Consider the following 225,992-nt stretch of genomic DNA (forward strand, 5'->3'; position numbering starts at 1 on the left):
CCCTACGTCCCCGCGCCTGCCAGCCAGGGCCCGACCCGGACCTGGATGGGCAGAAGGGCTGGGAGCTGCGGGGAGGGCAGACAGGCCACGCAGACCCACGAGCATCCCTGCTGCTCACAGCTAAGCACTGTGTCCCCTTCAGGCTGCAGCTCTGGGCTCCTGAGTGGGGAGCGTGTTCCCTGGTACCCCTGGCCGTGCCCCCTCGGACCCTGGTCCTCTCCCCCTCCCACCCTGCCGGGAGGCACTGCCTCTCCTCCCGGGGAAGCCAGGCCTTTGATCCACATGCACATCGGGGCTGTGCCAACCCGGCGGCCCAGCTAAGCCCCTAGCAGCATCCCTGCCTTGAGCTCCTTAGCAGCCAGTCTGCAGTGTCCTGCCTGTTAGCGGCTCATCAGCCCCCTCCGTGAAGCCCTGCCCACCCTGCGGAAGGGGATGTGAGGCGGGGACCCCCCTCCAGGAGGTGGGGCTTTGCCCCCACGTTCCAGCTCCAAGCACTCCGCCCCGTGGCTGCAGGGGCTGGAGCGCTGGGTGCATGCAGGCCGCAGCTGGGATTTCCTCACAGGGTGACAGTCACATCATCTCCCCGGGAGCTCGGGGCCGGCCGGGCACTCAGCTGCTGTGACCTGGCGCAGCTCCTTGGTACCCAGCAGAGCTGCTGGTCTCGGGCCCTGTGAGTAACAGAGCCGGGAAGGAACCGTCCCGTGTCACCGGGCGCAGGCCCCGCTCCCACCGGCCGCCCCAAGGGCTCTGTCCATGGAGGCAACTCCCTGTGGAAGGGCTCCACCCCATGCGGCTGGGCCTGGGAGCCATAGGGGAAGGGGAAGGGGAAGGGGAAGGGGAAGAAGCTGTCTGGGTCTCAGGCACCTTTATCCGGGCTCATGGTGCCCACGCCGGGAGCTGTGCTGCTCTAGCGACTTTCCCCACCTCTCCCTGTCCTCCCTGCCCAGCTGTGCGGGTCCCAGTGAAGCCAGCAGGAGGCACGGCTGGTAATGGGAGGTTTTATGGAAGGCCCTGGGTGGCAGAGGGTCTCTGTATTTACAGGAGCTGTCACGGAAAAGTGTCTAGTGCTGCCCGTCAGGGACGCCCCGTTCTCACGTGTTGTCCTGCGCTGGGACCTAGACCACGCAAGTACTTTATACTTTGGTGTGCTGCTGTGAATCTCCATTGCCTCTAATTTATGCAACTAAACGAACTGGCTGGCCCCCCTCAGCGGGGGGACGGTCAGTGCAGGGGCCGGGCACTGACATGCCCCCGGCTTCCCTGACGCCAAACAGCCCTTTGCCGGGCCGGCAGACACTGCAGAATATGAACCAAAAGGGGAGATGCGTAAAACGCCGCTTTAAACGTTTCCCATCACAAAGCACCACTGGCTCTCCAATGCAACAGCACCTCGACTGTGGTGGGGGGCTGGGAGACCCTGGAGCACTGTGGGGAGGGGGAACTGGCTGTGGGGGCTGGGGAGACCAGGGAGCGCTGCGGGGGGGGGGGCGGGAGCTGGCTGGGGGAGCTGGGGAGCGCTGCAGAGGGGGGGCTGGGGAGACCAGAGAGCGCTGCGGGGGGGGGGCTGGCTGTGGGGGCTGGGGAGACCAGGCAGCACTGCAGGGGGGGGGCTGGGGAGACCAGAGAGCGCTGCGGGGGGGGGAGCTGGCTGGGGGGAGCTGGGGAGCACTGCAGAGGGGGGGCTGGGTAGACCAGGCAGCACTGCAGGGGGGGGCTGGGGAGACCAGAGAGCGCTGCGGGGGGGGGGGGAGCTGGCTGGGGGGAGCTGGGGAGCGCTGCAGAGGGGGGGCTGGGGAGACCAGGCAGCACTGCAGGGGGGGCTGGCTGGGGAGACCAGGCAGCACTGCAGGGGGGGCTGGCTGGGGAGACCAGGGAGCGCTGCGGGGGGGGGGGGCGCTGAGGAGACCACTGTGCACTAGGCAGCGTGTTTAATTTATTGTGGGGCACGTTCACTTTTTAAAGCCTTTTGTAGCTCACTTTTTAATCCCGACTCACCTCCTCACTCCCGTGTCCCTTGTTACACGCTGGTTTTACTGTGATCAGCACTCGAAATGCTGCATTTATACCTTGCACTTTGGCGGCCCAGCCGAGCGCTGCGGCCCCGTTCCTCATTCGCCGTGTGTCTGAGCGAGGAGAGTGACTCTCCTCGGCGGGTATTAAACCTGTTCCGTCTCTTTTATTTTTTCAATGTGATCCATGTCAACGTGTTTTTATCATGAGATAAAGTCCCGAGATTCTAACAGGCTGGCGTGGGTCTGGTGGCTCCTTGGAAACCGGGCTGGGACAGGTGCTTGGGCAGTTGCTGCCCCGCCGTGTGTGCTGGGGAGCGGTCCCCCATGGCCAACTCCTGGCCGAACTCAGAGCCTCAGCCAGTTCTTTCTCCAGTGGGGCTGGTCAGCGCTGCAAACGCAGCCATGTGGCCGGCGAGTCTTTCAGGGATCGATCCGTGGCGGGCTGCGGGGCTGGGGCTGTTTGAAGCTTGTGGGAACAAGATGTTTGCTCCAGGAAACTCCATCATTGCAGAGAGCGCCCGGGTTCTCCTGCACTGGCCGCTCGGCTAGGGTGCAGCGCCCCGTGCCACACACACTGCCCCAGTCTTCAGCAGGCAGACTGGGCCGCATGCCGCCTGCGCCCCTGCCCAGGCTGGTGTCTCCGGACTGAGTTGTGTTATCGTCAGAGCTGAGAAGAAGCACTCTGGACCCAGGACCATTGACAGGAGTGAGGGCAGAGCACATGCCGTCCTGCCCGCTCCCCGGCAGGACCAGCAGCAGCCAGGCTGGGGTTCATGCTGCCTGGGGGCGCTGAGCTCTCCTGGCTCCAGGGGCTTCGAGACAAGGCCCTGCACCCCCCTTCCTGCGATGCACCAGGACTCGCAGCCAGCCAGTAAAGCAGAAGGTTTATTTAGACGACAGGAACACAGTCCAAGACAGGTCTTGCAGGTACAGACAACAGGACCCCCCCAGTTAGGTCCATCTTGGGGCCCCGGGGACACCACAGCCCCGTCTGGGCTCCCCTCCATTTCCCCAGCCAGCTCCAAATCTGCAACTCCCTCCAGCGTCTCACTCCGGCTCCTCCCCCAGACTTTGTCCATTTCTCTGCCTGCCCACTGCACCCTGATTCCCAGACACCCTTGGGACCTTTGATTTCCGCCCTGTCTCATTGCACCCCGGGGGTCGGGCCCCACCGGTGTAGAAGGCGGGCTTGCAGAACTGCCAGGCAGCTGGCACTCCACTGCCCATGACCCACTGTCGACACACACAGACCATGGGAAGTCCCAGCCCAAGGGGCTCCTGGTTGGCTCCCGCCCTATATAAACCCAAGGGGCCTTGCAGGCAGCATCCAGGCAGCAGCGTGGCTCTCCTGTAGCTGCCACTCATAGCCCTGCTCCTGAATGCCTGGCTTCGGCCTCCCCTCGGTTTGGACCTTGCCTCCTGACCCAGCCCCTGAAATCCGACTCGAACTCGGCTTCTTGATATTGACGCTGGCCGGGAACCTGCCTACAAAACTCCTCTGATCCCCCAGCCTCAGGTTTGTTCCTGCTCTGACCCTTGGTCCCAGCTGCCCCGTCAGGATCCTGACGCCTGCTTCCTCCGATCCGTCAGTGCTCACGCCATCCGCCCGCTGCAGGACGCAGACCAGCCCCTCGGCAGTGGGCAATGGAAGAGAGCCAGTATTTCCCAGAATCCTTCACTGCTCCCAGGGCCGGCTCCAGCATTTCTGCCGCCCCAAGCAAAAAAAAACAAAACCCTGCGATCAGCGGCGGCAGTTCAGCGGCAGGTCCTTCGCTCCTAAAGGGAGTGAGGGACCTGCCGCCCCCGAATTGCCGCAGGTGCCGCCCCTCTCCCTTGGCCGCCCCAAGCACTTGCTTGTTAAGCTGGTGCCTGGAGCCGGCCCTGACTGCTCCCCACATCCCTGCTCTCCTCCCTGGCCTTGCCCCTGCTGGGCTAAACACCACTGACCTCAGCGGGCCCCAAAAGCCCTGTCTAGGCGTGATTCTTATTACACGTATATTGCAGCAGCAGCTGGTGCCCTCGCTGAGCTCGGGGCCCCAGCGTTCTGGCTGCTACACAGACGTGGCGAGAGACGGAGCAGCTCCAGAGTACTACAAGCTAAACGCAGCTTCCACGTTCCCGCTTATGCTGACGGGTAGCGAGCACAGCGCCTGGCAGAGGAGCGACCGTGCCCCCCCAGCAGCGCCCTGGCGCAGCTCCTCTCTCCTGGTCCCAAGCCGCCTGTGGACACAGGAGGGAAGCCGCCTGCTCTGGAGAACCAGCCGCGTGGCTGGTTAGAACCAAGGCAGCGGCTGGTGGCTGGGCACATGGTGTTGGATCCGCTCGCTCTCCGCAGAAAAGCTCCGTTCCTTTGAGCTGAGCTGAGTTCTTCCCAGGAAACCTGAATTCGTCTCTGATGCTCCTGGCCCAGCTAAAGTAAATATTTGAGCCTGGGCCCTGTGCAGTGCAGCGCACTCCCTGCTCCCCTCCCGCAGCCTCGCCTGTCTCCTCCTTGGCGCTTGCATGCGTGATTTATCCCTAACACAGGTCTACGCGAGCTCCTGCCTCGACGCTCGTCTCTTGTAGACTTCAAATTCCAGCCCAGCGTCTCCTGCCGCACACGTTCCAGATCCCCACAGCCCGGCACCGCCTGCCCTGCCGGCCCAGCACCAGATAGTGCGAGGAAGCTGACACCCAGGGGTCGGGGCAAGCTAGACTGCTGGACACGAATGTGACCCCACTCCATGCCAGGCCTACGGGCACCAGGCCGAGCCAGTCCTGCTGGGATGTGTCACCGCTGACCTCCACCAGCAGGACCTTTCCCTAGTCTCGGCGTAAGTTGCCAGTTTGTTGTTTTTAGTCTGTCCCTGGGCCTCCGCTCCCTTTTCACACTATAACCCCCCCATGCCCGGGCTTGTTCCTCACCAAGTGCTTTCATAGCGCTGCTTCCCGAGAGGTGCCAGCCCGGGGCCCCTTGTGCTTCTGTGCTGGCACTTGGCAAATGCACTCAGTGGCAGCCCCTGCCCAACACAGCCTAGCCCCCTTCCCCAGTCCTCTTCCTCTGCCAAATTAAGTGTAAAAATGTAATAAGAAAAGCCAAAGAGGAGTTTGAAGAACGGCTAGCCAAAAACTCCAAAGGTAATAACAAAATGTTTTTTAAGTACTTCAGAAGCAGGAAGCCTGCTAAACAACCAGTGGGGCCCCTTGATGATCGAGATATAAAAGGAGCGCTTAAAGACGATAAAGTCATTGCGGAGAAACTAAATGGATTCTTTGCTTCAGTCTTCACGGCTGAGGATGTTAGGGAGATTCCCAAACCTGAGCCGGCTTTTGTAGGTGACAAATCTGAGGAACTGTCACAGATTGAAGTGTCACTAGAGGAGGTTTGGGAATTAATTGATAAACTTAACATTATCAAGTCACCGGGACCAGATGGCATTCACCCAAGAGTTCTGAAAGAACTCAAATGTGAAGTTGCGGAACTATTAACTAGGGTTTGTAAACCTGTCCTTTAAATCGGCTTCTGTACCCAATGACTGGAAGTTAGCTAATGTAACGCCAATATTTAAAAAGGGCTCTAGAGGTGATCCCGGCAATTACAGACCGGTAAGTCTAACAAACATGTGGACAAGGGGGATCCAGTGGACATAGTGTACTTAGATTTCCAGAAAGCCTTTGACAAGGTCCCTCACCAAAGGCTCTTATGTAAATTAAGCTGTCATGGGATAAAAGTGAAGGTCCTTTCATAGAATGAGAACTGGTTAAAAGACAGGGAACAAAGGGTAGGAATTAATGGTACATTCTCAGAATGGAGAGGGGTAACTAGTGGTGTTCCCCAAGGGTCAGTCCTAGGACCGATCCTATTCAACTTATTCATAAATGATCTGGAGAAAGGGGTAAACAGTGAGGTGGCAAAGTTTGCAGATGATACTAAACTGCTCAAGATAGTTAAGACCAAAGCAGACTGTGACGAACTTCAAAAAGATCTCACAAAACTAAGTGATTGGGCAACAAAATGACAAATGAAATTTAATGTGGATAAATGTAAGGTAATGCACATTGGAAAAAATAACCCCAACTAGACATACAATATGATGGGGGCTAATTTATCTATAACAAGTCAGGAAAAAGATCTTGGAGTTCTCTGAAGATGTCCACGCAGTGTGCATAGGCGGCCAAAAAAGCAAACAGGATGTTAGGAATCATTAAAAAGGGGATAGAGAATAAGACTGAGAATATATTATTGCCCTTATATAAATCGATGGTACGCCCTCATCTCTAATACTGCGTACAGATGTGGTCTCCTCATCTCAAAAAAGATATACTGGCATTAGAAAAGGTTCAGAAAAGGACAACTAAAATGATTAGGGGGCTGGAACGGGTCCTATATGAGGAGAGATTAAAGAGGCTAGGACTTTTCAGCTTGGAAAAGAGGAGACTAAGGGGGGATATGATAGAGGTCTATAAAATCATGAGTGGTGTGGAGAAAGTGAATAAGGAAAAGTTATTTACTTATTCACATAATACAACTAGGGGTCACCAAATGAAATTAATAGGCAGCAGGTTTAAAACAAATACAAGGAAGTTCTTCTTCACACAGCGCACAGTCAACTTGTGGAACTCCTTGCCTGAGGAGGTTGTGAAGGCTAGGACTATAACAGAGTTTAAAAGAGAACTGGATAAATTCATGGAGGTTAAGTCCATTAATGGCTATTAGCCAGGATGGGTAAGGAATGGTGTCCCTAGCCTCTGTCTGTCAGAGGGTGGAGATGGATGGCAGGAGAGAGATCACTTGATCATTACCTGTTAGGTTCACTCCCTCTGGGGCACCTGGCATTGGCCACTGTCGGTAGACAGGATACTGGGCTAGATGGACCTTTCGTCTGACCCGGTACGGCCTTTCTTATGTCATTATGTTCTTATGTACTCAAAAGCTGGACGTACTCATTTAGCAGACTTTAGCCCTCTTTAAAGCCCTGCCCCTCGCGCCTATTCATCATTCTAGCTGCCCGCCTCCGACTCCCCCTCGTATTTCCCAGCAGCTGCGTGGCACTGAGGAGCACAGAACCGAATGCTGGATCTGCATGGATTGGGGATCGGACACCCTCCGGATCTGGGTACAGAGTCTCTCTGCAGACAAAACTCTCACACACGTGGTCCTGTGTTCTTATGTATGACGATAGCACCTGGGGGCCCCAATCCGGCCCCCGCTGAGGGCTGTGCAAACAGACCCAGGCTGGTACCGTCACACGGATGACTACGAGGCACTTGCAAGCTGGGCTTGTGACAAGATGCAAACGGGAGGGTGGGAGGAGGATGCGGCAGCAATCAAATGAAGCCGTTATGGCTACTACGTGGCCGGCTCTGCTCCACCCCTGCCTGGTCGCGCGCAGACAGTTTGTACCCTGTACAGCCCCACTTCAGCGGTTTGGCTAAGGGCAGGTGTGACGAACTGGGCCTGTTCTTACTGTGGTCTGTGAATGCTGACAGGGGAGTGTGGCTAGGATAGTCTGCATTGGGGGATGGGAGTCTGCCCGAAGGAGAATACCTGAGCATGTAACATGAGAACCCAGGAAGGGGTTAGAGGCCAGGTGACACCTTGGCCCGGGAAACTGAACAAAGGCTGTGGGAGGGGTCGCTGAAGGGAGAGTGTTGGAAGCTGGCTGGTGAGATGGCTGGGAGGCAGACGGGGCTCTGACCTTCCAAGGGGGGCTGGGATGCCCTGGGACCCCAAGATGGACCTAACTGAGGGGGGTCCTGTTGTCTGTGCCTGCAAGACCTGTCTTGGACTGTATTCCTGTCATCCAAATAAACCTTCTGCTTTACTGGCTGGCTGAGAGTCATGGTGAATCGCAGGAAGCCGGGGGTGCAGGGCCCTGAGTTCCCCCACACTCCGTGACAGCAGGGTCTGGCGGAGGGCAATTGGGTGGCACCTGGGGTGGTCGGCTGCCACAGAGAGGTGAGCTGTCCCTGGAGTATTTGGCTGTCATGACACAGCCCCATGTCCTGAACGCAGGGTGCAGAGCTGGGCTCCCCCTGGGGACTTGACAAATGTAACTGAAAGAAGCAGCCGGCTACAAACTCGGCTCCTAAAACTAATCTCTGCCCCAGAACGACATTAGCCAGCGCTGCCGACTAGCCAAGGGAGCCTGGGGCCGTCCAGGGCAGCTGTGCTACCCAGCCCGGTCCCTGGGAGAATGACGCGCACTGGCTTAAACGTCTCAGCTCACTGCGGGGCCAGGCTGAGCGCATGGGCAGGGCCGAGAGGAAAGGAGCCGGCAGCCCGGGGGCCCCCGAAATCCGTGGCTTGGCTGGGAGGGAAGAGCCGGAATGTGCCGCAGTAGTCGGTTCCGGCGCGCGCCTGCAGAGTGTATTTGAAGAGGGCTCTGGAGTGCATCAGCCCTGCCATCTGGGGGGCTGTTCAGTCTCTCCCCTGGCCTCCGGTGACCCTGGGAAGGGCCTGTGCTCTGTGCGGTTTGATGGGAAACAGGCCCAGGCCGGAGGAAGTGTGCTGCATTCCCCAGGGGAGTCTCACAGGGAGAAACCTGAGCACCCAGCCCAGCCGTGCACAGCTCTGGGCAGCACTGCGCGGCTCACGCTACAGCATGCAGCTTCGCCATTGGCGCTTCCCACCCTCCACAAGCCATTGCTGGCTCGCCGTAGCCACACACAGGCTGCTCCCTGCACGGCACCGTGGCTTGAGTCAAGTGCAGACCCAGGACAGGGCGTGGGGGGCCGGCTGTAGCTTTCGCTGCCTGCTGTGAGCGGCAGAGATTCGCCCTAGCCACTGCTGCTCGGTGGGTCTTTCCTCCCTCGCCGATTGCCTCCCTGTGCGCCAGTGGGGCGAGCGGCCTGCGCCAGACTGGCTCTCTCCCTCCCCGCGGGGTCTGGGCAGTGCCGTGTCAGCCGGGGTTAAAGGACGCAGGCAATTTGCAAGCTGGGTGCAGCCCCCAACCAGCCCAGGAATGGCACCTGCAGCTCTCCCTGGCTCTCTAGAGACCTCTGTGCACGGTACCCCCATGCACACTGAGCGGGGTAGAGCCCTGGAGAGGTCCCTGACTCCCTGTAACACTGGCTGGGCAGCAGCAGCCACTACCTCCCATTGCAGGGCAGTGAACGGCGCTGGGGCTGGGGGGGATGGAGCAGTGGGGAAAGGTGCCCCAGGGCTGAAGAAGGGGGCCGTGGAGTCCAGGGGAGGAGGCAGAGCCCCTGGTGTCCCCCCCCCCCCCCCGCCTGAGTTTGCTTCACTTGCCCAGGCACCTGAGCCAGGGGCCGGCTCAGCCCCCAAGTGCCTCATCGGTACTGCCATGGTCGTGCCCGCAGGGCATCAGACCCGTCGACCACAATGGCCCCTTCTGGCCTTAAGGGCCCGGATCCAGCTCGCCCAGGGTGGGGCTGGCGACCCCCTGGGACGGGGCTGAGCACCCAGAGCAGGCGAAGCCACCAGTCCTTGCCCCCCCACCTCCACGGTGCTCCCAATAACGGTTCAATGGCACCACCCAGTGGCCAGCCGGGTTAGCCACAAGGACCCTGCGAGGGCTGGGGAGAGGTTTCCTGCCCTGCCTTTGGGGCCCCCCAGCTGGGGGATGGAATGGGGGCTCGTCACGTTACGTAGCCTCCATCACGGCCTCTGCCCAGGGCACGACGGGGCGTGAGGCCCAGGGTCCATCTCCTCCCTGGGGGCTGGGAAGGGGCAAAACGTCACATCCACGGGTGCTCACCAGCTTGTGGTTCTATCCCCTCATTTGGCCAGTGGCCTGTTTCCATCACACTCGCCCTCCCTGCGCTCACTTGCCACCGTGTGGGCTGTGCCACGGAGCCGCAGGATCTCTGCTACACCCCCTTGAGAACACCGTCCGTGTGCCAGACCCCCCATGGGCAGGCCACGCAGCCTCACCACCAGCACTGCTGCTCTGAGCCACATTTCACCCTCGACGCCAGGGATTAGAGACCGGAAAGGCCTCACCAGGTCTGGGGCAGCCCAGGTCTGGGCAGTGTTGTTCCCTACAACCTGCTTTCTGGGCATATTGCTGAGGGCTGCCTGGCCCCGTGTTCTGAGCCCCGGCTGATGCTTCGGGAACGATGAAATGATTGTTGGATAGATTCAGTAGCTCAGGGCCGCCTTTCTGGTGGGTCGCTGTGACCGGCTGTTGGGCAGGTAATGTCAGGTGGGTTGTGACCTCAGGGCTGCATGCAGGGGGTTTAACGTCTGAAGCCACTGTGGCTGAAAACAAGAGCGTGTGTGCGACTGTGACATATGGTGCTTCCCCTAATCCCCCAAGCCAATCGCCTGAGCCCTTTGGGACAGGGCGCTGGCCGGCCTCAGGGAGGGAGCGACGCCAGTGCTAGTTCCAGGCCGTGCTGCCTTTTGGAGCGGGGGTCTCGGAGCTGCCGTGACGCGACAGTGCAGCCTTTGTCTCAGCCTGGTTCTCCCAGGAGCGCAGCCCCTCCCTTGGGCTCAGGTTAGTATGAATGGAAGTGACTAGGGTTAGGGGCCATGGAGACAGGGTGAGGTTAGGGCTCCCTGGCTAAGAATAGGCTGGGATTTGTGGGCCCCCGTGGGTAGGGTTAGGTTGCAGTCACTGGAGCTCCCCGGGTTAGGGTTGGACCCATAGAGCTCCCGAGATTCAAGATAGGGTTGGGGCTAGTAGAGCTCCCCAGGCTCAGGTGAGCACTGGGGTCTGTCCCCAAGCTGGTGTTGGGCTCAGGTGAGCGCTGGGGTCTCTCTCCAGGTTAGGTGCCAGGCTCAGGTGAGCGCTGGGGTTTCTCCCCAGGCTGGTGCCAGGCTCAGGTGAGCGCTGGGGTCTGTCCCCAGGCTGGTGCCGGGCTCAGGTGAGCGCTGGGGTCTCTCCCCAGGCTGATGCCGGGCTCAGGTGAGCGCTGGGGTCTGTCCCCGGGCTGGTGTCAGGCTCAGGTGAGCGCTGGGGTCTCTCCCCAGGTTAGGTGCCAGGCTCAGGTGAGCGCTGGAGTCTCTCCCCGGGCTGGTGTCAGGCTCAGGTGAGCGCTGGGGTCTCTCCCCGGGCTGGTGTTGGGCTCAGGTGAGCGCTGGGGTCTCTCCCCGGGCTGGTGTCGGGCTCAGGTGAACGCTGGGGTCTCTCCCCAGGCTGGTGCCGGGCTCAGGTGAGCGCTGGGGTCTCTCCCCGGGCTGGTGCCAGGCTCAGGTGAGCGCTGGGGTCTCTCCCCAGGTTAGGTGCCAGGCTCAGGTGAGGCTTCCGGAGCTAAAGTTGGGGTTGAGGTTTGTAGAGCACCTGGGCCTGTGCTTAGGCTCGGGGCTGCTGAGACGCCCAGGCCTAGGGTGTGGGCTGAGTCTGGAAGGCTGCCAGGGCCAGGGCTGGGGTGGGTCCCATAGGGCTGCGCAGGCTCAGGACGGTGCTGTAGGACTCCACAAGCTGGGATTCGGGACATGGCCGGGGTAAGGATATGGGCCTGTCGGGCTCCCAGGCTAGCAGTAGGGTCATGCCCCATAGGACTCGCTGGGGTAGGGTTGAGATTGGGGCTGGTGACTCTGCTTGGGCAGGATTTAGGCTTGGGGCGCTGGGGCTCCCCAGGCTGGGGTTAGGGTTCATCCCTAGCAGTCACTGGGGTAATATGGATTGTGGCATCTTGGGCTTGCTGGGCTAGAATTTAATTTTGGGCTTCTAGGGCTTGGCAGCTGGGGTAGGGTTGCCAACTTTCTAGTCGCACAAAACCGAACACCCCTGCGCCGAGGCCCCGCCCCTTCTCCAAGGCCCCGTCCCCTGCTCGCTCCATTCCCCCATCCCTCCATCACTTGCTCTCCCCCACCCTCACTCACTTTCACCAGGCTGGGGCAGGGGATTGGGGTGTGGGAAGGGGGTGAGAGCTCCGGCTGGGGATGTGGGCTCTAGGGTGGATCCAGGGATAAGAGGTTTGTAGAACGGGAGAGGGCAACGGGCTGAGGCAGAGGGTTGGGGTGTGGGGAGAGGGGGTATGGGCTCTGGGCTGGGGGTGTGGGCTCTGGATGGGGCCAGAAATGAGGGGTTCAGGGTGCAGGAGAGGGCTCTGGGCTGGGGCAGGGGGTTGGGGAGCAGGGGGAGGGGGGGCTCCAGCTGGGGGTGTGGGCTCTGGGGTGGGGCTGGGGATGAAGGGTTTGGGGTGCAGGAAGGGGCTGGGGCAGGGGGTTTGGGTGTGTGGGGGGTGCAGGCTCCAGGAGAAAGTTTGGGTGTGGGAGGGGGCTCCGGGCTGGGGCAGGGAGCTGGGGTGCAGAAGGGGGTTTGGGGTGTGGGGTCCCAGCAGCGCTTACCACGGCTCCCGGGAAGCAGCCGCCAGGTCCCTGCAGCCCCTAGGCACATGGGCGGCCAGGGAGGCTCCACGTGCTGCCCTCATGCCTGCAGGCGCCACCCCCGCAGCTCCCATTGGTCACGATTCACGGCCAATGGGAGCGGCGGAGCCGGCCCTCCGGCGGGGGCAGCGCATGGAGCCTCCCTGGCTCCCATGCGCCTAGAGGCCACAGGGCCCTGGAGGCTGCTTCCCGGAAGCCACACGGAGCCAGGGCAGGCAGGGAGCCCCACTGCGCCGCCAACCAGACTTTGAACAGCCCGGTCGGCGGCGTCACCCAGCGCCACCAGGGTCCCTTTCCGACCGGGCGCTGCACTCGAAACCGGTCATTGGCATGGGGCGGCTCGTACCACCGACCCATGGGGGGTGACATGTTGGGGCGGGGGAGCGGGCTGGGGCGGCTCGTACCACCGACCCATGGGGGGTGACATGTTGGGGCAGGCAAGCGGGCTGGGGCGGCTCGTACCACCGACCCATGGGGGGTGACATGTTGGGGCGGGGGAACCGGCTGGGGCGGCTCGTACCACTGACCCATGGGGGGTGACATGTTGGGGCGGGGGAGCGGGCTGGGGCGGCTCGTACCACTGACCCATGGGGGGGTGACATGTTGGGGCGGGGGAGCGGGCTGGGGCGGCTCGTACCACCGACCCATGGGGGGGTGACATGTTGGGGCAGGGATGACATATTGTGACAGGGGAGCGGGCCCGGTGTGGCTCGTACCACCGTCCCATGGGGAGATGAAATGGGGAACGGGTTGGGGCGGCTCGTACTACCGACCCATGGGGAGATGACATGGGGAGCAGGCTGGGGTGGCTCGTACCACCGACCCATGGGGAGATGACATGGGGAACGGGTTGGGGCGGCTCGTACCACTGTCCCATCGGGGGATGACGTGTTGGGACAGGAGAGAGGGCCTTTGGTGGCTCGTACCACCATCCCAATGGGGGGATGACACGTTGGAACAGAGGGAATTGGCAGCTCATACCACTATCTCCTCTGGGGGCAGGTGGGAAATGTGACAGAGGAGGTGGCACATATGGTGGCTTGTACCACTATCCCTTCGGGGGATGAACCTGTTGTGATGGGGAGATGACGTGTGTGGGCTTGCTGTGGGCAGTCCTATTGTGACAGAGGACATGGTGTGATCCGGCTCATACCACTGCCCATTGTGCAGGATGGTGCCAGTCCTGACAGGTTTCAGAGTAGCAGCCGTGTTAGTCTGTATCCGCAAAAAGAAGAACAGGAGGACTTGTGGCACCTTAGAGACTAACAAATTTATTAGAGCCCACTATGCATCCGAAGAAGTGGGCTGTAGTCCACGAAAGCTTATGCTCTAATAAATTTGTTAGTCTCTAAGGTGCCACAAGTCCTCCTGTTCTTCTTTTAGTCCTGACAGGGGAGAGGATGAGAACCAGGTCATACCACTGTACCCTGTGGGGGTGCGATATAGCTTGATAGTGCTGGCTCGTACCACTGCCCCATGGTGTGGAGGGGTGGCACGTCATGTGCCAGTAACAGCCATTGCCTTGAGGGGGCTCTGCCATCCCTGAGGGACCAGGCCAGCTGGCCTCCCTAGGAGGCTCGAGGCTGTCACTCAAAAGCTCAGGAAAGCGTCGAATGGGGTGCACCTTTATGCTGTCAATCATTAGCGCGGGCCTATCATCGCGCAAGACTGGGTAGGAGCCCGCCTCCTCCGGAGCCCGAGGGCGAAGCTCGGAATGGGTCGTCTCCGGCTTCCTGACGTCACGTTCTCATCTGCATACCGGTCCCCGCCCCTTTGGAATGCTGGCGACGTCAGCCGGGCTCTGCAATTGCCGGGGCCGCGCGCGCTGCTGCTGCATTTGGTGCAAGAGAAGCCCGGGGAGCGCGATCTGGAGGTGAGCGCGCGCCCCCCCCCCCCCGCGGCTGGCCCTCCCCGGGCAGCCCCGCCCGGGCCCCGCGTGCAGGGCGATAACCTTCATTTGACACCGGGGGGATGCACCGGGCGGGGCTCCTGGCTGCACGGGAGGGGGGCTCGGCTCCTGCTGAAGGATGGATGGGGGGGGGCAGTGTGCTGGGGGGGCGCTCCTAGCATGGCAGAGCAATGGGGGGGGGTGCATGCACACAGACCTGGGGCGGGGGGTGCACAGGGTCAGCGTTCTGCATCCAGTTCCGTCTCTACCGGCCTGGGGGAGAGCAAACGAGCTTCCGCTCCCCCCCCTCCACCTACGCTGCGCGTCTGGCGGTGGGCTTGCGGGGAGCTGGGGTGCCCTGGGGTGCACGGGAGCTCCCGTGGCCTCCCACCTGGCGCTTGGATTGCGGGGGATGGGGCGTTTTCGGGCTTTGTATAAAGCATATTGAAGGGTCGTTTTTGGACCAGAGGCTGAATCCATTCCAGTGATTTGCCAAGCTCTGCAAATGTGATTTCTCAGCCGGCAATGTGGGGAAACATGGAGGTTGAGGGAACCGAATAGGGTCACTGAATATTTCTCTCTCTCGGCCCTAGGTGAGACATTTCTCTTGGTTGGTGCCAGGTCAGAAGATTTGGCTGGGCCTCAAAGAATAACATAGATGCGGTGTTTGCAAGCGGAGCCATTCTGTGCATGCCCCTTTTCTGCCAGTGTTGGGGGGGGGGGTGCTAACTGATGCCATCCAGAGAAAGCCTTTTAAATAAAATAACACTGAGCTGGTTAAGGATGTTTTAATATGAATGATTGATGGCCGGGCGGGGACTCTGAGGTCTGAATGCTACAGGCCACTGAATAGCTTCAATCCACCTGCATCCTCTCAACCCCTGAGTCTCTGGCAGTCATTTATTAACACATCCAACCAAGCATGCAACTTTGTTTGGTCCCCGCTGTACAATGCAACGGTGTATAAGGTTACTGCGTTGCTCTCGTTTTGATGGTGGTTTAACTAACTTCACGTGTGCCTAATGCTGCTTTTAAAATAGAGAGCAAAATGGATGTGGGGGCCTGAGTAACTGTTTGCCTTGGCATCTGTGCACTTAGTGACGTTTGCATGGTGAAGGCAAACCAGTGAACGAGGTGGTCTGCCTCCAATGATAGGTGTTTTGTGTTTCTTGGGTGATATTAAAGGATGAAGTTTCCAGAAGAAAACAGCTAGGGAGCTGGAGAAGAGCGCCCACTGCTAGGGCAGACGCTTCTGGTACAGAAATACCATGAACCCTTTTCAGCCCTGCTCTCTCTACAGAATAAAACTGATCTGTCCCAGTCCTGCTCTGCTCCCTCCCTCAGAAAAGCGCTAGCTGATGAAAGACACTCATTGCCCAGGTCCTAGGTACAGCCCAGCTCCATTGTTACCCTCTTCCTCACTACAGAAACGTGCCTTGCCTAGGTCAGTGTAATTCTCCAACTTTACCGACCCAAATCTGCCTCCACACCAAGCTTTGCTCATTAGCGCAGGGTTACTAGTGTCCGTCATTTGACACCATGACCCTGTGAGGTTACGGAGAATCTTGCCATAGAGGCATGAAAAATAGAGGGCTCCGTCTCACCTGCTGCTCCGCCAGGCCAGGGCAGCGTGTTCTGGGCTGCTCTGTCCAGAGGCATTACAGAAATGCAGACCACCTCCACGCCTGATCTGCACTGTCCCTTACAGTGGGGCTTGGTTCATGCGTGTCTCAGTTTGGGCCTTGGCAGGAGGGAGAGGCTTTTACTTGGGTGACAAACACTAAGTCGTGGGGCTAGTGGGGAATCGCCCTCCCTTTCTCTGGAGCGCTAGCTCATTGCTGGGATCTCCACGTGCCTGTCACGGGGGTGTGTCCCCCTCTGCATATTGTTTAATGCAGACGCTTGGAGATGGTAAACACTAAAGCTGCATGTAGGTATTAAGAGTCCTGTAATTAAAATGCATTGGAGGAGTTAGCTCACTAAGTGGCTGGCTTAATGTAGCAATAAAATGTTTCTCTAAATATGAACTTGGTCTTCAAGGGCCAAATGACTAATATTATGTCGAGACCCATTATTTGAGTTAAATTGCAAATTGTTAAAATGAGCTGGATTGCTGTCAGATTAGCCGTGTAAACAGGGTTTATTCATCCACGTGTTCAGAGGTTTTCTTCTGTTTGGCTTTAGAGAAATGGAGCAGGGCCGATTTCTCCGAGGCTGAAAATTCTCTCTTGATTTTCCCCCCAAACTCTGAATTGTGCAGCTTGTTAAGAAATGGCGTTCAGCTCGGCGCACCATTAAAGCTTCCTGACGGCATGTAATGATAGCTGCACTGTCCAGTGCGGCCGACTGTTCCCTATCTGAGGTGCCTTTGGACTTGGGACAACACTTGTAAAACAAAAACTCTCCTCCTCCTGGTTGTGTTTGTAAGTTCAGTTTGATAAAGGGAATCAGAAAGTGGCCATGTATTTCTGGGTGAATTTTGCACTCAAAACTGAAGTTGCCCAACCTTTTGCCTTGTGCATCGTACGTACAGTGCCTTGCGTACCCTCTCGCCTCGCGTACTCTGCCTGTCACCTTAGTGCTTGACTATTAAGTGATCAGAGACTAAAACAAAGGTACAACAATTTCTCAGGGAATGCGACTAGAGAATCCAAGCAGGAGTCAGCCCAGTAGTGAATATGACTGAGGTTATAAGGTCGCATTTCCTGATATTATTTCACAGAAAGGAAAAAAAATACTGTGTCTCTGGAGTCTCTGTTTCTCCATCGCAAAGGGTGACCATAAAACAGAGGAAGAGGCAGCTCGCCCAACTTGTTCATTTCCATTGACAGAAAAGGGAGAGAATCAGTAAACCCCTTTGCAAGCCACATCCCCCACACTTAAATCTTGGCGCTAAAAGCTCAAGTTACTGTGCGTCCTGGTACAACTCAGAGGAAGCCGAATCTAGTCTCTGCGCTTTATAAACAGGGCTAGGAAAACGTCACCAGAGATTTGAAACTATTAGCCAGAGGCCAGCCTGAAAATCTGAGAAGGTGGGCGGGCGTCTGCAGGGTATAAGGGCAACTCCCTAGTGTGAAGCAGTAGCCAACCCCCATTCCCTCCCTGGCTCTGGGATTCTTACCAATGGGCTGCCCTGGACCACGCTCAGCGCTCTTTCTCAGGGCTGGGTGATAGGGGTCTGGTAAATGGGAAGCTGCTGGAAGGGCGAAGGATTTGCCTGTCTGGAGAATCTCCTGCCTATTGCAAGGAGAGGGGGTTTGTGCTGCTGCGCTTCTTCCCACAGCCATCTTGGTTTGTGCCCTCCCTGCTGCAGACCACTGGAGCGCCCAACTTGAAATTGACGTGGTTCTTGAGTTTCCCTGAGGTGCTGAGACTAAATGCTTGAAACTGACCCACCCCGTCTTAATTTCATGCGGTTGCTGAAAAGAACTCTTCCCTGCAGCCGCAGAGGCACTGGAAAAGTCTGTCTGCAGATTGTCCTGCATCAGTTCGTACTCTGCTCCAAGTTGAAAAGTTTATGGTTTACCCTCCCACCCCCCCCCGAAAAAAAGCTACTAAGTGTTACAGAGGGGTCAAGGAGTGGTCCCTGGTGAACCGTCTGCGACATGTGGGGGTCTCCAATAAGCCTGTTGAGGCTTGCTGCAGGCTCTCCCTCTTAAGAAGCTCATAGCAGAGGGGAACAGCACCCTTCTAGGCCCTTCTGGCCTTGGAATCTACTGCAGGCATCTAGTGTCTCCCCCTGTTGAAAATGGGCCCCAGGACTTCCCCAAAATCATTCCCAGAGCAGGTCTTTTATCAAAACAGCCAATCTTGATCATCTGGCCTCTCCTCCCAGCCCTCCACGCATCTGCGACAGTACGAGGAGTAGGGGTCGTGTGTGTGCGTGTGTGCGTGCATGGGTGGGGAGCAGGGTGGGAGCTGTTCACCTCAGGAGAGTGATTACTCAGTGAAGGTAATTGTCTCCTGCTCTTGTCCTCCCACTGGGGCCTGGCGATGACATGTTTGAAGCTTTGCAGTGGTGACCCCCAGTTCTTAATGTCTGGATTTACAAATGGTGTCTCTGCTTCACTTCAGTATTGCAGGGCTGGTTCTCCTCTGTGTGGTGGTGGTTTGACATTTACATTGCAATAGTCCCTCACGGCCACAGCCAGGTTGGGCCCCGTTGTGGTAGGCGCTGTGCAAACGCACAGACCCTGGAGAGTCGAGTTCAGCTTTGCAGTCCGGCTCTGCAGGAAAGAGAGAGAGTGAGACCATGTCCGCACTGGGGGGGCGGCAGCCGTGTAGCGGATGCTTGGGGTCTCTCGCAGACCCGTTGTGCTGTGCAGTGCTTGTTGGGGCTGATGATCCATAACAGGGCCCCTGCTGAAAATGTTTAACAACTCTTCATGTTTGGTCACAACCAAGTCATCTCAGACCTGGGGTAGATCTCAGCTTGGAGAACCCGCTCCTCATGTTATAAAGTGGCACAATAATAGACATGACGAACTTCAGTGAATGCCTTTGTTTTTAGGGTGTCATAATTTGGGAGCTGAATGTCCAATTCAGGTAAACTGTGTGTTTGTGGGGGGGGGAGGGGGGGATTCTACCTTGACTCTAAACCTAACCCACTAATATTGGGGCTGGTATGACTTTAGAAAATGGGGTGTGTAGGGGGCACAGTTGGGTTTATAATGGAAAAGGTACAGAGAAAGGCAACAAAAATGATCAGAGGGATGGAACAGCTACCCTCTAAGGAGAGATTAAAAAGCCAGGGGCTTGTCAGTCTAGAAAAGAGACGACTAAGGTGGAATATGATAGAGGTCTGTAAAATCATGAATGGTGTGGAGCAGTGGCTCTCAACCTTTCGAGACTACTGTGCCCATTTCAGGAGTCTGATTTTTCTCGCGTACCCCCAAGTTTCACCACACTTAAACGACTTAAATCAGACCTCAAAATACAAAAGTGTCACAGCCACTAGTACTGAACAATGGCTGACTTTCTCATTTTTACCATGTAATTATAAAATAAATCAATGGGAATATAAATATTGTACTTACACGTCAGTGTGTAGTATATAGAGCAGTATAAACCAGTCATTGTCTGTATGAAATTTTAGTTTGTACTGACTTTGCTAGTGCTTTTTATGTTGCCTGTTGTAAAACTAGGCAAATATCTAGATGAGTAGATCGGTTCCTGGAGGATAGGTCCATCGATGGCTATTAGCCAAGGTGGTCAAGGACACAACCCATGCTGCAGGTGTCCCTAAACTTCTGACTGCCAGATGCTCGGACTGGGCAACAGGGGATGAATCACTCAAGGAATTGCCCTCTTCCACTCGTTCCCTCTGACCCGGCTTGCCCCAGCCACTGGGCTACATGGACCATTGGTCTGATCCAGTGTGGCCGTTCTTATGTTAAAACATCTGACTTTGTTTGCATGATTCGGCTGCTGCCAGCACCCAGGCTGGCAGGATGCACGTTAAACCCAGTAGTGGAGGCCTGGCTTTGCAGTGATTCAGGCAGAGTGCAGGAACATCACAGCTGCATGGATCAAAGGCCCGCACTGGCTGGTTGCCTCAAGAAGGAAATTGGAACCTTATCTATTCATGCAAGCTGTTCGCTTCAAGGGTTTCTCTAGAGTAAGCTTATATAATGGGAAAAACATCGTGGTGCACTTGGACTGTTACTTCACTGGGAGCATTAATTCCTGGGGGAAAGGGTTTGCCTCAGGACCTAGTAAATACAGACCTCCTGGATCTATTCTTGCATTCAAAGCTCTAGGGACCTCCCAGAGCAACAGTATTTGCTGGTGCTGTCTGCCCTGTTGCGTCCCTGCAGACCTGCCCTTGGTTCTCAGGAATTTTGCTCTGGATTGTCCAGGAGAAGCCCTGGGCTCTCTCGCCGTGCTCCATCAGCCATGTGCCTCTCCACATTCATGCAGCCTAGTGGGGAAGGCTCTAGACAGTTTTGAGATCTGGGCTTGGTTCCTTGCTGTGCCCCAGAGGTCCAGCGTCACTGGGGTGGGGCTGTCAAAGGCAGCTGAGAGAGTCCAGGCACCCAGTTCCCATTGAAAATCCAGGGGAGTTGGCCACTGATAATCCCACCCATAACCTCCCTGGGCTCCGTTACCAACCTGCAAAATGGGGATCGTATTCCCTTTCTCCCGCCCTGTGTCTGTCTTGTCTCTGTCGATCGAAAGCTCTCTTGGGCAGGGACTGTCTCTGTGCAGTGCTCTGAGCCCCGCTGGGCCTTTGTGCACCACTGGTCTAGGAATAGTGATGCTGGCATTAGACCAATGGTCCATCTAGCCCAATATCCCGTCTCTCACGGTGGCCAGTGTCAGGTGCTTCTGGCAGTTGGAGGTTGAGGGGTACCTGGAGCATGGAGTTGCATCCCGGACAGTCTTGGCTAACAGCCATTGATGGGCCTGTCCTCATGAACATATCTAACTCTCTGTGGAGCCCAGTTCTACTTTTGGCCTTCACAATGTCCCAGACCGTGACCGTGGGTTGTTCCAGGGCTTGAAGCAGTACTTCCGTTCGTTTGTTTTCAACATGTGACCCCCTAGCTTGTGTGTCATGTGAAAAGATAAATAATGCTTCCTTATTCACTTTCACTTTCTCCACACCAGTCATGTTTTCATGGCTTTGATCACATCCGCCCTTAGGCATCTCTTTTCCAAGCTGAACAGTTCCTTTCTTTGTAATCTCCCCTCACAGGGCAGCTGTTCCATACCCCTAGCCGTTTTTCTTGCCCTTCTCTGCACCTCTTCCCATTCTCATCTATTTTGTTGAGATGGGGTGAGCAGAACTGCACACACGATTCAAGGTGTGTGTGCGCCCTGGATTTATATAGTGGCCTTGTGATATTTTCTGGTTTATGATCTATCCCTTTCCTAATGGTTCCTAACATTCTGTTAACTTTCTTTTTTAGATTGAGTGGATGTTTTCAGAGAATTATCCACAATGACTCCAAGGTCTCTTTCTTGAGTGGTAACAGCTAATTTAGATCCCATCATTTCGTATGGATAGTTGGGATTATGTGCATGACTTTGCACTTAGACTGAGTCTCGAGGTGCCATTTTGTTGCCCAGCCACCCAGTTTTGGGAGATCCCTCTGTAACTCTTCACAGTCAGCTTTGGACTTAACTATCCTGAGTAATTTTATATCCTCTGCAAATTTTGCCACCTCACTGTTCGCTCCCTTTTCCAGATCATTTATGAATATGTTGAACGTTGTTGGTCTCCGTACAGACTCTTGGGGGGCCCTGCTATTGCAGGGGTATCGCACCATTTCCGTTAGCAGCCCCCAGGGGTCCTTGTTTTGATTGATGCACGTGCTGGGGTAGTTCACAGCTACGTTCGCAGTGGAGGAGTTTGCGGCAAAGACTGAGTTTGCTTCGTGCTGAAGCTGGGTGGATTCTCAGCCCAGGAGCCTGGGCTAGAGTTTGCCCTGGGTTAGCCCCTCCACACTGGGGAGGAAGCAGGATTTGTGGCACATGCTAAGCATGGTCTGGTGCCCTGCTGCAGTTCACTCTAGCAGCTGGGAAGGAAGGAGACAAAGGTTGTGATAGGCAGAAGAAGCGGAGGTGCTTGTGCAGACACTGCTGAGAGCAGCGTTCCAGGGAGGAACTTGCCACGCCCGTATGGCTTCCCCAGGCTGGTAGCCATAAGGCTCCTGCGAGCTGGGCTCCCGCTCCGTCTAGGACTCCGAGTGCAACTGCGGGTACTGCAGAGAGCCGTCCTGCCTGCGCCGTGAGCCGCGTGGGCTGTTCAGGGGCCTGTCTGGCAGACCTGCCATTTTCCCCATGGTCTCTTTCCTGCCCCACTGAACCCGGGGAGCAGAGTTGCCTCTTTCCACACACAGAGGCTGTGCATAGTGCCAAGGACCCGGAGTTCTCCACTCGCAGCTGCCGCTCGCTGTGTCTCCACCAGCTGTTCAGACCCTGAATATCCATCCCTTGCCAGCAACAGGCTTCAAAAACGTCGTCATGAGTCTGGATCCCTGGTGGCTCTGCGGGGCCCGGCACAGAATTGCTGCCACACCTGGACCGGACTGGCCCGCGTGCTGCCCATCCCCCCAGGGGCCCCGGCCGGAATGGGCCATGGTGCCCGAACTCCCCGGGGCTGGGGGGAGGGGAGCCTGCTCAGTGGATAATCAAAGGGCCCCAGTCTTCAGGACTGTCCCCACCCGGCACCTCTCATCAGCCCTGGCAGGGGGTGCAAGGATCGCTGGCAAGGGCAGCGGGAGCCTTTAGCCAAGTCAAAGGGGCGAGGGGGAAATGCAGTATTGTCTAGGCCCACCGTGCCAGCCCTTTGCAGACAAAGCGCAGGAAGGTCTGGGGAGAGCAGTGGCAGTGCCTGGGGGGCCAGAGGGGCTGAGCTCCGAGGGGGTCGGGAAGGAACTCTGCCTAGCTCGGCCAAGCAGCCGCAGCCTGTGGGGATTTGAGGGGGCGCTTTGCTGAGGGCAAGGCCCGGGGATGGAATGAAGATGGAGACACTCGAGGTGGGTAGCAGGATGGCGTTAGGCCGTGATGGGGCTCTCCAGGGCGGGATGGGGGGAGCTGAGCCTGGAGTCGTACAGCCTTGCCCTGGGGAGCGGGCCGTAGGATCAGCCTTGCGCTGGCTGGGGGATGGGTTGGGTGGAATAGGCCTCTTCCTCCTCATTGACTTCTGGGTGTAACGTACCCCGAGTATGTGCTGGGACAGAAAGGGAGCCCGGGCCTCTGGTCTGATGGGCCTCACGGCTTCCGGCTCGTGAACAGGGCAGGGAGATCCTGTGGAGTAGCTAGATCTGGGAGAGGCTGGAGCAGAGAGCCCAGATAGCTCGGGGCTGGCCTCCTCTGCCGGGCCCAACTTCCTGCATCGGCCCCATTGGTGGTTCCTGCATCAGCCCCATGTGCTGTGATTGCCCCCAGCTGCCAGTGGGGAAAGACGGGGCACGGCCCAGGCTCAGGCAGGGCTGGGGTCTCAGGGTTATCCTAAAACGGCGTGGCAGAGAGGAGCACGTTTAAAATCTGACCGAGCCGTTCTGGGTGTGCGTAGACCTGGATTCTGTTCCCAGCTCTCTGGTCGCTCCGCCCCCGCTGGGAAACCTTGTATCTTCCTTCCAGGGTGTTGGACGCTTCAGTGCTCCTTTGCGGATGACACCAGATATGACCCACAGGAAGAGCCCCCCATGAGCCTCCCCCCTCCCCGTTGCAGGGTGGGCATATCTGGGTGCCATTTCTGGTGGTTCACGCTGCCCGCCCGTGTTACTGCACCCAGAGGGTTGACGGGGTGTGATACTACGTGATGTGACCTCGCTCTGACCTCCCAGAAGCTGATGGTGGGGTCTCTGGGTCTGAGCGGGGAGCAGCCACCCTGGTGACTCCATGGGGCTGTGCATGCCTGAATCCCCCAGGGAGCACGTGCCCCACCAGCCCAGCTCTGCCTTATGCTTCCCTTTGCAGATGGCTTCCGCTACTGACTCCCGCTATGGCCAGAAGGAATCCTCGGATCAGAACTTCGACTACATGTTCAAGATCCTGATCATCGGGAACAGCAGCGTGGGGAAGACCTCGTTCCTGTTCCGGTACGCAGACGACTCCTTCACTCCCGCCTTCGTCAGCACCGTCGGCATCGACTTCAAAGTCAAAACCATCTACAGGAATGACAAGCGCATCAAGCTGCAGATCTGGGTAGGGGCCGTGGCCGCTGCACGCGCTGGCGGGTGGGGGATGCAGTGAGGGGGGCTCTGTGGGGCTCTACGTCACGCGTGGGGCAGCCATCCGGGTCAGGAGACGTGCACTGAAACCTCCCCGGCCCAGCCGGCCCCTCCAGGGCTGGGGTGTTAATCCAGAGTCCTGGCCAGGCCTCAGTCCGGGGAGTCACGTTCGGCCACCCTCGACTTCCCTGCAGCTTAGAGTGGCGCCCTGGCCGTGGCTGCTGCGTGGTGTGCCTGGCTCAGCGCGGCTGGCGTGTTCTCCCCAGGCCGTCGGTGGGCACTCCATGGGATGGTGCTTGCTGGGGGAGATGCTCACGGAATGATAACCTGCCCGGAGTGTTTTCCGAAGGGCAGACCTCACGTGGGTGACGCCGGTTCCGGTTTCTTTAACGCTCTTTCCCCCCAGGACACAGGTTGCTAATTAACCACTTCCAGTAAGCGTGAGCCTCCTGCATCTGCTGCCAGCCCGCTGCCCGTCCCACAGCCTCCTTGCCCATGGTGGCCTGGCAGAGGGGTCCCGGTGTGCTGTGTGCACCTGGGGACTGGGGTCCGCATGGGACGGCGGCAGCTGTGGCCTATTCTGCCTCCGAGAACATGAGCACCCCGCGCTCAGGGCTGTTCTAAAGCCAGCTCGACAGCATCGCCTCTCCGAGCTCCTCCACCGAGCCCCTGCAGAGCAGTCCCGGGCTGCCCCTTGCTCTGCACCCCAGGGCTGTCAGCTCCACCTTGATTCACTTTGCTGACACCCCCAACACACACACACACACACACACAGCCTCTGACGCGCTGGGCTCCTAACAGGGAAGACGCCATTAGCTCAAGACCTTGGCTCCAGGATGCTCAGAGGTGGCCTCGTGCTCCACGGGCGCCGTGTGCTGGCAGGCTCCCTGCCTCCCCGGGGAGGCCGGATACCAATTAGCACAGAGCTTAATCACGGAAGGGCCCGGAACAGTCTGAGCAGCAGAGCTGAAGGAGCAGCTGGAGTGACAGATTTCACTGCGCTGGCTTTGCCCTCGTTCCCGTGGGATGTAAAACGCTGCTGCGCGGCTCCGAGCTGCCTGCCGCAGCGGGGAAGGCTCTGGGTGCTGGAGCCAGAGCAGCGCGGAGCCTGGTGACTCTTGGGGGAGCGGGAAGGGGCCAGTTCCCAGCCCTGGGAGGGCAGAGTGGGGCTTAATTTTCAGGAGAGCCGAGTTCAGGGGGCTTTGCTGGGGCTGCGTTCAGCTCTCCTGGTAGCATTGCAGGCAGCAGAACGGTCCCTTGCTGGGAGGCAAAAAGTGCCAAAATGGGACCACTCGGATTCCTCCTGCCAGGGGTGGGGTTTGCCCCTGATGCCAGGAACCAGGGGGCCGAAGCCAGACTGTGAGGCGCTTCCCCACCTCTGCCTGCCTCTGTGGGGAGGTCTGGGGCAGGGCCCCCTCCGCACGGATCCCCAGGGTAGGGTCTGGCCTGTGGGGCGGGGGGTGTCTCAGCAATGGCTGGAGGCCTGGGATGGGGGGTGCAGTGACCTGTGGGGCCATGGAGGAGGGGTCTGCAGGCATCTCTCTGACGCTTGCTGGCCCCAGCCCTGCCCTCGGTGCAGCCGCATGCAGGGCTGTGAAGGGAGGGCCGCTGGGCCCACCAGCTCTGGCTGCGAGAGCCGCCCGTGGGAGGCAGCAAGCCACAGCCTGTCCCTGGAGCTGGGCGCGGACTGTGGGACCAGGGCTCCATTTGGCACAGGGACGGGTTGCCATGGCAAATCGCAGGCAGCTCCACGGCAGGCCTGGCTGAGCCTTCCAGCCGCCCTGGGAATCCCCAATGACAGGGAGTGATGCCCCCCCTTGCCCCCGCTCCTTGGCAGGGCTCCCTGGAGGCCCCGTCCCCCTCCCCACCCCCGTGGCACACGCAGGGTTGCTTGGCTGTGATCTCACTGCCGGGCTTGGGCCAAGGTGTGGGAGAGGCGCTCTGCCGTGTCCTGCACTCCCAGCCCAGGAGACGCTGTACGGGGCAGTGGGGCACAGGGCCGGGGCCTAGATCGTTCTGGGTGGAGGTCAGCAGCCCTGGGAGAAAGTTCCAGAGACTTGGCTAAACATTGGATTTTCCTTCTTTAAATCTCAGAGGCAGGGTCCGTCTCCGCCCGTCTCGCAGTGCTGGAGCTCCGGGGCAGCACGGGAGTTAGGGTGGGTTCCCACGTCCTCCCTGTCCTGAGCTCTGGCACCCCGGGCCGGGGCCTGCCTCTGGGCTCTCCCTGGATGTGGCCGTGCTTCGTGCTGTGTGTGTGGGGGGGGTGTCTCCAAGGGAGCCTTGAATTACTCAGGGCAGCTCCTGGCACTGCTGCTCCCAAGTGACCCTGCTCTGGTCTCCCCAGGACACCGCGGGCCAGGAGAGGTACCGGACCATCACCACCGCCTACTACCGGGGGGCCATGGGCTTCATCCTGATGTACGACATCACCAACGAGGAGTCCTTCAACGCCGTGCAGGACTGGTGAGCGGGCGGCTCTGAGGGCACCGGGAAGGGAAAGTGACGCTGAGCCTTGGCACTGCCGTGCCGGCGTCTCATTAGCAGAGCCGGGGGTGGGTGGGGGCGGGGGCGGGAGCCTCTCCATCGTGCTGGGGGAGCTGTGCAGAGCCAGCTTGTAACCACAGTCACTTTAGCCGTGCTGGGACCCGGCAGCCTGGCCACTCGGCAGGTGTCTGTCTGTGCTTCTGCCCAGCCCCAGGCCCGAACACGCCAGCTGGGACCCCTCCCCCATGCCGTGTCTCTGCATGCCCACGGCCTGTGGTACCACTGGGAGCGCTCCCTGCGCGTGGCAGCTCTGCGACAGCACCGACTCGCTCTGCTGCCAGCTGGGCACCAGGTGCCCTCTGGGGCCTGCTCTGCTCCTAAGGGGCTGCTGCCTTCTCAAAGCTTGCCAAGATGTTCGCCCACTTACAATCCTCCCCTGCCCTCTGCTAAGGTAACTCCCCACACACACACTGGGCACCTGCACCCCCTGCCTCCTCCTAGGGCTGCGGCTTGGACTCTGCACGGCTGCTGCTGGCCATCTCTCCGCTGCGGCCCCCCACCCCATTTGAAATGGGTGTTCCCACCCTGCGGGGTGGGTCCTGGAGCCGCCCAGAGACCGGGCAAGGTTTGCCGCCTGGAGCTTCTCCCTACCCTGTGCACTGTGATTCCTGGCCTCTGCCCAGGTGTGAGGGGACAGGGGCTGCGTGGCTCGGTGCTTTCGGGCCTGCAGCTGTAATGCAGTCCGCATGGCTCCCCCCGCCGGGCAGTCCCCTGGCCTTGAGTTCTGTGCTGTCAGCAGCCTGGCTAATAACCTGCCCGCGCTGCGGCTGTGCCTCAGCCAAACTCAGTGCAGCCCTTGCAGAAATTCTGGGCCAGGAGCCTCCTCCCCCAGCCCACGACAGCAAGACGAGCTCAGAGCCCCCAGGAACACGCCTGCAGCAGGCCGGGGGAGCGGCACTGAGCGGGTGCCAAGGTGCCCCAAGCAGCCCCTGACGGGCCGTAGTAGGGGCTGCAAGTGCGAGAGCTGGAATCTGGGCCGGAACGTGTCCCATTGGCACTGAGCCTGGCTGGCTGCTTGGGCCGCCCGCTCCCTCCCCAGTGCAAGAACGAAACAGCCCCCGAGTGTGTTCAGAGAGGGTCCAGTCAGTCTAGCGTGGCCTGGTTCCCGCTTCCCCGGGCTCTGCTTTCGGCCCTGGATCACTGGGAATCTCCCGGTAATTCACCCTAGTGCTCTGCCCACCCCCAGGCCTGCTGTGTAGCTGGAGAGTCCCACGTACGGGCACAGCTCCTGGCCTTTACCCGAGCCTGTGCTGGGCTGATCCCGCAAGCCCGTTCCGTGCTGGTGGCTGGCTGGCTCTGGCTGCTGGCGACAGGGTCCAGAGCTCTCCCCCAGGAGGCTGGTTCCTGGATGGGCAGCGACCGAAATCCTTTCCCACCCACTGGCACTTGGTGCCCAGGTGCAGCGAGCAGGTGGAGCGTTTTCAGCACACTCGCGAGCAGTCCCCCAGGCGTGCCCCTCGGGGCCGTCTCTGCAGAGAAGCCGAAGCCCTGGGCACGCGAGGGCCAGTTGCAGAGCGGTTTGGGAGGGGGGGGGGGGAGCATAGCTTGCCCTGCTGCTGTCTATTCTGTACGAGCCATGCTGTGCCCAGGCTGCCACCAGCACGGGAGTTGAGCTTTTCCATCTCTGCTGTCCCCATCCTCTGCTCCCGTTCTCTGGTGCACTGACCACCAATGCATCTCGCTCCTGGTTTCTACAGGAATTTTCTCTCTCTGCCCCGTATTAGCTACCTCTTCAGGTCTCTCCCTGCTTTCTTCACACTCTGTGGCTGCAGCTGGGGTGGGTCTCTGACATGCCCTCTGGCGGTCCGGCTTTGCTGGCTTGAGTTCAATGGGGTGAAGGCGAAACTTCTCTGCTAAGAGGCTGAGGGTTGAAGGCCTCTTGCCGCTGCCCAGAGAACCGGGCTCCAGTCTCTGGCTGGGATCTGGGATTCTGGGCCCAGAGTCTTTAAAGGTATTGATGTATTGCTGTGCTCAGCACTGCAGTGCCTAACTGATTTAGGAGCCTACATTGCATTAACTGTCAATGGGATTTTGGCTCCTAAGTGCCTGAATCACTTTTGAAAATGAGCGAAAGGTTCCTAAATCGTTGGGCATTGCAACACAGAGCACAGCACCACTTCAGTGCCTTTAACTACCTGGGCCTTCGTCTAGAACCAGCTGCCCACAGCCCTGCTGTCTGAATATTGTGGTAATTTGTTCCCCTGCTACGGCTTTAAGGTCAACCCAGATCAAGACCTATTCCTGGGATAACGCACAGGTGCTGCTGGTGGGTAACAAGTGCGACATGGAGGACGAGCGCGTCGTGGCGTCGGAGAGAGGGCGGCAGTTGGCAGAGCACCTGGGTAAGTGCTGGTTACTATGCACACAGCGCCAGGCTAGGTAACTGGCTGACCCGGCACGGTTCCGGCTGGCGATGCTCAAGCCCTTTCAGGACTCGGTCTTACGTGAGCAGCTGAGAGGGTTCCAGGAATTGCCGAGCTGTCGGGGCTTTGCGCTGCCTTGCACAAGAGCAATTCAGAAGCCAAGTCCTGGGCATGGGAAGGTTCTTTGGCCAGTTGAGCAGCAGCATCTGCTGCCCCAAAAGGCATCTGGACTGAGAGGGGGCAGTAACGGTGCAGAGAGGGGGCAGTAACGGTGCAGAGAGGGGGCAGTAACGGTGCAGAGAGGGGGCAGTAACGGTGCCCTGCAGGTCTGGGAAGCGTCTTTTAGGGGATTGACAGTGTGCGGAAGACGGGGGGTCCTGCACTTGTACAGCACGCACAGACCTGTAGTCCTGCGGGGGGTGCGTGTGTGTGTGCACGGTGCGGTTGTACGGCACATACAGACCTGTAACCCTGCGGGGGGTGCGTGTGTGTGTGCACGGTGCGGTTGTACGGCACATACAGACCTGTAACCCTGCGGGGGGTGCGTGTGTGTGTGCACGGTGCGGTTGTATGGCACGCACAGACCTGTAACCCTGCGAGAGGGTGTGGGTGTGTGCGCACGCACTGCGGTGTGGTTGTATGGCAGGCACAGGAGCTGTAACCCTGCGAGGGGATCTGTCTCTCTTTCCTGTCGAGTAATAGTGCACTTCCCATAACTCTGTCATTAAGTAGCAGCCTGGCTTGTCTTCTAACAAAACGGGAATTGCCCAGCCAGCACCAGTGTTTTCAATAACTGTTTCTATTATAATCTATTATTATAACAACCCTCTAAACCCTGCGTTTACTGCTGTGAAGTGGTTGGAAAACCAGTCGGCCTGGGTGGCTTTCCGAGCAGGTTAACCCCAGTTAGAACGTGGGGTGAGTTTTATGGATTTATAGCTAAACCCTTTTCCCTGCAAAGCGTCCCATTAAAATTTAACAGCCCAGAGGAGGAGCTGTAAAACCCTTTAAAAATTCAGACGCTTTCCATATTTATCGTGAGCATGACGAGAACTGGCTACAACCAGCAGGAGCCTGAGTGGCTGGGATCAGCTCCGCCCGTGGACTCTGTTGCCTGCCTGGAAGGGACTTGGGCAGCCAATGTTAAGTTTACAATAAGCAACTGGTATCCGTGTGCTGGTGTCTCGCCCCGGCCCCATCTTTACACGGTCAGTCAAGACCCAGCTGCTGATCAAAGAGGCTTGGGTATTTCCTGGGCTTTGTGAGGCGGGGGCCCTCGCACGTGGCTGTGCAGAAAACACTCCGCTCTAGGGATGCTGAGCTCTGCTCCTTGGGTCTCACCTGGCGGAATCCCGGCCCCGGATCTCAGCTCTTGCTGTCGGAGACGCTGAGCTTGTAAAGGTGCCTTCCCCTGGCTGGCCTAGCGTGACTCAGCAGCTCCCGCGATGGGGAGCAGCAGCCTGAGCGGAACATCCTGGGGCATGTAACAGAGCCGGGGTGACCTCACTGGCCAGAGCGATGGTGCCCAGCTGCTGACACTGCCTGCTGCTGAGGTTGCCTTGTTAGTTTCCACGTACGTTTGGGGCCATGTAAAAGTGATTACCCGGGATGGATTCATTTCGTTATCCCAGCTAAAAGTACTTCCCAGGGCTTAGGAATCGTTTGGTAACTTGCATTGCAGGGCCCCTGTTGGTGAGCAAAGGCCCTGCCTTGCCCGTCTCACGCTCTCCCATCTCCCTTTGGCCAGGTTTTGAGTTCTTCGAAGCCAGCGCAAAGGACAACATCAATGTCAAGCAGACGTTCGAACGGCTCGTCGACATTATCTGCGAGAAGATGTCTGAGTCCCTCGACACGGCGGACCCAGCAGTGACTGGCGTGAAACCAGGGCCGCAGCTGACTGATCAGCAAGCGCCCCCCCACCAGGACTGTGCCTGTTAGAGACTGCAGTACGGCCCCCTCTGCCCGCGTCGGCCACCTCACCCCTCCAAGTAACCACACCCACTTCAACGCCCCAGTCACTAGGTCTGGTGGGCTGGCCCATAGCGCTGAGTTGTCTGTCCGCTCTCACCTGGCAGGGTTTGAAAGGGCTCTGGCCACCCTCTCAGAGTCTGCAGGTTCTACGGGGCATCACCCCTCCCTTTCCACTCCCTCCAGTTTTCCAACCTGGGACCGTAGGAGAAACTTGTTTTGTTGTTTGCTTTTAACTAGTTCCTGATCGTGCCCCCTTATTTATATATAATTGTCGGTCGAGCTGGAAGTGGGGGGGTTAATTGCAGAATCCTGCATTAACCAGCTGACTCAGCTTGGCCAATGTGCTCATTAGCGTCCTTCCTGCCTAGGTGGATCCCTGCTGCTGGGTGGTGGGAGGAGCCCTGCTCAGGGGAGAGCAGCTTAAAGGACTAGAGTCCTCTTGGTGTAGCATCTCCTGATGCTCCTGAACAAACAGCCCTGCCCCGTGGAACCAGAGACCTGCTCCCTTAGCTGTAGTGCTACTGAAGGGGTGACGTGCTGGGGTTGCATCTCAGTCAGCCAGGGGCTGGGGGTGGATGTGGATTTTAACCTTGACAGTTCAATCACTTACTAAATGGTACGTCTAGATCCCAACGAGGCATTAGTGCAGGTGGTTTGTTCATCATCGAGATTTGTTCCAGCCCTGTCTTTACAACTCCCCTTAGCTTGTTCTCCTTGCTAGCACAGAGGCCTTGGCCGATCGCGCTGGCTGGCTGGAGAGCCGCTTGCCTTTCATTCCTCTGCTGCTCTGTTCTCCCCCACCAAGGATGGCTAGTTCCTCACTATTGTATAAATAGATGCTAATTTATGCTCCTGCTGTCTTCCTCCTTGTACATAAAAACAACCTTCCTGTAAATAGACGTAGCAAGTGACCATTGTGTGACATGCTGTGCTGTGGTTGTGCAGATGTATTTATTTTATCAGTGTGGTATTAACCTGCTTGTGAATATCACTTTTAAATCTATTATTTAAAAACACAGCTGAGTAAGGGCCAAGGCACTCCTGTACCAAACTAGCCCCAGCCGGTGGCGGCTGACCACTGGAAACCTCGTGCTAGAGGAAAAACTTTGATGGTTTGGCTCAAGCAAAGAAACAAGCCACCAACCTGCTGCCCAATTCCATGCCGGGGTGGGGTTGACACCCCCCTGCCCCAGGATGTTGCACTAGCAGCTGACGGGTGCGTGTTTGCTACAGGCCTCGTTGTTCCTTGTCTGTTACTATCGTAACGTGTTGTTGTGGAGACTGTGAAGCAGTAGCTAGAATTCTATCAATGCCCAAACCTGGTGCGTTGCTTCCCTCTATTTATTTTTCTTGGCGAACGCTCTTTATTTTACAGATACACACATCCAACCTCCTATTTTTGTGACATTTACTTATATGGAAAAAACTACGCTGTACTGTAAAAATGTCAAAAGTGTCAAAGTACAATTTCCGAACGATCACTGTATTTAAGAGCTGTTGTGAAGAAATAAATTAATGCTGATCACAAGTCGTTCCGGCTCCTTTTCGGCAGCCTCAGGGGATGAGTCCTCGAGCAGAGGGGCTCAAGCACTACCCCGCGGCACTAGTTCCCCTGTCCTGGAACCCCCTTGCTCTGCGAGGCCGAACAGGCTCGCACTCGCCAGGCTGTGGCTGGATCCAGGGTCCCTTCTCAAGCCTGAGGCATCTGTTTGCCTTGCTAAGGCTGAGCTTAGCTCACTGTTTGCAGCCTGACTGCAAGGAAGACCAAAGCTCTGGTTTCTTAATTAACATTCACCAACCCCGTAGCTCCAGTTCTAAGTGAGCAGCCCCCCCTCGAGGGTGAGCTTTAAATTCCCACGCTGGGGCGCAGTTACTGTTTCACAAGACAAGCTACATCATTAAGGTCTCATAATTTTTTTTTAAGTGACATTTTGGCACATCACCGTTTCTAGCAAAATACAGTTTTCAGACACAGTGAGAATGAATTAAGTTGGTTCCAAGTCATGGGATTATTTTAAGGATCTTGGCTCACTTGGTGGCAAACAGTAACATGGAGCACCTGCCCCGCTTCCCCAGAAGTCAGTGGAGGAATAAGAAACTCAGTCCTGTTACGCAGCCTGTTGACACATGATTCTTCATTTTAAAAAGTCATTGGGTTTGCGGCTAGCAAGTTAAATGCCAACTCAGAGAGAGAGACCCCCCCTCATGTTTCTCTTCCACACCCATCTGGATAGGTCAGCCACAGGACGACGGCAGTGATTTGTCTCCAGGAAGCATTTTGTTCACTTGATCAGGCTATTTTTTCTGGTCTGCATGGGAGCCAGCTCCCTCCCCCAGGAACGAATCTGGAATTTGCACTTGATTGGCATCTCACAGGAACAGATGGACACAGAGCAGCAGTCCTTGCAAACAGCTTGTCAGCCCCCAGTTTTCACCCCAGTGTGGTGATGCTGAATGCTGCTCTTCAGCTAAGCTTCGGCACCGAGCGGCTGCTTGTGCTACGGACGCAAGAGAAGAAACTGACTAAACCCTGATTCGTTAAAGGTTTCTTGGAGCAGCAAAGGCTCCGGTGCAAGGGGTTAGTGGCTGGGGCGCTTACAGCAGCCTGCAATGGCCTGTCTGGGTAATACTGACCCTGTGTTTGAGGTAGGCAAGGTATGTGTCCCAGCCCAAGGTCACCACATTCACATAAATCACCCGATACTTGGGAGGAAGGAACAGGAAGTTAATCATCTGAGCTGCTGGCCAGACGCACCAGTCTGCCTGGGAAAGAGAATCAAGTATTAAGAAAGGCGAGAAGGGAGGGGGCAGTAGCTATCAGGGATTCGGGGCAGCCTTACCTTGTAAAATTCCCAGAACTTCTCTCTGAGCTCCTCCCAGCTTTCCTCCAGCGTCTGCCCCTCCAGCGACCCCATCCCTGTACAAGGCACAATTGGCTGCAGGTGAGCGAGCGAGCGAGCCTGGCCTCCTGCTTTACTAGCAGGCCTTTGATCCTGCCCCCTCCAGTAATTCAGGGAGCCAGCAAGTGTGATCTTTAGTCTCAGCAGGCCAGGGACTTTGCTGGCTCAGGTGTTCCCAGCTATGTGGGGAGCTTAGTAAGGCAGGGAGAAAAGGCATTGGCTGTGCTTTCATTTAGCATGGCAGCCACTAACCTGTGCTCGCTGTGAGTTCTCTGTGTTTATCAGGACAGAACATGCCTCCCAAGGGCTCTGTTCTCCCTGTCATCTCCATGGGGCAGTACAACCCCGCCACGCCCCAGCTAAAGGGAAAACAGGAGCGCTAGCTCTCTGAGTCATTGCACGTGCAGCCGCTTAATGCACATGTTGGAACAGAGCCTGGGCACTGCACCCATGCCCTGGGGGAGGACACGAAACCTCCCACTGCCCAGCCAAGGCAGGGAAATAACCTCGGGTAAGGAGCAGGCCTGCCCTCCCACATCCAATCACAGGCCTGCTTGGTGCAGAAGGGTCTCAATGCTCCCTGACTGACGAGTGTTGGCATTGGCCACTGTCGGCAGACCGGACCCTGGGCTGGATGGACCTTTGGTCTGACCCCGTATGGCCGGTCTTATGTTCTTATGAGTGTTGGAGAGAGCACACCTTTGAACAGTCTATTAGTAACATTTACATGAGAAAGCAATATTAAACGTTTTACCCAGAAAATACCAGATTCCCAAGGCCGGAGATGCTACGATCTGGTCGATGAAGACTTTCTTCAGGACAATTTTAATTCCTTTTAATCCACTTGCAGGAAATGCTCTGTCTAACCAGAGATACCAGTAATGCATTAACGGGCCCATGCTGCAGCCAATAGCAAACATCCGAGCTGCAACAAAATGCCACCTTATTAATAAATGCAAAGGCCCAGCACAATGTCATCATGCATTATTGACACAGCTCTGTAAGCATATCTGTCCCTTTACAAAAGGCGCATGGGCCCTGCCTCAGACAAGGACACAGATACGTGCACAGGTGCGGAGACGATGGCAGATTTCAGTCTAGAATATTCTGAATATTTGACTCCCTGCAAAAATGGCCCTAAAAGCAGAATGGTTAAAACAGCAGCAATTCCCCAAGGGTTGGACATTGCTGGGAAGATGGTCCCCAGCAGATGGCAGACAGACACAGCTTCCACGGTTCACGCACAGAAGGATGGCTGACCGGGGAGAGCTGCGTATGATCCCCAGATGCTGCTATGCATCCGAAGAAGTGAGGTTTTTACTCACGAAAGCTTATGCCCAAATAAATCTGTTAGTCTTTAAGGTGCCACCAGACTCCTTGTTGTTTTTATGATCCCCAGATCTACCACTGACTTCTGAGCGACGCTGGGGAACCCACCTCATCCTCCCTGGGCCTCAGTGCCCATCTTCCTTTTCTGTCTGGTTGTGACCTCTTCAGAGCAGACGTTCTCGCTTGCTATGTGTATGCGGCTTTACCCAGCAGCGTGGAGCCTCTTCACTACCACAATACACATAATAAAGAACAGAGTCGACCCTACGTGCTGTTTCCAACCCCCTACGCCTACCCAACGCTGTTGGCAATACAGGCCAAACAGCAGAAATCACGGGCGGGGCAGAGCCAGGCATGAAGATGCCCCTCATTCCATTTAAACGGGTCAGAGGCAGCCAGTGGGTGGGTCCTTTTCGGAGGCAGGGGGAGACACTGGAGCTCTGTGAATGGGATGTGCCCACCCCTCCTGCATTACAACAGCTGGCTGTCAAACAAGCACACAGCGGACACACCTGTGCGGCCCAGCTCCCGCTTCCGCTCCGGGTCCTTCCTCATTTCCCATGTCTGCTGGAGGGTGTCGCCAGTCGCCAGGAGAGCCCCACAGCTCACAGTGTTTGTAACTAGAAGGAACCGGCCTCTGAAAAAAGGCTTCCAGTAGCCCGAGAAGCCAACAAATATCTGTCTGCCGCGGGCAAGCATCCTTTGCTCAACAACGAATCCACATCGGCCAGGTTGTTCATCCAAGCACCATCCCTGCCTGAGCCAAACAGAAACAACCCGTGCAGGCTGGGGGCACCACTGGCACTGCACCAAGCTGCTCCTGCTGCACTGAGCGCCGACCCGCTCAGCCCCAGCTGTGCTCCCCACACACCAGCCACTCCCTGCGCCAAGCTCCAGACATATCCCGGGGGGAGGGGGGGGCTTCCATGACTGGCCGGGCCCACAGCCCCACACCTAGCCCACAGCACCAGCCTGCAGGGCCACACACGCCCTAGGGAACCCCCCCTTCAGCCCGAGGTTTGCTTCTCCCCCTCCACGGGGAGGATGCTGCCGCCACAGCCCCATGGCTCCCTGCCCCCACGTGTCCCGAGCCCCTCCCCCCACAGCCCCATGGCCCCCCTCCCCCACGTGTCCCGAGCCCCTCCCCCCACAAGTGTCACGTGCCCCCCCACAGCCCCATACCCGCCCCACAGCGCGTCCCGTGCCCCTCCCCCCACAGCCCCATGGCTCCCTGCCCCCACGTGTCCCGAGCCCCTCCCCCCACAGCGCGTCCCGTGCCCCTCCCCCCACAAGTGTCACGTGCCCCCCCACAGCCCCATACCCCCCCCCCCCACAGCGCGTCCCGTGCCCCTCCCCCCCACAAGTGCCACCCAGTGTATGAAATGTCTCCAGCAACAACAGGTGCGAAGTGCAGCCTGGCCGGAGGGGGGGCGAGGGGGGTCGCGGGGCAAAGGGCCGCTCTGCGGGGCGGGGGGGGGGAGGGAGATGGAGGGGGGGTCGCGGGGCAAAGGGCCGCTGTGCGGGGCGGGGGGGGGGAGATGGAGGGGAGGTCTCGCGCAAAGCCCCGGGGCCGCAGCTGTCACCCGACCCAGCACAGCCGCGCGGCCCCACCCCGGCCTGACCTTTGCCCCCTGAGCCCGGATGGTCCCGGCTCCTGGGTCGGCTCCGTTCAGCCCCTCGCCGCTGCCCGGCCCCGGTGCTCCCCGCGCACTTCCGCCTCCGGACACATGAGTGGGAGCCGGCCGGCCCCGGTCTGAGTCACGTGACGGAAGTGCGCCTTCAGCTTCCGGGGAAATGGAGCCATGACAGCTACCGAGGCGGAAGTGCCCTGTGCAGGCGGCGGCCATGACAGCTACCGAGGCGGAAGTGCCCTGTGCAGGCGGCGGCCATGGTAGCTACTTGGGGAATTGTTCCTGGTGCGGGTGCCGCGTGCCTGCTCCCCCAACGGCTTCTCGCGCGGGCCGCCATTTCCCGTCTGTGTCACCCTCCGCCGGCCTCACCCCGCTCCCCGGCCCGTCCTGCTGGGCAGCGCCGAGCACGGGGACGAGAGCGGGCCGGGGTCAGGCTGGGCCTGGGGCACGGGCCGGGCGGTACAAGTGGGCTCTGTGCCCCCCCCCCCCCTCCGCCGCTGCCCAGCTTCAGGTCCCCTGCTCTGCCCCCTCCTCGCCTACCCCCCCACCGAAGGGCTGCGTTCAGACCGGGGTGCCCAGGGGCCCCCAGCACAGCGGGGCGCGGAGCCCGGGCAGCAGACGTTGAGGGTTCTGGTGCCCATGGCTCACGGCCCTGTCTGTGCAGCTGGTCGGGTGCAAACCAGGCCCCCTGCTCGGGAGCCGGCTTCGCCCTGCCCTGGGCGGGCACAGGGCATCACCGACAGGAGCCTGCGCTTCTTCCCATGCACACACACACACACACACACACCCCCCTCTGCCCCCGCAGCTCAGGGGGTGCTTTGGAGTCACCGAGACGGGTTCAGCTTTTCCTTCCAGGCTGTGCCATTTGGGTTCCCCTCTTGTAACCATTTCCTGGGTCGCCCGGTGCCTTCTCCTCTCAGACACCCCATAGTCTGTCCTCCCACCCCCTCTCGGGAGTCGCCCACGCCTCACTTCCCTTCCTATGGCCGTGGATGGGGAAGCAAGCAGCCCAAGGGGTACACTTGGATCCCCTTCATGAGGTGAAGGACATCCTCTCTCTCCTGGTGACCCTCCAAGGGGCTCCCACACTAAGCTGTGCAAGGGCCTAGGCCTGGTCAGCAGCTTAACCTCAGTTTGCAAGACCTTGTGAAAAGCCGGGTAGAAGGCCGTGGGCCCCTGCTTCCAGTCACCTGGGCTCAGCAGCTACCACATCAGGGGTTAGGCAAATGCAAAGCTACTGCCGTAAAACCACAGGGAACTCGTGACAGCACTTAAAGACACTGAGCATTTCCTGAGCTCAGTCCTGTGGTAGTTCCCCAAGGCTCAGCGAAGCATCTGGCCCCCAGAGCTGGGTCTCTGCCTCCCCTTGGTCCAGGCTTACTATACTACAGCACTGTTTGGCCATGCCACAGAGAAGAGCGTCTCCCCAGGGGGAGCTTCCAAGAGCCCCTCTTTAGCTAAAAGCTAATGCCCATCTTTGTGATAACCATGAGCAAGGTGTGTCCCCAGCCTGAGGGTGAAGTGAGAGCAGCTGCACAGGAGGGAAATCTTTTGTTACATTGCCCCTGTGTAGACATGGCACCAACGTCCCCCCCACCCGCCTTACCCATCACCCCTCCTCCCACCCCCCGCCCTGGGCTCAGGGCTAGACGCACGAGAGACCCAAAATGAGAGAGAACTAGGCCAGGAAGTTACTCAATAGATTCATTTGCAGGAAGGGCATTCCTATCCTGAGTCCCAAGAATCTGCATTTGTGACATCAGTACAATTAGAGCAATTAGAAGGGAATGTGCAGCAGGCTGGGGAGGGCAAGGCACTAGTCTGTTTGTGTGAAAGGCGGATGGGGCCTAGTGACACAGGCCCATTTCCTGGAGAGGCCAGTGGGCTGAAGCCATGGAGATGTCAGTGTTTGGGGGGCCGGTGGAGCTAGTTCACATAAGGCATCAGTATGGGCAAAGGGTCAGGAGTCAGTCACCAAATCAGCAAAGCAAATGTAGCGTGTCCCCCAAGATTTGCTGCGCTTAAGCTTTGTCCCCCGCTGGTCACAGCACCCTACAAGCTGCAGAGCATAAGGCAAGATCGGCAGCCAGTCATGCTGGTGCCCAAGGTTGGGGCAACGCAGGGCAGGTGTGGGGTCCCAGTCCTGATTTGGAATTTCTGCTGGTTGAGGTGCAGGTTCCATCCCAGGGCTGGGGCAGCTCCAGGGAGAGCGAGTGGAAATGTGCCCTCCCTTCTTTAATCTCTACCGAGATCTGGAGAGGCCAGAGGGAAGGGCTGAGTGGGTCATGGAGTTCCCTGATGTGGACAGTTGCTCCTGCGCTTCCAAGGCTGTGTATTCGACACACTTACACACTGGCCTAGATGTCTGGAAGCCCTTCCAGGCCCTGCTGCCAGGCTGCTCAGCCAGGCTGCCTGCTGGAGTCAGGGGGACCGGATGCCTCGCTCCAGCAGCAGCATGTGCTCTTTTAAGATTATCCAGCTCTCCCGCTGTTGCTGCTTCCTGCCCTCTGCAGGGCTTCTGCTGCTGCTCTCCCTGCTTACAAGGCTGGGCTCTCCCCAGCCCCGCTCCTGGTGCTGACACCCTGCGTGAAGAGATCCTTCGAATTCCCATGTCCAAATTCAAACCATCCTGTGCCTTTTCTCCCATCAACCCCCCCGCTCCCACCCTGAACTGCCCCCACCTGCAGCAGAGTTTACTGGGCATGAGCCCACAGCTGACATCATCATACCAGGCAAAAATAGATCCCCTGCTGCCTCTGGCTGTCTGGTCACCCCAACTGCAAGGCCAGGCGCTGGGGTGCAGGGAGCAGCCCTAGGCTGGGGGTTAATTCAGAGAGATTCGGTCTTCAGAAGCACTGGGACTCAGCCCCTCGTCTTTGCAGGCATCTGGCTTTTCACCCTGTAAAGACAGAGCTCGGTCAGGGACCCCCACGACATTCCAGACGCAGGGAGGGGCGTCGAGAGGAAACGGCTGCAGCGCCGAACCGCTGGAGCACTAACAGCCTCGGCTCCTGCCCCTGCCTTGCTCCCCTCACCTCCAGCCGTGGAGGCTCCCAGCAGCCCCTGGCCTGTAGCCCCAGTGGGCACCCAGCCAGGGAGGCAGGCAGGCCAACAGCTAGCCCAGCAGTTTCACCAGCAGAGGGGCGTCCCCGAATCTGGCTAGCGGGCAAGAGCTGGCTGAGGTGCTACTGCCGCTCGCTGCCCAGAGCCCAGGGAGCAGGGCGCTGTGACCAGCTGCATTACCAGGGTCCACTCACCGTGTACAGCTCACAAACCATCCTGAACAGAGCACTCTGGGCTCGCGCCTGGAGAGCGTCCGTGTGTTTCTGAGCAGGAGAGAGAGAGGACAAATCTGTGTCAGCGGCTGGACAAGCCCGTGCCCAGGCTCAGCCGCTGGCCGGAGAAAGCAGGCAGGGGCTCGGTAATTCCTCCAGGAGTCTCTGGCTAGGGCTGCTGCCTGGAACACAAGCGACAGCTCCGCTCCCGCCGCACAGGACGAGATGGAGTGAGATCGGATGGCGCTACGGGCTGCGTCAGTCGCTGCCTGCCTGGTGCCCTCAGCATTCACCTGGGGCCCTGTTTCTTTGAGCAGCTGCAGAATGGGTGTGTTTCTTGTCAGCACAAAACCAGGGCTTGTGTCTGAGCACAGCGCAGCCTCTTGGGGGCTCTGGCCCGGGTACAGAACATGCAGCCCGCCAGGGAAAGCCAGTGTGAAATCCCCTTGCCCATAGGGGACATTGGTCACACCTGGGCCAAGCGGGTACGACGGCAGCATCAGACTTGGCCCAGGTGGGGGTGATGGTTTGTGGTGCGAGGCAGGGCAGTGCCACACCTCAAGCAGGACAGGCTCAAGGGGACACAGCAGAACTGCCTGCAGGGAGCTCACACCGCACCTGGCTGGAGCCAGCCCCTCTGGTTCGATTTCATGAACAGATTCACCACAGAGCAAGTGGACATTTCCTGCCCCTTTGTCTTCACTGCAGGGGAACCAAGGGCACGAGGCTCATGCAGGAGGCAGCGGCAGGGCCTGGCTGCTAAGATAAAGCATTTCCTCAAAGACTCGGCCACAACTTTAACCTCAAAGTCATGTTCTGCGGGTGCTTCTCAGAGCAGTTTATTCCCTCCCAACTCCCACAATGCATTGCACTCAAGTCACCTACCCCAGCTAGATACCAGGTGCTTCTTAGCATGAACAGGCATGTGCTTTGGGATGCTGTACCACATGGCTCTGTGTGGGCCTGCAGGAGACTGGCCCTCTGGCTATGATCAGAGTTCTCAAGGGCAGTAGGCCTGGGTTTGGGAGCTGAAGGTCCTAGGTTCTAGCCCCTGCTTCCCATGTACGTCTATTATCTGCAGCACATGGACTCTGCACTGAACTTCTGGCTCTGGTTGCTGCCCCCTGATTCCTCGTGTGGAAATGCCCATGGGCCCCGCCAGCATTTCATCAGGAAGGCCACGAGGCACCATGTCTCCTACCCCATTGACGAGGATCCATGGCACGTAGTTATGGGGTGGGTTGAGGGCATCGGTCAGTTGAGCATTGTGATGCATCAGCTTGTTCCCCAGATCTCCTGTCACGCATGACTTGATCTCAGCCACCTGGACAGTTGGGGCATAGACCTGCAGGCACTGAGAGGGGAGGACGTGTCAGGACCAGTGCAGAGAGCTGGTTGCCCAATCCCCCACCGCACAGGAAGGCTGAGGCCAGGGGCTCTTATCTGTTCTGAACTCATTCACCCACAGTGCAGGCTGGAAGCAGAAGGAGCCCTGGGACTCAGCCAGTTCCAGGGGCGACCCCCCCCCCACTCCCCTGCATAATGCTAGAGTCTCCAGAACACGTCCCAGTTCACCTGCCACCTGGGCGCTGCGGGGTGAGGGCAGGTGCCGGTGGCAGCATAGCAGGGAAAGCGTCCTCATAGGCCACGTGGGATGGCTGAGGCATGGCTAGAAATGGACGTGGCCTTGTCACTAAGTTGCCAATGGCTACAGCCGCATGTCCCACCAGACACAGACTGGCAGGAAATGCCAGCCCTTCCAGGCGCTGGGTCAAGACACTTGATCGGACCTGGGCAGGGGAACAAGGGGCAAGTGGAAGGGGCGTTACTGTGGGGTGGGTGCAGAGACCAGCTGGCTGAAGAGGTTTCCCTCCCCCCCCCCCCCCCCAGGACTTGAACCCACGGAGTTTTATAGCTCTGGGCCCGCCCAGCGCTGCCAACGTACTGCTTCAAGATTCTCGACCACAGAGCCCGCCGATTCCATGCAGAAGATCACAGGGAAAGAGTGATCGAGGTCCTTCAGCTGGTACATCAGGCAGGTCTGGAAGAGCAGGGCAAGCCACAGTGTTAGTGCCCTGAGCCCAGCGGGAATGCACCCAGGAGCCCTGCCTGAGGAGCCCAGAGAGGCTGTGCCCCTGGGGTTCTCCAGCCAGCAGAGCCCAGCATGACCAGCTTCTCCTCCTACGACAAGGGGACTGGCTGCAGGGGGAGCCCCACACTTCACGGTCAACTGGGAAAGTCCTACAGAGTCCTTTCCCCAAGGCAGGACTAGGCTGAGAGGCCCATAATGGGGCAGGTGAGGGGCACCCCCCCCCCCAATCCGCTATCTGTGGAAGGCCCTAAGGAAGGTGCTGCTGCTCTCTGACGTTCACCCCGAGATGTCCTGGCTGACACGCACCCTCCCCATGGATCACGCCTGGGTGCCCGGCTCCCAATGCCAGCACAGCTGCCCGAGTGGTTCCTGGACTCTGCTCTACGGAGCAAGGGGCCTCCTTGCTCCTTCCCTTGGGCCAGGGAGGACGTGAAATTCAGCAGCTCGTGTCACATGGTGACTATGCTGAGGCCACACAGGGGACAGGGCCTATTTCCACCCCAGGCTAGTCCCGTAGCAGAGCCCAGGCAGATCTCACCGTGGGCCCCACCTCGGGGCCAGAGACGAGGGAGCCCTGCCCCCTTCCTCCCCCACCCCAAGCACAGCTGAGTCCAAGTTGTCCCTGGCTCAGTGACACGGGGGTGGGGTGTCCCATCACCTAACCAGGAGCCACTGTCTCCTTTCACCCCACTATCCTGCACATTCCACAGGCAGCATCCCCCCCTCCCCTATCCTAATGCTGCGCCTGGGACCAGCCCCACCTCGATCATGTTCCCCTTGCACTCCAGTTCACCATGCTGACATTCGAACTGCCACTTCCCGCTGACGTTCTTCTCCTGCAAGGGAAACTGAGTCAGAGCCTAAGAGAACACTACCCCTCCCCCCCCATACTCTTCCCCCTTGCCCCACAGCGTGTGCCCCACACACCCGGCCAGGATCAGGGCTGTGGGGGAGGGAAGACCAGCCTATGAGGACAGAAGAGTGCTGCAGTCCCTGCCCTTGGCTCAAACTGGGGTGCAGGTCCCTTTCCCACCCCCACCCCCCCACCCCCTGCAGCCAGAGGTGCTGGCGCTTACCTGGGCATTTCCATACGGCACCAGTGTGATGTCCATGATGTCACTGAGCATCACCCAGGTGGGGAAGAGCTGGGTGACCAGGAAGTTGCGGCAGGCCGGGCACAGGCTCTCGTAATACAAGCTCAGTGACACAGGGTTGGCTGCCTGGGGGTGGTGGTAGAATTTGGGGCATAGCTTCTCCACCTGCGGGCAGGGAAAGATACGGGGAGGGGGGATGAGCAGCAGGGTTGGGACAGACAGAACCAGGCCCAGCTGTGCCGCCTCAGGGCTGGCCCTGCCCCAAAGAGCAGCCCCCAGCTCTGGTTCCGGCTCTGTCACAGACAAACTCAACGTGCACAAGGGGGTCATGAGCCTCCTGGGGCACGCGGAGGATAACCCTGGCCCTGCTGGGAGGCCCCATAGTGCTGCAGCAGCTGCTGGGCTTAACCCGTGTATGGACCGGCCGGCGAGGGACCTGGGGACAAAGTACCTGCCCCAGAGGCGCTGGACGGACGGGACGGGGGGTGCCACCTGGAGTCACGTTACTGTTTAAATAGCAACCAAATGTTCTGGTGCCGACAGACACAGGGAGGGTCCCTGCCGCAGGACTTTGCTCTGCCTGGGCTCTGGCCTCCAGCCCAGCTTGTTTGTATTTGAGGGAACAGAGCAGGGAGACCTGCCAGCCTTCCCCAGGAGCCGGGCCAGAAGGGAAGTGAAACAGGACGCCGGGGCTTTCAGTGGGGCTTTCTGGGGAGCTGCAGCAGACCCTGACACACCAAGCAGCCACTGGGGCTTTCCAAGGGGATTTCCTCAATCCACTTGGTTCAAATGTGCAGCTCTGCTTAGCGAAGCGAATCCACACCCCACAGAGGGATTGGGGGGTGGGGGAGACATCCAGGTCCAGAGCACTCGAGGGCTCTTTTCCTTCTGGGTTCGGGAGCACATTCGGGGCCCTGGACTCTCTCCTGCTTCAATGTTCCATCAGGCCCAGTTCCAGCCTCTGTTCAATGGGCCGAATCCAACCCAGCAACTTGGGAGCAACACAAGTAGACAAGCCTGTGAGCAACACACGGCACAGCCTGGCTCCCGTTGCCAGGCCGGGCCTGCAGGGCTCACGGAGACAGACCCCGGGGCTCTGGCTCCCGTCGCCAGGCCGGGCCTGCGGGGCTCATGGGGACAGACCCCGGGGCTCTAGCTCCCGTCGCCAGGCTGGGCCTGCGGGGCTCACGGAGACAGACCCCGGGGCTCTAGCCCCCGTCGCCAGGCCGGGCCTGCGGGGCTCACGGGGACAGACCCCGGGGCTCTGGCCCCCGTCGCCAGGCCGGGCCTGCGGGGCTCATGGGGACAGACCCCGGGGCTCTAGCCCCCGTCGCCAGGCCGGGCCTGCGGGGCTCACGGGGACAGACCCCGGGGCTCTGGCTCCCGTCGCCAGGCCGGGCCTGCGGGGCTCACGGGGACAGACCCCGGGGCTCTGGCCCCTGTCGCCAGGCCGGGCCTGCGGGGTCCACGGGGACAGACCCCGGGGCTCTGGCTCCCGTCGCCAGGCCGGGCCTGCGGGGCTCACGGGGACAGACCCCGAAGCTCTAGCCCCCGTCGTCAGGCCGGGCCTGCGGGGCTCATGGGGACAGACCCCGGGGCTCTGGCTCCCGTCGCCAGGCCGGGCCTGCGGGGCTCAGGGACTGAAGCTGAGAGGTTGGAGTAGCGCTGGGTCTGGGCTGCCAGTTTCTCAGCCCTGCACCCTGAAGCCCACGCAGTGGCTGTGGTTGTGCAGCGTCAGGCCCCGCTCCCGCTCCGGAACGGGAGGCTATTAATGGCTGCTCAGAGAGGCAGAAAAAGCAGAAGTATCACCAATGCCCCCACACAGCTGGATGGGGTGAGGGCCGAGCAGGCGGGAGCCATGGCAAGGGTGTGGGGACAGCGGTCAGGAGCTGCGCTTCAGCAGCTCTCCCGTGGGGATGGCAGATGGACCAGCGCTCCCTCTTGAGCCAGGGACCAGGGCCAGGTCCCCCTGCCCAGCCACCTCACGCAGCCCTGCAGGCTCTGGGGGTCAGTGCTGGGCCCGCCCACGCCAGGGGGCCACGGGCAGCTCTCCAGGTGAGGCGCAGGGTCCGAGTACCCTGGAGCACCGAGCAGGGGCTACCCCCCTCCCCGAGGCTCCCGCCGGTGCTGAAGGCCTGGGCTCGGCTCTGGGGGTGACTAAGGAACGGGGAGGTGCAGGGAGTTAGCTGGAGCTAGGATCTCCCCCCTTTGAGAAGCAAGAAACACTGGTCAGCACCACGAAGAGCTCATGCCCCAGGCCCTGCCAGCAGGATGCCCCGTTAGGCCTGGGCCACCACCATGGGCAGCACTGGCATGGCTACCCCTGGAGCACAGGGTGAAATGTTCCCGCTGGGTAAAGAGCAGGAACTGGACACAGGCTGGGCACAGCAGCTGCTGGGTCCCATGTACAACCCATGTGTTCGGGGTGGGGGGTGCAGGACAGCGCGATCTGCATGGCGCCAAGAGGAGCGCTGCTCCCAGCGAGGCACAGGAGATGACAGTTAAGAGCTTGGATCCCGGCGCCTAGACGGGGGGTGATGGGCACATTCTAAGCCGGGCAGGCAGGAACTCAGGCTGGGGGGCAGGGGCTTGTCTCAGCCTTGTGCTTATTTTCCCTGCTTAGCCCCTATCCTGAAGCTCACGGGGCTGCTGCTGCAGGTTGCAGGGGGGGCTAGCCCCTGGAGGCAAACCTTTCTCCCTTCCCCACAGCACCCAGGTACCACCTCCTCTTACGGACACATCCACAGCACAGGAGCCCAGGGGCTTGGGGCAGGTTGGGTCCAGTTCTTCCCTGCTGAGCGGGTTGCAAGGCCCAGCCCCGGGGGGAAGGAATCAGCACTGGCTGCCCTTTTCCCAGCCTTGCCCCAGGGAAAGCGAGGGGACAAGGGATGGGAAGGGACTTGCCGTGTTGGCGTATCAGTGAGTACATGTACTGCCCCGATTCGCCGGGCTCGGAGCTGGTTTCTCTGAGGTCAGGGTCACTGAGGGGGAAGCTCGGCTCAGCCTTGCTGTGAAAGGACTGGGCAGGTTCTCCTCTTTCCCAAGAGCGGAGGAGGCAGCTGCTGCCAAACCCACAGGACAGAGCAGGGCGAGATGCCAGCACCGCAGCCCCCGCTTGGAGCTGCCCTGAGTCGTCCCCCTTACCTGGCAGGCCACGGCAATCTTCCAGGAGCTGCACAAGAGCCTGGGCGGGTAGTTACAGGCTGGCAGGGAGTCCCCACCGCTCGCAGCCCAGAGGGCCAGGGCAGCCAGCAGCCAGCAGCTCATGGTGCGATCAGCCTGGAGGGGAGCCAGAGTGAGCAGAGCTGGGGAAGGAGCTGGGACTTTCAAGGCTCTCTGGTCCCGCCCTCAGCTGCCTGCCTGCCCAACTCAGCCTGTTCTTCCTCCTCCAGCACCTGCCCCACCTTCCCGCTCAGCTCCTGCTGACACCCGGAACCACAACCCCAGCTGGGCACCGGAGAGGGGGACAGGGTCCAGGGGACAGAACGAGCCGTGCGCTGACCACCTCCTGCACCCACCTTTCGCTGTATGGGGGTAACGCCTCAAAACCCCGGGGAGGGGTCAGGGTGCTAGGTGCTGTACACCCCCCCAAAGGAGCGCTCAGTCTACGTGTAGGACGAGGGCGAGCGGGTGAGGCAGAAGTGGGATGGAGGTGAAGGCAGCAGGCTGGCAGGGCCCAGGAGGGCAGGACAGTGATGTGGTGGAGACCGACAGGGAGGGGCTCCCTCGGTCCCAGGGCAGCATTGCCTGGAGCTGCCTGGCCCCCATTATGCCTGTTGAAATTAGCAGCAGTCCCCCTGGAGCGCTCTGATTCATAGATTCTAGGAGTGGAAGGGACCTCGAGAGGTCATCGAGTCCAGTCCCCTGCCCGCATGGCAGGACCAAATACTGTCTAGACCATCCCTGATAGACATTTATCTAACCTACTCTTAAATATCTCTGGAGATGGAGATTCCACAACCTCCCTGGGCAATTTATTCCAGTGTTTAACCACCCTGACAGTTAGGAACTTGTTCCTAACGTCCAAATGTCCTGAGACCAGGAGGCTCCTGGGCTGGGCTGGGGCCTGCTCAATGGGGGATTTGTCTACACAGGCGGGTGCATCTACCTGTAACTCACCCCTGGGCAAACCCCATCCCTTTCGGCCTCCTCGGTGCTCCCAGAGCCAAGGCAGGTTCCCAGGGCCAAGGCAGCCTTGGAGGCAGAAGCAGAGAGCTGGTGCCCCCCCCCCCCCCAGCTCATGGAATCCGTGCCCCAGAGGCTCTCAGCCCCCCCATGCTGCATATTGGGGGCAGGCTGGCAGCAGAGGGGTCTGCACAGCCATAGGCTCGGCCCCCCAATTCCATTAGGAACGAGGGGCCTCGGGCATTACCTGGCAGAGGCAGTTTTGAACTGGTGAGAAGTCGAGCGGTTCAGGATGTTTCCGGGGCAGAACAGCTTGTGTTGGCACCCTGGCCGTAGGCTCCCTGTGCGACTTGTCCAGCCCCCAGGCAGGCAGCTGTTGCTGAGGGCAGAGTGGAAAGCGCCAGGCGAGCCTGGGTGCAGGTCTATGCTGCGGTGGACACGGACACGCCCTGTGGTACGGCCGGTTCCATAGATAAAATGCCACGAGTTACTGTCCCCAATGGTCATGGGGAGACTCTTCTACATGTGACCCTCACGCTGACCCAACAGCCCCCTGAACACTGCCCGAGGACACCAAGCCCCAGAAGTGCTGGCGCTTCCCATGGCACGTCACTGCGGCCAGCATTTTTCATGAGATTTGAGGAACTTCCCACTTCCCTTTTCCAGGGAAAACCCAACAGCTGGCCACTTCCTGCCCTGTCAGGAGGGTTGGATTGTCACAAGCTTGTCTCCCTGGGGGCCACATCTCCACCTGCTCACTAGGGAGAGCCTGGGGCCCCAGCAGCCCCCAGTTAGAGACCCAGGCCCTAATGTGCATGAGACTCAGTGACTTTCAGTGGGACTTGTGCTCCTGAATCCCTTGGGTGCTATGGGACATCCACCCCATCACAAGCTGGCTGGGCACAAGAGCTTTCCACTGCCACGGGGGCCTGGATCCACGTAACCCCATGCACTGCAGCCTCCTGTGGGCAGGCCTGGAGCTGCACGGCTGGACTCTGAGGGGAGGGTCTTTTCCCGGCAACTGACACCTTCTAAACAACTGGGCAGGCGTCTCCCTGCCAGAAGCACCTGGAGCCCTGCAGAGGCGGTGGGTGCTGCCCGCCAGAGAGCGAGTGGTGGGGAACTCCCACACTGGGCCAGTTTTACCTGCGGTTCTCTGCAGCACAGGTAACCAGAGCTCCCCAGGGGGATAATTTAACCCTCGCTCTGGGGAAAAGGCAGGAGTCACAGAAAAAACTCTTGAAATGACAAGAACGTTTAAAAAGAATTAACCCCCCCATCCAGCAGCTTCGTTCTTTCAGTTTATTTCTTCCTTTGTTTAAAGTACCGTACAAAAATGATCTGACAGTAACAAATCCTGGGCGTACGTTAGTAAACGTGCACAGAGAACGGCTTCTGCTAGCAGACAGAAGAAATGGCGATTAGAGTATTTATTATTGCATATCTCGTAAGAGCTAAAACCTCAGGAGTGCTCACTAGCCAAGTTCCTCTCGGACAGAGTGCAAATCCCGGCGCGTCAGCCAGCCCCCCTCTGCAGGCAGGGACCCGTGCAAGGAATTAGGCTCTGGTGTGCTCACAACCCAAACACGCTCTTTCCTCCAATGAAATTAGGCTGCAGGCTTAAAACAATCCGCCTCTTGACTAATGCAGCCCAGAGCTTCCCGCAGAACCAGCAGAATTTCAGCATCCTGCACAAAGCCCCATGGTCCTGGGGCCAAGGGGGTTCTAGACCAGGGCTTCCTTTGCTGTCCCTCCCACCCAGGCTGTGACTCTGGGAATTTGGCCTGTGTGCTCCTGCCCCCGAGCTCCCGAGTGCTGCACAAAATATAATGGATGGAGCCAGGAAGCAGCAGGAGTGGCTCAGCTCCCCCCCTCCCCTTGTGACACTGCCCGCTCCCCACGCCCAAATCTCCTCTGCCCTGATGCCAGGGGAAGATGTGCTCTTTCCTCCCCAACCAGTAACGCTGGCAGCGCAGTCACCAGGCCCATAGCAGAGGCCCAATGGATGGAGGAGTGGAGAAAAACAAGGGAACCAGCAAAGGGCCTGGCCAGGAACCCGGCACTTGGTCTCAAATCAAAGCCCCATTTCAAGGAGATATGGTCAATTTCTTCCACCCCCACATGGCAGCCAAGACCAAAGGGGAAGGCTGGCTGGGGGCTATTTCATGTTGGGCAGCCTGGAGAACTAGCCGACTCCCTGGCTTGCAGCTTGACATTTGACATTTGCCAGGTGGGACGAGGACACGCAGAAGATGGGCCTAGTAGCACAAGAGGTTCTGGTTCACACCTTGACCGACGTTGAAGGCAGAAGAGCACAACCAAGGGGGGTCCAAAAATAGTGTTCTCATGGATTAATCCAGACATAAACAGCAACAGCTAAAGCAAAGACCAAATCACAACCGGCTTATTCCAAAGGAGCCGCGTCATTAAAAAAAAAAGATTCAAGGGGCTTGTTCTTCCACCGGAAGAGGAGAAAAAGCCAAGTTTCTAAGAGCCAAGTCAGTCACCATCAGAGAAAGTAACCAGGGGAGGGAAGGGGTGGGGTGGGTGTTTCTCTTCATTGCATACTGGATTGGAGGAGAGCAGAGCCTTCCCTCTGCAACAGGTACAGGATGCAGCCACAGACCACGTTTCCATCCTCAGTAGTGTTCTAACAACTCAGAAAGGGCAGTGCTATCAGACGCACAGAAGTAAAGCCATGTGTAACCACCACTCAGAGCATTCACATGGAGCCATCTCAGCTCCCAGGGAGCAAAGGGGGATTTCAAATTCCCCTGAGGAGAAGCAGACTTGGGTCAGGCAGCGAGAGACCAGGCAAAGTGGGAAGAGGGCGAGACTCTCCCAAGGAGCTAGAATCGTCCATGCAGGGAGAGGCGGGTAAGCCCACCAGCGAGCAGAGGGGAGAGGTTTTCCGAATCTCAGCAGGATTCCAACACCCAACGCTGGTGGAGTTAACAAGGTGCTTCCAAACACGGGAGGAGACCTGCACAGCACGGCTGAGGAGCAAGGAGCCGGAACACAGCATCCCCAGCTGTGAAATGGATGTAGTGTATGTAACACCTGCCAGCCCGTGTGCCTCTACCCACAGCCCAGGTACTGCACCCTACCCCCAAAATCCCACCGTCTGGCAGCACAGGCTTCAGACAGGGCACAGACAGGCACTGAGCCAAGTCGCCACATTGCGGTGTGGGGAAGGCCGGGCACAAGCAGCAAGGAACTAAGTGGCTAAGTATTAATACTAATATGTACAATAGAGGGGTCAATTTTTATGGCTTCATTTCTCAAAGAGCAAGTCAGCTTTTGGGGGAGCAGGTAGGGTTGCCCAGCTCCTCAGGGGGTCTCGTGTGCTTTGCTGTCTCCTGGCGCAGGGACATGGACTCCAGCCAGCCAAACGCTGGGGGTGAACTTCCTGACCAACTGAGTCACCATCTCCCAGGCCTCTCCCGAGGGAGAAAACCTCCCTGCGCCTCCCACCTACTGACAGCTGCCACGTTGGGCTAAACTCACTGAAGCGACTGGCCACAAACTCACTGGCTCTGCCCTTCATTGCCCAAATCCAAACCTCAGCATCCCCGTGCCGGGGGGTGGGTGGGTGTCGAAGGAGCCTTAGCCTGAAGCTAACCCCCTCCTTGCCCCACACACACGGCTCACTTTGGCCAGCACGTGGCTGGGCCCAGCCGTGAGTCCACCGGCGCAGAGTCCAGGGTGCTCAGACAGCCAAGCTCCGCCTGGCGAGAAGATGCCAGCACTCGCTCACTGAGCCCCGAGTCCATTCCAGCCAGCGCAGGCACCAATGCCATAGAGCACGTGCACCCAGGTGAGAACAGAGAGCCATGCTCACACCGCCACACGTAGGGCCACGTCAGCTCCTGCAATTCCCAGCGCCACGAGCGCCCGAGGCTGCCGCACTTGGCTCCACCCACACTGGAGACAGCCCCAGTGTTTACCGAGAGAGGAAACCAGGCCAGAGCAGCAGGGCACGAACAGCAGAGCCGATGGTGCAGGCATGGGAAGGGCGGGGGGAGTCACGTGGTCGTGACAACGAAGAGCATCCAAGCCTGTGCCACGCCCCAGCGTCGCCCACACACGGTATGCACACCCCGCCCCAGCAGATCACACCCGTGCTCCCGACACTGTCAGCTGAGATCTCCCACCTGCTGCTACCGACACAGACCAAGCGTCCACCTCCAGCTGGGACGGAACATGGGGCCTTTGGGGATGGATCAAGGGGGCGAGTGGCACCTCCCCAGAGCTGGGCAGGCACAGTGCTGAGTGGAGAGAGCTGTGGGATCCTGAGCATCACACCTCCACCCCCCTGGCGCTGCCAGCCATGCTGGGTCAGAGGGGCAGGCGCTGCCAGGGGCTGGTGCCCACTGAGGCCCGACACGGAGGGAGAGGTACCACATCCCGCCCAGAAAGCTTCCCAAACCATTTTGCTCTGTCAAAGAGAACCCCCCCCATCTCACCCGGTAGGTAACACTGGCCCCCTCCCCTGCCCCACATGGTCAGACCCATGCCCTGCACTGCTGCCTGGCTCAGGCATCATCAGGAAACACACAGCAATTCTCCTGCTCCCTCGTACTAAAACAGACACGACTGGAAATACTACAGAAATCCCCAGCTCCTTCCCCAGGGCTCAGCTCTGTGCCGGCTCTGTACAGTACTCAGGAGTAGAAGTGCTTCAGAAACAGTTGGCTCCGCATACATCGTTCTACCTCACGCATATACATTGCTCCATGCCGAGGCCCCGGGGCTGGAGGGGCATGGCCTAGTCCCACCCTTCCCTTGCAGAGAGGGCCTCCGTCTGCATAGGGCTCGCAGCGTGTCTGACATTCCAGCCACCTCTGGCTTCCCGTTCTCCCTGGCCCAGGGATGCGCTCGGTCTGTCGCTGCCCGAGGGGTGCATGTCGTAACAAGGGTTCTGCATACGAACGGGCACTAGCAAGCAGCTGATTATAAAATAACCGTATTTACATGGCTACAGTGAGCTCTGACCAGTGACACGGAGGAGACTCCCCAGAAGCAATGGACAAGCACAGCTGTGCATCCCCCAGACGCAGCCCAGGGAAGCACTGGTACCAACACGGATTTCACAGCTTAGCTGGCACAACCAAGGCGAGGCAGGTGGGTGAGTAACGAACTAATCTAACGGAGCCTCCCCTGCAAGCCACACCCAGGGGTTACATGGAACATCTGGCATCTCTGCCAAGGAGCCAGCGTGCCGTGCCCTCGCCAACCCCTTCAATGATCAAGTTCCCCCTTTTCTTGCTCTCTCTCTGGGAGAGGCTGGCACCCCTCAGACCAAAGGCTGGCGTTCACTCCAGGATTACTGAAGGGAAGGGAAAGGAGAGAACGGTTTTAGCAACGACCACTTGTGGTTCAGGAGAGAGCGCTGCCCGCCCCTTCCCAGCAGGGCTGGTCCCACCGGAGCAGGGGTAGCACCTCAGTTATAACGTGAGACGTGGCCGCTGGGCTGGCGACCCCACGGCACACACAGGAACTAGGAACCGAGCTGTACAGAGACACACAGCGGGGGGAAGGGGAGCAAAAACACCCCCGGGGAACTGCGAAGGGAGAGATGAAGCCCCCCCATAGCAATTAGCCTGCGACTGGACTCCTCCTCGGAAAGGCTGAAGTCACAAACGGCTTTTACACCCCAAGCCGACGGCCCAGCATTGCCTCCCCATCGGCCAGCGTCCAGCTGGGTTTCTACTGCTGAGCGAGCGGGACACCAGGAACAGGTCACGACATCCCCCAGGCTCTGGGGGGCAGACAAGGGACAGAGCCAGAGCCTGGGGAGGAGGTGGCAGCAGCCCTTGTGCTCTGCGTCAGTGGCTCATCTGGCAGGTGGCTGGGAGAGGACCGGGTAAGCCAGCGTGACATTCAGGGAGTCGTTGTGCTGCACCAGGGACATGTGTTTGTAATGCAGAACCAGGTCCTTCAGGGATGCGTACAGGTTGTAGGGCTCGGCAAAGCCGTAACCGGTCACCGTCTTGTAGATCACACAGTGCTTGGTGTCGCCGTCCACCCTGCCGGGGAAGCAGAACCGCACAAGTCACTGGGGCTGCCACCAGGAGATGGGGACATGAGCCGCCAGGGACCCCTCCCGCAAGCCAGGCAAGACGAGAGCGGCCCCCACTTCCCACCTCGCAGGGGCAGCCCCCCCAACTCCCCCAGGACTGGGGCTGGCAGTGGGAGGGAGAACCGCGGTGGCCCTGCAAGAGGGGGAGGGAACTCACACCACAGAGCAGGCGTAGCAGCCCTTCTGACTGCTCTCGCGGATCAGGAACGTGCCGTCGCGCTTGCCACACAGCATCTCCTCCGCCTGCACACGGTTGATTTTCCCCACGTACCAGGTGCGCTCCTCATGGTGCGGCAGCTCCTCCTCGTCGTCCATCATGGAGTACTGGCTGCAAGGCAAGCCCGGGGCTGAGCAGACCCTTCCCCCACAGGGTGTGCGCCCGCTGCTGGGGGAAGCTAGGCCAGCTCCGCTCCCCCCCCCACTCTCACACACACAGCTACGTTGCTATGCAGGAGCCCCTAGCCTAGAGTGGTGCCTCGCCAGGACCTTCCCAAATACCCCTCTGGGCCTTTGAACCTTCCCCATGGCTCAGTCCCCAGCCCCCTGCTCCACAAGGCATCCGAGGCATGCAGGGGGCTCTCACGGTAACCTGAGGGAGGCTGACAGCCTCAGGGCCTGGTATCAGCTTTGAGCCTGCAGCCCTCAGCCCCTGCCACGGCGGCACCTTCAGTGCTGACACAAGCACCTGAAACATGGGCAGCTGCATCACGTCTTGATACCCAGTGAGAAGGAGCTCGACAGCCAGCCTGGGGCGAGCACAGGGCTGGGGACTGCGAGCTCCTGCTCCCAGCCGTTGTCTGGCTGCACGTCCCTGCCCCGCTCTGCTTCTCAGTTCCCCCTTCTGTAACACGGCGCCGGGGTGGCCGTGTGTGCAGGGCTCTGCACTGCAATAGCAGAGGGAGGCCTCGCGGGGGAAGCAATGCTCGGGCGACTCCACTCAAACCTAGGCCAGGCCGGAAGGACTCCGAGCAGCCTGCGGCGCTGGGACACTTACTCCTCGGTCTCGTTCTTGATGCCCAGCCATTCGTTGATTTTCTTCTGCCGGGCCCCTTTCTGCGTCAGCCACCTGGGGGAGGAAGACGAGAACTGAGCGATTTGCAGGGCTGGGAGAGGAGCAGCTTTTCATCCCGGCCTCCTTCACAAATTGATCCAGCAGGGGGCAGCATCCCCCACGGAATGAGCCAAGCAGGCAGGATCGGGGCCCAGGCCGGGGATGCTGCAGGGCCATGCCCCTTGAGCCACAGGGCGGGTGCACCGGGGCCACAGCCCCCAACACGGCTGGAGGCCCAGCCGGGAGCCAGCGAGCAGCAAGGACAGATCACGACTGGGGCTACGGAGGCGATGGCAGGGCCCAGGGGCTGCTTCTTCCGTCACTCCCAGGCCAGAGCCGGGAGCCGGGGCAGGGAGAAGGGGCCGGCAGCGGCACCTACACCAGGTACTGGTCCCGGAGCTTGCGCAGCTGCATGAGGTCCGGCTTGAGGCTGTTCATGCGCTTGTCGATCTCCCGGTTCTCCGAGGCCTGTTTCTTCAGGTCCTGCTCCAGCTTCATCTTGCTGTCGTGGATCTCAGTGACGCGCGACTTCAGCTTCTCGGAGTTCATCAGGATCCTGGGGGGGAGGGCACAGGAGTTACGGGCTGGGGAGGGGAACGTGGGCCCGATGCTGGAGCCAAAGGGGAAGGGCTGCCGGGCAGCTGGAGCCGGCTGGCCGAGGGGGGAAGGACTGGGGGCAGCTGCAGCATGGTAGGGCTGCTGGGTGACAGGAAAGTCACGCAAGCAGTTTGCCTTGCAAAGGCACTAGCCCTGCTCCGTTCAGGCCCCGCCCGACCCCGAGGCTGGGGCGGAGATTGCCCTGAGGCCTGTGCCCCTGGCAGCGCCAGGCTACGCCCTCACCGCTGCACCTCCTTCTCATTGCCCTCCCGCCGGAAGCGCTCGATGTACTCCTTGCTGCACCTCTCCTGCGTCTGGCACTGCTCCTCAAAGATCTTGATGGTTTCGTTGAAGGCCTCGATAGCCGTCCTTTTCATCTGCAGCTCCTGGGGAGAGCGGGCACACCGAGTGAGCCAAGGATCGGGGCCCAGCCCAGTCCCCTGCCTTCCCAGCAACACCCCAACCCCACTCCACCCCTGGGCTGTCCAGCAATGGTCTGATCCCCAGCCCTCCCAGCCTGAACCTTCCTCGGAGGTCCTACGGCCCCTCACTTTGCTGATTCCTCCCCCTTCACCAGCAAGTTGGGTATCTGCACCCCAGCGCGGCTCTCCCAGGGCTCTCCAGGGCCCATATCACCTACAGAGCAGGGCAAGCTGGCCAGAGCTCAGGCCACACTGGTAACGAGGAGCCGTGCAGGGTAACACCCCTGTGCTGGCTGGAGTGTTGGACAGAACGGCAGTGGAGGAGGGGACATGTGTGGCCCCGGGGTACCAGTGAGGGGGCGGGCGCGTGGCCCCGGGGTACCTGTGAGGTGCGCGTATACTCCTCGTACAGCAAGTCGTACTCCCGGCTCTTGTCCTGGTATTGCTGGTGATAGACCTTCAACTGCTCCCCCACAGCCTCCACGCTGTCCTCCTTCACCAGCTGGTCCTGCCACACAGAAGGCCCCAGGACGAGTCAGAGCTGGGCACTGCTGCACTCTTGCTGCAGGACATGGAGCAGGCCCACCAGGCCAGCGCTGCCCAGGAGTGAGAGGGCCATAGGTAGAGGGAAGGAGGTGGGGCAGGGCCAGGATCGGGGGAGCTCTCGGGGCACCAGGAATGATGAGACACCGCAGGGCAACGTGGGGCCCTGTGCCCGCCTGCGCCAAGCCCCGCCTCTTCTGTGGACAGGACAGAATTACCTTGCAGAGGGAGGCACCCAGAGGCCCCAATAGGCAGCCCCGGGGCATAGGGCCTGCCCACATATCCCTGCTTGCGCCCCTCAGCAGCCTGGCCCAGCCCCCTGCCCTACCTGTGACGTGGCCCCTGCTGACCGGCGTCCCACTATCCAGGCCATGCTCTTGCCCAGGGGATGGTTTGGGCAGCCCCAGCTCCTCCACCCTGGCCACAGCCCCTTGGACGTCAGCGTCAGGCTGGGGCCGAGCCCCCCGTGGCTCAGGGGATGCAGCTGGGCCGGGAGGAGCGCGTCCCAGGACGCCATGCAAATGTGGCTCCCCTTTCCCCTGGCTGGCTCCCTGGCCAAAGAGCGTCCTCTGGGCAGCCGGGCCTCTCACGCGCCAGGGAGGCAGGAGGATCCGCTGACAGCTCAGCCAGGGACCTGCAATCCAGCATTGGCCTGTTCCCGGGCCCTGGGCACGCCCCCTTGCCATAGGCATGGCTGGCCCCTGTGCTCACACGGATGGCGCTCAGCTTGGGGAACGGCCACGGGGTTCAGAACATCCCCCGGCCCAGCCTGACCTGCTGGTACTTGGAGATGGGGTAGAGCAGCTTGCTGTCCAGCTTGGCGTTGTACTGGGCCAGCGACTCATGCCGGTAATGGTTGATGAGCTCCACCACGGAGCCGAAGGTCAGGGGCTCCGAGAAGCCGTACTTCCCCTCCCGGTGGAAGATCTTGATCAGCTTGTTGTTGCCCCCTTTCCTGCAGAGCGGAAGTGGGGCAGGGAACGCACTCAGCGCCAGGCAGAGACCCCCTTGTGACACCCCCGGGGGCCATGGCAGGGCTCGGAGCACCCAGCACTAGCCTAGCCGATGGGCGTCCCCTCAGTCCGGCACCAGGGAGTGATGGAGGCTTTGCATGGGACAAGGACGAACCTCCGCCCCCCCCACATGCACACCCTGCATCATTCCCCCCCAGCCCCTCACAGACACCGGGGGAGCGGGCGAGCCTGTCTGGTCTGGAAGCTGGCAGGCTATCGGGGCTGCAGCCCTGCCTCCACGCTGGGACTCAGAGCACCACGAGCTTGGGGACACATGGGGCTCAGGGTCCTAGTCCTGGGGCAGTGAAGCACCAGACAGAGAGTGTACAGCGGGCAGAGCCTGGCCAGCCGCCCAGCTCTACCTAGGGGTACGGCTAGCGGCCCTGCTGCCCCAGCGCAGCCTCAGGGCGCACGTACCTCAGCGTGAGCGTGTACTCCCCCTGGATCTTACTGGAGGCGTCGCGGACCAGGAAGGTGCCGTCAGGCGTGTCGCGCAGCTTCTCGTTTACCTCCTCCCTGGGGATCGGACAGGGCACAAGTGGTCACAGCCGCCAGGGTACGACCCACAGAACCCACCTCGCCCATGGGGGGCTGGAGCGTAGGGATTAGTCAATCTCACCCTGCCCGACCCCAGCCCTGCCCCACACATCCCCAAACAGCTCTCCCCCCCCCCCCCCGCAGTTAGCAGCTCCCGGGGGTCTAACAGCTACCCAGGGGCGGTGGGGGGCGCTCTCGCTGGCCCGCTGCCCAGGGGAACGCGGTGTGAAGAGCCTGGTACCTGGAAATGTCGCCCCAGTACCACTCCGCCTCCTGCAGGGGCGCGCTGCTCCCATTGGCCAGGCTGGCTCCACCGGGCTTCGGCTTTGAGGGCTTCGGAGGCAGAGCTGCAAGAAAGCTGGGTGAGCACTGGGGCCCTGCTCCGGCCAGGATCTGCTCGCCACCAGCCCCAGAACCGCACCCCACGCCCTGCTTTCGGGCTGCCCTGGCACAGCTCCAAATGGGCGCCAAACCGCATTGGTGCTGGGCATGCCGAAGGTGCCACCTCGAGAGCCCCGAAGCGGCGTCCTCCAGCAGCACCCACTCCCGAATGCCCCCCCCAAGCGTCTCTCAGCGCGCCGGAGAGACCGTCTCTGCGCCCAGACCAACTCGGGCCAGTTCAGTGAGTCCCCGCGCGGTGCCCGTTCCGTGACGGGGCTGACGGGAACGAGCCAAACACACAGCCCTGGTGGGAGGCTGAACGGCCACCTCCTCCCTAAGCCACCCAGGAAGTGACCAGCAGCCTGGAAGGACCCCAGGGCATTGCAGCTTGTGGGGCTCAGTACCTGGTGGCACTTGTTCCGGCTCCGAGTCCTTCGCCTGCAGAAGCGTCTCCAGGAAGAGCCCTGAGAAATCGGGGCTCAGCTCTGCACTGCAGGGAGACAGGGACCAGAAATCAGCACCTGGGAGAGATGCCAACAGACCCGGGAAGGAGGCATGGCGGCAGGTGCTGGGCTGTAACCTGAGCCAGAGGGGGCGGGGGTTCATTGCCCCAGCCCCCCCCCCCACTGGCTCTGGGGTGCACTCTCAGATGAGCAGTGCAGCATGCTGCATTATCCAGACAGCCTGTAACCTCGGGGTGGAGAGGGGAGGGAACTTCATTCTACTGCTCCCAGCTCACCGAGCCTGGCCTACAGCTAGCAAAGTGCAAGCTCCTTGATAGACAGACGCAGGGTCTTCCCCACTTTCTAGTCCCATCTCTGCCCGCAGCCTGTGGCCCCAGCTCTCCACTCTGGGGGTGAACAGGAACCCAGCTGCGGGATGGAGTTGCCAGAGGCCATGGGGAGGTACCGGCTGTTACGGTTTGGGCTTTGCGCCCACTGCTCACAGCCCTGCTGGAGATGAGCTGCTGATAAGTCAGGGTCTCTTTACAGACCACCAGCGAGGGGCTGACCCCATTCGTCTACCCTTGATGCTGGTGCAGGAGGCAGCGCCGTCTGGGTGTGATGGGGTTAGGTCAGGGGTCACTGCCTGCAAAGCGTCACCATGCAGGGGGTCGAATACAGGGCCCTCAGCTGCACTCCGGGCTCCTGCACACCCCTAGCTCAGACACCCGGCCCGTGGCAGCTGGCAGGCCGGCTCCTGGGCAGAGCACCACCAGCCATGTCTTGCTCTCGCCCATCTGCCCACTGGTGAGACGCAAGCCCCCAGTCCACGTACCTGGTGCCAGGTAGCCGGAGCAGCAGAGGGCCGAAGATCTCGCCCAGGGCCCGAGGGTGGAGTCCGTTGCTCTCGGCCTGCTGGGACACCTTTTCCAGGTGGTGGAGCAGGAACTGCAAGGTGAGCAGGTTCTGGAGAGGGACCGCAGGAGACTCCAGCGCCAGCAGCAGCTGCTTCCTGCAGCTCTCTGGCTGCGGGATCTCTGGAGAGAAGCAAGACACACGCTGGAAGGGCAGGGGCCAGGCCTACCTCACGCTCCAGCACTGTAACCCACCTGCCTCTGGTGCACCGGGGTTAATGCCCTGGAGCCCATCAGTGCCCTCCCCCGCTTCCTGCCCGTTAGCTTCCCCTCCCCCCGCAGCCCAGCCCTTACCCTGCAGGATGCGCAGGATCTCGCCATGCGCCAACGCCGGGACCACGGGAGCAGGCAGGTCCTGCAGGAAGCCCCGCAGCGCCTCGCCCAGGGAATGCACGTCGAGCGGCTCCACGTCGCCCAGCACCCAATCTGCACAGAGCAAACAGACCCTCACAGCGGCAGCCCCCGGCGGCTCCCTGGCCAGCTCAGCTTTAGAGGATGTGCCCAGAGTTTCCCCAGCGCGGAACGTGGGGGCACGAGAGGCCCCAGAATCCACAGCAGCGGCTGCTGCTGGAGCACAACAAGGAGGTGGCATATGGGAGGGGTCTGTCTCAGGGCCTGGCGCAGGGCAGAGCTGCCAAGGACAGACACACTCTCCGCTTCCCATCCCCAGCGGCTCCCCGGCATCCAGGCCTCGCTCTGCGACACAGACGGCGGCGGCGCCGCCCCAGCCCGGACAAGAGCCCCGCAAATTCCACGCGGCCCAGTGCAACTCCACTGGCATGAGCACAAACGCTCGCTCCTCTACTCACTCCCAGCAGAGAGCCCCAGAGCCTGGCTTTGCTTGGCAGGGAGCGGGCGTCAGGCAGGCCAGAGACTCCCTGCTCCAGCTGGTTTAGGGCCTTTGCGTTTTTAGACCTCTACACAAGGAGGATCAGGCAGCCCTGGGGAAACACAGCAGCAGCAGCGACCCCCAGGAGGCTGCACCCCAGTCCGGGGGAGAGCAGGGAACCATCTCCCTGAACCTGGACCCCGAGGGCCCAGCCAAGAGGGCAGCCGGCACAGCGAGATCAGCTGCCATTGCAGCTGCATGTGCAGGAAGTGAGCAAACGGCGTCATGAGCCGGGAACCCGAGTGACACGGCTGAGCTGATCCCTGGGGCAGCCTGGAGCTGAGGAAGCAGCATTTAGCCCTTTGCCAGGGCAGCGTGGGAGCATGGCCATCAACACAGAGTTGGCTGGGGAGGGGACAGGGCCCACCATGCTCAGTGTGTAGCAGGAGAGCCAGGAGGAGCTGGCTTGCGACATCAGTTCCAGGCCCCGTGACCAATGAGCAGAACTCGTGTCCACGTTCCCTTGCACAAGGCTCCTCCTCCTCCTGCCAAGCTGCAGGAAAGTGCAACCGCCTTGAAAGCGACACTTGTGTGCAATTACACCAACACAGCAAGATGGGCCTGTCCTCTCCCATGCAGCCGGCTGCTGGGAGTTACAACTTGCTGAGGACAGAAGACAAGCTTGGCCTGGATTTCATTACTGCTGGCGCTGTCACATCCACTAATCTCATCCATCTGACCCAGCTCGCCTCCCCTCCGTACAGAACTGGTTCTTACCGGTCTTCAGTGCTTGTCTCAACTCCGAGCCAGACGTCCTGTATAACATCTCACTGTCTAAGCCTGTGGGAAGTGCAGGACGGTTTATGTTAGCTCTGTGAATAGAGGCAGCCACTTCAGCAGTGCTGATAATCTCTGAGCTGCAGCCACAGCAGTTATTAACCCAAAGCTAGCTCCATTCCCTGCCCACCAGCCACGTCCCAGCAGATCAGGGCTTCAGTCACGTCAGCTGCACCAGGGCTAACCAGCCTCCAATCGGGCTGTTTTAACAGACTCTAGAGACAGAGCGTTTGGGCCCTCACCTCGGGAAAACGGCAATCTGTTGGGTCCCTGACCACTAGGAAACCCAGCCTAAGTTCTGGCCTCCAAACTAGCCACACGCCAGCCCTGGACTAGTATAGGATTCCTGGGCCAGCGGTTGCCAAGTTGGGCCAAGGGTCAGTGCCTGGACATGCTGCGTATAGCTAGGCACATGGCCACAGTCCCATGGCGAGTTCACGCTGTGGTGGCACCAGCTGGGCTGCCAGGGCGCAGACCCGTCCTGGTAACGAGCCTGACAGGATGTCCGGCTCCCTGCCGCCTGCCGGGCGTTCCCAGCACAGCTTTCCAGCGGCTAAGCGGAGTCGCTGTGCCTGGAGGGAGCCTGGCAGAGAAGGGGTTAATAATGGATGCTGCCCATTTGCTCACACGGGGGCTCAGGACCCCAATCCCCTCCCCTCCCCCTCTCACCTTTCTTCTCAATGGCTTCCACCAGCCTGAGCAGAAGCGGGGGTGCGACTTTAGGGGGGGTGAACTGCTCCGCCAGGTCCGGGAGGAGCCAACCTGATGGAGAGAGCAGGGGAGAGGGAGCAGTTAGAGCCCACGTAGCACCCGACAGCCAGAGGCCTCCGCCGAGGCCGCAGGACTAATTCTGACTGCACGGCTTGCTTCTAACCCACGGCAGCGGCTTGGTGGGCCCGCAGCCAGTGGGGGGGCCGACCCGACGCTCCAGCACCCAGGGGCAGGTCGGCAGCTGGCTCCTTCAGCAGGGACTCCGCAAGCCAAGGTGCCGCAGGCCATCCAGTGCCCCGGAGAGAGGGAGCTTCTCATCCTGCCTGTCCAGGGCCTTGCACAACCAGGCCCTGATCCTGGCTGTCCTTGTGCTAGCAGCAAGCCAGGGGCCTAGGAGGTGCCCCGCTGGAGACCTGATGGAGGGCTGGGGGAAGGATGGCAGGGAGGGCCCCTGGGGGGGATTCGCACACTGCGGGGCTGGTGCTCAGGGGAGGGCTAAGTTACTTTCCACTCCGGGCAGGCTGACTGGGGCGGGGGGAGGAGAGAGGGGCCATGTGGAGCCAGAGCTGCTGGCCGAGGGCAATGCTACAATTCTTTTGCAAGCAGGGATAGAATTTCCTGAGGCTCAGGCGTTTAGGAAGCGGTGGCGCACCCCGCGACAGAACCGAACTGGGCACGACATTCAGAGGAACCAGACCCACCACGTCGCCCACTGAGCACAGCCCAGGCTGGGCCTGGGTCAGACCCCAGGTTTGTGTCTCTCCCGCTAGCCAGGGCTCACTGGTGGGAAGTTCTAAACTAGCAAACTTCTGCAATGGCAGGAGGGAGGGGGATGTTCCGGGGGAAGGATAAAACCCTCCCCATCTTCACTCCTTAGAGCCACGCGCCCCCGTCCCAGCCAAGGGGAGGAAAGACTCATGAATTCCTGCCAGACTGACCCGGCCAGGCACAGGAAGGGTTAATGCAGTATCCAAATCTTCCAGGCCCGGATCTAGGGCCTGGCCCTGGCTGCTAAGGGGGGCTTGGCGGAACTGGGGAGGGGGGAGGAGCTGGCTGCAGGGAGCCAGGCTTAATCCTCAGCTCCAGAGAGAATGCCATGTCAGCACATTCCTGCCCTTGATTGCTTGTTAAACATGGAAACTGGCCCTTTGCCTCCCCCAGGCAGCAGCGCCAGTGTCCCGTCCCGTAGGAGCTGCTACCCAGCACTCCCTGCAGAGACCCGGGCCCAGGTCCCCCCTCACCCTTCCCAGGGGCTGGAGGATCAGTCAGGGGACCCCCACCCCCCTGCCCTAACCGCAGATACCAACTGAGCACGAGACTGCTGCACGCACCAAGGCTTGAAATCTAACCAGGGTGAGCTAGTTCGTGCAGTTTTCTCCTCTGCTTTCTCTCGCTCTGCTCCAGCTCCAGGCTAGGGCTGCACTGCGGGGTTCCAAGACTGTCCCTAACCCTGCTTAGCGTCTGCATCGTAGCTCACAGGAGTCTGTGCTCGGCAGGCGGGCCAGGAACCCCTGCTCGAGTGCTGCACGCCAATCGCAAGGCCTGCTGGGTACGCAGAGGGGTCACACCAGGCCAACTTGCCAGGACCCAGAGAACTGATGTCTGGAACCCTCCTCTTCAGGGAGGAAGCAGGGCCCACAGATATTACAGGTCTCAGCGTGACATCCCCAAGCACGCTGGGCCCTGCAGCGTCTGCTGGACAGCCCGGCCACCTCAGAGACGCAAGCAGAAGGCTGCTGAATCGCAGGCCCCGCGGCTGCGTGGCACAGCCATCCCAGGGCCAAACAGCGAGTTATTGTAGCGATTCGTCCTTCACATGGGCAGGGCTCTGTGCTGGGAACAAGGCTGGTTACAGATGAAGAACACGGTCACTATTTGGGAGCAAGCCCATCACAGTCGCTGACTCAGAACCTGGGTGTGTCAGGATGCTGCCAGACCCGAACACGCTTCCACAGGCTCCCAGCTCGCCCAGACTACGTGGGCTAGTGCTTGGCTTCACCGTCTGTTACCGTTCCGAGCGCCGTGAAGAGCTCGCAGAGCTCCCTGGCTCCTCACTCCCGGGCCTGGGAAGCAACAGGGCTAGAAATGGGAGATTTAGACCCATGGGAAAGATGTAGGGCATTAAAGCACTGCCTGCCTTCCCTCAGTGCATCCACACACTGCTGGCACCAACCCAGCCTCGGCCCCCGGCCAGGGTCCCTGGCAGTCCCAGACAAGCTAGTGTGTTCTGTGCATGAATGCTAAGCCATGCCCATTAGTGTGCCGTCCAGACTGTAACCTGGGGCTGCTGCAGAGACGCTTCCAGGGCAAGGCCTCAGCTCCTCGCCTGTGAGATGCAGCCAGACCCAGCGACTCACCACACGTTCCCGGCTACAAGCTCTCATGCTCGGGGCTGCATTCACTGGAGCTAGGCAGGGTCACCGTGGGGCTCGTCTCTCTGGCCCTCCTGGGCACCACGGGCTCCCTGCATTCAGCTGAAGCAGTCACCAGGTAGGTCCAGAGCTGCAGCGTCACCCCGTGCCCAAGCTACACAAGGCTGCACACATTGGAGTCCCTCCAGGCTGTGGGTCCTGGCTGGCTGAGGACCTGCCTCCCGCAGCCATGAGCACTGCTGCAAGGGGGGGGCACTGCCACATACAGTCCCTAGCCAGAAACGTTCACACACGGCCTGCCAGGGCATAGCCACACCCGAGCCCGCTGAGCCCTGGCATTCACCTGGCACAGGGCAGCTGCCACTTGTTGCCCATTTCAGACGCTGAGCCCTCGCCCCAGACCAGGAATGGCTTGTGACCCTTCAGTTTTAGGGCCAGGAGGGGAGAGAGAGGGGTCGCCCCCGACCATGCCCACTGTGTGCCCAGGAAAGGGGTCAGCGCAGCTCTCCACTGCTCAGGACTGCATCTTGGCAGGGCTCTTTGTAAGGGGCTAGTTCAGTCCAGGAGGGCACCGTGGTCCTGCCAGCTGCCTATGGCTTCCTCATCCTCTTCCCTTGCTGGACCCCCACCTTCCCCTCCTCCTCCCTCTCTCTCCCCACACCACCTTCTTCCCCTCTTCCTCCCCCCACACCGCCTCCCTCCCCACACTGGACCCCCATCTTCCTTGTCTTCCTACCCCTACACCGCCTCCCCCCGCTGGACCCCCACCTTCCTCCTCCTCCTCCCCCCACACCACCTTCCCCTCCGCCTCCTCCCCCCCCGCTGGACCCCCACCTTCCTTGTCGTCCTCCTCCCCCCCCCACTGCCTTCCCCGTCCTCCTCTCCTGCCCCCCACCGCTGACTGCGCCTTCTCTGTTCTCCTCCGCCCCCGCCAGACCCCACCTCCCCCCCATGCCCCAAGCCAGTATTTTTTTTGACACACGAGAAAGGTTAAGATTTACACACAAACCACAGATTTGGGCTTTCCAGGCAGTTATTGGGTACTTGTATCACAGAACCATCTGGGACCCTGTTGTCCCTCGCCCTGGCCAACTTCTCCCCAGAGAGGCAGAGCGGGTCACAGGTGTTCAGGGCCCAGGACCCACCCGCCAGCGAGACACGCCTGGGGGAAAGCGCCCAGCCCTCACAGCTGCCCAGCATCCGATGCAGCACAGCACTTGCTGGAGGAGGGGCCCAGCACCAGACACACAAGCAAGTCGCTCTGATTTGAAGAAATGCTTTTTCAGACAATGACTGCTCTGGTCTTCCCCAGAGCCCGTCCTATGCGTCAGCAGGGCCGCCAGGCATGCAGCCGGGAGCAGTGCCCGGGGCATCCCCACAACAGCCACGGGAGGAGAGGTAGGCGGGACAGGCCATGAGGGGAAAGCCTGAATCTCTCACTCTGCCAGGGTACGAGCAAGAGAAACCCAACCGGACAGGAAGGCTCTTAGCCCAGAACAGAGATTCCTCCCGGCCTCCAAACCCAAAGCTAAGTGGAGAGAGAATCCCAGAATTGTAGCAATGTCAGGCTGGACAGGACCTGCACGGAGCCCAGAGACCTTCCCTGGTAGGTGTTTGTCCAGCCTGTTCTTAAACCTACAGTGAGGGGGGATTCCACAACCCCCCTGGGAACCTGGTCCGGAGCTGAGCTCCCTGGCAAAAGTTTTCTTAACATCTGACCTAAACCTCCCTGGCTGCAGATCAAACCCATTGCTTCTAGTCCTACCTCCAGTGGACAGGGAGAACAACTGATCCCCTCCCTGTTAGAGCACAGGGGGAAACTTACCAAGGCCCCCCAGATTTTCTATTCTCTACACTGGACATGCCTCAGGTTTTTACCCCTTCCTCATAGGTCAGGTTTCCTAAACCTTTTTTCATTTTCCTCCAGACTCTCTCCAATTTGTCCACATCTTTCCTAACGTGCGGTGCCCAGAACTGGACGCCGTGCTCAGCTGGGGGCTTGCCAGTGCCGAGCAGAGATGAACAGAAAAACATCCTTCCCTGCTCTTGGCTAGACACAGAGCAGCATGGTCAGGACATACAGCCCTGCATGCCAGGGCATGCGCAACGTACCCACGCCCCAAGCGTGCCCTCACAGTCCTAGCGTGCAGGCTCCTCTCACACAGACACAGCACTGCGCGGGGCACATGACATGCTGCCAAGGGGCTCCGGGGGCTGGCTGGCTGCACCGCACTTTGTGGCTGGGGCACTTTGTGGCTGACCAAGTTCAAACCCAGCTGAAAACCACGGTGGCCATGGTTCACGACTGGCTGGGCAGCGCACTCGGGACAGCCTGGCCAGAGAGGCTTTTTAGCACCTGCACAAACTTGAGCCAGGGTGCACATGACGGCTCCTGCGGCTGGCACGGGATGCAGGCACAGCAGCACTGGGATGGAGGGCGCTTCACCCGGATGGAAATCCATCCCAGGACTTGCATCTGACACAGCCCCCCTTGGATGCCTGCATCCCTCCGCCTTCTGGGATTAGAAGCCATGGGGTGAGGGAAAGGGCTCACAGGATGCCCCCCCAGCCTGTGCTGTGAGAGTGAAAACCCAGCTGAGCAACAGTGGCAGGCGGGGGCCCAGCCCGCACCTCCCCAGACCTGAATCTGCACTATCAACACCTCCCGCACAAGCGGATTAACCTTCAGCAGCCCTGGAAGGCACAGCCTCAGTTTGCTAAGCGGGGCGGGGAAGGGGGTTGAGCACATGAGGACCTACAGCTGGGATTGGAACCCAGGAGTCCTGACCCCCCTGCCTGCTGCTCTCAACCCCACTGGAGAGGAGGAGCCTTCACAGGCCAGGAGGAGGCAGAGAAGCTGTTACTTCCTTATAGCTTCACCTTAGTGAGACCCTGCAGTGCAGGGCAGGGCTTACCTTGCTCCAGCGCCTCCTGCATGCGGGAGGTGCTGGCCCCAGGAGTCGCTGGCAGGGGTCTCTGCACCCTGGGTCTGTGGGAAGGGAGGGAGATCTTCACGGGCCCGATGTACTCCACATAGGTGCCAGGGAAATCCCCTTTCTGCTTGGTGCGCTCATTGACGCCCGGGATCCACCCGATCTGGTTGGGCGTCTGCTCGTCTCCATCCTTGAAGCCCAGGGCCTGTAAGGCCCCTTTGCTCACCACCAGGATGTCCCCGGGGAGCAGGTCGATGTCCTCGTTGCGCTCTTTGCAGTACTGGTAGAGCGCACGGTACTGAAAGCCCTCGGTGCTGCCCATCTTCTCTGCTGCACAGGGTGGCTGAAGCCGGGCCAGCTGCTCGGGACGTCGGGCGCAGGCTCAGGCGCTGCTCTAGCCCTGCACCATTCTTTGTGCGTTTACCATCTTTGCACGAGCCAGGTCGAGCGAAGCCTGGTGAGGATGGCCCCGCACACGCTCAAGCTCCCGCACGCTGAAGTGCAGCCCCTTTTCCTTAACTTGAAGCCACGATTCAACCAAATTATGGAGCAGAGGGAGAATGCGACGAACATAATCCAGCACTCGTGACTGGGCATGCAGCAAAGAAAGGGGGCAGCTCAGGGCTCCGCAGTCCTAGGAGGGGGCAGGTGTCTCAGGGTCCGCGGGGCGAGGGGACGGTGCGTTTCCAGCAAAGCATGGTGTGTGCTGCCGCTTCTCTCTTCCCAGAGCCTGGAAAAGGGAAGAAAGAGGGTCTGTTACTTCATGGCCAAACGCCCAGTGCACGGCCCTTCCTGTCAAAACGCCAACATCCAAAGGGCTGTCTCCCACCATGCTAATCACTTCAGTAAAACAAACTCCACCCACTAGGCAATCAAGTCAGTCCCTTATTGACACCTGGATCCCAAGCACAGGAACATCAGAACATGGGACTGACTTGATCCATAAACTGCAAAAGCATGAGAGAAACCCCAGCTCACTGCAAGATCACCCTGCTGCCTGGGACTTACAACACCCAAGGTAACTGCAAGATAAAGAGATCACAGAGCCTTGTTTGCATGTCTGCCGTTTGCTCTCTTTGACAGCACTTTGCGGAAAGTAATTAATTGTTTTCCTGTTTGCAGGGTCTTGTACACAGCAACAGTTACAAACAGATAAAGGAGCCCTCCAAGCCACCCGGAGCAGAACCTGACACCAATTTCCTTTTTGTGTTAAACTGAATAAGTTTCACAAATGTCTGTTTTCCTGCGCGCTGAGAAATCTCTGGAGATCACCACCACGAAGGCCTGTGGCCTACACAGAAAAGTTCCATCGGCACAGCGACAGCAAACCTAACCCCCAGTGTAGCCAGGGCTGTGTCAACAGAAACATTCTTCCATCGACCACCTGGAGAGGTGGATCACCACCAATGATGCAAAAATCCCTTTCGTCACTGTCACGTCTCTACGCTAGGGTGCTACACCAGCCCAGCAGCAGGGCCCAGAGCGTAGACATGGCCGAAGTCTCTGCACCTGGAGTCTACAGGCTCATTGGATGCCTTGCAGCTGCCACACAGAAGAGGTTCAAAGATTAGGTTGAAGCAAAATCGCTTCTGCTGCTGGATGCCTAGTGCAGGCGAGTGCCTGCGACATGGTGCTGGGGGAGGGATTTTTCTTGGACAGAGGGAGGTGAGAGGGGGAGGGAGTTAGGAAGAAATGAATCGTTAACGCCCTCAACTCTACTCGAATTTTAGAGCCACCAGTTGCCTTTAAGTGATTCAAAAATACAAAGAGCAGGAGAACGTGGGGCCCTGCCTGACCCAGAAAGCAGCCAAAAGGAACAAACTTTTTAACAGCATTTTAATTTGGAGAGAAGGATGTCAATAATTGGAGTCCAATGAAACACTCTGGCATGCCCCCCCCCCCCATACAGCACTCTGAAGTGCCCAAGCTTCCCATTGGGCTCAGCTGAGCTCGGGGTAAGATGCAGCATTTCTGCACGGCACGCAGCTGAATCAAAAACTACAGTGGCACTAGGATGTCGGCAGCTACCGAGAGCAGATCAAACCGGAATTCCTCGAGTCTTCAACGTCTTTGGGAAGTCCGGATGCCATTCTTATTAGCTACTCAAGCTGCTTTTGAGAGGTCCATGCCAGAAGCCATCTGACAATAGCTTCATCTCCCTCTTGCAGCCGCCCCCAGGAGCAGGTCGGCTTATCTGCATGCACACAACCTGGGCAAAGAGGTAAAGTTACAGTGCTGTATAACTGGGGGGTGGGGGTGTTAGTATGGCCCCTCTATTGAGCTAAGTTAACAGGAAAGAGCAAACAGGAAAGCAACACGACAGATCTAGATAAGCAGCCCTCAGCACCCAACTGAAAGACAATGGGGAAGCCGTTAGCATCCAGGACCCTACCTCTGACAAGGCTGTTTTTGCCAAAGCAGGAAGCCTGGCGCACAGAAGAACCCTAAAGGGTTAAAAGCCCCTCTCAGGCAAGGAAGGGGGGCCTGCTTAGAGACAGGCAACAGCTCCATGTCCAGTCTGGTGGCTTCAAAATGCTCTGGTTCTAGCGAAGGACTGCTGTTCTTGGTCAGCATATGAACCACTGGCACTGCTCCTGGCGGGTCTCAGCCAGCGATCATGGGGGACTGCAGCCCAGGGCCCGGGGGAGCCTGGCAGAATCGTGGGATCCCACCACAAAGGGGGTGTGCTCCAGCTGGGAGGGGGCAGAGGAGCAGCTACCCAGTACGTGGGACAAGACATTTCCTGGCACAAGCTAAATGGAGCTAACCAGCTTCAAAGAGGGGGGGAGGGATAGCTCAGTGGTTTGAGCATTGGCCTGCTAAACCCAGGGTTGTGAGTTCAATCCTTGAGGGGGCCACTTGGGGATCTGGGGCAAAATCAGTACTTGGTCCTGCTAGTGAAGGCAGGGGGCTGGACTTGATGACCTTTCAAGGTCCCTTCCAGTTCTAGGAGATGGGATATCTCCATTAATTAATTAAAAGAGGCGTCCGTGGGTCCATGCTGGGGCTTGCACACATTAACTAAATTGGCTTTAAGCGATCGATAGTAAGGTGTTAGAACAAAGCCTCCAGGACCCACATGCTCTCAGGATGCAAAGGGGATGGAGAAGCAGCCTGGACCCAGCCACCTGCAGCCTGTTGGCATATGTCAGCTGCCAAGGTTTGCCCTGGATACCAGATATGCTGTGGCAGGGCTCATGGGCTGCAGCCAGCAGCGTCCACACAGCTGAAGGACATTTGGCCCTTTAATCACCATGCTCCACAAGGTAGCTTTGGCCCCCAGCTGCTGTCCTGGGGAAGGGCCTGGCACTCACATAGGGCTGGCACTCACATAGGGCTGCTGAGGTTTCTACCTTTTGAAGTAGCTAACCTGGAGAGGGAGGACTCCTATCAGGACCCATCCCTCCCTCCTGGTAGTGCAGGCTCCCTCCATTCCTAGGGCCGCCTTGAGCAGTGACAGGGCTCCCTGCCTCCCTGCCTCCCCACGGGACATGACTTGGCCCAGCTCCCATGCAGGACTCGGTGTCCATTCTAAACTTCCCATCGATTGTCATCACATTTGTGCCGCTGCAGTGCCCAGAGGGCACAGCCAGGTGAGGCCGCAGTGTGCCGGGCACTCAGCAAACACAGGGACAACAACTGCCCCACACAGCTCACACACCGCCCCGAACAGCACCTTCCCCTCAGCGGTGTTCACACGCTTCTGGTTTCTGTTCCCTTCGCTGTTGTTCTTAGTTAGCTCCTCCAGCCCCCAACCATCTGCACGGAGGCCAGTTCCTGCCAGATTTCACTGGCCCTCCGACCCTGGGTTCTGCCAAGTTCTCTTTGCAGACAGGAGACACGCAGAAGCTTGGAGGCCTGCCATGGAGGGTGTGCAGAATGGCTACGGTGCTGGCCCAGGACGTTCCGGGCAGGAACCATCTCTTATACATGCACCTCCACACCCCATTCTCCCTTCGCACAGCGCCCAGCACAACACAGCCCCGACGCTGCCTGAACCTCTGGGTGCTGCTGTACTACAGGCGCAGCGGAGACTGTGCGAGGTGCACTCGGATGGCACATGGACATCCCCGTCTCCATGGAGTCAGGCTGACAGCATTCGGAGCAGCACTTCTGAAGGTCACAGGAACTAGCCCGTTCTACAGCAAGCATCTGATTAGCCCCCAGCACCAACCCAGCTAGCAAAAGCCAGGGCTATTTTTAGGACTAAACAAATGCTGCTGAGATGGAGGCACTAGGAGGCTCCTTCCCATAATTAGAAATTCACAGATTTTTTTAAATTTGCCCTGCGAGGAAGCCATGTGTTTTTGCAGAGCTGCTACTGACCGAGAGAGATGGGTCTGTTTGGGGCTGGCCATTGCCCCCCAGCTGGGCCAGGTTAGTACAAAGGGACACGCAACGAAAGACATGGTAACATCAAAGGGTCTGTCAGTTATCAAGCTCCTGGTGAAAGCAGGAAACTCATTCTGGACCCACTAGAGTCCCGCTCAGGGTCAGGATTTCGATCCCAGGAGCTGGTCAGACTGATGGGCCCCAGTCCCACGTCCACCCCTTACCATTTCCCCTTCAGGGTTCTGTGCTCACTCACATGGGACTTGTCCAGACACCAGCTGCCTCCAGCTTCCCTGTCATAACTATAAAGGGAAGGGTAACAGCCCTCCTGTGTACAATACTATAAAATCCTCCTGGCCAGAGACACCAAAATCCTTTTACCTGTAAAGGGTTAAGAAGCTTAGGTAACCTGGCTGACACCTGACCCAAACGACCAACAAGGGGACAAGATACTTTCAAATCTTGGTGGGGGGAAGGCTTTTGTTTGTGCTCTTTGTTTTGGAGGTTGTTCGCTCTTGGGACTAAGAGGGACCAGACATCAATCCATACTCTCCAAATCTTTCTGAACAAGTCTCTCATATTTCAAATTTGTAAGTAACAGCCAAGCAAGGCGTGTTAGGTTTATCTTTGTTTTCTCCACTTGTAAATGTACCTTTTGCTAGAGGGTTTACCTCTGTTTGCTGTAACTTTGAACCTAAGGCTAGAGGGGGTTCCTCTGGACTCTTTGAATTTGATTACCCTGTAAAGTTATTTTCCATCCTGATTTTACAGAGATGATTTTTACCTTTCTTTCTTTAATTAAAAGCCTTCTTTTTAAGAACCTGATTGATTTTTCCTTGTTTTAAGATCCAAGGGGTTTTGGATCAGTGTTCACCAGGGAATTGGTGGAGGAGTCTCTCAAGGCTACCCAGGGAAGGGAGTTAGCACTTGGGAGTGGTGGCAGCAAAACCAGATCTAAGCTGGTAGAGAAGCTTAGAAGTTTTCATGCAGGTCCCCACATCTGTACCCTAAAGTTCAGAGTGGGGAAGGAACCTTGACATTCCCCAAGTCAATTCAGCCTCTGAGCCCAACAGGGTATCTCACTCACCATCCTGCAGCCGCAAGGGCACCCCGAGTATCTGGCATCACTGGGGCTGGGGGGTGTTTACAGACACCTTTTTCCAAGCACCACACCCCACTTTCCCTTTGCTCTCAAAAGCAGTGAACTCCACTCCAGCCCCAGAACGGCATCTGCCCTCTGCCCAAATCCAAGCGCTCTCCTGACACAGACGGGGCGGCTTTGGGAACCCCGGGAGAAAGAATTTCTCCATTACTCACACCCACAGGCTCCATGTCGGCACACGGACAAGACAGCTCTGTGTTACGTTCACCAGGACCCAGGAAATCTCAAACCCTGAACAACATTCCTCTGGACTCTGGTGCAAGCCGCACTGAGAGCTGCCGGTGCTTTTGTGCTAACCCCGAGGGAATGGGCTTGAAGCCTTGGAGCACCCCTCTGCACGTGTGTGGGTCACAGACGGGGACAGCTAGACAGAGGTTAAACAGCTTCCACAGGCCCAAGAACAAGACGCAGCAGAATCTCCACAGCACGAATCTCTTGCAGAACGTCACAGAACCTCTGTTCTCCCACGTGCATGATATTACCTGGAGCGCTCCACCGTCACGTGCCGGGGAGGGAGCTCCAGGAGCCATCCCGCAGTCTGGGCATGCAGCTCAGAGACCCCATTTCTACCTTCTCTATGGCCCTCCCCACTTTGCAGCGTCAGACCTGTGGGGGCCACCAGGTTATGAACCAGACAGGGACCTGACCCACAAGGAGACACGGTGGGTAGGAAACAGCAAGGTGACGGGCCACGAAAGAGACTGCAAACGAGGTGAGGGGGGAGAATGTCTGTAACCATGAGTTCACGTGTCTGGCAGCGATCTGCACCCTCCTCTTGCTAAGCAAAGGGAAGGCTCCTCTCAGCCAGGAGCTGGGTACTTGCAGGTTCTGTTAGACTCAAAACCTGAACCAGGCTGACAAACTGCTACCCTCCGCAGCGATAAGCCCCCCGCATCACACCACGTGCAGCTGTGGGGAGGAGACTGCCCCCGTCAAAGCCTCCAACTCTCCCCCACGTGGGAACCTGGGCGAATTCTTACGTAGCTGGTGCAGAGCCGAGGGTCCGGAACCCTCGAGTCCTCTCGTTCCCTCCCTTAATGTCTGGCCCCGAGGCCCTTTCCCAGTCTGCATGGCACAGTCCAGGATTTCACACCCCCAAAGCTCTGCCTTAGTCTGATGCCCCTCAAGGGGCCCATGATGTTCCATGCAAACCCCAGCCATGCCATCGCCCAGGGGCAGGTCCTAGAAGGAGACGGTTCTTCCCTAGCTGTTGAGTTCTGTGACTGCAGGCTCAAGGTTCACCAACAGCCAAAAGTCATGCAAAAGACACACTCTGCATCTATAGCTGGCCTCACCGGCCAGCAGCAACCACGTCTGTCCCAGGAACCCAAACGAGGTTTCCACCACAGCCCACATCCAGCCTCATCCTAAGAGCAGCTAGGCCGGGTTAATGCCAGAACGGCAAGTCCTTCCTCTGGGATGTCAGTTCCACCCAAGGGATGCTGCTGGCACCTCCCATTTCTCTCCCCACTGTGACCCCTCCCATGGCAACCTGGTAAACCCCCGAGACACGGAGCCATGGGGCGGCAACCACAGCCCCCCCAAGACATGGGGCTACAGGGCAATTCACCACACACCATTTCATTACAAAGGAGCGGTCCTTTTCCAAATGAGGGGGCCTTCCGATGGGGTGAGGCTGGCCCTCTAAGCCAATCAAACCACAGATTGTCACACTCTGGGTTTGCCCTCCTGGGTAGAATTCCCATCACTGGCTCCTTGGCATGGGCATAGTGGTAGGACAGCATGCCCCAGCAGCGGCTGGCTCTCCTAAGCCTCTAATGAGACCTCTCCTAAGGTCTCCTCAGCTCTGGCCTCACGGGCCACATGTTATACCCCACCTCTACGGGCATGTCCTGAGCGCAAAATGGTGGGGACGCCCTCACTGCCGTCAGCCTGGGCGCTGGTGGTGACGGAGCCACGCAGACTGGCCTTACTGCAAGGCTCCCCTGATTGTTTGGATCTGGGCTCCAAGTCCTGCCAGAGCTTTGGCTCCAAACCTGCAACCCGGGAGATGGTGCATGCAGGTGGTGTGGGAGGGGACAACCCACTGCATGGAGGCAGCACTTCCTTTGGGTGCCAGGTTAACACCCCGGCCGCCGGCACACCATGCAGCAGGCCATTTCCAGGACTGCATTTTAAGCACAAGAGGCCAGACCAGTGCAATAGCACAGCCGCTCTGTGACACACCAGTGTTTCCACCCTTGGCAGAAGGGGAAGAGCAGCTCCCCGGGGCAGGCAGAGGGAGAGCCCTTGTGAGTCCCCGGGGTGCAGGGTACGGAGCTGCACAGCAGCATTTCACTGGAAGATGCAGTGAACTTTTCCCTCCACCTCTCAAAGTGCCTGCAGTCCCTATTCCCCTCTGGCCAGGGGTGGCTCTCACACACACAGAGGAGTTAAACAGCACACAGAATATCTGCCTGCGGCTTGATTCAAGGCCTCTGCACAGCAAAGCCTGCAGTAATCCTGTAACTTTGGCTGCCCCTGTGAAACAGAGCGAATAGACTGCTTCCCCGCACAGGCACTGGGCCCACAGCCGCTTTGTGAAGTGAGCAGCAGGTCGTAATCTGCACGGACTGACCGTGAGCTCTGTGGGCAGGACCATCCCGTACTATGTGTCTGAACAGCACCTGGCCCAACGAGGCCCCTACAGTGCTACTGCAATACAAGTGCAACTTGAATACACCAGAGTGAAATCCTCCTCTGAGCCCCGCGAGGCGCTGGGAGGGTGGAAAGCCGCTGTCCCCACCTGACTCCCATTAGGGCAGCATCTGAGCACCTCACAATCTTCAAGGTATTTATCAGTGTCGTTATCCCCATTGCTCAGAGAGGCTTAGTCAAACAGGGCGTCTGGGGAAGAGCAGGAGCTGGAACCCCGGTCTCCCATGTCCTAGGGCATGAGCCCTAACCACGGCACCCTCCTTCCTCTCCGACTGAGCAGGCTACAGCATTCAAACAGTTACAAACTGCCCCACTTTGCAAGAAATCCAAAGCTAGAAAGAGTAGGATGGGACCTGCTTCACAGCGCTACTGAGAACTGCCAAAGCTCTGCCCGGTTTCGGATCCCAGAATCTGGATGCCAGAAGAACACGTTGAACGTGAGCAAGCCGCTGGTCTGGTGGAAGGGAAGGCAGATCTCAAACCACACTACTGCCGCCCAGGCAAGGGCACACAGAGTTCACGCTGTCCTGGCACGGCAGCCGCCGAGCGGAACTCGCAACAGAGCCCTCACTTCCAGAACTCAGTCCGCTCCAGCCAGGAAAAGATTACTTCATACTCCACAACATAAAGGAGGAGAGGATTAAATTCAGCTTTCTGCCCCTCGCCCCTCTGAACTCTGCCTGATAGGGTGGGGGACAGCCCAGGGACTCAGCAAAGCGGTGGCAAGTGCCCCAGCAACAGGGGTCTGAGCAGCGCCGTGCAGCCGCTGCATGCCGGGAAGGGCGCAAGCTGCCAAGGAATGTGCCAGTTTCTCCTCTGCCATGGAGGGCAAGTCCCAGCAGAGAACCCTGGAGCAGAATGGAGAACAGGCGCACTGGGGTTAGCGCCTCTCTTGCTAAGCACCTACCACATCTCCAGGAATCCCAGCACAAAGCTTTAGACGCAACAAAGCACCTTGCATTCTTGTGGCCTCTACGCTTGAGTCAGGAAACGACGGGATGGGGAAGGGATAAAGGTGCTCGTTTGGTTTTCGAAGGGGACCCAAGGAGGCAAACACCACCAGTGGTGCAAGGAGTCTCTCCGGACACAGGATCCCACGGCTCCATGAGGGTAAGGTGTGGGGGTGCCATTAACCAGATGGCTTACTCTGACATCTTCCCTTCAGCCTGGGTGTCTGCTCTTCCACAGTGGCGCTCTATCTAGGTGCCCCTCACACACACACACTCGGAGAGAGACCACGTTCTACACTGCCTCCCCTCCACAGAGCCTCCGACAATAATGCATTTGCTCAAATGCACAAGAGTAAAGCTCAACTGAATTCAGACATGGGCTAAAGCAACCCCCTTACCCGCCTGCTCTCTTGGCTCAGCCAACCCAGCCGTTTGTGCAGGTGGGGCCAGGTAAAACAAGCCTATATCTCCGGTGTCTGCGCCTGTCTTCTGCAGGGGAAACAGTTGTTTTATATCCCGCCACAAATCCAGGCAAGCAGCTTAACTGTGCGCGCAGCGGCAACCACAGATCAGGAAACCTTGGCGCCCAATGGAAAGCAAATGACAGAATTTGTGCTGGGGATGGGGTTTATGCGCCAAATCCCAAATAGATATATGGAGGGAACCAGCAGCTCCAACGCTTGGGAGCGAAGTGCCAGAGCAGGGCAGTCAGCCAAGGATAGGGGCCATGCACACACCTGTCCCAGGGGCACACCCTCAGCACGGAGGTGCTTTAATATTGTGTAAAGATAGTGATTGTTTTCTCTGGGGGATTTGGGGTTAGCTCAGCCCCCCCCAAAACCCATAGTCCCTAGAATCCCCCACTGACTTGGAGGTGGGAGCCCGTTCTGAACACATGCACTGTGTCTCCATCACCACCAGGCTTCTCCTGGGGAACACACGGCCAGCCGGGAACACATGAGTAGCCACTCCGTGCCCCAGCACAAGGGCCCCAAAGGTGAGGCCCTGCAAAAATTGCACAGTTTTGGGGTTCGTTTGTTTTTTTAATTCCTGGCAATGTCCTGGTCGAATATTTGCATTTCAAGAGACATGCATGGCCAGCGAGCCTCCACCGCACTGCTGTGTTTGTCCCATAGCAGGGAGGCTGACCTGGGCATCCCTGCTTCTGCTGGGGAGGCTAGTGGGGTGATCCCATCCTGGAGGCGGCAGGCCAGGAAAGGGGCCGAACTCGCTCCACACTGAGCTCCAGCCCAGACTGCCACTGCTGCTTCCTGTCCAGCCTGAGGGGTGGGGCTGACACCACAGTGATGAGGAGCCCGGCCACCACAGGCCGCAGCAGGCCAGGGGAGACACCACAGCAACTGAGACTAGGATCCTTTGCGTGGAGAGGGTCTATCACATCCTGCTACTCTGACCACCAGGCCAGGGTCTCCTCACACCCCAATCCCCTCACCTCCAAATTGGCCAGTCCCAAACCCCCAACAGCCGATGGAGCAACTCCACTTGATCATTACCTGTTCGGTTCACTCCCTCTGGGGCACCTGGCACTGGCCACTGTCGGCAGACAGGATACTGGGCTGGACGGACCTTTGGTCTAACCCAGTGTGGCCTTTCTTATGTCCTCCTGGCCATGGTACAGAGTATGGGCTCCCAGATCCAGGTACTAAAGCTCAACACCTGTCACTCCCCCTCTTCGCCAAGCCAGCCTACACACCCAAGTCAAGAGCAGGCAGGCAGTCTCCAGCTCCCCAGGGCCCAAACTCCCCACCCAAACCCCAAGCGGCGGGGTGGGGACTATAACAACACTAGATAAAACAAACACATTTGGATTTTTTTTTATTTAAATCAGTTTTTTATTTAAACGTTCTTTTTAAAAATAAATCTGTTTAATGTTAAATTTGAACCTATGAAGATGTACGTTAAGACCTAAACTTCCTGTAATCTCCTAAAACCTTTTAAACAAAAAACAATACTGCGTCAATGAGCCCTATCTCCAGCGCTAAGGAGTTAAAGGGTTGTGTGCTGCTGCTCTTTTAATTACAGAATTGCGGGAAAACATCTAGCTGTTCAGGTCAGCTGAAGCTAGGTATTGTAAATGTCACAATCAGAACTGGAAGGGACCTTGAGAGGTCATCTAGGCCAGTCCCCTGCACTCAAGGCAGGACTAAGTATTATCTAGACCATCCCTGACAGGTGTTTGTCCAACCTGCTCTTAAAAATCCCCAATGATGGAGATTCCACAACCTCCCTAGGCCATTTATTCCCATGCTTAACCACCCTGACCGTTAGGAAGTTTTTCCTAATGTCCAGCCTAAACTGCCCTTGCTGCAATTTAAGACCATTGCTTCTTGTCCTATCCTCAGAGGTTAAGAAAAACAATTTTTCTCCCTCCTCCTTGTAACAACTTTTTATGTGCTTGAAAACTGTTAATCATGTCCTCTCTCAGTCTTCTCTTCTCCAAACTAAACAAACCCAATTTTTTCAATCTTCCCTCACAGGTCATGTTTTCCAGACCTTTAATCATTTTTGTTGCTCTTCTCTGGGCTTTCTCCAATTTGTCCACATCCTTCCTAAAATGTGGCATCCAGAGCTGGACACAATACTCCAGTTGAGACCTAATCAGCGCTGAGTAGAGCGGAAGAATTACTTCTCGTATCTTGCTTACAATACTCCTGCTAATACATCCCAGAATGATGTTTGCTTTTTTTTGCAACAGTGTTACACCGTTGACTCATATTTAGCTTGTGATCCACTATGATCCCTAGATCGCTCTACCCCAGTACTCCTTCTTAGACAGTCATTTCCCATTTTGTATGTGCGCAACTGATTGTTCCTTCCTAAGTGGAGTACTTTGCATTTGTCCTTATTGAATTTCATCCTATTTACTTCAGATCATTTCTCCAGTTTGTCCAGATCATTTTGAATTTTAATCCTATCTTCCAAAGCACTTGCAACCCATCCCAGCTTGGTATCACCCACAAACTTTATAAGTGTACTTTCTATTCCATTATCTAAATCATTGATGAAAATATTGAACAGAACCGGACCCAGAACAATGTCACGTGCTGCAGTATGTATCTGTATTATTTTTGATCGCTACAATGGCATGAGAGCTGGTATTTACATCTTCCCTTTGGGAGCACTTCCAGTTTGTTGTGTGAAAAAGCTTTTGCACCTCAATTCCTTTGGGAGTCAGCTTAGCTAGCAAGTGCCCTGAGAGCATTGCCTTCAGCTGGACTAGTCCCTTCAAAGCTGGGAAACCAACTGGGAGCTGAAGCAGCAGGAGAGCTTGTTTCCCCCTTGATTCCAGTCGAGGACTGAAAACTAAGTGGGAGAGGAGCTCTATTCATTCTAAACATTTGACGGTCATGGGGCCACGTTTTCAAAGGTCTTTAGGCACCAAAATTCCACCAGGCACCCAAGCAGACTCACTCCCATCGCTCTCGGGACAGGGACCATCTTTTCGTTGTGTCTGTACAGCGCCTAGAACCAGAGCCCTGATGGGGGCCTCCAGGTGCTACTGCAACACAAACAATAACTGCCTTAACGACAACATGCCAAACAGCCCAGCGCTCCCTTCCCCACTACTGCACCGGGCGCTGGCTCAGTACTGACTCACAGACACCACTTCTGGGTTTCCCTAGGAGGTCTCCCATCCAAGTTCCACCCAGGCATAACCCTGCTTAGCTTGAGACTGGATGAGATCACAGCATGAGGGTGAGGTTCCAGGGAAGCCTCACTGGAAGAGCCCGTTTATAGGAGAGTTTGAGCAAGACGTGACATGACAGCAGACAAGGCAAGAACTCGCAGCGCAAGGGAGGGATTGACCTGAGTGGAAGTGAGAAGTGTTTACCTTGGGAGTATCTGCACAGTCAGGAGGAAGCTGGAATACTCTCAATTACTGGCTCTCACCACAGACAAGAAGTGGGAACTGAAAGGCAAACGTTGTTTGAGGCTCTCCAGTATCTTGGCAGGTGACAGTCATGACCCTCCCAGGCATGCTGGGGGCCTCCTTGGTCCCCCGTGACATGAAATACACCCAGGTCCAGGATTACTGGCTTTCACAGTGAGTTCGCCTTGCCAGGAACCACAAGCGCCTCTTCCTCTGGATGCCTTTGTTGTGTGTGGGCTGCAGTCCCGCCCCGCTGGCTGCTTTCAAATAATCTCTCACCGGAGACCATGAGTATCTTCGCTGCAAAAAGTGGTGTGTGCTTTGCTCAGGTTAAACTAGCAGTGAAGACCCAGCAATTCGGCTTTTAACTCAGATTAGCTGCTCGAATGAAAGCCTGTAGTGGAGCTGGGTCTGAACTCAAGCTACTAACCCAAGTTAGGAACACACCTTTCATTTGCAATGATGACATACTCATAGACCAAGTTTTCTGTACCTGGTTGCCTCCTCCTGCCAAGAACATGGACACAAAGGACCCCACCAGCGTCCTGTCCATGACCGTTACTCTGTGTGCATGCTAAGGGGAGGCTACTTTCTGCTTGACCTCTGCAGTGTTAATGAGTAAATGTTTGCTTTGTTACTGAAGCCGTGGATGTGAAGGGGTATCTGAAATGTTTGGAAGGGAATAAAAAACTAAGTGCCCCATGCTAGAACTGTCCCATTGCTCAGTTATCCCTTAATTTGGATCCCTGAGTAGCCAGAGTAAATCGCCCCCCTTTTAGAAGCATCTTCTTTGCATGTTTGGTTTCCTGGAAGACCTCATTTCAGAAGTAAAATGCTAACTGTATTTTGGACATGTCACTCGCCACTTACAATTCCAAAGCCAATAAGAAAATCTTTCAAAAGGTTTTAGCCACGCTTTCAGCCGAGGCATTTGCTGGGAATAATGTTATTTGTTCCCTGAAATATTTGGAATTATGCACAAGTTACGGAGTTGAGGGAGCTACAGTCTAAATCAGAGTTCATTTTTCCCTTCCCAGCTTATCTCCCATTACTCAAGTCACATCAGCTGCAGGCAGCAGCTCCAGATTCTCTCTCAGGAACTAAGGGAGCCTCCAATATGATAAATATTTTCCACTGGAAACATGCATCAATTCCTCAACTGAAGCACTGAGGCAGCCAGGTCCATTCTTCACTGGATTCCATTTGATTTGTGGCCTCTCTCCCAACCCAGAGTTTTTGGTCCAACAAGAGTTGGCTGAGGGAGGATGGATTTTTTTCCCATTCTAAGAGCAAAATTGATGAATGCTGTTCTGAGTTCAAAATAAGGGGTTTGGAGTAATTACCCTTAGAAGTGCCCAAGATGCAAGTATCTTAAGAAATGAGAGCTGGGGACACAGTAACGGCTACTTTGAGTTCCATAGCAGGATCTGAGAGCAAGTCCAACAGGTCAGAGTACAAATAGATAATCGCGGAAGAAACCAAACTATCACCTGACCTTTCCCACATCCTGGAGATATTAGTGACTGCAGCATGTGCTAACACACCACTTTACCCTCCCATGTTAAACTTAGCGGGAGGAAGGTGTCACAGAGTCCCCGGGAGATGCTCTGGAACTGCTCCCCACAAAGCCAGTCAGGACTTTGGGGAGCCTCCTCTCCCTTGGAACAGACTGTCTTCAGGGCAAGAAGTTCACACGGCTTACCCTTCCTGGGTCTCTCCTTGGAGCATTCAGCCTCTGCCTCTCCATGTGCTTCCCACAGCGAGTCTGCCCAGGCGGGGTCCTGGGGAAGCCAGAGGGTCCTGCACACACCCCCACTCCACTTTGCAGCCAGACATGACTCTTAGCCAGCCAGTAAAACAGAGGTTTATTAGATGACTGGAACACGGTCTAAAACAGAGCTTGTAGGTACAGAGAACCGGACCCCTCAGCCGGGTCCATTCTGGGGCCCAGCGAGGCAGACACCCACGTCTGCCCTCCCTTCCCGTCCCCAGCCAGCTCCAAACTGAAACCCCCTCCAGCCCCTCCTTTCTGGCCTTTGTCTCTTTCCCGGGCCAGGAGGTCACCTGATCTCTTTGTTCACCTTTAGCTATCCCCTTGCAGGGGGGAAGGACCCTGGCCATTTGTTGCTAGGAGACAAATTGTCAGCCATTTATGCACACTGGAGACTTAAGAAATGCATAGGGGAAACTGAGGCACGCACACAGTATTCAGAGAAAACATTAAGAACAGTCCCACTTCATCACAGGGGGGAAGAGCAGAAAAGAAATTATTTAGGCTGTATTTACTCAGCTGTCTTTGTTCTCTGCTCTTGCAGCAAGAATCACAGAGTGAAATCCCTGGTGTTTCTGAGAACTGCTCTAAAAATAAAAGAAATAATACTGTATATATTAATGGGGGAGCAGAGGAGGCTGCTATTCTATTCCTGTCACTAGAAAGGCTGTTTAGCATCCAAAGGAGACAGTGTCAGCATTAAAGGTAAGCAAGTAGGCATATCATTTCAGGGTACTCACACCTCCTCACTTTTGGGGAGCTCGTTTTGGGGCAGTGATTGAAGGGCCTCAGCTAGCCAAATCCCACGCATCTCCACAAGATTTTATTTCCCACCTCAGTGTCAAACATCAACATTGGGAGTCAGTGGACACAGAAGAAAGTTCCTCCCAAAGAGAATGAGAGCATCCCTGCAATCTGATAAATGAAACTGCAAAATATACTGTAAACAGGTCAGAATCACTGCAGGTCTGCCCCCGTCTTGGGACTTCAGAGTGTTACATGGGGAATACAACTGCTTGGGTTTTGAGTAAGAGAAATCGCTACATTTCTCATCCCTTTGGATCAGTCTTCCAGCTGCAACGAGTCTAAGACATGGTCATCAGTAGCCGTCCGTATCAAAGCATTAATTCCTTCCACCAACTTCCTGGGTTCAGCTTTCATTTTACAAAATCATTTCAAGTCAGTCCCAGTACTTCTGGGTAGCACACACAAAATGGCCCAGCTGCTAACACAAACAGATGGGGAGAGAGGCGCCCCTCTCCCAGCCCGGCCGTTATTCCCATTTTTAAAAAATGTTAAACTTTCCAAACAGACGTGACCGAGAAACCAAGCCAGGCAGTCATTAATACACAGAAGGCCAGGCTACAGCTGACAAGCCAAAGAAAGAGAGGCTTTCTGCCTGGAGACCCCCCAGAATGAGTGAATTCCTATCATCAGGCTCCAGGATTCTGCCATCTGCAAAGAGGATGCCCACAATCCCCATTTATGGGCGGCCTAACACAAAGGGTTAAAGCCAGCCTCTAAAATGGCATCGAAAATCAGAAAGAGCTGCAAGCATCAATCTCCATGTAGTCTGCATGGAGAGGCCATTTAGCTCAGCTAGGATCCCCCCACTAGGCCTCTACAGGCAAATGTCACTGCCCGCTCCACCAACTCTCTCTCTACAGCCACAATGGGCCATGCCAAGTCTCCACCACACTCATTTGCTTGTCTGTTGGATCCCCATAGTCTGTTTGATGCATTGGACGCTAAGCCCCAGCAGGGTTTCTCTCTTTTTAAATCTGCACAGAGCCCAGCCAGGGCCTTTGGCACCACTCACAACACCAACAAACACACACCTCTCCTGGGCAGCGCTCCAAGTTCACCTTACAGTCATTTCAAATCCACTCCATGCTAAGAGCCTGCCTGTCCCCAGCCAGAGCCTGGAACAAGCTTCAGAAACCCCCTCCACATACACTGCCTCTCAGGGCCAGGTTCCTGACGGCCAGGCTCAGCCAAGACACACTCCATGGTTTCTGAGGAAGTCAAAAGCCAGGCAGATGGAGTCAACATGAGTTTGGGGTTTTACATCCAAGATCCCCTTGTAACCACCCCCGTCTACCCTGCACCCACAGCCAACAGACAGCACCGGGGAAGGTCCTGCAGCCCCCTCCCCAGGCACACTGAGAATGGCCCCAGGAGGGGAGAGCATTATCACCCAGGACACTGGGGGCACTTGCACTCCTATGGGGTGGCTGCAACGCATTCAGCACCCCCGTGCATCGGGAGCTCAATGCAGACAGCAGTCCCTTTGTACCATCCTCCCCCTTCATCCACTCCACGAGATGGGCTGGCATAACGCATACACTCTCTCCCTGAAGTGTAGGGGTGCAACGCACCCAGCCGTACCCACCTCACCCTAGGGTGGGGGATACAATGGACACAGCCTCTCCCCCCACCGTCCCTCCCCGAGATGGGAGGTTGCAATGCACACAGCCTCCAGCTCACCTTTCCCCCACCTCCCTGGGGCTGGGGGGTACAGTGCACACAGCCTCCAGCTCACCTTTCCCCCACCTCCCTGGGGCTGGGGGGTACAGTGCACCCCCCCACACACACACACCCTGGCTCACTTCCCCAGGACGCAGGGTGGGGGGTACAGTGCACACAGCCCCCCCCCCCCACCTTAACCCACTACCCAGGGCGGGGGGGGGGATACAGTGCACACACACACACACACCCCAGCTCACTTCCCCAGGGCGGGGGGTACAGTGCACACAGCCCCCCCCCCCCCACCTTAACCCACTACCCAGGGCGGGGGGGGGGATACAGTGCACACCCACACCCCCCAGCTCACTTCCCCAGGGCGGGGGGTACCGTGCACCCCCCCAGTTCACCTCCCCCCGGCTAGGGCACGTGCCGCCTGCCCAGCCACGCTCCGACAGTCACACAAACCGGGCCGAGACCCACCTCTCCGCCGGCGCCAGCCCCATCCGCCCCGCCGCAGCCCCGCGTCCCTCCCGCCTCAGCCAGGCAGCAGCGAGCTCGGCGAGCTCGCCTGTCGCCCCTCGCCTCGCCCCGCCCCGCCCGGCGGAAACAGCCGAGGTGCAGCGGAACGACCCGAGGCCCCTCCCGAAAACCCACGAGCGAAGGCGGAGACACCCGAAGCAACCTGCGGGCCCTCGGCGGCTCCGGGGACACCCGAGCGCGGAGGCGATAACCCCGCCCCCTTCCCGGAGCCAACAGGGACTAACGGCGACTCCCGAGCAGGGACGGAAACACCCGAGTCCGCCCCCCTCAACCCGCCCTTACGTCACATCATTTTCTAACGATGTTTATTTTAGAGAAAGGGGAAGAATATTGTTGTTGCCCCCAAATTATTCCCGGGTGGGTCCGCCCCGCCCCCCCCCCCCCCCGCCGGGACAGGTCCCCCAGCAGCGCCCCCACCCAGGGCAACGAGTCCCTCAGCAGCGCCAAGAACAGCGCCCCCCCCGCCGGCCGCTCCCCTCAGAGGCCCCCCCTCAGTGACCCCCCCCGGCCACTCTCCTCAGTGACCCCCCCTCAGCCCCCCCGTCCACCCCCTCACTGACCCCCCGGGTGCTCCCCTCAGAACCCCCCCTGGCTCTCCTCAGTGACCGCCCGCCCCTCAGAGCCCCCCCGCCGGCCGCTCCCCTCAGTGACCCCCCAGGTGCTCCCCTCAGAGCCCCCCCCCCGGCTCTCCTCAGTGACCCCCGCCCCGCCCCTCAGAGCCCCCCCCTCCGGCCGCTCCCCTCAGTGACCCCCTCGCCCCCCCAGCCGCTCTCCTCAGTGACCCCCCCACCCCTCAGCACCCCCGTCCACCCCCCCTCACTGACCCCCCGGGTGCTCCCCTCAGAACCCCCCCCCCCGGCTCTCCTCAGTGACCGACCGTCCCTCAGAGCCCCCCCCGCCAGCCGCTCCCCTCAGTGACCCCCCCCGGCCACTCTCCTCAGTGACCCCCCAGGTGCTCCCCTCAGAGCCCCCCCCCGGCTCTCCTCAGTGACCGCCCGCCCCTCAGAGCCCCCGTCCACCCCCCTCACTGACCCCCCGGGTGCTCCCCTCTGAGCCCCCCCCCAATCCCCCCTCACTGACCGGCCACCCCGCCCCTCAGAGCTCCCCCCCGGCCGCTCCCCTCAGTGACCCCCCCGCCCCTCAGCCCCCCCTCCACTCCCCTCAGTGACCAGCCACCCCACCCCTCAGAGTCCCCCCTGCTCACTCCCCTCAGTGACCCCCCCCAGGTGCTCCCCTCAGAGCCCCCTCCTAGTGAAATAGTGTTTCCTAATATCCTCCCCCACTGCAACTTGAGACCATCGCTCCTTCTTCTGTCATCTGCTACCAGTGAGAACAGCCGAGCTCCTCTGGAACCCCCCTTCAGGTAGCTATCAAATCCCCCCTCATTCTTCTCTTCTGCAAACTAAACCCTCCCAGTCCCTCAGCCTCTCCTCGTAAATCATGTGCCCCAGCCCCCTAATCATTTTCGTTGTCCTTTACTGGACTCTTTCCAATTTGTCCTCACATCCCTTCTGTAGTGGGGGGACCAAAACTGGATGTAATACTCCAAATGTGACCTCACCTGTGCCGAATAGAGGGGAATAATCACTTCCCTTGATCTGCTGGCAATGCTCCTACTTATTCAGCCCAAAATGCCGTTAGCCTTCTTGGCAACAAGGGCACATTGCTGACTCATATCCAGCTTCTCGTCCACTATAACCCCTAAGTCCTCTTCGGCAGAACTGCTGCTTAGCCAGTCGGTCCCCAGTCTGTAGCGGTGTATGGGATTCTTCCTTCCTAAGTGCAGGACTCTCCACTTGTCCTTGTTGAACCTAATCAGATTCCTTTTAGCCCAATCCTCCAATTTGTCTAGGTTACTCTGGACCCTATCCCTACCCTCCAGTGTATCTACCTCTCCCCCCAGCTTAGTGTTATCTGCGAACTTGCTGAGGGTGCAATTAATCCCACCATCCAGATCATTAATAAAGACATTGAACAAAACCGGTCCCAGAACCGACCCCTGGGACACTCCGCTTGATACCGGCTGCCAACTAGACATTGAGCCGTTGATCACTACACATTGAGCCCAACAATCTAGCCAGCTTTCTATTCCCCTTATAGTCCATTGATCCAATCCATACTTCTTTAACTTGCTGGCAAGAATACTATGGGAGACTGTATAAAATGCTTTGCTAAAGTCAAGATATATCACATCCACTGCTTTCTCCATTTCCACAGAGCCAGTTATCTCATCATAGAAGGCAATCAGGTTGGTGAGGCATGACTTGCCCTTAGTGAATCCATGTTGACTGTTCCTGATCACCTTCCTCTCCTCCAAGTGCTTCAAAATAGATTCCTTGAGGACCTGCTCCATGATTTTACCAGGGACTGTAGTGAGGCTGACCGGTCTGTAGTTCCCCGGGTTCTCTTTCTTCCCTTTTTTAAAGATGGGCACTATATTTGCCTTTTTCCAATCGTCCGGGACCTCCCCCGATCATCACGAATTTTCAAAGATAATGGCCAATGGCTCTGCAGTCACATCAGCCAACTCCCTCAGCACCCTTGGATGCATTGCATGTCCAGTTTTTCTAAATAGTCCTTAACCTGTTCTTTTACCACTGAGGGCTGCTCACCTCCTCCCCATACTGTGTTGCCCAGTGCAGCAGTCTGGGAGCTGACCTTGTATGTGAAGACAGAGGCAAAAAAAAGCATTGAGTACTTCAGCTTTTTCCTTCCTGATTACATGCCTGCATACTCCAGCAATATTTTTATACTCCTCTCTAGTCATCTGTCCAAACTTCCACTTCTTGTAAGCTTCCTTTCTGAGTTTAAACTCACAGAAGATTTCACTGTTAAACCAAGCTGGTCGCCTGCCATATTTGCTGTTCTTTCTGCACATCGGGTTGGTTTGTTCCTGTGCCCTCAAAAGGCTTCTTTAAAATACAGCCAGATCTCCAGGACTCCTTTCCCCCCCATATTAGCCTCCCAGGGGATCCTGCCCATCAGTTCCCTAAGGGAGTCAAAGTCTGCTTTTCTGGAGTCCAGGGTCGATATTTTGCTAGTCTCCTTTCTTCCTTTTGTCAGGATCCTGAACTCAACCATCTCATGGTCACTGCTGCCTAGGTTGCCAATCACTTCTACTTCCCCTACCAATTCTTCTCTGTTTTTAAGCAGCAGGTCAAGAGGAGCAGGGCCCCTAGTTGGTTCCTCCAGCACTTGTACCAGGAAATTGTCCCCACCACTCTCCAAAAACTTCCTGGATTGTCTGTGCGTTGCTGTATTGCTCTCCCAGCAGTCCCCCATTAGAACAGGGCCTGTGATCTGGAAACTTCAGGTAGTTGTCCGAAGAAAGCCTTGTCTATCTCATCCTTCTGATCTGGTGGTCTATAGCACACCCCCACCACGACATCACCCTTGTTGCTCTCGCCTCTAACCTTAACCCAGGAGGGTTAACTTAACTAGGAGGCTGGAACAGCTCAGTGCATCGTGGGGGGCCTGGCTCCAGCCCCAAGCAAATCCCTTCACTGGTTTAAAAAAAAAATCACCAGCAATGGCAGCGCTGCACAGACATGCAGAACTAGACACATGCAAACTTCCCACACTACACTGGACCACTCACACTGCACTGGGGACTGGCTGAATACAGCTTTTACTGGCTTAACTTTGGGCCTCAGGCATGCTCTACCAGGCTCACCCAAACAAGTCACTTTAAAGGGCAGAGTTAAAGATCCTGTCTTCTTTCAGATCAGCAAACTAACAGGCAGAAAAAGCCTCCTCAGTATTCGCAGGTGGACAGAAGGCTCTTCCCTTTACCTGAATTCTTTGCATCGGTCTTCACGGCTGAGGATGTGAGGGAGATTCCCACACCTGAGCCATTCTTTTTAGGTGACAAATCTGATGAACTGTCCCAGATTGAGGTGTCATTAGAGGACATTTTGGAACAAATTGATAAATTAAACAGTAATAAGTCATCAGGGCCAAATGGTATTCACCCAAGAGTCCTGAAGAAACTCAAATGTGAAATTGCAGAACTACTAACTGCAGCCTGTAACCTATCATTTAAATCAGCTTCTGTACCAAATGACTGGAGGATAGCTAATGTGACACCAATTTTTTAAAAGGGCTCCAGAGGTGATCCCGTCAATTACAGGCTGGTAAGTCTGACTTCAGTACCGGGCAAACTGGTTGAAACTAGTAAAGAACAAAATTGTCAGACACATAGATGAACATAATTTGTTGGGGAAGAGTCAACATGTTTTTTGTAAAGGGAAATCATGCCTCACCATTCTACTAGAATTCTTCGAGGGAGTCAACAAGCATGTGGACAAAGGGGACCCAGTGGATATAGTGTACTTAGATTTTCAGAAAGCCTTTGACAAGGTCCCTCACCAAAGGCTCTTGAGCAAAGTAAGCTGTCATGGGATAAGAGGAAAAGTCCTCTCATGGATTGATAACTGTTTAAAAGATAGGAAACAAAGGGTAGGAATAAATGGTCAGTTTTCAGAATGGAGAGAGGTAAAAATAGTCGTGTCCCCCAGGAGTCTGTACTGGGATCAGGCCTATTCAACATATTCATAAATGATCTGGAAAAGGGGGTAAAACAGTGAGGTGGCAAAATTTGAAGATGATACAAAACTATTCAAGATAGTTATGTCCCAGGCAGACTGCAAAGATGTACAAAAGGATTTCTCAAAACTAGGTGACTGGGCAACAAAATGGCAGATGAAATTCAGTGTTGATAAATTCAAAGTAATGCACATTGGAAAACATAATCCCAAATATACATATAAAATGATGGGGGTCTAACTTAGCTGTTACCACTCAAGAAAGAGACCTTGGAGTCATTGTGGATAGTTCTCTGAAATCATCCTCTCAATGTGCAGCAGCAGTCAAAAAAGCGAAAAAATGTTGCGCATCATTAAGAAAGGGATAGATAAGAAGACAGAAAATATCATATTGCCTCTATATAAATCCATGTTATGCCCACATCTTGAATACTGCATGCAGATGTGGTCGCCCCATCTCAAAAAAGATATATTGGAATTGGAAAAGGTTCAGAAAAGGGCAACAAAAATTATTAGGCGTATGGAACGGCTTCCGTATGAGGAGAGATTAATAAGACTGGGACTTTTCAGCTTGGAAAAAAGACGACTAAGGGGAATATGATTGAGGTCTATAAAATCATGACTGGTGTGGAGAAAGTAAATAAGGAAGTGTTATTTACTCCTCATAATACAAGAACTAGGGGTCACCAAATGAAATGAATAGGCAGCAGGTTTAAAACAAATAAAAGGAAGTATTTCTTCACACAACGCAGTCAACCTGTGGAACTCCTTGCCAGAGGATGTTGTGAAGGCCAAGAATATAACAGGGTTCAAAAAAAGGTGGGAGGGATAGCTCAGTGGTTTGAGCATTGGCCTGCTAAACGCAGGGTTGTGAGTTCAATCCTTGAGGGGGCCACTTAGGGATTTGGGGCAAAATCAGTACTTGGTCCTGCTAGTGAAGGCAGGGGGCTGGACTCGATGACCTTTCAAGGTCCCTTCCAGTTCTAGGAGATGGGATATCTCTATTAATTAATTAAAAATTAATTAATTAACTAGATAAGTTCATGGAGGATAGCTCCATCAATTATAGCCAGTATGAGCAGGGATGGTGTCCCTAGCTTCTGTTTGCCAGAAGCTGGGAATGGGCGACAGGGGATGGATCACTTGATGATTCCCTGTTCTGTTCATTCCCTCTGGGGCACCTGGCACTGGCCACTGTCAGAGGACAGGATACTGGGCTAGATGGACCTTTGGTCTGACCCAGTGTGGCTGTTCTTACGTTCTTGTCATTTTTGCCCAGACACACTGGGGCTCTCATTAAGGCCTTGGCTACACTGGCGTACAGCGCTGCAACTTGCTCGCTCAGGGGTGTGAAAACGCCCCTTTCCCCCCCCCCCCCCCCCCCCCGAGCGCAGCGCTGTAAAGCGCCAGTGTAATCAGCGCCTGCAGCGCTGCACACTCGCTCGCAGCGCTGCACGCTATTCCCCTCGGAGAGGTGGAGGACTTGCAGCACTGTGAATCCCCAAGTGTAGCCAAGGCCTTAGTCTGGCCTCCTCCTGAATCTACTGAAGCTCAGCTCTGGCCTAATCTCAGGACTGATGCTTACGGCAGCAAGTCTTGCCATGCCCAGCCCAGCTCCCAGCCCAGAAAGCAGGGAGGAAAATAAAAAAAAGACGTGATTAGCTCCAAAAGGTTTAAGTAACATCTTTTCCCCGCAGAATGGAAGCTTCATGGTGGCAGTGGGAGCAGCCTGACTTTTATTCTTTTGCTGTTGTACTGAAATCCATGCCAATGTGAGACAGGCAGCTGGAAGCGTGATTTTGTGCCGACACATCGCAGCTGGTAGGTGTCAGACAGGTAATCGTGTACATATGGAAAAGGAAGATTTGCCTTTTCAGTCTTGCACATTTTTGCTAGCTGATGACTCTTGCAGGATGGGAAAGCAGAGCAGCTAGATTCAGCTAAAGCATAGTTTACATATTTTGTGAGAACAGGCCCAGTTCCATGTTTAAATGAGTGCTGAGGAGATGGTGCTCACCTGCCAGCAAAGCACACTGGATTTGGGAACTGGCTGACAAGGCTCACTGGAAATACATTTCAGAATGCAGAGAGGCAGAGTTTTATTTTTGTCCAGGATAAATACAAAATCCAATTTTCTGGCCCACGTTTAGTGAGCACTTTGTCATTTATGCAAGTTTCTGAGGATCCAGGGTGCTGCCAGAGTCAGTTTGTCCATCCTAAATTAATTTCAGATCAAAAAGTGACCCAGGCCTCCCACAGATGACAACCAGTCAAACAGAGTAAGCTGGGAAGACAATGGCGCAAATATCTGGAGTGGAATGAATAAAGAACAGGCTTTCTGATTTGTCCAGGTGGTCAGTGCTGACCCTGATGAGAGAAGCCAGAATGAAGTGGATAGAGGGCACATCCCCAAAGAGGTTTGAGGGGAAAGGGAGGAGAGGAAATGGGTAGGAGGCAGTAAGGGAAGGGCTTTTCCTTAGGTTTGGGGAAAAAGTGGTTGACAAGATCTCACACACCGAAGAAGGCTGGAGTAGCGCAGGTGCTCTGAGCAAGGCAGGAGAGGAGGGAAGTCACAGAACTGTGCAAGAGGAAGTGGAAGAGTGTGCCCAATTTTGAAAGAAATCAGAGAGTGGAGAAAGGGATTAAACTCTTCAGGTGGGGACCATCTTCCTGTTTGTGCAGCACCCTTGTGCCATGGTCCCTGAATGGGGCCTCTAGGCGCTACCACACTGCAAATAAATAAGGGAACATAGATGGAAGGGGAGGAGATGGGGAAAGAGAGGGCATGCAGTGCTTAATGAAGACCACATCAAGTGAGTCACCAAGATTGTTAGTCATTCCAGGCCATGATTGGGAGGCCTTATGCAGTTCAGCAAAGTAAAGGGAAAGACATCAAATCAGAGAGGTTGGAGGATGGGGTGGGGGATATGACAGCCACCCAAAGGAGTAGGAGAGAAGAGTAAGGCAGGTTGATTGGATTGTAGAAGATGCCATGGGAGAGTAGCTGGAAATGAAGGAGAAGCTTGACAGCAGTGCTGGTGAGGGGAGCAAAAAGAGTCTGCAGCCAGAGGCAGAGAACTGGCTTTCAGAAAGCGTGAGGAGACAAAGGAAGTGAGACGGAGGTCAATGGTACACAAGCTGGTGGGGGGCATGCCCCCCAGGGAGGCACAAGGGATTGGGGGCACAAAGAAACTAGAATCCCATGCATCCTACAGGACCCACTGCCATAATAGCGGGAGTGGGATAAAAAGAGTAGGTATTTGTGATGAAGTGGGACTGTTCTTAATGTTTTCTCTGAATACTGTGTGCGTGCCTCAGTTTCCCCTATGCATTTCTTAAGTCTCCAAGTGTGCATAAATGGCCGACACTCTGTATCCTGGCAACAAATGGCTGGGGCCCTTCTCCCCTGCAAGGGAATAGCTAAAGGTGAACAAAGATCAGGTGACCTCCTGGCCCGGGAAAGAGACAAAAGCCAGAAAGGAGGGGCTGGAGGGGTTTTCAGTTTGGAGCTGGCTGGGGACGGGAAGGGAGGGCAGACGTGGGTGTCTGCCTTGCTGGGCCCCAGAATGGACCCAGCTGAGGGGTCCCGTTCTCTGTACCTACACGCTCTGTTTTAGACCGTGTTCCTGTCATCTAATAAACCTGGTTTATTGGCTGGCTAAGAGTCACGTCTGACTGCGAAGTGGGGGTGCGTGCAGGACCCTCTGGCTTCCCCAGGACCCCGCCTGGGCGGACTCACTGTGAGAAGCGCACGGAGGAGTATATGCTGAATGCTCCAAGGTCAGACCCAGGAGGTGAAGCCGTGTGAGTTTCTTGCCCTGAAGACAGTCTGCTCCGAGGGAGAGACGGCTCCCCAAAGTCCCAACTGGCTTTGTGGGGAGCAGTTCCAGAGCATCGCCCGGGGACTCCGTGACAGTACTGCAGAGCGGGACAGGAGCAGGATAAAAAAAAAAAAAAAAAAAAGTCCTCCTGTACTGGAAACAATATGAATGCCCTAACAGCAGCCACTCTCCAGCCACCCAGCTCTGAAGGCAGCGCCGCCGCCAGCAGCAGCGCAGAAGTAAGGGATTACTTCTGATTAAAAGTGATGGGGGGGAGGGAGGGTGACCAATGGTAAAGGGAGCATGACTGGAAAAGTTTGTGCACCACTGATGTAGATCATGGGTTGCAGTGAGCTTGTTACAGGCAGAGCAAAGGAAGGGAAGGAGGTCATGAATGGGAAATATTTGCTGGTGCCAGGTACTATACTCTAGCTCCTTGGGCTGGTCACTCTTGTGCATCCTTTTACTTGAGCAGATCAGTTGTCAATACCACAGATGCAATCCTGGCCTTGAGCCTGCTGGCTGAGTTGACTGCATCAGGCTAGTGCTTCAGCTAATTTCAGGATTTTACTCTAGAATCTACTGGCTGAAGTTGGGATGTGAACTGCCATCCAACAAGATCTTCACACAAAGGAACAAACAGGCAGTGTAGTCACAGGCATGGAATTGCAAAATCTGGAAGGAATTGAAGCAGTTGTTACACTGCACGTCATTTACTTTGTGTTACACATCAGGAAGATTGGATAGTGAACATGCAGGAGCAATAAGAAATTTATTTCCAAAATGTTCTTTAAAAGCTTCAGTATCAGCTGTTCTGAACTAAGTAGTCCCCCCTTGAACAGAAGACTATGAACTTCAATTCCATCTCAAGGAACAATTTTATTACAACAGGAAACTTTTTCTGAATATATTCATACCAAGACCAGCGTTCAGTACAATACAGGAAGACAAGGTCCTGCTTACTTTTAAGACATTTTCCATAAAAATCCTTTGAATACAACTTCTGAAACGAGTTTTATTCTGACATAATAGTTCTTCAGCCACTGTCCTGTTTAGACCCTTTTACACCTGCTCAGGGTAAAGGAGATGTCCATTTTTAGTTTTTTTTTCAAAACAACAATGCTAACTTCCTGAGTGGTTAATAGAGAAGGCAGAGGAAGCAAGCAGAAAACCTATCCTAAATAAGAGAGATTAAAAAAAAAAGGAAACAACAACTGATTCTGCAGAAACAGGATTACAACAGAGAGTAATTGTTGGCAACGTCATTTCAGAAGCAAAAACACTTCATTCTGCATTGTCATCTAGCAAAGAACCATTTCGTTCACTAAACCCCAAGACCAGAAAGTGCTTCTGTGCCTCCACAGGCTGATGATGTGGAATTAATACATGCTCTTGGCCACCAACATTATTGTTTGCTTGTTTTCTGGGTAAACTACTACAAGGATTAACACAGGAGAAGCAGTCAATTTAAAACAGCCACACAAACGTAAAAAAACCAAATTCTGCTTAAATAAGCAATCAAAATAGAAAGCTAGCATCACCAGTTACTCTCAAGTCTGGGGTGGGAAAAGGAATCACTTTACGGTGGGATTGGTGCTACAAAATGGCATAGACATTAGCATTATACAAATAATAATAAAAAAATACCTTTCTGACAACTTTGCGCACATGGTTAGATATCATCGCAATACAAACTATACAGGGAGGGATATAAATAAGTGTTTTGACATAAAAGCCCAATACTTGCACTGTCAGTTTCTGCAAACACTGCAGTTAGAAAAAACACACATGCATTATCAAATGTAAACATTTACATCATATAAAACCTTAGAAATGCTGGAAAATGCCAGAGGGACTCTTCATACAAAATCCACCAGCACAAGAGGGAAAGGGAGTTCAGAAATTACAACTAAAGACAACTGAGACAACACCGAGTGTAGTTTATTACATTTTTAATAAAAATGTAGGGCTCTAATTAAATGCTCCGTTCACTCAGAAACCTCTGTGGAATGTCTGTATGTTCTGAAAGCACATCCTGGGGAAGGTTTTAGAAACTAACTGTAAGCAGAATACAGCAGAGAAACTACAAATCACTGAAAACAAACAAAAACTCTGTTAATATTTGCATGAAGATACTGAAACCTGGCCCAGGGAAGGAAGGAAACAGATGGATAAATTCCAGTTGTGCTTTTCCTAACCAACTCCCTCTCATGTGGAACATCTCAGAAAAGATGATCAAACTGATTAATTTATTTTGGCTCAGAGCTATTTAAATCTCTTGTTACAAGAAAAAAAAAGCATTAAACACAAACGAAAACCCTCTATACAATTATAAAAATCAATCTTGTCTAAAATAGGCGGTCTGAAAACAAGTCCTGTCCCCCCCCTCCCCATTCTAAAAAGTCACAAGTAATCAGTAACCCTTCAGCTAATTTTCATTTGGTTCAGACATACATGTCCCTGAATGAGCTTCGAGGTCTGACAGATCTATCAAACCCATAGCTTGCCTACTTATTATATCTTCATTGGCAATCCTATTGCTTACACAAAGCCTGAAAAAACGAAGACTTTCAGAGGATAGGACTAAGCAGTACAGTGCTGTAGTTCTCATGCACGAGATACCAGATGGGGTGATCATACAACTCTTACAAACCTCTACAACTATCTAGGTTTTGCCTACATGTCTAAAAGTATAAACTGACCATTGCATGGACATTTAAAAGTGTGTCCAAGCTCAAACAGTCTTTGGAAGTCAGACCACGAGAATTCTACTTTTTCTTTTCCTTTAAAAAGTTTAAAATTGGAAGTTAAAAAAGAATCAAATCTTGAGATGCTGTTAATGTGGCAGGAATGCACAAGTGACAGGGAAGCACCAGTGAGTCCTTGAAAGTTCACATAATCTGCCCAGATGTCATAAAAAGAAACCCCCCAGCACTACATGCAAAACCCCAGCTATTATTTTCTGTTTGAGGGTTGAGTTCCTGTTCTAGCCCCTGAACAAGGCTGACAACAGAAATAGCCACTGATACATTCTATTTGTGTTTTGTTTATTAAAGAATATACACTTTCCAAATGAGTTAGGAGAGCTTCAGTTGGAAAAGCTAGACTGGCAGGTGGTACTGCCCTGCCCTACTCCTGGGAGCTGTCATTGAGAGCACGGTTATATGGGAGAGAGGAAAAGGACATACCTGGGGTAGAGAACACGTTAAATAATTACATCAGCTTTGTTGGTGATGAGGTTTGAATGAGGGATTGGGGGGAGAGATGTTCAAGTGTTTTTTTTAAATGAAAAATGGACAAATCTGCAAGTTCCTCTGAAGAAATCTCTTAATGTTCCCTGGCTCTACTCACAGTAAAGAGCTTAAGAAGGTGTCTCTTGTCAAGTTAAATTCATAGTCTTTCTTGTTTCCCTTTAACATGGGCGCACAATATGAATGGGACCAGAAAAAAAAAAAAGAGCAGCTGGAAAACAGGAACAGTTAAACAAGGTTAGACATCTGGTGCCAAGAGGTAACCTGCACTTGGCTGCTTATTCAGCACGTCAAGCCAGAGGGCAGGGTTTGCAGGCTCACCCTTTACAACAGGGCCTTGAGCTGAATCATGACAGTCCTCACATGCTGCAGATTCAAGGAAAGGTAGAAAGCACCGAGGGACATTAGCCAGTCCAGACTTTCCTTGCCCATCATGTCTAGTCCTCTGATTTGGACTAGAAGGTGCATGAAGACAGGGAACACAGGACCTAACAATGCGACAAGAGGAGGATAGATATTGCTCATGGGCTAATCCCAGTTGTCAAACTGCTTCTTAGGTGTCATCTTCTGATTCCAACAGATAGAATCCTGGAGCGGCTTATAAACTAACACTAAGGCATATTCTAGCCCAATATATCAGGTCTCGCTCTCATGATTTAAAGGAGTCTAATCCCTTGGTGCATCCCCACTTGCCAGAAGCGCCTCAAGTGAAAATCCCTCAACTTCCTCAGCTGCTAAAGAGCAATTTGGATCAATCACCAAATGCCAGGAGATGCCCAAGCTCCATCTCTTGCAACTAAGAGTCACATGATTAAATCACTCCTGATGAGCCCAACCTGGTGACCCTCATTGCCATGAGGCAGACATGGTAAGATTCTCAGCAGAGTCTCTTGTTCTGTGGGGAGGAAACACAATTAGCACCTAGGAGGGAGCAGCTCACCTCACTCTGCAGAAACCCCTTTGGCTGAGCTAGCAGCCACTGGAAGGCTCTGAATATGTTACCACCCAAGCTTACTTAGCCAAGAAAGATAACCACAATGTGGAAAAAAACAGGCAACTTCTGTAGGTTACTAAAACATTCATTTTCTACCCCAAACACCATGGCTTACATGCAGCATCAATTAACATAGATGGGAACCGGCCACACACAGCAAGGGAGTTCTCATTCTCACATACAAAATCAATCTCATCTTGGCAAACGCACACAGAGGCCCGGAGCCGTGCTGCCCTTTATCAGTACCACTGTGTCCTAGAATTGGCCAAGTCAACATGTCAAAGAAGAAGAAGTGGAAGAGTAGCGGTTCAGCGCACACACTAAAGAGGAGCTGTTGTTTGAGATGTATATACGACATTCTGGGGGAGAAATGTTCAATGCCAGTGACAACACAAGGCCAGGATATGGAAACTGTTCAACAAGGTTTGTCTGGGATTTGTAATACTTGATTCATACATTCCTGGTGGGCATCAATCAGTCCCCTGCCCAGGAGCATCATAAAACACCAAAGCAAAAATTCTTCCCAAACAAACATATTGGGGAGAGGGAAATTTATGCCTAATTCTGAGACATCTGGCATTGGCAAGAGTAGGGTACTGGACTAGATGGACCATTGGTCTGTTCCAGAACAGGAATCCCATCATTATAAAGTTACTGCTTTTACCTTTAATGAAGACCAGCTCTTCTGGGAGGAAGAAGACACCTGTATGAAGATCAAAGCACCAAGACATACCCTGTTGTGCATATCCCTACCAAAAACGGTATTTTAAAGCTTGTCTCTTAACTGTTTTCTTTGTGCCTTGCCACCTGAAACTGACAATAACAAAAGGGGCAAAACTAGTGGTTCTTAGAAATGACAGAAAACATATAGTGCATTTCAGAGGTGGGATTATAAACACTTACAAAACAGCGGTAATGCTTCTCCTAGCACAGTCAGTTGAGATGCCCTCAGATGCCTCCTCTTAGCTTATAAAGGTAATAAATTAGTTATAAGGATTCATGTCTAGTCCTTTCTATTTACAACGGGGTCCTGCTGAGGAAATGCCATCACAACAGAGCAGCTTCCTTAGCTCTACAAAAATATTAACATCTTTCCAGTTAGTACAAAAACATTTTGTAAGTAAATTGGTCAAATTATTCCCCACCCCCTGCCAGGTCTGATGTTAAAAATGTTTCAGATGCATTTACTCTCACAAAATGCAGGTATGTAATTTGAAGAGCGCATCTCAGCAGCTGGATGGTATGTCAGTCTCCAACACAGGTGTGCTTTTTCTGGAAGCTGATCCCTTGTGGAGTTCATGCAGAGTTGAAGAAGCCCTGTCACTTTGTCACCTGTTCACCTTTAGCAGTTCCTTTTGCTTAACGTGTGGCTATTACTCATCCTTGACTTTTTTACGAGCTTGATCATGCATCTTTTGTTGATTTGCTCTGGGTGTCTCATGCTCCTGCATTCCTGAGCTCCCCCACAACTTCAGCGTTGGAGGTGCTTTGCTCAGCTGGGGTGAGCCCACCGTGTCCTTACCACAACATGTCCTATGCGGGGACCCAGACGCTGGTGAGGGCTCTTGTCCCGCACAGAGCTCTCTCTGCTCCCGGTTCTCTCTACACTGGGAGGAGACACTCTTGTATTCCACTGCTGTAGTTCCATCCACTTGTTCAGTATAGACCCTGGCCATCAACTGGATAGGGTAGGACCCTTGGCATTCCCACTCAGCTGTGTTAGTCTCCTGTTCATCACTCTCTGACCCTTGAACTGCTATCTGCGGCACCACAGTAGGCATCTGCTCTGGGTTTGGGGGCTCTGAAGAGCTACCAAATGCTGATCTTGGTCTGGTCTCCACCCAGGAAGCTGCATGAGGGGCAAGTCTCCATGGCGCACGCTCCTTGTCCGGCTTGGCCTCTACTTTCGTGCCATCCTCACTCACAGGCACCAGCTCTGGCTCATCAAAACTCACTTCTTGGACAGCTTCTTGCTTTTTAAAGGAGTCTCTGCGCTCCGACAGGTTCAGCCTCCTCATGACAACGACCTCCTGGTCACGGTCGTGCCTTTCCCCTGTCCAGTCTCTCATTCGGGGGGTCCCTGGGTAAGCCACAGCACACAGCTCTCCCGCCTGGACAGGAGTCTCCCGCTCCCCCAGAGCCTCCCCCATCCCATCTCCTGGAGGCATTTCCAGTGTGAGCTTCCGGCTGCTGATGGTTTTCTTTTCTGCTAGGTAGGTAGCAATTTTCTCAGCAGATTGGACTCGTTTTAGCAGAGGGGACCTGGGGCCTTCGGCACTCCTGGGCCGAGACACTTGCCTGACAATGGTGGGGGGAGATAGGGTCTTGCCCTGGAAGGAATGAACGTTTTTGGTGTAACTTGGTAGTGGCGATGGGGACCTCTGAGGAGAAGGCGGCTGTGGGACTGAGGAAGGAGTACATGCAAGGGGAGATGGGGGGATGCTGCTGGTGGACTTGCGGCGCCCCACCTTGTAACGCTGACCACTGAGCTTCGGCACTAGCCCATGAAGAGAGCTCGGTCTGATGTGTCCTGCAGGAGAGGTGGGGGTGCTAGAGGATGGGGAGGTGCTCTGTGGGGAGACAGAATCTGCCAGAGAGAGAGAGAAAGAGAGATCAGCTCACCCGAGATGAATACTATGCTCACATTCCCTACACATCACAGGCTTGGGCAAGGTCTGCATTTCCAGCATCAGCCTCACATACGGTGGGCCTGAATGAAATGTCCGCCAAATCAAGGCACTTCCTGAATGGTTTGGAACCTGGCTACCTTACTCTAAGGAGCACTGCAAGTTACAGGGGGATCCACGTGCATACGAACCCAGCTGCAACCACAGCTGACCTAGTGTTCCCTCTGGTCATTCTACCCTGTGCTTTATACACTGCATTTCTCCTTCCTTGCCCCTTACTGTGAATTTGCAGGGAAATGTTCATTTACTCTGGAAGATTATTCCCAAGAGCCACTATGATCCTCCAACATGTCAAAATACCTTTCGAAAGGCAAGTTAGCAGTTGGGGAAGACAAGCCCTTTGGCACAAAGCACTGTCACCATAAATGCATGAGTGATAGAGACACCCATCTGTACAAGTTAGCATATGTGTTCTGCTTTGGGGGAGCAGGCTCAGAGCGTCCACAAACCCCTGAGTGAACCCTGGAGACCCAGTCGCATTCCCAGCCTTGATCCTGTTGCAGGAACAGCCTGAGGGCACACGCTATACAGCCACATACACCACCCATTGAATGGACAGAGCACGGGGCAAGCCATCTCACAAGTAGCAGAAGCTATAGTTGGGTGCGTGATCAGAACTAACCCCTACCTAATGGGAGGTCTGGAGCAGGGCTGCGGCAAGGAGTTGTAGGTCCAGGTGACAGACTGTGTGTGGGAGATCCTGGAAGGCTCTCGCTTGATGACAGGGAGTGATGGAGGCCAGATGAGAAGCTCCGGCTGGTGTGCAGTACAGTCGTTTGCTTGGAGATCTTTTTGAAAAGGCACTTTCTCCTTTGAGAAGAAAAAAGCCCCAGGGGCAGGGTTTACATGGAAGGGCCCATTAGAAACAAACTTCACAAAACCTCTTTTTATTCCCCTTAGGCATTAAAAAACAAGATTTCTCCCAAGTCTGTCTTCTAGGGAGGTCTACAACTCCAGGCTGAGTTTTCAGCCAAAAACTCAACTCTTCAGGATTCTGCATGCTATGAACAATGGGGAAAGGAATTTACTGCATCACCATTTCAGACAAAAGATGCCTTATAAAAATATTCTTTAGCAAGATGCAAAGAGCCAGATCTGCCAACAAGCACATACAGGAACCTTACCATTAAAAGCTACCGCAGCCATTAACATCCAGGGCATTTTTAAAGTAAAAATCTCTATTCTTTGCCCTTGACATCCACAGCCTGTTTCACTGAGCCTTCGACCTCTGTTCCCCAGGGCATGCTATAATATAGCACTGCCAGGCACCATGGCCTCAAGAAGCTGAGTAAATTCCCACCCCTTCTGTTTGTGTGGAGCAAGGGGATGCTGGCCCAAGAGCAAATACAGAAGGCGCTGGTCTCTTTGGCTAACACTGAGAAGTATCATTCTCTCTGGTTGAGGCAGCATTTAGACTTTTCCTTCCCCATCTTAGGTGAATAAACTCACAGCTCCCCCAGATACTTCAGGGCTCGCGTGCCGGCTTCTCGTCAGAGCTACACAGAGATGCCTGATAACGGAAGTCATCCTGTTCCCAGACTATTTCTACTCACCGGTCCTGACTGTCCCTTTTCCTGCTTTTCTTACTCCTTCTGGCCATCCTGGTCTTGGAACTGTTTTTCCGAGCAGGACCGATTTTGATGGATGTGTTCTCGAGGGCGGTGGTTCGCAGCGCTACTTTGTTGCCACTCTGTGAAATGCACCAAGCGAGTTGTTGCGACGCACAAGACACGAGCATGTTTACAGCAGATTCTAAGGCCAGAGGGGCCCCAAAAGAATCATCTTGTCTGACCTCCCGCGGAATAAGTGACTCGGTCCACCAAGCCGACAGCAGGAGTCACTGTCAGAGTTGGGATCGGGACTCAGGTAGTCTTGGCTCCCTGTCCACTGCTCAGACTGCTAGACCACGCCTCGCTCCTGGCATAGGTTAGTGAGGAGGCTGAGCTTCCATTTCAGTGGTGCTCTCACACTGAAGTTTCAGTCTCCAGCACAGCCTATGGAATGCACCATTGCCCTGAGGGGCCCCCCGTAATTAACCATATTGAGGAAGGGTGTAAACCCCATTAAAAATCTCTCGTCCGTGGGCCATAGTACGTACATACACTTGTCTCACTGTTGCTGAGTCAAGGAGACAGGACTAGGGAGCGGACCCTCCCCGCCCCCAGGGCCCAGTCTGCAGAAACACAAAGGTCCCAACCAGCCCACGAGAATTGCCTTTTGAAGAGACAGACGTTTTGGGCAGCCAGCATCCACAAGGAGAGCTGCATTTCCGCCAGGCGGCCTCTAGGGCAAGGGGCTTCTCAAACTTCTCCACAGCGTTTCTAGAGAGCACTGCGTTGGATGTGCAGCTGTTCTGCAATACTCGATCAATACTGTATGCTGACCTGGTCACTGGGATATTACTGTGTACACATAGTGGTCTAGTTTAACAGGGGGCTGTAAGGAAAAAGAAGCAGGAAGAGAAACTGCCCCTCAGCCAACACTTGTGGGCTATTATGGGCCATTGGCTCTGAGGACTCAGGCTCAATATTCTGCTGAGCTTACAGGACTGGGTTTGTCCAGAAGGGTCTAAGCCCAAGAACACAGAAGAACAAAAGGACTACAGCAGTTTAAAAGGGACACGCTCTGAAGAGAAGGGAACCAGAGTTCAGACACCTGTTGGGTGTGTCTGAAGAAGTTAGTCCTGCCTACGGTACCGTTGGTGGTAAGCCACAGACATGCCTGGAGACTGTTTGTTGAATTAAAATCCTCTTTTCTGAAGAAGCTTTGTTCCTACTGTTAAAATAAGCAATAGGTTTAAGACGGCTGTTTGGTCACGGAACAGCTCTGGTCACACAACCCCGAAGGGAAGAACCTGGGTGTCTGAACTCTAATGGGTAAGCACGGTCCATACACAGGGTGCTCTAGCCCACGGCCAAGTCTAGGAGTGAGAGAACTGTGAAATTACACCCTGGGATAGGCAAAGTCGTGTGGCCTGACACCTGAGGGGAGCAGCAAGAGACCAGAGAGGGGCAGCTAGTCCTGCAGTCAAGACAGTCTTCCCACCCCTTTGCAATCATGCAGCCCCACCCACCCTCGCATTTGGGACCTCATAAAATCCTTAAGCCAATTCCAACCACTGCTTACATGGGAGACTACATTCGGCTGGATTTTCAGCTTCTTTTAATAGAATTTGCGGTGGGAAGCAAAGAGGAGCAAGCCAGGCCCCAGTGACCTGCCAGCTCTGTATATCCCATGTTTGAGAACTCTGCTCCAGGGGAGCAGACGCAGCATGCGAGTCTGTGGGCAAAGCCAAGCAACAACAGAGAGGGTGTTATCGCTGGACTCCTGCTGATTTGTGAATTCCCTCTCTCTCTTTCAGATAATTAAACTAAAAGTTTGCTGCTCCAAGTCTTGACCAGCAGCTCGCTCCCGGGGGCTCAGGAGGCATGTGCAGAGGTAGCAAAGTGTTAGAAGAAGCTGCACAAAGAGAGCAAAGCACCTGGTGCACGTTTACGTCCAGAGCAGGCTGCTTACCTTTAGCAGCAGCTCCACAACATCCATGTGAACTAACCCTAGCACAGACTCTCCATTCACGTGTGTGATGAGATCCCCAGCTCTCAGCCCAGCTTCCTGGGCAGGGCTCCCATCTTCCACGCTCTGGAATTGAAGAACCAGGAAACGTTACTTAGGCAGATCTTCAGGATTATTCACACAGTGTTTAAGCTTCATTGCCAGTCGGCACCACCTCCCTCTCCTCTTGAGAAAACATTAGTCCCTTTACACCACTGCTGCTCGGCATGCAGAGCACAGTGCTTTGTGCAGCACGACGCTGCTCCCTTCACGTGCAGAATTCCCAGCCAGTCACTTACCCACACCATGTGATGCACCGTGTACACGTCGCTGTCCCCCATATACACACGAATGGCGCGCAAGGTGAAGCCATATTTCTTTCCAGAGCTGTGGATGATGATGGGCGGACGCAGGCTGGTGATGCTGAGGGAGGACTCCCGGCTCGGGGACGAGTCCCGAGAAGATGGGTTGGAAGAGAGAGAGTGTGGGGAGATGGGGCTCATGAGGGCTCCACTGGTACAGTCATCTACAAACAACAGACAGTGTCCGTTTCACCTTGGATCCCCCGCGCCTGCCGGCACTCTGAGCAGCGGGGAGTCAGTCCTCTCACACCAAAGAGTAACAGGGCTGCCAAACTCTGCTGTTTTTAACAGGACTTGGCCTGGCAGATAACCATATGTAGAAACTTCTTTGCCCGAGTGAGGAGCACCTCAGTCCACCCCACAAAGGAGCCTAAAAATCTCACTCCCTTACCATTGTCTGCGCAGTTTGTCTCTCTTTGCTACTCTCTCAGCTTAGGCAGAGGGCAGATTTGCCAGCTTCCCTCTTGCCAAGAGCTGGTTCCACTTTGTGGCTCTTGTTCAGGGTTATCATTGCATGGGTCCCACTGCTGAGGGCACAGAGGAACCCAAGAGGGCATAACTGAGCAGGGACTGCCTGGGAGGCCTCCTAGGTAATGCTCAAGCTGGTGAAAGTGTAACAGACAATCAAAGCTACAAAGGGCCGCCATTTGGGGGCAGGGCAGCTGGAGCCAAAGCGCAGGAGTGCATGGTAGAGAGGTTCCAGACTGAAACATGCATTCGCTAATTACGCAGCTAACACTGCATCAGAGTCACTAGCTGCTTCCCACTGACCTGCGGTGATGATCAGGGACAGGGCTGAGACAGAGGCAGATTTAGGCACTCTGCTTCCTGAAGACACTCTCTGCTTCTCCAGAGTGTTCTTCGGACTCCCCAGCCTGCGGCCCAGCCCAGGCTCCAGGGCTCTGGGGGTGGAGTTCTTGGTGCCGGTGCTGTTGCTCCGCAGGCGGATGCGGTTCAGACTGACAATATCAGCTGGACAAATAGGGAGAAAGGGGCAACAATGCTACTGCAGTGCCATTCTGCTGCTGGCCGGCTGGGGATGATTCTGAATCATTCACTGGAACAGTATCATGTCTAAGGGCCACAGCCCTTCCTGTCACTTCCCCCTCCTCATAGGTAACCCGGAACTGGCAAGGTTTAGACTCTGCTGCTAAGCAAATGCCCAGCCAGGGCCATCTTGTCCCCAGGGGGTTATTCCCACACATGGCTGTCTCCCCAGAAGCCCATCCCCCATTTGGCTCCCTCTTCCATCAGTTGCTCCCTCCCTAGCCTGTCAGTGCCTATTCAAGGGTACATGTGGGGCACCCTCTGAGACCACACACGCTGCCACCCCGTCCCTCCCAAAAGGGATCAAGGAAAGACGAGCTAGCACACACAGGGGAAGCGATCACCGTCCCCTTGAGGCACGTGATGAGCCCCCTACCACCAAGTGCCGCAAGCTCGAACGCCCAGCCACTCTGCACGGTGCAGGCTGTTCTGAGCTTAAAACACCTACTCTGGAGGTCTCCAACTGTACCCGTCAAGACAGGCAGGGAAATGATGGGGGAGAGAGAAGAGCGTGCCGTGCCATGCCAACAGGGCATAAATACAGAGCATCTCTCCCCTGCACTGGAACCATGGGGAGTAATGGAGAACCCTGGAGCTAGGATTACCTGGAGGCTCTCCAGTGGCCTGGTCCTCTACCAGCCAACCCAGCGTAAATGTCCTGTACAATGTACACTGGCTCCTTCCCCAGCAGAAGGCCAGACACGACGCTGGGACCCAGACTTAGCGCAGAGCTTTGCCAAATGGCAAAGGTGACGCCTGCGGTGTCCTGAATACCCAGCTCCACCATCCACAATCCACGTACCTGATAACGCTGAGGACTTTGCTGCTCCTCCTGCCCCTGCTTCAGGGTCCCCCAGCACAAACATCGGCCTCTCAGCCTTTACAGAGCCTGGGCAGGGGCTCTCATCTTCGGAGGAGAAAGCAAACTTCGGCATAGTCTCCAGGCTGAAGGTGCTGGTGAGGGTGGCAGGGCTGCAGCTTCGCTCATGCCGGGAGGAGTAGGCCGTCGAGCCGCAGGACGTCCACGATCGGAGCCTGTTGATAGGGGAGAGATGGTCTGAGAGAGTAACCGAGGCTGGGGACACCCCCACTGACACAGCACCACCACCATACTATAGGGCACAGCCCCCTTGGGCCACTTCTCCGACTTCAGGGCTAACTCGATTGCTAGCAGCCAAGGTCCCTGCTCTGGGGACTTCACCATCTCATCGTGGTTCCAAATCAGTCTTCTAGGAGGACTCACCCACGGCTGGATCTCCTGCCGCCCCCTCAGCAAGGGGACTCCCCCACCCTCTGTCAGGCGACTGCTGGGAGCAAATCCCCGTATTTTACCTAGAGCAGAAGCAAAGCCCAGTACAAATGAGCGGCAGTGCCCAGGGCTGGCTGAGCTGCCAGGCCATAACAACAGTGTGAGAGTACACACCCCCCACTCACCCCTGCTGCCTTCGGGAGTCTGCTTTCCCCTATAGGCACAGGAGCCTCGTGCTCCATGGAGGGAGATCTGGACGGTCTGCACCAGTGGCGGTTCAGCCAGGTCTCTGCAGCATCGTCCCTCCCAGCTCACCTGGTCTCTGTGCCCGACAGCCGGCTCTTGTCTTCGTCTCCTGAGCTCCTGTCCCACCGCTCTGTCCTGTCCTCTTTCTCCTCGCTCTGACTGCGCTCGGAGGACGAGAAGCTCAAGTTGGAGTGAGCTGCTAGGTACTCAGAGCTGCTATAAACCTGTAGCAAAGAGGCCACCAGAAGGTAGAGTTCAGGCAGGAACCCACAGCACTTTACACCTTACGGTCCAGCCTCTGCCGGCATGGCTCCACCAAAGTCACTTGAATTACCGAAGCAGAGACTCTGACCACACGTCTACAGGAATCACCCACCCACCAATGAAATGCAGCCACCTCTGAGGTCAAACAGCTACCACATCTCACAGCAACTCCACAAAACAATTCAGGACAGAGTGAAGAATAATAAATCCAGGAGGATTCTAGGAAGCAACCAGCCAAATGGGACCTTGGTGAACACTCCAGGGTTAATTCTCCTACCCTGGGGCATGGTGCCATGGGATCCTTATCCCAGAAAAGTCAAGATCCAGACTTGAGCTCTTATGAAGGGCAGCACCTCTAGCAACACCTTCCTCCTTAGCACCAGGCTGGGGTGCTGGGTCAGTGCTCACTTGGAAGGAAGAGCTCCCCCCCCCCATGAATCACCAGCAGCCTTTCCCGGAGCATTCCCTGCAGAGCTTTCAATGGTGCTCCTGCAGCAGGTGAGCCGACTCCCTGGGCTTTCCCTTGCCCGAGAGCTCAGAAAGCCCCTCTCAGGTCACTAGTAAAACCTGTGCTCTGGCAGAGAGTGACAGCTGGGGACTTTGGCCCCATGGGAAGGGGAAGGTCTCTCTAAACTCCCAAGCCCACTTGGTTCCACAAGGGGCATTTCCAGTACCTTGCTGAAGCGGTGAGAGCACGATGAGAACTGGCCGATTTCCACAGATGATTCCTCATCGTTAGTTTCCTCATCCTCAGAACCCAAATGACGGTACCTTTCAGAGCGAGCTGAAAGCAAGAAGTGATAATGCAGCCGGGACTAGTCCTCCCATGAAGGTGGGTCACTCCTCCAGGGAGCTACAAACCCAGTAACTTGGCCACACTCACTGTGTACATAAAATAATAACATCTCCCCTGCTCTCTGCCAGAGCCCCTCACTGCAGAAATAAAGGCTGACACAGGGATACCATCACTGTCACGTGGGAACTGCTGGCAAATGGCACAGGGGTAGACCTCTTGCTTACAGTACCAGAGGGCCGAGGTTTAAATCCCAGGGAAGCCCTGGCACAGAAGTGAAAGTTATTTTCTTTTGCTGATGCTAGGAAGTTTTGGAACGGATCTTAAAGCTCATGCTTCAGGGCTTATGCCAGTCTCTAGATAACAGGGATTAGGTTTCTTGCAGCTTCCTGTGAAGTGTCTGGTTCTGACCACTGTCAGACAAAATCCTGGACTAGATGGACTATGGGTCTGATATGGTCCAGCAAGTCCCATGTTCCTCAGCGTGTGAACAGACCATACTTTAAACACACCGAATTTCTAAGTAATTAGGTCACCTGTGTCACTGGCTTGCAGGAGTGGGGGAATTAACCATGCATTTTACAACCCCCAAAGTGACCCCCAGGGAGCCTCAGGTTACCGTGCACTCGGCCTTGCACTCATTTAACTCCAGCTTTAACCCCGATGCACCATTTTTTTTGTCAGCTACACGGGTGCACGAGAAAGCAATGCCTTCTGGCATGCAGGGCAGAGCAGCAGGAGCTTTCTTCTCCATACACATCGCTGAGGGCTGGGGTTTCCCAGCAGGGATGCACAGATGTTTCTTTTCCACTTCCCAAGGCAGCTGAGGGGAGCAAAGCAAGGTTCAGCCAGAAAGTCCCTCTACTGCTTGTTAGGAACCATCACCCTGGTGCCTGTTTTTAGTCTTATCTGGAGCACCAGTGTCTGTGTGCAAAATCCCACAAGTGAACCCTTCTGGCGACAGCCCTCTGCACTCAGCCTAATCTGCCAGTCCCTCCCGCTGTGCCTGGCAAGTAGCGCGTCAAGGAGGTTGTGAGCCAGGGGCATCATCAGCAAAGGGCTTATACGAGCAAACCGAAGGAGCTGGTGCACTTCAGTGCCTGAGACATGACCAGGAGAATTTCACTCCATGCAGCAGTGACTTTATCATTCGTTTCTACAGCAAAGTCACTATCAGAAATTTGCCCATAGCTTCCTGGAGAGGGTTTCTTTGTTTTGGATAATTCTACCTAGACTCACTGCTGGGACAATGGAGTCAAAAGAGGAGAAGCAAGAATTGGCCTTACTGTCAAAGTAACTGGTATCATCCTCAGCCTCCAGCTGGGGAATGAATTCAGCCTTCTGCCGCAGCAGCCCATTCCAGTCCAGGTTGTGGAAGAAGGAATGATGCTTCACCTCATGGGCGCCACCTGGTGTCCAGCACAGAATCATGTAGGTTAGAGCAGGCCTGACTTCGGGTCCCAGAGCTGTCCCCACAGCCCAGGAGGCTCTCACTTTGGAAACAAGTTTATTTGTATCTGACCCCCAGGAGAGATGGCTTGGATAGAATGGAACCAGCCTGGATTTAGGTTCCCAAAGCCAATCCCAACCAACAAGGTTCACGAGACCAAAGTCTGACCTTGGTCTCCCCAGCACATCTCTAACAACAGGACAGACTCTGCTCTCGGTTACACCAACAAAGAGAAATCCAGAGTAGTTCCTTGACATTTACAGAGTTATGTGGCAGGAACAGAGACAGGATCTGGCCTGCTGTCAAAATTATTGTTGGAGCTTTCTCATTAGCAAGGCAGAGAACAATGAGCAATGGCTAGCGCAGGAAGAGACAGCAGGACACTAAGGCCGGAAATCGCAGTGGCACAGAACTGTAGCTATGCCCGGGGCTGTATACACCAACAGAGGGGTAGCAACTGTGCGAAGCCTGCAAATGCAGGAAGGTGAAGGTGAAATGAAAGGCAAACAAAAAACTAGATGGGAACCAGAGAGAGAAGCGAGGCTCTTCAGGATAGACACACTAACATTTCAACACCTGCCGGAGCCAGGAGCACAAGCCATGGGTTATTAAGCACTGCTGTAGGTTTCCAACTGCAGGTGGCCACAGGACATCAGGAGCATGCTTTAATCCCATCAAGTACCTATCCACATCGGGTGCCAACATGCAGTCAGCACCGCCCAGATTCTCCAGGGAAGCAGACATCTGGAGAGGAGGGGAATGTTTCTACCCCAACGGCAGAATACGGTTTGTAGAAAAGAGATGCTCAAGGCTGAGATGGGCAGTACCGCATGAGAGAGCAAAGCCCATGAGCTAGTGGCTAAAGAAGAGCTCTTATAAACATGCTGGGGATACTTCTAATTGCCTAAGGAAGCCATCTCAAAGGTGAGACACATCAACTGAACAGCCAGGAGATCTCACCAGTGACCATGGCCTGTGCTGCCTGGTGGATGTAAGCTGTAAAAGTAGGGTACAGTAAGCGCATACCGGTGCCTAATCGTTCCAGCGGGCAATGCCTCAGCAACCTCGTGATCAAATCCTGAGCATCAGCAGGAAGAGCTTCATCGCCTTCAGGCCACATAATTTCATCTGAAACAAAACGGAAAATCATGAGGTGACCCCTTCCCTTGACAGCAAAAGGCCATTTGCATCAGAACAGCCAGGGCAGAAAGCGGATCATAGACACACCAACTGGAGACTTGTAACTGACCACCCCACAGATGACTTGCACTACCTCCTGGGGCCCCCCATAGCTAGTGGTCTGGGACTCCATGCAACGGGCACCCCAAGGCTGGCTGGGATAGGAGGGGGCAGGAAGCTGTAGATTCATGGCCTGTTTTTCTCACAATGAGCACCTCAGCCCTCTTGCCCTTATGGCTGTAGGGAGCATCCCACTTGGGTCGGAGTTCGCAGCGAGTTGAAGGAAGGTCATTATGACTTGGAACCTTAAGGCAAAGTACCTTTGCTAGGGAAAAAGCAACAGAGGGTCCTGTGGCACCTTTGAGACTAACGGAAGTATTGGGAGTATTATGCTCCAATACTTCTGTTAGTCTCAAAGGTGCCACAGGACCCTCTGTTGCTTTTTACAGATTCAGACTAACACGGCTACCCCTCGGATACTTTGCTAGGGAAGTTATTTTTGCACAAGAAAAATGCCAGAATAACTGCAAAGTATGTGCTAGTCACCTAACTCTGGGAAAGCTAAGACTCCCATGTTCACACTCAGTGACTTTAAAGCTACATCACAGCCATCTCTCTGATTCATTAATCATATGGCGAGGGTGCTGCAAGACCTGGGTGACGCCCAACAACCTAATCCGAAGAGTTATTGTTAAAAGAAAAATTAAGCAGCAATCAAAAGAGAAAAGTGAAATGGCAGCTGTACAAGGACAGCACTGCAAGCCACGCTTCCCCCAAAGCCTGGGAAGGAAGCGAAACCCAACCATCTACACTATGAGAACACTCATGTCTAAATCAGATGATGAAACATCCCTGTGGCCCAACCCTCATTCCAGAGCACACCATGCTAAGGAACAGCATTCTAGTGCAGGCAACAATTAGGCTGTACATTCTCCTAAGCCAGCTTCCAAAACATCCCTACTTTCTTCATCCTGTTCTGGGTAGGGAATACATTGTCCTTCCTCCATCGCCTGGAGTCAAAAGGAGGCAGGAGTAAAAAGGAATTTGGTTCATTTAGAGGATCCCAACCTCCTTGGGGCCACTGAATCAGTTCAAAAGACGACGTGCCTGGCCCAGCAAGCCAGCTGCACACTCTAACCTGCCACAAAGCCAGGGCTGCGCCAACGTCCAGTCATAATCATGAGAGAAGCCCAGGAACCCCTGCAGGCAAATGTTCATTGGTAAGCATTTGCAAAGCCCTTTGAGGACCTTGGATGGAAGAGGCTACAGAAGGGCAAAAATCTCATCTTGTTAACATGCAGATGAGCTGTGCTCTGGGGCCTATAACAGGAAGAGGTGCCTGCATGGTTCAGAGTCTCAGTGTCCCGGAAGCACTAACCCGAATACCCAAACGCCCCATAACTGGTGCTGACATAACGCAAGACAAAGAAGGGCTAGGAACACTCAGACCGAGAAAGCTCCCGGAACGAAGACGAGAGGATGGCTCAGGGTATTGACCATTGCTAGAGACCTACCGCTGATCACCTGCCCAAAGAGCTCTTCTGGGGTGTCTCCGAAGAAGGGGACGCAGCCCACGAGGAACTCATACAGGATGATGCCCATGGCCCACCAGTCGACAGGCTTCCCGTAGCCTTGTATTAAGATCACCTCTGGCGCAATGTATTCGGGAGTGCCGCACACCTGCATTCAAAGAGGTGTTGGTAATACTGGAACATGTGCTCTCCATAGCAGCCCAGGTACTGCTGCAGCGTGCCCAGAACTATGCTGTTTCCGAGATGGGGAGATATGGATACGGCATTGCCACCCTCCCCCGGGGACCAAGAGAGATTGTTTGAACCAATGGCCCCACCCACTACAGCGTGGAATCTGAGCCTACCGAGATCCTGGACATACCTGCTTGTCCATGAACTCTCGAGTGTCCTTCTCAATGTGTCCTTCATACAAGTTCGTGGTCATGTTCATCAGCCCAATCTTTGACAGGCCGAAGTCTGTTAGTTTGATGTGACCCATCGAAGTGATTAACAAACTGCAGGAGAGAAGATGCATGTGTAATCTCACTGGCTCGCTCCCTAGCAGAGCCTGGTATGAAGCAGAGAGCAGAGGCAGGGCCCCACTCCAAGAATTACATTGAAAAGGCTGGCTGCTTTCTGCTCATGACTTGGGATCACTCAGTCAGAAGCAGCTCCCATCACTCTCAGTGGGGAAAGGGGACACAAAGGAAACCCACCCGCCCACTTCCCCACTTTAGAATCTGACAACCTCTTGCCCATGCTCCTCCAACCCTGAGCCCCCTTCCTGTCCTTACTTGTCAGGCTTCAGGTCCCTGTGCACAATCCCGTAGTTGTGAAGATATTCCAGAGCGAGAACAGTCTCTGCAAAGTACATCCGGGCCATGTCGACTGGCAGAGGACCCATGTTCTTCAGTAACGTGGCACAGTCCCCTCCTACAGAAACATACAAACCCTCCATGAGCCACAGGCAACTGTGCAGCGTGCAGGACTGGGCTCAGGGCATCCTCAAGGATTTCAAGTAGCTTCTTCTTAACAGGAACGTAGGACTCCCTACATCAAATCAGATCCTGAGCTGTCAAGTCCTGGATACTGCCTCCGAGTGGCCGCAACCCAATGCTAGAAAGAGGAAAAGTATCCCTGGCCAATTGCATATGGCAGAAAAGCCTTTCTTTCTGAACCTGCGTGGCCACCCATCTGCCAGCCCCTGCTGCTCTGCTTCAGGCAGCACTCAGCTCTCCAGTTGTTGGGATGTTGCATTCGTACAAGCGGAGAACAGCAGGTCTAAGATTGAGACACATCAGAGGCCACTCCAGCAAGGAGGGTCTGCTGCAGCTCAAAGACATTGGTTACCTGGCGAATGCATGTTTGTTATGTGTTTGGATGCAGATGGACAGGAGAGGCTGGCAGAGGGAACACACCAGAGACATTAAATCACCATTCACAGAACTGCTTCAGAAAGAAGAACAGATTAACGCAGGGGAGTATTTTTAATTTACTGTATTCCAAAACAATGCCAGTGGCTAACACCACTTCGCCCTGCGCGCACGCACGCACATGATGTTTTACCAAGAGGGAAACGGAGGCAGAGAGAGGGTAACACGAGGGAGCACCTGTCTCCAAGTCGTGTGCACAGACCAAGCTTCTCTCTCAACGGGCAGCAGATGGTTTTGCAGTCTCTGCTCTGCGAAGGAAGGAGGACCCTCCATTCCTGCAGGAACAGGACAGGCACGGGGAGCAGAGGGCAACGTGACGTGTGCTCACACAGGACATCGCAGAGACATTCAGTACCGAGGGGCCTGGTGGCCATGAGGGCTAAAAGCATTCTCAGGCAGCAGCCCTCACTTTGGGGATCTTTGTTTTCCTACCCTAGGACAGCAGGTTAAGGGTTTTTTAAAAAAAAAATCCACTCTAACAACCGCAGTGTAAAGCCCCCATTCGGCCCTTGGGTGACCAGCTTGGCTCTCACCTTCCACGTATTCCATCACCATGCACAGGTGCCTTTTGGTTTCAAAGGAGCAAAACATGCTGACCACAAAGGGGTTCTCGGCAAAGGTGAGAATGTCCCTCTCCACAAACACCTGCTGGATCTGGTTCCGCAGAATGAGGTTTTGCTTGTTAATTTTCTTTATAGCAAAACGCTGCCTGGTCTCTCTGTGCCTCACCAGATACACGGCCCTAGGAGGGGAGAAAGCGATGATAGCGCCCTCCACGCTGCAGGCACTGCAGGGGTCACTACTGAGTGCACGGGGCTCCCGCAGCTGCTGTCAAGTGTATCGACCAGAACAGCTGGACTTGTTGCTTCAAAACACTTGTAAAGCATCGAGAAACCTGCATCTCCCACCACCCGGAGCAGTTCCAGTGAGAGCGAGCAGGCGCTCAGGACTCTGGCATGGGGTTTCGGGAGGTTAGCCGCTAACCTGCCAAGCACTGCTCCCCCCACATGCAAAGGGTGATATTTGACAAGTAGGTCAATTACAACGGGCATTTGCAAGCACGCTGCCAGCCGCATCCTCTTACTGAACACTGGCCTTATTTACAACCCCAGCAGCAAGGCAGGCGCCATTGTCAAACGTGGCAAGCTGCTCCTCGCCAGAAGGATTTATGTGCAGTAGCTGTAATGACACACTCAATGGAGTCGCGTTAAAGTGCCAAGACCGACACAGTAAGCAAGATACCTGGCCTGCTCTGTCCCTCTCTGCACTCACCAGCATTGTGCCTTCTTTCCAGAGGAGCTGGTCTTGCCCAGGCCAGGCCCAACGCTAAGGTGATTAGTTCACACTTAGATCGTTTGCAAAAAGAAGCCAACGGGTGGATTGCTCAGCGCAGCCCCAAGCCGGTAAGCTCCGGAGCGCCCTGCACTGAAGCAGAGGCTCTCTCTCCAACTTACCCATAGGCCCCATTGCTGATCAACTTGATGGTCTCAAAGTCACTCTCACAGGGTTTCCTCCGAGAAGCGGCAGCTGAGGCCCGGCTCTGCGTGAGACACACACAAAGGGGTGTTTGATCTTTCTGCACATCCCGGCACGGTGACTGTAAATCAGCGTATGCTTCCCCTCCACAATTCGCTAGCCCTGGGAAACGCTCCTGCCCACCCTTCCCTCCCCCTATGGTGCCCATCACACAAAGGGACGCTTTCGCTAGTCCGACCAGTACAAGCAAACCTAGACCTACACTCAAAGCAGGCTGCTAGTGCTCAGCGTCCTTAGAAGCCACCACATCAGAAATCAACTGCACTTGGCAAACACTGAACTGTCAAGGCAAAACTGCCTCAAGCACATGCCTGTTCCCCGTGTCCAGGTGCCAACAGGAGCATCCATGTACAGGAATAGGGGTGTCCATAAGACACGTACCTTCAAAAATTCACACAGTTTCAGCAACTCTCTATGGATGGACAATTCCATCTCCAGGCTCCCTGGGAATGCAGACAGCCTCCCTGGCATTGCCTTATACGGGTTGCCAAGAGTTAATTTGCTCAGTGTCAGAGAAGCTGGTTGGGAAATGCAAACACTAACTCAGGCTGGATGGCCTTACCTCCTGGGAGTCGTCATTCTCTGGGGTCCGGGTGTTCCCACTGTCAAAATGATCCAGATGAACCATTTCTGCAGAAAAACGGAAAGAGCCAGCTGTCAGGAATTCAACCGACCACACAGACACGCTGCTGCTGCTCCGGAGGGAGGAGGAACTGAAACCATCTATCCTGGATTGAGGGAACTCCACTGAGATTTGCACACTGCTCCCTTCTGGAGAAGCTTTTTGTTAGAAAATTGACCACCTTTTCCAGACATAGGTTTGACCCTGCTGCCGCAGCTAGTATCGGGCTAGCAGAAGGTGACATCTACACACGAGATGCCTCGCACAAGTTCACTGAGCAACCTGCACTGGGTGCCAACTTCACCAAAAGCCGCCGCGATGCTTTTCCTGGCCTACTCCCACTGCATTGTCTGGGTTTGCTACACACACAACCCCTCTGCAGCCAATATTCTGACTGCAGATGTAATGGGCTGCTATATACGTGGGATCGGCAAACTGGTCTGGATAAAGAAGAACACATACAAAACTTTGCCCACATCGAGCCTCTGCCATCCTCAAGTGCTTGACTAACTTCTGGTCTCTCCCGCATCCCTCTGCAAGTCCAAGCTCAGTTCCTCCTAGGGCTGGGAGCACCAAAACACCACAAGGAAGCTTGGCAGGCAGCGGGCAGCCTGACTCACAGATATCTGTCAGAATGGAAGCTTTGGGCTCTTTGAGGCCTTTACCACTAACAAAAACTAATGCCCAGAGTAGAAAGTGTCACCATCCATACCCCACTCTGTGTTCAGATGTTTCTGCAGATGCCCATTAACAACTCTGTAGGCCCAACCTTTTTGATGTCTGCCCGCCTGGAGCCCCATTCATGCAGGGAAATTCAGGGTCCTGGCATCAAGGGGTTAAACATTTATATAATTCTAACTACTCTGCACAGTCCTTTCTGCGTTCCCCCACAGGCCTTGGCTTCCCATGGATTAAGTGTTCTTGAAAGTAATCTACTGTATTTAATATGGAGCGAGCGATAATGAAGGAGAATTTGGTTCTGGCATGGAGAGACTTGGATACAGGCCTGGAATGCACATCCCACTCCACTGCCATAGTCCAAGCATGGGTGGGTTTGGAAGCTGATGCACTTTTATCCCTGCACAGACTGCTTCAGCCCTGTGCGCGAATCCCTGGACAAGCCATCTGAACCCTCGCTACCACAGCATCGAGAGAGGTACCTTTCCAACAGCAACGACTTCAAGGCTAATTCCAATCAGAATCAGCCAGAACTTGCTGAAGAAAGAGTTACCCGTTGGTCTGGGAGATCTCCTGATTGGCCTCATAAGCATCTATTCCAATGCAATGTGATGCTATCGGAACCTTAACACTTGGGCAGGTCACATCGCAGCCTGCATTCTGCATGAACCCAGATTTGGGGATGCAATGTTTATACACTTACCACAGAGCAAGATCCAGTGGGGAGAAAGCACAAATCCCATCCTGCAGCAGTCACCTGCACTGCGGGCCTGGGAGGGGGCTACTGCCTTATGCACACGTTAGGAAACATCTACACTGTCACTTCACCAGAGTTGAGGGGAAAGGGCAGCCCAGAGGATACACCAACAGCTACCTAGACCCGCCCTGCTGGCTGCATAGCGATTGCTGACAGTCGTGCCACATCTGCTTTGGTTTCGTTTCATAGTGCGGGTCCATCTCTGTCATTCTGCCCAGCAGCGAGGTGTACTGGAGCGACAAGCTCTCGGTCTGTCCATGGAGCACTTTCGGCACAGGCAGTGGCAGCACAAACGTCTCCACACCATGCTGCCACGCCACCACCCCGCTTTGCCTTAGAGGTACCACCCTCAGAAGAGCCTGTTCAGTCCTTCTTTTGGCTGAGAATGTCAGCAAGCTGCCATTAGTGTTAACTGCAGCGGTGACTTTTGGGATTTGGGCAGCTCCTAGCCTGGGAGTAGCAGAGACCTTCCAACACATGCTAGCTCTAACTGGCAACAGCCATGTGCGAGAAGCTCCCTCTCCTGTTCCTGATCCCCTGGTCACTCAGCCAGACACAGTCCAAGAGCTGTAAAACATCCCTACCCTCCAGAGGGTCCTTGGCAAGCCCCAGCTGGCTGATGATGTACCGCGGGATATCAGTTTTTATTCCTTGGCCTACTTTAGCATGTCCTTCCGCAGCTTCCAGAAGATGATAGAATTCCTCAGGATCAAACTCCTAGCCAAAGGAGAAAAATTGCAGTCAAGAAATGAGTTCTGCCTTTGTGTCCCTAAATAAAAGCACCTCCACCACCACACAGGCTGCTTCCCCAGCAGAAAGCCAGACACGACTCTGTGTCCCAGGCACCAGAGTACGCAGGGGGGAGGGTTAGCTCAGTGGTTTGAGCATTGGCCTGCTAAACCCAGGGTTGTGAGTTCAATCCTGGAAGGGGCCATTTTAGGGATCTGGGGCAAAAATTGGGGATTGGTCCTGCTTTGAGCAGGGGGTTGGACTAGATGACCTATGGAGGTCCCTTCCAACCCTGATATACTATGATATTCTTAAATGGAATTAGAGTCACTATCGTAGATTGCAATGATAGGGTTCCCTTTAGCTCTGGAGTTACGGGATGCTACCTGGGCATCAGACCTCTGCAGGAAAACCACAGCTCCCCTGATCTTGGGTTTGTGTCTGCGTTTCCAGTGTAATCCCTGGCTGAAAAATCCAGCCATGTGCCCATGGCCCAGAATTCAGGGGGCAAGCTGGCTGTATGCCTGAGCTGGCATGCCTATGTTCCTTCCGGCTGTAAACGATTCTCAGACTAGCCCTACTGAGAGAGATTTGGAAATATGCCACCGATAACTTTAGGTTTTCAAGGTGGATTAATAACCAAAGGAGAATGTGTGTTGGAGGTTAAGTGTAACGGATAAATGGTAAAGATGGACAAGAAAAGAAAAACAGATTAGACATTCCCACCTCACAAGGAAACCCAGCACCGTCCTGTACTGTAATCTTCATGGATCTAAAGATCTGAATGTCTTCATCGTCTCTCTCTGACCCCTGACCAAGTTCCCTAAGGGTGAGTCTGAAGCCCAGTGGTCGGGTTAGCGAGTACAGGCAAGCTTGTGTTAGGGTTACTCAGTTACTGCGCACGCAACAGAGGAGCTGCACTGTTTTTGAGTTGTTGGGTGCACGAATGTGGAGCAAGCTGTTTTGCAGGAAGTGATTCTTTCTAATTTACTCCATGAGTAACGAGCACTTCCCTTTCCAAATGAGGCATACCCATGACAGAGACCTGCATATGCGCACAGCCTGGCAGGCCACGCAGTACTACTTACCAAGCACTCCAGAAGGCGGGCAGGGCGGGATATTATTAGCAGCAGCTTCCTGACCAGCTGGTCAATGAACCTCACTTCCTCACTCTCTGAACGCTCCTGGGCCTACAGAGAACGAGACAAATGCCCAGGTCACCAAACAGCCAGTGTCAGTGGGGGGCCAGGGTTGGGAGGAGGGGGGATTGTGAGAACACCCAAACACTCACATCGTGGAGCATTTTCTCCAGTTTCTCCTGCAGCTCCATGAAGTAGCGTGACGTGATGAGAGCTTGTTGGGACTTGGCCAGGCAGTCTCGGGCCAGCTCAATGATCTGATGGTGGATGAACCCCAGCACGCCATCAGCAAGGGGCAGCATACTGCTTGACGAGCAGCTAGTGATGGTCCCCTGCAGGCGCTCCTCCATCTGCGCTGTGGCCTGCAGGGCACAGCAGGAGATGACTACAGTGGGACTGAGACCTTGAGCCTACATCCGGGTGTTAGCCATCAGCACAGCTGACCCAGTGCAAACTCAAGTGCGCTGCCCTGGGGCAAGCCATGACCTGCACAAGTGCAGCACATTCACACTAGGGCCATATCCTCAGCTGGAGTGAACTTGGAGCTATGGCAGTTTATACCAGCTGAAGGCTCTGGCCCTGTGGTTTGCACGGGTGCAGCTACCCCACTGCCTAAAAGCCCCAGTGCACACCCAAGCCTGGGTTCATTTAGAGAGAGAGAGAGCGCGAGTGGCCATTCCTGAACGTCCTTCTGAGAAGATTGCAGAGCAGACCCTTGTGGTCCAAACACTCCTAGCTGCAGGACAGGCCTCTCAGTATGACAGCGCATCAGAGACAGGTCATTTCCAAGTGATCTGGCACTCAGCATTACCAGCTCTTTCCCCCCATAAACCTTTAAGTAGAAACATATGAAACCAGAGGCAGGATTAAAACAAAGGGGCTTGTTGCTTTGTTTATTATCTCCCCGGGCAGGCCCGCAGCCGGGAAATTGCCAGCTGACAAAATGGAAAAGCTGCTGCTGGAAGCTACGTTAACTCTGAGCTGCTGCGCCCAGGTAATGCAGCACCTAAGCCTGGATCCCAGCTAGCACAGACCCGGAGGCTGGCACGCATCGGGCTGTGCTTTGTGACTGCAGCATGCCAGCGGCGTACAAAATAGCTGTACTAATCCTCACATTAGGGATGAGCTGGAAAGAATGTGCCTCTTACGTATGCGACTTTGAGCTGTGCCATGGCACGCTAGGACCAATGCAGCTGTACCAACAGCCGGAACGAGAATTTCCCTGCTTTTGTGATATTATGTCTCGCTATTTTAGACTGCGCTGCAACGGCACTGATATTCTTTCATTTGAAAATCTCAGCACAATATTCACGTGCTTACATGGACATTGTTTTAACCAAGAAGTGGTCTCCAGAGACTGTTACTGAGACAGTTTCATGTTGCTGCAGTAACACATGCTCCACGGTGACCAGGAGAGGACATTATGAATCTTCTGCTCTCCCCCCAATGAATTACCAGGTTTCCAGCCCCCTCATACACCGCCCCTGTAAGGTACACTTTGAGTCCCAGGACAAAGAACAGAAATGATTTTGCTGGAGACTGAATTGCTGAAAAGCCGAAGATACATTATGTTCGAATCATCTTTCTGAGCTCCGGGCAGTTACCTTCGGGAATCGTTCCTTGTAGACGTGATTCATCATAACAATCTCATTATCAAAAGCTCCACTTGTTCGTCCAGGGCTGGGGGGAAAGAACAGGTTTATCTTCAGAAAACCAAGTAATTATGGGTTTGTGCCATCTTAAATGCCTTTGGAGACGCATCACACTTTGTTTTCTATTCAACTGCCACGTTTCACAAGCCATTAAAGCACATTCACACCAAGCACTCAGCATCCTGACAGTCAGTGACTCCCCCAGGGCACCTGCACCCCCAAATACAGCTCCCCAGTGCACCTCCAGCAACACAACCCACTGCTGCCCTGAAGCTTCCCCTCGGGAACTGCTCCTCATTCCTGACTTAGAATCATAGACTATCAGGGTTGGAAGGGACCTCAGGAGGTATCTAGTCCAACCCCCTGCTCAAAGCAGGACCAATCCCTAGACAGATTTTTGCCCCAGAGCCCTAAATGGCCCCCTCAAGAATTGAACTCACAACCCTGGGTTTAGCAGGCCAATGCTCAAACCACTGAGCTATCCCTCCCCCCCTTGTGGACCATCTCCCACCACATTCCCAGTCGGCACCCCTACCTGTTAGTCTACCACAGGTCTCTCCAGGAGGAGAGACTGGCCGACAGAAGAGACTGCCTGGCAGCTGTCTGATCTGAACAATAAGCTACTCCGACCTCCAAACTCATGGCATTTATAAGCCAAGGTAGTTTTGAATCTAGGTCTCCAGAGCTAAGAGACTAATGCGTCCATTAAAGAAAGGGCTTGTCCTTTTGCTTTCTCTTTCACCCCAGTCCCAGCAAAGTATAATGCCACTGGAGAGATGCCTAGACCACAGCCACCTGTGAGCAGGCCAGCAGTGTGACAGACACCCAGGGTCTCTCAATCTGCTGCTGTAGTTGCCTTTTCACTGCTGGCAGCAAAACAACTGATTTTTGTTTTTTGCAGGGCACAGAGGGATTTTCACATGAATTGTTTTATCTTTCTTAGGCCACCAGTGAATTCAGCGGACCCTCCTTTCTCCCCTGGCCACAACGCCATCACCAGAATCTTAATCCTGTTACACAAAGCCAGTTACAGGGAGCAGCCACCAACTTGTTAACCAAGATATAACAAATGCCAAGATCAAAATCAGTTTCAACTCTCCCCCCGTTCTCATTTCAGTAACTAAGAAGTAAGCCACAGCTTAGCAAGGGACTCTTTGTATGTGCTATGTACAAGTGATGGCAGCCATATAACTAGCATTTCTTTGGTAAAACATTCATCCACTTGTAAAGCCCTTGAGATAATTAATCTAATTTTAATGAAATTTCAGGCGACAAAGCCCAGAACCAATTACAGCTCTCACCCAATAAGAACCCAGAGAAGCCTGGTTACAAATGAGGCCTCTAAACACATTCCACAATGGGAAAAAGTATTTAACTGAAATATTCCCTGTAAGGATGCAAACTTGCTGCACTTGACAACTGGAGAACAAACCAATGAATGGAAACTTGACATTCCAATGCACAGCAAGTTTATGAAGGGGCACTGTCAAATTCAGGAGGTCTTCATGTTTAGTCTATTGTAAATTGCAAAAGTTGAGGAGGAGTTGCCAGGCACTCTTGCTTGTACTTCTCTTCTGCACTCCCATGCTGGACCTTTCTTGTGAATTTCATGCAATGTGCCTATGCACAAGAAGGGAACAGACAGATGCATCTACACACAAATACACTGCATGAAATCTCTGAGAATGCTGTACACCTGCTTGCGGTTCTGGGTTTTAAAAAGCAATGGTTGTGGAGAACGGGGGGTGAGGGAAGAAAAAAGGCATTGCAAACAGATGTACACAGAGCACCTAGCTTTTATTTAATACACGTAATGCTTCTAGATCTAGTTACATAAACAGATTTTTTTAAAATCTTTCAGCGGTAAGTCTGATTCCTGGCCTCTTGACTTTGATCCCAACCTGCAGCAGGGTCTGCAAGGACAGATTTTCAGGTACGCCCTGATCTGATCTTAGGATCAGTTGAGAATTTACCTCTCAATGTCTGTAACCCACCCAAGGGTCAGCGTGAAGGCACGAGTCCCAACAGAGGGACAAAAAATAAACATAACAAGGCGCTTCAAACAAAGCTTCTGTAATCTCAGCTTCAAGAGCCTGCGTCTCAGGCATAAACAGTTTCCAGTAACAAAAGCTTGATGCTAGCAGACTTGTGTATGGCCTGTACACCAAGTCCAGAGGAGAGCCTCCCGAGAGGCCAGGGAGCACCAAAAGGATTAGTGTGAGATTTATTGCACTGTGCTTTAGAATCAAACTCCCGCCATTTTCCATTCATGGAAGTGCTGCAGGGAAAGCAGTGGCATTTCTGCAGAACAGTGTCTGTGTAGTAAAGCAGAAGAAGTACCTAGTTTCCCACCACCAGACTCTCACGGAGAGCAGAGAATCAGACTGGTACAGCCAACCTGTGTCCGGGCTAGTCCATAACTGTCCACTAGGGGGCTTCCTGCGCCTTCTTCTGAAGCAGCAAGTGCCAGCCTGCATCAGACAGAGATGGGCCTGCTCCAGTCTGGCAGTGCCTGGGACAATGAAATGCCTCCTTCACCAGCATCATTTACAGGCATCCGACACAAAATCACACACACGTACACACACACACACACACACACATATATATATTTTGGAAAACTCGGGGCAGCCAGAGGCTTTGGATACCTGAGGCTCCTGGATCGTGGCCGCAGGCAAGGGGAACGGCGTCCCTCCTCGTCTGTGACACAGTCTGTGCTGCGGAAATGCTTAGAGAGGAAATGCAGCTCATCGAGGGTGGGCTGGTACGGTAACTGGTGCAGACGCTCCTGAGAGGATGAAGACGACTGGATAGAACAACAAATGCAAGTGGTTAGGAGACAGCTAAATTCCTCCATAGGAGCAGGATGGAAACAGAGAATTCATTAGAAACAGCTGCCTCGGACCCCTTTAATAGACTGGAAATACCGACGGGCAGCCTGTGGGCCTTTTACAAACGCTCCCAAATTTGCTGCACACAAGTGTGAAAAATGGATTGCATTCACCACCTCAACCACCATGAGATCAGGCATGTCCGAGCTGCCCCAGACAGCTCTGACCTGCGACTCCTCTGCTATTCGAGCTCCCTACAGACCCTCAGTCCCAGTCTGTAGCATCCTCTTTTGTTACAGCCCTGGGCTCCCCAAACAGCTCCACAATACACCCCAACCCGGATGTGCAGCCCCCAGTATTCATTTGCAAAAAAAGAACCTGCCATCTACAAAGTGCTGCAGCTAACTCAGAAGCACACTGTAAAAATAACATCTGAACAAAACATCTGGCCATGCAGAGAAGCCCCAGAGAATGCGATGTTGAGGAATGGAGACTACAGAGCTCAGGGGAGATTTAAACCCCATGTCACATGGTGGCACTGGCCCCTTCGGAGGGAGGAGAGTCTAGAGCCTCTGATTCCCAGTTAGGCTTAAAAGAGGCACCTGGGCCTGAGGAGACAGACTGGGTGAGCCAGGTGAGGGCACTAGGGACCAGAGACTGGAGAAGGTGTCCGGGCTCATGAGGCCCTCCCGAGAAAGAGGGAGGAATGGTCAGGAAGCGGCCACCAGAGAGCCAGAGCCGGGAAGCTGAGAAGGGCTGGGAGACCAGATGGGGCTAGCCTGCTGATCTTCCCATGCCAGAGAAGGCAGGAGATGCCTGCTGGTTCTCTGGGCTGTAGAGCTGAAGCCAGAGGACCTTAGAGAGGCTGAAGCCCAGGCACAAGGCGTGGGGAGGGACACTAACACTATACCAGAGAGGAGAGCGTGGTGAGAGATGCTGAGGTTCATGGATGGACTGTGGGGACTTGTGTTGTTACAGTTTGTACACAAAGAGTTTTTGTTTGTATTAAATTAACTCTCCAAGGGCTCAAGTATCAGGGGATAGCCGTGTTAGTCTGTATCTACAAAAACAACAAGGAGTCTGGTGGCACCTTAAAGACTAACAGATTTATTTGGGCATAAGCTTTCGTGAGTAAAAACCTCACTTCTTCGGATGCATATGCATATGCATCCAAAGAAGTGAGGTTTTTACTCACGAAAGCTTATGCCCAAATAAATCTGTTAGTCTTTAAGGTGCCACCAGACTCCTTGTTGTTCCTCCCAGGGCTGTATTTATACTCAAGGAGTGTTTAGATTATTTCTGGGAACAATTGAAGGGGAAACTGAGGCAGGCACACCAGGCAGCCACTATTTCAGATTTCCCTCTCCTGTTACAGATGGCTGGATAGCTTTACCGAGACAGTGGAACTGGGGGTGTTAGTCCCATAGCCAGACGAGGGTAGCGAAGCCAGTGACCACCTTCTGCCATCAGCCCTGCAATAGGAAACACACAGATCACACAGGGAAAACTTTGTTTAAATGCAAACAAAGGAACAATGAATGTCAAAGTGCTGTGGGCAGGAACAGGCACCTCGCTCTGGCCCAGCCAGCTGCAATCCAAAGCCTCTTATGCCAGATGTATTTTGATATCACTTCTCATAAGTAATAACGACTTTGTACAATTAATGTTATGGCTGAGGGGAATGTAATGCCAGAATCCTAGAAACTAGGTTATGTCCCTGCTGCAGCAGAGGGACAAACTGGTGCACGTGTCCCTATGAACTGGTGCTGTTCTCAGTCAGTGAGCGGGTGACAACTCCGTGTGACAGCTCTATTCTGTGTTCTTTCCATGACTGCGCTTGAACAAATCCACTTAGGGAGGGGAAAACGTTAGGTTGGGATTTTTAATGAGAGTCAAATTTGGGCCCCTGGGATTTTATTCTACAGAACAGCACGATTCCTAAGGGCGTATGAAAAGTGAACACGCACAATGGACGCGCCCCCACCCCGCCCCCGCTATAAACAAGATGCCAGAAATTTAAAACCTAGAAGAGTATTTTTGCTGGGAGTGTTTTCTAGTAGACTAAGGGCTTGGGAGCCCAGCCCAGTGCTCTACATCCCTGTCACTGACTCACTGTGTAGGTCACTTCACCTCTCTGGCCTCAGCTTCCCCATCTGCCTAACCCAGCTGCCACGGAGCCACAGGCTCGGGGCTATGCCCCAGCTTTTAAACAGTCTCTTGGAGGACCCCCAAGGTCTCTCACTGTTCCTTCAGGAACGGCCACGCAGCCACACTGCCTTCGAGACTGAGCCTCTGGGCTTCAGCCATCCTGCTTCATGCTGTGACTTCTGCTCAGGGAGTCCAACTGAGAGACTCCTGCTTCGAGACTTGTACATGCCCCAGGGAGTGAGGCACTGCAGACAGATGTGCAGGACACCACACAGTGTTTTTCAAACACAGTAGGGTTAATTAGTCATCTGGAACGCGGCACTGGGAGTCCTCAGATTAGCACAGAGAAATGAAGGTGAAAATAGTTCATTCCAGCCAAGCCAGAGCAATCCACCAGCCAAACTGCAGGAAATTCCATCACAGGCTGTCTCTCTCTCGGACTCCTTAGCCAGTCCCAGGTGAGAACTGCCAGCTTCTTACAGAAGCCTGTTCTTTATCCCCTGCTGGTCACCTCCCCGTCCTTTGTCTCCAGGCAGGGCCATGCTGAGTTCACCCCCACCCCGCCCCAGAGGTTTGTTCAGTTCTTGGGGCTTCCCTTGTCCTGCTGGACCCTCTGCTGATTTGGGTCAGTTTCAACCAGTTTCTTAAGGAGCTTATTCGCTACAGCCCAGCCAGCAAGGGGACCTCATGTCCTGTGCTGTCCCCAAGAGCAGACTTGACCCTTTTCCCTTCACTGGGTCCAATACAAAGTACAGAGGGAAACTGAGGCACGCATAGGATTCATGAAAATATTACAGAAAATTCCCGCTTTATCCCAGCAACTCGCCGGGATAAGTTATGAGAATCGGCCAAGCCCCCACAGTAAGGCCTTTAGCGGTGCCAAGGGCTCTCGCATCAGGAGCCGGCTCAGCTTTGTAAGTTGCTTGCATCATCATTTTTCTGTTTTCGCATCATTAGCAGCTTGAGAATAAAGTCTCATTTGCTCCATCCTAAGTCCTTCCCATTTGGCAAACAAGGAGTTAACAGTCCCCATTTTCCCTAATGATTCTTGAAATTAAACCTGACTTCCTGGTTGTTTATTTCTGCCTATGTACACCAAGGAGGTTAATGGCATCAACCCAGCAGGGCCTGGAGAGCACTGTTCCCATCTCCACCCTGTACATGCATTGGCGATTTTTCCTGGTGACCTAGTTGTAGATTTCTGAGGAGCAGCTGTAGAATCCAGGACACTGTTTATAATCTGGTGAGAAGTTTTAAAGTGGGGCAGAATTTGGGTCTGGACTCCTGGCCAACAGCCGCGTGAGGGGAACAGAGCCGTGTCTGTTCCTGGAGCCGCAGAGAATTATGGAGCCCAGTCACAGACTGATTAAATCGGGCACTGCCACAATGGGGGTTATGCTCAGGACAAGCGAGATACAAACACACCGAGACAAGGGACACGTCAAAGTGGAGCAGGCATTACCCACTGAACACAGGCCCCCTCCATTCCGCACCTCTCTCTGGAAAGGCTTGGTTCCTTCTCGTAATTACCTGTCAGTCCGAGCAGCATGACTGCAGGGTGGTGGGAGATTATCAGCCAGGAAGAGGGAGCGAGACACAGAGGCAGAGGAAAGAGACAAACAAAAAGAAGGAAAAAAAGAACAAGACGGTAACCGAGAACCACACTCCCAGGCTTGCGGTCGTCTCCTAGGTGCACGGGTTACTGTATTCTCTCTGTTCGTGGGGAACGGTGACAGCTCTAGCAGGCATCACAGCTCATGCAGTCTCCAAAGAGCTAAGGGGGGAAATCTGCACACAGCAGAACTCTGGGGACAAATGCTTCAGCTAACCAAGTGCTTTGAAGGGACTCAGGAAAGCGGGCCTCCCCTTCCTACCCAGCTGGGGCTGTCTCTAAACACCCACCCACAACCCAAAATAAGGAGTTTTCCTCTGTTATGTTAGTTCTGGCTTGAGTCAGGTGCAAAGCAGGCAAGGTTTGTGCAGTGACTCTGCCATTGGACCAAGTCAGTCCAAGCCCTGCAAATCCCCCTGGCCCTTTTACTTCAGCCATGGGCAACTCTTGAACAAAGACAGATTATCACACTGAGCTGTGCCATGGATTAATTAAAGAACATGATGAGACGCCCAAGCACAGGCACCATGCAGACACTGCTCTCTGGAGGTGAAAGGCAGCAGCCAGCAGTTACCCACTGCACCGCCTTTTGCCATGAAAGCAATATACTATACATGAGAGCTGAGTCTTTCGCTTCTCTCTCAGTCCAACACGGTCGGCTGGTATTAACTTTCTGTGCTGGGGGAGGAGAGGGAAGAAGGAAGCAAGCCCCACTTACCTGCGAGCAAAGGGAAAGCTGACAGACGTGCTAGTGGAGAAGTTCCGGGGGCTATCCAAAGGGCTGCTCCCAGCTGCAGACAGAGAGAGAGAAATTAATGCAACCTGTGATCCAGCCCATTGGCTTGTTGTCTGGGATCTCGCCTCTGACAGCAGGGGCTACTTAAGGTTACAGTCACAAAGTAAATTGTGATGTAAAGATTTCTTATATTCCTATTGGAAAATAAACCCATTCCCTGAAGACAGGAGACATCCTGTGGGAAGGTAACTGTCCCTGTCACGACAACCGCAACTGCTACAAGGACAAAGTTAAAACATGGCCTCCCCCCACTCCTATCTTTATTTATTAACTCATGTCATGTGCAGCTGCCACTCTGCAATAGACACAACCCCCAAGTCTAACCCACACGCCCGTCCCAAGGGGCTGACACCCAGGTTACTGCTAAAATAGAGAAACCAACACTGTTGGCACACAGCATCTTCACACAGCACATGCACCACCGAGAAGGGATTTCATAATCATCTGAATAAGAAAAAAACCCCACAAGGGCAACCTGGTGTTGCCTCTCCAGTCCTTCCAACAAAGGAATCTTGCAAGGACTGAAGGTGCCAGCAAGGTACCTCAGGGCCATGCATTGCCCCTCCGAAGTAACCCGGATAAAACCATGGCAGGTGCATAGCCTGCTCCCCAGAGCTCAGACCTTCCCTACCTGTAGGCACAGAGAGCGGGGAGAGAGGCCGTGAGAGGGTTGGAGACGGCGTTCCCACCACCAAGCTTTTCCTGTTACTACTCCGGCAGCTAGAAAGGGAAAAGAGAGTGTCATTGTTGCACGGCTCCCAGATGCCAAAGCAAAGGGGGCGCGGAAGTTTATAAGGTTTTGGGATTTATAAACCATCTCAACACTCCAAGTGCTTTGCATTACAACCATAGCACCCCCAATTCATGCAGGAGAGCCCCACCGAAGCGCCAGCCCCCGAGCTCAGACCAGAGCATGACAAGCCCAGCAAAAGGGGAGAGCATGGCCTCTCAAATGCTTTTGAAGAGGGCTGGTGTGACTATATTTATTTAACAGGAAACTGGTCTCCCCCAGGTCCCACTTCCAGTTCCAGCTGGACCTAGGGAAGGATGGAGCTCACAGTCAGCCAATATCCAGCAAATAAGAATAAAAAAGAGCCAAAAGGACCTAAAAAAGAGAAAGCAAAGAAGAAACTGCCAAGTGGTTTCATGCCCATAAATGACAGTTTGATGGAAAAGCCCCTCTGGTTCCTAAATTCACCGTCGTAACCAAAACACGCAGTAAATCACTGTTGTTTATGGTCTAACTTTAAACCACTTTGTTCTGAAACCTGTGAGCCCGAACGGACTAGCATGCCCTATTGCCAGAGCTGCAGACACACCACTGGTGAAGCTGTGCCGGCTTTTGCTCCATAAAAGACAGCTACAGCATCAGTTTCCCCTTTCAGCTGCGCTTCGTGTCTGTATTCAAACACTAGGACTTTGGTGACTACCTCCCCGCCAGAGGTTCAATCTGGAGAGCCTTCTTTACACAAAGGATGCAAAAAGCAGGAGCAAGAAACCAAGGGCGCAACAGGGCCAGGAAGAAGCGGAGAATCCTTTGCTAGCTGGAAAGCTATTCAAGAATCCAATCCAAGCAAAGGAATCACTGTGTTATAACCATGGATAACCCAATCTTCTGACTTATCCCTATAGCAGCTCTTACAGCACAGAGGAGAGTCATTGCAGCCTGCAAATCCAGGAAGGCTCATCGTCTTGGAATCAGACCCATGGGCTGCGTCCCTGGGTGCTGGGTTCCCCCCGTAAGTGCCTTTTGTTGTTGTGGTTTTTCTTTTTGAGAACTTTGCCACTGTTAGCCACAGTGCTGGTCCCAGGCATGGATAAAAGAGGAGGGTTCTGCAGTTAGGTTTGCAACCCACTCAGCTAAAAAGTTACACCAAAACCTGGGGACAGTGGGTGCAGAGGACACTCAAAACCCACATCTGACAGAGCTCAGTGAAAGCCGAAAGGAAGCGGAGATCTTGAGACATGGAATCCTAATGACCAAAGCTGTAACAAGACTAGGCAGGTGGAATGTACCTACTTTGTATGGTACGGCAAAGCTGGCACAGGTTACAAGAGAAATGAGAAAATACCATCTGACCATCCTTGATGTAATAGTGGGACGATATGGGCACAGAGTGGGAAGTTGATCTCTGAAGGCGCTACAATTGTCGACTCAGGAGGAACATAGAAAAGAAGCGTAGGAATTATGCTGGACAACATAACGTGAAAATCCTGCTGGCTTGTGAAAGACAGAACAACCACCAGGTTGAAACAAGACATGTCAAGGGAACAATAATCCAAGCATATGCACCGACAAACGCACAGCAAGCAACAGTGAAAAGGATTCAGTCTACAAGCAGGTGCGGCAGTCCTGGATGTCGTGCCTAACCACAACATCAAGCTGATGACAGGCGAGATTTCCAAGCACAAAGTGGCAACAACTCTACTGGCTGGGAAGAAGTCAGGGCTCAGCAGCAGAAGGCATCCAAGCTGATAATGGCAAACGGCTCTTGAATCTCTGTGGCACAAACCCCTGTAAGAGAGGAGGCTGTCAGGGAGTCCACCAGACCATGTGACTGTCAATCAGATAGACCACGAGTGTATAACTAACAGATGGGCATCTTCTTTGAAGGATGTCAGAATCAGCAGAAGAGCAGATGTTTGCTCAGATCATTATCTTTTAGTAGCCATGTTACAACGTAGACTCAAAAAGATCACAGAGATGGGCAACAGGAGTGCTACAGCAATAGAGAAGTTCAAGGACAAAGAAACACAGATCAGATTGCACTTAGCAACCATTCCAGTGTTTTACGGGACCAGGCTGATGAAAATCTGGAAGACAGATGGTAGTCGAGATAGCAGAGGAAGTAGTGGGCCACCGAAGGAGGCAGAAGGAAGATGCATGGATTACATCTGGAATATGAGCAATGATTGACAAAGCTCTGAAGGCAAAAAAGGAACAGTGCAAGACAGGCAGAACTCTTAGAGGTGGCTGCAAGAGACAGAGACAGGGACAAAGAAATAAAGGAGAGATGCAGGCAAGAGAGAAATGTCTGGGGTCAGGAGGTTGCAGAAGCACAGAAGGGAAACTTTCAAGCATCTCTACAGAATAGTGAAAAACCTCTCAGGAAGAACCAGACCATCCCTTGTGATGCCCTTCAGGGACTCTCATGGACAGATGCTGAAAACATCTGAAGAACAAGCCAGACAACGGAAAGAACATTAAACTGTACAGAGCTGATGATTATGCACAGGTTTGAGAAATGCCAACGCTAAGTTAGAAATAGAAGCGGGACCAGTAACACCCAATGAAATTATAGCAGCCATCGAAGTCCTCAAATAGGTCTAAGCTCCCGGGACTGACAGAATTTAAGCAGAGGTACTGAAGGCAGAAGGCGATATTCTGACTGAGCAGCTAACAAAACTAACCAAACATGGGTGAAAGAACAAGTGCCACAAGACTGGAAAGATGGTATCATCGTGGCATTGCCAAAAAAGGGGGGATCTTACTCAGGGCATGAACAGGCGAGGTATTGTAAGGCTATCAATGCCAGGCAAAGTATTGGCTACCATCAGCTGAACAGAATGAAGATGACAGTGGATGCCATACTACAAGAACAGGCTGGGTTCTGTCCAGGTAGATCATGTTGTGAACAGATATTTGCTCTTCGACAGATCATTGAAAAAGCTATTGCTTGGCAAACCCATCTGAATTAACTTTAAGAAAGAGTTTGATAGTGTCCATAGAGAGACCCATGAAATATTGCTAGAAGCTATGGGATACCAGACAAGCTATCAACATAATAAGGAGTTTATATGATGGAAGCAAATATGCAGTAGGATCAGATACAGTCCTGGGTGAGTGTTTCGATATTGTGACTTAACTTAGACAAGGGTGTCTGTTATCCTCAATTTGCCTTGTACTATTGATGGACTGGGTGTTGAAGCAGACAACAACAGGCATTGTTGAAGGGGTAAAATCGTTTAGCGTAGACGAGTTGACTTTGCCAACGACACTGCTTTACAAAGCACAACGGGGAACAGAACGACTGCCCTTCCATCAGAGGTAGAACAGGAGCAAAAACTGGACTGAAAATAAATGTAGAGAAAACCAAGATTATGAAGGCAGGAAACTGGAGAACAGATGCAAAGGTTAACATGTATCAGAGACAGGGATGTGGGCGGTTCAGGCCTAGCGGTTCCTAGATCTGCTCTAGGAATTGTTTCGGGGCAGGTCTCCGGCCTGTGTTATACAGGAGGTCAGACCAGATGATCACTGTGGTCTCTTCTGGCCTTGGAACCTATGATCAGAGTAGGAGTCGGAAGCCAGGAATAGGAACCCAGTGTCAGAGCCAGACTCAAAAGTCAAGAATCAGAGCAGAGGGTCAGAACTGGACCCAGAGTCAGGAATCAGAGACAACGGTCAGAGCCAGGTTACCTAGAGTCCGGCAAGGAAGGGGCAAGGCTGGGAACTAGTAGGCACAAGAGCCATCACAGCTGAACTGCTGCTGCTTGGCTGAAGAGCTGGTGTGCTGACCTTCCCACCAATCGGGTGGTGGACCAAATCCAGCCGCCTACTACAGGACAGCTGGGTGTGTTCAGTTGCCCAGAGACTAGCTCTGCTGCAGGCCCTGATTCCTGACACAGTGGATGGAAATGAAAACAAACAGGTCCAAGTCCCTCTCTCTGTAGAGTGCGATGGCATTTGGGATAAAGATACGCATCGGAGATCAGGAAAAGCAAACCCCACTTTTGGGAGGATGAACACCACCTGGCCAAGCAGAGGTGTCCACTCCAAACTAAAGGTCAGATTATACCATGCGACTGTGCTGAGCACGCTACTGTACGGTGCAGAGACCTGGCCGAGGGCAGGCGCTAACAAGAAGAGACTGGAGGTGGCCCATCGCAGATGGCTGAGGAAGACGCTACACATTTCCAGGAAAGACAAAATAACAAATGGAAGTCAGGGAGCTGCCAGAGCCAGACGTGTTAGAAAATATCATCAAAGAAAGATGGCTCAGGACATCGGGACACGTACCCCACATGGAAGATGGGAGACGTGCTAAGCCAGCCTTGAACTGGGTGCCTGAGAGAGGAAAGAGAAAGGGAGGAAGGCCAGGGGGAACTAGCAGAAGACAGTGCCAGAGGATATTGAAGACACTGGTATCATCTGGGAGGAAGTATCACAACTAGTGACTACAAAAACAAGGAGTCTGGTGGCACCTTAAAGATTAACAGATTTTACCCACGAAAGCTTATGCCCAAATACATCTGTTAGTCTTTAAGGTGCCACCAGACTCCTTATTGTTTTTGTAGATACAGACTAACACGGCTACCCCCTGAAACTAGTGACTGACCATAATCAGGGGAGGAACTGGATTGCCAGACATGTCTGTGGTACAGGAGGCAGTAAGGTCTGAGGTCAGGTTTTTGAGTATTTAGGATACATGAGGTCACACTTTCATGGTTTTCTCTGTAAGGGCTAGAAATTTACTTGTTTAAAAAACTATATTTTTAATTTCACATGACTCTAGCAGCTGGAGTCTGAATGCCAATTATCATGAGATTCCTGATACAATTACTCACTCATCCTGCTTGTGCCTATCACCAATCGACCAATGCATTCTATTTTTTTTTAAGTTGTGATATAAATTCTACACAGTGCAATATAAAGCCATTCCCATAACCTTAAGCATTTCTTGCAGTGTATAAGCTGTAAAAAAAATTTAATTGAAATTCAGTTATAATTAGTGGTTCCTTCCAGGCCTCCCTCCATTTTGCTGAAAAGGGGCACATGAGACCCCACAGGTACTGGGCTGAACATCGGAGTGTATCACGTACGGCGAGCAGGATAGCAGACACAGCCAGAGGGCTGGGCCTCGAGGATCCATTTGCAGGATCTAGCTCAGTCTCCTCCTTCGGGATCTGCTGTAACAAATAACTTCTCTTTTCAGCAACAACAGGTGCCAGCCGCATGAGACTCCAGAACACCGATTTTAATCTCACGTTTCCCATTATAATTCAGTTTATCCTTGATGCAATGTGCCTCTCCCTGCACAAACTGTTAAGATGCTCCTCTGAGCAAAGGACACGCAGGCCTCTGACCTTTGCAGATTTTCCCTTGCCAGGTTTCCTCATGAATAGCTTTTATTAAAAATCCAGTATATTCTATTGCACACAGGAGAACGAGTTTCACCTCCAGCATTGGTAACTTCCAACGCCTCGCTGCATCACAGACCTGCGTGGACAGTATAAAAAGCTGCCTTTCAGAGCCTCGACAGAGTTGCTTGATGTGAGGAGCATATAATGAAACAGACTCGACTGATAAATTGCTCCAATCTCCTCTCCTCTCTTCTCCCATTAAAGAGAGTCAGTATGTGCTTGGGGGCCAGACCCGTGTTTGCGTGCCAGTGAGACTGCCTGCCATATTTCTGGACACACCGAATATTAATTATTTAACAATGAATAAAAAGTAGCAAACACTCAGAGCTGACCGGAAGCAGGAAAACACAATCTACAGCGTCACGAACTAAACTTAGGGGAGATTTCCATAGATGTCAGACCAAGGACACATCTTCCATGAAGACATGAATACACCCGAGAGCCAGATTTAAATAAAGTAAGTCAAACTGTGTCTCCTGGATTGCTGCTACCCTAGACTGCTCAGTAGAAAGGCAGTGCAGAATTTCCATTCAAAGCTGGGAACAGAAACCCTCGCGTGGGCACTAAAAATAATTAACTCCGTTTACCATCATGAGCTCAGAGCTTCCAAGGAGAGAAAAGAAAACCAAGGAGTCTGAGAAGGCTCTCTGCGGGGTCTAATCATGAATGCAGAGAAGTTATTTACACCAGGAGTAAGGCAATACAATGTTTTAACTCCAGACAGCTAATGTTTAGCAACCCCCATGCGGACCCTCCATAACTGCTGTATGTATTCTCACTGCATCAGCGCACCACCAAGTTTCCAGCTGCTACTGATTACACTAAACAAACCCCAGCGGCTGACCCAGTCACCTTGTGGTCATTCGTCTGTTCTGCCATGCAGGGGCCCCAACACCCCCCCGGCAGGAGGACCGCCTGGCCTGGCTTCACGCAGACACACAGTGTACCCACAGGGCAGTGCGTGAACATTTTTCAATGCACATTCATTGTTTTCTGAATAATATTCATTAGTCACTGGAGGATGGACAGGAAACTTCCACAGGTTCTACCCCATTTCTCCTACTTCCCACCCCTTTGCCTGCGTTTTCACTGGCACTTCCTTCTCTTCATTTCTCACCTGCCAATCCCTTGTGGTGCCTGCCACTCCTATCAGGGAAGTTGTTTACTTAGAGGCCATATTTTAATTACCCAGCTGATGGAACAATGCAGCATTGACAGCCAATGAGGGATGGAAAGAGAGAAATACTTTAAACCAAGGGTTAGAGATGTGTCTTTAACCATTTTCCTCTCTACCCAGGGGTGGGGCACCAGCAGTCTTTTCTCAGCTGCAGTAATGACTGGGCTTGCAGTCTCTCTGGTATCTACCTCGCTGGAGCTATATCCCCAGTGCTCCCCATATTAACGCCTGGCCTAGAAAGACAGTTGTTTCCCCTGGCTGCAAAGGCATTTTCCAGAGCCCACACAGAGCTCTGGGAGGCCAAGAGCTCAGCAGAATGCAAGAAAAGGATTGGACCTTGCTGTGGACAACGCGAACATCCAGAATTGCAACAGTAAATGCGGATAAAAATCAGACGTTTGGAATGGCTCTACGGCTCTTGCTGAAAGACGTGAGCTGACCTCTAGTTAACAGGGGTAAAGAAAAAACCTTGGAGGGACCCTATACCACAAGGTTTACTGCCCTTCCTCCAAAGCAGCTAGGGATTGCCACAGGGCACTAGACTGGTGCTCCGGAAGTTCCCGTCTTCCTCCCCACCATTTTTTCCTGGCCCACTCCAGTGGGTTTGTTTTGGTATTTGACTTTACTTTTTTAAAACAAGTTATAGCAGCTACAATAGCAAACCTCTCCCCTCTGACCCCCAAGTGTTTGAAATACTGACCCATGGACCGGTAAGGGTTCACTTTCACTGTAACTCCATGTTAGCAAATTTCTAATGCTAATTTGTAGCTACACTGAGATGAAGATTGACTGACATACATAAGATACCTCAAGAATAATAAACATGCTTGTCTTAACAAAACAAATTCAAATGGATGTTTTGCAGTGATTTTGATTAATAAACGAGCAAGCTCTCATATCACCTCGTTAACTCATGTCAAGATGTCAGCTCCAGAGAAATGGTAAATAGTTAATCACAGCAAATCAAGACCGACAGCGAACATGTGCAGAACGCCACTGCTTTCTTCCATAGATTCATAGATCCCAGGGCCAGAAGGGACCATTGTGACCCTCTAGTCAGACATCCTGTCTGACACAGGCCATAGGACTTCCCCCAAAAGAATCTTTACAACGGCAGCATGTAAAATCTGAAGAGCTTGGTGCAGGTCACTGATTTTTGCAATACAATGCATCATTTTTTGTAGAGACACGACCACCCTGCACACTCCCACTCAGGAGGTTTATTTTTAAAGTGAACACAAACCTTTGGCTAGGTTAGTTCCAGTAATCGCTATACAGACAGATTCTGATAATATTTCCTGTTTCTGCGCACTCCACCCTCGGTGCTACAGCTATCTCGCGCCATTTTAACCCTGCCTGATGCATCAGCTACATCTGGCTCCCTTCCTCCACAACAAGTAAGCCTTGTGCAAAAACGGCTGCTTACTCTTAAAGTTAGGAGTGAGGGGCACCAACCCAGCCCCCAATGCTCTGGCTCTAATCCTACATTTGTAAGTTTTGCCAAAAACGGAGTGGAAAACAGCAGTCAGCAAAAATCAGGTTATTTACAGAAGAATGTGACAACGCACCCTCAGTGCGGCACATCTCCAAAGTCACCTTCCAGCAGCACCACAGCAACTATCACACCGTCAAGCGCACTCTCACAGATAAGGAAACTCTGTTACAGCAACTGTGACCCAAAAGCCCCTCACAACAACCTGTGACAGCACAAGAAAGCCTGCTACAGAAGACAGGAAGTAAACACCGCAGAAAGCTGAGAACTGCATCATCTGACTTATCTCATCACAGCCCCAGGCCATGTCCACAGCATCAGTCTTAGATTTATTTCATGAATATAAGCAAGGCAGTCCCACCCCAGGCTGCCCCGCAAGCGAGACAGGAAGCAGAGTCTGAGAGCTAGAACATCAGTGCACAATGTGTTCAGGTGTCTTGTTCCTTTCCTACAGAACCAGGCCTAAGATGGGGCCTGTCACATTTCTCCATTAAATGTTTAAAGAAATAAGCATCTGGTTACAAACACCTTCCAATGCACCACAAGGCCGGGCTGGCTCAGAAGAACAGGACACAGGCCCCTGTTATCACCTGGCTGCTGTCTAGTGGCCTGTGGGAAAGGACTGGATGGTCTAGACCAGGGATCGGCAACCTTTGGCACATGGCCCATCAGGGTAAGCCCCTGGCGGGCCGGTTTGTTTACCTGTCGCGTCTCCAGGTTCGGCCGATCGCAGCTCCCACTGGCCGCGGTTCGCCGCGCCAGGCCAATGGGGGCTGTGGGAAGCGGCGCGGGCCGAGGGATGTTCAAAACAGGCCCGGTCTGGAGCTCTGGGTCCCACAGCCCTGGACACAGAGCTCCTGCACTGGTGGCCCTGCCAGGGCAGGATGAGGCAGAGTGAAGCTTGCACTGTGGCTGCCCAGTTTGACTCTGATTGGAGGATTTCACTCTTGCACATTTCACCAGCATTCAATTCAACCCAAACATTTTTAGTTCAAGTAAAAGACACACAAGGGGCCAAGCAAGTCCACTCAAGTTAGTGAAACCGCATCTGCTGCACAAGACCCAACTGCAGACTACGCAGGCACAGTGCGCACTGTTGCTGAATGACGATTGCAAAGCAATCCCAGGTGCTTCCCTCCAAGCCCCCACCCCGATGAGCCCAATCTCCTCGCCCTCAGAGCGTCACACAGGTGCATGGGACAGAATACAAACCACACGAGTCACCCCGGCACATTTTCAATATGTCCAATCTGATATCACAGGAGAATTACACCTTCATTTAAAAAACAGGGTCTCAATGAGTAGGCAGGCCACAGTACACCTTCTAACCACGAGACAAGGAGTTGAGTCTGGACTCCTGGGTTCTATTCCCGACTCCGGCACTGACTCGCTGTGAGACCTTGGGCAAATCACTTCCCCACTCTGCGCCTCAGTGTCCTCACTTCTGAAATGGGTAAAGGGCAACATCCAGTGAAGAGCGTTGAGACGGCTGGACTAAAAGCACGATGTAAAGTAGCACTCATTTTTTAAAAACAAAACTGGCATCAGGCAATCAGATCAGGGTGCAACAGGTAATTTTGCTAGTATAGACCAGGGTTTAAATGGCTAACAATTGCAAAATGCTGTCAGTCACAACCAAACTATTGCCTTCAAGATGACAGTATCATTCAGCTGGCCCTGTCTACACCATTCAGGGAAAGTGTCAGCCGCCTTCTAGCACAAACTGCAGCTCACTAGAAAGATACTAGCTTGCTTACCCAGGCCTGAAAACGTATGCTGTCTGGGCCATTCACCTCAGATCAATTTACAGACAGCAGCTGTGATGCATGTGCTTTGTCCCAGCCCAATCACACACTCCTCTCTACATTGTTCTAACTCAACAATGGGTTCAGAAATTCCCTCCGCATGGTGACTTCTTTACTTTTTAACAGTCTGCATTGTCAAAGAATTTCAGAACTGCCTATTGCAATATAATGGAGTACAGCACAGAGCCGGCAGCAGCATCACCAACTCCAACTGTCCAAAACCTATGAGTCGGAACCCCCAAAAATCACGAGCGGGGCTTAAAACTCATGAGATTCTAAAAACAAATGTGTTTCGGGTTCTTTGCACTAACTGGGGGGTGGGGGGAGAGCCTCTAGGTCACACTTTGGTCACATTTTCAAGCTTTTTTCTGCAGCCATGAGGGCTAGAAACTTATGTGAACAAAAGCTAAAGCACATGCTTAAGTGCTTGCAAGATCAGGGCCTAAATTTGCTGCTGAGTCCTGAGGCCTTAATCAATCAAACCCCATCCTAACACAACGGGCACGACTAAACATCTTGCAGTCACCTGCGCATGACACTAGAGTTCAGATGTGCTAGCAAGATTTTGCTAGAAGAGAGGCTGATGTCAGAGTGCTGTGCTGTCGTCACACCAACAACATGCAGTTCTGACACCCAGGCAGGAAAAAAGGGTCAGTTAAATATCAAGATAAATCAAGATCACTCAGAGGCTGCTCCCTCCTGCTCTGCTGAGCTGTTCCAGCACTGCACCAACCATTTCAACAGCCACGCGGCAGGAAGCTAGGACTCCTCATTCAGCACAGTGCTCTTCATCACACCAAATAACAGCGTCTGTTTCTCAGCTATTATAAAATACACCGCACTGTAATTCTGTCTCTGGGTCTAGCAGTACTAATGAACCACAAGAGCATTGCCCAAGCCCTTGGAGAGAATTACGGCCTCCTTAGGTTCAGCTGGATGCATGACTCCGTAGATTATCACTCTGATTATGTGTATTTTTTAAAAAGTCATTTCACGGAACATTCACTTCACAGATGTGCTTCCATGAGGACAATTATTATTATACAAGATACAGTGGTGCCACTTATACTCCCACCAATACAACTGAAGTGACACTTTATCCAGAAATTGTTTCCCTCCCCCCCACCTGTCATTTAATTGGGACATGTTGTCCCCAAACTTGCAAACACTCATCAAGTTTTATACATGTGGGTCAAAGAGACAAAGTCTTTAAAGCTGTGGTTTGCAGGACTGGGCCCTAGAACGGGAAGGATCAGTGAATTTGCTAAGAAAATACACTCTCCTATTCCTCTTTATAATAAAAAGCAATGCCATTTTGAAGCTGAGGTAGGCACTTTTACAGTTGTATCTCAGTCTGTGTGCAAGTGAGTTAAATGCCCACATTGTATAAACATATCAAAGACGCTCACTCCTAGATTAAATGTGGCACCAGAGATTTCAAATCTAGCTCACTATCGAAATGTTGCCCCCATTGCTCACTTGTTAAATTTTCAAACACGCACTTTCGTGCTTTCCCCCAGGCTACCCCTCACACCCTGTACACATCCTCAAAGCCCCATCACTGTTCTCCTTAAGCCCCTTCTCAAAGCTCTCCTTTGCCCTGATGATACAAACAACTTGGCAATGGCTAGGCTGCTGGCATGCAGAGCTCACTGCCTGTCACCTTGACCACTATTGTCGCATTGTTTCCTTGCACTCCCCGGTCTGTAACCACATCTTGTCTCTTGGCTTATGCGCTGACTGTTGAGCCAGGGATTGTCTTTTTGTTCTGTGTTTGTACAGCTCCCAGCACAACAGGTCCTGGCCTGGAGGGAGAAGGGTGAAATGCTCTGGCCTGGGTGCTGGCTGGGGGAGAGAGCAGGAACACCGGTAATACTTGCAAAATTGAGATCTGGTCTGCACTACAGACCTATATCGCTCAGGAGTGTGAAAAATCCACACCCCTGAGCCACATAGTGATACTGACCTAACCCCACGTGTAGGCAGAGCTACGTCAGCAGGAGAGCTTCTCCTCCCACCAGCACACCTACCACCTCTCAGGGAGGTGGGCTAACTACGCTGATGCGAGAGCTCTCTCCTGTTGGCGTACAGCATCTTCATTAAAGCGCGGCTGCTGTGCCAACGCAGCATTTTAAGCGTTGACTTGCTTTGAGCAGTGCACTGCTAAGGCCCTATCCACATGGCAGGAACCTTGCTAGCGATGGCTATTTTAATGGCTAGGTTTAAACCCAGCCTAATTTGGGCAGAAATTCCTGTCCCAAGAACTGAAATCTATTCTAGACGATAAGGACAGAGATGCTGGTGTTGCTAGCACCGCTCCAGCTGGAGTGTGCATAGGACCTGGATGGCAAAGGTCTTGCCTGAGAAACCCCAAAGATCTTACAGACCAAATGCCCCGCTGCCGAATCCTCCTACTTGTCTCCTTAGCTGGGGACTGGCCTGACTCTGAGATGGCTCCCCCTCCAGAGCACAACGCCCCAGCCTGAGCTCCATCCTGCTTCTTATCAACCCCCCACCTAGCACTGACCCCCCCACACACTGCATGCAGCCCCCCCACTCCTCCCCAACACACCTAGCACTGACCCCCCCCACTCCTCCTCCCCCCCCTGCATGCAGCCCCGGCCCCCCCCGCACCTGCACTGACCCCCACACACACTGCATGCAGCCCCCCCCCACTCCTCCCCAACACACCTAGCACTGACCCCCCCACTCCTCCCCCCCTGCATGCAGCCCCGGCCCCCCCCGCACCTAGCACTGACCCCCACACACACTGCATGCAGCCCCGGCCCCCCCGCACCTAGCACTGACCCCCCCACACTGCATGCAGACCCCCCACTCCTCCCCAACACACCTAGCACTGACCCCCCACACTCCTCCGCCCCTGCATGCAGCCCCGGCCCCCCCCGCACCTAGCACTGACCCCCACACACACTGCATGCAGCCCCCCCCACTCCTCCCCAACACACCTAGCACTGACCCCCCCCGCATGCAGCCCTGCCCCCCCACCTAGCACTGACCCCCCCACACACACCTCCCCCCCTGCATGCAGCCCCGGCCCCCCCCGCACCTAGCACTGACCCCCCCACACTGCATGCAGCCCCGGCCCCCCCGCACCTAGCACTGACCCCCCCACACTGCATGCAGACCCCCCACTCCTCCCCAACACACCTAGCACTGACCCCCCACACTCCTCCGCCCCTGCATGCAGCCCCGGCCCCCCCGCACCTAGCACTGACCCCCCCACACTGCATGCAGCCCCGGCCCCCCGGAACTAGCACTGACCCCCCCACACTGCATGCAGCCCCCCCCCCACTCCTCCCCAACACACCTAGCACTGACCCCCCACACTCCTCCGCCCCTGCATGCAGCCCCGGCCCCCCCGCACCTAGCACTGACCACACACACTGCATGCAGCCCCCCCACTCCTCCCCAACACACCTAGTACTGACCCCCACTCCTCCCCCCGCACGCAGTCCCGGCCCCCGCACCTCTTGGAGCGCTGCAGCAGGTCCCCCTGGCCCCGCTGGCCCCGGTAGCCGGGCGGCGCCGCGCCCCAGTAGCTCGGGTCCGACATCCCCGCCGGGCCCAGCCGGCACCAGAGCGCGGCGCAGCGGGCCCAGCAGCCTCCCAGCGCGGGCCGCTGCCGCTCCCGCCCCGGGGCTGGGCCTCAGAGCCCGCCCCCGCCAGGGCCTGCCCCTCCGTGCCCGGCCCGCCCCCCCCCGGACCTCTGCCCCCCCCCGAGCTCCCTGGAGCCCCCCCTGAGAGCTCGCCCCCGCCAGGGCCTGCCCCTCCGCGCCCGGCCAGCCCCCCCGAGCCCCCCTCCCTCCCCACCGGGATCTCTGCCCCCCCCCGAGCTCCTGAGCCCCCTCCGGGACCAGAGCCCCCCCACCCAAACCCCCCTGGAGCCCCCTCCGGGACCTCTGCCCCCCCGAGCTCCCGAGCCCCCTGGAGCCCCCCCTCGGAGCTGCCCCCCGAACCCCCGTCCGGGACCTCTGCCCCCCCCGAGCTCCCGAGCCCCCTCCGGGACCTGAGCCCCCCCTTGGAGCCTGCCCTCCCTCGGAGCCTGCACCCCCCTCCCTCCCCCTCTGGGACCTGAGCCCCCCCCGTGGAGCCCCCCCCCCACTGGGACCTCTGTCCCCCCACCCCCCATCGGAGTCTGCCCCCAAGACCATCACTGAGACCGCTGTGTCTCCAAGTCCTCCCCACTGAGCCCCCCACCTCCGCCTCCAGACCCGACCCCAATGAGCCTTCCCCCCACGACCACCCCACCTTCCCGTCTGAGCCTGCCCCCAAGCACCACACACACACTGACCCCCTTCCCAACCCAGAGCCCCTCCTGCAGTCCTGGTACTCCTCCAACTGAACCCCCTTTCCCTCCATATGAAGGCCTGAGACCCCTTCTCCCAACCCACCCCCTGCAGCCCTAAAACCCCCTCTAACTAACCCCCCTTCCTCTCCCAGCCCGTGTTGACCCAGCCACACACACGCTGTCCCACATAGCTGGGAAGTTTCCCTCTCCCCATGTGAGGGGCTGAGCCCCTGGCCTCTCCCAGCCCCCCCCAGTCCCAGTATCCCCCCCTCTAACTGAGCCCCATTTGGCCCCTAGACCCTATCCATCATCCCTCCTCCCCCACTGAGCCCCCTTCACCAGGGACTCAGTCCCTTTCCTGCCCCCAGGGTGATCTTATGCCCCCTTCCTTTCCCAGTCCCCAGCTAATAGGCTTGCCACTCCCACCGCCCAGGAGGGGTTGCACTGCCCCTGTGGCTGCGGAAGGGGGCGCTGGCTGGCGAGTGGGGTCATTGGAGGCACTGTCTGCCTGTTTGCGAACCCCGCACCCATCCACCCTTCCTGTCCCACTGGCTGTACCCACCTTGCTGTGGTGTGTGCAGAGCCAGAGTGGTTGTCATGGACACCGGGTGGCGTTGGTGTATTTCCTGCTGTTTAAACCACATATAAATAAATACATTTGTAGAAGTACCACAGCAAGCCACATTCTGCTCGGCGCTCTCGCCCATGCAGTCAAATCAGCCAGGCCCAAGGGGGCCTCCTGGAACTCCACTGAAATCACAGCGGGGTGCATTCAAATTTTACAACCTCCCTGCTGCTCCCATGCACATCTCTGCCACGGAGCCCTCGCCCCTCCCTGTGCAGCAAGGACCAGCAGACACCCTGCAAAAGAGGGCCCTTCCCGCCTTACAGACAGACATTAATTCCAGACAAACGGCCATGTGACAAGAAGACTGCCACAAGTGCAAAAAGAAAATCAAGCACTCCAGTGAGGAAATGCCAGAAGGAAGCTGACCAGGCAACCACATACTGCCTTTGAGCAGGGCCGGCTCCGGGCACCAGCCTGGCAAGCAGGTGCTTGGGGCGGCCACTTCGGAGAGGGGCGGCACGTCCAGCTATTCGGCGGCAATTCGGTGGACGGTCCCTCACTCCCGCTCGGAGCGAAGGACCTCCCGCCGAATTGCCGCCGCAGATCACGATCGCGGCTTTTTTTTTTTTTTTTTTTGCCGCTTGGGGCGGCAAAAACCCTGGAGCCGGCGCTGCCTTTGCGGGCCAGATTTTCAAAACCCCTCAATGCCTAGTGGGAACTCCTGAAAGCTGGGCCCATTTGTGGATTCTGAGCCCATCTGAAAATCCTGGCCCATTAGGGTGAGCCAACTCCCACTGGACCTAGTGGAAGTCTTCCCAGCAGCTCCAAAGGGCGTTGGTCTATCACACAGAGCCCTATTTGTCACTAACCTCGTTCTCTAAAACGACTGAGCAAAACTCCAAAAACCTGACAACAAAAAATTCAACCTGAAGCAGAGACCAAGCCTGGAAAATTTCAACTTAAACAGTTTGCTAAAGTTATAAGCAACTGAAAAAGGGTTAGAACAGGTCATGTCAAGGAACCTTAAGCACAGGTGTTGCTGCTGCCGTGCCTATCACATTCATATTTCTACCACTCAGTGTGCATCTCAGCCCCTCAGTGCAGGGGACATGATACAAACACAATCAAAACGTCATTTGAAACACCATTGAACACAAACATCAAAACAATCGAGGAATTGGAATCATCTCACCCACAGGAATTGCACCGTCTCAGCTGGCCACAGCACTGGCACAGATGTCCCTGGATCTTAGTCAGTGAAGATACTTGGGAGAGAGAGAAAATTTAAGCCCAATTTCCCTTTTTCCTCTACTCAAAGTCCTAATTAATACTGAATCTGTAACATCCCAGTTGTCTCCACCGCGACCATCTGATTAATACTCAATGCAGCAGCACTTCGACAAGAGAAGCCGGCCCATCTGGGCCAACTGAAGGGTCTTCAGCACTAAGGTAGGAGGAGGAGACCGAATGTTACAAGAAAGTTAAATTGCTGTTTGCATAAATGTTCTCTTACTTGGGGCTTGCCAGGGATGAAAAGCCTCCTTTAAGCACACCTCTCTGCTCAGTGAAGGAGGCGTTAAGCAAATGGGTCGTTGCGGGAACAGAACCCCAGAGCCACAGGAAAGCAATCCCCTCTACAGCGAGGGAATTGGGTTGGGCAAGAGCAGGAGGCTTTTCCACTCTGTGGTCACATCGTGTGGAGTGCCTCAAAGTTGCAGAAATGTATTTTTAAATCTGCCTAGCTTCTTCCTTCATTGGCAGAAGAGCTCCTGCCAGCACGTTACAGACTTTGCATGTTCTTTTCTTAGGCCTGGTCTACACACAGCGTTTGTATCAGTCTGTGACTATGTGGCTAGAGGTGTGAGTTTCTATTGGAATAGTGATACTTGTGCAATCCCCGTGTGGATGCAGTTGTACCAGTAAAAAGGTGCCTTATATGAGCATAGAGGGAATATGCTATATGCACTGGGGAGCTGTTCTGCTTTACCTGCACTGGCACAGTTAATGGGTGTTTAGACAAGCCCCCCAGAATGCTGTGAACTTCCCACTGCTCTTGTTGCATTTCACCCTTGAGATGAATCACAATCCCCATGCACCAAGCCAAACTCAGCCCTGCTGGCAGAGATCAATGTGGCAGTACCAAGCGAGTCTGGCTCTCCAATTACGAGGCTTGTCTGTTCCAACCATTCCCTTTTTACAATTAACACTGGTAGCCTCCCATCTCTTCCTTTGTTATAGTTTAGCTCCTACACAACCAGGAGTTTAGTGCCTAGCAATCTAACTTAAAAGAGAAACCTAGACCCAATCTCAGCTTTCTTATAGCTACAATAATGAGAAATCCACCTCCTTGCCAATCACACACAATGAAGAGTGTCCAATGCTTTTCAGCCAGATGGATCTTCCAGTGCATTTTACAAACCATGGACTTGACCCACATGCAGGGCTGAAAAAACGGGACAAAGGGGAAAAACTGTATTGAGGCCCTACACTTAGGAGGGCCCCCAAAACATATGACTGGGGTGAAATTGAAGGTGGTGGGGCCTCAGCAAACACAATGCACCTGGGCCCCAATTTTCTCCTGATGGGCTTGACCACATGGACAGACCCCATTGCTTGTCCATGGCCCCACTGGTGCTCTGAGCAAGCCCAGGAATCCACCTATGCCGACATCATTGCAGGATCAGGGCCTATAGGGATTACTTCGCCCCGGACTGACAAGCAGTTTCCTCTCGAGCAGGACACAGCACGCGTTTCACAACACAGAGCAACACTAAACAATTTTTCAGGACAGGAAATGAAGACGAATACCATAGCCAAGGAAAATGACACAGGGGATTTAGGGAGGCAGGAAGCAATTACTCATGCTGGATTTTAGCTAGGACACTACAATTACCAAGAGTGCCCCTGAATCTTTAATGACCACAAGTGGCCAAGACCTCAGTTTACATCTTATCCCCCAAACAGCACCCCCAACAGTATTTTGCATGTTGGAGCATCTGTTCATGACTGCAGGAAAGGGAAATACATGCTTGAACCTGGGTGCTTTGGAGGGTTCCATGCAAGTACTAACTAGGCCCAGCCCTGCTTCATTTGAGATCTGACAAGATCACAGCGAAAGGTAGTATGGGTGCAGCCTAATTAATGCAAACAATAAGACACACAGTCGTTAAAGGAAGGGAGTTCTGAAGGCTGCCAAGACACCCAGAGCTCAGCCACACCGTGCCTATATAATGCAAGCCACCCCCCCCCACCCCCAGTCATCACTGCGCTTCTAGCAAGACCCTTTATGCTGGAAGCACTGCGTCACCATGACAACTTCCTCTATCACACTCTTCCTGGTGCTGCAGTTAGAGCTCCAATGCAGAAAGGAGCGTCTGCAACTGACATGTTCCTGAGTGTCAGCAATGTGTTTTCAGCAGTCACGCTGGGGAAGCATCGGATGGTTTTTATTAGTGAGTTTGAGGGAGGGAACAATTAGCACATGATGATCTGACCAGCTCCAGCGGCCTCCGTCTGGGAGATCCAAATCCATGCTCTGAAGTGCCCCTAGCCTCTGTTTGCCGGAAGCTGGGAACAGACCACAGGGGATGGATCACTTGATGATTAGCAGTTCTGTTCATTCCCTATGAAGCTCCCGGCATTGGCCACTGTCAGAAGACAGGATGCTGGGCTAGATGGACCTTTGGGCTGACCCAGCGTGGCCGTTCTTATGGCCTTAGCTTGCCTTTTTTCATGTATGTTGCCCTGCCCAAGGGCTGGATTCAAGGAGGACCAAACCTTCGAAGTAAATTTCCAACCACCACTCTTTCCCCTGCAATAAGGTAGCTAGAGGAGCAAGAACTGTACCTGGATTAAATCGCACCTAGAGAAGGGAGTCCTCCTACACTGCAAACGTGGCTCCTAAGCCTTATCTACACTGGGGAAATTTTGCAAGAATCTCCCACCATTGCTAACATCTGTTCATGTCCCTCAGAAGATTCTACATAAGCAGCTAGAGTTTTAAGGGGGAGGGATAGCTCAGTGGTTTGAGCATTAGCCTGCTAAACCCAGGGTTGAGAGTTCAATCCTTGAGGGGGCCATTTAGGGCTCTGGGGCAAAAATCTGTCTGGGGATTGGCCCTGCTTTGAGCAGGGGGTTGGACTAGATGACCTCCTGAGGTCCCTTCCAAGCCTGATATATTCTAGGATAATCTAACCCTGCTCAGAGCCTCCCAGGCAGCTGTGCTAACACCTGTGGCACTGAGTTGGCTTTAGCAATCTTTACAGAATTTCCCTAGCCTAGACATGTATAGAGCCTGCACGTCAGCAACCCTTGCTAAACACTTCCCTGCCTTTGTGCAGAAAGCAAGTGGCAATTTTATTGTCATGCCCAGAAAGTTTCTTTTTGTATGCAAAATAAATGTCCTTCCTGAGACCCATGAATCTGATTATTACAGTGGACGTCAGCAAAAAAAAAAAAAAAGATTTGTAGGCTTGCTGCTTTCCCACCAGACAGATTCCACACCTCACCCATTCATACCCTGCAAAGTGCAGTTTGGACGACTCTTGCTGTATTTATGATTAAACTGGTTGCTGACTGGCTGGCAGGGTCACTTATCATCAGAGACCTCCTGTACTCACCCTGCCTTGCACTGCCGCTTCTGGACACAGTATCACATACTTGTGTTGGAGATAGGGTGACCAGATGTTCCGATTTTATAGGGACAGTCCTGATATTTGGGGCTTTTTCTTATATAGGCTCCTATTACCCCCCACCTCCCATCCCGATTTTTCACACTTGCTGTCTGGTCACCCTAGTTGGAGAATTCTCTCATGCATTTATATTCATCAAGAGAGATCTCTGCAATATTGGAAAGCCTGCAACAGGGAAAGGAAAAACGTAGAGATATAATCCCCCCATGTTTTAATTCCTCCCCTGGCTTGATTAGTAGGGCAGGTGCTAAGTGATCACACGTGTAAATTGCTTGTTACCACCTTTTCAGAAAATATACAACAGCTGCCTGAAAAGCACAGTCTATAGCCTTTTAAACGGCAACTGTTAAACCAAAACATTGCAGCAAACAGGGCAAGTATCTGGAAAGTGTGAACAAGAGTAGTTAAGTGTCAGAGGTTCTCTAGAGAGCTTCCAACATAGTTTGAATCTCTGTAGGTGCAGAGACCATGTCTACACTACAAAAATTAAATTACGTCGGCATACAGCCACTGCAGTGATTACATTACTTGTGTGCGTCTACACTTTGCTCCTTGCATCGGCGGTGCGGATCCTCACCAGGAGCGCTTGCACCAATTGGACAGTCAGTGTGGGGCATTGTGGGACGGCTTCTGAAAGCCAGTTACAGTCGATGTCAGCAACGCAGTTCTTCACATTCTCACTGTGTTGCCCTAACTACATCGACATTGCCTCTACATCTCTCATGGAGGTCGAGTTCTTAAGTCAATGTAGCAGGCGAGTTTCGTTAGTGGGAGAGAAATTTTGGTGCAGTCATTTACAGAGTTAGGTCGACATAAGCTAACTTGCATCTACCTAACTCTGTGGTGTAGAGCAGGGCAGAGACTTTAAAGGGAGTTCTCTCTGGCCATGAAAGGTCAGGCTCGTGGCCTGAACCAGTGAAGAATCATTCTGGAACTACTATTTTGCTTGCAGATTACCTAGGCCAAATTTTCTGCCTGGGTAAACAGGTGCAACCCCACTGATTTAAGAGAATTTGGTCCCATAATCCTAAGAATGAAACCAAACAGGCCTAAGAACTAAATATCAGCAACAAAATCCTCAAAAACAAGCACCTGCCACCCACAGGATTCTATTCCTATAGAAGTTTCACTCAGGAAAGCAACACTTTTCACCTTCTTCTCCAGCGTGGGGCACAGGTCACTTGCAGGTTTGAACTAGTGTAAATGGTGAATTTTCCATAACTTGAAGTCCTTAAACCATGCTTTGAGGACTTCAGGAACGCAGCCAGAGGTTGGGGGTCTATTGTAGGAGTGGGTGGATGAAGTTCCAGGCTCCAATGTGTGGGAGGTCAGACTAGCTGATCACGATGGTCCCCTCTGACTGTAAAGTCTATGAATCCCCATCTCCCTGCAGTGCATTCTGAAACTGGAGATAAGTTGAATGTCGACATCTGTCCCCAGCTGCAACAGACATCTGGAATAAGCTTTGTGGCACTGCAGCATCTCCCCAGTGTGATTTGGTTTAGCATCTTTTCCCCTCTGGAAAGAACAATAACTACCGGGGAAAGAACCTGCTTACTTCTGTGCCGTAATGAAGCAGAATCAGAGGTTGGCATCAAGCTCTCTAGCAGGACAATTAAGCTCAGCAGAGAAGAGGTGATTCTTAGTTTGACTGTTTCTGTGCAGTTACCTCAAAGAATTCCTTCTCTGTAAAATTGCAGCTCATCCCTTTAGACCTTGGTGCCCCTACTGCCAATTTACTGATGCAGAAACACAAGCCACTTAGAAACTCACAGCCAATCGAACAGCCACCAGCACCCCACTCCGGCCCTGAGCCTGCAGGCTCCCTGTGCTGAGGGGTTCCCTTCCTGCTACTGGCCATTCCCTGCTTCTCCGCCCTTTTTGGCCAACCTGAAACCAGAGAACTTTGAATCCCAGGGAACAGGGTCCCTAGGGCAGCTCAGGGAAGGTTTAGAATTTTGCTTTCTTAGGATGTTCTGAGGGCTCTCTGCACTCTCAGACTTGCTCTTCCCACAAGAAGTGTCAGTCCCACAGCGGGGGGTTGGATTTACATGTTAGGAGACTCCTCAAGGAGGAAAATGGCAAGTCAATTCCCAGCTTCCCAGACAGATGCTGGATGGTGCAAGCCAGCAGAACGCCCTCTGCCGGACCATGAGAGAGCAAAGCACCATGGATCCCCCACCTTTGCTCATGTAAAAATGCACTCAACCAAAAAGTCTCTAGCCTCTGGTTTATCGACAGCATATGCTGGGCTGGTTGGCACACATGGAGTCTGCACAGCCACACACACACACGCAGTCATGGCACACACAAGCACAAGTAAACACACACACACACAGAGCGAATTGACTGCGCTCAATATGCACTCAAGTCTAATTAGCACAAGAGGAAGGAATCAAAGGGTTCCTAGGCTAACATCCTGGTGAGAAGGAGCATGAGCCTTTCTGCTGATGCCCTTGTGACATGGCGTGTGAGGTGTCACGCAGACCCGCACCCTGTAATGTAGGAGAGATGCCTTTTGGGAGGGGCTTCAGAGCCCTGATCCTGCACCGCTAATGTCAAGGCAGTGAACCCGGCCCTTGGGGTGATCTCAGAGAATCCAGATTTGGGAATCACAACAGGTTTGTCTGGAAAACGATAACACGAAGTGTAACAGACACATACATGCAGCCTCCTGGTGCAGACCAGCCAATCGCTAAGGCCTGCCCTGTGCCAACACCCCACACTCTCGCGTGTGCAGAATCCAGGGTCCTACCCACCTCACCACCACAGCGACACCTTCTGGACCTTGTGTCTCTCTGTGCCCCTCATCCATCACTCCGTGCACCCAACAATCACCATCACTGGGGCAGGAGCAGGCTCCATCTGGATCAGCCTCCCTACATCTCTGCCCCCCAGCAGATCTCAGCCCCATTCTCCCTGGCCCTGCCCCAAACCTCTCTCCTTTCCCACCTGTCCTTATGCATCCGAAGAAGTGGGCCGTAGTCCACGAAAGCTTATGCTCTAATAAATTTGTTAGTCTCTAAGGTGCCACAAGTACTCCTGTTCTTCTTTTCACCTGTCCTTAGTTACACTTGGTAAACGCATCAATTTAGCAAAGCACTTTGGGATAGAGCATGTACAACCAGGGGCGGCTCTAGCTTTTTTGCCGTCCCAAGCACGGCAGGCAGGCTGCCTTTGGCGGCATGCCTGCGGGAGGTCCGCCGGTCCTGCGGCTTCGGCTACCCACCGCCGAATTGCTGCCAAATCCACAGGACCAGCGGACTTCCTGCAGGCATGCCGCCGAAGACAGCCTGACTGCCACCCTCGCAGGGACCAGCAGGCCGCCCCCCGTGGCTTGCCGCCCCAGGCATGCGCTTGCTGCGCTGGTGCTTGGAGCCGCCGCTGTGTACAACAGGATGCACAGAATAAAGTCACACACGCGCACACAGAGCAGAGCATGCGCACACACGTGCACACAGAGCAGAGCGTGCACACGCACGCACACAGAGCAGAGCATGCGCACACGCACGTGCACACAGAGCAGAGCGCGCACACGCACGTGCACACAGTGTTCCCGTTAGCTGTACGCAAGTACCCACTGCAGCTGTAAGAGTTTGAGACCCTCGTCTCTGCTGCCACCAGATCTGATCTCATCAGAAACACGGATCTTCAGCCTGCCCTGGAAGCCACCCTTCTCGTTCCCAGCCTGATGCTCACTCAGGAAAGTGCCTCTTTATGAGACTGCAAAGGAAAAACGCAGCCACTCCGGCCCTGAGCCTGCAGGCTCCCTGTGCTGAGGGGTTCCCTTCCTGCTACTGGCCATTCCCTGCTTCTCCGCCCTTTTTGGCCAACCTGAAACCAGAGAACTTTGAATCCCAGGGAATAGGGTCCCTAGGGCAGGGCAGCCCATGGCCAGAGACTCAGACTCAGGAGCTGGCCTCGCCGACATTATGGGGTGCTGGATTCGGATGCCCTCACCCCCTCTGCTGCTGGGCACGCTTCGGGAGCAGCACCCCAGGGAGCCAGGGGACAGTTACAGAGACACCCAGAGGGTACAATTCCCTGCTGTTACATATGCGCCTGTCTGGCTAATGGCAGCCGGGGTCCGACTGCTCTCGGATCCAGCGGTCTCTCTCCAGCGCACAACCACCACGTGTGCGTGGGGCAGGCAGGGCCTGCCTCTCCAGCTGCAGTCCAGCATTAATGTCCCATTTCAGTTGGAGCAGGGGCCGCGTGGGAATTAACCTGTCAGACAAAACCCTTCCCATTGCCCCATTAACAGTCTCTCCCTGTTGGAATCAGAGACAAGAGGAGATGGTGAACTATTAGCCCGTAATGCAGAGAGACCGCGCCAGCCTGATGCACAGGCTGCCCCCCCGCCCAGCCCAATCCAATCCAATCCACACAGCCACAGACCCCAGTCTGACCCACACGGCCAGCCCCTCCTAGCCTGACCCGCACAGCCGAGCCCCCCAGCCTGTCCCGAACCACACAGCTGAGAGCCAGTCCCCCCACAGAGATGCTCCCCCCAGCCTGAAGAGACCCGACCCGCACAGCCGAGAGCCAGTCCCCCCACAGAGATGCCTCCCAAGCCTGTCCCGAACCACACAGCCGAGAGCCAGTCCCCCCACAGAGATGCCCCCCCAGCCTGTCCCGAACCGCACAGCCGAGAGCCAGTCCCCCCACAGAGATGCCCCCCCAGCCTGTCCCGAACCGCACAGCCGAGAGCCAGTCCCCCCACAGAGATGCCCCCCCAGCCTGTCCCAACCCGCACAGCTGAGAGCCAGTCCCCCCACAGAGATGCCCCCCCAACCTGTCCCGTACCGCACAGCCGAGAGCCAGTCCCCCCACAGAGATGCCTCCCGAGCCTGTCCCGAACCACACAGCCGAGAGCCAGTCCCCCCACAGAGATGCCCCCCCAGCCTGTCCCGAACCACACAGCCGAGAGCCAGTCCCCCCACAGAGATGCCCCCCCAGCCTGTCCCAAACCACACAGCCGAAAGCCAGTCCCCGCACAGAGATGCCCCCCCCAGCCTGTCCCGAACCACACAGCTGAGAGCCAGTCCCCCCACAGAGATGCCTCCCGAGCCTGTCCCGAACCACACAGCCGAGAGCCAGTCCCCCCACAGAGATGCCTCCCGAGCCTGTCCCGAACCACACAGCCGAGAGCCAGTCCCCCCACAGAGATGCCCCCCCCCAGCCTGAAGAGACCCGACCCACACAGCCAGGAGCAGAGCCCAGGACCCCCAGCCCGACCCGCAGAGTTGGGCCAGTGGGGTCAGAGGGAGGAGTGCTCAGAGCCAGGGAGTTGCTGACACGCGGGACTGGCTGGAGAAGGCAGTGGGGCAGGCTGTCCCCCCACGTCAGAGACGCACAGACGGGGCCGGGAGGCTGCCTGCTTGGGGTTAAAGGCGCTGGCGCTCGGGCACTGGCCCCGTTTCATAGCAAGAGAAACAAGGTCTCCTGCCACCAGCGAGGGCAGCACTCAGCTGCGAGGGGGCCCCGTCTGGACTGAGCCCTGCAGTGCCCGGTCCCGACAGGCAGTGCTAGGAGAGCCCTGCAGCTCCCACCTTATCCAGCAGGGGGAGCACAAGCCACACACTGGATCTCGGCTCCAGCTGCAGGCTTCCAACCCACCCTCCCCATCGCCCCTCCCTGCCACTGCCCCGTCCAGCTGTTTGAGGGGAGGGGCAGGTTAATTGTGCAGGGACAATGGGGTGCAGCAGGGCGCTGGGCCCCGCACTGACCCAGGGGATCCCGGGTGTAACACAGTGGGCTCCTTGGCTGGACTCACTCCCACCCGCCCCCCGGGGGCCATTCTCGAGCAGCCGCAGGCAGAAGGTTCAGGCCCCTTTGGGGGCCCAGGTGCAGAGGAGGGGTGGGCGCGCTCCCCCTGGCGTGGCTGGAATCCCCCCCCCCCCCCAAGGTACAAGGGATGCTGCGTGGCAGAGCACAGCCCACGGCGGCACTCAGACGCGCCAGGTGCGTTCAGCACTGCAGCAGGAACCTCCCTTGGGGTACTGGTCTGCGCCCTGCTGCCCCGTGCGAAGGGCCCCCACTCAGAACAGCAGCCAGAGGGTTTACAGCCTGCTGCGTGCCCCAGGGCGCCCCCAGGGCTGCTCCCTTTCAGCTCTGTGCTGGGTGGGGCTAGGGGCCCGGGGCCCAGGGTCTTACCTCCAGGGATGCAGGGTTAATAACGGGCTGCAGGGACTGCAGGGGCTGCAAGGGCTCAGCAGGGTCGGGCTCTGGCTACTTGGAGACAAACTGTAAAGCAAGAGGCACCAGACCACTGTGAATTCGAATGCCGCCCCCTCCAGTGCCTCGTGCAACCTGGGGCTGGTCGGCAGCCACGCAAGGCCACACTCCTCCAGGCTGCACCGACCCTCCAGTGGGGCTTCCTATGGGACGTCTTGAGGATCAGGACGGAGAGGCCCCTCGGGGGTGGGGGCAGGGCTGGACTATCAGGAGCGGGGAGAAGCACCAGCACAGCTGTTTATGTGCAATGAGCCCAGAACTGGAATTGCAGGGGGTTGGGGGCAGGGAGCGAGGGGCCTGGGCAGAGCAGATGGGGAGCCCAGAGCTGATGGGGAGCCCAGAGCTGGGCTGGCAGGGAGCCGTGGCAGGTCTGGAGTGAGGGGCACCGGCAGAGCTGGGAGGGGGGAGCCCAGGGCTGGGGAAGGAGGGGGCTGCGGGTTGGGAGTGAGGCACCGGCAGAGCGGGGGGGAGGCCACGGAAGGAGGGGGCAGCATGTTGGTATTGAGGGGAACTGGCAGAGCTGGGGGGGAGCCCAGGGCTGGGGAAGGAGGGGACTGGGGGTTGGGATTGAGGGGAACAGGCAGAGCGGGGGAGACGGAGCCAGGACTGGGGAAGGAGGAGGTTGGGATTGAGGGGAGCTGGCAGAGCGGGGGGGGAGCCCAGGGCTGGGGAAGGAGGGGGCTGCGGGTCAGGAGCGAGGGGTACGGGCAGAGCGGGGGGGACGGACCCAGGGCTGGGGAAGGAGGGGGCTGCGGGTCAGGAGCGAGGGGTACGGGCAGAGCTGGGGGGGGGGAAGCCCAGGGCTGGGGAAGGAGGAGGTTGGGATTGAGGGGAGCTGGCAGAGCGGGGGGGGAGCCCAGGGCTGGGGAAGGAGGGGGCTGCGGGTCAGGAGCGAGGGGTACGGGCAGAGCGGGGGGGACGGACCCAGGGCTGGGGAAGGAGGGGGCTGCGGGTCAGGAGCGAGGGGTACGGGCAGAGCGGGGGGGGGGACCCAGGGCTGGATGGCAGCGGGCGCGGCTGTGGGTCGGGAGCGAGGGGCACCAGAACGGGTACCCCCGGCTCCAGCCAGGCCCCGGCGGCCCCGCGCAGAGAAGCGCGCCCCGCCGGCTCTCCCTGGGGAAGGGTCCGCGGACCCTGCGCTCTCCCGGCCGGGAACGCGGCTGCAGACTGTCCCGCAGCGCAGGGCGCAGCCCGGGGACCCGTCGGACCGCGCAGCCCCCCTCCTCCTACCCCGCGCAGCCCCGCGCGCCCCGCCCGGCCCCGGACTCACTCCAAGGTCAGAGACGGGATTTTCAGCCGGTCCCGCCGCGATTTCATGGCTGGGGGCGGCCGCCCGTCCCCGCCCGGCTCCCAGCAGCGCGCAGCGGCCGGCACCAGGCGCCAGCCTGCGCTGGAGCGATCTGGGCACCGGCCGCCCCCGCCCGTCACTCAGGAGCTGCGGCTCCCGCAGGGGAGGCGGCCCCCGCCCCGGCGCAGGCACGATGCGCTCTGCGGGGCTGGCTCCGTCCCCCCTCCCCGCCCCCAGCGCGGCCGGGCACCGGGGCCCCCTCCCTGCGCACCGGGGCTCCCATCCCCCCGGGCTCTGAGGACCTGGCGCTGCACAGGGTGGGCACAGGCCCACCCCCTCCCCAGACCTGAGGGGAGCCCCAGGCTGTGCAAGGTCCAGGTCCCCGCGTCCCCCCCCCACATGCTCTCCCGTAGGGCCTGGGCCACATACAGGTCCATGAGCCTGCATAGCCTCGGCTAACAGAGCCGGGCTCACTTCGCGGCACTGCGACAGACGTGGCACCAGCTCTGAGCCCTTCGCCCAGAGTCTGGGCAACCTTCAGCCCCACAGCAATCTGCCCCCCTGCGGGAGGCCGGCTACTCCTGGCCCCCAGTCCAGTTCGGGTCTCACCCACAGGCCCTGGTCCAGCCGGGAGTCAGTGCAGGGGTCAGACTCAAACCACATCCATGGCAAACCCTCCGCCGGGAAGGGCCTTGTCATAGCACGTCTGTCTGGCAGCTGGTCCCGGCATCACTGGGAGAGCCCGTGGCACAGCCATGAAAACCTCCCCCACCCCCATGTGCTGCCCGCACAAGTATGTGCACAGAACGGGCACCTCCATGGAGATCAGTAGGCAAAGGGTTAATGTGTGTTCCCCAGCCCCCGCTGGGCATCGTGCAGGAGCCCGAGGGGGCGGCTGAGCCTGGGAAGGCGACAGAGCTTGGCCTTCAGATTCACTTGGATTTCCACAATGCATCAGAAGAGACCAGGGGCCAAACATGCTCACAGGCCAAAGGGCCCGGCCCTGCGGGCTCCCTGCTTCCTGGCACAGGCCTTGGTCTGCACTGAGGTGCCACTGTAGACACAGGATCAAAGCCATCCCTGGTTCGACCCCACTGGCATGATGCCAGGAGGGATCTGTCTCGGTGCCCAGGGTGAGTGGGCAGCTCCCATGTCAGTCCCTCCACAAGGTACCAGTGAGAGACTCCAGCCAGAGCCTTCAGTGCTGTCTGGGCATGGAAAGGCGGCGCTGGAGCCAGTGTGGGATGGGCCGCCCTGAGCACAGAGCAGCCCAGAAGGAGACAGCAAACCACCACCAATCACCTCCAAACAGAGCCCTGCTGCGCCCAGCCCCTGGCCTTGCCCCGGGCCTGGCTGGACCGAGGCGTATCGCCGGAGCTCCGCCCTGCGAGGGCCCGTCCCAGCAGGGAAACGGGTCGAGCAAAGAAAAATGACACCCTTAAAAAGGAACCCCCCACCCCTGACTCCAGCAGGGACCACGGTGCCGTCCCAGTCCCAGCTGGGCCCTGCAGCACAAGGGAAGGGCCAGAACTCTCTCCCAGGAGAAATCCCATCCCAGAGGTTCTGGGCCAGGTGGACCTTAAAGCTCCTGCGGAAAAGCAGGGCTGGGCAGGCATCCGTCCGTCCGCTCATACTTACATGCTTCCTCGGCGGGGCAGGCTCAGCTCCTTCTGCAAGGAGAGGGAAGAGAAGAGAGGGGTCAGCGAGCCGCTCCCCCCGCCGTGCCATGGCAGCTCCTGCCAGCACCGGGACTGCCGCAGCCACAGAGCAGCCGGGGGGATTTCAGGCAGGGAGTGCGTCAGGCGGCACAGTGCCCAGCCAGCGCATCGGACCCCACAGCCCAGCACAGGCTCTGCCCCTGCCCCCTCTGCCAGCTGGGAGGAGACAAATGGCCGCGGCTCAGCCTCTTCCAGCTCCCAACCAGCGGTGCCACCGCGTGAGCCTCGCAGCTGGGTGCGAGTTATGGCTGCTAAGACACAGGACTAGGGGGACTCCTGCTCCCGTGCTGGCCCGGTGCAGGTCCTTGGGCACGTCTGGGACAGTGCTCTCTTTGGGGGCGCATAAGGCCTCGCTGGCATGCACCTCATCTGGGGGAGCCAGCCCTCTGCCTAGCGGGGGAGGCTGAGAACGCCGGGCGCTGAGTAGGGAGCCGGGCCAGTCCGCCTGAGCTCACTCCAGGCTGCGGAAGGCTCCTGCAGCGACCCACAGCTCTGCTCTTCCTGCATCCTGGCAAGCTGCAGCCCTGCTGGGCCTCTTCCTGCGTCACTGGTCTGTCACCTCTCCTCGGGGTCAGACTGCTAACGGGTGTCTGGGCTGCCCACGTCTGGGTTCTCCCCAAGGCACAGAGGCTGCCCTTAAAGCGACCCTCGAACATCGGCCCCCCGTGACCCTGCCTCGTGTTCGGAGTCCTGTGGGAGCAGCACGCTAACCCCCACCCCCTACGCAAATGTCTAACAAATCGCAGAGCCCTGACGGATCCCCTCCTTTGCCCAGAAGGTCGGGCCCAGCGAGTGGCCTTTCCCTGCAAAGATCCCTAACCCCAGCATGCAGGAGGGAGACAGACGCATGGGGGAGGGGAAGCAGAACAGTGACATTGTACGGCAGCTGGCAGAGCTGCATTTCAGCCCCTGGGCTGGGGGTGAAAGGCTGCCCATCCCATGATGCTTTGCTTGGAGGTCTGGCACCTGCCCAGCGTGAGCCCACAGCATGCGGGGAGCAGCCAGCGGGCAGAAAGCCCTGTTTACTTTTCCCCTCCTTTGGGAATATTTTTGCAAGAGCTGTTTGCTGGCGTGTGGCATGAGGGGACGAAGGTCAGTTCTTCGGAGGCCCCTGGGAATATCAGAGGGTGGTGCTGGGTGCAGCTGCATCTGGGTGTGCACGTCTGTGGGCTGAGGGGCGCAGACGCAGGCTCCACTCAGTGTGTGTTTGGTGGGGTGCAGAAAGGGTAGGTTGTGTGAGTGTGTCACTGTACGTGGGGGTGCCGGTGCCTGCACTAAAGTCGAGGAACATTCCCCTGCTAAGGCTGGTGCCTCTTCCACTGCCCTGCCAGCAGCCGGAGGCCTGACATGCTGAGCCCCACACCTGCTCAGATTCTCACGCTCTCCAGCAATGGGCTAACAAATGCACCTCTCCACCCCCACTGCCCCATTGCCCCAGCCCGTCAGCAGCTTAGACACAGATGTGAAATTACACAGAGTTACTGGCATGACTCTAGGGCCTTCGCACACACTCACGCCTGCTCCCCCAGACCCCCCCCCTCCCGACATGGCCACATACACATGCCTGTGTGCTCCCTACATGTACTCAAACACACCCACATCAGCACAACCCCACTACATACACCCCTGCCATCCCCACACACAAGCCTGCATATCTCTTTCCTGCACAGCCTATCTCCCCCCATCACAGACTGGGGAAACCCCTACCCATGATACAATAATGAATGCTAAACTGTATTACACAGTCCCGCCGCAAGGTGGAGCTGGGTGTAACACACCTTATTTAAGCTAACCTCAGCCACACCGGGCAGAACATGAAAGGCTCTTAGAGCGAATACCTCTGTAGCCGGTCTATATCTGGCACAGGAGCGTGACCTGGTGTTGAAAGTAAACTAGGGCCAGAGAACAGAAACGACAAGGAACAAAGCAACAATGGCTGCAGGCTCTCACCAACCTGTCCCTCTCCAGTGCCCGGGAGAAACCTTCAGAGTGGACAGGCTGGAAACAAGATTTTGCAACTTCCGAGCGCCACCAGGAAACAGATAATATTCAGGTATCTTCTTTAATCAATGCTCCGGTGAAGCAAGCAGAGCATATCTTTAAATCTTTTCCCTTTACTGACACCAGTCACAGAGGTGACTAGGACAGGGTCCTGGCTACATTTGATGTATACTTTACACCTCAGAGAAATGTGGTTTATGAAAGAGCACGTTTTATTTCACCAGAGAATTCAAGAAATGAGGAAATATGTTGACTGTTTTCTATGAGCTCTCCATGCATTCACTGCAAACTGGGGTTTGGGGACGGCAAAACATGAAAATATCAGGGACAGGCTGGTTATTGGGTTAACAGATAAAAACCTTTCACAGCAGCTACAATTAAAAACAGACCTTCTCAGATGCAGGCTGGCGGCCGTGAGGAGCCAAGTGAGAAAGGACTCAGTGGATTATCTGATGATACTGGACTTTGGAAAGGGGATCGCCGACAAATTAATTTAAGAGACGATGCTGAACCCTACAGTGTATAAACAGCAGAGACCGTGGAGGAGACTAGCTACAGATTTATGGCAATTCAGTGGATATCATCTGGTCATAGTGGACTATTTTTCCAGGCATATCGAAATCATGTATTTGAAGGACATAACTGGGACACAGTGTTATTGAACAACTGACATGCATTTTTGCTCAGTTTAGTATTCCAGAAGAACTAGTGACAGACAACAGGCCACAATTCACTGCAGCAGAATTTAAGTCATTCTAAATGAATTATGATTTTGATCATATTCCCAGCAGCACACACCACCCACAAACAAATGGAGAGGCTGAGAGAGCTGTACAGACAGCCATGAAAATGCTACAGCAGGAAGATCCTTTCCTTGCTCTTCTGAGCTACAGATCAACGCCTACAATAGTTCCTGGATATAGTCCAGCACAACAGGGGATAGGAAAACAACTCAGAACTACCATTCCAACTTTGGAATAGAATCTGTCTCCAAAGTGGCCAGACAGTAAGAGACTAGTCAAATTGGACAGAAAAGCAAAAAGAGATTATGAACCCTTTTATAACAAATGTCACTCAGAGAATTGCCGGGTCTAGAACCTGGCGATCATGTGCGTGTCAAACTGGATGGAGAAAAAGGACGGACAACTCCAGCTGTCGCACAGAAAAAGAATTCAGGGCTAATATGCGATTGAGACTGGCAGTAGGGAGTTCAACAGAAACCATCAACATCTACAGTTTGTTCCTCAGAAAGAACAATCAACAGAGCAAACGCTACGAATGGCGGATGCAGAAAAGATGACATAAGGATTCCAAACCCACCACAGCCAGTCGTGGCAACTAATGTACAGGCAGATGGCCAAGTTGTTACATGTTCCGTTTGTGTAATTAGAAACCCAGTACAATTCAGAGACACCTAACAGACTGATCCGTGCTGAACCTCAAAGACAGTGTGGTGATGCTGATGTAAACTTTGTCAATGGTAGAAATGTAGAAGGCAAAGGGGAAGATGGAATGCGATGCTAAACTATTACACTGGTCGGCCACTCGGTGGCGTGGTGTGTAACACCCCGTATTTAGACTAACCTTAGCCCCACCTGGCAGAACATTAAAGGAACTTACACTGAACACATCTGGTGCCTATTGCACTCAGGAGCTTTGTAGCCGCTCCACATCTGGTACAGAAGCCTGACCCGAGCATGCACCAGAAGTACATGCCACGGTGTCAGAGCAGCACCAACCCGCTCCTCTGCTCTCCAGCCTCATTTAGTCCTTTGGGGCCCCACCAGGCCCTTTCCTGTTGCTGCTCGGGTGCTAGGAGCCCAGGGGCTAAGGAGGTCCCTGGCTTTGCTTTTCATTCAGGAGCCACAAGAAGCAGGCTTCTCTCGGCCCAGATCAAAGCTGGGATGCCGAGAGGCAGGCAGGCATTTGCCATGGCAACCGCTGATGTCACGGTGCAGTGATGGCCCCGGAGCGCCAGGGATTCTCGGGGATGGCAGGGCGGGGAGCAGTCACTGCCTCGTGGGAGCAGGAGCAGCAAGAATTGTGCACAGACTCCTGAGCTCTTGGCGCTGCAACCTCTGTCCACCCCCTGCAGCCCTCCCACGGCCCCTGCGCGTGCCAGGCCTCAGCCCACCAGCAGGGAACAGCAGCGGGGCTTAGCACCCATGTCTTCCACCCTGCAAAGTAACCCACACAGCTGCTAGCGGGGGTGTGTGTGTGGACTGGGTGTTGTATCCCCTTTCACAGGTAGGGAAGGAGGCACAGAGACATGAAGGGGGATAGCAGCAGAGCTGGGAACAGGCAGCAGATGTTCTGATACACACACGCACCAATACCAGCCCCCTGCTCCATCCATTCGACCACGCTGTCTCCCAAAGGCCAACAATAAGGCAGCAGATAGATGCAGGCAGAGTGGGCCAAGGCAGGGCATGGAAAGGTCAGGGATGCTGTGGGGCAGGACCAGGGATGCTGTGGGGCAGGACCAGGGATGCTGTGGGGCAGGGCATGGAAGGGTTTTAATTTTGCAAAATTTGGAGATAGCACATTAAAAAACAAGTAAAAGTGTTTGAGACACGATTACTCCAGTTATCCCCTCCCCCAATAACCCCCATTACTCAGATTATCCCCTCCCCAATTACCCTCCACCCCCAATAACTCCTACAGGATGCTCCCTATCCTGTTTGTTAATTATCAGGTGCAGTCTGATTGGCTTAGAAAACAGGTCTATTGTGTGCACAGGCCAATCAGGGAGCATAAAAGCCCTACATTCGTGCAGTATTTTTATGAATCAGATGGTCCTGGCTGGGCAGCCCTCCTCCTGCAAGCTGACAGGCCAGCATGGAGCCATCCCAAGGGCTGCGCGGCCGGTGCCTGTTCCCCATGCTGCCGACTGGAGGCCGCGTGTCACGCTCAGGAGCGGATGGCTGGAGACAACCCCTGTGCAGGGCATGCATGAGCCAGCGGGTTCCCTGGAGGAGCCGTTGAGCCCCGAGCCCTGTGGTGGGGATGGAGCCAGGGGTTAGAGATTAAACATTTGTTATCGGGATGGCCATGATGCTCAACGGTTTGGGATTAGATCCAAGGGCCACGTGCCCCAGCCTCAGCAGAGGGGAGAGTGCGGGAATCTGGGAGCTCCTTCACGCTGCAGGGGGCTGATAGCTGGCACAGCTCCTGTCCAGGTTCCTACAGCGTGAGCAGCCCCCCCATAGTGCACGTCCCGCACCCCTGCACAACACTCCCTTCCATGCATGCCCCCACACCACAGGCCCTCCAGGGCCCAGCACCCCACACTCTCACCTGCCTCCCTGCAGTCACACGCACTCAAGGAAGGAGCAGGTTTTGGCAAGAGTATTTTAGGACTTTGAGAAGCAATTGTGCTGACGAAGGATTTGCCTCTGTGGGAGGGGGGCCGTTGTACACCCCAACCCCACACCCCCTACATCACACCCGCATGCTGCAGGGTGCTTACGGGTGATTCCGCGTGGTGCACTTGCTCCCGAGATGCTGTTTCCCAATGGAGAAATAGGAACACAAGGCAGCCAGTGCAGCACGCCTGCCCTGGGAGCTGCCAGATTAAATAACAGTAACACCACGCAGAGAGTTTCACTGACATTCAGCGATTGCACCTCACAAGCCCCTGGCAGCACAGAACCGTACAGCTGGAAGGGAAGGGACGATCAGCCCAGTCCCCTATGCTGAGGCAGGACCACGTACACCTAGACCAGCCCTGACAGGGGTTGGTCATCACAAGCGCCTTTTGCAGATGGGGAAACAGAGGCACAGAGCGGCGACGTGACTTGCCCAAGGTCACACAGCAAACCTGAGTTGGGAACAGCGCCCCAGAGTCCTGATTCACAGCTAAAACTGCACTGGGAGCTGGGGGCGGGATTCCCAGGGTACGGAGACATACTCTTGCTAGCTTTCGCTGAGCTAACATGCTAAAAATAATGTAGCAACAGTAGCACAGGAAGCAGCGAGTGGTGGCACAGCCCAACCGCCCTGAGTACATCTCCGTGGGGCCCCGGGTGGGTTGGTAGCACATGGGGCGGCTAACCCCTCCCACCTCTCGCCCCTGCCCATGCGATGCTGCTGTTAGTACAAGCTAGCTCCCGAGTGTGTCATGTCACGCCTGCAGCTTGTAACCCCAGTCTCGTCTTATACCTCCTACAGCAAACTAGAGCCACCAGCCCCCGTGATGGGGCACTTAAAGAAGAAATGAAGATGCAGTCCCTGCCCCAAGGAATTTCCAAGCTAGTTTTGACAGGAGCCTGCCCACCCCACAGCCATACTGGGGCACTGGGTCTGACCGGCACAAACCACCCCCAGTCCTGCATACCCTGTATGTGCAGAACCCAGCCTTCATCTCCTCTCAACACCCGGCTCATTAAACAGCCAGCCAGTCCCCTGCAGCAGGGCCTGGTACAGGCGATCGCAGGGAGGGTGTACATACAGCCAGAGGCCATAGCACAGCACTGGGGGGGACACTCGCACAGGTTTCTGAGTGGTACTGGCTAACGTTAGCAGGGGGAGGCGTGGGGATCGGAGTGGAGAATCAATGGACACACAGCAGGAGGTTTCCTTTGGCCGGAGCAGCCAGGACACAATTGCTCAATGCTGCAGCAGAAGTCACTGGAGTTCTGTGCTCACGTAGCCTGGTGCGGCTGCAGCTCAGGGCATGGCCCTTCTCTCCCTTCCGTGGGGCTCTGGATTCACCAGAGTAACCCGGGGTAACGGCCTTTCCCTTCCACGGCAGTGGAGACACAGTGGTGAGCACCTGCAGGCCCTGCAGCCACCCACCTCATCCCCCTCTGCATCATGCGCAGCGTCACTCTGCAGGCAAACCCCGGGCGCCCAGCCCCAGTCCCGACCTTGGCCCCTCACCCCTCTGGAGCGTGGGGGCAGACAGTTGTCAGGGGCCAAGCCCCCCTCTGCTGGACTCCCTGGTGCCCAAGACACCAGGCCAGGAGCTGAGTGCAGCCAGCCACGAGCTACAGGTGATGCCAGGCCGAAAGCCAGTCTCAGAGCAGCAGTGGGATGCACGGGTACCCCCGGCATTGTGGGCAGTGGCTCCTGGCCCGACTCATCCCAATCCCACCTCAATGCCACACGCCAGCCTGGACCCCGGCATGCGGCCTCGGTCGCCATATGCAAAGAGCACAGACTGGGGAGCAAAACGACTCCAGCACGGTACACGGGAACGACCTGCCTAGGGCCAGGGCACAGCAGGGCAGGGTCACTCTCAGGGAGCTGCTTAGAGACTTTTCTGCTGCACCCCTGCCAAGAGGGGCCAACCCTGGCTCTGTGCATCCCTCTGTCCCCACCCCCCCCCATCACATCCATGGGTGCTGTGCAGCCTCTCAGCCCCCCCCCCCATCACATACACACACTGCCTCTGCACAGCTCCTCAGCTCCCCATCATGCACAGGCCAGTACCCCCCCACAGCCACACACAGCCCCCCAGAACACACACAGCCCCGTCACACCCATCGTACACACGCAGCCTCGTCACACCCATCGTACACACGCAGCCCAGTATCCCCCACTGACACACACACAGACCCCCAAACACATGCAGCCCCATAACACCCATCGTACACACGCAGCCCAGTACCCCCACTGACACACACACAGCCCCCCAGACACGCAGCCCCGTCACACCCATTGTACACACACAGCCTCGTCACACCCATCGTACACACGCAGCCCAGTATCCCCCACTGACACACACACACACCCCAAACACACGCAGCCCAGTCACACCCATCATACACACGCAGACCAGTACCCCCACTGACACACACAGCCCCCCAAACACACGCAGCCCCATCACACCCATCGTACACACGCAGCCTAGTCACACCCATCGTACACACACAGCCCCCCAAACACACGCAGCCCCGACACACCCATTGTACACACGCAGCCCCCCAAACAGTTTGGTTCAATGGCTCCCAGCATCCCCACTGTACAAACTGTCCCAGCCCCTCCTAATCCAGACACAGCCCCCCGGCTCCATCACCCCCATACACCCCCCCATCACCCCTCACCCCCACACAGCGCCCCTTCACCCAGACACAGCCCCCACCCCATCACCTCACACAGCCCCCCTCACCCAGACACAGCCCCCCCACCCCATCACCTCACACAGCCCCCCCCTCACCCAGACACAGCCCCTCACCCCATCACCCCCACACAGCCCCCCCTCACCCCCACACAGCCCCACCTCACCCAGACACAGCCCCTCACCCCATCACCCCCCTGCCCGCCCCATCGGCTACGCGCCCCGGTTTCAGCGCTGCAGAAAGTTCCGTTCGCTGCCCGGTCCCACCCCCGCCCAGCCCGGGCTCCCCGGGGAGCCGCAGCGCCCGAGACAGGAGCCGGGACCCGGCCAGAGGAAGCGACCCCCGGGGGCGGCCCCGCCCGGGCGCTCCGGGGCCCGCGCTCACCTGCAGCCCGCGCCGCCGCAGCAGGCTGGGCTCGTCCATGCCGCGCTCCCGGCCCCGCGCTGCGCGCAGCCTGCGCCCCCGCGCCCGCCCCTCCGCGCAGCCTGCGCCCGTCAGCTGATCCCCCGCCCTGCCCAGCGCCGGTGCGCGGGGGGCCCCAGTCCGGACAGCGCAGCCAGGGAGCGTCCCGGGGAGCAGGTCCCCTGGGCGTAGCCTCCCTGCGCCCCGCCCGGGTTCCCTGCCTTTGGGGAGCCCCTAGGCGCAGCAACCCCCCACTGAACATGGGGGGGCCTGTCCAGAGGGCAGCAGAGAATGGGGGAGGGGCAGCAACATCTGCTTTTGCTTTTCAGTTGCACTGAAATTGTCAGCACCTGGCCAGGCCTGGCTCCGTACCCCCCCTCGTGCACCGAGGGGTTGGCACAGCGACCTGGGGCAGCGGCTGGGCTCCGGACAAACCGCAGCTCAGCTGTGTTACTTGGCTGCCAGCCCCTTCAGGCAGGCCAGCACCTGTATGTGAAACCCCAGGCAAGACAGCTAGGGTGACCAGATGTCCCGATTTTATAGGGACAGTCCCGATTTTGGGATCTTTTTCTTGTATAGGCTCCTATTACCCCCCACCCCCAGTCCCGATTTTTCACACTTGCTGTCTGGTCACCCTACCACTAGCAAAGCCACCCAAGGCCACTCCCAGGTGCCCTCCCCAGGCCCGGCCATCAGCATGAGACCCGCTGTTCAGCCCAGCAGCCCCACTGACCTGAGTGGGCCTGTCCCCCCTTTTAGCCCATCCCGCCAAGGCTTGCAGGGGAGGGGCGGCAGGGCAGGGCTGACTGAGCCCACAGCGGCTCATTACCACTTTCTTGGCAGTGTGGGGTTTGTCTGGCACACTCAGCATCGTAGTATCCGAGCGACATCCAGCAGTGACTAGCTTCTGGAACCTGCCGTTTGTCCTCTCACCCTTGCTGCAGGGGGAGACCATCCCATCTCAAAAAAAGACGTATTAGAATTGGGAAAGGCTCAGAAGAGGGCAAAAACAGTTATTTGGGGGATGGAACAGCTTCCGTACGAGGAAAGGTTAAAAAGACTGGGACGGTTCAGCTTAGAAAAAAAGATGATTTGGGGAGATATGATGGAAGTCTGTACGTTCATGACTGGTGTGGAGAAAGTGACTAAGGAAGTGTTTTTTCCCCTTTCCCATAACACAAGAACCAGGGGTCACCGGATGAAATGAACAGGCAGCAGGTTTAAAACAAACAGACGGCAGTGCTTCTTCAAACAACGCCCAGTCACCCTGTGGGACTCGTTGCCAGGGGATGTTGTGAAAGCCAAAAGTATAACTGGGTTCAAAAAAGAATGAGATGAGTTCATGGAGCATAGGTACTTCAATGGCTACTAGCCAAGATGGTCAGGGATGCAACCCCAGGCTCTGGGTGTCCCTAAACCTCTGACTGCCAGGCACAGGACTGGATGACCGGGGATGGGTCACTCGATAATTGCCCTGTTCTGTTCATTCCCTCTGAAGCATCTGGCACTGACCACTGTGGGCAGACAGGATGCTGGGCTAGATGGACTATAGGTCTGACCCCACATGGTCATTCTTCTGCTCCGAATGGGCTGCTCTGTTATAACTGCTCTTGGGCAGACAGGCAGCCTCAGCTCTCAACTTCCTGACTGTGTGTGTCATTGGTCCCTGCAGAGGATGTAGCCTCCACGGCCAGAAACAAATCTTGTCCTGAGATCAGGAATGGGGCTGGCTGACGGGTCTGCTGCAACTTTTCCTTCTCTGCTGCCTCCTGTCTCTCAGCGCTCAAATCCATCAATCTTCCTTTTGCCTGCTCCAACCAAACATGGCTCTTCACAGAGCCCAGCTGAGTTCCCTGTGTGTGGATGAACAGAGTAGTGATGGAAGAGTCCCTTCCAGAGACCTAGCCCCACTCGAGAGGCCCCATCTGCTTCCATTTGAGAGAAAACATAACCCAGGCTTGAAATGACTGCCCGGCCCAAATGACCATGGGGTGCTCACCTGCCCAGCTGTCTAGAGCCGGGGCTGAGGGCGTAGGGCCTCCAGAGAGAGGGGAGAAAGGTGGATTCTTTGCCTTTCGAGGGCTAGGACCCACTGGTTGATGTGAAATGCTGCGAGCAGCTGCTGGAGCAGACACACCTGGTGTGTGGGTGTGAATGAGAGAGAAATGGAACAGGTGGGTCGATGACGCCTAGCATCCGAAGAAGCAGTGAATCCTGGGCCCCCCAGACAGGCTCCGAGCAGGTGCAGGGCTCACAAGGGACCTGGCTTCCACGTCGGCAGGGGGCTCCGTACAGGGGGAGACTGGATAAGGGGAGGAGGCAGGAGAGCCGGCAGTGGGTAATGACTGTGTCCGCTGGGCCCTGCTCACTGGGGCAGAGAGGCTGGGGGAGTGATGGGGGACGCATCCCTTTAGCATGTCAAGAAAGCCTCGCAGCCTTCATTCCAGGGGCAGGGGCTGGCCAGGGCTCTCTCATCTGCGCCACCTTCCCTCAGGGGCCGATCCCCGGAGCAAGGGCTGTTTTTTGCCTGGACAATGGGGATTCTGTGCCAAGCCTTGGTGCCACCTGGATCTGTTTGCCTTAAGTCATCTGTTTGGTCATGTGGCGGCGCCGGCCCCACCGCCAGGCTCCCAGTGACACAGGCGGCTTGTGACTAATGTTTTGCATTCAGAGGCAGCCCTTGTGCCTCTGGCTCCCGGCCAGTGGCACTCACTGGGGCTTTTGTTCAGCGCAGGGGGCGGGACGGGACATTGTGTCTGTTCGGGATCTCAGGAATCCGTCCTCACCCACAGGGAGGGCCTCATCTCCCCCCCAGGAAACAAACACCCATTGCCACCTCCCTGGACCCCAGTTGTTTATCCCTGTGAGAATGGAGCATCATGGGAGAGCGATGGATGCCCACGATGGATTCAAGCAGGCTGCGCCGTTGGCTCCGAACTGCCAGCACAGACTTAGCCACGCTGGTCGGTGGTCGTGAGTAATTGTGACCTGTCCATGAAATGTCAAACGCCCCAGGAGCCATCTCCGGTGCGTGATGCCCGCTCCCAGACGCGGCACCATGCCAGGCCCCAGTGACTGCTGCAGAAACGTTCACAGCCTCTGCCCATCTGATCCCACCCTGGGCCTGCTTCCCCGCACGTGCCGTTGTGTGGTCCACATGGCTCCAGCGGACCCCACGCGTCGCAGTCTGCTGCATTTGCTACAGGGTCAATGGAAACAGGAAGGAAATGCCAGGGGCTTACGTGCTGCCCCCACTAGCCATAGCTGTGTTCTTTAGGATTCCCACCATTGTTACTGGTGCCACACCATGGGCGGCAGCAGCCAGTCACCGTCACCCCCCTCTGCTGCCAGTGCAGCTAGAAAAGTGCCACCAGGCACCAGAGTCTGTCTACACTAACACTCCCACCGCGGGCCACAAAAGCAGGGAGCACAGCAAGGCACAAGGATATAACAGGTGAGTGTCTCATTAACAATTGTGACGTCCCCTCTGGTGTTATCTGGACCCGTGATCTGCTAGGTCACTCCAATCCTTGACTCTGGGAGCCAGCCTTACCCTGCTCTGCTGTGAGAACCCCCACTCCTGGGCTGTTCACGCATAGCCTCCGGCATGTAAACTGCTTGGATTGTGCAACCGAACGACATTAGCCAATATCTCCGGTCCCAGACACAACCCTAGGAACCTCCGTCTTGCAGTGTCCAGTTATGCCCGCTGGATGCTGCAAACTTAGATGAGTTCATCAATTTAACAAAGAAAATGTTATGCCCGAGGTTTGTTATCTCAAGGGGAGTCTCTGACATGCTTCAAGCACTGCTTCAGGTAGAACAAACAAACAGATTTATTAACTACAAAGACAAATTTTAAGTGATTATAAGTCAAAGCACAAGTCAGATTTGGTCAAATGAAATAAAAGCAAAACGCATTCTAAGCTGATTTTAACACTCTCAGTGCCCTTACAAATGTAGATGCTTCTCACCACAGGCTGGCTGGTTGCTCTTCAGCCAGGCTCTCCCCTTTGATCAGCGCTTCAGTCACTTGGTGGCTGTAGATGTAGGTGGAAGAGAGAGAGCGCATGGCAAAGTCTCTCCCTTTGATCATGTTCTTTCTTCCCTCTTGGCTTTGCCCCCCACCTTCAGGGCCAGGTGAGCATTACCTCACCGTAGTCCCCAACTGACCAAGGGAAGGGGGGTGACCCACCCAAGAGCCCAACGGATCCTTTCGTTGCTGCCTAGGCCAGAGTCCTTTGTTCCTGTGAGGCTGGGCTGGGCTTGTCCCAGACATGCCCTGATGAGGTGTGAACTGCCCCTCTGCTCTTAGAGAGCTTTTGCCTGGGCTTATTTTAAGCTATGAAGACACATTTTCAGCCTCATAACTATATACATGAAATTACAGCCTATAACATTACTGTAACGACAATTACTATAACATCGTTATAACAACAATGCTCAGTGCATCATGAGCCTTCCGAAGACACCCGACATGACAAACTTTGCATTGGACACCACACAATCATTTTACAAGGATGAACATGGGGGTGTGGGGTGTTCCCATGAGGCACAGAATGTCACAACGATAACCCAGGGTGACCGAGGAGACATCATCCAGCACAGCTCTTCACATCCCGAACTCTGATTGACATCGAAAAGCCCAATGAGGCCAAGAGGCCACTCCCTGCTTTAAGTGGAGAGCAGGGCAGGCTACCTGCTGGCAGGAGTAACCAACTGTCACGGAGTCCCTGGGCGATGCTCTGGAACTGCTCCCCACAAAGCCAGTTGGGACTTTGGGGAGTCTCCTCTCCCTCGGAGCAGACTGTCTTCAGGGCAAGAAGCTCACACGGCTTCACCTTCCTGGGTCTGACCTTGGAGCATTCAGCATATGCCCCTCCGTGCGCTTCTCACAGCGAGTCCGCCCCGGCGGGGTCCTGGGGCAGCCAGAGGGTCCTGCACGCACCCCCACTTCGCAGTCAGACGTGACTCTCAGCCAGCCAGTAACACAGAGGTTTATTAGATGACAGGAACACGGTCTAAGAAGAGCTTGTAGGTCAGGGCCAGCTCCAGGGTTTTGGCCACCCCAAGCAGCCAAACAAAAAACAAAAAAGCCGCGATCGCGATCTGCGGCGGCAATTCGGCAGGAGGTCCTTCGCTCCGAGCAGGAGTGAGGGACCGTCCGCCAAATTGCCGCCGAACAGCTGTACGTGCTGCCCCTCTCTGGAGTGGCCGCCCCAAGCACCTGCTTGATAAGCTGGTGCCTGGAGCCGGCCCTGTTGTAGGTCCAGAGAACGGGACCCCTCAGCCGGGTCCATTCTGGGGCCCAGCGAGCCAGACACCCACGTCTGCCCTCACTACCCATCCCCAGCCAGCTCCAAACTGAAACCCCCTCCAGCCCCTCCTTTCTGGCCTTTGTCTCTTTCCCGGGCCAGGAGGTCACCTGATCTCTTTGTTCACCTTTAGCTATCCCCTTGCAGGGGGGAAGGGTCCTGCCATTTGTTGCTAGGAGACAGAGTGCCGGCCATTTATGCACACTGGAGACTTAAGAAATGCATAGGGGAAACTGAGGCACCCACACAGTATTCAGAGGAAACATTAGAACAGTCCCACTTCATCACACCAAATGCTTTTCCTTCTTCCCTTTGTCTGTGCGCCCGTCTGCTTGCTCTCTGACTCCCCTTTGCCTTCCTCTTCTGCCATTGATCTTCGCAGCTCTTCCCTGTGGCTCCAGACTGGCCCTTTCCTCGGTCTTTCTCTCTCGAGTTTGGGCTCATCTTCCTCTGAGCCACTGTCCACATCCTCTAGCTCAGGGCCCCCCAAAAGGCTCACTGACAATTAAGAGATTCTTGACCAGACAGACCATCCTCCTCTGCATCTCCATAACTCGCATGACAGCCCTGGCTTGGGCCATGTGAACCTGGGGCTGTATATAAACTCCTTATTCTTGGCTTCAGCAAAAGCAGCCCACAAGCTCCAAGCGAGCCAGGCTTTTAAACCTGAGTGACCGGGACTGCACTGCAGTATTTGCTGGGAGACTCCACTTTGCATCCAGCCATTGAGAGAACATCTCTCCCCAGTGCTGTCTCCTGTGCTGCAGACACATCGGGAAGTCCAGTTCCTCCCCTGATTACGGTCAGTCACTAGTTGTGATACTTCCTCCCAGATGATACCAGTGTCTTCAATATCCTCTGGCACTGTCTTCTGCTAGTTCCCCCTGGCCTTCCTCCCTTTCTCTTTCCTCTCTCAGGCACCCAGTTCAAGGCTGGCTTAGCACGTCTCCCATCTTCCATGTGGGGTACGTGTCCCAATGTCCTGAGCCATCTTTCTTTGATGATATTTTCTAACACGTCTGGCTCTGGCAGCTCCCTGACTTCCATTTGTTATTTTGTCTTTCCTGGAAATGTGTAGCGTCTTCCTCAGCCATCTGTGATGGGCCACCTCCAGTCTCTTCTTGTTAGCGCCTGCCCTTGGCCAGGTCTCTGCGACGTACTGTAACATGCTCAGTTCTCTCCCCAGGCCAGGATGCCAAAGCTGTGGCCAGCAGTACCGTTCAAGCTGGATCCCTTGATGGTGGTTTGGAATCTTGGTGGCTCCCATGAGAACAATGGACCAGATCCTCAACTCAGGGAATGCAGCCTGGCACCATTGGCTGGCCCAATATCATTAGAAGAACCCAGATAACCCAGAGTAGAGTCAGTTACAGTGATTGGTGTAAGAGGGTCAGAGCCAAAGCCTAACAATAAAATATATATAGAGAGAGAGATCAACTCTCAGAGCTCATCCAGAACTCTGAGATAAGAATAGAGAGCCCCTGACTAAGCCAGCCCTGATTACAGAACGGGCCCCACCTGAGAGAAATTAGGTGATTTCAGGTTTAACTACTGAGTGGGCCCAGCTGAGGAAGGGTCTGGAGGAAAGAGAATGCAGGGAGCCAAAAGGTGCCGCAAGGCCAGCGGGGGGCCGGCCCGCCAATGGCCGGTTTCACAAAGATGTTGTGATAAATGAAGCACTGGGGGGGGAAGGTAGCTCCCTTTTATGGATGGACAGCCAGCCAGTTAACTATAAAATCCTGTAGAGCTTGTCAGTGTTGTAATAAGCTGGTTTTCTTTGTTCCTCTCCGACAGATGCCAAAGCATCATCATGGACGGCTGCTGTTTCCCCGGGAGAGTTTACCTGTGAAAAATCAGGACGAGGGGAAGTATAGTTATGTATATAAGGCAAAGCCCCTAATATTGGGTCATCTGGTCACCCTAGCGGTACCTAGATGAATGACAGCCAGTTAGAGTCAAATCTGGGAAAGATATAGGTGTACTATTGGGAAGGAGAAAGCATGCTGGAGAAATAACATGTATCATAGCCTCATAGCAGAGAAGCCATAATCAGAATTGAGTCCCCAGAGTGCTGCATGAATACATAAGAAACTAGGTCCTTGACCTAGAGGGTAACAAACATATGCAACTATTTTAATTTTGGTTTTGTAATTATATAATTAATGGCATTTGCCCACCAGTGTAGTGTTGGATTCTTCAATCCTCCTGAATGCTTATTTGCAACATCCTCGGGCTTGCCTTCCTTCAGCTTCACCTAGCAAGAGAACAGCATCTTGTGCAGCTGTGCTTTAGTCCTAATGACCCGGCCCGTTACCTCCAGGCTGAACTTCTCCTCTACCTGAGGTTAAAACCTAAGACCACACAAAAACCGCAGCTTGTCTACCACAGAGAAGTCAGCCTGCTAAATCCAAAGAAAGCACCGTACTCTGCACCCTATGTTGGATTCTCTTCCAGGTTTGGATCAAATCCTCCTAGGCAGTGGTCCTGACCTGTGAAGCATTCAATAGGTAAAGCCTGTGATACCAGAGAGACCCTTTTCCTTCATTTGCCCTCCCCGCTCCACCCCACACACGTTCATCTGCAGTTGACTGGCACAGGATAGCTGAGGCTTCATCTTGAAACGGGGAACGCTTTAGAATAGGATTTCCAACCACTGGTGATTAGGATGATCCCAAATGTTGTGACCGCCCCTTCTGTAAGAAACATTCCCTATTCGATGGCTGCTGTCCTGTGACCTTTATTCAACTTGGAGTTGCAGCAATGGAACAACGTAAAAGTTCATTCGCTGTGTGTGATTTTGTACTATGAATAAAGCATCCAGGGTATGGTCTCTTAAACATGTGTTTTTCATAGAGGATCTTTATTTCCATGAAACCTAGGAAGCTCACCTTAGCATTGTTGTCAATTCTCGCAGTTTTCATGCATCTCTCACAATGTGGCGTTTGAGACTCTCCTCTTTTTTTCATTTCAAAAGGGTTCTTGTCCTTAGCCTCCGAGAGAAAAAGCTTGAAACCATGAACTCAGCAAACCTGAAGGAAGGCCAAATGTATTTTATTTTTTATTTTAAAGTCTCATGGTGTCTTTAGGCCTTTCTCCTGCCTTTTGGGGACCTGACTAATGATTTGTTGAAGGCTTGGGGTAGGGCTGCCAGTTTTGGATGGATGTATTCCTGGAGGTTTCATTACATGACCCAATCTCATCTTTAATTCCTGGAGATTCAAGGACAATCCTGGAGAGTTACCAACCCGAGCTTGGGGTGACCGTGCTGCCTCAGGAAGGGAGATGGGGAAAGAGCCTGAGAGGGTCTAAGGGACTGGGACGGGGGAGTAGGAGGGGAACAGGGTGGGAGAGTCCTTGGGCACGGATCCAGGCAGGAGGAGAGTTAAAGGGGCTGCGTAGGCGCTAGGGGACAGCCTTGCATAGGATGAGGAGAGGGGAGGAGCAGGTGGGGGCGTAGGGAACAAGCTTTCCCTACTACGCATGTTCGCACCTGCCACCTCCTCCCGCCGTGGGTCGCATGCGGCACTCAGCGGACGGGTGCACCAGGCAGCTGATAGGGGCTGCGTGCCGGGGGAGCGGTAGCTGCAGTCAGCACAGTCGCATGGTATAATCTGACCTTTAGTTTGGAGTGGACACCTCTGCTTGGCCAGGTGTTGTTCATCCTCCCAAAAGTGGGGTTTGCTTTCTGGGTCTAGTACTGGGCTACAATTCTAATCTTCAGCAAGATACTGCTGGCTCAGACACAACGCTAGAGGAGAGGAAGTGAATTCTCTGTCACTCAGAGAATGGCAGCTCTGTCACCGTGTTGTCTGCAGACATTTCCTCTTGCTCTGGTCCTCTTTCACCATTCTCAGACAGAGTTGCAGAGTACCCGGAGATCTGCCTTGCAGCCTGTGTGGCGCTGTCAAAGAGGAAGCTGCTTTCAGGAAGATGCTGTCCCTGTGTGCTGTCCCCTGACTTAGACTCACTCAGCCTCCCTTCCATAATCGCAGGCAACCAGACGAGGGAACCACAGTATTTGCAGAAGTATAGTAGCTCCAGGACCTGCCAAGCCAAGGCTACTGGAGGGACAACACAGGCTTATCCAAGTACATGCCCTCTTGCTGGGCTCTCGGTCAGTGGTTCCCAACCTTCGCAGGTACCTGTGCTGTTTTACGAAGAGGAGGTTTCATTGCATCACCCAGTGCCTGGGGTACAGTCTAGCCCTGCTAGTGCAGGGCTGGGAGCGCTCTGCACTGCAAGAGGAGTCCTGGCGAGCAGCAATGGCGCACTGGGGCCCAGCACAACGGCCAAGCACATGTAAGCGAGGGAGGGAAGCCTCAGGTTCTACTCCTGTAAAGGGTTGGGGCCTATCTTCTAGCACCCTCCTCGGTGTAGCTTATGCGATACATTCTGGATTTTAAACCTCCCTTAAGAGAAGATCTCATCTCTAGCACTAATACACGGAACCTCCAGGCCCAACCCTGTCAAATATTAGCATAAGGCAGTTGGGCCTAGGAGCCTTAATGTAAGTAAGTTGACCAGCAGTGATCCTAAGTCACAAGATGCCTTGAGATCTTATTAAAACAACAAGGAGTCCGGTGGTACCTTAAAGACTAACAGATTTATTTGGGCATAAGCTTTCGTGGCATTATATACTGACACCTGAAGAGAAGGGAGAACCAGTGCACAAGATCTTATTGTGCAAAATGCAGTTTTGCTGCGATCTTGCATAAAACGCTGATTGGCAACCACGAGAAGTCAGTTGATACTGGTTTTGGGTATTTTGAGATAGCAACCTCAGCAGGTGCATAGCTGCAGGATTACCATAGTAACCTACTGATGTATGTGCTAACAAGTTTGGGATAATTAATGTACTCGCCTATAGGCTAAGGACACCCTGACATGATGAGGGTGAGGAAGTTAGTTATGGGCAAAAGAGGCAGAACACTTAGGAATATTCATGGCAGCCAGCAGACCCTATAATAGGCCCATCCCTGATCTAGGCCCACTCCACCCTCACCCCACAATGGCGGCTCCTACCCCACGGGCTGCACCCAGATCCCTACTCTGAGCATTGCGACTGGCACATGGGGTCACAGCGCCACTCTGGTTTGGCCCGGCCCCCTCTGTCATGATGGTGGGGGGGGGTGGCTGGGCCAAACCTGGATGGCTCTGTCACACCACCACTCGTTTGGGGGGCCCTCTCTGGGCCAGGGTGTAGCAGGCCTCATTCCCTGATGTTTGTAAACGGCTTGAGACCCTTGGCTGGAAGGTGCCTCTAAGGCTACATCTACCCTGCAAAACAAACCAATAGCACAACAGAGTCTCAGAGCCCTGGTCAACTGACTCTGGATTCGCAAGACTACAAACAGCCATGTAGACATTCACGCTCAGGCTGGAGCTTGGCCTCTGAGACCCAACCCTCTGACTGGGTGTCAGAGCCTGAACAGGAACGTCTGCACTTCTGGTTCCAGCCCTGTAGCATGAGCTTGAGTCAGCAGACTGGGGCTCTGAGACGGGCGCTGTCGTGGGGTTTGTTGGTTTGATTGCAGTGTAGACATACCCTAAGAGCCCAAGAGGTCAGACTCATGTAGAGAGAGTCTTCTAGGGTGAACAGCAGTAATGGCCACTCGCTTCAAGTCTAGACCCAGGGAACTGGCATGAGGGGGAAATTTCAAACACATTTTACATAAAACTTAGCTTCTTGTAAACTTTCCTGAGGGCTTTGTCCTCTCCCCAGGCACGTTTGCTAATTACTTCTTTATTTAAACAAAGAGGTTTTTCTATCCTGGCCCATCTTCTCCTCTTGTGGATCCTCCAGTGAAACTGCTGTGCTGAATTTATTACAGTCACAGTTATTTCTACAGCAGGCCGTGGTATCATAAGCAAGGGATCATGCCAGGATCCGATCAAAGGGGAAGCTAGGGCTTAAGGGAACGATTTCATCAGAGGAGGAATCGCAGCTCCGTGTTCTCCTCATAATGAAAGCGCCTCTTTAAAGAGATTAGTTTTTCTCTGAAATAACCTTGCCTTAGAAATCCTAAACTAGGAGAAGTTTCTTCATGCACGGCAAACACACTCACCCGTCCCTACAAACGCGTGCACATACACACACACACACACACACACACACGGAGTCATACTCTGGATATAAGAGACGTTCGAACACACACACTCATGCACACCTGGATGTGTCAGGCAGATTCTCATCTCAGTTACGCTGATGTAAATCTGCAGTAACTAAACTGATGTCAGTGTGATGGAGATGGACTCCAGTGTGGGGTCCGTAAGAACACAATGCTTTTGCTTACTTTGCTCTTCTCTCTCCGGTTTCTACGTGTGGTGATCTTGTGGCTTTGGTGATGCATCCCCGAAGTGACTGAACAGAGTGGTGCACATATCAAAGTGGAATCATTTTTTCTGTTTCTCTTTTGCTTTTGGTAAGAGTGAGGCATCTAATGACACCTCAGTTTCTGCTCCAATGTGTGAGCACCTTTAGTATGCATGGGGAAATTTGTCACCTTTTATGAGAAACGCGAGTGCCAGATGAGTTGTCAGAGATTGCTCTGAGTCCAGGAGCTCTGTGAGGCTCAGGAGGGTCACTGTTCATGGAGTAAAGTCAGCAAGTGCTGAGCCCTCGGTGCCTGTTCCCCTCGGTTACTGTGTGGGAGCAACGGGACAGACGATGAGTTGGCTGCTGTTGCTGGCTGCGCTAGTGCTGAGCGGTAAGTGATTCTGTGGTATACGGAGATTAAAGATACCGTTAAAAGAACCATCAGAGGAGCGATGCTGGATGATAACGAGGCTTCCCCTCCACTTACTCTCACTCTCACAGACCAGGGGTTTAGCTGTAAATCGTTGCTGTTTTGGGTTGGGGTTGGGGATTATGTCTAAAGCAACAGGGACAGGGTCACAACTCAATTACAAGGGCTCAGTGCTGAGAATCGGCCCTGGGCAAAAGGGAGCAGGAGCCACTGGAAAAGTTTCTGCGGTTCCGCCACGGGCCGAAGCCCTTCTAGAGCAGCTGTCCCAGAATGCGTATGAGGCTGGTGCAGCTGGGAGGAGATGAACCCTCCATTTCAGGAGCCCGTATTTTCTGGCCAACGTCTGTTACGTTTGGCCCTGCATCTGAATTCCTGAAGTGGCAACGTTTGGGTTAGTTATTCCTAGGCTGCGCATCTCTAGTGCAGAGAGCTGAGTTGGCCTGGCAGCGGGACTGGTCAGGGGAGCTGCATTTCCTGATCACCTTACTCCTATCGCTGCTTTTTTCCCCTTCCTTTTTGTTGTCCTGAGCCGAATCTCCCCACAATGGCACAAGCCCCCCCGAGATGTCTCGTTCATAGTGCCCTGGGGACACTCAAAGGTGCTGCAGTGCCAGGCCTTGCTCCTGGCTGGGGGAAAGTGTCCGATTCTTCACAATCATTCTGCAGTGAGAAATGAGCTTCCAGTCCCCTGAGAGGCGGGGGGGGGGGGAAAGGGTCTTTGCTCAGCACCTAGCCCGTGAGTGCACCCAGCCTTATTGAGTTGGAGATGGCCAGCTGCCTGGATCCTATGGCACCCCTCAAGAGGTCGTCTAGTCCAGTCCCCTGCCCTCAAGGCAGGACTAAGTATCTGGATCAACCCTGACAGGTGTTTGTGTAAAAAATCTCCTATGATGGAGATTCCACAACCTCCCTAGGCAATTTATTCCAGTGCTTAACCACCCTGACAGTTAATTTTTCCTAATTTCCAACCTAAACCTCCCTTGCTGCAATTTAAGCCTGTTGCTTCTTGTCCTATCCTCAGGGTTAATAAGAACAATTTACCTGCCTCCTCCTTGTAACAACCTTTTATGTACCTGAAAACTGTTACCATGTTCCCCTCTGTCTTCTCTTTTCCAAACTAAACAAACCCAGTTTTTTCAATCTTCCCCCATAGGTCATGTTTTCTAGACCTTTAATCATTTTTGTTGCTCTTCTCTGGACTTTCTTCAGTTTGTCCACATCTTTCCTGAAATGTGGCGCCCAGAACTGGACACAATACTCCAGTTGAGCCCTTATCAGCGCGGAGTAGAGCGGAAGAATTACTTATCGTGTCTTGCTTACAATACTCCTGCTAATACATCCCAGAATGATGTTTGCTTTTTTTTGCAACAGTGTTACACTGTCAAGTCATATTTAGTTTGTGATCCATTATGACCCCCAGATCGCTTTCCACTATACTCCTTCCTAGGCAGTCATTTCCCATTTTGTATGTGTGCAACTGATTGTTCCTTCCTAAGTGGAGTACTTTGCATTTGTCCTTATTCAATTTCATCCTATTTACTTCAGACCATTTCTCCAGTTTGTCGAGATCATTTTGAATTTTAATCCTGTCCTCCAAAGCACTTGCAACCCCTCCCAGCTTGGTATCGTCCGCAAACACTATCAGTGTACTCTCTATGCCATTATCTAAATCATTGATGAAGATATTGAACAGAACTGGGAACCCTGTGGGACCTCACTCAATATGCCCTTCCAGCCTGACTGTGAACCACTGTCTGGAAACGGTTTTCCAACCAGTTTTGCACCCACCGTATAGTAGCTCCATCGAGGTTGTACTTCCCTAGTTTGTTTATGAGCAGGTCATGCGAGACAGTATCAAGAGACTTACTAAAGTCAAGATATACCACATCTACCGCTTCCCCCCATCCACAAGGCTTATTACGCTTTCAAAGAAAGCTATTATCGGCAGGACACAGCCTGCAGCTACTGGCCTTTTTACACAATCTGCCTGAAACTGTTACAAAAGCAATAAGAACAAACAAAATTGCATTGCATGTCACAAATGAAAATTATTCCTCCACCCAGGCTATCCCAACGCGACACCTGGGGAGCTGTTGTCCCGTAAGTCATAGGGGCTGTAGCTACCTAGTGCCCTTCAGACAGAGGTGATTTTCCTCTGGGGATCTGATGCGCTCACCAGGACTTTGAGCAGAGAGAAACAGAAGCCTTGCAAGGAGGCTGTGTAAACCACACACATTCTTCCCCCCTCCCACACACCTCATGCAAACACAAATGCCACATAGACCTTATCTCTTACTCCACATGCAAACAGAATCTCTCTCTCTCTCTCCTCCCCAATCTCTCCCTCTGCCCCATACGAACTCATACACTCATCCACCGCCTGCACATGTTCTTTAGCATACACAGAGGCACCAGTCACAGTCCCTCACGTACTCTCTCTCTCTCTCCCATACACCCTTGGACGTACCCCTGCACACACAGACAAACTTGCAGTTTGGAAGCATCAAACCCTTCTTACCCTTCCTGCAGAGAAGGGCAGATCTGCTGTGGACCTGGGGGGCTTGCTTCATTTCAGCCTGTGGCTAATGGAGAGGGTACAGGTGCTTTCCCCAGTTAGACGGGCTGAAAGCAGGCTTCCCACAGAGCCTCAGATGATCCCATAGTCTTTCTTGCACTTGGGAGGGGGGGCATATCTCTGAAGGCTTGAAAACCCAAAAGACAGACAAAGAAGCAGAGGTAAATGCTGGTCCCGGCCACTGCAGCATGTGCTGCGAGCAGAGGAAGAAGGCGTGCTGCAGATGCTCACCCCTGTGCTGGGGTTTAGCCCATTACCATTATCAGGCAGCCCAAGGCTAGAATCGAAGGCCAGGCCTGGAAAAGTGCCTCTCTCTTTGTCACAGGCACAGCCCATTGTCGTGTAGGGCAGTTCCTATGGATCCTGGTAAAGTTTTGCCCTGGACCTTGAATCCAGCTCCAGAGGGCAGGGTCACTTGGCAGGGAGTGAAAACCTGCAGCCCATTGTGTGGGCAGGCGGAAAGGAAAACAACACTTTGGCAAACCCCTGAGTTTCTGTAGCCTAAGTGGTTCCTGCCAGTCCCTGCCCTGTACAGACACTGGCCACTACACATAGTCCTGGTAATTCCTAACACTGCACATCTGCTAAGGAAATCGAACAGGAAAGAACAACTCCAACTGCTTCTTTGTATCCCGCAGGCTCCACGGAGGATCCGGATTTGGTTTGCTACAGGAACTGCATTCAATGCAATTTCACCTGCGCTTGGAGAGCTAAGGCCACGTCAGGAAATGCCACCTATATTCTTAAGTTCTGGTGAGTCGGAAGCCCCAACAGGGGGACCACGTGAGTGGAAAGGATAGTGCTGTGATGACGCTGTCTGCCTACCTGATGGGTACAATAGAGATGGATAGGTAGATCAAGCAAATAAAAACCCACCTGCATCATGCACCAGGGAGTGGGTGGTGGTGATGGAGAAGGTATCGTGGCACATCTCAAAGCACACAAAATGAACTCACTAGTACGTTTTTGGGATGTCAGGTAATGAGATGGATGATGGATAGAAGGCAGAGAAGGCAACAGGGGACAGAAAGACAGAAATCCACTGGAGGGGAGGGTAAGTGGAATGCCAGTGAAGGTGATGGGGTAGGTAGGATATGGACAGGGAGGTGGGGAACTTAGCATTCATCCATCTCCCTAAATTCTCTGCCAGGACCCTGTACATAGGCACTAGAAACAAGCGAGAGTTCCTGCGCGGAAGCCTGCAGACAGTTTGTACCTGTGGAAGGTGAAGATATTTGAATGCCAGGCGGCCTGAGCACCCAGCCAGAGGGATAAGACTCAGCGCTGGGGCTGCAGAGTGTGCGCGTTAGGCCCTCTGGCTCAAGCATAGGGAAGAGGGTGGAGACAAGCAGATTGGCTCGCTCCCTTCCATCACCGCTGGCCATGTTGCCCTGAACTGTGCCTGGCACAGCCGGCGCAGGCCTCGCTCAGACACACTCAGGATCTAGCCCGGTTAGAGTAAGGCAGCGGGTGGGCCTTCGCCAAGAGCAGGGGGTTCCAGCTTTCATCCCATTCGCGGTCCCTGGCCAAGGCTGGCTAGAGCAATGCAAGGCCTGTGTAACAATGGGTAGCAGCGGCACTATGGCACCGCACACCAGACACGCTGCAGTCAATAACGGACCCACCCTGGCACTGCAGCAACCAGCTTTCTTCCTTCCGTAGTTATCACAGCACCCATCCCTGCAAGGAATTCAACGCAGCGTCCTCCACTCACTACCGCTTTTCTTATCGGACACTGCGGCTCCTCCCGAACCTCACCGCCTGGGTGGAATCCCACAGTGGAGGCAGAGTTGAGAGGACCCAGAACATCACTTTGCAACTGGAGAATGCCAGTAAGCGTCCCTCGGAAGTGTGCTTTCTTTGTAACACTGGCCCTGGCTGGGGCAGGGGCTAATGCCAGCTCCCTTGCTGCTGCCGCTGGGTTAGCAGGGGGCCGCATGAGCCTCCTTAGGAAGCAAACAGCTGCTTCCCTGTGATGCAAAATCTACCGCTTGTGAAAGCAGCTGGACTGACATCCTCAGTCCTGCCCAAAGGACGACAGTGGCAGGGGAGGCTCCACATGTTATCCCGCTACTGTGGCCCCCAGCTCTGCCCCAGATGGGGCTAGCAGAAGAGAGGAGCTCAGTTTCCACAGCCATTTAGCTCTGGGCCTCTCTCCTGGGTCTCCCAACATGGCAGCAGGCAGCTGGTGGCACCTGTGCTGGGGTTTTCTGTGACATGGACACCACCGTGTTTGTGTGCGCGCATGTGCATATATGTGTTTGCATGTATGTGCACACACGTGATCTGTTTCTGAGGTTCCCTTGGCCCTGTTGAATCACACGCCCCCTCCACCCATTTGCCCCACCTATTACAAGCCCCAATAACTCCGATTGTCACATTGTAATTCCAGTCAAATTGGATCCGCTGCCGCCTGATCAAATAACATTCTCTAAATCCAATGGTACCCTGACGCTGACACTGCAGCAGCTAGATAACTGGACTGTCAGATACGAACCGTTACGAAGGGAAGCTCGGTACAGACGGATGAAGGGCACTGAATGGACACAGGTGGGTGGAACAGACACAGTGACCCGCCCTCAGAAAAGTGAAGTCCCAAGGGGCAGGGATGCTAAGGCGGGTGACCCCAACCCTGCTCAGGCTCACGACGTCTCCTCCCAGTAATCCCACGGCGAGGACGCTGGTTGCAGAAGCTGATGGTCATTAATGGTCATTACCATTATGTAAGTACGTCTAGTGCACCCAGGGCCTGAGCAGCTCAGTGCCCTGGTGACGTATTTCCCGCAGCCCAGCTGCTCCTTCCATCTGTTTTGTTGAATAATAACGTCTCCCCTTCTTTCCCAGGGATGGATTATGCTCTCACCCGTGACAGGATCTCGGGCTTGTTGGCAGGGATTACATAGGAGGAAAAACCCAGATAATAATAATAAAACCCCGCAGTTTGTTTCCAGTGAAGTCGTTCTCAGACACTGCACCGGCCAACAGCACCCAGGCCCCAGCACCCCACACCAGCGCTGGGGGATGGGGCTAGTGAGGGCCTGAGAGGCCAGTTAGTCTCTTGGGCTCACCTGAGCAGGAGGACCAGGGTTAACAGAGTGAAGCCCAGCACTAGAGAGCCAAGCAGCTGAGAGCAGAAAGGGGCTGCAGTCGGTCCCTGGGATGAGGGAGATGTCAGGGACAAGGAGAGACTCCAAGGGGAGAGAAAGCCCAGAGAGCCTGCCCTGGAGGAAGGACTCTGGCAAGAGGCATGGCAGGGGTGAAGTAGCCACAGGGAGTAGAGGAAGCTCCAGTGGCAAACCCAGAAAGAGGCAAGAGGAGAGAGAGGCTGGGCAGGAAGGAGCCCAGGGAAACAGCAACAAGGACTGGAACTGAGCAGACCTGATTGCTGGGTCCCTGGGCTTGAACTGATGTAGAGGGTGGGCCCGGGTTCCCCTGCCAGTCACTGATGTCAGGGCATAGAGCCCCGGGCTGGGGCTGAACGCCATCTGGAGATAATCATTTGGAGAGTTGTCCTATTGGGCTTTGTAATCCCGGCAGAGGTGGATTAAACAGTGACCAGGCCAGAGGGCCAGAACTTGGATGCTTGCTCCCAAGTTCTCATTTTTTAGCACTGCGATCCGCACTGTTCTGGGATGGAGCAGGTGCCTCGATCCTTCTCACAGAGCAATGAAACCGCAGGAGTTGCTCCTGCGGAGAAAGTGCCAGCTTTGCCCCTGACGGTCTCAGACTCTCTCTCTCCTGCTGTGTTTGTTTTGCAGAAAACTCCTTGCAGGAGGCTCATAAGAGGTGGGCTCCCCACCACCAAAGCACTTTACAAGAACATGTGAATGGCCACACTGGGTCAGACCAACGGTCCGTCTAGCCCAGTGTCCTGTCCTCCAACAGTGGCCGGTGCCAGATGTGTCAGAGGGAGTGAACAGAACAGGGCAGTCATTGAGCATCCATCCCGTCGCCCAGTCCTAGCTTCCGGCAGTCAGAGGTTTAGGGACACTCAGTTCATGGGGTTGTGTCCCTGACTATCTTGGCTAATAGCCATTGCTGGACCTGTCCTTCATGAACTCATCTAATCCTTTTTTGAACCCAGTTATACTTTTGGCCTTCACAACATCCCTGACAATGAGTTCCACCGGGCGGCTGGGTGCTGTGTGAAGAAATACTGCCTTTGTATAAGCCTTGTCCGGTTTGTTTTTAGGTGGCGTGTCAGACACGAGGTGAATACAAGGGTAACAACATCACAGGTCAGCTTATCATACTGTACCCTCGCAGATACAGTCAATGCCGTTTCAAGCTCTTGCTCCCAGCACAGCGCGAGAAACACCTGCTGGGAAGGCCTGGGGACCCTCCCTGCACCTTCTGCCCAAGAGTTCCTCTCGATATCACTGCACGTTCCTAGGAGAGGAGCCCTCTCAGCCTCCGAATCAACACCGCTATTGCCCAGCTCTGGTTTATGTATGAACCAGATTTGTGCGGCTGCTCACAGCCTCTAAGCCCTTGCGCTGAGTCCCCACGTCCCACAAAGACCCCCTCGGAAGCGCCAGGGGAACGGATACACAGCCCTCAAAGGGAGAGAAACCGAGAGCGGGTGTCATTAGAGGAAAGCGGTGGCAAAACCTCTGTTCTGTGAGACACGCTGCAGCTGGGGGAGTGCCCAGTCGCCTCCTCTCTCCACCCTCTGCTCCTTTCCAGGCATTCAGAATTACAGCTGCTGATCAAATCCATGCACTGCCAGTCACTCAAACCCCCACCTGCTCCTTCACGCTCTTGCTGGGCGGTAATTTCTCATCTGACACGAGCGTGGCCTTAAGCCCCCAGTAGCACCAAGTAAGAGTAGTGTCCCATGAATTCCGTTCTGATGCTCAGGGGACCCAAGCCTCTCTGACCCCACAGGCCCAGGCTTCGGCTCCATGGCAGCCAGAAGGGCACGGTGCACACACGAAGCTGAAAACTCCTGCTGGATTGTTCACTCAGTCCCCACTGTCTTGGTTTTCTTTAGTGATATGCAACTTGGGAACAACAGCAGCCTGCGAAGTCCAGATTCGGCACAAAACGGCCCATTGGAGCAGCTACTGGAGCGACTGGAGCAAATCCATCTTTGTTCCTGAGGGTGCGAGATTTCACCTGGTTCACTCTGTGGGCTGAAGGGCTTAGAAGAGAGGCTGCCTGTGGGGGAGGGGAGGAAAATGAAGTTAGGCAAGAAGTGGCAGCTGAGGGGAGGAAAGCCAGGGGGCAGGACTTTGCAGAGATAAACGAACAGGTGGCCAGAATTCCCTGCTGTTGTTCCAGAAATTCCAGAGGTGAATTACACGGTGGGGAGACTCGGGAGGAACGGGCAGAGAAACGTGACATTCCATTGGCAGGTAATGCAGTGTGTGGATGGGACACAGCTCCACCACCAGACACACGCAGTCAGGTCCGGGGACCCTGTCACAATGCAGTTCCCGTGCGCAGTGTGAATGGGGCCTCAGGTGGTGCTTTAACTCCCCTGTGACAGGGCTACGTCTTGTCCAATCAGGATGCAAGCTGTAGTGCCGACATCCTCCCCGACTCAGAGCCCAGATGGGTCTGTGATGTGTTCAATCTGATGGTGGTTACGGCCACAGTAACACAGCAGCTGTGACAGCAGCTTCCTGGCCACTGAATGAGGCCTGCAAACAAGCCCAGACTGCACGAGCATTTACCCAAGACACACACACACAGCGCGCTTCAGGGGAGCCAGGATCTTGTCACTTACTGTCACCCTTCCAAACCCCTGTCAGGAAGCCCGTGAGGAGCAGTGGAAAGTCACTTACATGCTGGCTCTCTACATGCCAGCGTGCAGATGCACAGAGCTGAAGAAGGAGGTCCCTGAAAAGGACGAGACGACGCTGACCTTGGCTCTCTCTGGGGCAGAGTATCACCTTTCTATGAGCGCATCTAACCCAGCAGGGAGAGGTCCTGTGCAGACGTACCGCATTCCTCCAGAATATCGCACAGGTACAGAGACCTTGGCTCCCCCTCCCGGCCTCGGACCAGCGGTCCGTCCAAAGAGCCACTACCCTAACAAGTCTCCTGAAAGGATCAGACCCATTCACTGCTGGCCCTGCTGCCGTGGCCCCAGACAGGGACTGAAGACAGAGCATTGGGTTCCATGGCATAGCAACTCACAGCCATTTCCCTGGGTTATTTCCTTCTTTGGGATTTTAACTAACTGCATCCCCAAAGCTCTCCATGTTGTGAGGCCTCTGCCAGGGAGACAAGAGCCCACATCTCCCTCTCTGAGCAACTGCAGGATCAGGGCTCTGGGTAGATGGCGAACAGAGAACTAGACTGTGCCCCTGCCCCAGTGCTTCCTGCCCCTGGATGCCGTGAATTTGGTGCCATGTCTTCATGCCGTTGGTGCCGTATTTCTGCTGAAATGTCTCCTTGTATTTCCTCCCAGAAATGAGCTTTCTGAACATCAGCTCGGCTGGCAGCAGCGTGACAGTGCAGTGGGCAGCAAAGACCAATGGGACCTTCTACTGCTTTGAGAAGCAATCCCTGGAAGAGCCGCAGGAGGACCAAGAGGAATGTATCCACAAACAATTATTTGAAAAGGACAGCTATGTGGATACAGGTAACAAGGACAAAACCCACCTCTTTAACATACCTTTCTTCAGCCTCCCTCTCCCAGCGCCCTCCCAACGGGGACCCTCCTCTTCTGCTAGTTGTTTGGAAACTAAATGCCCCTGTGGTAACAGCCGGCCTGATCCAAAACCCCGGCAGTCAGCCTGAATCTCTGCATCAGAGTTGGGAAGAGTCAGGGTGAGGCAAGTGCATGGTTCGATCTGGTGCCAAAGCCAGCCGTGCTTTCCAAGTTCAATTTGCAGATGAGCCCAGCTGTCATTTGGGGCCTGTCCATGTTTTGGCCTCTCACAGTGTTCCTTTACGTATGCTGGAAACTCACTCGACTTGGCGAAGTCGGGAAATTAGCTGAGATATGCAGCCTGCCTCTCAGTGACTGTTGTGGCCCAGTCCTAGTCACACCATGGCGCAGCCAGGCCCTCCCCTGGGGATCAGGCAGTGCAGACAGAAAGGTCACTCCCATCCCCTTATCTGAGGGGGGCGTGTGGGGAGGTTTGATGATGTCTCCTGGTTTTATGCTCCAGGGACAGTGAAACCCAGGAAGTGTTACAGAATTGCCATTCACGGAGGGGGACCAGAGAAGCACTGGACGTTCGGTTCCATGTACCACTTTGCTACAAACAGTAAGTCTGCATATGGTGTGTTTCCACTGGGGAAGGGCAAGACCCACTAAAACTGCTTTTATCACACAAGTGCTGGGCAGAGTGTGATTCACAGATGACCTGGGGTAGGCAGGGCCTGTGATCATCAGAAGAGAGGGGCTGATGGTGGAATTATTTCTTTTTAAATGCATTGTTCGGGGGAGGGATTCTTTTCTCATGTTCTAAAAATTGGCCAGTTGCATGTAGTAATAACCCCTCCCAGAGCCGAAACACCCCTCCCTCCGTGCAGCCTTCTGCCCTCACCCAGGGAGCAAGAAATTATTCATTATGGCCCTGCGCAAAATGTGCTAGGCCCCTCAGAGAAACAAACAAAGCCACAGTCCCTGCCCTGCAGAATGGACCATCTCAGTTTTATGTCACGCAATAAGTGCATGACAAGAACAGATGCAAGAGGGCAAGGGGAAGTCCTCCCCAGCCCTACACAAGGGGCCTTTCCCAAACCCGCATGGCTCGCAGGGTGGCTCTTCAGAGCACTGGTCTGTCTTCGTGGGAAAGCAAGATGCCTGTATAATCCTCACTCCGCAGAGGCAGGAATTCTTTAGGGACAAGCAGCCCTCTAAGGGCTCAGTTTGTGTTCAAGCAAAGGCTGAAGACTCATGTGGTCAGTTCTTATTTTCCCTAAACCATTTAGTTTGTCTCTTGTGATCCAGTGAACTGAAGGTAGCAGGTTATGGGCAGATGAAATGAGCCGGGATGAGAAGATCCATGGCTTCCCGGCCTGTTTTCTAGCTGGGAATCCATGTGCACTCAGCCAATTACTGCTTTTCTTTCCTACCTCCCCTTTCACAGCTTCTTTTGATGGGCCCATTCACATCCGGAACATCACAGCGAACTCTGCTTTCCTGCTGTGGAAGCCGTCACCGCTCTCCCAATGCCCCGGCATGCTGAAGAAATACATTATCTGCTACACAAGCGAGCAGGACAACGGAACGGCATGTGAGTGTGAAACACTTCGCTTTGCCTTTCTCCCTTCCAACGCGTTACCGACCCCAGCGGGCTGCGGCATGGCCAGGCTCGCAGGCAGTCCGCATGACCGAGCTGGGCAGAAATCAGACAGTGAGCGCACCTGATTCTTTTGTCTCCTGCTCTAGAACGGTCAGTGAGTCCATGTGCCAAATAGATCTAGGGACAGGAGCGCAGAGAGAAGCTGGGCAGGGCAGGGAGAGAGAAAGAGAGACGGGAGGAAGGAAGGGGGCTGATGGGCCCCTGTTCTGTAGGTGGAGGGTGTGGTAAGCAGTTTAAGAATTGAAACTGGGACAAGCTGTTTCAGAAAGAAAGCAGAATTGGGAGGGGTTTCCATGCTGTTGATAGCTCAATTAATCAGTCTTCATCTAATCAGGTCATGAAGCGAACTCCTCAGCGACACACTACACCCTCCAGGACCTGCAGCCCAGCACCTCCTATCGAGTTAGGATTCAGGCAGCCACAGCAGACGGAGATGGGCCCTGCAGTCCCCAGCACCTGTTTAAGACCACGAAGCTCGGTAACAGCCAGTGGATCCTTCCCTCCATGTTTGCTTGGCCCAGGGCGGGAACTGAAGTGAACATGTTGCAGGAGCTGTCACAGACCCGTGTTAGAGGGACTCAAGCAGCTCAGGTGGGAGCTGTGCTCTCAAGCCCGCCTGTCCCCCCAGGATCGAGATCCAAGCTACAGCCCGAGCCGCCATGTCCTCACTGCTCGAGCCCCCGCTAGCCCCACTCTCTCCCCCGGGGCTGCTCACTTCCAACTGCAGTGTGGACGTTCCCAGCAGAAACAAGGGACCAGCACAGGACACCAACTCACGCCTCTCCTGGGAAGGGTGGCGTGCCAAGGAAAGCAACCAGGGATTGTGCTGGGGGAAGGAGACTATCCATGTTCATGCCCTCAGAGTGGCCACCTCGAGGCTCAGCCATAGGCTAGGCTAGTCCCTTCACTGCCTTCTTGGCTGGGAACGAACGCCAAGTGCTGTCAGCGGGACACTGGGACCGGGGCAGGGTGAGGGATGGTCACTTGTACAAAGCCGGCATGTTTTCCTTGTCCCATGTAATGCCGGTTCCAGAGGGCTCTAAGAGCAGAACTGTGTTTCCTCCTAGGTCCCAACCCTGCAGAGTGGAAGCTCAACCTCAGGTACCTCAGTATTTTCCTAGGCGTCCCTGTCCTGGCTGTGTTTTACCACTTCATCAAAAAGAGGTGAATGCACGGACTTTGCTCTCCCATTGCTCCCGTTCTCCCTGCCCTTTCGCTCTTCTGCAGTTAACCAACCTCTGCCATCGTCTTCCAGGGCCAAGAAAGTGCTGTTCCCGCCTCTGCCCAACCCCAAGGACAGCGAAGCCATCAAGTTCCCAGCTGAGGAGATGAGCCCGGTGAGTCTCTGACCCCGAACTCTCACCCCTGGGAAGAAGCTACAGGCCAGCTCTGCTGGGGGGAAGGAGATAACTCATGAGACACAAGTCAGACCATTGTCCGAGGGAGAGCAAAGCTACATGGGGAGTTGTGATCAAATCAGACATTGCAGCTCTCATGTAATTGCTGAACAATGTGCCAATAAAATATTAATTTGAACACATCTAACCCCCAAACCCTGCCCCAAAAGGCCTAACATAGGGAGGGAAAGGTCTGGACCAGGTGCCATAGATATACAGACCCACAGTCAGCAGCAGGATTTGAAACTGGGTCCCTCAGCTCCCAAAACACAGGTCTTTTCCCACCCAAGTTCAGGAAGCGCTCCCCAAGTAGCAGGCTCTTAGAGTCGCTGTGGCCAGTAGCTAGAGGGAATCCAATCATAGGCCCTAATTCAGCGTGCTGCACATGTGACCTGCGTCCCAACAGCCTGGTGGCCCAGGCAGGGTCTGAGAGCTTGGAATTGTGTCGCTTCTTGCCTGAAATGCACCAGGGTCTGTTCTGCCTTCGGCATGTCGACAGGATGGTTTGTACTCAGCGCACAGATGACTGACACACACATGCCGCACATCAGGCTGTTTTGCACTGAATACGTGCTTTGTCCTTTCCAGGTGAAGCCCCGGCTAGGCTTTGTGGAGCTGTCAGAGAAAGTCAGCCCCACAGAACCGCTGGTGACCGAATTTATCTCAGACAAAGGGGAACCTGACACGAACACAGAGACTCGCTCGCTGCATCTCTACGCCGGGACTGAAGAAACGGCAGAGATGTTACAGGCCAAGGAGGGGCAGGCAGGCTCTGAGAATGACCTGCCATTTGAGTATAGAAGGCAGGTGCTTCTGACCCCAGCGGAAGAGGAACAGGAAGAAGATGATTTCAGAGAATTCGCTGGTGTTTGTGGTCAAAATAACCTTGCCGAAGTAGGCACAGGCCCTTCTCAGCCCCACCCAGATGAGGGTGCTGCCCTGGAGCGGACAGGGCTCTCTCGGCCTCTGGTGCAGCTCTCCTTGCTGCTCTCAGACAAGCCCGTCATAATAAAGAGTGGGGGCAGCTTTGACCTTTGACATGATGAGTGAGCCTGGTCACAAGGGTTCAGCTTGGGACAGCCTGGGAAGACCGAGGGTTGCAGTGACCCCATGGTGCAGGACATAGGAGCCTCAGCAGATCTCCTGAGAGACTTCCGACCTCAGCCTCTGTTTTCAGATTTTGAGTGTGAACTCTTTGCCGCAGGGACTGTCTTTTATTACACGCGCCCCAGTCCCACAATGAAATACTGAATAGGAAGACAGGTTTCAGAGCGGTATCCGTGTTAGTCTGTATCAGCAAAAACAATGAGTTGTTTTTACTGAATAGGAAGAATGAACTGTTCAAACATCCTTTATATTTTGATGTGTGAGAAAAGGTCCCGTAGTCCAGCCATGGTCTCCTATTTTCTCATATTCCAGAGCCCCTTTCCTTGATTAGTATCAGAGGGGTAGCCGTGTTAGTCTGTATCCGCAAAAACAACAAGGAGTCTGGTGGCACCTTAAAGACTAACAGATTTATTTGGGCATAAGCTTTTGCATCTGAAGAAGTGGTTTTTTAGCCACGAAAGCTTATGCCCAAATAAATCTGTTAGTCTTTAAGGTGCCACCAGACTCCTTGTCATTTCCTTGTTTGATATTCTGCACAGCGGCAATAACTGGTGGTAGTGCTTTTGCAGGCGGGAGTTTCCTTACAGAATGGGGATCATCTCATCACCTAAGAAACCCCCCGAGGTTTGTTCTTGGCACTGATCAGGAACATGACCATGCTCCTCTGTTTGTAAAGGTCTGTTTCAGGAGACCTTTGCGTTCCCTCTGCTGCCCCACACCAAACAATCTCACTTTCAGCAAGAGAGAATCCCTCAGGTCACAGGCCTCAGGAGCAGGGTGTGTACTGCTCGCGAGAACCATGTACCACTGAGTCTCTGAGTCAGGCCTCGCACCGCAGACCCTATTGGAAAGGATATACCAATCGTTGAACAAAATCATTCCTGGATAAAGACTTTGGTCACTAAAACTGACAAGCTGGTTACAGATCCAAGTCTCTGTTCACTCACTACGCACAGAAGCACAAATACCCAATAATGCCAAATGAGGGGGTGGTTTTAGGATGCAAAAATGGAGACTAGGATCAGCTGGAGACTAACAAACGTATCTTCTTTTCAGACTTGTGCTAGGGTTTGAAGTCAAGTCTTTAGAGCTGAGACTAGTTCACTCAACTGCTGTGCCAATGACCCCTGCCAGTTTAATACTACGAAGCCGTTGTTTGTATAGTACAGGGGTCGGCAACCTTTCAGAAGTGGTGTGCCGAGTCTTCATTTATTCACTCTAATTTAAGGTTTTGCGTGCCAGTCATACATTTTAACGTTTTTAGAAGGTCTCTTTCTATACGTCTATAATATATAACTAAACTATTGTTGTATGTAAAGTAAATAAGGTTTTTAAAATGTTTAAGAAGCTTCATTTAAAATTAAATTAAAATGCTGAGCCCCCCGGACTGGTGGCCAGGACCCGGGCATTGTGAGTGCCACTGAAAATCAGCTCGTGTGCCGCCTTCGGCACGCGTGCCATAGGTTGCCTACCCCTGGTCTAGTAGGAAGCTTGGAGAGCACCAGTATGCCACACACAGTAATTGGAGCAAATCCTCGACTCAGAGTTTATTCCGTGAGTGCAGCTCAGAGACTAGCTTTCATGTTTCAAGCCTAGGCTGTTGCAGGTAATTCGTGTCTTATTTAAGGCAAGGTTGAATCAGCACTGAGGATTGAGGGTTAACTTGTGGTTTGGCCTATATGATACATTTCTCGGAGACAGTCTCAGTGCATGCTGAATGTTCAAAAACATTTAGCAGCTCGGGAAAGTACAGGGAAAACCTGATTCTATCAGATGCTCAGCGACCTTCCCTGTACAAAAACGTCAGCGGCATATGAATCAGGCTCAGTGGGCACACAGCCACCCGAGACCCAGTTGGGGAGCCGCCGTGTCCCTCACCCTGCAAAGATACCAGCTGCCTAAAACGGTGAATCTAGTCCCAGTGCCACTGGTTAATGCACGTGCAGAGCTGCTCGGCTCATACAGTACCAAAAATCACTGTCCTGCAAAGTGCTGGGAGTTTGTAGGGTGAATTTATTTATTAATAAATCATTAATGTGCCAGATTTTAGTGACTCTCTTTTTGCCTATCTTCCTTATCCCCCCCCGCCATAGATTACATGTAACACCCCACCACAGAGTAAAATAGATAGCTCTCCTCAAAAAACAATTATATAAAACAACAAAATCCAACTACAACAAATACTGTGGTACTAACCTAGTGTGCAAACAATCGTTCTGCTGGCACGTTGCATCCCTTTCTCCCTCACTCGCTCTGTCTATTTAGATGGGAAACTGTTCGGGGCAGGGACTGTCTCCTACGCTATGTTTGTGCAGTGCTCTGATCTTGACTGGGCCGCTGGGTACTACCGGAATAGAGACAAACAACAAGCAACGGTGTTAGTAATGGGATTGTGTCCCTAGAATCCACGTGTGATTCCAGCAGCCCCTAGCACTGCCTGAAGTCCACGGGGTGCTGTGAGCGCAAGTGTGGCTTTGCTCCAATCTCGTCGGAATTCCCATAAACAAGAGCTTTGCTAGAAAGAACCAGGAGATTGTGGGCATAGAGCAGAACAGTTTTCCTGGGGGTGGAGGGAGAACTAATCCCCAGGGTGAGATCTCTGTAGATGTAAGAACATTACAATCCAGGTGACAGTCATTTGCTCACAAATTCCCTTGGAGACAAGCCCAGAGCACAGAACCATAGAAGATTAGGGTTGGAAGAGCCCTCAGGAGGTCATCTAGTCCAACCCCCTGCTCAAAGCAGGACCAACACCAACTAAATCATCCCAGCCAGGACTTTGTCAAGCCTGACCTTAAAAACTCTAAGGAAGGAGATTCCACCACCTCCCTAGGTAACCCATTCCAGTGCTTCACCACCCTCCTAGTGAAATAGTTTTTCCTAATATCCAACCTAGTCCTCCCCCATTGCAATTTGAGACCATTACTCCTTGTTCTGTCATCTGCCACTACTGAGAACAGCCGAGCTCCATCCTCTTTGGAACCCCCCTTCAGGTAGCTGAAGGCTGCTATCAAATCCCCCCTCACTCTTCTCTTCTGCAGACTAAATAACCCCAGGTCCCTCAGCCTCTCCTCATAAGTCATGTGCCCCAGCCCCCTAATCATTTTTGTTGCCCTCCGCTGGACTCGCTCCAATTTGTCCACATCCCTTCTGTAGTGGGGGGACCAAAACTGGACGCAATACTCCAGGTGTGGCCTCACCAGTGCCAAATAGAGGAGAATAATCACTTCCCTTGATCTGCTGGCAATGCTCCTACTAATACAGTCCAATATGCCGTTGGCCTTCTTGGCAACGAGGGCACACTGCTGACTCATATCCAGCTTCTCATCCACTGTAATCTCCAGGTCCTTTTCTGCAGAACTGCTGCTTAGCCAGTCGGTCCCCAGCCTGTAGCGGTGCATAGGATTCTTTCTTCCTAAGTGAATGACTCTGCACTTGTCCTTATTGAACCTCATCAGATTTCTTTTGGCCCAATCCTCCAATTTGTCTAGGTCACTCTGGACCCTATCCCTACCCCCCAGCATATCTACCTCTCCCCCCAGTTTAGTGTCATCTGCAAACTTTCTGAGGGTGCAATTCATCCCACTATCCAAATCGTTAATAAAGATGTTGAACAAAACTGGCCCCAAGACTGACCCCTGGGGCACTCAGCTTAATACCGGCTGCCAACTACACATCGAGCCTATACTTAGGGTGAGATGGGAGTTTTGCCATTGGCTCCAACAAAGCCAGTTTTTCATCCTTAGTCTTTATAATCATTTATCACAGCTCACTCCCTGGCCTCTGGCTTATCTGGGCTGTTGTGACCTGACTAGGGGACTTTCTCAACTAGGGGAGGGAGCAGAGCGTCAGGGCTTCTGGAAAATGACTGGAGAGCTCTTTCCTCTTAGACCTGGCAATGGAAAGTAAGACTGTTCTTCACCCAGTCACCAACACTGAAACTGTAGCGGCAAGTTAAGAAACCTATCAGTGCTCTGCATCATCCTCTCACTTCCTGATGCGACATCTAGCTCTTCTGCTCACTTGCTTGTCACTTTTCCATGGACTTTAGACACCGACCTTATCATCATCAATAGTCACCCACCCTGGTTTTTTTCTATTCCAAGTTGTACAGCAATAAAATCTCTGTTATTTAGAAGCTGGGAGCCCCTTTCATTCTGAGTGAGGACAAAGTGCTTTACAGACGAGGCACATGGATCGCTTCACCCAGCATCAAAATGTCACCACTTCAGGATGAAACATGACAGCTGCTTCCAAACACTCAGCCACGTGTACGAGTGTTTAGAGCATGAAGGGAATATTCAATCCAACTGAAACACCAAGGAAAACAGAGGGAGCTGGAATGCAATGATCAGAGCTGGAATTTGTCAAAGGCACCAGGATGAACAAGATTCACTCTTGTGGAAAGTGCCATGAGATTTTTAATAAGCACAGCTGGGCAGGACCAGTTTTATCCTTCCTTCTCTAGTAGGAGAGTGTCTCCTAACCCCATGCTTGGGCGCTTCTTTCATTCTAATTCAGAGGGAAGGATATCACCTGCGGAATAACCATCACCACTTCCTGCAGCACCTGGGCATTAGTGGTCAGTCTCTTTTCAGAGTACCAGCCATCCTCACGGGTGCGCAGCAATGTTGGCCCTGACAGGGTCCTAGCACAAGATGCTGCTAAGGGCTCTCCGCGAGTCTAGTCACAGGTAGCCTGAATTCTGCACAGCTGCAGGAGCCACATCTGATAGTAGTGGCTGACCTGGGTGAAACATGTTGGTGTGTCACTGACCAGCTCACCACTAATTGGCCTCCTTTGGTGGTAGCTCAGCAGAGGTGAAGGAGTGAATAATTTGGGTCTGGAATCAAATTCCCCCTTCTGCCTTAGGAGCGGGCTGGTCCTTTCAGCTGAGGGCTGGAACAGACATTCCAGGGAAGATTCCCACTCACAGCCAAGGAGAGAGGCTGCATAGGAGAGCTGTTAAGGGACTTGGAGAAGATGCTGTGACTTGTACTGATTATGCAATCTATCGAAACCAAACATCACCGGTGTTAACTACGAGATAAACATCAGGCATCTCTGAAGTGAATGTACCACAACACAAATAAAAATAATAAGTGAGTCTCAGCTAAACCAACCTGCAGAAGATTTACCCCACGCACCTAAGGCTGATTCTCATCTTGCTTCCAATGCAGGTCTCTGCAACCTGATTATAGCCTGGTTTCGAAGTGGGTTTTCAGTATTAACTCCTGTGTAATTGGTAGCCCCTTCCCGTGGATTACATTGTTTGAGAACCAGGTCCTCAGCTGGTGCAAGTCAGCACTGACATGAATGGCGCTATGCTGATTTAGGCCAGCTGAGAATCTGGCCCAGCATTTTAAAACATCTTTACGTTCTCTTTGTTCTGTGACGGCAGGAGCTTTAGGTCTTCGTGCTTCTTATGAACTTATAACTTATTTCAATAACCCTCTTTAAGCTGATGGAAGGACTTTGCATAAAAAATACCAAACAAAGCTGCAGTCAGCAAGGTCTCCCCCCGCCCTCCCCAGAACAGTTTGCAACAAGGAATCAGAATAAGTCAACACCAGCAAGAAGGAATAAACGGCGCATTCCCCAGCCTGCATTCAGCCTGGATCTGTGACGCTGGCTGAGGCCAACGTTTCCAAACTCCTGTGCTAGGGAAGGGGAGCTGAGCTTGGGAGCTGGCCACCCTGGAACCTGCTGCGTCTGGTGTTGTGGGGGCAGCCAGTGGTGTGCAACAATACCACCACCTAGTGCTTTCCATCAGTCGCTCTCTGCGTTTTACAAAGCAGGTAAGATCAATTGCTGCACTGCACACACGGATGAATTTCCATCTAGACAGGCTCTATTTGTGTTATGGTAGCACTTGAGGCCCCAGTCTTGGCTGGGGCTCCATTGTCCCGGTCCCTGCTCCTAAAATCTTATAATCTAAAGAGACAGGATGTACAGAAGGAGGAGGAGCATTAGCCCTGTTTGACAGATGGGAACTGAAGCACGGAGAGGGTAAGCAGCTAGACCAGCGTCACACAGGGAGACCGTGGTAAAGCTGGGAATGGAAGACAGATCTCCTGAGTCTTAGTCCAGTGCCTTACCCACAAGGCTGTCCTGCTACATGTTGGCTACTGCCATTTGGGCAATGGAAAACATGGGTATTTCGATCACAAAACTCCCCTTTGGTCTGTACCAGGGATGAAGCTGAACATGCTCAGACCAGGGCAATCCAATCTCGTGCTTCAGTGTCCAAACAGATTGCCGGAGGAGTCAGGAAAGATTCCTCCTCTCACAGTTAACATTGCACATTTGTGTTTGGGGTTGGGTTGGTGTTTTTTTCTGCCCCCATCTTCATCCTAAAGCCTCAGGTCACTGCAGGAACAGGATACCTGACTAGATCTGGCTGTCAATCTTACGTGCCTACATGATTTCCAGGGTGCTTTTCAAACTGGTGAGGGGAGCGTAAAAGAGATGTGGGCAGGGGGTGGGTTTGAGCCAGTATTTTACACCTCGATTCTCTCTCAGTAAGAAGCTCTAATATTCCAAGCCATAGATGGGCTGTTTCTTAGTGCAGAATACATAGGCTGCTGCATCCAGAGAGGCCTCTGCGCTGACCACACAGCTTTTGCGCTGCTAGTGTCTCTCTCATGACTTGAAGTGCTTAGGGATAATTCTAGCATGAAAGGTTTCAGAGTAGCAGCCGTGTTAGTCTGTATCCGCAAAAAGAACAGGAGTACTTGTGGCACCTTAGAGACTAACAGATTTATTAGATGCATCCGAAGAAGTGGGCTGTATGCTCTAATAAATCTGTTAGTCTCTAAGGTGCCACAAGTACTCCTGTTCTTTTCTAGCATGAAAGGTGTCCTGTCCTGCCACCTGGTGGCAGAGGGCACATCCTGCTACGTGATATTGGAAGGCATGTACAGAAATATGGAGGATCGAGATGATGGCATCTAAGATCAGATTCCTCTCCTTACATCAACAGATTAACCAACATCCTCACAGTCCTGACAATGTCTTGGATACTGCCCAGCAACCTCCCCACGTCAGTCCAGGGAAATCCGCTCATCAAAGCTGTTCTTGAATGGGTTCTCTCTGGAGCCGGATCCATTCTCTGCTGCTCCAACATCTCCAGTGGCTGAGAGCTGGATGTCACCACCCTTAGTGCAGCGTTCACAACATCAGCTGGCAACAGAGCGCATGAGTCCCTTATTAATTCCCACCTTCTTAGCTTTAATTTAACAGGCTATCATTACTAGTGTACCAGTGAAAATAAAAACATTGTGCTTTTTTAGCTTCTCAGTGCTCCTCAAGCATTGAGCACCTGATCCTCTCAATGTCCCCGTGAGGTAGGTACAGTCAGTACTATTGCCCCTGGCTTTAGGTCGGGGAGCTGAAGCAGAGATGAAATGACACAGCCCACAGAGGGAGTCAGTGTTAAGTCTGGTATTAGAAGTCTTGAGTTCCTGGCCCCCAGTGCTGTGTTCAGGCCAGTAGCCTACATGTCAGTAAAATCATGAGGGAAACTGAACGACCAAGTCTCGAATGGGAGAATGGTGTGCCCCAAGATGCCCAGCATGCACCTCACAGTAGGACTGTTGCTTTCTCTTCCAGAATAAGAGCAAGGGATTGAGGGGCTAATTTTACACACACAGGAGGATAGCAATGAAAGTGATCTGGAAATACCATAACATGCCTACCGCAGGCCACAGGGTGGCAGCAAAAGCACATTGCACATGAAAGCTGGAGCCTAGCCCTTTCCCTCACAGCAATGTCTTTCCCGGAACGCACACTGACACAAATAGGCCAAATTCATCCCACCTCAGCGGAGTTACACGGGACTGAATTCAGCTCCTTTTTTTCCTCAGGCTCCAGCCCAGGAATATGCAGGGCTAAGTGATGAGCCGCTGAATAACTGGACAAACAGGAACAAGAACTGAGCCTTGACGACTGAGGAGCCAGGAAGTCAATGAATCTTGCTCGCTCAACAAGCCCACGGTGGTGCAGAGAGGGGCCGGCTCCTGGTAACTGGGCGATCAGCTGAGGCTGACCTGTTAGGAAGACAGCCAGGCCCGTCGCACAGTCAAAGTGAAAGCACAACGTTGTAGAAAGCAAAGCAAGTTTAAACCCCCTTTTGTCGTGTGCGCGTGGGGGGCATTCTGAACACTGCCCACTGCAGCAGGCAGGCTCTGCGTGTTAAATTCCCCCGCTGAGTCGTGAGTCCAGAGTTGCCATGAACCTCCAGTCCTGAGAGCAGTGGTAAGTTGGCAGCTCATTGATAGACCATGAGATTTCCCCATTGCCCCTCACTCTGCAAGGTCCCAAAATGCTTAACAATCCATAGCTAGAGACCATCTGACTCCCTGTTGCAGAGAGCTCCCTCCGAGGGGGTTTTAAACTGCACAGCAACACCGCACGCATTAGGAGGAGGAAGTGAAGAATACTGCATTCAAATGCCACTTCTGGGGGTGGCACGGGGAATTGTCCAGACTGGAAACTGGGCAGGACACCAGGTTAACATCCCCCACTCGTGACAAGCACCCTGAGATCTTTAACGACAAAGGGTCAGGACATCCATTTTATCTAGAATATAGCGTCATCCCCTTGTTTATACCACCACGAATTCCCAGAACAGGACGGCAAGTCAGCAAGTATCCCACCCATCCTGTTCCATTCCTTCGTGCTCTAACAGCTGTCACTGAACTGCAAGTATTAGGCTGTACATTTGACACCATTAACAGTCAGGGTTGCAAAGAGGAGTTGTGGATCTCTCTGCCCAAGGAAGTTAGAAGCCCCTGGTGCTTTTCAGTTCACTCTCATGTTCCTTGGGAGGGGATACATCATCTCTTCCAGGAGGTGTCCCTGTGATATTATCATTGCTGAATGTTCCTCACACCGCACACACCTGAGAATACTTAGAACTACTTCTGGGTGCAGATACGGTAACTGAAAAGATGCTGAGAGAACGCTGCACTATTCCCATGTGCAGCAACTCTATGATCTGGGGCTTTTTCTCCTCGTTTCAGGACAGTCATCTAACAAGACTCTTTTCCTTTCGGTGCATTTGAAGCACCCAACAGGACACATTCACTATCAAATCAAACCAGCACAAGCACTGAAGCTCCCAGAAATTAGCTGGAAGTCACTGGTGGCAGCAGAGGGCTTTTTCAGTTATGTTGCAATCTGCGGAGCAAGAAAAGGTTGCACATGAGTAGTGTTGAGCTCAGCCTCCAGAGGCTCATACCCTTAGCCCTGAAGGTCCTGGGTTCAACCTGCAGTGGCACCCACCAAGCAGTCATGACACATTCATTCATCGGAGACACGTTTACAGCATCTGCATGAACAGAAAGAACTCAGTGTTGTGACTTAATTTGTTCATGAACTTGCAGAGTGAATTTGGAGGCTGCGCACCCCCGCACAGCACCCTGACGATGAGCAGGGCCGGCTTTAGGACCTGCAGGGCCCGATTCGAATACCCGGCGGCGATCTGGGTCTTCGGCGGCAATTCGGCGGCAGGGGGTCCGCTCCGGGTCTTCCGCAGCACTGAAGGACCCCCCGCCGCTGAAGTGCCACCGAAGACCCGGAGCGGACCCCCTACCGCTGGGTGAGTAAAAAAAATTAAAAAGGCGCCGAAGGCGCGAGGCCCAATTCAGGGGAATCGGCCTAAAGCCGGCCCTGACGATGGGACCACGGAGGCCTCTCTGCACCAAGTACTGCATGACAATAATGGCATCAGCCTGGCTCCAGGCTACCTCTGCTCATTCACTGGATTGTTTCTTTACCATTCTAGAGCTGGTTCTGCTGCCGGTTTAAGTGTTCAGTGATATTTTTAACCAACTAGAACTGGAAAGGCTCGACAGATTTCATATCTGGAGTGGGACTAGCTCACTCACTAGATAGAAGATTCAAATATTTGTATTACTGTAGCACCAAGGAGCCTTCCAGGAGCTATTGTGCCCCCGACTCAGGGCACACACACACACAGCGGGGGGGGCTGAGAACTGACAGGCTCAGGGCATTAAGGAGCCATGTCATTGTCCCCACTTTGACTCGCTGAGAGCTGGCGGCAGCTACAGGGTCCCCCTTCCACCTCCACTGTCAGCGAGAGGCCCAGGAAAGCCCAGGGCCTGGAGGGTGGGTGAGCTGGGATGATCCAGGTCCCCTAGTGCAGTGTCTCTCAAACGTTTGTACTGGTGACCCCTTTCACACAGCAAGCCCCTGAGTGTGACCCCCCCCCCCTTATAAATTAAAAACACTTTTTATATATTTAACACCATTATAAATGCTGGAGGCAAAGCGGGGTTTGGGGTGGAGGCTGACAGCTCGTGACCCCCCATGTAATAACCTCGCGACCCCGAGGGGTCCCGACCCCCAGTTTGAGAACCCCTGCCCTGGTGGGATCAAGGGTCAAGCCCTCCCAGAGAGATCCAGGCCACAACCCCCCACAACCTGAGGTAAAATTGGTTGTTTCCCGCCTCCCTGCCAGGGAGCCGCTGGGCTGGGCGGGGCTGGGCTGCCTGAGGTAACTTCTGAGGCGAGGCAGCGGGCGAGGTTTCCCGGCTCCCGCTCCCAGTGTCTGACCGACCTGGCTCGCTGCTCACGCTGCACAAGGGCCCCAGTGGCACACACCCACTGCTGTAATTAGGTGTTTACACACAAACGGTGGCAGTCAGTTTCCGATTACAGCCTCCTAAACTCTGTAATTAGCGGAGGAGCCGGCAGGGCCCAGCCTCACACTGCGCTTTCTAGGCTTAAAACCACAAAGCCTCGGCATTCCCGGCTGTCAGTTGCGTTTATTCATAGATTCATAGATTCTAGGACTGGAAGGGACCTCGAGAGGTCATCGAGTCCAGTCCCCTGCCCACATGGCAGGACCAAATACTGTCTAGACCATCCCTGATAGACATTTATGTAACCTACTCTTAAATATCTCCAGAGATGTTTATGAGACACTGAGGCAGGCTGCCGGCTCCAAGCCGGGCACCTACTGTTGAACAAAACACAAACCCATCAGGACGGGGGAGACTGAGCAGACAGGAGAGGAAGGGGGGTGGGATTCAAGGAGACGCCCTTTACTTCACCCAGAGCAGACCCCGTACGTACCTCGCCCTGACCCTGCACCGGGACTGCTCCACCTCGGGCTTTGCATGGATTTCTTAGGATACCAGGACTCAGTAGTTCTGGGGATGCCCCTGGAAGCAGATGCTGTACCCACGACACGGAGTGGAGGGCAAGAAGGCCAGCCAGGCCACAAAGATGACAGTTCTGCATCACTGGACAGCTCTAGTACGGGAAGGGATTATTTTTCTTATTTAAAAAGAAAACCAAGACATGTATTTGGTGCCAGGCTTTTTCAGATGGCAGAGGGAAGCCCAGGGAAGGAGCAGAGAAGCATCTCAGGCATTGGGGTATATCCCTTTGTGGGGAGGCATAAGCCCACCCTCACCTGTTTGACATGGCAACTCCACACAGTCTTACTGGATTTTACCTAGCTGGTGCTCAGAGCTGGGTATCTCCAGCCGAGTCTGGTCAACAGGGGAGAGCCTAGAGATAAACACATTCCTGGAGCCATGACTCAGCAGGCAGCTGGGAAACAGAAAGTGTCAAGCAGAGATGATACTCCAGTCACAAGCAGCTCAGAATATCCCTTGGCCAGAGGCTGATGTGTTCTGGCTTGTCCTGCTCAGGACAGCAGCCTCTTTTCTAGTAAGGTCAGTGGCTGGTTACTCTTGGGGAAATGCACAGTGACTCTGAAATGATGAACCCAGAGTATCTGCTACAAAGCTGTTCTAAGGGAAAGAACCCCCTTCCCACAACAAGAGAAAGGGATTTTTTTAAACAGGAAAAAGTCAAGTCCGTGGCTGAACAGGTGACTCATTAACAACGAGCATCTCTGGCTGGATTTCAAAAGCGATCCTGCAGCTACTCTAGGGAACTGGAAGAGACCCTTACTGCAAAGCATGTCATGGGGGGATTTCTGATGCTTCAGCCAATTTGCAGCTCCATAAAAAGCTGCCAGACTCAAACTTTTGTACCTTCCGCTCAAAATGGATTCACCATGTTATGTAAAAAGAACAGGAGTACTTGTGGCACCTTAGAGACTAACAAATTTATTAGAGCATAAGCTTTCGTGGACTACAGCCCACTTCTTCGGATGCAAGTGGGCTGTAGTCCACGAAAGCTTATGCTCTAATAAATTTGTTAGTCTCTAAGGTGCCACAAGTACTCCTGTTCTTTTTGCGGATACAGACTAACACGGCTGCTACTCTGAAACCATGTTATGTGTAGACCCTGAACTTCAAAAGTACCTGGGTTTGACTAACCCCAATCCCCCTGTGATTGCCTTTGACTAATTCATAGAGTATAAGGCCAGATGGGACTGTGATCATGTCACCTCTCAGTCTTCTGTTTGATGAGATAAACCAACTGAGCTCTTTAAGAATCTGACTGTAAGGCATTTTATTTAAATGGGCCCAGTTTAACAAACAATCCAAATCACTCTGTATGACTGCCCTGTCCTCATCAATATTTATCACTCTGCTGATCTTTGTGTCATCCACAAATTTTATCAGCAGTGATTTTATATTTACTTCCAGATAATTGATGAAAATATTGAATAGCGTTGGGCATAGTACCAAACCCTGCAGAACCCCACTAGGAACACACCTATTTGATGATGATTCTCCATTGACAGCTACTTTTTGAGATCTATCAGTTAGCCAGTTTTTAATCCATTTATCATGTGCTTCACCAATATTGTACAGTGTAGTTTTTAAATCATAATGTCACGCAGTACTAAGTCAAATTCCTTACAAAATTATATTACATCTACGCAGTTACCATTATCAACCAAATTTGTAACCTCATCAATGAACGAACTCAGGCTTGTTTGACAAGACATGTTTTCCATAAAACCATGTTGACTGGCATTAATTATATGCATATCTTTTAACTCTATCAATTGAATTCTGCATCATCTTTCCCATTATTTTTCCCAGGATGTCAGGCTAATTGGCCTTCAGTTCCTTGGGTCATCCTGGTTGCTCCTTTTTAATGCTGACATTACATTAGCACTCTTCCAATCTTCTGGAATTTCCTCAATATTCCAAGATTCATTCAAAATTATCAGTGGGCTAGAGGTCTCCTCAGCCAATTCCTTTAGGACTCTTGGTACAAGTCGTCCCAGTATGCGGATTTAAAAATGTTAATGCCTAATAGATGCTGTTTAACATCCTTCTTAGTTACTAACGGATTGGAAAGTACTTCATCATTGTCATATAATAAAAGTACATCAAGATGCTTCTTTCCAAATGCAAAACAAATATTTATTGAACACGTTTGCCGTTTCTGCATCATGATCATTAACAATTTTACCATTCCCATGGCAATTACATAGGCAAATATGCTATTGCCAGAAGTGGAAGTAGTGCTCGTACAGGAAGATACTATGCAACGTACTCCATCAAACAAAGCGAACTTACAAGCCCTGGTACTTTCTTAGAGCTCTAGAGGGAGGCAGACTCTGACAGATCATTTGTGGACACACACACACAAAGTTCTAATGAATCACTGCTATTTCACACACAGATCGAATTCAAACCAAGACCAAATTTGACAACTATTGGGTTTTGAGTCAAATGTATCAGACAGCTCTTGATTATGTTTTTCTGACCCAGAGGCAGCTGTCACATAAGGGAAGAGACAGCCAGCAAAAGAACTTATATAACCTCTCTCTCTTGCTGCTAACAGCCTCCGGACCAGGCAACTTCAGTTCAGCCACACTGGTGGCCTGCAAACTCCATGCTAGTGTTATATAAGGCCCCAGAAACTGGGTAACTGTGCCTCACAATGTTGTGTACCTAGGCACACGGGGGACCTTATAAAACCAGAACAAGTTAGAAGGGTTCTGGTCAGACTGATTAGTGCAGCAGCGTATCTTTAAATGCATATCTAGCATCAATGGTACATTGAGGCTGACAAGGCAAACATCCCAAAGACAGGATGTTGTGCTCACTGGAGCTTCTATAGTGGTGGATCCTTGTCTGACTTGTCGGAGGAAAAGGGGGTTCTTGACTCTCTAAGAGTGCCCTCCGAATTACGACAGGCATTGGAGGGAAAGGCTTCCAGGGCCCCAGGAGGATGCAGTTGGGCCAGGTGCTCTTCCTGCCGCCTGGAAGGGGGGTGATAGTTATACCCCGTGCAGTACTGGAGAAGCCTGGCAAGAGCACCCACCCACGCTATTTGCAAAAGGACCAGGTTTCCTTGGGGACTGGGAACGAATTTTCCCCTCACTGTCAGATTGCCCAAGTGGGATGGGGTTTTTTGCCTTCCCCACAGCAGGTCTGGGACCCAGTGGGGTAGGGAGGCTAGGTTATAATGTCACAATCACAACCAAGTAAGTAAAACTTGTGGCAGACATCCAGGGCATGTACTCGTTATGAAAGGGATACAGTTATTGGATAAAACAGATGGGAAGGAAAGCATCCCTTAAGGGAACTGAGTAAGGGGGGGTTGGGGCGCTTATGACTGGAACAGCAGGGAGACACTGCCCTCTTTTTTCTAACCCCCCTTAAGGGAGCGAAGGAAGAAGGATATGACATTTCTATAACTGAAACACAGGGCACCGATCCCAGTCCTTTTATAGCCCCCTTTTACCTCATACAAGGGAAGGGTGGCAGGGTCCCAACACCGGGATGGCTGGGACCAGGTTGTAGGATTATGTGGAAATTCTTAAGGAGATGAAGATGACCTGCACTGTATAATTTATTGCTGGTTATTCCCAGATATTTTAAGTAAATAGAGCTGCGAGCGAGCTAACTAAACCACATCCATTCCCTCTGGCTTCCTTCTGGCATGGCTTAACAATCCAAAATGTACGGTTTCTGCCCCATTACATCACAGCCATGGGCTCGACCCAGCAGGAACTGCATGCCAAGTCTTGATTGGTGCTTCTGAACAATCATGAAAAATTAAGTACACAGGTTTAAGAGATTCCTACACACCACAGTAAATGCACCAAATAGTATTTTCACACAGAACACAAATCCAGAATTGTTCAAACCCTAAGAAGGGCACTATAAACCCATAAGTGATAGCTAATTTCTTCCCAGGTTTGAAGAGTCAGAATTCTGCTCCTTTTGAGTTATCTACTTGACAATATCTGGTGGTCAGAACAGCAAATATGGGTAGGGGTGGAGGTTCACCCTGAAAAATGGCCAAACACAACGAGCTCAAATTTTCCAAGAGTCGAGAGAAGAGACCAAGTGTGGAAAATTTCAGCTTTTTTTAAACTGGTTTTTTTCCGGAAAGTTATGAGCAAGCCAAAATTGGAGGTTATAAATTAAAGTGTTTTGTAACTAACTATAGCAGTCACTCCTGAAGACAGCTACAGTACAATGCAGTAGGCTGGTTCCTGAAATGTTCCATGTCTTGTGTAAAGCATTCGATACAAACACACGTCACTTGTTTTCAGTGCCACTGATGCAGTGAGAATAAAATTGTTCTGTAAACAACACAGGATCAAAAAGTTTAAACCAGGATGGCAATTTCTAATTCTTGCTTTAAAACAAACAGGAAAGTTACTTAGAAACTGCAATTTCTCCAGAGTGCTTCACAAATTCAACCCCCTGATCAGAGAGCCACTGGAAGTTTTCCTTGCTCTCTATCTCTGGGTTGAGACTAATGTGCGTACAGGATGTGCCATTCAACTAGAAAATATTTAGGCCCACGTTATACCCTTCCACAGAATAACTCTGGCCCTTCCTGGAAAGCCCCCTATACACTTGTATTGGACAGGGCAGAGCAGTGCTCTTGCATTTACAAAACATGCCTTTTTCAGTCACATCAGGTGCCTGACTTGATTTCTGCCGGTAGCACGCACTGTCCCTATGAGCTTCCACTTGTTTCTTGAATTATGTGCTCTGAGTAAGGAATACCTCACAAGCCTATGCAGTACAATCTAATTAGGCTGCCCTGTAATTCAGCCTGCAAAATAATGCAAATAGATGGTTCCTAATTAGATTTACTTTTCATAGAAATATTTCCCAGATGAAACTCCCATGAACAGCTCTGACTGGATGACACAGGAGTCTGCTGAAGCAAGTGAAGCAATACACAGCTCAGTGCAAGGGCAAGTCCTCCCTTGACCTCTCTTCGACTGGACTGTCTGGCATGTCTGCGTGGGGAGAATGGCACTGAAATGGCTCCTGAAATTACCGAGTTATATATAGCAAGGTAACTGTACATGGCATTCAGTTGCAGATGAAAATGACTTACAAATCCCGTCGCAAGACAAACATTCATTCTCTGGCCTGCCCACTGACAGGCCAAACACAAAAAGGAGCACAGCACGAGGAGCAAACAAAGGCTATTGTGCAGCTGTTATCGCTACAGACCATCGACCCGAGCCTGCATGCTTCCCCCCGTCAAGAGCAGCCCCGTTCTGAATCTTTGTGCACTGCTCCAAAAGATTCATCTGAGAGCCATCCCAGAAGTATCAGAGAGCAGGGGGAGCTCAGCTTATACTTGTCAGGAGGAATGTGTTCATTTGGTGCCTACCATAGACTGACGCATGTCAGATCAAAGCAAATGACATCGGGAGACAGGCAAATAGTTGTCTGTGTGACCAACGGTAGCTCTGATAAATGCACCTGAAATACTGTGTTCAGCTTTCAGAATGATTAACATATTATCAAAAGAGGTTCGTGTCTCTGAATTAAATTCCATGTAGTCAATAAGAATAATTAGGGAGCTAGAGAGACTATCAGTAAAGATAGAGATAAGTATGTATAAATTGTCTTTGCAACAGCTGAGCAAGGGGACTTGGTAAGTCTACAGATATGTGAAGAGGCTGATCTCCAAGGAGGGAGACAAATTATGTAAGGTTCTACGAAAGACTAGAACACTAGGAGCACTGAGTGAAATGAAGAACAGGGAAATCAGGAATTAGGCTACGGAAGAGTCTCCCAAGGGAAGGTATAGGAACCTCTTCATTAGATGCACTTAAAACAAGACTAGTACACACACACACACACACACACACACACACACACACACACACACACACACACACACACACACACACACACACACACACACACACACGTTCAGGGTTAATCTCCAGGAATCAAAACCTTCTGTTACTAGGATGGATGCTGAACTTTTAGAAACAATTTAAATAAACACACATATATCATTACAGAAAACCTGAGACACAAGCAAAAACAGACAGGGAAGGACAGACAGACATTACTACCCCCAAAATAGCTTTTTTTGTGGTGAGAAATGATGAAATTCCATTCCCTTTGGGAAAGATCGTGAAGTTGCCCAACAGAAGATTCATCGAATGGGCCTCGTTGGGCTGCCCACACCAAGAACTTTTACATTTGGAAGAATATGTTCTTCTGGTGGATGTTTTCCTTCTTTGTATCAGGATTTCCAGGATCTGTCAGGAGCAGTCCCCTGTCCATGGTGCTCAGCACCCAAGCACCATGCACTCACGTGCGGTGGGTCTGGATGGAATATCTGCCATGGTGCTGTGAGATCAGATCCAGGTGGTCCGGGAGCTGGTTTGGAGGCTGAATGGCCATTTGTGGTAGATCCATCAGCCAGAACTGCCTCAGCCAATACAGAGCCACCAGAATGATCATGACCATGTCCCTTCTGATCGTGGCAATCACCCTTAGAATCAGGAGAACTGGTGGGAATGCGTACAGCAAACCTCTCTTTTCCTGTAGGGGAAAGGTGTCTAGTAGTGACCGTGGATTCAGGCCTCCTCGCATGCAAATGTTCTGGCATTTGGCATTGTCTCTGGTGGCCAGTAACTCTATCCTGGGGAGGAACCCCACTGACAGAATGTCACTTCTGGGATGATCTGTGCAAGGACTATTCGTGGTTGGTCACTGATTATCTGCTCAGGAATTCTGCTAAGCTGTTGCTGACTCCTTGGAGATGAAGGATCTTTGGCAACCCCTGTTCCAGTGGCTCGTTTCCAAATCCAGGCTGTGTCGGTGGCACCCCTGGCTCTCTGCGGGGCTGTTCTAGCAGCCATTTGGCCTTCTCTGATGATCTCCCTTAGCTCTTCCCCTTTCTATAGGGAATGCTACAGAACACCAAGGGTCACCCTTTCCCCTGTTAGGAAGTTACACTCTGCAAACAGTGCCGGACAGTTTGCCACTCAGAATGGCAGCAAAGCAGATGAGTAGGCTTTGTGCTCAAGAAGGGGTCCCTGCCCTGGCGTGTGCCCTTCAGCAATGTTAACTTCTCTTTCACTAAAGATCCCATCAGCCAGGCCCATTGACCATGCGGATGAGTCTGTTGCAGGCTGGGGCAGTGTATAAAACCACCAGATTTTGAGTCTGCCAGAGCAACAGGTGAAGGTTGGATATCAGGAAAAACTATTTCACTAGGAGGGTGGTGAAACACTGGAATGCGTTACCTAGGGAGGTGGTGGAGTCTCCTTCCTTGGAGGTTTTTAAGGCCCGGCTTGACAAAGCCCTGGCTGGGATGATTTAGCTGGGAATTGGTCCTGCTTTGAGCAGGGGGTTGGACTAGATGACCTCTTGAGGTCCCTTCCAACTCTGATATTCTATGATTCTATGAAGGCACCTCCCCCCCTGTACAGGAGAGTGTCTTTTACCTTTCTGGGGGGAGGGGAGGCATCCAAATTAAAGAGCTAAAGAACGAGGAGGGTAAAAGACTTCTTCACAATTACTTTGAAAAAGGAAGAGCGTGAAGCTCCATTGGAGCCGTGGACCGAACACTTGCTGGGTTCCATTGCCTGGAACTGAGCGAGGGTCATGGCCACTCCACCCTCTGTGCCCTCGCATGGGAGCACAGGGTGGCACAGGGTGCTACGGGACCCCAATGGTCACTGCTCTTCATAAAAAGCCACGTTCCTGTGCACGAAGCCCATGCACCTCTACAATGGGATCCAAACGGACACATGCTCAAAGAGCACCAAGTTCCTGCTCTTTCAAGGGTCAAAAACCCAGAGACAGATGGTTACTAAGGGCCCTAGCAATGAGCCAAAAATGTATCAATTCCTGTTCTTCAGTCAGTGAAGGAAGAATGTAGTGAGTCTGGGCTACGCCGGAGCTACCCAATCGGATGATAGCGACGCTGCAATGTTATTAAACATTGGATTGTCATGTCTGAAGGATTCCAGTTACAAGTTTCTCAGTAAAAGGGCCCTGTAGGGGCAGATTTAGAACAGAGCCGAGCGAACCTGTTTGCTAGCTCTGAATTGTTCTGTGCTACTCTGGGAAATTGCTCTGTGTATCTGGAATCTCCTAGCCTGTCTCCGCCAGTACAAACTGGTTCTAGCTTCCTCACATAACACACACACAGAGTCTGACTTCTGAGCCAAGGAAGCCAGGCTTTCTTACATGCTGCAAGAGAGAGAGAGATTAGCTCTGCTGTATCACTGACATCTACACCCACAGATTAGGGGTGGGGCAGCCAAATGGGTCCTTCCCCCATCAGTTCAGAAACAGGACTGTAAACAACAGTGAAGATGCTGCAGTTTCCTCAGTTGTTTATACATGTCTATGGGTTTAGTAAGTGGTGGTTTAAAACTCCTTCCCTAGTGTTTGTGTTTGAAATTAGACACATGGAGCCAGGCAGTAAACAAAACCGAACACTGGGTCCATTACCCAATACCGAGATCGGCTAATGATTTCCATCCATCTGGCCACATCCTGCCAACTTGGAGGAAATCAAACAACAAGAGCAAGTCAGACGAGCTCTTTGGAACCGATCCCAGAGGGGTTCTCAGGAAGCACCACACTTTCCCAGAATCAGAAGCTGTCTCCATCGCCAAAGTCTTGTTGCCCACTCAGTGCTAACACTGTACATTACACAGTCATAGAAACAATTTCCAAAGCCCCAGACTCCCACCGTGTGCTAAAGTGCCCTGGGAACTGCACAAACGATAACGAGTAGGCATTAGTTTGGCTGCAAGTCAATTACTTCTGAGTTACCTGCAACTCACAAATGGATATGAACTGGCCATCAACAAGTTTAGGCTTGAAATTATGTGAAGGCTTCTAACCACTGCAGGAGTGAAGTTCTGGAACAAGTTCCCCAGGGGACCAGTGAGGGCAAAAAAATGAACTGTCTTGAAGCCGGAGCTTGATAAATTTATGGAGGGGACGGTATGAAGGGACTGCCTACAACGGCATGTGGCCGATCCGCCTGGCCATGTTCTTCAGAGCAGGGGATGGCCCTGATGTCTCGAGCTGCGTGAATTACTCCTGAGGACCCGGTGACTGCTCTGTGTTCCTCTGCAGCCCGTGCACTGACAGCGTGTAACTGCCTGTCCTGTCCAGGGCTTTGAGATCCCTGGAATGTCCAGTGTTGCAGAAAATCCCACTTCTTCAGTCTATGTTATTTTGGTGCATTCCAGAATCATACTTTTGTCTGTTAGCATTTCAGCTAGCGGGGTAGGAAGGAGGCACCATGCAATTCAAACTGATAAGATTGTTCCTATGGCCACCAGTGCCCAAAGATTTGCTCATCTCCATGGTGATTCTGAGTAACTGAAGTCCAGTGCAAGCTACTGGAGGGAGAGAAGGAGCATTCACTCTTCCGGGGGTTGTTGTATGGGAGCCCTGTGGGATAACAGCAAGACATTCTTGCTTCTGGACCCAAAGAGCAGTTCTGTGTAAGCTTCTCTCTCACCAACAAGGAAATTGGTCCAATAATATCCTGGGACCGACAGGGCTACAACACGAAATTCTTTGAGGCAGGGACTGTGCCTTGGTATCCCTTTGGATAGCGTGTTCTCAGGGAGGAGTACACAAATACAAATGATAAACAATAGAAATAGCCAGGTAACCCCTAGCTCCCCAGTACTGCCCTGCACTGGACATGAGCCAGCCTGTGTCCTGGGGTGGTGGGACTCCGGACCAGAGACAAGTGCTACCCAATGAGTCACAGGCAGCTTGGGTGAGTCAGTGTCTTCCTTTACATTGTTTCTTATTCATCGAGACAAGCAAGTAGGCAGCTTTAACATTGCTTCAGAGACACATCAAAGAGCAAACCGCTCCCGCTATAGAGGGAGGGCCATGCTGCCCAGCCCTGCAGCAACAGAAGCAAGGCTCTAGCCGCACACCCCGGTTGCTACCTCGTCACCTCTCTACCGGAGCAGGGCCCTTGATTCAATACATGTTTTCCATGTGAAAGTGGATGGCGTGTTTCATGCAAAGAAGGAGAATGTGGGTCAGTGGGTTGAAGGCAGTGAAAGGGCTTCCCATCTCCAGAAAGTGTTAGCAGCCAGCCGGTTCTGCTGGTGGCTGTGTCTTACCACAGACTTCTGAACCAGGAAGTATCATAATGTTTGTTTTCGCAGTTTGATTTGCAACTAGGACACCTGGCAGAAGCAAATAATAACAGTCCCACAGTAGAGAGCCTGTTGCAATGCAGATATCCACCGCCAACCCTGCCTCAGCTGAGCCATGCTCTTAGCAACAACCCATATTTAGCAAGGCCAATGAACACAGGCTTTAAGCAGATGCCCCTAGCGAGTGTGCGAATCAGTCACGGAGCTGGAGACTTCCTCTGTTCTCAGACAGCAGCCTGCCCTCTGTGAATCAGTTCCTAAATGAACTGTCTTTAAAAAGGTAGAAGCCAAATTGAATAGTTTAACTCCCTCGTGCACGGATCCCTTTCCAGCATTACAGTCTGGAGTCATTCGGGAATAGGAGGGAAAGATTAGCCCAGATTTAATGCTGAGGAGGGAAAGAGAAACACAATCTGCTCCCCTCCCTGCTGCTGGAGAGAGCAGCCAGGCAGAGCTGGAAGTAAATAAAATCTGTTGCAAGAAAGACAGTCCAATCACGGCCCGATGACAGCACAGGGATCCAGAACCCCCGAGGTCAAAGGCCTGTTCAGACCCTGGGCAAGTCCCTGAGGGTACAGCTCCACTGTAAAAAACCCAGACCTGTGCAGCAGCCAGTCTCACAGCCCGGATACTGACGGAGGCTCACACACCCAATGGGGCTAAACCTAGCAGTGCAGACATTGCCACTGGGGCTGGAGCCTGGGCTCTGAGACCCACCCCTCTCACCAGGTTTCAGAGCCTGGGTTCCAGCCCCAGTGCCAAGTCTGCATTGCCACTTTTCACGCTATAGCGCAAGCCCAAGTCAATTGATCCAGGCTCTGAGACTTGGTGCCACAGGGTTTTTTTTTTTTTGCAGTGTAGACGTACCCTTAACCTTTCAGCATCAGCTTCTCCATGGGGGATAACGGCACCTACTCACACGGATGAGGCTAGGATTCCTGTTTTTAATGATAATATTAATCTCTTGACTATAAAAACAACATTGACCCTCAGGCTGCAAGTAACCTGTGCCCGAGGGAACACCCTCCCTTCCAGCAGATGCCAGACGCAGGTGCCAGTCTGTATGCAAAAGAGAAGGATTCTTGTGCAGGTAGCATTCTTACCACTACCAAATAAATAAATACAGTCAAACCCCATCTTACAAATGGGGTGGAAGCTGGTCGGGGACAATGGAAATACTACTAAACCCCTCTAGGTCTTCTGCTCATCTCACCTCCTAAATAGTCCTGGCACGCTGCAAAGAGTTTTGAAGTTTGCATGCAACACACTCACATCCTTTGCTCTTGTGTTGGCAAAACCAGGCTGAACACTTGAGAGCTGGCATGCCTCCCGCAGCACATGGACCTCTCACATACCTATCCTGAAGGGTAGAGTCTGCTCTCTCCTCTCTGCAGAGCACTTCAAGAAATGCAAATAAAGTGCTGATGACCATAGGCCTGAGGAGTGATTCCAGTTTGGGGAAGTGAGTTCAACCCAAAGGTCAAGCAGCTCTTCACTTGGAGATTTAGAACAAAACTCAGAGATAGTAGGGCCAGAAAATACCAGACCGGATGAGCCAATCTGATCTCCTTGCACTTTGCAGGGTTTCTCCTGACCTCATCCCCACCAATACCTGATCTAGCCTGTTCTTGTATTTTTTCAGAGAGAGTGCTATTTCTGCCTCCCTCCATTCATTCCATTGCCTAATTACTTTTGCAGTTAAGGACTTTTTCCTACTATGTAGCATGTTTTTCCTTCCTTACCTCCAAGCCACAGGAAAGCAGAAGTGAATATTATTATGTTGAGGCCCAGTGGATGCTGGAGGGGAAAGACCAGTTTGATGCCAGGTAGTTATTGGAAAGAGTAACTAACTTGAAAACAAGCTCTAGCGCAGAAAAGGATTATCTACTGGGCAAACAGCCACAAACCCAGTGAAGTAAACTGTGCAACCTGCTCAGGAGAGAATTAAATGTTGATACAGGAGTTGATTTGACTTAATCTTTGGGAAAACAAATCAATCCCTGGGATTTTTTTTTTTTTTAAGCAGCCTTTAAGCACTGCCACTTAAACAGGGGAACTGCATGTACGGTATTCTGCATATACAGAGCAAAATGCCACACTGGCTTCACAAAAAGCCATAACAATTCTTTTTCAGCACAGCATACTTTAGCTACATTCTCATCACCATATTTCAAGGCTCATAAGAGCTGGATGGGAGAAAAGGAGAGGAAAGTTATTCATTTAGCACCCAGTATGCCGGGCTCTCTACGACCCACAAAGAAGGCATGAGCCCTGCTCCCAGAGATTTACAATCTAGAGAGACAACGCAACTCAGACGCATCCTGCTCTGGCGTCCAAACGAAGTCTAATCTGAAGAGAAATTGCCCACTTGGGCCAGTTTTTCATGAGATCTCTCAGTGTCCCAGAAGCCCTAAATTATCCTGTTTTTTTATTTCATTAGTCAAAATTTGTTTTGTTTTTAATCAACTACACTATGTTTCTTCAAGACCCATCGCTACACTGAATGAAATTTGTTCTGTGTTTATTAGAAACAGTCCAGCAACTTGACTGTTCAATGTGAGATCGGTGTTTGGAGTGAAAAGTCAGAGAAGCACAGATGCTATTGAAAGCTGTTCTCTTGCTCAGTGTGAACGTTAACAACACAACACCAAGTTATCAGACAAAAATCCTCCACTCTGAGAAATACACCTGGCGCTGTTGATTCAGACTCATGCAATACCAACAACAGCATTTACAACTCAAAACATACTTTATCACTATTTTGCAACCCTAAAAAAATCGCATCATCACAACAATGTCCTGGTTTCTTATTTTGCAAATACAGTCACCTAATCTCAAGCATTGACTGGGCTAAAAAACAAATGAGAACCAATCAATTCTTTCAACTAAATGTTTACTAGTTTTCTTACAAGTCTGTATTCTTTTAATGGAAAGTTACTTACCTAGGTACATATTTAGTGTTTATTTCCTCTAAGAACATTTTATAATTGCAACAGGGCCCTGCAGGGTGTGGATTAAAGTGCAGTCATTCATACCTAGCTGCTCTGATAGAGCGCTGACAATGGAACTGTTTATAACCACACCCTGCCATGTCTTATTGCTGAATGAAGCAAGGCCTCCACATCTCAATGTCTGGCCATGCAATAATGATGGGAAAGATTCTTCCTTACTGTATCAAAGGGGTAGCCGTGGTAGTCTGGATCTGTAAAAGCAGCAAAGAGTCCTGTGGCACCTTATAGACTAACAGACGTATAGGAGCATGAGCTTTCGTGGGTGAATGATGCATCCGAAGAAGTGGGTATTCGCCCATGAAAGCTCATGCTCCTATATGTCTGTTAGTCTATAACAGGGGTCGGCAACGTTTGGCACGCGGCTCATCAGGGTAAGCACCCTAGCGGGCCGGACCAGTTTATTTACCTGCTGACGCAGCAGGTTCGGCCGATCGCGTCCAGTGGGGGGTGCGGGATGTGCTGACCGCGGCTTCCCGCCGCTCCCATTGGCCCGGTATGGCGAACCGCGGCCAGTGGGGGCCACGATCGGCCGAACCTGCCACGTCAGCAGGTAAATAAACTGGCCCAGCCCGCTAGGGTGCTTACCCTGACGAGCCGCATGCCAAACGTTGCCGACCCCTGGTCTATAAGGTTTGTTGCATGAAACCTCGATGCCAACTCTGCCCACATATCTATACCAGCAACACCATCACAGGACCTAACCAGATCAGCTACAACATCACCGGCTCATTCACCTGCACGTCCACCAATGTTATATATGCCATCATGTGCCAGCAATGCCCCTCTGCTATGTACAATGGCCAAACTGGACAGTCACTACGCAAGAGGATAAATGGACACAAGTCAGAAATCAGGAATGGCAATATACAAAAACCTGTAGGAGAACACTTCAACCTCCCTGGCCACACAATAGCAGATGTTAAGGTAGCCATCTTACAGCAAAAAAACTTCAGGACCAGACTCCAAAGAGAAACTGCTGAGCTTCAGTTCATCTGCAAATTTGACACCATCAGATCAGGATTAAACAAAGACTGTGAATGGCTATCCAACTACAGAAGCAGTTTCTCCTCCCTTGGTGTTCACACTTCAACTGCTAGCAGAGCACCTCACCCTCTCTGATTGAACTAACCTCGTTATCTCCAGACTGATTTATACCGGCCTCTGGAGATTTCCATTACTTGCATCTGAAGAAGTGAGGTTCTTACCCACGAAAGCTTATGCTCCCAATACTTCTGTTAGTCTTAAAGGTGCCACAGGACCCTCTGTTGCTTTTTACAGATTCAGACTAACACAGCTACCCCTCTGATACTTGACAGGACTCTTTGTTCCTTACTGTAGTGACATACACAGTTTTCAAAGGCCCTGGGATGATTTTAGCCCTGCTGTGATTTCTAATGGGGTGAGTTGAAGCTGTCTAGTGCCCGAAGAGCTCTGTGTACTCGAAAGCTAGTCTCTTTCAACAGCAGATGGTCCAATAAAAGATGTTACCTCACCCACCTTGTCTCTTGAGCACCAGTGGTGTGAGCGGTAGCAGTGTTTGTAATGGTCACTGGTGTTTTTAGCCATGTGATCTAATCCTGCCTCTCTAATCAAGCCTCTCTGTAGCCTATGGCAGTCTGTGATTGGTTTATGCCCGGAAGCATCTCTTATTATCCATGCAAACATTTAACCTATCTTAAATCCCTCTAAGCTTTTGCTGTCAGTGGGAACAGGGTGATAAATACCCGATGGTAGGACGCCTGGCCTTTTATCAGCTTTACATTTGCTGCCCTCAAGTTGCATAGGTGTTGGGCCAGAAGGGATGTCTATGGAGAGTGAGTAAGGGGGCCAGATCTACCTTCTCTCCAACATAACATTTTTTCTGCACACCTCTAAAATGCCCTCTCTCATTCCTTTCCTTTCTAAGCAGCCCATCCCCGCTTTATCCCAGTGGAGGGCGCCCAGTTGCATTATAACAACTGTCATGTTATTCTCTGCCCCGTTCCTTATTCACCCCAACCTCTTGTTCTGCACACGGGGCTGAGCTCCTCAGCCCTGGCTGTAAGGGCTAGAGGCCTGCCTGCATCCCACCCCTCTGTCCATCACACTGCCCAGGGTCCTAGACAGAGCAGCCCCAGTGGGGGGGGGGGGGGGGCCGGATGTGGAAGACTCCAAAGGGTATTTATGATTTGGAGTCGCCCTCTGCTCCCCAGATGGAGATGGGAGAGACACGCAGGTGCTTGGGAGCCTGGGAAATGGGGAAAGTCCTGGGCAATTTGGGAAGCTGAACAGCTTGGAGTACGTGGCATTGGCCAGCCTTGAATCCCACCTGCCCTGGTGCTGCCCATTCGCCTGGCCCCAGGCTGCCCTTTGCAGCCCCTCACAGCCCTCCCCACTTTTCACCAACCTACATCACTGGACGCACTCTGCAAATGTTGCCATCTCCCGGCTCACCCCCAATTCCACATGACTGACAAAAGAACTCCGTGGTGGCCTGCTCCCCATACCTCTCAAACAGCTCCTGCCATCTATGGAATGAAACACACAAGCTCTAGGGTGAGGAGCCCCAAACCAATTATTCATGTAGGGAACTTAAACAGCTGAGGGGTTCGTGCTTTTAGTGCAAAAAAACTCCTCCTCCTACAATATCAGCTTCATGAGTCTTCACTTCTAATAGGAATGGTCAGTCTCAGGACTACGGTTTTACCATTTCTGCAGCCAGCCACTCTCTCCGCTGCATAGATCAGGGTCCTGCAGCCAGGGCTTTGACAGGGCAGCTTCACACAGCGTGGAAAGCCTGGGATATTTCTTGAGCTGAGCTGTTACATTAGAAAACAAGAGGGTGTGAGCCAAGCAGTTGCCTCCACACAGGGAAAACAGGAGGGGCAGCCTTGCCTTGGTGTTTATTCCTGGGACTTTCTATGGCTATTGATTGAAACAACTGTGACCATAACAGCTGTGACCTTAGTTTCCACTCCCCATCTCAAAAACAAAGCAAGCCCCAGGAGATGCTCAAAGTGTATCTCACCAACTCCTGCTATCAGATTATCTCCCAGGAAAGGACATGCTGCCCTATCAACGCACACATGCCTCTTGATTCACTCTGGCTGTTTCCAGAGGTTTGCACCATAAACATATTTTGCTCCCTCTGCTAAACAGGGGTGGATAAGGCTAAAGAAGACACGAGAGAAACTTTGAGCTCCCCTGTGCCCCAAGACTCTCTCTTCGACTCTCTCCTCCCCCTACCTGATGGAGATTTGTCTTTCGCCCACTCCTAATTCCTTGATTTTGCTCCAGGTGAAGTTTCTCAGGCCCCTCCCTGCAGGGGACAGTCCCAGCCCATAGTAGGGAGCTGCATCTCTGCCCCTTACCATGATGTATCCATGTGCCCAGCTCCAGAGAATCCTGCCTTAATTCAACCCTGTTCTAACATGTTCTGTCCTTGAATTTCTTATCCTAATGGATGCGGTTTGAAACTTTAGCTAGGGGCAGCAGCAAAGGGAGAAAACCAGGATAATGAAGCACACGGAGTTCAGATCCTGTGGTGGTGAGGGTCAGACACACCTAGACAGACGGACACACACAGCTTGGGAGGGCAGAGTGGGGAGAGTAGTTTCACAGACAACAGTAAGATGGTAGGCTTTTTGTGCAGCGAGGGAAGAGGAAAGCCAGCTCCGTACCACTAGGATGCAGTGGCCAGTCGCAGTGTCTCATTCCCACTCCAGGGGGACTGTGCAGGGGAAGGTTCATACATGTCAAGTATGAGCAGTGTCCACAGCAACAGACATTCCTACATCATCGGCAGCCAGGCTGCTAGAGGTGGCTCGGCCAAGAAAAAAAAACAACAGAAGGAGACTGGGTCAGTCTGAACCAGCTGGATCAGGAAACTAACACAACAATAGAAAATGTTTCCCCTACAAATATCACCATCATTGCAATGTAAATGCACCCAGCAGGAGTATTCACATTCCTACAGATTAGGCTAGGGCTTCTGGCTCTCCTGTCACTCTTCCCTGGCAGCATCAATTACCTACCATTACATCAGGCCACTCCAGCCTCAGACAGCTCTGCCCTGCTTTCAGGAGCAGCAGCAATGCAGAGCTACGGGGGGGAAGAGTAAGGGGGCCCTGACTGTGAAGTGGCCCCTAACAGTAGCAAGAAGAGCCAGCCCCCCTCAGAATTCAAGCATTGAGCACCAGCAGCCTGTCCTACAGTTACCTCTAAAACTCTGACTTTCCATGTGATTAGAAAACAGCTTAATTTATTTTTGGTGGTCAGGAGTCCTCCCGAACCCCCTTACGTCTCAGATGTAATCACTCCAGAAAGGACCTGTGTGCTGCCAACCATCCTTCTGGTTGAAGGGAGTGGTGTGGAGTAAGCTGCACCCACCACACTGCCAGCCAACACAGGGCTGCTCCTGGTCTCCAGAGTGCTCTAATCGTGGTCTCTGCAGCAAGCCCAATCCCTACCAGAGCGGCAGATGCCTGGTAGACCCTCCATCACTTGGCATGTTCAGAATTAGACTGAGCAGAGCCGTGTGATATTTGCTGCTAGGGAGATGGACTGAATAGGTCCCAAGAGCTCTCAGAAGAAAGGCCTGCCTGTTTTTTAGGTGTCCTGAAGCTTAACGAGGCTCATAGTTTCTCCCACTCGTTATGCTTCTGATACGTGAGTTTGTAAAGCTCTGTAGAAAGGCTACATACATCACCAGCCATTGCCAGTGGATTCTACTCACAGGCCCATTGCAATAGACTGGGGGTATGAGATTGTAAGTGTGCATGGCTGCACACGAAGTCTCTTCGCAAGGAAGGAATGCACGCACCTTACAGTCAGTAAAAAGAACAGGAGGACGTATGGCACCTTAGAGACAAACAAATTTATTTGAGCATAAGCTTTCGTGGGCTACAGAAAAGTGGGCTGTAGCCCACAAAAGCTTATGCTCAAATAAAGTTCGTCTCTAAGGTGCCACACGTCCTCCTGTTCTTTTTGCGGATACAAACTAACACGGCTGCTCCTCTGAAACCTTACGGTCAGTGAGAGCCAGAGGATGATTCCCGAATAAGGTTAGTAGCAAGAACACCACTCCAGCATTCGCCCCAAAACTTCCTCTGCCTGGGGGTTATTTGTTTGATCTTTGTTAGCTCTTTGGTAGCCGATTCTTTTTTCCGATGGTTTTGTTACTAAAATCCTTCAGGAAGCAGAAAAACTGACCGGCAGGCACCACCCCCATCATATCTAAACTGCTCTGACTTGAAGTGCAGCAAAAGTGCAATAAACCCCTTTGATTGTTCTCACGTCCACCCAGCGCCCCTTGCTCTGGTCACTGTTTTCCACTCAGCACTGCCCTGCTGCAACCCACCCCAACCACTTCCAGTAGCTTTCAACCAGTTCTCAACACTGATTGTCAGGACTCACCTGGGGAAATCCCAGCCTCTCCCATCAGCTATCAGATTTCCTCATCTCTGGCTGTAGTTACCCAGTCTTGTCACTAGATAATTCCCTCCCCCACTAGTCCTCCACACCCACCAAGAGTCTTTAAAAGGTTTTAGGGCCAGATTTGCCTCTCCATAGACCTTTGGCCCCAGCTTGGTAAAAGAGGAGAGGAGATCCCAGCCACAGCAAAGGACACACACATCCTCTGTCCCCTGCAGCAGTTAGGATCTAATCACACACTCATTGCAATCTCACAACAGCCTGCAAGGCCTCGACACCACACCTGGTGTCAGGTTTCACTACAGCTCATAGGGACCCCCTATGGTTTGCTGTTGAAACCAGCCCAAACTGGCTATTTTCTGTGGTTTCACATGAAACCCACAGGCTTTGATCGAGTTTCACTTGAGTATATGGATCAATCTGAACTCGAAGCCAGACTCCAGGGGGCTGCAAGACAGTTCCCAGCAGCACCTGGAGAAGGTTAAAGGCCAAGTACAACTCAGTGCTAGGTTCAAATCTACTCCTGTAAAATGGACTGGAAAGGGGGCGCATTCGCTGCCCGAGCTCTGTGGTAAGTAACCCGCCTGAGTAATGGCAAAGTGTGGCATAAAGCAGATGCATCAGGGCAGCTAGAGAGGCTTTTTTCAAGGTATAAATATAGAGCAAGGGACCCTGCAGTTAGTGGGTGCCTAGGAGCTGGGATGGGGAACTTCTTACCATCCACAAACAGTAAAGATCCCCACAAGAAACAAAATCCCCCAGACTTTACATACCCCCAGAGCAACCTTTGTGACAGGAATTCAGCACTGAGATTGCCCCAGTGCACCTGCAGCGGAACCCCACTCCCCAGGGCTTCAGGTGGGTGTAGCTGTCAAGTCCTAGAGCAGCTGCCGGGGCCCCTGATTTGATATTTGTAGGCAGCCACCTACCACGGACCCGTGCCAACACTGCCCCTGAGTTTGTGCTGTGATGGCTTCTTGGTATTTTCACGGCATCACGAGATAAGGATGCAGCAGCATCCAGAATGCAGAATGTTCTGCCCTGCCCTTTGCCTGGCAGCTGCTTCCCTTACTGAACTATTTATTGACTCAGATGGGCTCCTAAGAGCTTCTGGACAAAGGCGATTTCATCTGTCAATTGCGGTACGAAGACAACTTTGAGGAGTTATTTTATGGGAACTGGTGTAACTGCAGCACCCCGGCAATGGCAGGAAGTGATGCTGATCGAGGCAGGGAGACACAGGGCAGTGTCTCTTGCTCCCAAATAAGGAGAAGCTGCTTTCGGAGGGGAAATTTTTGCTGCACCCTGATTGGTCACTGCTCAGTTACATCAGTGCAAAGGCTTTCTCAGCACAAGGCAATATAGGTTGTGGAATGAGAGGGCCAGCCCTGGCCTGGGAGCACCAAGGGTGCCCTGCAGATCGCTGGAATGGTGAAGGGTTTTATCACAGCCATTTGTTCTTATAAAACAAGTAGCAATCAGTTAACGGAGCAGGGCAGTCTGACTGAGCTCAGGCCTGGAAACTAGTAAATGCTGAGCTCTTATTCTTGCTCTGACAGAGACTGGCTGGATGGTTGTGGACAAGGCACATCCCTTGCTGTGCCTCAGTTTCCCCCTCTGTAAAATGGGGGATAGCACCAACCTCATAGAGATGTAATTAGTCAATGTTTGCAACTGTGCTATGAGAAGGAACAGTGCTAAGTAACATATTTAAGCAACTCCGTTTAAAATTATGACTGGGCCAAAGCACATGCTGTAACAAAGATTGTCCCTGTTAATGTCAAATAGACGATTCGTTGTTGGCTATTTGTCTGTTAGCCAGCTAATCATCCTTTGTACAGCATTTATTCTCATATATTAGACCAATAAAAACAAAAGTGCAAATGGCTTGTGCGGAGGATGTCAGAGAGAGACAGAAGATACTGAGCGTAGCATGATTTACACCTAACTGCCGCCTTTTGGAAGCCAGCCTGGGTCTTCAGAGCAGAAGATGAATTCCTGGTACTCAAGACGTACGCCAGAAAAGTGGGAATATATCACTTCAAGGCCGGCAAAACTAATATATACACATTAGATTCTCCTGTGCAAATATTTGTGTTAAAAGGCAACGGAAACTTTCCAAAATACTGGGTCGCTGATGTTACAAATTGTAACACAAACAAAAATTCAGTGTGTGTGAAGAGAATCCACATTACAATACAGAAGCCATGGAATGACCAAATGTAAGACTCTGACCAGTCAGGGGAGACAAGACATCCAGCCTATATTTATTTGGCAAAGCTCTCAGCCTTGAGCAGCTAGTTCTGACCCCACCCCTTCATCTCCTGAAATAAGGTTGTGGGAGCTGCCCCACATGCCCTGCACAGAGATTTGGGTCCTTCCAGCACTGCTGGGCCAGCCTGTGATTTCACGGCAGGGCTGTGGGTTTGGTTTCCACTCAGAGGTTTCTGTGAAACAGCGAAACTCATTTTCACTTTTAATTTCTTTTGCTCATGAAACTGATGGCGGCACCAGGGCGTGAGAAATCCCTGCTCCATGAAGGACAATCCAGACCTAATTAATGCTGTAGTTTGAGAAATGCAGACGTTTCTGTGTTGTTTGATCGTTCCCACATACATGAGCTACGTGGACAGAAATAACACGTAGTCCTCTGCATAAAGGCCTATTAAACAACTCTCCCATAGAGGGCGTCAGTGGGCAGTGAAAGAGGATTCCTGGCTACATGGGGATGGGGGAATTTGAGGAAGGGTGTCGTTACAGGGACCCTGGGCCAACCCTGGAAGAGTAAACAAAGAGCAGACATGACAGAAGGCTGCTGTCAGTCTCCTAGCAGACCTGTTCTGAATCTCTTGCCTTCTGGTTTTGTGCAAAATTAAAACAGAGAAGGTACAAAGTGGGTGTTTTGGTTTGTGGAATTCCTGGCACACAATCCATTACACCCAGGGTAACGTCCTGGCCCCAGTAAAGTGATTGGTTCCGATAGGGCCAGGCTTTCACCCTTTGTTTCATTGCAGAGAGGCAGTGAAGACGAATGTCACCCAGTTCAAAGGTGGCAAAACATTTCAAGGCAGATTAACACTGACACCAGCTTTGGGGAGGGGACCTGGCTATGCCCGGCAGGGGAACCAGCCAGCCCTGCAGGATGGCATTGCAATGCTCAGTAGCCATGCCGTTAGCAGAGGTGCAAATGGGCTCCAAAGGGAATTTCTCCCAGGCTTCCTTGGCCACGTAGAATACCCCAGGGACACGAAGGGAGATCTTCCCTGGAGCTCTGTGTTGGGACACGGCTTCCCGCCTAGGACCTCCCGCTCCCTCTGAGTGCCACACCCAGCCTCAGATCCTCCAAACTCCAGGTCCCTCTGAGCGCCCTGATAGGACTTGGCCACCATGTGCCCCACTTCCTTGGAGCGCTGCCCGCCATGGCACTGGGCTCCTGTGAGCACCTTCTCCCTCTGGGCATCTTGCACAGGCTGGCTCCCGCTGCCTGTGAGCACCATGCGGGACTCAGCTCCTGCCCCTGCTCTTCTGCTTCCCAGCCACTGGAACCCTCGTTATTGGTCTCCTGGCCTGGCTGTACAGAAAGCTGGTGGCCCCACACCCAGCTAACAGGGCCTTTCAGCAGGCAAGAAGGGTTCATGACCCAGGTGTGAGGATTTCACACTTGAGTCACAGCCACTGGTACAATGGCAGGTGGAAGTGACGCCCCCAGCCGCAGAGGAAACAGGAGATGCCACCGGTACACATTAGATGTTAATCGGCAAGGGGGGGGTTGAGCTGCAGGTCGCAGCCAAGAGCTCATCTATGCTAGGAAAGGGATGCTTGAACCTGGCCAGTAAAGCTCTGATAATCAGACATTCGGTGTCTGACCTTGTCGGCCGTGGTGCTCTAAGCCCAGAACTCCCCAGGGAGGTGGATACCTTGTTGGGATCCCGCTGGGCTCATGTCCGTGCTGCCTCCATGGCCTATCCACTGTTCAGCTGTGAGAGGGCCTTGTTACGGTCACGAGAGCTTTCTAACAACGCGCGCTAGTGTTCTCAGAAAGGAATTAGTCTGTGTGAAGCCCAGGTCCATGCCAGGAGGGAAGAGTTAGCACCAGCCGCGCAGAAAGACCATTTTTCCTTCCATCCATTCAAGAGCTGATGGCATTTCTGTGAGAAAAGCTGTGATTATTTCTGGGTGTAAAACATTATTAATAGCGCCAAAAGGTCATGCATCCTGCTGCCTCCGCCTCCGCTCATGCAAGGAGCCTAGGCATCTCTGGTATGTGCTGAAGATAAACTGAATAGGTGATGGCTCCATGCTGGGTGATAGGCCTCTCCCCTTTACATTCTCCCACCTTTATGCCAAGAACTGGCCAGGAGACCAAAGGAGTGAGTGTCCAGGAGGTCTCAGAAGAGGTTTGTACTGGTCTGATCCGGATAGCGATATTTAGGGGGGAAAATAATGACTGTCTGTGAAAATGGAACAAGTCACAGAGTGGACTGCCTATTCAATCCCGCTGGAGAGTCTGTATTGTTTAAGTTTCATCCGTAAGGCTCCCAAAAAAGTCCCTTGCCCACAATGAAAAGAGAATCCATTTGAAATACATCAGTGCAGTCAAGGAACTATTCCTTAGGCCAAGAGACAACCTTTAGGAATTTATTCCTGATTTCCAGCCCAAATGTTTCTCTGCTCACTTCCATTCCCTTCCATGTCCAGAGTTCTAATTATAATACGTAGTGTGGCAGGGATATTAAACCTCATGCGTTGGAGCTTACGACGCCAATCACTAACTCTTGGAGCTCAGGAGGAGACCTAATGAAGGAACAGATTACTCCACATCTGCTACACTGGGGGGGTCAGACATTTTCCTCTGAAGCATCTGGGACCAGCCACTGTTGGAGGCAGGGGCCTGGACTTGGTGGACCTCAGGTGCATTCCAGCCTCATCAGTTTGATGTTTCTCTGGAGAAGAGAAACCACTCTAGGGAGTTTATATATATGTGTGTATATATATCTCCTCAATATTTATTCCACTCTGTATGCATCCGAAGAAGTGGGCTGTAGTCCATGAAAGCTTATGCTCTAATAAATTTGTTAGTCTCTAAGGTGCCACAAGTACTCCTGTTCTTTTTACGGATACAGACTAACACGGCTGCTACTCTGAAATCTAGGGAGTTTTGAATGTCTAAGCTCATCCACCTGTGATAATAGAGGGGGGCCTTGCATGCCTGGCCCTGGTGCTTCTTTTTTGTTGAAGCTGCTCTACCTTTATGGTAAGCAGGTGAAATTAGAGTTCTCAGGATGACTAACCATGCAGGAGGCCTCAGGATAGGGTCCATCTTGTACAGTGAGTGATGCCCAGGAAGAAAATAATAGGAAGGAGTATGTCGTAGGTTGGCACAGCATAGGGCAGTGGTTCTCAGCCAGGGGTCTGGGGCTCCCTGG

At 54.0% G+C, this 225,992-nt stretch overlaps 6 protein-coding genes and 2 long non-coding RNA genes across 19 annotated transcripts; 4 read left to right on the forward strand and 4 right to left on the reverse strand.

Moving 5' to 3' along the window:
* The first annotated feature begins 13,672 nt into the window (after positions 1-13,672).
* RAB3A (RAB3A, member RAS oncogene family) lies at positions 13,673-32,268 on the forward strand. Its single transcript, XM_005279009.4, has 5 exons — positions 13,673-14,164; positions 23,609-23,836; positions 26,207-26,325; positions 28,624-28,748; positions 30,517-32,268. The coding sequence occupies exons 1-5, from the start codon at positions 14,006-14,008 to the stop codon at positions 30,705-30,707; spliced, it is 822 nt and encodes a 273-aa protein (XP_005279066.3). The 5' UTR covers positions 13,673-14,005; the 3' UTR covers positions 30,708-32,268.
* LOC135977455 (uncharacterized) lies at positions 15,365-16,636 on the forward strand. The gene is made up of 2 exons (XR_010594950.1): positions 15,365-15,623; positions 16,364-16,636. It is a non-coding gene; the product is annotated as an uncharacterized LOC135977455 (long non-coding RNA).
* Positions 32,269-32,638: 370 nt separating the features above from the next.
* MPV17L2 (MPV17 mitochondrial inner membrane protein like 2) lies at positions 32,639-36,764 on the reverse strand. Its single transcript, XM_005279010.5, has 6 exons — positions 36,592-36,764; positions 35,482-35,726; positions 34,395-34,565; positions 33,581-33,657; positions 33,375-33,503; positions 32,639-33,238 (listed from the first exon to the last, which is right to left on the reverse strand). The coding sequence occupies exons 2-6, from the start codon at positions 35,666-35,668 to the stop codon at positions 33,209-33,211; spliced, it is 594 nt and encodes a 197-aa protein (XP_005279067.1). The 5' UTR covers positions 35,669-35,726; positions 36,592-36,764; the 3' UTR covers positions 32,639-33,208.
* A 1,523-nt stretch (positions 36,765-38,287) lies between these two features.
* On the reverse strand, positions 38,288-47,768 carry IFI30 (IFI30 lysosomal thiol reductase). Of its 2 annotated transcripts, XM_008171583.4 has the most exons (8): positions 47,434-47,768; positions 46,206-46,340; positions 43,044-43,226; positions 42,729-42,803; positions 41,821-41,916; positions 41,077-41,229; positions 39,858-39,926; positions 38,288-39,499 (listed from the first exon to the last, which is right to left on the reverse strand). In XM_008171583.4, the coding sequence occupies exons 2-8, from the start codon at positions 46,326-46,328 to the stop codon at positions 39,425-39,427; spliced, it is 774 nt and encodes a 257-aa protein (XP_008169805.2). In that variant the 5' UTR covers positions 46,329-46,340; positions 47,434-47,768; the 3' UTR covers positions 38,288-39,424. The 2 variants fall into 2 exon arrangements, with proteins under 2 accessions (XP_008169805.2, XP_042717941.2); XM_042862007.2 differs by lacking the exons at positions 46,206-46,340; positions 47,434-47,768 and having other exon boundaries at positions 43,044-43,506.
* Positions 47,769-48,474: 706 nt separating this feature from the next.
* On the reverse strand, positions 48,475-84,697 carry PIK3R2 (phosphoinositide-3-kinase regulatory subunit 2). 3 transcript variants are annotated; one of them, XM_005279012.5, is made up of 16 exons: positions 84,563-84,697; positions 66,834-67,581; positions 61,505-61,597; positions 60,776-60,838; positions 59,464-59,595; positions 59,091-59,292; positions 58,217-58,302; positions 57,673-57,778; positions 57,312-57,410; positions 56,656-56,836; positions 55,721-55,846; positions 55,160-55,302; positions 54,699-54,875; positions 54,263-54,334; positions 53,426-53,596; positions 48,475-53,215 (listed from the first exon to the last, which is right to left on the reverse strand). In XM_005279012.5, the coding sequence occupies exons 2-16, from the start codon at positions 67,171-67,173 to the stop codon at positions 53,023-53,025; spliced, it is 2,184 nt and encodes a 727-aa protein (XP_005279069.2). In that variant the 5' UTR covers positions 67,174-67,581; positions 84,563-84,697; the 3' UTR covers positions 48,475-53,022. The 3 variants fall into 3 exon arrangements, with proteins under 3 accessions (XP_005279069.2, XP_065434677.1, XP_005279070.2); XM_005279013.5 differs by having other exon boundaries at positions 50,993-53,215; positions 55,220-55,302; XM_065578605.1 differs by lacking the exons at positions 66,834-67,581; positions 84,563-84,697 and having other exon boundaries at positions 60,776-60,870; positions 61,505-61,569.
* Positions 67,715-72,003, forward strand: LOC135977454 (uncharacterized). Its single transcript, XR_010594949.1, has 2 exons — positions 67,715-67,869; positions 67,974-72,003. It is a non-coding gene; the product is annotated as an uncharacterized LOC135977454 (long non-coding RNA).
* A 9,149-nt stretch (positions 84,698-93,846) lies between the features above and the next one.
* MAST3 (microtubule associated serine/threonine kinase 3) lies at positions 93,847-165,456 on the reverse strand. Of its 9 annotated transcripts, none has more exons than XM_065578609.1 (29): positions 165,382-165,456; positions 156,855-156,886; positions 153,848-153,937; positions 128,137-128,225; positions 127,428-127,500; positions 126,628-126,648; positions 124,343-124,421; positions 122,767-122,924; positions 120,071-120,146; positions 118,619-118,828; positions 118,416-118,517; positions 117,183-117,315; positions 115,104-115,171; positions 114,460-114,545; positions 113,539-113,747; positions 112,367-112,505; positions 111,955-112,087; positions 111,576-111,741; positions 109,909-110,010; positions 108,719-108,841; positions 107,314-107,423; positions 106,445-106,599; positions 105,683-105,915; positions 104,605-104,805; positions 103,771-103,997; positions 103,436-103,558; positions 101,473-101,609; positions 100,548-100,729; positions 93,847-99,819 (listed from the first exon to the last, which is right to left on the reverse strand). In XM_065578609.1, exons 1-29 carry the CDS (start codon positions 165,418-165,420, stop codon positions 98,606-98,608), a joined length of 4,710 nt encoding a protein of 1,569 aa, XP_065434681.1. In that variant the 5' UTR covers positions 165,421-165,456; the 3' UTR covers positions 93,847-98,605. The 9 variants fall into 9 exon arrangements, with proteins under 9 accessions (XP_065434681.1, XP_065434678.1, XP_042717942.1 ...); XM_065578606.1 differs by lacking the exon at positions 165,382-165,456 and adding an exon at positions 157,390-157,605; XM_042862008.2 differs by lacking the exon at positions 153,848-153,937.
* An 11,777-nt stretch (positions 165,457-177,233) lies between these two features.
* IL12RB1 (interleukin 12 receptor subunit beta 1) lies at positions 177,234-192,848 on the forward strand. Its single transcript, XM_005279080.4, has 15 exons — positions 177,234-177,421; positions 180,674-180,788; positions 181,698-181,867; positions 182,428-182,585; positions 184,228-184,273; positions 185,029-185,139; positions 185,319-185,392; positions 185,792-186,008; positions 186,454-186,627; positions 187,160-187,258; positions 188,087-188,233; positions 188,637-188,780; positions 189,370-189,466; positions 189,558-189,639; positions 190,288-192,848. The coding sequence occupies exons 1-15, from the start codon at positions 177,382-177,384 to the stop codon at positions 190,735-190,737; spliced, it is 2,124 nt and encodes a 707-aa protein (XP_005279137.3). The 5' UTR covers positions 177,234-177,381; the 3' UTR covers positions 190,738-192,848.
* Positions 192,849-225,992: the final 33,144 nt, after the last annotated feature.

Source organism: Chrysemys picta, chromosome 25 (assembly GCF_011386835.1).
Source record: "Chrysemys picta bellii isolate R12L10 chromosome 25, ASM1138683v2, whole genome shotgun sequence".
NCBI lineage: Eukaryota > Metazoa > Chordata > Testudines > Emydidae > Chrysemys > Chrysemys picta.

Excerpts from the sequence above, each read along its gene's own strand:
- RAB3A (XM_005279009.4), top strand. The coding sequence starts at position 14,006 with ATGGGTCGTCTCCGGCTTCCTGACGTCACGTTCTCATCTGCATACCGG. Across the intron at positions 14,165-23,608 it reads CCGGGGAGCGCGATCTGGAG|ATGGCTTCCGCTACTGACTC; the intron begins GTGAGCGCGCGC and ends TTCCCTTTGCAG. Across the intron at positions 23,837-26,206 it reads GCATCAAGCTGCAGATCTGG|GACACCGCGGGCCAGGAGAG; the intron begins GTAGGGGCCGTG and ends TGGTCTCCCCAG.
- PIK3R2 (XM_005279012.5), bottom strand. The coding sequence starts at position 67,173 with ATGGGCAGCACCGAGGGCTTTCAGTACCGTGCGCTCTACCAGTACTGC. Across the intron at positions 60,839-61,504 it reads GGAAGCCATTGAGAAGAAAG|GCTTAGACAGTGAGATGTTA; the intron begins GTGAGAGGGGGA and ends CACTTCCCACAG. Across the intron at positions 55,303-55,720 it reads AGTATACGCGCACCTCACAG|GAGCTGCAGATGAAAAGGAC; the intron begins GTACCCCGGGGC and ends CGCTCTCCCCAG.
- MPV17L2 (XM_005279010.5), bottom strand. The coding sequence starts at position 35,668 with ATGCTTGCCCGCGGCAGACAGATATTTGTTGGCTTCTCGGGCTACTGG. Across the intron at positions 33,504-33,580 it reads AGTTCTGGGAATTTTACAAG|GCAGACTGGTGCGTCTGGCC; the intron begins GTAAGGCTGCCC and ends TCTCTTTCCCAG. Across the intron at positions 33,239-33,374 it reads TTGCCTACCTCAAACACAGG|CACAAGCAGCCGCTCGGTGC; the intron begins GTCAGTATTACC and ends TTGCGTCCGTAG.
- IFI30 (XM_042862007.2), bottom strand. The coding sequence starts at position 43,391 with ATGACCCCCTTGTGCACGTTGAGTTTGTCTGTGACAGAGCCGGAACCA. Across the intron at positions 42,804-43,043 it reads TGCCGTATGGAAATGCCCAG|GAGAAGAACGTCAGCGGGAA; the intron begins GTAAGCGCCAGC and ends TTTCCCTTGCAG. Across the intron at positions 41,230-41,820 it reads TGGTCGAGAATCTTGAAGCA|TGCCTGCAGGTCTATGCCCC; the intron begins GTACGTTGGCAG and ends CTCCCCTCTCAG.
- IL12RB1 (XM_005279080.4), top strand. The coding sequence starts at position 177,382 with ATGAGTTGGCTGCTGTTGCTGGCTGCGCTAGTGCTGAGCG. Across the intron at positions 186,628-187,159 it reads GGACAGCTATGTGGATACAG|GGACAGTGAAACCCAGGAAG; the intron begins GTAACAAGGACA and ends TTTATGCTCCAG. Across the intron at positions 189,467-189,557 it reads TACCACTTCATCAAAAAGAG|GGCCAAGAAAGTGCTGTTCC; the intron begins GTGAATGCACGG and ends ATCGTCTTCCAG.
- MAST3 (XM_065578606.1), bottom strand. The coding sequence starts at position 157,590 with ATGTTCGAGGGTCGCTTTAAGGGCAGCCTCTGTGCCTTGGGGAGAACC. Across the intron at positions 111,742-111,954 it reads GAGAGTTCATGGACAAGCAG|GTGTGCGGCACTCCCGAATA; the intron begins GTATGTCCAGGA and ends CTTTGAATGCAG. Across the intron at positions 105,916-106,444 it reads CTGTCGGGCACAGAGACCAG|GCTCCGATCGTGGACGTCCT; the intron begins GTGAGCTGGGAG and ends CCCTATCAACAG.